Source organism: Lissotriton vulgaris, chromosome 6, assembly GCF_964263255.1.
Source record: "Lissotriton vulgaris chromosome 6, aLisVul1.2, whole genome shotgun sequence".
Classification (NCBI taxonomy): domain Eukaryota; kingdom Metazoa; phylum Chordata; class Amphibia; order Caudata; family Salamandridae; genus Lissotriton; species Lissotriton vulgaris.
Genome location: NC_141694.1, coordinates 1,804,144,638 through 1,804,432,995, shown reverse-complemented (window position 1 = coordinate 1,804,432,995; position 288,358 = coordinate 1,804,144,638).

The following is a 288,358-nucleotide window of genomic DNA, read 5'->3' as shown; positions in this document are numbered from 1 at the left end:
GCCTTATGCTCTGGAGTGACAGAGGTCTATAGAGCCTGTGACTGCTACTACGAGGATTGCCCACACCTTACTGGACTGATGCCTCTGCTGTGTGGACTCTGATTGGGATAGTGCGTGAGAACTTTGTGTGACACCCCTGATGGGTTTCGTGCGGACTGCGCTGCAACAGTGAGGACTGGGCATTCTTCCTTGTTTGGCCACTTTGATGCCCTGTAGTGCTTCACATGTTGGTGCCTACCTTCTACAACACGGTCAAATATTAGTGCTTTAAATGGGCCCGGAGAGTGTGGGCAGTGGGAGGACCCCCCCCTCCCCACTACCACTGGTGCCACTCTGCCTGGTGGACATCCAGGCTGGCTGATGGGCTTTCCCCTGTGAACAGGTTTGAGGAGCTGCTTTGGGCCATTAAGGACGTTAAGGCTACACTGGTCCCGAAACTGGGTGCCCCAACAATCAAAATGTGTTTTCTTAGGGCTAACTAGACAAAGTTGAGAGATGGCTTTGAATCTAATTCATCTACGTTGGCTGGACTGCGTCCTTCAATGATGGACATGCAATTTCAGTTGAAGGCACTCCAGGCGGAGCTGGCTGTTTGAAGCTGGGTGAATGATGTTAAGGGTCGCTAGAGGTGCAATATTATCCGCATAATTGGGTAGGGGCCCCAACATGGACCTTTTTCTTGAGGACTGGCTGCTTAATAAAGTGCTGGATGAACGGAGGTCCTCTTTCTTCTCAGTGGAGCGTGGACAGAGTCCCTGGTTGGTCGCCTTCCCCCACGGCTTTGCCTCAAACAGTGGTGGTGTGCCTCTTCAATAATCTGTACCACACCCTACAGGTTGAAAACATGAAGGGCCCAGGGAGTCTCTTAACCTCTCCTAAGCTCCTTTCCACAGTCCTCTATTCATCCCTGCTGCCAATACAGCCCCGCCCTGACAGGGGTTTCTGACCTGACCTGACGACCCAGTTTCTCAAAGCACATGAAGGGCCCATTGCAGGTGGAGAGCAGTCCCAGCGCCTGATAAGCTGGTTCAGGCCCCTCAGCAACTGATCACTTCTCTGTATAGCCCAGGGAGTCTATTAACCTCTCCTAAGCTCCTTTCCACAGTCCTCTATTGATCCCTGCTGCCAATACAGCCCCGACCTGACAGGGGTTTCCGACCTGACGACCTGGTGTCTCAAACAGCATCCAACACCAGCCTGCTCCTGTTGCTGCCCAGAGCCCTTCTACCTGAATCTACAGGCTATGAGCACGGGTCACTTAGCAAGCCCAATCGCACAGGTTTTGTGGAGCGATCTAGTCTCTCGCTCCAACTCTGAACCCAGTTTGTCTTCCAGGGTAAATCGAGATATGTCTAAGCTTCCCATGATGGGGTAGTTCTGGGCCCAGACTGGAACAGCTTCCTTATGGGTTGTGGCTGTTATCTTGGTGGTTATGATATACCCCTCTGTATGATTATTTAGTGTACAAAGAATACACTCTCCTGCCCTTAGCAAATGTCTCCGCATCCTGGCGCTCGGGCCCTCTGCTTCTGTTGGTTACATAAATAGTCTGCCTGACTTAAGTTTGTGAAGCTTCCCTGGTATAGCACAGCTAAGGAGCTTTGGCCATTGGTTGAATATTGCCAACATCTGTAAGCTTCATATTTTGTTTCCAGCCACCATTTGGAGGTTTATTCAAGGCGACGAGGGGGGCCAAACCAAAGCTGCCACATTTTCTGCACAGTAAGTTATCGTTGGCCTTTTCAAACTTTTTCTGAAGCTGTCTTCAGAACAAAAGTGGGCAAAATACACCTCAAGCTTAGAGCAGTGAATTCTGTACAAGAAGAGAATAGGGCGTAATAGCCAAACCTGCTTACTTTGTAGCTGGGGAACCAGGTTTGAGTCTCAGCGTTGGCTCAACATCCTGTGATTCTGCTCATATAACTAATCTCCGGCTGATACAAAAAAACAACTCTGGGCCCGCAGTAGGGTTTGAATTTGATCGCTGTTGTACCTTGTGTGTAGAGCAATGATATGTCATGCAGTCTCATGACTCTCTTCAGAAGGACGCACAGTGGAAGGTATTAAAAAGGAATCTTTGATATGTTCCTAGTCCACGTGGAGCCACAAGGAAGGTCTACTGAAAGGGCGATATTAAAACTATTTTGTGTTGGTTACAGATACGTTTTGCCAAGTGTATAATTCATAGAGAACATGTAGAGCATCGGCTACATAGCAACATTTTTGGGGATTCCTTGGTTAAGTTCTTTAGACAACTTTTCAAAGCCTCAAAGGTTTACATTTTCTTTACATATACATATACGTGATGTTAAAGTTGAGAGGAGACAAGTAAGCAACCCCCAAAGAACTGTGGGGATGAATCTCTGATCTTGCCTATAAAAGGTACCTAGGCACATTCTGGGAAATATTGTTTACTTCTTTTTCCTACTGTTTAACCCTAAATAAAATTATTTGTAATTCCCTTGCCCACAGCTTACACTCTGCAGTAATATTGATGCAGTGACCCAGCTGGGGGGAGGGGGGAGGAGTTGTCCTAACGGCTAGGGCGGTAGACCTGGAATCTGGGGAACTGGGTTCAAGTCTCGGCAATAACGCTGAACATCATGTGATACTGGGCAAATTACTTAATCTTCCCTTGCTTAACCATAAATGTGTCCTAATGTAACGCAACAATGCAATGTAAAGCGCTCTGATGCCCGATTCGGGTCAAGTTCGCTCTATCTAAAACTCCGTAAAATAACAAATACTTATGTTTAAAAATCTATGTTTTGCATCTTTTTTCCTGTCAACTGCACTACTTCACCGATCACAGAATCATGTCTGTAGACCTGGCTAGACGTGAGGAAGGTAGTGAAAAAGAACATGGTTCCCTGGATTAATTCAGTGTTTGCAGAGTGTAGTCAGAGGTCGCATATCAGAGTAGGTAATCAGAGGTTCAATGTCTCCTTAGGATATAATGCTTATCGTTATTCTTGCTGCAGGCAATCTAGTACAAACACATACTACCTAATTTCTAATTAATGTTAATTGAGGCAGTTCCTGCTTAGTAAAATGTAAAATCCCCAGTGTTTTCCTGTTTACAGCACACTACCAACTGTCAGGCTATTGGTTGTTGGTATGCGGTTACATCTTGGACTAATAAATCTATGTTGTTTACCTTTTGTGAGGCTAATAATTACCTCCCCGATACTTTGTGTTCACTAAATATACCAAAAGCACAAAACATGCTGTCTGCCATCACACTGTCTGCTTTTGGGCTGAGCGTGTTTTAGGGTGGGATGGGGGTGAACAGCTGTGAACAGCTAGTTTGTGATTATTTGAAGTGCAAGGTCTTGAGGTCCATTTTGAACTGGTGTAGTTTTAGTTCTTTCCAACTCTTGTCTGCGAGGTAGGTAAAGGATCTTCCCCTTGCTCTTGGCCTGTAGAAACGAGGGACGGTGGTTACTTCAAGGTCAGTTGAGCGGAGGTTTTTTTGAGAGGGGTTGATGGAGGTTAGCTGATTCAGCTATTGTGGTCTGTTGTTATGAAAGGCTTTGTAGGCATGAGTGAGCACCTTGTGTCGTAATTTGACGATGGCTGGGTTAGCGCTTAGCTTTGCTACACGTTATTACTCTTATCTTGGCCTTACTTGAAAACGCCATCTTGAATGTTATGGCGGCCATTTTAGAGAATGAGCGGCCTCATGGTCAGCGTGCCCTTTAGTCCTTTGTCCGTGCCACTGACCACTCGAGTTTGCCCAGCAACAGGCTATTTTTAGTAACGGTCAAGCCCGCACATGCACAGTTCCGACTGACCAGTCACCCCTTAGGAATGTTCCGCCAAACTGACCAGTGGTGTTGTAACCCCTCCCATGAGTTGGCTGTGTTCCAAAAATGACCATATATGTACTTAAAACTCTGTAACCATGTACCGCCTACCTTTCTTATGTTTGAAAACTGTATAAAAGAAGGACTCGCACCGATGTTCGGTGTGATACTTCTTGCATTGCCGAAGGGTGCTGTAGGAATGTACCACCACCCCATGGGGTCTTAATAAACTTGTCTTTTGCATTTTCCAGTTTCCGTGCCAACAGTTCTTACGGTGTAGTGGGTATTCTGTGGAGTATGTAGGCCTGAAGAACCCAATACCACAAATTGGCGACCACGAAGGGACTCATCGGCGACTCGGATGCCCGAAGGAGAGGTCGTGACGAAGGATTGGAAACTCGCTATGGACGCGTACGCTGCCACTGAGTTACCAGAGTCTTGGCACCCACGGTGTTTTCTTCCTTTCCTTCTGATCTGACCATCCAGGTGGCGCCGGTCCCCGACTGAGATCCTGCTCGTCTGTGTTGCGGTACAGTGCCTGTTTGGCTGATTCGATCAAAGACCTTGGCAGTTGGAACCTGGATATTTGAGATTTGGGTAAGATTTGTGATCGGTAAGGTAGTCTGCGGAGGCTTACTGAAGTTCTCTGAATGTGACTATGATTTGAGTTAGCTAACATTTTGACTTTGTGAATTTGAACATATGTGCAGTGCACTTCACATAGGCAGGCATGTAGAGATGTTTCTCTAAGTTTGTTTGTACTCTGAGCGGCACATTTGTGTGAAGTATTGTAAGTGCCATTTTTATGGTATCACGTTTTCGTGGTACTTTTTGAACATGCCTGTTTTAAGCACACTCCGGGGGATGTGCTGTCTTGGAAATGGTACCACATATAGGTTAAACGAATCTCAGCCGGCTCCCCCAGAGGGGACCCCTAATCGCGATATGTATGTGAAATTTGGCCTTCCCCCTATATTGTACAGTAAATTATGGAACAAATATACCAAATCTGATCCCGAGTTGCAATGGCCACTACATGGGTCGTTTGATTTACGAAAGGTTCAGTTTGTGGAGCAGTGTTTGTTTCAGCGTAGGTCTAGACAGGATATGTTTGATTGTGTGCGAATGTGGGAGAAAGCAGTGCGTGAACAAATGAAGCGTGAGATTGCCTTGGCGGAAAAAGAGCAGCGCAAGGCTGCTCGAGATAAAGCTTTACAGCTGGAGGAGAAGGAGGCGCAGGAGAAGAAAGAGAGGGAGGCACGGGAACGTAATTTGCAAACGACCGGTCAATTTCCTATTCGACGTCCGCTTTATCCTGTCCTTACTAACGAAATTGATGATTTTTCATTACTAGATCGATCTCCGCCTCCGTATGTTCAGCCTACGGCCCCGTCCGAGGATTTCGGTGATGACAGTCAGGATAAGACGAGTACGAGGTTAACAGCGCAGAGAGCTTCGGATTTACGAGGGTTTGCTAGAAAATTAAATTTGAATAGAATTACTTTGTCAGAACTTAATGCTGAAAGGAAAATGTGGTCGGAACGAGAACAGATGTGTTTTTTAGGTACTTTTGCGGATGAAGTTATTGAGCGGTTTCGTAAGAATTCAGAGGAGTTAGAATCTAAGGATGAATCAGTTTTTCATGAGCAAATGCGCAAAGGTTTATTTGATATTTCAGATGCGGATAACTTTTTCCAACGATTGGTCCAGCTACGGGATGAGGCGTCCAGATTGCGGGAAGCACAAAAAAAGGCAGCGGAGGAGTCCTTGCCAGGGCTGACTGGATACACCAAAGAGTGTTCTATCTTTGGAGCAGATAAGAGTTCTAAAGTGCATGTTATGCCTATGCGTGAAGCTGCACCTTTGTATGTTCCTCCTAAAGGGCAAGGTACAGACGATGATAAAACGTCTGCAAATGCGAAAGGGTATTTTATATATAATTGGGTATATACGCCTTGGAACAGAGCGGATGTTATGGCATTGAAAAATGCTTTACCCGATCCCCGTAAAAATCCGGCAGCTTTTTATGAAGGGGTGGAGGGGGCTATTTCCTCTTGTGTTATGACTCTTGTTGATATAGATCTTTTCTTTGGGTTAATTCTTCCCCCTGATATGTGGAGAGCAATTCGTAAGTTTGATGATCAAGCAATGTTTGGGGCAACGTGGAGAGATATAGGCCAGGCTGATTTAGACAGTGAGCCTGCATGCATATCATGCCGGTTGATTTTAGATCTTCCAACAGCTATTTTGAATAAATTAAAAATGCTTGTTCCGCCTAAAAAGATTGATTGGACCATGTTAGCATCGTGCAAACAGAAAATAGATGAATCGGTTTCTGACTTTTTCACACGTTTTGAAGAAGCATTTCATGATTATAGTGGGCAATTGCTAACAGATGATACGGGTAGGCATCTGTTTGTAGATAAGTATGTGGCTAATCTCCTACCGGAGATTGCAAAAAGATTGAAAACAAGTGAAAGTTCCTGGACCACAGCGACCCCTGCGTCTTTGTTAACTATGGCTCAGTATTACGAGCGGCAGGAAATAGAGGCTAAAGAAAGTGTTGATAAGAAAACGAAGGAATTGAAAACAAAGGTGATGTTGGCACAGGTTCGTGGTGCGCAATCCAGAGGGAATGATAGAGGTAGGCGAGGAGGGGGTAATGCGTCGTATGGTCGTACTGATATTGCTGAGGACCAATGCGCTTATTGTAAAGAGTTTGGGCATTGGGCTGATGATTGCCCGGTGCTTCGTGAGCAACGTAGTCAGTGTGGTCGAGGAGGTGGAAGGTCGCGGAATAGTTATTCGGGAGCAAGAGGTGGCGGAGGTGATCGTGGTAGGTTTGAAGCGAGGGGTCGTGGTCAGGATGAACAAAACACCTTTGATCGACGGAATCAGTATCAGATATCGGAGGGTGAGAATGTGGAGAATCAGGATTATGTGCATGCATAGGATTGCGTAGGATGGGGTGTGGAATCGGTTGAAGTGCCAGTAGATCAAAGAGGTCCATATGTATCAGCGGGCATTTTGGGTTCTACTGATCAGTTTTTAGTTGACACAGGAGCTACTCATAGTGCTTTGTCTAAAAACTTGGTTCCAAGGGCTCCCCTGTCTGGCGAAATGATAACATGTATAGGGTTCGATGGCACACCCTCTCCAAGCCCATTATCACAACCTCTTGCATTTTGTATTGACAAATTTTTTAGTTTTTGTCCATTTTTGTTGTCGCCCCACACTCCAGATAACATTATGGGCATTGATTTGCTCAAATATTTTCGAGCAACGATACGCTGCGCTCCTGAAGGAGTGCGCGTTATTTTGAATGACAATTACCCAGATTCAGGCAGATTTTGTACCATGAAGGAAATTGAAGCATTAGCCTCTCTCCCACACACGTTATGGGCGACCTCGGATACGGATGTGGGACAGATGCTCATCCCGCCTATTCGAATTACTGTCAAGGAGGGAGTACTTTTGCCACGTGTACCGCAGTACAAGATATCTAGGGAAGGTGAAATTGCCCTGACGCACATCGTTCAGGATTTGATTACTGCAGGAGTAGTGGAGGAAGTTCCTTACAATGTCTGTAACAGCCCTATTCTTCCGATCCTTAAAAAAGATACTGACGACAAAGTCTATCGATTTATTATTGATTTGAGAGAAATTAACAAAATTGTCATTCCCCAGTACCCGGTGGTGTCTGATATCACGACATTGCTTACCTTGGTCCCCCCAACTGCAACAACCTTTTCTGTTATTGACCTTAAAAATGCGTTCTTTTCTATTCCCATCCATCCTGACAGCAGATACCTATTTGGCTTCACGTTAAATAATAAATCGTATAGATTTTGTCGTGTTCCTCAAGGTTACACAGAAAGTCCTAGCATTTATAGCCAGGCTTTAAAAAGACAGCTCGATTCATTTGAATTGCAATCTGGAGTAGCTCTTATTCAATACGTTGATGACCTCCTATTGGCTGCAGACACCTGTGCACAATGTGAGGAGAGTACACTTGCTTTGCTCTCCTTTTTGGCTCAGCATAATCATAAAGTTTCTAAGAAGAAGCTACAATACTGTAGACCAAAGGTGACCTATCTCGGTCATCTTTTGTCTAAGGAGGGGCGTGCATTAACATCTGATCGAATTCAAGCGATTTTAGATACACCAGTCCCCTGCACTCAGAGAGATGTACGCGCCTTCATAGGATTAACGTCCTTTTGTAGACAGTGGATCATGGGGTTTTCGCACATTATCAAACCTTTGTTAGCGTTATTGTCCAAAACTACACCAATGCCTTTTGAATGGACAGATGAATGTCAGACTGCTTTTGATCAATTGAGACAGGCCCTTTGCTCTGCACCCGTGTTAGGTACACCAGATTACACGAAGATTTTCACGTTGTACGTGCACGAGAAAGATGGGTGCGTATTATCAGTGTTAGTTCAGACACACGGGGATAAGCAGAGGCCATGTGCGTATTTCTCAGCTATTCTTGATCCTGTAGCGCGAGGGTTACCTGGGTGTTTCCGAGCGGTTGCAGCAACAGCAGTAGCTATACGGCAGAGTGAGGGAATAGTTTTGTCGCACAAATTGTTGGTGCTAGTTCCCCATGCAGTGGATGCCCTGCTAAATCAAATGAAAACCCAGTATCTTACGAGCGCACGTTTAACAGAATATGAGCTCACACTTCTGGCGCCACATATCACACTGAAAAGATGCGCTACCCTGAACCCTGCCACTTTATTGCCATATCCGGTTGATGAGGGCCAAGAGGAAAAGCACCATGATTGTGTTTTCCTGACCGAAGAACAAACAAAGGGTCGTGTCGACTTACAGGATATGCCACTTCCAGATGTAGATGGGGAACTGTGGGTTGATGGATCGTGTTTGAGGCTGCCAGATGGCACAACTTCTGCAGCATATGCGATCACGACACTTAAGACGGTGGTAGAAACAGCACGAATACCACAGAAATCGGCCCAAGCAGCGGAGCTGATAGATTTGACAAGAGCCTGCGAATTAAGTGCTGGCTTATGTGTGAACATCTACACAGACAGCCGGTGCGCCTCCGGAGTAGCGCATGATTTTGGGCTACTCTGGAGAGAGCGTGGGTTTTTGACTTCGCATGGAGTACACATTATGCACGGAGAGCTAGTGCGTGATCTCCTAAACGCGTTACTTTGTCCAAAGAAAGTGACGATAATCAAATGCAGTGCACATAAAAAGATCACTGACAAAGTGGGACAAGGCAATGCTTTTGCGGACAGTATAGCAAGACAAACAGCTATGTCACGAAACGACTCCCCCATGTATGTAGTGAAGTCGCAGGCCGAGCGGTGGCATGATGCTAGAGCAGAGATATTAGACATTCAGAAATCAGCGACTGAAGCAGGACTTGTAACATGTCAGCAGAGGGAGTACTAGATGACGAGAGTTGTTGGAGAAGCAAAGATATGAAACGATGGAAATTGCCTGCAGCTTACTTGCAAGCGATGGTCCAGATTACGCATGGGTTGGCACATGTTGGAGCTCTTGCGATTACTCGATTGTTAACACGAGTTTGGGAGCATCCTGAGATTGCCAACACGGCTAAGAGAGTAGTGCAGACCTGTTTGATATGTTTACAGCACAATCCTGCAAAAGGGACTCATACTCCGAAAGGAGGGTTCGTTCCACCTTCTGCACCATTCGAGGTACTACAAATGGATTACATCCAGCTTGAGCGTTGCAATAACCTTAAGTATGTCTTAGTGGTGGTATGTGCTTTTAGCAAATGGGTTGAGGCCTTCCCCACGAAAGATAATACAGCTTTGACAATGGCTAAGGTTTTGCTCAAAGAGTACTTCCCTCGATATGGAGTTTGCAAATTTTTGTGGAGTGATAATGGTCCTCATTTTGTTGGGAAAATTGTGGAATATGTGTTGAAGGGATTGGGGATTCAGCAAAAGTTCCATGCTGTGTTCCACCCTCAGTCAGCAGGTCTTGTCGAACGGTACAATGCCACTTTGAAACTAAAGTTGGCTAAGATTGTGGCATCCACGTCTTTGAAGTGGCCGAATGCTTTGCCGTTAGCGTTACTCTCTATTAGATCAGTGCCGCATTCCCGAATTGGCCTCACACCTTATGAAGTGGTGTTTGGAAGGCCAATGAATATATGGGGAGTTCCTAAGCCACGATTGTTACATGATGTGCCTTGTATAATGATGAACGATTATTTGGCACGATTAACAAATGATTTACTTTCCATTCACCAACAGGTTTGAGAAGCGCTCCCTGACAATTCCATTGGGGAGGCTCACAATCTGCGTCCTGGTGATTTTGTGATGGTCAAATCCTTCGGGAGAGCGAACAGCTTGGAACCGAGGTGGCGTGGCCCGAGCAAGTCCTGCTTGCAACTCGAACGGCTGTGCGAGTGACCAACAGGAAGCGGTGGGTGCATTCAACTCACTGCCGTCGTGTCTCTCCGGACCTGGTGAATCCTACTGTGCTATCGGACTACAGAGATATCTTGGACGAGGAAAAGAGCCCAGCTGTGACGTCGGCCGAATCGGAGGGAGCCTTCCCGGACCACACTGTTTCTGGACGACAACGATACAATCTGCGGCCACGATAGGAGGAAGATTTTTTTTTGGTGCGAGACTGGTTGAGTTACCGCTCAGGGGTTTGTGAAACGGAAGCCGGGAATCTCAAGGGGGGAGGATCAGTTCTGCCAAGAGTAGCGACACCCGTCTTGACCCAGTAGAAGAAAACAACGGCTACCTCGGAGCTCAGCACTCACATTTTTATTTTTTAATTGTATATTTGAGACCTTGTGAACTCTTTTGAACTATGGCGTCTTCTGCATCACAAGATAAAAGAATTATTGGTGCTATATTGTTTGTATTGACAATTGTTTTGATAGCAGTGATAGCCTGGGTAGTAGAACTTGTGGTACCTGTACGAGAACATTTGTTGCCGACTACCCCGGCTCCATCTGAACATTTTCATTTCACCTTACCCTATCATGAAGAACGTCACCGACAAACTTACTTGAATAATAGTTTCATTCAAATTTTGCATCATACTCATAATATGACGAACACTTCTAATTTTTGGGTAAGTGGGATGTTGCCTGGACATCAGAAGAAAGGAGGCACACCGCTTATCCCGCTCCCTTTTTCCCACAATGGTTCTTGCAATGCCTGGTATACTCTACTTTTCACTTTGCGATGGCCAACAAAAGGGGGGGTGCTTTTCCGTTTGAATAAAATATGTTATCATGATCGGGATGGTTATCCACAAGCTGAGGGTACTCGATTCGAATGGGAGGAGTACCGCCCTGATAACGTGTCTGCACCTCGAATTTACAGCAACCAACGGAACATTAACATGTCTAACTCTCATGTTATTAATGTTATAGATACTAAGGCTGATCTCTGTATACGTAATAAAGGTACAATCCCGGTTGGCAAAAGTGAATGTAACACCACACTTACCTTTGACAGTCCGAATGGCATCTCGTTTGTAGCATCCCGAAATACATACTTCATTTGTGGCAATAAAGGTTATCATCGTCTCCCGTTACGATGGTTAGGCACGTGCTATATCTCTTTTGTATTGCCCCCTGTATTTATCGCCCCACCAATGTACCATAATGACTACGTCTTATACCATGATTTTGTGCTGAACCGAGTTAAAAGAGCTGTAGTCTTTGAAGACATTGACCAAACCGATACTGCACTGCAACAATATGTGGATTTTAATTTGGGTTTGTTTTCTTTTGTGGGAGCTGCTTTAAACAGTCACAAGATATGACGATTGACCCGTGTTGTTGAGGCTGTTGCTAATGATACTGCTTTTGCATTTGGGGAATATAACTGAAGAACTTCAAATATCTAGAATTGTAACGCTCCAGAACCGGATGGTTCTAGATGTAGTTCTAGCCGATCGAGGGGGGGCATGCCGAATTATCGGAAGTAGCGGCTGCGTTTACGTGCCAGACAATTCACCATCTGTATATGATGCCATATCTAAATTGCATAAAATTGCTGCTGAGATACATTCGGACAATGGTACATGGACCTTTTCGGGGTGGTTCTGGTCAATGCTTAGTACATGGGGCTGGAAGCTAATGACAATTTTATGTATCATAGTTGGGACATTATTCTTCCTATGTTTATGTATACAATGTGGCCCTGCATTATGTTCTATGTGTTTATCAGCTTGTATTCCATCCAGACGAGCTTTTGCCCAAAATGAAACAATGCTTCGTAAAGAAGTGGCCCAGATTATGTTGATCGATATAGAAGATGAGTATCCTGACTATGTCCATTATGAGGTAGCTTCAGCTAGAGGCTAAAAGGGTCGTCTGTCGTAATTTGACGATGGATGGGTTAGCGCTTAGCTTTGCTACACGTTATTACTCTTATCTTGGCCTTACTTGAAAACGCCATCTTGAATGTTATGGCGGCCATTTTAGAGAATGAGCGGCCTCATGGTCAGCGTGCCCTTTAGTCCTTTGTCCGTGCCACTGACCACTCGAGTTTGCCCAGCAACAGGCTATTTTTAGTAACGGTCAAGCCCGCACATGCGCAGTTCCGACTGACCAGTCACCCCTTAGGAATGTTCCGCCAAACTGACCAGTGGTGTTGTAACCCCTCCCATGAGTTGGCTGTGTTCCAAAAATGACCATATATGTACTTAAAACTCTGTAACCATGTACCGCCTACCTTTCTTATGTTCGGTGTGATACTTCTTGCATTGCTGAAGGGTGCTGTAGGAATGTACAACCACCCCATGGGGTCTTAATAAACTTGTCTTTTGCATTTTCCAGTTTCCGTGCCAACAGTTCTTACGGTGTAGTGGGTATTCTGTGGAGTATGTAGGCCTGAAGAACCCAATACCACACTTGAAGATTATTATTCTTTCTATGGGTAGACAGTGGATGTTGTGGAGGAGTTGGTTAATGTGGTTGTGTCGTGAAATATCGATGATGAGCTGTGGCGTTTTAGAGAGTCTGGAGTTTGCGGAGACCGTTGCTGTAGTCCATTCTGCTTGAGAGGAGTGCATGGGTGATATTTTTTCAGGAGTCAGCGTTATCCACTTGAATGTTTTGCAAAGTATGCCGAGATGTTTGAAGCATGCTGAGGATACGGTGTTGATCTGGCTATTCATTGTTAGTGAGGAGTCAAGTATGATGCCAAAGTTGCATGCCTGGTCTGTTGGGGTGGGTGGTTTTCTAAAGGCGGATGGCCACCAGGTGTTGTCCCATGTGTAGGAGGTGCAGCAGAGTATGATGACTTCTGTTTTCTCTGCATTAACCTTCAGCCACCTGTTGCTCATCCAGGTTGGAATGGCTTTTATCCCTTCTTGGAAATGGCTCCTGGTTATGTTGTCTTCCTTGGTGAGTGTGTGGATGTGCTTTGTGTCATTTTTGTATGAGACAATTTTCTTTTTTTCTGAGGATGGTCCTGATGGTGTCTGTGTAGATGTGGAAGAGTGTGGGGCTGATGGAGGATCCTTGTGGTACTCTGCATCTGATATCTGTCGTTTCTGAGACGAAGGGCAGGAGTCGGATTCTCTGTGTTCTGCATGAGAGGAAAGATCTTATCCAGTCTAATGCTATTTTTCCGATGCTGGCGTAATGGAGCCTGATGACTAGTGTGTGGTCCGAGATGGGGTTTTAAGCCTGCTGAGAGGTCCAGAAGGATGAGGGCTGCCGTGTGGCTTTAGTCGAGGATCCTGCTTATGTCAGTAGTGTCAGTGATGAGGCTGTTTTTGGTGCTGTGGTTGTTGCTGAATCTGGATTTAGAGGTGCCTCTGATGTTTTATTCTATATAATGTACTGGCTGGGTGATGATGTCATTTTCGATAAATTTTGCAGTGAAAGTGAGCATAAACATGGGCCTCATGTTTTTGTGATTTGTTTGTTCTGCGGTGGGCTTCCTTTAGTATGGTGTTGAATTTGGGATTCTTCCTGTTGTCAGTGAATGTGGCGGTCTTCAGGCAGCAGTTCCTATTTTTGCAAAGTTCTGGTTCGAAAGCAGTGTATGCTCTGTCTAAAATGTGTGTCTGGCAGGGAACAGTAGGTGCTACGGACTGAATGTTCTTCATTGTCTTTAAGTTGTTTTTGTGGTGAGAACTCTTCAGGTGAGAATGGTCTGGCATCGTTTGTGGTGTGGATTGAGGCAGTGTTGTCGTCTTTTTTCTCAAGGTTGTCTTAGAGCATTTTGATCTTCTGGTGAAAGAAGAACCTTGCAGCGTTCTTGCTATGGAGGGCCGTCGGTTCTTTTGCTATTGTTGTTTTTGTATTTCGGTATAATGGCAAACATTTCCGTTGAGTTGTGGGCATTGGAGAGCATTCTGTCTTGGATGAAGTTTTCTGTGTTCATTTGGTGAGTGCTGACTTGGTGGTGTGCTGTGATACCTGCTTTGTAGGCGGGTGTCATTCTGGTGTTTTTTATGTTTCTCTTCTTCTACAGTCTTTGGTATGAGTGCTTGGTTTCCACTTGATCCATTTTGAACCATTTTGCATTCATGTTTTGTCGTCGCTTGCTGTTCTAGATGGTGGGCGAGGGTGTTGGCGCATTTGGCGATTCATTGGTAGAGTTTGCTTGCCGCTGTATTGCACTCTGTTGTAGTTGGTGAAGGAGTGCAGACTTTGTTACTGTTTCTGTATGGGGTGGAACGTGCGGTTTGACATTGAATCAATATGTGCTGGACTGTCCATTTGTGTAGTAAGTTAGAAAGCATTCTCTTACGCCTGATTATATCTTGATAACTCTATAGTGTTTGTCACGTTATTTCAATAATAATTCAAAGAGTGAAAAAGTTTACTGGGTTTTGCATGGACAAATGCTATTGTGTAGACTAATTTGTTACCCAATTTGTTTGTTCCATATACTGTTGTAATTCATTATTTGGGAGTGAGCTTTTGTCCATATTTTTTAAATACAATAAGATTGGGAGTTTCCTGGCCTGTATCCTTTATGGTGGTTTGCTGGACAGTTATGAAGTTTAGATCCCCTGTTCACTTTGTTGCCTTGCTAGATTCATTTTCCCTTTTTTCTATTATTGAATACTTTATTAGTCAATTTAAACCATAAATTTAGCTAAGGACATACATAACTGAACATATAAATTAAAAAGAAATTCTAAAAATGTTTTGCCATCAAGCTCCAACCATATAATTTCTTTCCTAGCAAACAAATAAACAATGTTAATACCCATCTTGTTATTTTGTTTTTCTTAAAAAGTACCATTATGTAATGTTTTGTCAATACTCCAAAAGATGTTTAATAAACCCATAACCCTTGCAATAGACATACATAATACGAATTTCTGACAAAATATCGATAGACAAAAAATTGACATACAAAAATATCTGAGCAATAATATTGAAGTAAAAAATATTGACATCCCACCTAAAACATGGTAAGTACAAAAATATCAGGAAAAAAAATTGATGTAAAAAAATGCTGTTATTTAAAAATTCTTGTTTTTTTAATTAAAAAATATGTAAAATAATATAAATAATACTTATAAATATAAAAAAACTGTTACAAATATTGTATAATATTTAAAATTAATAAGTAATATGCATAATTTAATATAAAATGTACTAAACATATACATATAATATATAATATATATATACTTACTGAATCAGTTTTATTAATTATTTATTTTATTACCTTATAAATAATTAAACATATCATAAAATACAAATTCATCTATACAAATAAAATAATAACATGAATGAAAATTAAATAATTATGTGAAACTAATAACAAAAATTTAATTTACTTTTAATATTTTTAAAGTTATTTATATACTACATTAGCTAAAATAATACAAAAAATATCAAATAACAGAGGTAATAAAACTACTATTCCAACTCCAATAAAAACAACAGTAGGGAAAGTGTTGGATAGCGTAGAGGTAAAAATTACTATTCCAACTCCACAGAGTGCAACAGTAGGAAAAATGTTGGATAGCGTAGGGGTAAAAATTACTATTCGCACTCCAGAGAGTCCAAAAGTAGGGAAAATGTTGGATAGCGTAGGGGTAAAAATTACTATTCCAACTCCGGAGAGGGCAACAGTAGGAAAAGTGTTGGATAGCGTAGCAGTAAAAATTACTATTCCTACTCCAGAGAGTGCAACATTAGGGAAAGTGTAAAAATAACATACTTATACATAAATTATTATTTTAAAATATGTAATAAATTAATTATTGAATACATCTAAAATATTTGCAAACACCAATAAATAATTATTGAAAACATTGTTACCAATGAATAATTAAGTAACAATACATTAATAATAGATACCAATTATTCCTAATTAATAAATATTAATTACCAATTATTAAACATTGAATAACATGTGTTTATAACAAAAGCATATTAATTATTATAAAGTAATTACCAATTAACTAATATTGAACAATTAAATCTTTTGCTAAACCATAAAAATTAATTATCAAACATTAATTGTCAATTAATGATTACATAGTAATATATTAATTAAAAATATCAATACATATTATTTAGTCATATTTAATTAGCAATTAATGACTAAACAACAATAAATTCATTTTCATAACCAAAAAATTAAACTTTTAAATAATTACCAATTAATAATTAATATCCCATAAATTAATATTCAATACCCAATTACAAATGTAATATTTACTTAATTACATAAGAATCACTTTACACACTATTCCCCTATAAACGCACAACTCCAATAATAAAATAATACACTTAACATAATTATCAATTAATCAATTACAATGAATTACCAATTAATAAAAAATAATTACCAATTAATAATTAATTAATTAATATATAATTAGCAATACCTATTAATGAATATAAATTATTACTTAATTACATTTAAATGCCTTCTCACACTATTCCCCTATAAACCCAGAATCCGCTACAGAACTTGCACACAAAATTAATTAAAATTAATTCATAATTCATAAAAAATTTAATAATTTATAATAATTAAACAACCCGCTACAGTATTAAAATACAAAATTAACTTAAAATAACTTAAAAAAAAATAACACATACATATTTAATACATAATAATGTACATAAAATCATATAAAAATCCATAATAGTAACCTCAATATTACTAACATCTATATTACTTGCATCGATATAAAAAAATCAATATTACTTACCTTCGAAATTCTGTCCCTTTGATATAAAAAAAATCGATATTACTTACTTTCTATATTCTGACCCTTCGATATTATTACATCAATTTTATTGTAGGTCGATATTTAAATTTTGATATTTTGGCACCATATAATACGTCATGTACCTATAAATTTAAAAATAAGTGTTAATCCTAAGTACACAGTTGTATTTCTGATTTAGGAAGCACTTAAAAATTTACTACATAGTTAATTCAATTTTTTTTAAATAAAATGCCAGTATTCAAGCTTAGGGTGCAGCCCTGGAAAAGCTTTACCATGAGCAAAAATTACATTGAGGAAAGTCTATTATGCCAAATTCTGCCGAGAAGTGAGGGGTATGCAGGATGTTCGGAGATACTGCTCCAGGCTTTACCAGATTATGTGATTTTGTTAATGTATTTATGCTGATTGCACTAAAAGTACCAAACTTCTGCGAGCAGTCCTAAATGAGTTTTTATTGATAGATTGCTCAATGTAATAGGGGGCAGGTTAATTTGATTGACCAAGAAAGGCTATACAATCAGCATTTGTTAAATTGTGTAAAGCATATTGTGGATTTTCATGTTTATGAAAAAAGGCGTTGGGGGCTATGGTAACACTGGTATAAGCATTACTAACTGACTGGATTGTCTTTATGCATTTATCCAGATTGCACTTAAAGTGCTAAACCTCAGCAAACACAATTAAATTGACTTCTCATTGGTACATGTTTTAAAGGGATAGTCATCAACTTAAGTTTGTTTCCCTATCAGGTGTCAATGCATATTGAAGCACCTCATACGTTCCTGTCAAGAAACCTTTTTATTACTTTATTGGGTACCATCTATAAAATGTACTAATCAACACATTGAAAATATTGGATAAATTGCCAATGTGCGTGGTTATGTTAACAGGCCAAACATTATGTAACGCTTACATTTGACATAGAAGATACCATATTGTGCAAATACATGCCCGGAAAATGGTGTATGGTGATACTGGTACAGGTTTTCAGAGCTGAGTTAATCGTGGTAATGCTTTTCCGCAAATTGCTTTTAAAGTGCTAAACCCCTGTGAGCAGACATAAATGATGTTTTAATGTCATACGGCTTGACAGGTTATGGAGCAGCTTATGCCCATTTTTGTAGCAGCCTGTTTATACATGAAGAATCACACCACAGATTCCTTTCGGGACCTCCTTTTATCAGCCCTCTCCAACACCATGAATGTCAGATCCTTTACAATAACTATGGTTTAAACAAGGCCAGGAACTGTACGTTTGTAATGTTTATCCTTGTGTTTCTTGCGTTCAATGATTCCATCAGTGTGTTTCTATAGCTCCTGACTCCTTGCTTGTTAAAGTCTTTGCCTAACAAACCTCTTCTCTGTTTTGCCATAGCAGGTCATATTAATTTGACATGTGGTATAGTAACATCTCCTTGGTGATATAGGCTGCAAATGTTGATTTTTCTTGGCCGCTTTACCTCCATTTTGGTAGTAAATCTGATTTGTGTCTCTCACCGAGTCCAGTGCAGTGTATGCCTGTTTCATTTTCCAATGGTATTTTGTTCCCAGTACAGTCAATTCTGTTTGGGTGGTGTATCATTTGAAGACCAACCACCCATGTAATCGCTTCTAAAACTTTTCTTTATTTGTTACCCAATTAGCAGTTTAATCAATTGTTTTACCACTCTTTTGAAAGTTTGCCCATATCTATTGCCATTATACAAAGTGGCTACTTCAAGCCTCACAATGCTTCTTTCAAGATATTTCGTATAGCCTCCATTATGCCTTTTAAAGTTGTTTTCAGTCTAAAATCCTTGTGCCACAATATATAATCTGCAGTTGAGCGCAATTTGTTCTAGAGCATCATAAATGCTGTAGATATAGGGACTGGATATTTTGTTCCGGAGATTTTCAAACAAACGTTGTCGGGCGATGTTGATCTTGATTCATTTCGAAAGTTGTTTATACAATCTTATCACCATTCATTCAAGTATACTGGTCTCTGCATCTTACATTATTTCCCATCCATATGCACGTGTTTCTAACAATTTGGCCTTAATTTCTGCAATGAGTACTTTACATTCACCATTTTCATTTGCCTAATATCTTTCTCCTTTGCTCTCTTGAAGCATTGTTATATTTTACATCCTTGTGAGATGGCAGTTTGTTCTTTCTAACGTTGCTCGTTCCCTATTTTCAGCTTATCACAGTTATTATTTTCTTCATATTTTATTTCAGTAAGGTGTTAGTAGGGACTGTGCTTTTGCTTTTGTTTTCATTCCTGTTAATCCACTCCCACATATCAAAAGTCGCCTGGGCAGAAATACGTTTTCATATCCTCCAAACTCAACAGTATACATATTGCGCATTGATCAATGTAATCAAAGTAGCATATTCCACTCACCTTTGTATTAGTGAATACAGTCAGGCAGTAGGACCCCAGCAAGTCAAGTTTGGAACATCTTTAGAGTACCTGAAGGTAGGATCTTTTTCAAGCTGTGAGTTAAGGATTGTTCACTGTTTTTTTTTTTAAATTATGCAATTCACCCATTTTATTGCTAGCTTTGTTGCTTTCATGTGTATTGCCAAGGTGTTATACCTTACTTGTCCTCCTATGTGTACCTTGTGGATCCATGAAGACTATCCAGGTTGCAAGCCTCAGTTGAACGTGTGGTTCCTGATGAAAGTCATTCAGCATCCTCATCCTTTTCTCCTACAGTATTGAGTATATATTCAACTTTATCGGACTTTATCCTTTATCTGTTAACACCTTAATTTATATTTCGAGTGGTTTGTTCATCGAATCACTCATTTCAACTTTTGTCTATTTTTTATATTATAGGTGGTTTAGATACTGGGGGCCCCATTAGGATGGTGGCGGATCGCCCCTGCCAGGCCGGCAGTAGCCACCACCGGCCTGGTGGGGGCGATTCGCCCGCCATCTGTGCAATAATGACCCAAAAATATTAATATGGCTGGGGGGTCCACGGCTGACGGAAAGACCGTCCGCCGCTTTACCACCCTGTCGATATGTCGACCGGGTGGAAAAGAGTTCTATATTGTGGTGGTGTCTTTTAGACACCGCCAGCCATATTAGAATGTGCTATGGTGAATGCCTTTCCGTGGTGGCATTGCTGCCACGGAAAGGCATGCAGAGTCTGCTACTCCGGGGGGGTGGGGGATGCACATGGGGGTACCTATGGTATCCCCCTGCCTTTCAAAGAACAAAGTGGCAGACACCATACGGTGGCTGTCACGTTGTGCTTTGAAATGCACAACATGTATTTTTCAGCACCGCCCCCCGCAATGTTAACAATACGGGATGCGCCCTCCACTGTGGCAGGCGCATCCTAATTGTCCCCACTGGACCCCTAGCCCTTATGGCGTGTGGACTCTGTCCGCCCGCCATCCTAATGGGGCCGTAAATTACCATGTTCATGTGTTTACCAATTTTTCATTCTACAGCCTGACCTTTTGTTTTTCAAGTTGCTCTCTATTACTTTAAATTTGAAGAATCAGGCTATTGAAATAAAGAATGTCCTCAACATAAGTCAATTTGTTAGTGCGGGCTATTCGGGAATATTACATGTTTATTATTGGGTTACAACCTTCAATTTACCCATTACAAAGCTCTCTCTTTCTTCTTCCTTTTATCACTAGGGTTTTATATTTTTTATATCCTTTACATTTTTTGCACAAGATTGCAAAGCATGGATAGCACATGGAAACTACATTTAAGATTAGTGTTTGTTTGGTACTTGAATTTCCAAAGGTATATCCTTTACATTTTTTGCACAAGATTGCAGAGCGTGGATGGCACATGGAAACTACATTTAAGATTAGTATGTTTGGTACTTGAATTTCCAAAGGTGCCACAATGCTGTGTCTGATTCAGGCTTCTGGTGGGAGATATAAGTGGCTCGTTCACTTTTGTCATATTCATTTTCAATGCATTTTCTCTTAACCTAACATTTTATTGCCAGTTATATTTGCATTTTTCAACTACTAGTTCATATGTTTGATGGTCTTTTTCTCCTTGGGCCCGATTCACAGAACTAACTTAAGACAAAATCCTAAACTTACTACTTTTGGTATTCACAGAAGTTAGGATTTTATCTTAAGGCAAACTTAAGATAGACTTAAGACAGACTTGAGACATACTTAAGACAGACTTAAGACAGACAAGACAAGATCCTAACTTAAGTCTGTCTTAAGACAAACTTAAGACAAAATCCTAACTTCTGTGAATACCAAAAGTAGTAAGTTTAGGATTTTGTCTTGAGTTAGTTCTGTGAATCTGGTCCCTTGCCACTAACCCCCTTAACTTTTAAATTTGGCACTTTTAAAATGTGATATCCTTACACAAATACAAACTGTGAGTATAGATTTGCCATCTTTCCAAATTTATTGTAAGTCTATCTATAACGCGTTGTTCCATAGAAATATTTTTTTAATAATGTTTACCAAAAAAGTATAAGTAATCCATCTTTCCATCAAGTCATGCTTTTCCCATTATTAACAATCTTTTTCATTTTTAGTTCAAACTGTTTTTCAATTTGCTTAATTAGTATGCCAATCATTTGTTCTAGTGTGATTTTTAAACATGTTCTTTAACAATATAAATCATATCTTAACATATTTAAAATGTCTATAAATTTAATGCAAAAATAAACCTTTTAAAAATAAGAGATAGATAATGTTATGCTACATCTACCATTTTATCGGATATTGAAGCTACATCAGTAGCTAAAGTTTATATTGTGTCTAACAATATTTTAAATTCACTATGCTATGTGCAAATATGTAGAAACATTCAAAACCCCAATTATGTATTCATCTGTACACTGACCAACACTTTACATGTAAATAACCAATATATAATTAGAAAATAAACAAACCCCCACAACCATAATGGAGTACATTTCACACTGACGAAGGCGGCAACGCCGAAACGCGTTTATAACCTTGCTATCTGTAAATGCTGTAATGAAATATGGCTAACCACGCTGGAGCGACTTTGAGTGCTCTTTTTTGAAGACTAGTCTCGAGGATTGAGGGACTTAGCATTGGGAAAGTATTACGCACACCACAGTGCGGCAAGAGGCACCCGTGGAAGAAGTGGAGCGGCGGTTGGTGGAACTGGTGTGGGTCGCCAGTAGGTAGTTATAGTTAGGATTTTTTTCAACGCAAAATCTCAAAATTCTATTTGGAATAACTTTGGGGCCGGTTGACGAATCTGCCTGACAATTTCCTCAAAATGGCCTCGTCAAGCTCCGGTCCTTCCCTGAAAGTTTGGGGGGGATGCGTCAAGCGGGGGCCGAGATAAAAGGGGGGTCCCAAAACGCGTTTTCCCCATGTTAATTTCCATAGGGCTGTCGACCTCACTTTTAGCCCGAACGGCAGAAGGGATTTCCACCAAACTTTGCAAAATTGTAGGGACTGGTAGCCCGATGTGCCTTTGCTATGTCTCAAGATATGTGCTCTAGTGGATTTTGAGTAATTTAGGTTCAAAAAAATATATATATCTATAGGCGCGCCCCGGTACGCGCACCGGGGAGCGCACCGGGCGTGCTACGCGACTTGCGCATGGAAAGCTGATTGGCTCACGGGTGTCTGTAAACATTCGAAACAGTCCGGAGCGGCGGCCATCTTGTGTCTCGGTAGGATCGAGACACAAGATGTGGCATTAAAAAAAGGGGGAAATGACTATAAGGGGGCAGGGTAGACCCCCCCTGACCCCCTAGGTTTGATGTTGGGGCTAAAATAGGGTCCTGCGGGGCATTAAAAAAAAATCGATTTGCGCGGGGGGGGGGGGGGAGCGCCCGGTACGCGCACCGGGGAGCGCACCGGGGAGAGAAGCATGGGGAAAATCCAGGGCCTTGTTTATGAAGGCCTTGCGACAGTTTTGCGCCGCCGGTGCATCACTTTTTGTGACGCACCAGCGGTGTAAGAAATGCGCCTCATTGCGCCATATTTAAAAAGTGACGCATCTAGGTAGATGCGTCACTTTTTAAACTCCTGCGCCACATTATACCTGCGTCAGGTATAATGTATGCAGAGGGGGTGTTCCCCCGCAAAAAGCCTCGTAATAGTGACGCAGTGAAATCTATGAGATTTCACTGCGTCACTTTTAGGATGCTGTTGCGTCAAAATCTTGCGCCTGCCTCACAGCAGGCGTAAGACTGATGCAAACCCTTTCACATGGGGCTTTCCCCATGTGAAAGGACGCACAACTGGAGTTGCATCACTTTTGTGACACACTCCAGCAATGCGTCACTTTTGCGCTTTTAGATACGTCAGAAATACTGACGTATCTGTAACTCCTTGCGACATGATTCGTCATACATTAAATATGACGCATTAGGAATGTCGTAAGGAGTGCGCACTGACAAGTGACGCATCGCTGTTTTCACGCAGCGATGCGTCACTTTTCATAAATGAGGCCCCCAGTTTATTCACTGTGTCACCTCTACGACCCTTTCTTGAGTCAATCCGTCCCTTTTGCATACATTACACCTGACGTAGGAATAATGTGGCGCAGGGGCTTACAAAGTGACGCAACTACCTAGATGGTCACTTTGTAAATATGACTGAATAAGGTGCATTTTTACAGCATTGGTGCGTCACAAAAAGTGACGCTCTGGTGGCGTTAAAGTGACGCATGGCTTCATAAATGAGGCCTTCAGTCTTCAACTCCAGCAATGCATCTTTTCTTAGCCTTCCACACCCCCGTTCCTTTTCAACATTTTCTTTGAATATCCACATTCGCCATATTAACTCTTCTTCTCCTTACTTTCCTTCCCAACACTCACCTTCTTTCAGTCCCCCTACTTCACTTCCTTTCTCCTCTCATACCTTTCTGTGCTTTCTTACTCATTTTCCTTTCCATTATCAATGCACTCCATTTCACTTACTCTTTTTCATTTTTTTAAGAATATAGCTCTTTGATGAGAATTGGAGGTAGTTCTGAAAATAACTTTTTTTTTCTTCTTTTTTTAAGAACAGAAACAAAAACAGGGAATGGAAACTGCTCAACAGGAGCAAAAAAACAAAACAAATTAGGGATGGGACCGGCAGTGATGGTTCTCCAATGCTCAAACCATGAGCAGGACACTTTGCTCCCCATAGGTAAGGAGTTGATCGCAGTACCTGCATTTCAGGACAGCATTGTTGAAAGCAGGATGAATATTTGGCACGAGCTCCTGCGATCGCCCCCTCCCAGAAGTAGTTGCTCCTCCGGTGGATGTAGAGGCCCCATCACTGGGAACCTCTTGTGCCAGAGCCCTGACACTTTCCCGGGCAAAATTCTGGGGGTGCTTCCTATCCACATGCCATATCATTGTAAAGTTCCCAAAAGAATATTTTTTTGGGGGTCACCCCGTGACAGGACTTGTTTGCAGATCCTGCACTCCACTTTTGGAGCATTCACCTTTTTCTGGTTAGGTGGTATTTGAAAAAGTTTTCCAAATGAAATGCTCCTTCACCTTTGGCTGAGGAGGCTCTTCATCGATGAAATCACGCTCTTCATCACTGCTGGATTCTCTGGCAGCCATGGTAAACCAAGAAAGATCCAAGAGCAAAAAACAGGTCTTTCAGACACAAAAGTGAAAGAAGGAGTGAAGGAAATGGGTGGGGATTTCATTCTTTGTAAAAAAACTGTTAGCAACCAATGAAAAGTGTTATTTTAAGGTCACATGACTTGACGCGCTGACGATGCGCGCACCGGAGCGCTTCCGGGTGCGCATACGCGGCGCGATCGTAGGCGCTTCCGGGGGTGCACACACGGCGCGAACGTAGGCGCATACGCAGCGCGAACGTAGGCGCTTCCGGGGCGCATACGCGGCGCGAACGTAGGCGCTTCCGGGGGCGCTTACGCGGCGCGCCGAAGTGACGTTTTGATAGTTTCACGGAAATGCAAAATCATTTTCATTTCCTTATAAAAAAAAAATGCTTTTATATGTATGGTACGAAATGTTTTGCGTTATTATTTACTTTTCATTCATGTTTTTTTCACAAACGAAAGTAGCGCTCTGGGTGCGCTTTCCAGAGAGCTTACCGGAGCGCGCATCCAGAGCGCCCAGGAAAAAATGATTAAAAAAAAATAAAAATTAATACTTACACAAAACAGCAAATTAAAAAAAAATCATAGGTTAGAAACTCGATATAGAAAGGAATTAGCATTTAAAAAACCTATGAAATTCACTGAAAAAAACATAGGTTTCACACCAGTTATAGTCATGAGTGATGTCACTGACCATGTCATGAGTGATGTAATATGTGACGTCATCAGCAGTGCATTGCAGGCGCGCAAGTTATAGTGAGTCCAACTAACTACAACATGGGAATTTCAATGGTTTTATGTCAGTAAAATTTCCAGCTAACTATAACTGGTGTGAAACCTATGGCTTTTTCAGTGAATTTAATAGGTTTTTAAATGCTAATTCCTAACTATAACTGGTGTGAAACCTATGTTTTTTTCAGTGAATATATATATATATATATTCACTGAAAAAAACATAGTTTATAGGCCATATATAGTTAGGAATTTGCATTTACAAAACCTTGAAAATTCACTGAAAAAAACATTGGTTATAGACCATATATAGTTAGGGATTAGCCTTTTCAAAACCTTATTTTACTCACACAAAACCATTGAAATTTCATATATAGTTAGTTCCACTAACTATATATCGCGCACCCGCAATCCACTGCTGATGATGTCACATATTACATCATTCATGACATGGTTAGTGACATCACTGATGACATCACTGATGACATCTCAAATGACATCACTGATGACATCACTGATGACAACATCCAGTGACTGTATGTTTCTGTAAAGTTAAAATATGTCTTACATATTGAAGAATGAGTGGATGTATAAGTGTCTGGATGAAGGATTTAGTAGGTGCATGACTGACTGTATGAGTGAGTGATTAAGTGAGTCTCACTGAGTGCATGGGTTACTGACTAAACTGTTTTAATTTGTGCATCATTATATCTGTTGTTCTACAAACTGCTGCATATGTTGATCAGTAGCTATATGAGTAACTGTATGGGTTATTCATTGGTTGTCCAAGTATTTGTATGGGAAACTGAGTGTGTGTGTATGGGTGGCTGGGAGGTGTGTGACTCTGTACATAGATGTGTGAGTAGTTGTTTCACTATATGTATGGGTTCAAAAGTGCATGTGGAAACAGCTGTATGGGCGGTTGACTGTGTGCATGAGTGTATTAGTGAGTGAATGGATATCTCAGTGCTACATGTCAAAGTAAGTACATATGTAAAACACAGTACATGTGAGAGTTGACATCTATAAATAACTGTGCATAAGAGCCAGTGAATGTGTGCGTGGCTGTATGGATCATTGTGAACATGTATCAGGGATTGTATAAGAGAGTAAAGTAAATATGTGTTAGTATATGTTTGAATAAGTAAGGTGTGTATAACTGTATAGTTGAGAAAATGGAGGTGTGATTGATTGTTTGCATAACTGACCAGGTGTGTGAGTAACTCCATGGATGAGTGACAGTCTGTGACTGTCTGTTTACACTGATTGTATCTAAGGTTATATTAGAGTCTGAAGAGGTTCATGGTATTATCACATGAATGATATCATCAGTGATGTGATCAGTCATGTCAAATGAGATGTTATCAGTGATTTTATCAGTGATGTCATTTGAGATGTCATCAGTGATGTCATCAGTGATGTCACTAACCATGTCATGAATGATGTAATATGTGACATCATCAGCAGTGGATTGCAGGTGCGCGATATATAGTTAGTGGAACTAACTATATATGAAATTTCAATGGTTTTGTGTGAGTAAAATAAGGTTTTGAAAAGGCTAATCCCTAACTATATATGGTCTATAACCAATGGTTTTTTCAGTGAATTTTCAAGGTTTTGTAAATGCAAATTCCTAACTATATATGGCCTATAACCTATGGTTTTTTCAGTGAATTTCATTGGTTTTTTAATAGCAAATATCAAAAGCTGTAAAATGTCAAGTACGTCATAGGTAAAAACTTTTTCGTGTTTATGCACGCTGATGTGCTTTGAACGCTGCCCCCCTCCCCTCTTTTCTCTTAGTAGTACTCTCTCTTTGCAGATAGTGAAGAGTAGTTAACGCAGGCCTTTACCCCCGTTGTAATCCGTCGTGCCTGCTTGTCTCTCCATTTGATTGATTGTTATCCAAGCATTTACTGTTTTACAATTGATTCTCTTTGGTCCATTCTCTATTTACAAACAAGCACAAAGTCGCAATACTCTGTTTAGTCTTTGCAGATAGTGAAAAATCGTGAAAAATCGTGTAAAAAAATAAAAGTAATCGAGCAAAATCAGTAGGCCACTAATTGGATCTCTTTTTGACCTCGCTAAAATAGAAATATTAGGAACAACCCTTCATGAGAAATACGAAAATAGTGAGATGAACTGAGCTCCACACCATGAGGGCTGCAAGACAGCTCGGCTCCATCACCCAGCCCACCCAAAATAACGACAAACCCTATGGAAATAATAAAAATATAGACAACACACCAGCAAAGTAACAGGGTAAAACTATTTACATTACGTTGGTTTATGACATGATGTCAGTAGTGGACCGATGTGTGAATAGGTCGGAAGCAGCACAAGGCGCCAAGATCCGGATGGCAAGTCCTGGATGTTGGGTGCCATAGTTCAGAGTTCTGAGCAGCGCTTGTAACACTGTCTGAAGCTTATTTCCACCTACTGCAGCTTCACTATTCTCAAAGTAAGTGAGGGTCGTTTGTGGACCTGACTGCATCTGAAAACAATGTTATATGGTACCTCCCTAAACCGCTTGACGGAGGCCCCCGAGGGGCGGTGTGATGGCACGGACTCCGAGAAGACGCTTGGCTCCGACCCCCTCCCCAAGTCTTATAGCACTGGTGTAGCCTGAGATCGTCCCCGACATAGGCGGCCGGCTCCCGGGGTCCGGCAGAACTTTTTGCCTTTTGATGACTCTTCTATTCTGGACTTTGTCCCACAATCCATTTGACCTGAAGACACGCTGTAGTGGGGCGCCCCTTTACCGTTTTAGTTGCCATTCCGCCCGCTTTTGCTACACTGTGCCTCTTCCACCATTCAGCTGTTTACCGCTCGCTCTTGCGACTACAGCGTCTCGCTCACCATGTAGTTGAGTTGCGCCCACTCTTGCGGTGCAGCGATAGGCGACTGCCACAGGACTCTCAAAATGGCCGCCGGCTCTTCAGATTTGGGCGTGGTCCACTAAAATGGCCCTGGGACACCTTGGAACATCGGACGCTTCCCTGATAGGGCTTGGGTCCCATTCTCGAAAGCGTCCCCTCAGCCGTGAAGATTCTACAAAAGTCTTGGGGGCCCCCGACTCCCGCAGGCTTCTGGTGGGGAGCGGCTGCCATGTCTGCTCGTGGAATGGCCACGACGGAGCTACGAGATGGTAGTGCTCTCATGCTGACGCCAGCTTTAGTCTGAAACATCCAGAAACACTGTAGACTACCAATTCGATCAGATCCGGTAGCGCCCCAACATGACCCGGTAGAGAAGAACTTGCCCTCCCCTCTTTGACTGATGGTTCTTGTTGCCTGTCCCCTCTGTTGTCATTTAACAGAACTTTTTGGACTGCTTAAAGGGGTTGTGTTCCGAACGCTGGTTGGTGGAGACATTGTGACTATATTCTTGACCTACGTTGTCGCGTAATGCGTTATATGACACGCCGCGTTAGCGCACCCGGAAGTGATCCGGGGCGCGGCGCGCAGCACGTAACGTAAGCATAACAGGTCATGTGACTTGTTAATAAAACTTTTTATTGGTTCATTTTACTTTTGTTATTTTAATAATGAAAAGCTTGGTCATATGACCTAAAATATACGATTTTTTTTGATTTCGATCTTTTTTTTTAAAAACATATATGTTATAATATTCCAGGCTAATGTACTTTCCCGGAAAATTTACAACTGTCCTGCAAGTAAAGTATATTCCTTTTTCTTGAAAAAGGGCGTTTCTTCGTTCCATGACGGAGCCGTTGAGTAAAAGAGACTCGGCCTGCTGTCTTAGTCGCCGATACGCCTGATTATCAGATTCTTATCGATCACTTTATGTTGCAGGAGTGGAAAACACAACTGCCCTTGACCATTTATCTTTACTGCGTTCCTACGTATTATACCTTTTATCCGTCATGTAATTGGACTGCTTTATTTCACTTGCCTTTTACTGATTCGAAAACAGTGACTAAAAGTAAAAACTTTACCAATGTAAATACTACTACCATGTTTTGTTTTAAAAACCTTTATTGTGAAAATGTCAGCATACAAATACGGGCCTATAACCACGTGGGCCGGCCACGGAGCAAACTGAAATTCGAACTTTCAATAGTACAGTGATCAATAACACATCAGAACTTAATATCAATAGGGATGTCGAAATATTCAATCAATTCTCGTCCCCGCCCGCCATGAGCATCAAAACTGCATTCATATTTCGTGATATCAAGGTTGTTCAACCAGTACACAACAAGGAGTTACAAGTCCCATTTATACCGGCGCCATTTTGGGCGAGACCGGGCAGGTCCAAGATATAGTCAAAATGTCTCCACCAACCATCGGCCAGACCAGAACCCCTTTCGGCCCTTTATGCTACAAGATGGTGTCTTCCATTCAGAAAATATTGTTGGCAGCATTTTGAAAGGAAACATAAACAGCCGTTCTCCTAGTGAGTCTCACATTGTTACATTTAGGAAGAATGTTGAAGAGTAGTATGTGGAAAATCTGAAGCCATTTTTCTACAAACTCTCAATCAGCCTTGGATGGAAAAAAAAATCCTGAAGAATGTACAAACTGAAAACCAATTTTTGTCTGTATAGCATCAACAGCAACGCTTGAGTCAGCTTTGTGTCAAGCCGCCATTTTGATTCAATCAATAACGTCCCCCTGCACACATTCAGGGACCTGGTCATGTCTTCAGATGAAACGGATTGAGGGACAAGAAGCAAAAAGGAAAAGGAAAAAAGTTCCGCCGGACCTCGGGAGCCGGCCGCCTATGTCATGTGCGACCTTTGGCCACACCAGGGCAATAGTGAAGCTGCAGCAGGTGCAAATAAGCTTCAGACAGTCTTACAAGCACTGCTCAAAACTCTCAACTATGGCACTCAACATCCAGGACTTGCCATTCGGATCTTGGCGCCTTGTGCTGGTTCCGACCTATTCACACATCGGTCCACTACTGACATCACCTCAAAAGCCAACGGGGCACCCCACGCCGACTTTCGGCGCAGCATTGTAGGATGGCCACACCAGTGCGGCAACTTGCTGGACACCACCTCGGTGCCATCCGGATCTCGGCGCGTTCGAGTCACTGTACCGCAAAAGTGACCGCAACTCAGCTGGACACGCCGTCTTTCGGCGCAGCATTGTAGGATGGCCACACCAGTGCGGCAACTTGCTGGACACCACCTCGGTGCCATCCGGATCTCGGCGCGTTCGAGTCACTGTACCGCAAGAGTGACCGCAACTCAGCTGGACACGCCGTCTTTCGGCGCAGCATTGTAGGATGGCCACACCAGTGCGGCAATTTGCTGGACACCACCTCGGTGCCATCCGGATCTCGGCGCGTTGTGCTGCCTTCGGCCTACTGTAGCCGCAAGTGCGGACACAACTAAGTTGGACGGCGAGTGAAACGCTAAGGGGCACCGCACTGCAGCCGAGGAGCCTCCATCTTGGGGGAGACGCAAAGCCCCCACTGACTGACGCGACCTCACAGGCCAACGGGGCGCCCCACGCCGACTTTCAGCGCAGCATTGTAGGATAGCCACACCAGTGCAGCAACTTGCTGGACACTAACTCGGTGCCATCCGGATCTCGGCGCGTTGTGCTGCCTTCGGCCTATTCGCACATAGGTCCGCTACTGACGCCGCCTCACGTGCCAACGGATTTTCTACGCTTTTTGTAGCCCTATGCCGCATAACAGGTCATGTGACTTGTTTATAAAACTGTTCATTGGTTCATTTTACTTTTGGTTTCATAAAGATGGAAGGCTTGGTCATATGACCTAAAAATAACACTTTTCATTGGTTTAGAACATTTTTTTTCCCAAACGATGAAAGCCCCACCTTGTTTCTGGATGATTCAGACTGAAGCTGGCGTCAGCTTGAGAGCACCACCATCTCGTGGCTCCGTCGTGGTCATTCCGTGAGCAATCATGGCAGCCGCTCCCCACCGGAAGCCTGCAGGAGTCGAGGGCCCCGAAGACTTTTGTAGAATCTTCACGGCTGAGGGGACGCTTTCGAGAATGGAGCCCAAGCCCTAGCAGGCAAGCGTCCGAGTTCCAAGGTGTCCCAGGGCCATTTTAGTGGACCAGGCCCAAAACCGAAGAGCCGTCCGCCATTTTAAGAGTCATGTGGCAGCCGCCTATCGCTGCACTGCAAGAGTGGGAGCAACTCAACAACATGGTGAGCGAGACGCTGTAGCCGCAAGAGCGGGCGCAACTCAGCTGGATGGCCGCCACCTGGGGAGGCCCGTTCACGCCGCCTCCCCCACGCCCCCCCGGGCCGCCCCACGCCAATTTTCAGAGCAGCATTGTAGGATACCAAAACCAGTGCGGCAGTTTACTGGACATCACCCGGGTGCCATCAACATCTCAGCGCGTTCTGCTGCCTTGGGACTATTCGCACAACAGACCGCTACTGACGAGGTCTCCCTCCGCACCACCCTGGACGCCCCACGCTGTTTTTCTTTGCTGCATTGTAGGATCCCAAAAACCAGTGCGGCACCCAGGTGACATCACCTGGGTGCCGTCCAGAACTCAGCACGTTGTGCTGCCTTGGGACTATTCGCACAAAAGACAGCTTGTGACCATTGTTGCTTTTTTTTGTCAAAATTTTTTAAATGTTTTTACAGTTTTTGTTCCGTTCGTTATATTTAAAAGTTAATAAAGTTTTATAATCCTACTTTGTTGGAGTGTTATATATTTTTTTAAACAACAGGTGAATGGGGCCTTGAATCGGGTTATTGTCATGTGTGGGCTTTGCAAGTGTACTGCTACAGGATCGGACATTTCAAACTCAAATGCACATTCTTTTTCTTACCTTTCCGAAGCATGGAACGCAATAGCAGGCAGAGAAAGGGTGATGCAAGTGTTGAACACTGCCTGGCCTGGAAGTTGCTGGCAGTGCCCCCCCCCCCCCGCCCGCTCCTGAAAGAGGACACACACACACCGCTGCCCCGAGTACTTCACAGATCTTTAAAAGACCATGCGCTTGTTCATGAGGCTTAAATGGTTTATCACCCCTTCTAGAACCCCTGCATCGACCCTCTGACGTTTCCTGGAAAAATTACCACGTAACACAATACCAAGCCCTGTCAGCTGAAACCCCCGAGGAATCGTGGGGCATATTATCAAGGGGGTTTATCTCCGCTTTTTTGGCTTTAAAAGCCAAGAAAACGGAGATAAAATTATCTCCCTATTACCAAGCTGTCGCTAACACCAGTTAGTGACAGCTAAAAGGAGATAGCGACCATCTTGGGCCCCGCTTTGCATGTCAGTGATATTTATCACTAATGACATGCAAAGTGGGCGTGCCAAGATGTTACCGACTGGAAACAGTCCCTAACATCGCTATCTCCTATTACCAGCTTTTGGAGATATTCGCGCTAAGCGCGAATATCTCCAAAAGCTAACACCTGACCTGAGCAGTTCTTAGCCATGTTATCCAATGGGAGGTGGATAACATGGCTAAGAACATTTGCTCGATAATGCATGAATATCGCTGACTTTTCAGCGATATTCATGCATTGCGGCCGTTTTTATCGCATTTGCGATAAACCTTGCTAATAGCAAGGTTTATCTGCGATAAAAATCGCCGATGTGCGGCGATAATTTTTGTCTCTAAACAAGTTAGAGACAAAAATTATCGCTAGTTGTTGGTAATATGCCCCCGGGTTTTTGCTTGCAGAAATCGGGAGGCGGGAGACTAGCACTGAAATCAGTAGTCTCGCGCCTGAATCGGGAGGGTTGGCATGTCTGGATTCTCTACAGCTGGGGCCATAAACTATATCCGCAGGGCTAGGTGATAGCCTGGGACCGGCCTGGCATCTAAAATGGCTGCCGTGCACGACAAAATTGTGGCATTCGAAAAAAGGCAAGATGGCGCAGAAAATGTTTATCAATAAGGATTCATTTATAACAAAATATTTTATCGCACTGACAAATTGGTGGTCAACACTTCCTGATTTCCATCGAATCGAACGTTAACAGACGTCACGCAGCAAAAAAAAAAAAAAGCTCACGCACAGCCGCTGGAAGACATGTATCAACATATATGAGCCTCCTCAGCCACCCTCAGAAAACATAAGGGATTAGGATACGTCTCCCGCACCCCCTTATACCTAGTAATTTAATTAAAACGAAGCACAAAATGGTCTCCCGCACCCCCTTATACCTAGTAATTTAATTAAAACGAAGCACAAAATGGCGAATTCCCGTTTCGCTACCAGTTTGCGGCCCAGTTCGCGGCCCGGGAAGCGCTTCTACCGTGAAAAATAATTTTTTTTTTATTTTCCCCACGGGACCCTTTAATAACCCCAACAACATTCCTAGGGGGTCAAGAGGGGTATACCTTGCCCCCTTTCATTAAATTCCCCCTTCGTTTTTCACCTCTTCTTCTCTCTCGATCCTACCGAGAGATAAGATGGCGGCCGCTCCGGACTGTTTAGAATGTTGACAGACACCGGGGAGCCAATCAGCTTCGCATCGCAAAGTTCCTTTTCGCGAAAAGTAAGCGGACCGGAGCGCAGCCCGGGGCGCTGTTACAGATATATATCTTGTTTTGAACGTTAATTTCTCAAAATCCACTGGAGCACATATATTGAGACCTAGCAAAGGCACATCGGGCTAACAGTCCCTATAATTTTGCCAAGTTTCGTGCAAATCCATTCAGCCGTTCGAGCTAAAAGTGAGGCCAAAGGCCCTATGGAAATTAACATGGGAAAAACGCGTTTTGGGACCCCCCTTTTTTCTCGGCCCCCCCTTGACGAACCCCCACCAAATTTTCAGGGGCTGCTTAGAAACAAATTGTGCCATTTTCCTGAAAATTTCAGCCGATTCCGTCCACAAACGCCAACGTTATTAGACATAGAATTTTCAAAAGTTCCATAGAGAAAAAATCCTAACTATATATACCTACTGGTGACCGCCAGTAGGTAATATATATATATATATTCACTGAAAAAACCATAGGTTATAGACCATATATAGTTAGGGATTTGCATTTACAAAACCTTATTTTACTCGCATAAAACCATTGAAATTCCATATATAGTTAGTTGCGCTAACTATATATCGCGCACCCGCAATCCACTGCTGATGATGTCACATATTACATCATTCATGACATGGTCAGTGACATCACTGATGACATCACTGATGACATCTCAAATGACATCACTGATGACATCTCAAATGACATCACTGATGACATCTCAAATGACATCACTGACGACATCACTGATGACATCTCATTTGACATTACTGATCACATCACTGATGATATCATACATGTGATAATACGATGAACCTCTTCAGACTCTAATATAACCTTAGATACAATCAGTGTAAACAGACACTCACAGACTGTCACTCATCCATGGAGTTACTCACACACCTAGTCAGTCATGCAAAGAATCAATCACACCTCCATTTCCTCAACTATATAGTTATACAAACTTTACTTATTCAAACATATACTAACACATATTTACTCTCTTATACAATCCCTGATACAAGTTCACAATGATCCATACATCCACTCACACATTCACTGGCTCTTATGCACAGTTATTTATATATGTCAACTCTCACATGTACTGTGTTTTACATATGTACTTACTTTGACATGTAGCACTGAGATATCCATTCACTCACCAATACACTCATGCACACAGTCAACCGCCCATACAGCTGTTTCCACATGCACTTTTGAAACCATACATCTAGTGAATCAACTGCTCACACATCTATGGACAGAGTCATACACCTCCCAGCCACCCACACACACACTCAGTCTCCCATACAAATACCTGGGCTACCAATCAATAACCCATATAGTTACTCATATAGCTACTTATCAACACATGCAGCAGTTTACAGAACAACAGACATAATAATGCACAAATTAAGACAGTTTAGTCACTAACCCATGCACTCAGTGAGACATATTTAATCACTCACTCATACAGTCAGTCATGCACCTACTAAATCCTTCATCCAGACACTTATACATCCACTCATTCTTCAATATGTAAGACATATTTACACTTTACAGAAACATACAGTCACTGGATGTTGTCATCAGTGATGTCATCAGTGATGTCACTGACCATGTCATGAATGATGTAATATGTGACATCATCAGCAGTGGATTGCGGGTGCGCGATATATAGTTAGCGCAACTAACTATATATGGAATTTCAATGGTTTTATGCGAGTAAAATAAGGTTTTGTAAATGCAAATCCCTAACTATATATGGTCTATAACCTATGGTTTTTTCAGTGAATTTTCAAGGTTTTGTAAATGCAAATTCCTAACTATATATGGTCTATAACCTATGGTTTTTTCTGTGAATTTCATTGGTTTTTTAAAAGCTAACATCTGTAGCTGTAAAATGTATTCTTCTTTAAATCCCAAAATATATTTAGATGTTTATTGATAAATTTTTTTTAAATATTTTTTTTCTTCGCTTTCGGTTCGCGAACCGGGAAGCTTTCCGTTAGCTCATCTTGATGCCGCGATCTAGTCCGCGAACCGGTCAACGTTACGTTAGCGGAACTGTGACGCGTCGCGGAAGCGCGACGTATCACGTTGTCGCGTAATGCGTCTAATGACGCGGCGCGTTAGCGCTCCCGGAAGTGCTCCGACCCGCGAACCGGAAGCGATCCGGGACGCGGCGCGCGCCGCGTAACGTAAGCGGAACAGGTCATGTGACTTGTTTATCAAACTTTTCATTGGTTCATTTCACTTTTGGTTTCCAAATGATGTATGACTAGGTCATGTGACCTAAAAATAACACTTTTCATTGGTTCAGAACTTTTGCTTTTCCCAAATCATGTAAACCCCTCCTTATTTCCTCACTCTGACTTTCATCTTGGTGAGAGAAAGACCATTTACCTACAATTGAGCAATGGCTTCTGTACTTGCTGCAGCTGGTGGACCCCCACCACCACCTCAACCTCCTCATAAGAAGAGAGGACCACCTAGTCAATTTATCTCTAACAGAGAGGAGGAAGAGGAGGAAGAAGAAGAAGAAGATAGAGAGCAACCACAATTTATCCAAGAGTTGCCCCGTGTTTCAAAGAGAAAAACAAGTTTCATCTGGCAGTTTTTCTCCATCCCTCCTGGATCAAAGAAGGTGAATGCTAAATATGCCACCTGCCTCATCTGTGATTACAGATTGTCTAGAGGCACAGAGAAGAAATACAGTATGGGCAACTATACGATGCATCGACATATGAGCAGGTGGCATCCCTTAAACTACAGCCGGGCTGAGTTAAGGGACCTAGAAGACAATCCCCCGACAACTCCTGTGGCCAGATCTACCTCTACAATGTCTTTGACAGGAAGAGAGGCACAGGAAACTGTGCCAAACATCCAACCAAATTTCCAACATATCAAGTTTACTTGTATATACTGTGGTGCTATGCTGTCGTATGGCAACATGAGCGTCAACCTGATTAATATGGCGTTCAATAACCATAAATGCCCTAATGCACCCAAGAAGTAATTTTTTTTTTGCTCCTGTTGAGCCGTTTTCAATGCCTGTTTTTTGTTGTTTCCCCTCCATAAAAAACACAAAAAAAACATAAAACAGTTCTAAAAATACAAAAAAATCAAAAAATGTTCAGAAAAAAAAAATAAATAAATAAAACAACAAAAACAAAAAAAAACAGTTCTTTTCAGAACTACCTCCCCTTTCAAACAAAATTGCTAGAATGTTTATCACTCTGGCAAGCTCTATTTCTTTTGGTTCGCTTCAAGTTCGCTGACCGGTTCGCGAACTGGAAGCGAACCAAAAAAAATATTTTTTTAAAAAAAAGAAGAGTTAGTATAAGGGAAGTAAACAGAGAATAATGTAAAAAGAAAGACAGCTATAGAGAGTAAATGAGAGATAGTGTCAGTGACATCATCAGCAGTGCATTGCGGGTAAAAAGAGTAGAAAACATTTACCTTATAATTCTTGTTACCTTTTTAAAATATTTTTTCATACTTTCAATCTGTAAAACAGAGAACAAACATTTCCAAAAATATTAAAACATGTATTTAAAAATTAGAAAAGACAAGGGAAAAGGTTCAAAAACAAACAGTTTTTCAACAACTTTGACATTTACAGAAGTCTCTGCTTCTCTACGTGCCCTACACAATCCTAAAGATATATATTTTAAAGAAACTGTATCTTGATGTTGATGAACTGAGGCCTATTTTGGAACATGGTGTTTTTTTTGCACTGCTAATGTCTCACAATAGTGATGCAATAGCAGCGCAAAAAAGATGTAAAGCCATCATAAAATTGTGTCTAACATTTTAAATGATTGTTTTAGGATGCAAATAAGATGTGTGCTTTCAAGAGCTTTCTTTGAGGTGAGGCCTCTTTTCTTTTTTTAAAAAAAACACTACCCAGAAGTACAGCACTGTAAGCATTAAAATAGATATTTACAGAACTCAGTTTACCCATATGTACCTCACATTTCTAAATGTATATCATAAGGACAAAAAGCATAACATTAATTATACATGTTAAATGGTTTATTTTTGCTGTTCTCAGAATTTATCAAATTTCACTTAAATCAGTGACTTGAAGGTATTCATCATGTAACAGCGGGGAAAAAAAAACACAATCAAAATGACTGTGTTTAAAAAACCCATACAACCTAAGAAATCTGATTTCAAAACTCCTTAAAATTAACTTACTTTCAATGACGTCGAACGATCTCCTATAAACAGCATCCACTCTGTTGTGCTATAAATATTTTCAGCCCGCCACTTTCTGAAAGAAAACCTCCATCGATACGTAAAATATGTTACATAGAAAAAAAACTTCTCTCATTATATCACATGTTTCCACTAGGCCAAATCATGTTGCCGCGATTCGCAAGTCTTGTAATTCTTCCAATCAAATCCCGACATTTTCTATTTTCGCAACTTTCAAAAATAAAATATTTGAGATTATTTTCACAATCCTGGACTACTAATATCTTACTCTTCTTTGTCACTCATGTTCTCCTTTTCCTATGACACTGATACTGCTTACTATGAAGCAGACTTACTTGCATCAGGTTTATATAGTTGGATTTTTAATCTAGACAGCATTGCAGACTTACATTCCCTCTACTTAAAATTTTGGTTTTAAAAACACCAGGTAAGAATTTTTAAGGTCAAACGGCAATTTTTTTTTTAAAGTTACAACGGAATCATTACAGAATGACCAGCCGTTTCCAGACTTTAAGTAAGCTGTATAATGTCCTGATGTTGTTGATGGACCATCGTGATAGATAATTGCTACAGTAACAAAAGTCCTCCCTGATATTGACAGCTGAGAAGCCACAAAATTTTTTATTAAAGTTGACAATTTTGATCCATCAGGCCTACAACGTTGGATCATTAAAATGACATACTGGCTATATCTACGTATAAATAATGTTGACATCATATCACATTTACATTGGCTACACTCCATGTTGTGATCCGCTGCATTTACTAGCTTATTAAAGGACACTGATTTACTGTCTGGCAAAGTTAAATATATAAATCTTTCTGAGTCTACACTAGTAGTACTTGATACCATACAGTTCTCGCAGTCATGCTGCCATTGATAAGAAAGCCCAAACAGGTGATCTACATCTACACCCTCATCTTGCAATACATCAAGCATATACATTAAAAACTCCTGACAATCTTGCTGATTATTTTCAGAGAAGTCTGTTTGACCTGAACATTCATCTAACAGATAACGAACTTCAGACACACTTTCTACTTTTGTTCGATCAGTGCTACATTTCTCTAACACAGAATTCAACAAGCAGCATAAACTTTGTTCTGAATTGAACACAATCTGTTCTTTTAAACTCTCTAGTGAAAAGAGAACATTAACAACTACATTTGCATAGCAGTTGACACCAGAACTGTTTTCAAATTGAAAACCAACAACATCTTCAACAGAATCCACTTTCTTTCTGCTAACAACTTTCGGTTCATTGACTTTTAGTCTTTTTGCAACAACCTCCCTACTATTACTGATATTTCTACGTTTCTGTCCTACCACACGTTTCTCAAACAAAGGATATTGAGGCAAATGTGGCGCATACTCTCTTCTTAACCTATTGTATTCCTTAACACAATCTAGATCCGCACAAATGTTTGTGACATCACAGTCAATCAAGTACAATCCCGATAAAGTTCTAACTCGTGACAATGCCACATATGCCATACCCTCCTTGAACACAGAACTGCCAATATTCACCAATGCACAGTCTACACTTAAACCTTGCGATTTATGGATTGTCACCGCATATGCCAAGCAAACAGGAAACTGTTTACGGCGAACATATAAGTCTTTAACAAGCAAAAACCTAGCAGAACAACGACCAATTTGCTGTACTTCCTCAATGCCATCAAATTTAATTCTTAAAAATTCTATTCCATCTCTATTTTTGTATTTCTCAAAATCAACAACATTACCCATTGATCCATTTACCAGACCTCTTTCTACATGTAAATTCCTTCTCAAAATGATTCGGCAATTTAAACACACATTCAAAGTCTTTTCAAAACCCGCTGTCTTAGATATAGTCTTCTCTAATGAATCCAATTTTGATTTCAAATTGTCTGACAAAATAATTGTTGATCCCATATGCTCTAATTTGTCGATAGCTTCAAGTTTCACAATCTCTTGCTTTTCTAAATTCAACATTTTGTTGTTGAAGATGGCACATTCTGCAAGAGTTGGCATGAGACATATCCCGGATTTCTTCTCAGTAATTTTCTGAAAAATATTCTCAGGCACAATCTCTTGTTTGGGATATAAATTTGACAGTAATCGTGCATTTAAAGCTTCTTTCCCATGCTCGGTCACTTTTCCAATTCTAATATCTTGTAGAATATTCTTGTAATCTTCATCCTTTGCCTGACGCATATTTTGATGCAGTTCTGCATAATTGAAGTTTAACCATATATTGACGTTGCCAATGCTCCCTAGGCACTTCCTGGTATCTTCATGCGTGAGTATTTTGAACACAGGTTGACCTTTTACTGGTGTCAGCTGCAGAAGATCTCCGAAAACAATGATGTGTTTCCCACCAAATAAGACATCATATTCAGTTTTAAGTACTTCTTGCATTCTCAAATGCACAAAGGCAAGCATGACATTGGAAACCATGCTTACTTCGTCAATGATAAGTAGTTTCATTTTCCTCAAGACTCTTGAAACTTCACAGCAAGCATCTCCAGATAACTTGTTGTATTGTAATTTGTTGTCATGCTCCACCGGCAGCATCAGTAGACGATGCAAAGTAATACCTTTAATGTTATGTGCTGCCAGTCCAGTAGGAGCGGTGACAACACAAGACAGCGATGACTCAGTCCTTTCCTGCAAATAACAAGAGATTGCTTTAATGAGGAAACTTTTTCCAGTTCCCGCTTCTCCACTCACGTACAGTCGGACAGGCTTCAACGATGTACATGAGCACTTGTTCTTCTCATGACTTAATCCGTGCTCAATTTCCTTGGTAACTTCATCATATATTTTCCTCTGCTCAACGTTGAGTTGTTTTTCCAAGTCTTCTAAGTTAACTGAATCCTCCTGAGCATGTGCCATGGCTCTTTCTACTTCATTCATAGCAGTGGCAGCTTCATTTTCGATAATAGGTCCTCCAAGTGGATCTTGACTCAATGAAACAGAACTCTGACTGTCCTGAGAACTGTCTCTGGCAATCTCGGCTGCAATCGTTGCTTCCTGCTCAATTTCCAAAGTTAGCATTTCTTGATATTTAGAAAAAGCAGGACATTCTATGGACTCCTTGGCTGCATTGAAAGAGTCTTCGTAACAGAGGAAATCTCCAAGCAGTTCCTCTTCTGCACGCCAAGGCTTGAAAAGTTGCAAAAGTGCTAAATAGAAAAACTCCCTTTTTTCTGGAGATTCACCACTCAATTTTCGATGGTTTACTAATTGGCATTTTCTTTGCTTGACCAGGCATCCCTCACTTCCAATTACAGCATACACTCCTTTCTCAATATCTTCTTTGATGTTCCTCTTGAATATATAATTTTGGAGAACCTCATATAAACAAACATTCTCAAGGTGACTGCTTCGATTTGGATAATATGTATCCAACATGTTGGTCTTCAAAATGTCGGTACTGTTTGGTTCCTTTTCTGCCAAATACTCAATTTCCCGGACAGGTTTTAGAACTCGATTTCGCGTTGCAGCAACACCAAGACTCGCCCAAACGAGACTCCTGGATTTGGCATAGAGACTTGCTGAAGACAATCGATCAGAACATTCGTAAGCTCCGATTTCTCGATGCGACAACATCTTCAGACTGAAACTGTACAACTTCTTGCTGAGGCTCTTTTCATGGGAAATGTCCTCCCACATATCCTTCAGTTCGGTCTTTTCTTTTTTGGTGATGTAAGATGTCACATACCGAGCCACAGCCATACAGTTGTCAGCCACAAACTGTATATCCATGTTGGCATTCCACATGGACAAAATCACTGGGTTGTAGTCATTGATGTACTTGGACTCTTCATTCCTTTTCAAATTGTATGTATTCTTGGGTGATTTCCTCGTCACATTATGTCGCAGCGAAGACATCAAACTGTTTACTCTTCCTTTAGAAATCACCGGTCGTGGAAAGTTGAAACGACATTTGGTGTAGAACTTGTCCTTGTTTCTGAATTTACGACGACAGTACTTTCCACAACGATGGCTTTGGAAACGTAGAACTTGTTCTCTTAGACTTTTCTTCTCCGTTGCGTTTGGAACAGCACACGTAGAATACTGTTCGATGAAATTCATCACTAAGTCATCCGGATCTGTTCCAAATTTAGGTGCATCCTTGATCCACAGCAACATATGTATATGAGGGGCACCTCTTGCTTGGTACTCCTTTCTCCAGAAGAAATCCAACACCTCTCCAAGAGGTGGATTCTTTTTATTTGTGATGAAAGACATCATAGCTTCAAATCTATGATTGAAGTACCTGCATACATTCACTGGATCCAAAGAACACAGTTCTCCAGGTGTCTTGAATTCAATGTTTTCAATATTTCCATTTGCCTCTCGTAGAAATTCAAGTAAGTCTTCCCAGCCATACTCGGCACAGCTCAGAGTGAGGAACCATGTTGGAGTTCCTAAGTTCCTCAGCATACATTTTAAATCACCATGACGACGGTACCAGTACTCATTAGTACCACGCTGACACGCCATGAGATTAATTAAGTGAGAATCCAAAATACTGTCTTGGACATTGACTTTATGCATAAAGTCACTTGCCGAGATGTTTCGCATCTGTATACCACTTTTTAAGATGTGGTTCACTGCATATGACAGTCCAGACAGATCGCTTTCAAACAGGAGATGAAACAAATAGGGAATGCATTGCCGAAACCTAGGATCTTCTGCATACAATCGTAAAGTCCGGTATTCAGACGCAGGAATTTGATGAGGTCGCTCATCATATCTTCCTCCTTGACCTGTGGGAAATAGCTGTGGGAAACACCGAGCTTCCAAACTTTCCTCCCAAACACTAATGGGACTCCCTTTGGCTTGTTTCATTTGAAACAACTCAATAGCATTCCCCATGACTTCCTTGGAATGCAAAGGATGAACACTATAATGTTCATATATTTCTTCACTTTTAGAGGCCTCTACTTTCTCAATTTGGCCAGCACACAAATCGCTATCCTCTTCATCACTTACTTCCTCTTCTGCAACATATACATTCTTATAGTACTTATTATTTTTCTTCAAATACACTGTTGCCTTTTTGACTTTCCTAACATCCACTAAATCTTGCCATATTTTCTTATTCTTTGTCGGAACCCCATTAACCAAGATAACCAGAGGTTCCTCTTCCACTTTTTCTATTCCAATTGTGTTAATGTTTTTCTTCAAATCTAGAGGCAAATAAACAACTCTTCCCTTTAATCCTCTCTGTAAATCTGCTGGAGGCAACTTCCCTGTCTTTGGCTCCATTCTTACAATAGCCTGAAAGGGATGGATACTTTGAATCAAAATAGATTCATAAGTATTTAAATCCTTCAATTCAGAAGGAATCTCAACCAATTCCAGATTATTATGAACTGCCCTAGCAGGCATCTGGTTTTGGTTTAATTTATTACAACAATAAGTACACACACGTTGATCCGATCCCAAATCAAAATAATTTTCTACCATCAAGTATGTGGCAAAATCCTTCCATTCACTATTATTTTGCCTTTCACTTTTTGCATATAAATCCACTACCTTAGTCTGATTCTTATAATAAGTGCGTCGACAACATACACAAGTGAAATTAGGCCTCTCACTTGATTTCATCTGAAACGTGGCAATTTCCTTCTGAAAATTATCTGTACTGGAAACCTGTACATTATCTTCCACATTACCCTCTACTTCAGGGTCAATTTGAACATTCTCATCTTTACTACCAAAGTAACAAAACTCAATTTCTTCACAAAGATTCTTCACATCTATTTCAGAACCATGCAAAAGAGCAGCACATAATTGTTTAAGCATAATTGCTGGACTCTTAGCATAATACAACATTCTCACTAATTTTCTCACTTTATTATGATGCACTGCTAGCATCCTGAAATGATGAAAAACACTCTGGCATACTCTCCTGGAAAGACAAGCCAGTGAATAACCACGCAAACCTGTCATTTGTCTCACTCTGCAAGGATCTAAATCTTGCAACAACTTCATTTTCTGCTTCAAACTTTTCTTATTAAATGTCCGTATAAAATCACAAAGCAAATTGATGGAAACCTGTCGCACACTGCAAATAGAACTACACTTCCAAATGTACACAGGACCCTTAGGACGTCTTCCTAAAACCTCATCACTTAGCGCCTCTTCTGTCTCTGTTGTCACAAGTTGTTCTTTTTCAACTGGACAACCATCCTTCACTTCATAAGCTCGACCACTGATGTCAACTGCATGCACCAAATCATTATCCTGAAAATAAGTCTCCTCATTAAAAAATGCCTCAGAACTTGAACTATGCATCCATTCTCCGGAAAAAACTTCACAAAAGTTAGTATGATTTACTACTCTCTTCCATCTACTTTTTGTTTTGAAATCAGAAATTACCTTGCTTAGTTTCCTAATTCTATTGATTACCAAAATAAACAACTTTCGCTTAATTTCAAAAGCATGATCAATAATTTTCTCTACATTTTTCTTCTTCTTATAAAATGCCGCTTTCTGTTGGCCTTTCTTTTTAATATTTTTCAATAAATTAACTAATATCCTATTACGGAACATTCGATTTCGAATGTCCCTAAACTGTTGTTTCCTTCTACTATCATGCACAGAGTTATCTCTTCCTCTACCAGTAACATTTGTGATGGGTCTCTCCTTTCCATTTAAATTACTTTTCTTTTTGTGAACTGAAACATTTTTTTGAGCAAAACTTTTTTTACTACAAATATTTCTTAAGAATGATTTCATGCTCTTACCCGGACCTTTCTTGGTGTTTTGACAAGTATTTGGGGAAGAGGACTGCTGCAATAAAACATCATCCTGCTGTCTTTGACGTTTTCTAGCCTTTCGTATTCTACTTTTGGAAGGCATTTTCCAAACTATGAAAGAATCTGCAGTTGAATCTGTGGAAAAATATAATATAAAATGTTATTAACCACTATTACCAAACAGTAAATAAATAACAGTCATCTAAAACTTAATGCCGTACTAATTATTTAACATAGCAAATATTTTCCACCAGCACTGCATCACAAAAATGACACTCAATGGTACAAAACAGGCATACAACACTCATAAATCACTCCCTAATATTTTAAATCATTAATTCAGGATGACGATAAGATGTAGCCTATCTAAAGATTTGTTTAGGCCCTGATATTTAGACTGGGGTGAATGTGTGTCATTGATCCACATTCAGTCCATCACCTGTTTTGTTTATTTGAGGTGAGGCCAACACATGGTTGCAGATAAGATTTTCACTGAAAAAAACCAAGGTAAAAAAACATGTGATGACCTACCAATGAAGTAAATCATTAAATGAAAACCAATACATTTCTAGAAATATGCACTACTAGTGCTTCATAAGATGTTTTGGGTCATATTTATAAGTCATTTGAGTATCTAGTATGCTATTTTACGTTCTTCATGGTGCAAATTTATTGTAAATACGCTCCCACCTGCGGTTGGCAAATTTAGATTTTGATTATGGGAGTTAGATAGGCATGTTAATAATTTCCCAAAAATGGTGTATAACCCCAAACAACCTTTGAAGCAAATGCTCTTAGCCATGTTATCCACCTCCCATTGGATAACATGGCTAAGAAGTGCTTGCAAATGTGAAAAAAAACGGCCGCAATGCATGAATATCGCAGAAAAATCAGCGATATTCATGCATTTTCCAGCAAATGCTCTTAGCCATGTTATCCACTTCCTATTAAATAACATGGCTAAGAACTGCTCAGGGCCCCATGAGGAACGCTTTCCATTTAAAAAGGGAAAAATAACATCAAAGACACTAAAATGCCTTCTAAATATGAACCCAAACAACCTATGAAGCAATGTGAAAAAAAACGGCCGCAATGCATGAATATAGCAGAAAAATCAGCGATATTCATGCATTTTCCAGCAAATGCTCTTAGCCATGTTATCCACTTCCTATTAAATAACATGGCTAAGAACTGCTCAAGGCCCCATGAGGACGCTTTCCATTTAAAAAGGGAAAAATAACATCAAAGACACTAAAATGCCTTCTAAATATGACCCCAAACAACCTATGAAGCTCTAACAGTACATATCCTGAAATTTAATTGATTTCAAAATTCGTTTTTAAACACAACATATAAATCAATTGTATACCTGCATTCATGAAGAAATGACTAAAAATGTCCTTGAGACACATGAAAGTGTTTTCTGGAATGCCCTAGCACCATTTTTGGGACACTATTAACATGGCTAGGTAACTCCCATAATGAAAATCTAAATTTGCCAAGCACAAGTGGGAGCGTATTTACAAGACACTTGCCCCATGAGGAACATTTTACATTTTGAAAGGTAAACATAACATCGCAGAAAAGTCAGCGATATTCATGCATTTTCCAGCAAATGCTCTTAGCCATGTTATCCACTTCCTATTAAATAACATGGCTAAGAACTGCTCAGGGCCCCATGAGGAACGCTTTCCATTTAAAAAGGGAAAAATAACATCAAAGACACTAAAATGCCTTCTAAATATGACCCCAAACAACCTATGAAGCTCTAACAGTACATATCCTGAAATTTAATTCATTTCAAAATTCGTTTTTAAACACAGCATATAAATCAATTGTATACCTGCATTCATGAAGAAATAACTAAAAATGTCCTTGAGACACATGAAAGTGTTTTCTGCAATTCCCTAGCACCATTTTTGGGACACTATTAACATGGCTAGGTAACTCCCATAATCAAAATCTAAATTTGCCAAGCACAAGTAGGAGCGTATTTACAAGACACTTGCCCCATGAGGAACACTTTACATTTTAAAAGGAAAACATAACATCTTAGACACTCAAATACCTTATAAATATGGCTCAAAATAACCTATGAAGCTCTAGCAGTACATATCCAGAAATGTAATTGATTTCTTAAATCGTTTTTAAAAGCAACATATCTGTTTCAGCTTACATAACAGACCATGAAATGGGCTCCATGTATCACAATATCTTGTGTTACTGCATGCCAGAATGTTACACCAAATATGCAATTACAATTTCTCTATGAAACTAATTCTATTAGTATATCACTAGAGACAAAACCAAATTTTATAAACACAGCTTTTTTCATCATTTTCTCCTTAAATCATACTATTCTCTATCTAAATTAAATAAATCTTTTCTCACCTTAGCAAATATTTTTTGAGTTTTGAAAACAGTCTCAGAAATACACCAAATTGTCTTCAGCAGAAGAAAAAGGATGCACTCCAAAGGCTGCAGCTATTGAAAGCACAGAAATACAGATATTCATTTCACATATCTCTCATATTAGCCAATCATACCTCTTCCCTCACTTTTTTCAAATCAAAACCCTTCCCCCCTCTGCCCTGTCTGCCTTGTTTCCATAGCAACCACCTCCTGGAAGACCTCTCATGTTTGCAAATTCACACAACAATGTTTCAATTGAACTCTGAACTCTCAGTGCACCTGCGTATCCAGTGCAATCTTTCATTAAATGTTTCTTCCTTGACCATTCAAATGACATGTTTCAAAGAACACATCCATGCACCCTAACTTTCTGTTTTCAGAAATGGAAATGCACCAATCACTGCTAATGAATCATTAGCATTGTAAATCCACAGTTTTTTTTCTTTAGAAACTCCTACTGTTTCAACTGCCCTTTCATTACCACACTTCATCTGACTGCAGAACAACCTTCTCCCACCATGTTTAAGGTCTGGATTGTTGGACATAGTTACATCCACTGGGCTCAAAGGTATGCTGAGAACAGAAATTTACCTAACCTCAATTTACAAGATGTGGAAATTAAGTGGTTGGGCCAAAGAGGATTAAAATGTCACCAATTGATTCCATTGGTGAAAACCTTTATGCATTTGCCAAAACCTGACCTGTTAATTGTGCACTGTGGAGGTAATGATTTGGGCACTTTGACAGGGGTAGGTCTGGAAATGCTTTTAAAGGACACCTTTGAGCAATTAATGGCACTTTTTCCTCAAACTGCCTTGGTATATTCCAATATATGCCAAAGACAGAAATGGAAGTGGTCCAACCAATTTTGTCCACAAATTGAGAAAGCGAGGAAGCATGTAAACAAATCTGTTTCAGCTTTCATGAGAGACCATGGAATGGGCTCTCTGTACAACAATAACTTGCGTTACTACATGCAAGATATCTACAGAGGAGATGGAGTTCACTTCTCAGATGAGGGCAACAGAATTTTCATTCTGAATTTAAGACTGTGCATTGGTACCTACTTATAAGTACCTAAATGTACCATAAACCCAAAAGCTCTTCTCAGAGCTACCCTTCATCTGATCACTCACAATTATTATTTTTTTCTAATTTTTTTCATTATTTTTCCACAAAATTCGCTCCCCGGGGCGCTACCCGTTCGCGAACCGAAAGCTAACCTCGCGGAATTTTTTAAAAAAATGTTTTTTTCCGCACATATAAGCCTCCTCAGCCACCCTCAGAAAACCTAGAGGGTCAAGATAAGTCTACCATGACCCCTTCTACCCATTCTAAACATTATTTGCCCTCCATCTTGTATCTTAATGCGCCCGAAACACAAAATGGTGGACTCCCGTGACGCTTAAGGTTCGCGAACCGGGCCGCTTCCCGGAAAGCGGTCCAAAAAAAAAGGTGGGAAAGTAATTTACAGAAAAACGACTAGAGACACTCTCACCAAATATAGATTAGCTCATACTACATAACAATCCCTTCCATTCTCACAAATTTCATTGAAATTTCATTTAGCCATTTAGCCTGTAGACCTCTCCAAGTACCCTGAGGTAAATTACTTCACAAAACACATCTGAAGTGTTGGAATTGACAACCAATGAAAATGTTACTTTCATTTTCTACTTTTATTACCTGACATTTGATTGGTTATATACCTGAATATATATAAAGGAAGAGAAGGAAACACAGCCATTTTGACTACTACTTGTTGTTGTATATATCATTTAGAATATCACTAATAACATCAACTTGTTTCTAAAGGTAAGTTGTTATTTTTAAAACTGAAGTATATTGTGCACTATAAGTAAATATGGTAAACTTTTTCAGATAGTTATATACTATCCCTCTGTAAGAGTTAGACATTGAGAAAGGCTTCTTTATCATAATTATGGACTGATTTAGGTTTCCGTGGTATAATTATGAATTTACTTAGGCTTCTTCACAGGCACTTTTTAATAGTACTACTTCACGCCTGAAACCATACAGTGCCCATAGATTACTTCTCTGTTATAAACTCACAAGTGCCTGTCTGAACTTAAACCCAACAGTGCCCTATCTCTACTGATATATTTATTTTTTATGCAAATTACAGCAATAAAATGGAAGGTGAGCAGAATGTTTCCTTCGAAATTGTTCTGGAGAACAACACAGAAAAAGTTAATGAGGACAATGATGACTCAGATTTCATGGATGAATCACGGGACCATGAATTAGTTCAATGTGTAGAATCTGTGGATCATTTACTTTATTATGATGACGGTCAAATGTTGGAACTTATGTTCACTGAACAAGAACACATATCAGACAGTGAAATGCTAGACGTTGTATTAAATTTTGAAAAACAATCCGAAAAATAAAATTGTATGTAATATTAAAAAATTGTTTGAGTCTTTAATCATTTTTATATGTAATTCATAAACTAGTTAAATGTTAGAAATGTTATTAAATTTTGAAACACAATCACAATAATAAATAATTGCTTAAAAAATAAAAAAATTAAAAAATAATCAACAAAACCAACAAATAATTAACATACAGTATTAGAAAAGTCTTTCATTCTTTTATCCATAAAGTTCGCTGCCCAGAACGCTTTCTGGTTCGCGAACTTGGCGCTTACCACGCAAAAAAAATTTTTTTTATTTTTTTTTTTTGGACCCTCCTAGGCCCTTTTAAAACCTCCACATAAAACCTAGGGGGTCAACGAGGATCTACTATGCCCCCTTATGGTAATTTCCCCCTTTGTTTTGGCCTCCTCTTGTCTCTCGATCCTACCGAGAGACAAGATGGCGGCCGCTCCGGACTGTTTAGAATGTTGACAGACACCGGAGGGCCAATCAGCTTCGCATCGCAAAGTTCCGATACGCGAAAAGTTCGCGAACCGGATCGCTGCCCGGAGCGCTGTTACAGATATATATCTTGATTTAAACGTTAATTTCTCAAAATCCACTGAAGCACATATATTGAGACCTAGCAAAGGCACATCGGGCTAACAGTCCCTACAATTTTGCCAAGTTTCGTGCAAATCCATTCAGCCGTTCGAGCTAAAAGTGAGTCCAACCGCCCTATGGAAATTAACATGGGAAAAAGGCGTTTTGGGACCCCCCTTTTTTCTCGGCCCCCCCTCCACAAAACCCCCCCAAATTTTCAAGGGCTGCTCAGAAACAAAATGTGCCATTTTCCTGAAAATTTCAGCCAATTCCGTCCACAAACGCAAAAGTTATTAGGCATCGAATTTTCAGAAATCCCATAGGGAAAAAATCCTAACTATATATATATTCACTGAAAAAACCATAGGTTATAGACCATATATAGTTAGGGATTAGCATTTAAAAAACCTTATTTTATTTGCACAAAACCATTGAAATTCCATATATAGTTAGTTGCACTAACTATATATCGCGGACCCGCAATCCACTGCTAATGATGTCACATATTACATCATTCATGACATGGTCAGTGACATCACTGATGACATCTCAAATGACATCACTGATGACATCACTGATGACATCTCAAATGACATCACTGACTTCTCATTTGACATTACTGATTACATCACTGATGATATCATTTATGTGATAATACATCTTCAGACTCTAATATAACCTTAGATACACTCAGTGTAAACAGGCACTCACAGACTGTCACACATCCATGGAGTTACTCACACACCTAGTCAGTCATGCAAAGAATCAATCACACCTCCATTTCCTCAAATATACAGTTATACACACCTTACGTATTCAAACATATACTAACAAATATTTACTCTCTTATACAATCCTTGATACAAGTTCACAATGATTCATACAGCCACTCTCACATTCACTGGCTCTTATGTTCAGTTATTTATATATGTCAACTCTCACATGGACTGTGTTTTACATATGTACTTACTTTGACATGTAGAACTGAGATATCCATTCACTCACCAATATACTCATGCACACAGTCAACTGTCCATACAGCTGTTTCTACATGCACTTTTGAACCCATACACCTAGGGAATCAACTGCTCACACATCTATGCACAGTTATATACCTCCCAGCCACCCACACACATACTCAGTCTCCCATACAAATACTTAGGCAACCATTCAATAACCCATATAGTTACTGATATAGCTACTGATTTAAACATGCAGCAGTTTACAGAAGAACATAAATAATGATTGCCAAATTAAGACACTTTAATCACTAACCCATGCACTCAGTGAGACACATTTAATCATTCTCTCATACAGTCAGTCATGCACCTACTAAATCCTTCATCCAGACACTTATACATCCACTCATTCTTCAATATGTAAGACATATTTTAACTTTACAGAAACATACAGTCACTGGGTGTTGTCATCAGTGATGTCATCAGTGATGTCATTTGAGATGTCATCAGTGATGTCATCAGTGATGTCACTGACCATGTCATGAATGATGTAATATGTGACATCATTAGCAGTGGATTGCGGGTCCGCGATATATAGTTAGTGCAACTAACTATATATGGAATTTCAATGGTTTTGTGCAAATAAAATAAGGTTTTTTAAATGCTAATCCCTAACTATATATGGTCTATAACATATGGTTTTTTCAGTGAATTTTCAAGGTTTTGTAAATGCAAATTCCTAACTATATATGGTCTATAACCTATGGTTTTTTCTGTGAATTTCATTGGTTTTTTTAAAGCTAATATCTATAGCTGTAAAATATATTCTTTATTAAGTGACGTATCACGTAGCCCGTGAGACGCCTCATGATGCATCGCATAACCGTGACGTATCGTCTCTGCAGCGCAAACCAAACCCGAAACGTAAGCGCGCCAGAACACGCTTAAAGATATATATATATTTTTTTAACCTTAATTAGACAAAATCCACACGTGCACATATCACAAACGTTCAAAAAACACAATATGTCGAACTCCCGTTACGCTGCCGGTTAGCTGCCCGGTTAACGTACCAGGAAGCACCTTTACCGCGAAAAATCGCAAATTTTTTTTTTTCACCCCCCAGGGAACTTTAATAGCCCCCTCATCAATCCTAGGGGTTCAGGAGGGGTCTGCCTTACCCCTTTCATTCATTTACACCTTTTTTTTTTCCACCTCTTGTCTCTCGATCCCACAGAGAGACAAGATGGCGGCCGCTCCAGACTGTTTACAATGATAACAGCCAATCAGCTTCTCCTCAGACTCCCGTTACACTGCCGATTAGCTTCCCGGTAGCTGCCCGGTTACCTGCCCAGTTCGCGTACCAAGACGCGTCTCTACGGCGAAAAAATCGGATTTTTTTTTTGTTTTTTTTTTGGCCCCACGTGGCTTTATAATATCCCCCTCATCAATCCTAGGGGGTCAGAAGGGGTCTACCTTGCCCTCTTTCCTTCATTTCCCCCTTTGTTTTGGCCTCCTCTTGTCTCTCGATCCTACCGAGAAACAAGATGGCGGCCGCTCCGGACTGTTTACAATATTGACAGCCAATCAGCTACTCCTCAGACTCCCGTTACACTGCCGGTTAGCTTCCCGGTTAGTTGCCCGGTTAGCTGCCCGGTTCGCATACCAAGACGCGTCTCTACGGCGAAAAAATCTGATTATTTTTTTTTTTTGTGTTACACTGCCGGTTAGCTTCCCGGTTAGCTGCTCGGTTAGCTGCCCGGTTCGCGTACCAAGACGCGTCGCTACGGCGAAAAAATCGGATTTTTTTTTTTTTTTTTGGGTTACACTGCCGGTTAGCTTCCCGGTTAGCTGCCCGGTTAGCTGCCCGGTTCGCGAACCAAGACGCGTCTCTACGGCGAAAAAATCGGAATTTATTTATTTATTTTTTTGGGTTACACTGACGGTTAGCTTCCCGGTTAGCTGCCCGGTTAGCTGCCCGGTTCGCGAACCAAGACGCGTCTCTACGGCGAAAAAATCGGATTTTTTTTTTTTTTTTTTGGGCCCGGCGTGGCTCTATAATATCCCCCTCATCAATCCTAGGGGGTCAGAAGGGGTCTACCTTGCCCCCTTTCCTTCATTTCCCCCTTTGTTTTGGCCTCCTCTTGTCTCTCGATCCTACCGAGAGACAAGATGGCGGCCGCTCCGGACTGTTTAGAATGTTGACAGACACCGGAGAGCCAATCAGCTTCGCTTCGCAAAGTTCCGATACGCGAAAAGTTCGCGAACCGGAGCGCTGCCCGGAGCGCTGTTACAGATATATATCTTGTTTTAAACGTTAATTTCTCAAAATCCACTGAAGCACATATATTGAGACCTAGCAAAGGCACATCGGGCTAACAGTCCCTACAATTTTGCCAAGTTTCGTGCAAATCCATTCAGCCGTTCAAGCTAAAAGTGAGTCCAACCGCCCTATGGAAAACTCAATGCAAAAAACGCGTTTTGGGACCCCCCTTTTTTCTCAGCCCCCCCTTGACGAAACCCCACCAAATTTTCAGGGGCTGCTCAGAAACAAAATGTGCCATTTTCCTGAAAATTTCAGCCGATTCCGTCCACAAACGCCAAAGTTATTAGGCATAGAATTTTCAAAAGTTCCATAGAGAAAAAATCCTAACTATATATACCTACTGGCTATCGCCAGTAGGTAATATATATATATATATATATATATATATATATATATATATATATATATATATATATATAGTTTCATCACTTTATCATGCATTTTGGTAATACACATTTAATTTTCATTTACTGGTTCAGCTTCCTAATTGCTAAAAGTTGTTACTGAGAGAGAACCACTCATAATCTTGAGGTACAAGGAACGAGCATGTTCCTTACTGATGAAATCAATGAATTTCATTTCTTTGCATACAGATTTTTTTTTAAAGGTAGTTGCTTGTTAGACTACCTAGCAAGGAAGACTAGTCTCATTGCAATCATACTTTTTTTTTTAAATATAGTGATATCCACTTTCCAGATCTACTGTGCCTGAGTCCAGAATTTCTATAGGCACGGATCATTAAATGTCTTTTTTAGCACCCATATTGGTTTCTATTCTCCCTGCATTTGCCAAATTAACATTTTACATTCCGTCCTTGACATGTCACAATGTGTTTCTGCTCCCTATTTGTGTGGTTTAACAACTTTATTGGCAATATCTCTTGAATTCCCTGATGCAAGTGGAAAATAATTTGTTGATTGCACTTTTGTAGACACACCAGCCTTTTAAGTTATATTTTATAATTTCTGATTAGTGCAGTACTGTTTTCATGGCCCCACAGTTCTTTGATTTCCACTGCTTGCCTTGCAGTCGTCCACTTTTTTTAAAAATAGATGTTGTATTACAACAGGCGGCTGTTTTATAATTAGTGTTTTTAATACCTGTCAGTCCCTGTAGCCTAACTTGTTTAATGTTATTCACAATCATTCACAATCCAGTACTATTTAGATCTTTAGTTATTACCCTCACAAACTTGCTCACCCTTCCCTTTTCTGTGTAGTAATCTACTTGGTCTTGATTATGTACATTAGACGAAACCAGTCACTCTAAAATGTATTACAACTATCACTTTTTCTAGTCCCCCTCAGGTTCTGGACAACCACAACATGCCCTCATAAAAGAAGATGTATCGTTTTTTTAACTTTCGCCAACTGAGAGCTACTTAGTAACACAATTTGGTAATGAAGCAATACATTTCTAATTGAATGAAAGGACCAACTTTGTACCATGGAGGCATACCTTGCGTTGTTTCCTTTACTTTGTAACTTAAAATCGGCCGAATCCCCACCATGTATCTCCGTTCTACGTAAGTAATCACTGACAAACTATCAAAGGTAAAAAAATTGACCTACAAAAATATCAGAGCAAGAATATCGATATCCTATCTAAAACATGATAAGTAAAAAAATTATTGGAAAAAATATTGATGTCAAAAATATTATAAAAAAATCTTATCAATATCATAAACATAGTAAAAAGTAATATATATAATTTAATAAAACATTAACTAAACATATACATATAAATATATATACTTAATCAGTTTGAATCATTATTTTAATAACTTATAAATCATTTTAAAATATTATAAATTACAAATACATCTATGCACCTAAAATAATAACATAAATGCAATTAAATTAAATATGTAAAACAAATTAAAAATTGTTTTACTTGTAATATTTTTAAAATTTATTATATACTACATTAGCTAAAATATTACCAAAAATATTAAATTGCAGATGGAATAAAACTATTGTCCCAACTCCCAAAAAAAACAGTAAGAACATTGTTTGATAGCGTAGGTATAAAAACAACTATTCCCACTCCAGAGAGTGCAACAGTAGGGAAAGTGTTGGATAGCGTAGGGGTAAAAATTACTATTCCAACTCCAGAGAGTGCAACAGTAAGGAAAGTGTTGGATAGCTTATTACTATTCCCACTCCAGACAGTGCAACAGTAGGAAAATGTTGGATAGCGTAGAAGTAAAAAAATACTATTCCCACTCCAGAGAGTGCAACAGTAGTGAAAATGTTGGATAGCGTAGGGGTAAAAGTGACTATTTCCACTCCAGAGAGTGCAACAGTAGGGAAAGTGTTGGATAGTGTAGAAGTTAAAAAACATACCTATCAATAAATTAATGTTTTCAAATAATTAATTATTAAATAAATCTAAACTATTTACAAATACCAATAAATAGTTATTAAAATCAATGAATAATTAACAATAAATGACTAATAAATACCAATTAATATTAATGAATAACTGTTAATTACCAATTAATAACAATTGAACAATAACATAGTTTTTTATAACAAAAACATATTAATTATAAAAAGTCATTACCAATTAACAAATAGTAAACAATTAAATAATTTTGTATACCAAAAACATGAATTATTAAAAATTAATTTCCAATTAATAACAACGTATTAATATATATAAAAAAAAAAAAAAAACATTTTTAGTAATATTTAATTACCAAATAATTATTAAACAATAAATAAATGTTCATAACCCAAAACATTATACTTTTAAATAATTACCAATAAACAATTAATGTCCAATAAATTATTTATCATTACCCAACCATACATTTTATAATGATTAATTAGATATCAATTACTTTACACATTATTCCCCTACACATACATAACACACTCCAATTATAAAATAATACGCTTAACATAATGATCAATTAATCAATTAATACAAATTAATTGCCAATTAATAAATATTATTACATTAATAATTAAATAAAAACTATAATTATCAATACCAATTAATGAAAATAAATGATTACTTAATTTTATTTAAATTACTTCCCACCCTATTCCCCTATAAACCCACAACCCGCTACAGAAATTACACACAAAAATTAACTAAAATTAATTTATAATTCCTAAAAATTAATAATTAATTTAGTATAAATAAATTACTTCCCACCCTATTCCCCTATATACCCACACCCCGCTATGGTACTAAAATACAAGATTAACTTAAAATAACATTATTAACATATAAAAATTGTATACATATATTTTAAAACCAGAAGAACCCTTTACCAAGAAAATATAACACATAGATATATGTATAATGAAATAAATAACAATCATATAAATATCGATATTTGTAACATCGATATTAGTGACATCGATATTAGTGACATTGATATATTTGATATAGATATTACTAACTTCAATATGACTTACATTGATATTTAAAAAATCGATATTTCTTACCTTAGCGTCGATATTCTGTCCCTTCGATATTATCACCTCAATATTATTGTAGGTGGATATTTTATTGTCGATATTTTGACTGCTCACCCTACGGTAGTGCAACGGTTAGCAAAGAGAAGAGATTTTGGAAGGGCTCAATTTGTAGGTCTCTTCAGAATACTGAAGAGTACATTTCCCCCCACCATATTAGAATGGTGGGGGGACAGTGGCAACCGCAAGACCGTCCACCGCTTTTCCACCCAAGAAAAATGGTTTCATATGGTGGCGGTGTCTGCTAGACACCGCCATCCATATCAGGATGCAGGCGGAAGAGAGCCTTCCTGTGAGGGCGTTGCCGCCCCAGAAAGGCATGCGGATTTGGAGGTTGGGGTCCCGTTGCGGGCACCAAGGATGTTGGGGCGTGGGGGGTACCTATGGTACCCCCTACATGTGCATGCATGTGTACTGCATGATGCCTGCCACATTGTGCCTGCACCTTCTTTCAAGAATTGGGGGCCCATTAGTATATTGGGCCTATCGCCAACGTCCGCATGTTGGTGGCGCTCTATCCTACATATTCCCCCACCCGCATGTAAATTTCCCCCACCACAATACCATGGCGGGGGGAACCCGGCGGATGGCAAGACCATCCGCAACAATGTTAGAAATGCGGGATGCGCCCGCCAGTGTGGCGGACGTATCGTAATGGGATGTGCGGGACCGCCGCAGGCTTTTTGGGCAGTCCCATTTCCCAAGGGTATGGTGGGCGGACAAAGTTCACCCGCCATGTTAAAGACCCACTTGGTGTTATTATCTTGAAAAATGTTAAATGGTGAGTATAAATTCCTTATTCATTAAAATGCATTGTACGTATATGAACAATTCTCTAGTGTATATGACCTCTTGTGTACTGATGGTGACAAATATTACAATTAATCTATTTGAAAATTTGTATTTACTATAAGGATGAACTTTAAATTTGTATAAAAGTATTTCCTTTGGTTTAGTGACAAAGGGGGTCATTAGGATGGGGGGCGGAATTAGTCTGCCCGCCATCCTATTGGGTATTGGGACCACCCGCCATAAGGGCAGGGGTCCCGTGGGGGAAATTAGGATGTGCCCACCACTGTTGCGGGTGCATCCTGCATTTTTAGCATTGTGGCGGGCGGTGCTCTCAGCACCGCCCGCCACAATGCTAGAAATGCACGAGCAGTGCCTGCCGCTTTATTAATGCAAATGCAGGGGTTACCACAGGTACCCCCGTGTGCACCCCCACCTCTCCTTCACCCCAGAGTGAAGTCCCATGCCTTTCCGTGGCGGCAAAAGGCATTTAACTAAGCCCATGGTAATATGGCTGGGGGTGTATAATAGACACCGCCACCATATTAAACCTTTTCCGCCCCTGCCGCAAGGCGTCCGGGGCGGAAAAGCACGGACGGTCTTTCCGTCCACCGCATTCCCCCGCCACATTAATATGGCGGGGGGTCATTTATGTGAGGATGGTGGGCGGATTGCCCCCACCAGGCTGGCAATGGCTACCGCCAGCCTGGCCGGGGCAATCCGCCCGCCATCCTAATGGGCCCCAAAATATCAAAAATAAGTATTTATATAAGTATTGACTTCCAAAAATGTTTCTTTATTAAAAAAATTGTGTACCAAAATGATATTCGGACCCTAAATTGCATGTATCTAAAGAAATTCTATTATTTATTTATTTTTAACATATTTTTCAATTTAATAATACATGATAAAAAAATCCTAAATATTAATATACTTCCGAATTTTTTAGAACAATGATTTAAAACTATCTGTTAAGTCTTTTAAAAGTATTATTAAAAATCTTTGTATATTATTTGGTAGCAGCATTCATGTTTAATTTCAATATTTTATGTTTTTTTTTATCATCGTTGGGCATTTTTGTGTTTATAAGGTTGAAATTCTGGTTTATTTTTAATTAGTAATTCAATAATAATTCATGTTTATCTTGAAATTTAAAAGCAAACTTGACAGAACTTATGTTTATTGTATCATTTCTTTTTTTTACATGTTTGCTGGTTGAAATGTGAGTAGTACTTTGAATACAATCACATGCTATTCATACTGTTAAATGATATTATGGGCATTATTACAATGTCAGACATTAAGGGGTCCATTAGGATGGCGGGTGGAAAAAGTCCGCCCGCCACCCTAACGGACATCGGGACCGCCCGCCTAAAGGGCGGGGGTCCCGACATTGGCATTAGGATGCACCCGCCACCGTGGCGGGCGCATTCCTCAAATTAACATTGTGGCGGGCGGTGCTCACTGCACCGCCCGCCACAATGTTAAAGACCAATGCACGCAATTGCATAATCGCACGGTGCCTGCCGCTGCGATTATGCAAATGCAGGGGGGAACCACAGGTACCGGGGAGGAAAACAGGCGGGCGGTTTTTCCCACCGCAGAGGTCCCCTCCGCCATCGTAATACCTCTACCCTGGCGGAGGAAATCCGGCCGACATCCTAAAGGGCCCCTATGCCTCCAAATGCAGAATTGTAGCCCGACATGGCAGCTTTACAGTGTGAATTTGGGATTATGATGTTGTCTCTTTCAGTGTAAAATGCCTGATCGTTCCGACTTACTTTCAACGTGATTAAGCGGCCAGTTGGCCAGTCGGAAATGCAGTCTAATCCCCTTAGGGTAGAGTTTTTATTATCAGGATTACAATGTTTGGCAATGTTTTCCATTCAGGCTTTTCTGACATTAAAAGGCTTGCAGAAAGTTGCTTTTGTAGCCTATGGCAGGGCTACCTTTACTTGGAGGTGTACGGTTTTTGGTCATGTGCCCCTCTTGAAATCCCTCCACTGTCTGGCTGGCACCCGATGGTCCTATTCACACATTGCCGATATTCCCACAAATTCCCATTTCTCTATGAGACATTCTGCTATGCCGTGTTTTTGAACACCGTTCAATCTACTCTATGGATGTAGGTTTTTGCATCCTCACTATGGGCCCCATTAGGATGTCGGGTGGGTCGCCACTGCCATGCGGGCGGTGGCGATCCGCCCGACATCCTTCCCCACCCGCCACTCATTTCCCTGCCATATTACTATGGAGGGGGGACCGCGGCAGACGGAAAGACCGTCCGCCGCTTTTCGGCCCGGTCAAGGAGTTGACCGAGCGGAAAAGGGTTTCGTATGGTGGCGGTGTATGTTAGACACCTCCATCCATATTAGGGTGAAGGCAGGGACATGCTTGTCCATGGCGTGCGGTCCTGTTTTACGTTGGGATGGTGGGGACAAGTCCAAATGGCCCTCTATGTGTGCTTGCTCTGTACTCAGGCAACCAGAACTGCCGATCTACGGTTGGCCGGTTCACACACTAGGGACCCCATTAGGACTAGGGGCCTGAAATGTAAAATGGGACCACCAACCATAAGGGCGGAGGTCCCGTGGGGGCCATTAGGATGCGTCCGCCACACTGTCGGGCACATTCCGCATTTTTAACATTGCGCCGCCACAATGCTAAAAATGCAAATTGCGGGCTTCAATGCACAACGTTACAGGCACCATGCAGTGCCTGCCACGTTGTACAGTGAAGTGCACCTCCCACCCCCCGGAGTCCGTAGGGGCCAACTATGGGCCCCCACAGGACATTCCTGCTTGCCTTTCTGTGGCGGCAACACCGCCACCATATGAATCCCTTTTCCGCCCGGGCAACTCCTTGAACGGGCGGAAAAGCGGCCATAGTAATATGGCGGGTGGAAATGGGTGGCGGGCGGGGAGGATGTCGTGCGGATCACCACCGACCGCATGGCTGTGGCGATCCACCTGACATCCTAATAGGGCGCTATAACGTTGTCAGTCAAAGGCAACTCTGACCCACATCAGAATAGGGCCATATATATTTTATGTATACTTAGTTATTTTATTGTTAAAAATAAATATTTGTGTTTAATTTTTTAGGTGCAGGTTATATCTATTGTAGGTGTATGGTGTTGAATCTACATAAGATATTAATGTAATTTTTATTCTTTAAATTTTTTAAACTTTTTTAAAATTAAGATTTAGATCTTGTTTGGTACTATTTTATAACTGTTAAATACTGTTTAAAAATGTACTAATATCAATTACTTCAAGAGTGAGATAAAAAAATTCTGTTTACTATGTAATTAATATATAGTTTCTTATATGCAGTAAGTGAGTTGTACCATTTGTTATAGGAAAGTGTGGAAATCTAATGGACTACACTAGATTTATCATAATTAAAAACAATAAAAAGAATGTACACTAATCATGGTGGTCAGATTTGTTTTACTTTATATTTTGGGTGTGTTTGTTATGTTTTATCAAACGGTCTTTTTGTACATTACATTCACTTATTATAGTAAAAATCTAATTTTGTAACTATTATTATTAATATTCCATTCAGTTACATGTACATACAATTATTTTTTGGTGGGATGGGAATGTGTTATATGGTTTGTTATATGGTTTATTGTACTTAAGTACATTTTTACAATTGTATTTTATTTTGAATTTTTATAAATGTTAAAAATATGGTACTTATTGGCAGTTTCTATTTTCAGAATTTGAATTTTTAAAAATATCAATATGAATACATTTATATGTTTTTGAAACTTGTTATTGGTGTTCAGACATTCTATCAAGTACGAAATGTCGAGCAACATAAATATTGAGTACTAAGGGTACCTTTACGATGGCGAGTGGACTAAGTCTGCCCGCCACCGAAACAGTAAGCAGGCCCGTCCACCAGGTTTGCGGCTGTACCGCACCTGCAATTTGGATGGCGAAGCCACTGTGGCGGTGCCATCACCCATTCCCAGCATTGTGGCGGGCGGTTCTCACAGCGCCACCCGCCACAATGCTGGGAATGCATGTTGTGCATTGACATGCACAAGGTGACAGGTACCGCCCGGTGCCTGCCAGCTTGTCCTTGCCAATGTAGGGGGTTAAAACAAGTACCCCCCAAATGCACCCCCCAACACTCAGTGGGCCTTCTACCGGCCCCCAACATTGAAAACCGCATGCCTATCCAATCCGACGTGGTTGCGGGGGTGAAACATTGCAGGATGGCGTTTGGATTGCCCCTGCTTGGCTTGTTTTGGCGATCCGCCCAGCATACTAATGGTCCCCTAAATGTTGGTTGTAATTTTATAAATATAGGGGCTGATTACGATGGCAGAAAATCCGCAACCGCCGGCCCGGTGGTGAGGCCCACAGGCCCGACAGTCGTGGATTTACAGCCATCACCCTTAGGATGATGGCGCGCAGGGGAAAGGTATCTCAGCGGATGGAAAGACCATCCGCTGTGGTCCTGCAAGGCAGGCCTTTTCCGCCCGCCTTCAGATACAAGGGGTCAATGGAGGTGGTACCGTGCAGGTACCGCTGTGGTCATTTGGATGCCTGTCTTTTGCGGTGAAGTTCCCGCTGCAAAAAGACAGGTGGAAATGCCTATGGGGGCCTGTTGTGGGCCCCCAGGGGGTTGGGGGTGTGGGTTGCTGCATGTGGGCGGTACCTATGGTACCCCCCTACATTTGCATGTACAAGGTGGCAGGCACCACACGGTGCCTGCCATGTTGTACATGCAAGTGTAAAACATGCATTTTTACATTGTGGCGGGTGGCAGCACCCGCCACAATGTAAACATACAGGATGCGCCCACATCCTAATTCGTTGTGCGGGACCACCGCACCTATGGTGGGCGGTCCCTTTTCCACCAGCGAGCCATAGCAATCGGCCCCTCTGTTTTTAAAAATATAGAAATCTTCGATATTACTTTTTTATATGTGCTATTTACATTTCTGAACTTCTAATTAGTGTTATGTGTTTTAGTATATATTTTACATGTAAATCCCTTTTTTGTATAATCATTTTTTGGGGTAGATAATTTTATTAATGTATTTTTTTGTATTTTTCTTTCAGTTTGCGTACTTGATTTAATGGTGGAATAGGGTGTGAAGTAATTTCATTATTATAATGTATGGATTATATTTTGATGTTTAATACTTTTTAAATTAAGACGTCATATTGTGAATATTTTAATTATTTTTTTATTAATTACTTAGAAAATTATAGTTCGCCAATATTAATTAACTACTTGCTAATTATAATGGTCATTGTGTAATATTTTTTAGATACCCATTGTGTGGTTTATAGGTAGTGAAGTGTGTGAAGTAATGTTTTTATGATTAATTACCAATTCGTTGTTCATTGCTATTAATTAATTAATTGAAAATGTATTACGGAAATTGTGTATTTAATTTTAGTCACAGCTTAAGCGTTTTATTGGTGTAAATGGCGGTAAGTAATTATTTTTCATTAATTACTAATTATTTCTGAAGTAATAATAATTATTGCAACATTAAATACGGAAATTATTAAATGTATTTTTTTGTGTGGGTTGTGGTGTTCATATGCCTTACGGTTGGAAAGTGAATCATGTTTAATTTTGTAATAATTTTTGATCGTTGATATTAAATATTTATGGATATTTAATTAGTGTAATTCTTTATATTTTTGGGGTGTGTGTTGCATTTTTATTGTGTAAAGGGTGTGTAGTCCATTAATTTGACCTCCTTTCAATTAGTTTTTTAATACTGTTTTTCTTCAATGAAAAATAATTTTAATTGTATTTCTTTTTATTTTAAAACTTTAAATTTAAATGTGGTTTGTGGTTTCGGTAGTCTTAAAGTTGGTTAAGATTAATGATTTAAAAGAGTTTTATTTATTACTATTTTTTTAAATAATAATTATATATCCTAAAAAATAGATTTTTTTGAATTTTTCATTTAATGCTTTTATGTTAATTGTGTGTTGTTATACTTTAGGAAATATAAAAAGTAAATTTATGTAATAAATAAGCTTACATTTGTAAATCATTTCAAAGTAAATATATGTACTTTTAAATTTTGTTTTATTTACAAAAATATCACAAGGTTTGCATTATATGCTTTGCACATTATAATATTTTGTATTTACATTTCAAAAATAAATATATTTATACTTTAATTTTTAACATATTTATATTTTTTTGTTATAAGAATATTTGGGATGTTAATACTTTGCTTATATTTATTTGAGAACTCACGGTATTGAGAATATTTATTGCTACCCCTCAGCAACCAAATACTGTTGCACTGATTGCAGTATGAATTCTAACTTTTACACCTCCACTATCCATAACGTTCACTAATGTTGCACTCACCCATGGGTGAATATTACTTTTTAGTCCTCTGTATCAAACAGTTTCACTATTGTGGCGCAAGCTGGAGTGTTAATAGTTAGTGGTATTCCTCCGGTAGCCAACACTTTCAATACTGTTACACTTATTGGAGAGTCAATATTAGAGTTTAACCCTATGATATTCAACACTTTCCCGATTGTTGCACTCACCGGAGTGTGAAGAGTTGATTTTACCCCTGTGCTATCTAACACTATCCATATTATTGCACTGACTGGAGTAGTTATAGTAATTTTTATCCCTCCACTATCCAACAGTTTCCCTACTGTTGCACTCCCTGGATTGGGAATAATAATTTTTACCTGACCGCTATCCAACACTTTCCCTACTGTTGCACTCACTTTAGTGGGAACAGTACGTTTTATCCCTCTGATATCAAACACTTTCCCTACTGTTGCACTAATTGCAGTTCTAATAATAATTTGTACACATCCAATATTCAACACTTTCCCTACAGTTACACACACTGGAGTGATAATAGTACATTTTACCCCATAGCTATTCAACCTTTTTACTACTGTTGCACACATTGGAGTTGGATTAATATTTTTTGCCCGTCCGCTATCCAACACTTTCACCACGTTTTCAATCACAGGAGTTTGAATGCTAATTTTTACACCTCCGCTATGCAACACTTTCACCATTCTTGCACTGACTGTAGTGTGAATACTAATGTTTAGCCCGCTAATATTCAACAATTTCCCTATTGTTTTACTTTTTGTGAATGCAAATAGTTTTTTGGTATCCATCCACTATCCAACAGTTTTCCTACTGTTGCACTGCCTGTAGAGGTAAATATAATTAGAAAGATTGTTTAAATAGATTAAGGCTTTAAAAAAAAGGTTTTTGTTAAAATGGCTTTTGTGTAACTGGAGTATTTATATATACAGTTTTTTTTTAAAATAAGAAAAATTACATGTTACGTTTGTTACAATGTATAGTCACTCAATAGTTATTTTAAAATATTATATTTGAATCATTTAATACTTATTATTTAATTATATATATTTCAATTTATAAAACAATATTTTGGATTTACCTGCTTAATATTTATTAGATCAACATTTTTTAACAGTATATTATGATATTTAACCATTTTAAGCTATGTTCAATGTATTTATATTTTATGACAATATCTGGTAAATTACCAATTAGATATATATTTTTTGTTTTACAATGTATTTTATTATTTTTTAATAATTATAAGTGTATTAGTCATTTAATGAATCTGAATTCAATGGTGGATGAATGTTACATATTAACATTCCGCATCACGAACATTTATATACTATTGGCCTCAAATTTGTGTGAATAGAAAGTATAAACTCATTTACAGGTCAAAAGTTTATCCTTCTCAGGCACTAACTATAGTTAACATTTTACCCCTCCCAATCCAACACGATTGTTGCATTGAAAGGATGTGTGAGAGTTAATGTTACCCCTCTGCAATGGAATACTTCAGATAGGACATAATTATGATATGGGTTATAGTTGCCTTACAACGACACCTTCACTGGTTACGCGCACAGGATTATTATGCAAACGCAAATGTGGGCTCAATAGTATGCCCTTTTGACTGCCACCGTGAGCCTGTCAGGGTCTGGACCAACTCCATCTGACCCTTCAGGATAGCAAAAATGATTATGATGGCTTGCGGAGAGAGGGCTGCCAGATACACTGACCTCCATGCATCCAACAGGATCAATGAGGTCATCAGAGGGATTGCAATCCCTACAACAGTAGCAGTGACTGATCGATCAACACCGGAGCGAATATAATGTCCCATACACAGAGGTAGCTGTTGACTAGCGTATGTGAGCGGTCTGCTCAATGAAGGGCTACTTCGAAGTTTTCAAAGCTTTGTCAAATTTCCTCAGGGATGTAGAAAACTTTAGCTTGCAATGTTTAATTTTCCGTAACTATCCAGCAGGGTAAAGAGTGAGAATATCGAGTAGAAAAAGTCGACTTTCAATAATATCAAGTGTAAAATATTTACATTCCTAAATATTGACTGCAGGAAAATGGTGGTCAAGAAAATCAAGGTTCATGTAAGAAATATTTTTTTTTCAATATCGAGCTTAATACAATTGTTTGTAATTTTACTTTCACATTTAACTGTATGTGCTAATTTTTTTGTGTGTAATTATTGCTTTGGTCGATTACTATTTGTAATCAAACGATATAACTTATACAATTTAAAAAAATAATATTTTGCATTTTAAATGTGTTGCGGGTTGTGGGTTTAAATAGGTATAAGGGGGAGGTAATTTAAATATACTAACATTAATAATTCTTTTTAAATACATTTTATTTTTAAATTTATAGTGTTCTTTTTGGGTATTAAGTTATAATTAATTTATTTATAATTGTTTAATTTGTATTTATTATTTAACTGTTAAAAATGTTTTTTGTCTAATTTTAATAAGAGAGGGCTGTGTGTTTGCAGGGGAATATGGTGCTAATTCATTTAATTTTAAATAATTCAATACCAATTTTGAATTAGGATTGCTAATACTGGTAATGTGTATATTAACTTTTTTGTTATTTTTGTTATTTTGTTTTTAATAATTATTATTTAATTAGCAATTATTTTATTTGTGTCATTTTTTTAAGAGCGGGTTGAGTGTTGATAGGGGAGTAGGGTGGAAAATAATGTATTTATTAAACCAATTATTAATATTTAAAAGGTAAAATTAATTTCATTTTATTTTACTTTCTCTAATGTATAAATTAATGTATTAATAATTAGTTATATTTGAAATGTTAATTGTTATTTAAAAATGCAAATTGTTCCATGTTTTACAAAATTGGTGGTAAAATTTATTTTTGGCATATTGTGATAGTTTTATTATTAATCAATAATTATTTAATAATTTATATATTTATTAATTAGGGGGCCATTAGGAGGACTTTTTCCGCCCATCATCCCATCATGAAATGGGACCGCATGCCATAAGGGTGGGGTTTCCCGTGTGGGCCATTCGGATACGCCCGCTCCATAGTGGTGGGCGCATCCTGCATTCCTGACATTGCGGTGGGCGGTGCACTCAGCACCGTCCGCCACAATGCCAGGAAGGCTTGTTGTGCACTTCCATGCACAACATGGCAGACACCGCCCGGTGCCTGCCATGTTGTGCATGGAACTGCAGTGGGGTACCATAGGTACCCCCATCTGCACCCCCCACCACCCGAGTCCCCTGGGGCCCCCAACAGGAACCTACAAGCAATTCCTGCATGCCTTTCCGTGGTGGCAATGCCGCCATGGAAAGGCATGATTCCGCCCCATGGTAATATGGCTGGCGGTGTCTAACAGACACTGCCACCATATTAAACTCTGCCCGGTCGACTTGTTGACTGGGCGGAAAAGCAGCGGACGGTCTTTTCCTCTGCTGCAGTCCCCCCTGCTATAGTAATATCGCAGAGGGGGAAATGGGTAGCGGGCGGGGATGGATCTCGGGAGGATCGCCACCGCCATGTGGGTGGTGGCGATCCACCTGAGATCCTAATGGGCCCCTTTATGTTAAAAATAAATTAAAAAAATGAAGATGTAAATGCTTAAAAATTTGTGATGTGTGAGATGTGTGGCTAACAGTTGTAAATGGTGTGAAGAAAAATTGATTACATTATATAATGATTTGTTGCTAATTTATATTAATTCATCAATGTAAAAGTATTTCTTAAAATTGTGAAAATATTTTATTGTGGTAGATGGGGGTAAGTAATTCAGTTTTCAAATAATCATTATTTGTTCATAAATCGTCATTTAATTGTTGTTTCATATTTTTGTCAATTGTTTAATTATTATTTTGTTTGTGGATTTAGGTCATAAAGCGGTAACGTTTGGTTAGTACAGTAAGTTTGTCCTTTCAATTTTTTTAAAAAAGTATTATTATTTGTTTGATTGATATCTAATTATCTGAATTATGGAGGTTTACTTTTTGTATTTCATTTAAATCTGTGTTGCAAATTGGCTGGTAAATGCCAGGTTGGTGTGATTAACCTGATGCAGCTCCATGTTGATTTTCTGGTCCCATTGCTGACCCTAAATCTACCATGAGGCATGATCCACAAGAGGGGTGCAGGAGCCAAACTGCCTCTGATTCATTATCTCCAAAATCCTGTATAGAGGTTCAAACATCAGTCTCGTAGACTTAATATCATTGAATTGCTGCTATGGATGATAAACCTTAAACTGCACAGTGTTCAGAACTGATACAATGAAAGTAAGCGTTGAGTGTGAAGCAGGTGTGACTTCATGCAAGTTTAAACTGTACCCTAGCAAATGCAGGTGGTTTGCTGTAGTCTGGGCGGTTCAGGACTGATATGAATGAGAACATATTCAACTAGCAATCATCAAGTTGAGGCAAGAATTGAATACTTGTCTACACAATTGTGCTGTGATCACCACTATCTCCATAGTGCATTTTGTTAAACAAACTTCCATTTCTCTATAGGAGTTTGTGAGACAGACTGTTTCATGCCTTAGCTTAAGCTCACATACATAATTGGGAGTTTGCAAACGCAGCATGTGTGGTCACATCCTAAATCAGTGTGTGGAATCCGAGGCTTATGGAAGGCCGATTCACAAACTCACACGGTTTTGGTTGTAGGCAATTCAGACCAACAGTGAAATCCGGGCTCTAAGTTTGTTTTGCTCGATTTGTAAGAGAATCTTGTGGGAAGGTATTTATTTGTGTAATAAGAAATTATCACATTTTTTAATGTTATATTTATTAAGTAATGTTTTTTTATTTATATATTTTTGTTTACAAATTCATCTGAATATAGTGTTGGATTAATTTGGGATATTAATAAAACAAACATGATTATTAAACATATTAAATACGAAGTATAATTGTTTACATTACTTCTCAAAGATCTCCACTCAATTGTAAATTGAAGAATCTTACATTGTTGCCAATTAAATTGAGTTTCTAACATGTGTCAGTTTCTTTTTATTTACTCTATCAGCAATGTTGCACAGAGTAAGGATGAGTATATTATTCATTATACCCCAGTGATTCAATGTTGTTGCTACTCTATACATCCTACTTTTTGTAGTATCTGTCATATTCACAGATGTCACTACATTTTTCTAATTATTAAGATATGTTTAAAAATTATTTTTGTATATTTAAAAATGTTGTTGTCTAAATAATGTTAGTTTTAGGTGGTATTTTAGTTGCCTTCATTTTTTTTGTCTGTATGTTTCATTGTTAATGTTATTATGCTTCAAGATTTATTTGTTCACATAAAGTTATACTTCATTCATTTTAAATTTTGTTCTTTTTGTATTTATTTATAAACCATCTTAAAGTATCTAAATATGTGTGATCGTAATATTATGTCCCTTATCCAAAATAATTTAAACAAGTAGATCTTTGACAAAGTGATCAACGACATTCAAGATAAGTTTAGCAATAATTTAACCCACCCCCATCCAATACAAGGGTCTATCCCCATTGTGATCACCATACAACAACCACTCCTTCCGTCACCTAACCTTCACCACCCTCCTGGCAATATTCCAATGAGCCGCATTTACACAGTACAGAATATAAAATCTCCTACACAAGCTAACATCTCCTTGACTACTCCGATCCACAATTAGAAATGGAAAATATTTTTCAAATCTGCACGAAAATTAACAACTCAAACGATTTTCTGACATCATGAATCAGTTTGCCATGCCAACCGATGATAAACTTCCCACAACTTAATTTAGTACACTTTGCTTCCACGACAATTCTCACGCCAGTCAGAAAAAAATCCAGACCACCCTCATTTCACATGGTGCAGAGATTTACACAAACTTCTATTCCTATATATGAGGTAGTGCTGCGGTCTGGTTCCAACTGCAGCACAAGCTCCCATATGGGAAATGGTCATTTGCAATCACACCATGTGCACTCGCATCCATATAACAGTGTCGTGACCAACAAATGCTGATCAGTCCACATTGCGCTCAGGTCCACCCGACATTGTAATATTCACCTAAGTAAGAAAAATAGACTAATAGTAATCACCGATTGTTTAAATATAAGTAACATATAATTATTCAAAAATACCATTTTTTGAAATAGTAAATAGAAGACATTATAATCACAAAATCAAAATAATGTTATTAAACTTAGTAGTGACAAAGAACTTAAAAATATTCACCTCACAAAAGTATGTCTTTTTTAATATACATTTTTTTACACTTTAAGTCAAAAAATGTAATAATAAAAAATGTAGTATTGACGATAATAAAAATAAAATACTGTACCTTGGTTTCTTATTTGATTTTTTAATATATTATTTAAACAACCTGTCATATATAAAATCTGAATGTCAACTATTCAGACCTATTAATGTAACAACTATATCCAGAACTTAACTATGGACATATTTTAATATTAGTATTTTGTAGCAACATAAAATACAATTTTTTATTACATTTTAATAAAACACTAAAAGCAAAAACATCTTTAGCACAACAATTCAAACATTTTTTTCCCAAAAATATAATAAAAAAATGAATAAATGTAACAACAAATTTTAATTGTAAGCAACAAATATCACTACTTCAATATAATGAAACAACATCCCACTCTGTTATTTCAACAAAATCTATATACTTGTAAAAATGTTCAATGAAATGTGTGTTCATCTTTACACACATTGTAATCATTTATTTAATTACTACCGATGCTAATCCACTATAAATCCAACATCCCAGCACAAATGTTCTCAAATTCTATTATTAATTACTATAAGAAATGCATATATCTTATTCCACTTTTTCTAAAGCTTTGACAGTTTTTATCGACACTTATTAACGTTTAAACCCAACAGTCTGTTGCTTTAAAAAATCATTAAACATTAGAAAAACAAATAGTTGTACTATTTACATTGTTTTCAAAATCTAAATTAGAAACCCAAAAATTATATATTTTTATTAATTTAACATAAATAAGAAAACATAACAAAATTAAAAGTAACTTTTTTAAAATTTCAAAATCAAAAATTAATTTTAGGATATTTTTAGAAAGACATATAACCCATAACAACTATGAGCTCATTACAATGTCAGTCAGAAATATTGCACCCAACACCGTTTCCTATTCGGTATTTTAACAACTAGTGTTCGATGTGAATCTGACAGAATACTATGCTTCCAAACACTGTCTGGAAGGACTCCCATTCCCTACTAAGGGAGCCTGTGTTCGCACCAACAACACAAACTCCTGTGGGGGAAATAACGTTCTGCGGAAAACCTTACACCATGCAAAGGAGCCCCGTAAGTCAGTTTCCATCAGCCTTTTTATGTGTTGGACAGAGTAAGAAAGACTGTCAGAATACAAAATTGGAATGGGTCAGTTGGAAAACATATCTGCAGAACTGCGTAGATCCCCTCCGACCAACTTGGTGTCTTCGATTGCCATTTGTGACTAATTACAAATGACCAAACAGTTACCCTTCACACCGCGATCATTGTAATTGGTCTGGCTGATTTGATCACAACTCACTCCAGCAGATGGGTTAGGACTTAGGTGATCGGAACCCGACTAGGCCAGAGGATTTCAGACCTACATAGTAATGAGGCACTTAATTTAGATTATTTTTACATTCATATTTTATACCACAATATTTGAACATCGCGATATTGAAAACACTATATTTATATCACACAATATTTTTTCAGTAAAGTTTCTTAACATACGAATTTCAGGCTCAACTCGTATGATAAGACTGATTCACATTGACTTGCACTGTGAAGCAAATTTTGTTTTTGAAAAATTGCATCCGTGCGGCCTATTGCCACTGGAAGTAAACTGATGCTGCCATGGAACTAGCCCATATTAAACTTAAAGAAAGCAGATTCTGTTGTAAGTTACATCAAAGCCCTTATATGCCATATCTGTTTCTCCTCTAGGACAACTTTTAGAATATGTAAACTGCATTCTCGACATTGTAAACGTAAAAATGGTTATCTTGCAAACAATACTTAACTGATCCTATTGATTCTTGGGCAAAAATATATATAAAGGTACATGTCTTTGTATACATTCGTATAGATCTCCCTGGGTCTTGTAAATCAATTATTGAATAGTGTGTGTGTTTGCAGTTGTCTAACACTCGTTGGTCATAAGCATTAGGATACTCAACAACACTACCACGTAAAAGAAACGTTTGGATTGGTAAAGCAACCCATGCCTAATAATAAGGGAATACTAGGACTCTTTGTTCAGGATATCTATTCTAAAAGGAAGGCGCAAGGCAACCCTCGCCTAAGCCATGAACAAGGCAAGAAGCACACCAAGTACCCTTCTGCTGAGAGTGGCCTGGACACGGGCCAGCATGTAATTCCCAACATCTGTTTGGCAAACTATTGTATAAAGAGCCTTAGTAGACATTTAGACAGGCCACCCTTAACCATGTGGATAAAAAATGTTTAAAGCATTTGTGAGTACCTTGAAACGTGAAGGCCTCTTCTTGGGGACACCAGCTATTGTATCCAAACAGCATGTCAAGCGCCTAGGGGCTCTGAGGACAGTTGTAGACCACAGCTGGAGCCGCTTGGCTTGTTAACTGGCAATCCCCCTCTGAAACAACATGTAAGGGAACTGCAGGAATAAGGTTTTCCCGTCTTCAGCCACCACACATTGCATTGCCCTAAAGGTCTTGCAGATTTGATAAAAGATAAAAAATAATAAAATATAATAAAAGATTAAAATAATAATACAAAAAAATAAGTATTAATATTTAAAAAAATATAAATTCCATATTTTTTACAACTCTAAGATCAATGGGGCGAATTATAATATCGGTAGGAGCGTTGGTGTCTTTAGTACTGAGATCTGTACAAGCGGTCAGCCAGATCCATTTTAGGTTTGCTGGAATTGCAAAAAGGATAAACCGAGCAACATCTTCCAATATCCTCAAGGAGCACGATGTTCGGTCCGATTGCATTCCACCACAATGGATTACGATGCAACATTCCTCCAACCACTTATAAAAAGCTGGTAGAAAGATTTTTGTTTGGGTCACGATCAGTGGCTCTGCCACCCATACACCTACGCAATGGTGAAATCCTTCCATGGTGCACCACCTAAACATACTTGCATGCTGTGCCTTCCCTGGGCTGCAGGACTGTTTAAAAACATGCCTCTTAGGATTAAAGCTTGTGATGTGGGCCTTTACCAGGCAGCTGCACAAGCCTTTATAAAATAGACATGTTTACAAATGACTTATGACAAATTTGGTGGGTGGGACTACTGACTACCTGTCAGTCAGTCACATTCTTCCACAATGGCGGTAGGACAGTCTTCCAAGTGCAAAACTAATTAGAACAAATGTTAGTTACATTCAAAAAGCAGAATACAATTAAAAAATACATTAACATAAAAAAATAATTTGTAAAAAATGAAATGACTATTAATAAATGTAATATTATAGCAACAAAGAATAGAATAACAATTCAGACCAAAACTAATATTTATAATTACGATAATATTCTGTTTTCTTTTGATAATTGTCAGATAAACACTATTTATAAATGATTAAGTATATAAATTAAATTATAAAAATGTACTTAATTCATTTATTCATACAAATGCCACAAGTCACAGCAATGATATCAAATAAACATTATCTCAAGTGCATATTAAGCATAAATGTTTAACTTATCATTACTTATTATAGATTAACATTCTATTTAGGGGCCGATTCCGATAAGGGTCAGAAAGCACCCCGACTGAGCAGGATCAGGGCTGTTTCCCGACTGATCTGGACTCCTGTAGTCTGACCAAGCGAGTATGATGCGGCCGTATGCTGTCAGACTCGGTTCGGTCGGACTCCGATAGCAGTCAATGGGAGCCGGTCATACAACGCGTACATGGGCTCCCATTGACTGAATGGGTACATTGCGGACAAGTGCCCCCCTACAGTGGGTACACATCTCTGCCATCCGCACCGTACATGCCTGTGTTGGGGAGACACATGGGTCTCCCCCTGTGTCCAAGTTGTAAGGCTGCGGGAAACAGGGGGTCCGATGCGGACCCCAAAAGTCCAACTCTGGGAGCTATTGCGAGCCGGAACCTCTGACTCGATCCGGCTGTCTGAATCGAGCATCGTACTAGCTTGGTCGTGAAACGTCTACATTGCGCGCCATGGTTAGCTTATGGCCAAGACGTAAGGGGTGGTTCAGACCCGGAAACGATTCGGATGGAGATTTTGCGTTTGTTCGCATTGTACTTTGACGTCCGGACCCGTGTACGAACCGGATGGAAATTCAGCCTCCGAATCGATCCGCTAATGCCGAACCGGATTCGGTGCCCTTCCGACCGAGATCGGAATTGGCCCGGAATTGGACCCTAGACGATTAAAAATACATCCAATCACAGGGTTTAAACATACAGATCTGATCAACCAGAAATAACATATTGTATTACAGAATAAACAAAATTAATTGCCAAATTAATATTAATAAACAACTAACAATTATTTAATTAGAAATATTTTACTGCACATCATATAGCACTGCACAAAAGAAGCAGCTCAGCTATAACATAGGGGTCTACTAGGATGGTGGAAGGATTTCCACCGCAGGCTGGCGGTGGGAGCCGCTGGCTCGGCGGCAGCCATCCATCTGCGAATGAAACCATGAAAACCGCTGGTCGCATTACCATTGCGGTGAAGACCGCAGGGATGAGAAATCCCACCGCAACTTTTCCGTCTGTAGAAGTACTCATGCTTGCCTGCTGGGCAGAGCTGGACATCAAAAAAAGAGTCCGTGCAGAGCCAGTCTACACCTACCAAATTATGATGCCGGCAGAAGCCAGCCTTTCCTCTGCGTTGGAAACGCCATTGAAAGGCTAGCTTTGGTTCCGGGAGCCCATTGCGGACCCCCAATAGGTTGGGGGTATGTGGGTGCACTGGGGGGGTACCCCTCGTAACCCCCCTACCCTCTACATGTCCCTGTACCAGGTGGCAGGGGCTATGCAGTGCCACACAGTGCAGGGAAATGCAGGACATGGTCTTTTGACATCGCAATGGTGCTGCTGGCAGCAACAACCGCCACAATGTTAATGGCTGTGATTGTACCACCGCAGTTGGATTTGGACGGTGGAAAATACTAATTAGACAGGCGGGTATGTCGTGGCCCTTGCGGTTGGTCTTTTCCCGCTACCATGCCGATCGTGGTGATTATCGACTGCAATCCTAATGACACCCATAGTGCTAAAATTGTAGTTACAATTGACTTACATCTTTGACAAATAATAAAGAAGTAATAATAACCAAAACCTAATAATTAATGATAATTCATTCATTTCCTTAACTGTCTATGCACAAACAAAACATATGATGCTCCATAATCTTACATCTGAAAAGACATCTAATTATAAAATCAACAATTATTAGTTATATTTATAAATTATTACATATTAATTGTTTGCTGATGAATTATAATGTATTTAATTACCACCATAAATGCTTATGAAAAGCAAAACACTTAGGGTATTGTACATTTTTAAAAAAACATATTTTATTTAAAAAAAATAATAACATTTTAAAAACGATAATAAAAGAGATCCAAATTAAACAAACATCTTGGTGCCGTTTCCGAACCTGAAGGAAATATTTACGTACAATTCGTATGGTCTGCCCTTTCCTTACGAATCGCACAAATCTGTACAATTCACGTAGTACGATTCGTACTGAGCAAATACGTATGAATCTGTGCGATCCGTACAAGAAGCAAGAGAAAATCAGTATGAACCGTACACCCACAGTCTTCCGTACGAATCGTGCAGATGCCGTATCACCCGACAAGTACAAATCCAGATCGGGGTAGGAGGACGCAATTTGTACGGTCCACGTCAGGTAAGGGCGAATCGTACAGACAAACACACAATCATGCACACACAGTACAGTGCGTACACCCCAAGACCATAGGGGTACGCACCGTACCCCTGCGATCATGGGGTGTACTCACCGTACCCCATGATCACAGGGTGTACAGTGCGTACACCCTGCGATCATGGAGTACGGTGCGTACACCATATGATCGCAGGGGTACAGAGCGTACCCCTACGATCTTGGGGTGTACGTATCGTACCCCTGCGATCATGGAGTGTACGCACCGTACCCGGGGGGGCATTCCGTACCTGTTTCGAGGGGAACTCAGCATCTCCGGACGTTTTCGGCTCCCGTAGGAAAAGCGTTGTACGGTGCATACCCGAAATGGATCGTACTTGCTGGATCGGGAATCCCTGCTTCGAACCGTACGGATGCCGCGTACAGCGGGTTCACATGGTGAATCGTGTGGAGATCGTGTTGTACTGTCTTTGTACGATTCGTATGGAGTCCGGCTCTTGGTACGAATCGTACTTGATCGTACATACGGGGATCTTGAAGGTTTACGGGAAAAACGCTCCATACAGCTAGTCGGAGTGGTTTTTCCCGAATCGGAATCAACCCCTTTAAGGAAGAACCAATTTAACTAGAATATTCTTAACTGTGATATTTCTGTAAAATATATTAATACATTCTTTAATACTAACAACTGTATTACTTACATCAAAATCGATATTCTTGATTCGGATAATGTTGCACACTTTATATCTGTGTGAGAATATTTCATACACAATATTTATGGATGGCAGTATTTAATGTAACAATTTTTTTTTTAAAAACAAGATCTACTGACTGCCCCGTTTGTCCTGAAGCATACATCTCACAAAGTCAGCGTGTTGCTATACCTTGACCTCTGTCTCCTGCAACACCACCAGGAGCCCTGGCTTATAAACAGAACACAGTACAAGGTCCCTGAGGAGAACCATCGGTTGTGCCACTAACTGTGATGCAATTTATATGAGAATGCTGTATCAGTTTCCTCTGAACAGGTACTCTGGACAGACAGAAACTAATCCATGAGAGGAACGTTGCTGAGAAAATCAGCAGCCTTTAAGCACTGTTGGGTGAAACAATGCAAGTGGTTAAAGGGCATGATCATTTGCCTGACTCATGCACATAACACTTCACCAACACCCCGCACATATATATTACTTTTTCTCACCATGATCAATATAATCCCTTATTACAAGGAGAAATAAGAGAAAATGTTTTTTTTCTTAAAGCAAAGACAGTTAAAGAATAGATAAAGGCTGGGTGCTGATTTGATGCGCAGTTGCGTCAGGCACAGTCACATGCAATGATAACGACAATCAAATCTGCATGTGATGTGCCACTCACTGGCCAGCACAACATATTGCAGGATAATGGACATTTTAACCCCTTAGATGCTGATGACGAGCTCAGCTCGTCATCACCCACGGGTGGCGTGTGCTGATGACGAGCTGAGCTCGTCATGTATTGCGGTAATTTAAAAAATGCCGCACAGCGCAAAAATCACCGCAGCAGCGATGCGGTTAACAAGGCACTTGCCTCCTTAACCCCTTGGCGGTGGGGGTAATTCCCCCATGGCATGGGGTGGGAGAGGGGACCACGGTGCTCGTGAGCTGCTCTCATGATGAGCTGGGCTCGTCACGTCTCCTCCCACTAATTGATTCTCCCCACAGGCGGGGAGTCAATTACCATGGAGTGCCAAGGCTGTTATGACGAGCCCAGCTCGTCGTGAGCACAGCTGCACTGTGCCTCATGACAAGCTGGGCTCGTCATAAGCAGGCAATGGGTTAAATATGCCGGAACATTATTCCACAAAACAGGTGATTCAATAAATTGCACAGGTCATTTACAAGATGACAACTGTGCAGTTTTCCAATTGAACTCAAAAAAATCACTTAACATGATAATGCCTTTATTTAATCTAACTGATATGTGTATATCCAGCATCACAGCTCCTCTCGTGTTATTCAGTAGGGGGCTTATTTTCATTATTTTGACGACTGTCAAAATATTGATTTAAAAAATACATATGGAAATAATATAGTTATAAAAATGTTGAATGCAAAAATATTAATTACCAATACTTTAACTGATCAGTACCAAAAAATTGAGAATAAAAGTAATCAAAGTTAAAAAGAGAGTTATACAAAATATATATAATAAAATATATATATGTGTGTGTGTGTGTGTGTGTGTAAAATTAATTGTTAAAAAGAAATATACAAAATTAACTTAATGAAAAAGTTAAACAAACATACATAATAAATAAATATATACTTTTTAAAAAAAGATTGCTTTTATACTTTTAAAATTATTAAAAAAACATAAACACACACTTATATGTGTATATCTATTTCTATATATGTATTTATATATAGCAATGACCTAAAAGATAATAAAATGAAACATTTTATTAAAAATCAAAAAATTGAATGATTTACATTTTTTTTTTATCTTAAATCTTGTACTCCAGTCAGTGCAACATTCGGTAAAATGTTGAATAGCTTCGGAGTTAACATTACTTTTCCCACTCCTGTGAATGTAAAAATAGTGAAAGTGTTCTAAAGCCTAGGTATAAAAATTACTGTTCCCACTCCAGTAAGTGTAACAGTAGGGAAAGCATTGGATAGCGTACAGGTAAAAAAAAACAATTCACAATTCAATGAGTGCAAAATTTGGCAAAGTGATGGATATTGGAATTGAACAAATTACTTTCCCCACTACAGTTAGTGCAACAGTGGTGGAAGTGTTGGATAGTGGTGGAGTAGAATTTACAATGTAACACTAGAATGAGTGCAACCGTAGTTTAAATGTTGTATAGGCTAGGGATAAAATGCACTATTCCGACTCCAATAATTGTAACGGTAGGGAAGGTGTTGTATAGCGGAGGGCTAAAAATTAATATTACAAATCCAAAGAGTGAAACAGATGGGAAAGTGTTGGATAGTAGACAGGTAAAAATGAATATTCCCACTCAAATGAATGCAAAAAATCTTAAAGTGTTTGTTAGGAGAGAGAAAAAATGATTGTTCCAACTACAGTGAGTGCAACAGTAGGGAAAGTGTTGGATAGTAGAGGGGTAAAACATACTATTCCAACTTAAATCAATTATTAGAATTAAGATTCTCGCTACAGTCATTACAAAAATAAAACATTAAAAAATATTAACAACATGAAACTAAATTTAAAAAAGAGAGTATGTAAAAAATATGATACAAATTAAATTAAAAATATATTTAATATAATATATTGAACAATAAAGATCCTAATGATAAATGCATATGACCCATAAAATTATATTAAATGTTGTTTGTTAATTTTGCTTTCCAATTGTTTTAGAAAAAAATACATTAATTATGAACTAAATTGACTTATTTTTATTTCCTACCCTACAACACCACGAAATTCAAAACCTACATCTAAATTAAAGAAAAGATGTACTTACCAAATGCCATAGGTAATTAACAATTAAAGAAATATTATGAATTACAAAATTATTAAAGAATTATGAAAATTATGAAAATTCCCACTCTTATAATCGGCTAGACCCCTCCTGGCCAAGCTGCACTGGCTGCCCATCGAACAAAGGGCTGCCTCCAAAATTGGATGCCTAATCTATAAAGCCCGGCATACCAAATGCCCGGCCTTTCTGAAATCCCTCATTAACCCACACTTCCCCACTCGCAATCTCCGCTCTGCCCATCTTCACCTTCTCACCGTTCCAGCGATCAAGTTAAAAAAACAGGGTGGCCGGAGATTTAGTTTCCTGGCACCCAAGCTGTGGAACTCCATTCCCCTACACATCAAAACCTCTGACACCTTGCTGAGCTTTAGAAGGAGCCTAAAGACCTGGCTCTTCTCGAACTCCCATTAGCTCTCAGTTCTACCTCAATTCCAACCTCAGCGCCAGGAAACCTCCGGTGTCAGTGCGCTCTATAAATTTAGCCTAACATTAACATTATAAACGCGAAAAATCTGAGCTAAAATTAAAATGTAAAAAAAGTAACAGAATTAAAAATAATTGTAATTATTAAAGCGAATAGTATTTAAATAGTGATTGTAAGGTAAGTAAAAGTCATATACTTCAAAACCTTTACCCCTATAAAAGTAATATGCAAACAACAAATATATAAAAACGATAACGCAAAATAAATATCAATTAATTAGTAATAAAAATAAACTAAATAATATGTTAAAAACTTACATACTTACCAAATTTAAGCCCATATAAACACCACAACCAACGCCTAAAAAAACGTACACAATTTACAAATGTAATTTGAAATTAATTAGTGATTATTCATTAAGAACTTATTATTAATGAATTAAAAATAAATTGCTTCACACACTGTCCCCCTAGAAACCACACAATCATGCATCTAAAAAATGTAGACAATTACAAAAAGCACTATGAAAATCTAAATTAAGTAATAATACGAAATAATACATAATCATGAATTTATAAACATTAAATTAATTCCAAAACTACTCAACTAGAAACCCACTAGGCACTATGGAAAATAAAATTGCAAAATGTATTTAAAAAACAATTCATATCCACTAAACATGTAACACATATGTTAGACAACGTAAAAAATTATTATAGAAATGGCAAAAAGATATTTTTAAAACAAGTTCATTTAAGAAAAAAAACTAATGTTTAAAATGCTATTTCTTGTTTTATAACCGATATTCTTAAAAACAATACTCTTAACATCATGATTTCTGAGTCACGGTATTTAGAAATAAATATTTTGGTGGGGCGACATTTAAAAAAACATATGTCTGTCTGCAAACAACTTAATTTAACAAACCTGGCAGTGACCTTCGTCAATTAGCAAAATACGAACCAATATTGATCATAAATGCAGATATAAAGATCATGGTGAAGGTTTTGCACAATAAACTTAAGGTCTATATTACATAATTATTTAAGCACCAAAGGTAGGGTTAATACATGATCACACTTCAGCGAATCATGTTAGGACAAACTCCCATCTACAGTTAGAGACGCAGAACGATGAGGATAAGAAGGTGGTTGTCTCTCTTGAAAGCAAGAAGGGGTTCAAACGTATAAAGCGGACATACCTTTATGGATGATGGAGATCATGGTCAAAAACACACGAGGGTCCCTGAAAATAAGTATTAGTGGGAGGAGGCAGGGAAAAACTATAATCAAAAACAGGAGGACCCCCCTAAGACTAAATCTATTAAATGGCGAACACTCTAGTCCATAACAAACATCATTGTAGTCCCACACATAGTATTTATTTCAAAAACATATATATCTATTTAATATTATTTTCCGAAGTTTTCATTTATAGGTCATACAATAATAAAGGCACAAATAAAGGAACAAACATACACAACTGAAACAAAGCAAAACAGAAATAGAAGAAAGGCGTGTTCTTTTTCTGTTTTGCTTTGTTACAGTTGTGTATGTTTGTTTGTAATGATGTAAATTTTTTTGTAAAGTGTTTGTACTTTTTTGTATATATTGCTGATTGGTATGACTGATGATGGTTTGAATGGGTGTGATTGGTGGTTGCTTTGAAGATGTGAGAGGGTATGTGCTGCATACATTTTGATATGTAAATAGATTTTGTATATACATTTGTGCGTTTATTATTGTATGACCTATAAATGAAAACTTCGGAAAATAAGAATAAATAGACATATATGTTTTTGAAATAAATACTCTCTGTGTGGGACTACAATGATGTTTGTTATGGACTAGAGTGTTCGCCATTTAATAGATTTAGTCTTAGAGGGGTCCTCCTGTTTTTGATGGAGATCATGGACCTAAGGGACGTGTGCTTTGCTTAAAGAACAGTGAATATAAAGTGCTACTACGGCCTGAGTGACCAGTGGGTGCTACTCATCCACCTTTTTTGCTCTCCTTTGTTGCACAAGGCAGGGGTTCCCAATATTTCCGCTGTTTTTTTTTGTAATTTGCAAAAAGAAAAGGGTAAATACATCTGCGAAAAATTTAAAGCTAAATATCTAATCATCTATAGCGTGTAAAGAAAAAAAATATTACAAATAGATCAACAGAAAGAAAAGCTTACGGATAGCAAAAAATATAAGAAAATGTAAAATATTTATTAAATTTATAAAAAAAAAACACATTTAATTAAAAAAATGGTAACCACATCGTCCCTGGAACTGAAGATCAGGAAGAATTACACCAGTTGAAAATAAAATACCTCCCCCACATAAATATATTAATAGCATTAGAGGACTTGTGATGGGGAACGGCACCATAGCGGAAACATGACCGGCCAACGTCCAAACGGCGGTCCCGAACAACTGATTACAATAAGACCACGCATGGTGTGGTGCAGTCGCATTCTCAAATTCCAATATAGGAACATCTTCTACAGCCGTAAACTGGCCTTAGCTCAAACTCACATAGGGAAATAGGAGATGGAGTTTATCCATGCATCGTGTACCAGGGAATTCAGGGTGTTTGCCACACGGTGCAGGGATCAACAAGTGGGCATCCCTGGTATCACATTAGGCACCAACCGTAGGCCGCAGGGTGAAGTATGTTTTAAACATGCTTTCCGTGTGTGAAAGCAGGATATTAAAAAACACTACCATAAATAGTGCATCGTAATCCAGACGGCGTAGAATTGCCATACATATAAATTACATGCCAATTCAGACTGGACAGTAGTTTCCTGGAGCCCGTTGGAAGCCAGCGTGAATAACCGACCAGTTTCACTTCAGACTGGCAGTATAATGATCAGACAGTCATAAGTGAAAATGACGGTTTGAGTCAGAAAGCCTCCGACCTAAGGTCGGAGACTTTCAGAAAAAGATCATAATGAAGGCCTATGTATTGGACTTAAAACAAATGAAATAATTCTACATATACTAATGTGAACATAACTTAGGTGGCTGATTACGATGATGCGTGGACTTTGTCCACCCACCACTGTAGCAGTGATTGGTACCGGCCGCCAGACATTCAGCGGTCCCACCACTGCCATCAGGATGCGCCCGCCAAACTGGCAGGCGCATCCTGGGCCTTTAACATAGGCAGTGCTGGGGGCTAAAGCGCCGTCCCCAATGTTAAAGGTGCTTGCACCACATTACCCTGCACCACATGGCAGGCACCACAAAATGCCTGACAGTCGGTGCATGGAAATGCAGGGGGTACCATGGGTAGCCCCCAGTACAGCTACCACCCCCCCCACAAGAGGGGCCCACAACTAGCCACCAAGTTCAATTCCCGACAGCCTTTCCATGGCGGCACCGCCGCCATGGAAAGGCTTCCTACAGGACACAAACTAATAAGGCACACGGTGCCTGCTAGGCACCGCCAACATATTAGTGGACTTTTGCCGTCCACCAGGCAATAGGTGCGATTTCCACCAGTGGAAAAGTGGAGGACGAACTTTGCATCCGCCACAATACCCTCTACCATGCTAATAAGGTGGTGGGTAAATCTGTATGTGATGGATATCATAATGAGCACCTAATATACTACATATTGCTAAGCCTTAAAGGTTATCATGGTAGTAAATATATAACTGTACCTATCTATTACACCACATATCAAAATCATCAAAAAGACAATACAAATGATATATAAAACTTAACTAACTCCCCTCTAATGTTAAAGCAACTGAAATTAATTTTTTCAAATAAACTTACCTTAACCGATAACTGTAGCTAACAAATGCAAGCTTCTTTCCCCAAAAGCGTCCAAACAATAACAGAGCTAGATGAAAAAATCTACTTGGACACCAAATAAAAATTGGAAAAAATAATGTGTACCTTTGAAGTCAATATAACACAATATTATTCTAAAAATATATGTGTCAAAAATATCTTTATTTCTAAAAAAAATTATGAAATAGTCTAACGAAATTATACAATATATAGTAATTAATATTATAATATACACACATTTTTAACTATATATTCAAACTAGTTTGGTTAATTTGTTGTTGATTATTTGTAACAAAAAAAATACACAACAGTTCAAAAATGTAGGAAAAATCATTGAAAATATAAAAAGATAATGTATAAAAAAATATTATGTATAAAACTTGATTTCAGGTTGAAGTTGTAAATTAAATAATAATATTTTAAAATATTCGATTATTAAGATGATTATTAAGATGCAGCTGTACAAGTCTCCGACCCTTGATCAGAGCATTTACAGCGGCATCATAATATGGCTGTAAGATTACTTTACGAGTGTCTCATTTTCATGATAGCAGTCGTAAAGGAATTCAAACGGTCATTCCGTCTGGCTTCGAGGCGGCAAAAAAAAGTTTGAGCCAAATATGTATTGGACACTAAACAAAGTGAAGGATCATTCTCTTCTGGAGACTTAGGAGGATGGTGTGTGGTAGGATCACAAACAAAATATGTGGAAAAAGTGATTTATAAAACGAAAAACTAAGTTTGCACAGAATTCTGGGTAGGAAAGTTTTTGGGGGATAGACGCAAGCCAGACCTCCATGTACTGGCCAAGATGTCTAGTTTACAGAAATGTGTAGGTTTGGTAGGTTCCCATAGATGGCCACTGAGCAAGGGGCCAAAAACCCTGGTGACACTCTTTAAAAAGCAGGCCATTTTGTGATAGGTCATTTTGATGTCTCCTCTATACAATTTTGGGCCTTTGCATGACACAGTTAATTGGCACACCCACATGAGTGAGGTAGCACTTTTAATATGAGAGTTTGGAGAATGAGGGGTGGGTGGAAGTTTGTGGAACAACGCAGATTGCAGAACTTTCCATCACAGGAATGTGATGGAAATATTTTTTTATTTTTTTAAGCTTGAGGTAAAAGGGGATTCTGGATAACAGAACATGGTAAACAACATACAAGTCACCCCATCATGGAATTGCCTGGATGTCGTGTTGTCGAAAATGTATATGTTTGTTAGGATACGCTAGGTGCCAGCAGAGCTAGGATTCTAAATACAAAGGTATGTACTTTGAAAAACAAGGATCAGTTTTCACTGTAAAAATGTGGTGGGTCCTCGTTAAATGTTGGGACTTTTCCTGCTGCAGGCACTTGGCCTACCCACACAAGTGAGCTACCGTTTTTATCAGGAGACTTGTGTAATACGGGGTGGGTAGAATTTTGTAGATACTGGCAGATTTCCATCACAGAAATTAGAGGAAAATGTGTAGATTTTTTTTTAAGTTTGAGGTTTGCAAGGGATTCTGGAACACAGAACCTGAAAAGAGCCACACAAGTGACCCCATACTGGAGTTCACGTGGGGGCTCATTAGGATGTCGTGACGTTCACCACACCACATCGTAACGATTGAAACCCCCCTTCATATTACAATGGCGAGGGGTTTCACAGCTGACGCAAATTGCGTTCGCCACTTTTCAGCCGGCAATCATTCTGATTGCTATCCGGACGGAACTAGTATGGTGGCGGTACCAAGCACCGCCCTCTATATTAGGAAGGTGTGATGTGAAGGCCTTTCCATGGCGGCTTCGCTGCCATGGAAATGATGGCAAGAATTGCTTTGGTGGCCTGTTGTGAGCCCCCAAGTCGGTTGGAGGGGTGGAGGGCTGCGCCCATTGCCATCCAGAAGGTGGCAGGCACCACACCGTGCCTGCCACTTGTTCCATGGCAATGCACGACATGCCTCTTAGGCTTTGCGGCGGGTGCTGCTAACAGAAGCGCAAAAGAGCAAAGTCAAAGATGCAGGATACGACCGCCACGGTAGTGGTCGCTACTAATTGGCAGTGTGGGACCTCCCCTAGCTGGCAGATGGTAACAACACTGCTAGGGTTGTCCGCCTGCCATCCTCATGGGTCCCTTAGTGTATAATTTTCAAAAATGTATAGGTTGGCAAGGTTTTGCTTGGGGGCCGGAAGAGCGAGGATTCAAAATCCATAGCTGGGCAAAATAAAAGGGGCAGTTTTCATTTTAGAAATGTGGTGGGTCCACGTTGACCTTTGGGCCAATTCTAGGCATAAGTAAGGTAGCATTTTTATACGGAGAATTAGGGGAAAACAGATTAGTAGAAGAACTGTTATCACCAATTAACTTTCCTTGCAGTTAAGCCTTCCTAATGTAAAAAATGGGAAATAATAAGTAATTTTAAAAAATTGCATCTAAATTACATGCTTGCATGGGTAGCCACAATTTTGGAGATATGCAAAACACACTGCTTATAAACTCTATATTTTGTTTAAGAAATATATTGCTTTCCTTTGTACCTATTTTAATCTGTTTATATTTACCAAAAGAATTACGAGAAACACAGTACACAATAAAAACCCAGTGCAAGACGCAGCTCAGTTTTTGTATCTGGGTTGCTCAGGTTCTTGGTGAACCTATGAGTCCTATATATTCCAAAAAAAGAAGGATCATGCTGATTCAAGGTTATATTGTTAGGCAAAATTACAAAAATTACAGGTGAAAACGTTAACATAAACTGCTATTTTTTTATACTTTACTGCAATATTTACTATAGTCAAATGTACATTTGTATAGGAACTCGTTAAAGGATTGACACAAATGCCCCTATTACTGAATTCTAATTTTTGTCTAGTTTTTAAAAATGTATAATTCTCTTAGATCCATTATTGTTTTGAAACCAATTCCTAACACTAACTGGAAGGAGGTTGAAAGAAAAAATAAATGCAACAATAGACTATGTCACAGTAAAAAATAAAAACTGCATAGAAAATGTTGGTTTACTGTCAAGTCAAGTCAAGTCATAAGCTTTTATTCGATTTGAAAATACAAATCATACAAGCATAAACTTATAAAACAATTCATTACATTCAAAGTTATTCTAAAAAGCAAAGTGACTCAAGTGAACTCCAGAATATTTCATAAGGGGGGGGTACATATACTAGCAGGCACTGGGCATCAATACATAATTGGGAATATGATAAAAAGCTAAAAAGGTAAGGGGATCATTCATGTACAGTCAGGAAAAATGATACGTTGTTAGTTACGAGATATTGTTAAAAAGAAAAAGAAGACAAGTAAGTACAGACAGGGGTGTATAGAATTATGGCAACACTAGACACTTCCTGGCAGCTGTACATTTCAAGATGAGAGTAACAACAAAGGGAACAGTATCCACGTTTTCTAATGATAATAATGATAAAAGTAATAAAATATGATAAAAAGCTAAAAAGGCAAGGGACTCATACATGTACAGACAGGAATAAAATAGTTATCGCACAAAGTGCTCTTCCTGGCAGCTGTACATTTTAAGACAAGCCCAAAGCAAGAAGGCCTAATACGTGGTTAGTTGCAAAATACTGTTGAAAGACAAATAGGTACAGACAGGAGTATATAAAATTATAGCAGCACTATACACTTCCTGGCAGCTGTACATTTCAAAATAAAAGTAGCAACAAAGAAGCAGATATCCACGTTCTCTAGGGATGATAGTAACTCTAGAGCACTCTCAAAGGACCGTATATTATATTTAATAAAAATGGGTTTTAGGTACCTTATTCTTAGAAAGTGATAACATTTACAAAAAAGTAGGAAATTACAGCAACTCTGACGTGAAATGTTGTCACATGGGCAGGGGGTATCTGATTTTAATTTCTGTAATGGAAACGCGACAAGATGATGTACAATACCCAGCCTAACTCGGGTTAATACAAATTGATGTGAGGGACGAGAAACAATCGAAAGGTAGGCTTGAAACCCCGGTGTTAAATTTAGTTCCTTGTAAAACTTCACGGTGGCCAACTTACCATACGACTCTTCTCGCCCTTTCTTTTTATAATTTAAAAAAGTTTGTTTAATTTCTTTTTTGGGGATTTCAACCGCCAGTTCGGGGTCAAGGAGAACATCAATTTCAAATACAGTTTTATTCCAGAAATGGATGTATTTCAACCAGAGGAGGCGTGATGAGAAGTCCAATCCTATACAATCAAGAATAATTTCTTGAGTGAATCGAGTCTCTGACTTAGCCCAAATAGAGCGCCACAATAAGAGTGGACGAACGGCTGCTAAGTCAGAAATAAACTAGATCCCCACCTCGTCATGGATTAGTTGAACAGAAGCGGAAGGGGGGACACATAACAGTCTTTTTAAGAACTTATTTTCATCTTTTTGTAAAGAAATGCCATCAATGTGACCCCACACACCCGCCCCGTACAATGCAGAGGAAACACAGCGTATATTGTATATATTAATCATATCTCGGATGCTTCTTGATCCGAGCTTGGATGCAAATCGGAATACGCTGCTGGTGGTTCGCAACATTTTCATCCTGATATTGTCAAGCTCGGGTTTCCAAGACCCGTCGTTGGCAAAGGTGATTCTCAAGTAGCAAAATGATTTGACATGTGTCATTTTATCGCTATCTAAATAAAAACTGGACTTCAATTTGTTTGCAGACTGCCCACACAACATTACATAAGTCTTGGATTTATTCACGCGGAGCCTCCTGTTTTGAATAAACAGCATAAATCCATCGATGAGACGCTGTAAACCAATCTGGGTACGGGATAAAAGAACAGCGTCATCCGCATATAGTAGGATTGGGACAGATTTACCTCCAATCAGCGGAGCATCTGCTGGTATAATGGCCAAAGTGCGGTCAATACAATTAATAAAAAGGGAAAATAAAAGAGGGGCTAACACGCATCCCTGGCGGATGCCCCGTGAGACTTTAAAAAACGGCGTACATTCGCCTAGGGTACCATAGCGAACTTTACAAGAAAGTTTCTCATAGAGCCTGGCCAGAAAGTAAACTATTTCTTTCGGCGCCCCTGACTCCAATAAAACCTGCCAAAGAATAACGTGGTCAACTAAATCAAACGCGCTGCTCAGGTCAGCAAAACATAAAAAAAGGTTGCCCTTTTTGGCTACTGTGTATTTATTAATTAAAAGATCCAAGTTTACACATTGCTCCAAAGTGCCCATGCCTTTCCTAAAACCATATTGCACTTTAGTTAAAATATTCATATCTTCAGCCCAAGTTTCTAGTCTTTTGAGCAGGATTCTGCTCATGACCTTTACTGAGGCGTCCAACAAAGAATTGGGACGGTAATTGGAGGCCTCGGATTTACTGCCTTTTTTAAATAGGGGGATAATAACCGATTGGCCCCAAGAAGGAGGAATGTTACCTTCAGCTGCACAGTTAAAAGTCCTCACCAGAATAGGGGCCCACAGGTTAGGTTCAGCTTTTAGTAAATCAATGGGGACCCCATCGGGCCCGGGGCCTTACCCCCCTTACTATTAGCGAGCCCTTCAAGTCCCTCTTCCAGGGTTATCCCCAAGGATAGAGGTATCCATGAGGACGATTCGGTGGAAGGTAAGGTTAATGGTGTCCCTTCTGGGTTAAAGATATTGGTAAAGTGGATAATCCACTCATCACATGCAACATAGGAAGTAATTTCCGGAATGCCGTCAGTGTTTAAAAAGGGGCTATTGACTGTTTCCCAGTAGAGTTTGCAGTTTTTAGTCTCGGCTGCTTCATTCAGCTTATCCCAGGCTTCTCTCTGTAAGACCTTTTTCCTGTTAAAAATAGCCATTTTGTAGTTAACCCTTGATTGTTTTATTCTATTGCTATCTCAGGGTTTGGACCCTAGGACTTTCTTCAATTCCCGTAAGGCTGCTGTACAGGAGTTATCAAACCATCCCAGTTTTGCAGTTTTGTTAGATGATGATTTCTTGCTAGAAAAATACCCTCGATGATAATGTTGATGTTGATAAATTGTAATAACAATAGATCAGGATTAATAACATCTTTTAAGCAGTAACTGATCTCAGTTTTACAACTGACTATGACCACCCTTTGTTTGGCCATGGAGTTGGTCCCTGACCATTTAATCTTCAGACCATTTGGTCTGATCGGGACTATATCAGTGGTACAGGTTTCTCCGGTCTCTAGTTTGGCACCCCGTCCGGGTAGGGTGACACAGATGCTGTTATGGTCACTAAGACTTTCTTCTCTGATATACAGATTTAGATAGTCTCCGTTGCTAGAGAACAGGATATGATCAATAAATGTCCCAGCGTCCCTTCCTGTAAAGGTAGGGCAGATGGCATTCAGATTATTTTTATTACAGTTTAGCAGGTGTAGATCTAATTTAATTAACAATTTATTTAAGATAGAGCCATAGTGGCAATGTGGAAAATGAGGAAAGTCTTCGCTCTCACCCGCACCCCCTCTACGATTAACCAGCTCCATTCCAAAACCACATGGATTCCCTTTTGATAGATGGCATGGCTGCAGGTTAAAATCTCCAGCCCATAGGATATCCGCCCTCTTGTTTGAGATGCCCAGGACCTTTACAATTTCCTTTTCCAAAGGGAACAGAATATTCCCTCTGGTGGCATCAAAGATGTTGTTATAAAAATTGACGAGGACCAAATTGTTTCCCTTACCGCATTTGACCCTCAGTACCTGACTATGAACTCCCACAGTCGTACTGCTCCTGACTTTGCAGTTACACAATCTGTTGGATAAAAGTATCAGAAGGCCCCCCTTGGCCCTACCTGAGCTGGATTTGGTGGCATTAAGACAATAAGATGAATAACCTTCTATATTTATTTGCTCTAGGCTCCAGGTCTCTTGGAGGAGGACTATATCAAATCCTTCTCCTATAAACTTGGGCCAGAAAGGGGTGTTTAATTTCCCTGCAATTCCAGCAATATTCCAGGAAATAAGGGTAAGACCAGCAAACTCAATTGAGTTATTAGTAGAATGCTCTGACTTAGATGCCTGGGCTATTATCCGAGTATCTAAGTTGGCACTCACACGTAGGGCGGCCTTAGGGATACCGGAGGCCACATTCACTTCTTTGCTAATGCATGGAATGTCTCTCTGAGGATGCCCAATTACTGGCCTCCTAGTAGGAGTCTGGGTGTTGGTGAGATGGTGACTAGGAGGGAGGGATTGTGTGGAGATACCTTCCGGTACAGAGACCTTCTGTGAAATGAGAGATACGCAATCCATAGGGACTGCTTGTGCACTAGCAAGGACAAATTGCATACTTAAATCAGATCCTGACTGCCTATTATCTGGCTGATTTAATGGTGATAGGACATAATGTCAGTCAACCATCTCCAGGCAATCAAATCTGTTATTTGTCTGAATACCTTGCCACCCATTGCCCGAAAAGTGGCTATTGTTGGAGTACCAAGGGCGAGATACCCATTCCCTGCCCCTATTCTGTTGAATTTGCCATGGGTCTCCACAATTCCATGGTTGTTCTCGGGGCATGGCCCAGTTTGGTGGTGGAATTGGGTGATGATAGTTAAATGTGGGGGGGTAGAAAAAAGAAAGTCGGTGTGTGTCAATGCCCCCTTTCTTCTCCAGATCTGGCCATGAACAAATATGGTTCACAGTGAACGCATCCTCGCAGGTAACGATGACACAGTCCCCCTGGATACTCTTGGGGCTCTTCCCCACCCAAGGTACTCTGCGTACGGATGATATTCTGCTGATGTTGGGGGGCTTTAATGGCCTATTGATACAGAGCCACTGGAGGATTTTATTCCGGAGGGACCAGTGGGGTTCATCTGTTCCTACTGTCAGTTCAGGTACTCCTGTTAAAATCACAGTAAATGGAGATGCCTCAGGAGCCAGATGAACTGGACGTTTAGATCTAGTCCCCCTCTTACCTTCTTGGGGATGAGTTTTAGGGGGAACCGGGGGTTTAGTATTAGATAGCTGTGAAGACACATTAGCCGTAATATGATTAACGGCAGTTGACGAGACTAAAGGGGTGGGAACAGAGGGAATTTGATGACTTGATGAAGGTGTCTGGGATAAGGATTTGGCTTTAGACTTGGATTTTGCGCAATTTGCACAGGTATTTGAAGCAGGTAATAAAGGGGTTATGGGCTCTTTTGTTTTAGGCTGGACATTAGACGTAACAGGCGGTTTATCAGAGTTGGCTGGGAGAACCCCCAGGTTGACCGTTGAGGATGCCCCCCCAGGTTTGAAAGATCCTGCCCTGATCTGATTGGGTGTTTTAACAAGAAGTATGGCAAGTTGCTTTTCAATTGCCATAATACTCCGTTCCAACGGTTGAAGATGGTGTTTAAGTAAGTCCCTAAATCTTTCGAAAAGCTGGGAAAAATCACAGTCCATCTGGCGGGGACCACTCTCCTGAGCGTTAACCAATGTAGAACATTGTAAGTTAGGTAAAACAGGAGGTACAGAATTGATGCTAGAGGGAGCATTCATATTTGATGCTACTGTTGAACCTTTCTTTTTCTTGGTTTTAGAATGTTGGTTAACGTTATTCCCCTTCTTCTGGGGTACTGGCTGCTTGAGTACGGCACCTTCTCTCACCCCCTTGAGCCGGGTTACTTGTACAGAATCCTCAGCCAGAATCTGCTCAAGGTCTGGAGTATTCTCAAGGTTCCCTGTCGAATCCATTTCCAGTGACAAGTTCGTGGCCGATAAATCAACAGCATTAGGAATAGAATGTACCTGTGCTACTGCAGTTCCAGACTGAATTAAAATTGGGATAGGAGAAGCTGATGGGAGCGGGGTTAAAGCCGCTGCTATAAGGCCCATTGAAGATCTCCTGGCGATCGCAAGGTCCTGGGATACCCTGCGTTCTAAAAGGGAAATATTTTGGTTAATGGCCTCAGTAGTTGTTAAAATAAACTTATCAATAGGACCTGTAATCAGTGCAGTTCTAAGGGCAGTCTTACTTCTAGAGCCCCTTGTTGATGACATTGTGGTAGGGTTATAGGGTTCAGGGGCTAGTTCCAAAGTTCACGAATAGCAAAGAACAGTACCTTTAACAAGAAAATGCAGCGCCTGGCAAATAAAACCAAGGGTGTAGGCCCAGCTCAGCCTGGATCAATCTGGAACGGGCTGAAACGGGCCCGCCCTTGGCCTGGGCTTCGCCCGGCGTCCCGCTCGCGTCCCACGAGGGAGGGTAAGCGCGACTTTTATGCGCCTCCTGGCGCTCCTTGAAGGTGGTGCTGTCGCAGGGCCTGTTGGGGGATGTAGTTCCCCGGCCCCCGCTCTCCGATCGGCGGCAGTCTCCCAGAACCAGCGGGAGTCGTGCGGCGGGAGGCGGGGGTAGTCCTGTGGCGATCCGGCGGGTTGGCGGTAATTATCTTGGACAGCCAAACAACTCGCAAGAGACTTGATTCAGCAAAGGTTTCCCCCGCTCTGCAGGGTAAGCGCGACTTTTATGCGCCTCCTGGCGCTCCTTGAAGGTGGTGCTGTCGCAGGGCCTGTTGGGGGATGTAGCTCCCCGGCCCCCGCTCTCCACTCAGCGGCAGTCTCCCAGAACCAGCGGGAGTCGTGCGGCGGGAGGCAGGGGTAGTCCTGTGGCGATCCGGCGGGTTGGCGGTAAGTATCTTGGACAGCCAAACAACTCGCAAGAGACTTGATTCAGCAAAGGTTTCCCCCGCTCTGCAGGGTAAGCGCGACTTTTATGCGCCTCCTGGCGCTCCTTGAAGGTGGTGCTGTCGCAGGGCCTGTTGGGGGATGTAGTTCCCCGGCCCCCGCTCGCCACTCGGCGGCAGTCTCCCAGAACCAGCGGGAGTCGTGCGGTGGGAGGCGGGGGTAGTCCTGTGGCGATCCGGCGGGTTGGCGGTAATTATCTTGGACAGCCAAACAACTCGCAAGAGACTTGATTCAGCAAAGGTTTCCCCAAAAGTCAAAAGTCTACTTTCCCCAGAAATCTGAGATGATGGTAATTTCATCACCACAAACACTTTGTTGATGCCATTTACGAGAAACAAATCAGACACTTTCTACTGCAGCAATTTAGAACAAGTGTTTTAGAAAAAGGCAAATTTTAGAAAATTTCTGGGTCTTTTCCAGGGGAATACACAAACCCTGGGTACCTTTAAAATCATCAGGGTGTTGGGAATAAGGGCACAAATTTAACATTAAAACCTTAAGTGGAGAATGGAGGGGGCGTGGCCTGAGGTGTCAAGATGGCAAACGCACTCTAAGAGTGCTCAGGAAACCCCATCCATCATCTGCCTCACTTCCACCGCCAACAGCCGCTACTCACCTCTTCTATTTTCCCACGGTGCATTCTGAGTTCACTGGCTCAGCTCCCGTCCCTTTCCTGGGAGGATCGGTGCTTCGGCAGGCTGGGGAGGCTCTTCGAAGGCTGGCAGACTCAGCTCCACGAAATGGCAGACCCAGAGTTGCCCCGATCCCGGGCCTGACGATATCCCTGTGCGGACTGGTCCTCCGCATATGTGTGGGGCTCCGTAGATCGGGGCTAGAATGGTCTGATAAATTGATCTGCTGGCCCCCCTGGAGTTGCTGCGAAGCACCTCAGACCTTGGCTGCCGTTGTCGAGCGGCGGCGCGGCGGTCGTCTTCAGTCCTCCCCACGTGTGTCTCCCCCCCTCTTTGCAAGCCAGTGGTGGATGCCCTCTGGACCTGGGGAGGGGTGCCGCTTATAGGCCTTCTTGGGGCCACCTGCGGAGCGGTGGGCCCGCATCGCTGTGACCTCTGGCGGCACCTCTCCGGGTCCGGACACGTGGACCGCCCTGGGCCTGGTCATCCTGGGTCCCGCCCTACCCGCTAGCTTGTGCCGATATGGGATCGGCAGCAGCCTGAATTGGGGGCACCTGAGACTTTCAAGCAGAGTGGCTGTACTCGTGAGTGGGGCCTGGGATGGGTGTCAAGCCATCTTGTCGGGTGGCAGGGTGGAGGGGTGGCTAGGTGCCCCGCCCCACAAACTCCATCATTCTCCTTACTCCCCCCACGGTTTGGGCCTATTCCTCAGGTTCTCTTCACTGTTGGCCACTGGCCTGTAGTTACTGGACCGCTTGGAGTTAGGCGTTGCGTTGGGCTGTGGCCCCCCCATCTTTGCGGCCTCTGGCGGGCGCCCCCTGGTAGCCGATGCTTGGGCTGCTTTGGGCATGAACCATCACACCTCCTAACCCCACGAGGACACAACAGCTTCACTATTGCTGTCGGGCGACTGGGCCTTGGACGGGTGAGAGCCACCAGTGAGTGCGGTTGGGGAGTGGGAACTGGCCACCAAGTCGGGTGGCGGTGCAGGGGGCTACAGTTGGTGCCTCTGCCACCTCTACTGCTCCCTCGTTGCCTACTCTCCCTCCTTCATACGCCATGCTCCTCGTCGGAGAGTGCCTCCCTGAGAACAGCTGGGGCCCTTCTGTTCCGGCTGACCGGTGTCAGCGGCGGACCCACCACAGAACTTGGCTCTTCCCTAACCCCTATTCACTTCAAGCTACCGTCTCGGGAGAGAGGCCATCTCTGCCGGACAGGGAGTCCGAGCGTGGGATTTGTCTTTGTAGATACTAATTGACCCGGCCCAGCAGCCTTCCACTGGTGTGCCCCGCGCGGACCCGGCCCTGCATCTCGCTGCTCATAGTGGGCTTGAAGGTGGACCTGGATGCCCGGACCTGACCCCCTCCTCATCTGCAGGACCGCTGTTCTCTCCCCCTGCCCGGGCCGAGGTCAGATCCCATCCTTGGAGGCAATGGGAAGGACTCGCACCTTACAGAACACTGCCCCTCCAGCCCACACCACAATGGATCAATTTACCACATCGGACCGGGATCCTGAAGGTGGGGCATCCAAGGCCCCTGCCCCCTATGTGGATGATCTCTCCACCATCCTTCAGGTGATAAGCATCTCGCAGGCCTCCGTCGAGAATAAGATTGGCGAGGTTAGGGTGGATGTGGCTCTTATCTACCAAGACCTGCGCAATGCCACGCCACGAATTATGGAGGCAGAATCCCGCATTTCCACGGCGGAGGATGACATTGTCCAACTTAACCCCTTCAGTGCTGATGACAAAGCCAGCTCGTCATGGGTGTTACCTGCCCTGTGCTTATGACGAGCTGGCTTTGTCATGAACAATGGTAAATCTGAAAATCCAGCACCCAGCGGGAAAACCCTTAGCAGCCAAGGTGTTAAGACACAGGTGGCCCGCCTCCAGACCCAGACCTCAGAGCTCCACCGACGGGTGGATGATGCCGAAAACAGGTCGAGAAGGAACAATCTGAGACTCATAGGCTTTCCCGAAGGAACGGAGCATGGTCACATGGACACGTTCGTGGAAGAATGGGCGCGTTCAGGGATGCCCAAGGAGTCCTCTTCACCCTGGTTCGCCGTTGAGTGGGCACATTGCTCCCTGGCCCCTAAGCCTCCACCGGGGGCTCCTGTCAGACCCATCATCCTGAGGTACAAGCACAGCGTCAAACCTATGACGAGGTGAAGCAGAAGCTCCGCAACCTGGGTCATCAATATGGTCTTCTCTTCCCGGCTCAGGGTGGTCTTTCAAGACAAGGCATTCTTGTTTGACAACCCCCAGGCGGCATGGACCCGGCTCACGGAAGACCAGCCCCTCCTGAATCGGCCGACCCCCTCTCCAACCCGGCTGGCCCCCGCGCAGCCCTACCAAACCTTGCTTAAGCCCCAAAGACGCTGGACTAGGTCACGTAAGAAAAACGACCATCGGGGGAGGCATCCCGCTCACCAGGTGCACCGTCTCAGCGCCCTCCCTCACACGCTTCAACTCAGAGGTCCACCACTCCTAGCCCTACTAACTCTGTGATTAACTTGAGCCGTGTCCTGGACCCCTCCAAGGCCTTGCGCTCCTCCCTATCTGACTCAGACCTGTCTAGGATCCCTGCGCTTCATGGATCCGGAGATGATGGAAGAGCTTGAACTGCTGACTAAACAGGAACTCTTGCTTTGTTTCCAATATGGCACCTACACTTATGACTGTTTGCCAACCTCTATAGTAGGTGCGATCCATCTTCACCGTAACCACGGGTCGTTGAACTGTTTCCTATTCCAGTTCCTGAACTTATGTGTACTTCTCGATGCATATTAGTTTAAACGTAATTACAGCTGTTGATGTATCTCTTATCCAGCTATATGGATAGGGGTACATCTCTGCCACGTTCATGTTCAGTTAACCATTTTAACTTAGCATTTAAGATTCACTAGTGGGTTGTTGTTTGTAAATGTTTTCCTTTTCAGGGCAACAGATGACTTGTCTTCAGAAGTGTAGGGTGGGGGGAGTTGGGGGGCAAGCGAGAGTGGGTAGACCATTGTCTCTCGATTGTTTGTTGTTTTTAGCTGCCTATGGGCCGCTGTTCCTTGTTTTCCTTGGTAGCTACCCACGCATGTATGCTTCTGACAATGACATGAGACTTACCAGAACGCACAACTTTTACCCAAAGACCCAGGCCATGACACGTTTCTTCCCTTGGGAACCAGGCCATTCTGAGCTTGCATTACCTCTTCCACGCACTTTCCACCCCAATGACGTCCACCCTATATATACCCCTCCACATCCTCTCGTGGAACGTCAACGGCCTCCTAGAAAGCTTAAAAGGCAATGCTGTCCTTTGTAGCAACCAGCAACATACACCAGATGTCTTGTTCCTACAAGAAACAAACCTTCTGGGCACCCAATGCAATTTTCTCGACCGGTATGGGTTCGACAGGGTCTATCATTCAGGTTTTATGCGGGGTTCCCGGGGGGTTGTCATGCTGCTCCAGAAGGGCCTTTCCTGGCGCAGGCCGAGATGGACTCACGAGGCCATCACGTGGCCCTGACGGGCAAGATCGAGGGAAACCCAGTTAATCTCCTGTGTACTTACATTCCCCCACCACCATGGCCTCTGCCCTTTGCCGTCTCACACTCATGGTATCCTCCTTTACTCAGGGTCTGACGGTCATTGGAGGGGATTTCAATGCTGTTCTGCAACCCTCCAACCCTCGCACAACACAACAGGTGCCCCTTCGGCATCCCGCCTTGCCTTCGCTAAGCGCTTGTATGACTGGTCCTCTTCTTTGGGTCTTTGCGTCGCTTGGAGGGTGTGGAACCCTCGCAGAAAATAATATACTCAGAGATCAACGGCCCACCACTCTCACTCTTGCATCGATCTGTTTCTACTACCTGCCCCAGACTGTCAACTGATGTCCGGGGCCTCTGTTTTTCCCAGAGGCATCTCGGATCACTCCCCATCTCCCTGCGTCTCGGGAACCCGACAGCATGGCAGATGAACGCCTGGTTTCTGCAGGATGCGGAATTCGTTGAGTCACTCTGTCAGGAACAGAGGCATTACTTTAAGACTAATACAGGCTTGGTCTCTCCGCCGGGAACGTTATGGGAGGCCAGCAAGGCCACCATGCGAGGGGTGGCTAGAGGTTTGGTCCACGCAAAGCGCATGGAGCAGACCGCCGGACTCATACAGCTGGCGGCCCAGGCAGCACAGTTGTAGGGGGCCCTGGTGGGCAGGGACTGCAATAACTCCGATTGTCGGCTAACATTGATCTGGGAAGAGATCTGCCAGATCTCACTGGAGTCCGCTAAAATGCTCTTGCGCTCCTCTGTGGCACGCGTGTATGGCTGGGGCGATAAAAACGGCAAATTAGTTCACAAAATTAGGGGCATATTTACAAGCCCCTTGCGCCACTTTTGCTTCACTTTTAACATGTAAAAAGTGGCGTAAGGGGCTTGTAAATCTGTCTTTTAGTGTCCTACCCTAAAGCCAACCGCATTATCCCTGAAATCTGTGACGAAACCGGGGCTTGCCACGCCACCTCCCAAGCTATCGCCTGAACTTTCGCGGGCTATTATGCTGCCCTTTATGCGGCCCGACCTCCCAGGACCACCAGGACCACCTTGGCTGACTTGCTATTTGAGACTGGGACTCACCTGCCCTGTCTCTCCCAAATGGTCTCGGAGAAGCTTTATCTCCCCCTCACCCCAGAAGAGATCCACGGGCCATTACACTGTTGCACTCCGGCAAAACGCCCGGAGTAACGGTGGTTACTCGCAAGAATACTATGCAACTTACTGTGAAACACTGGTCCCATATTTAGTGGAGCTGTTCAAACATATAGTGGGCAAGGGGTCCTTCCCACCAGAGACCAACATGGCCCTCCTAGCCTTTGAACGTGTCTCCGGCATCCGGCTCAAACCGGCGAAGTCCACATTGGTTCCCCTACATCCATCCGGGCGTGCTTCGACTGGCAAACAACCATCCCCCTGCGCAGGCAGTCGTTTAAGTACTTGGGGGTGTGGGTCGCACTCCTCCCAGACCTCGAATGGGCCCTGAACATCAAGCATCTGGTCATCAAAGCCAAGGCGGACCTGAAGAAGTGGCAATCCCTCCACCTTAATCCCCTTGGCAGGAGCGCCCTTTTTAAAATGATGGTCCTACCCCGTTTTTTATACATTCTACAGAATATCACCCTTCATCTCCCCGGAAGTTGGTTCTGAGAAATAGACAGTGCCCTTACCCAGTTTCTGTGGGGTGGCGGGAGGTCACGATTGTCTCTGGTGCAGTGCTGCATACCTTCCTAAGATGGGGGTAAACAATCTTCACATTTACTACCTGGCCACGAAGCTCATTGTGATCCATGACTGGTTCGCGGGCAACTGGTCCGAACCGGCGTACCGGGTGGGACTCCAGTCAATGGATTTCCCACAGCTCCAAGCCTACCTTTTGGGACACCCGTGCCACAGGCCCTCCCCCCATCACCCGAACGGTACTTATGGCCTGGAGGACGGCCTTACGCCACACGAAATGGGACCGGAAGATCATCAGGCAGACGCCTCTGTGGAGTGGTGTTTGGCTGGAGGAGGTCTTGTCACTCCGAGACTTCCGCTGATGGGACCACATCGGGATTTTGTTGCTGGGAGATGTCTGGGTAGGGGACTACATTAGATTGTTTGCAAAACTACAACACCACCACACCCCCCACTCCTCCCAATTTTACAAATATTTACAGCTAAGGCATGCCCTCCAAACATGCATTCCATCTCCCACCTCCCTCCTGGAATGGCCCTGCATCCCTGGACCTGATGCATGCCCGCTGGGATGGATGGCTGGGCCCCCTAGAGGAAGTGGACTGGAAGGATGCCCTTATGGCTCTTAAGACCCTGAAGACCTCCTCCAAGCTGCACTAGTCCAACTTTACTACCTCCACACGGCATACCTCACCCCAGCGCGCCTATACAGCGTCCATACTTAGCCGTCCCCATCCTGCACGCGATGCAACCACGCTCCTGCGAACTTCTACCACATGACATGGAAATGCCCTGCTCTTGCACCATTATGGGCAGGGGTAGCGCTAGAGCTTACACAGATCTTGGGATGGGAGGTTCTCCATGATTCCCTACGCCTCATCCTGAGTTTGTTAGAGGGTCTCTATGGTGTTCGGACAGATAAGCGCATCCTCGGAACGGCAGTGACTGTGGCAAAATGCGATATAGCAGCGCTTTGGTCTCAGGCCAAGCCACCTACTAAGCGAACATGGAGACAGGGAGTGGATTGGTGTGGAACTCAGCAGGAACCACTCTTTGAGGCCCGGGCCGTCCCAAGCTTTTTGGTAAGATATGGGGCAAGTGGTTCAACTTGGTGCCCTGAGGGGCGCAAATGTGTCTTGTATAGGATTGTTTACACGCAAGTGCTTTATTCATTCCCAAAGTGTTGTAAGAGTCTCAGTCGTCCTTCTTCCAAATGTAATGTATCTCTATAACATGTCTGATTGTGCTGCCATTATTTTTTGTGATTTGTTCTCAAAAACACCAATAAACTTGAATATCCCAAAAAAACCTTATGTGGACAAAAAGTTACAGAGGCCTAAGTGCAAACTACCACAAATAAACAAAATAAAGCTGAGCACTGGGTTGCGGGAAAGGCCCGAGCAGCAAAGGCATTAAAATACAAATGCTACAATCTGTACATAGTGCTTCACGCTAGACTTATAAAGTGCTTTAAAAAAAAATTCAAATGATCAAATGAATGGCAGTCTAGTTTATTAAATTAGCACAGTTGATTAAAACTAATGCAATAAAATGTCATCATAGCGCTGTTACAACGTTAATAAGCATAAACTAAGCAAACATCAATATTTAAATTGATACACATATTAGTGACAAAGCAGTATTGTGGTTACTATTGTAATCGTGTAACTGGTTTCCAAAACCAAGGATAAAATAGTTTGGAACAGAGACGCTATGGCAAAGTGCAAATAAAGTCGGTGATGAGTTTTTGGGGAGAGGGGGGGAAATGATAGGGTGCGGACAGAAGAGGGTGAAAGCAGACTGTCCAGGAGTCTCACATATTTTCCAGACCATGCAAGCACTTGAATATCTGGGGGAGTAAAGCAGAGAGCAGATGCCTCCCAAGATGTACTGAATCCCCTTTTTAAATATAAGGGTTTTAAAATAAGTCTTCTGGCAGTGTCAAGGGCGGGATAACAAAAAAGAAGATGCAACCATGATTCAGACATGTAGTTGCATAGTTTGAAAGCCCCCTCCTTAGGTTTTTGGAGCAAATAGGTTGAAGGCAGGGGAGCGCAAAAGTAGAAGTACACAAATTATCAACAAATAGCATATTAATTGTACTTTGCTGGATTCATCTTTCTCATTGTTATAAGTATTGTGATATATATGTAGGTATAAATATATGTATAAAACATTTTGGTATTCTAACAAAAAATACTTCTTTGTCAAAATCTAAAAATTCTTTAGAAACCAAAGAATTGGTGAAAACAAAAATGTTCTTTTACCGTATGCATATGCTACATACGAAAATATATTCACAATTATTGTCTTCTAATTCTCTTGACCTTTCTGCAGCTTTTGACACTGTCAATAACAACACTCTCCTCATCACTCTTCAACAGAGAATGGGCTTGGAGGGCACTGTGCTTAAATGGTTTGCTTCCTTCCTCTCTGATAGATCCCAAATGATCAAAATAGCCAACAGTCTATCATCTCCTTTGGCAGTAGGTCAAGGTGTTCCTCAAGGCTCTAGACTTGCTCCCACACTGTTCAATCTCTATTTAGAATCACTGGGAGATCTCCTAAGCAAATCTGGGGTCCACTATCATCTCTACGCAGAGGACACTGAAATCTACCTCAAGGTTGCCTCCACTCACGATTTCTCTGTCCTAAGCTCTACTCTGGACTCCATTCAAAACTGGATGTGAACAGATCAAATGATTCTGAATACCCCCAAAACTGAATTCCCCCTCCACTTCTCCTCACTCTCTCCTCACCCGGTTCAATCATGGATGGATCAGATGAATCTACCTAACAATACACCCATCATTGTCGACACCGCAAATCCCTGGGTGTCATACTTGACAAAAACTCAATCTAATCTCCCACATCAACTCCATTGCAAAGTCTGCTTGATACCAACTGCGCTTTCTTTGGGGAATTTGTCGCTTATTCACGGAGCAAGACCTCAAAACCCTGGTCCAATTGCTGGTCCGCTCCAGACTGGACTACTGCAATTCTCTTCTCACTGGCCTCCCCAAATCCCACCTGTCCCCCCTTAAATATGTTCTCCATTCAGCAGCTCGCTTCATTTATGGGGCCAAAAGAAGTGACCATATCACTCTCATGCTATCCACCCTATGCTGGGTTTCCATCGAGGCATGATCTATCTTCAAGACTGCCTGTATCACACACAAAGCCTTGCACTTCTCCTCTCCTCGCTAGCTGGCGAATAAACTGAAACTCTCTGGAGGCTCTAGACCATCATGTAATGCGGAAAATGTACTTCTTGAACCTCCCACTTTCAAAGAAGGAAAGATCTATGGCCCAATCCTTTTCAGGCAATGCAGTGAGAATCTGGAACTCACTTCCGCCACAGCTTCGGACCACCACCTCCCCCCAGGCCTTCAAAACTCCCCTCAAAGTTCTCCTCCTTCAAAGACACTTCCAAATGTAATTCACACCCACTATATTATCTGAATGAAGACCTTCCATTATAGAGATTCCTTTTCTCCATGACTTTGGAAGTGCCTTCCCAGTGTGTTCTTGTGGTTGGAGTGTCTGCCATTCATTGCAGTATTATCCTTCTACCTGTGTTTGGTACTCTTTTATAACATGCATACGTCACTTTTCTCTTGTAACACACTGTTTGCTACCTCTTACATTTTGTTTGCTTTAGATACTTGCGCAAGTGCCACCATTGCCTACGTAACATTTGTTCTTGTGTCTGAGTGTTTGCCATATATTGCAGTATTATACCACTACTTGTACTTAGTACGCTTTTGAAAACCAGCACACGTCACGTTTTCCTCATGTAATGCACCGTTTGCTTCCTCTTGTATTTTGTTTGCTCACAATTGTCACTTTTGCCTCATGTAACTTAACGTCTGCTTTTGCAATTTGTTCAATCTAATGTTGTCCTCATGTATCAGATCTGTTCCTTTTGTGAAGCCCTCTGACACCATCGGGTAAAGTCTGCGCTATAAAAAATAAACAACGCATAAAATAAATAAATAAATAAATAAATATATGCCAACTTTACACATGCCATAAGAGGCATGGACATAGGACCAGGCAAAAAAAAAGCAGCTTATAGCTGTATTTGTGAGCCCCGTAGGGGGAGACCAAAAATACGGGAGCGGAGCTAGTTAGCTTAAGGCTGTAATTGTAGTCTCCCCTATGACAGGGGGAGACCAAACCGACGGGGAAGAGAAAGTAGTTAGCTTCAAACGGTATTTTTAATCTCCCCTCTGATGTAGGGGGAGATCAAACCAATGGGGGAGATCATCTAGTTAGAACACCGGATCTCCGAGAAACTGCCTACAGCAGCATCTAGTGGCAACTCATGACACTGCAGCCACTAAAGACCACATAAAGGAAGCAGTCCTGGAAAAGGTTCTGCAAGCGACATGCCATCCATAGGCGGGAGATCTAGCAGAGCCCCACTCTCTCTGGGTTTTCATCTCTGGGTACGGGGGGTAGCATTCCCACCCAGTAAGTGACAGGTGCACAACAGAGAAGTGCTAAAGTCTGCAGAAAGTTGGCTGCGCCGCCACCGAGAGAATATATGCTGTCAAGACATATGAGAAAGGAGGAAATGCTTTTTTTAGCCAGCAGTGCACTCTTTATATTGTTAAATTTTCATCAATCTTCTTTTAATTGCTTAACTCTGTGCGACTCCCTTGTGAGTGTTTTGTCTAAGAACACTGTCACGTAAATTGAGATAGGTGAGAGCAGGGGTACTGCCCTCAGGTTCAAGGTGTGCACACACTTTATCATGGACCAATGTCAGTCCTCTTGTTACATTATCATACTTCAATAAAGAATCCTTAGATGCATTATCCTTTGTACCATCTTTTTGAATGGTTTTTAATGATGTTTTCTCATTAAATACGTTTTGTTTCAAATATTAGCAGGTTCCATTATTTCAACATTTCACATTCACCCAATGCATTTCGGGTACAAATGGACCCTTCGTCGGGGGTCTCTACGAAAAGAACAAAGAATACATAATGAGCCCAAAGCTATGTTCATATTGTCTAAATAACATATCTCATTCTTTATTGAAGTATGATAATGTAACAAGAGGACTGACATTGGTCCATGATAAAGAGTGTGCACACCTTGAACCTGAGGGCAGTACCCCTGCTCTCACCTATCTCAATCAAAGGAGGAAATGCAGCACTGCTAGCTGCACGCTGACCTGCTGACAAATATGTCAGCTACATGAGCCATGCAGCTACACTGAGTCTAAGAAAGACAAAAATGGAACGACTTGGGCAAGCCCACACACAGTGTGCCACACTGGCAGTCCATGAGTGTCTGAAGGCTGCGTCAAAAGCCCTGCGGCACTGACTCCCTGCCTCAACTTTGCCTCCATGTCAGCGGGAAGACCAAGAAGGTGAGGTACAGCCAGATGAGCACAGGAAACACAAAACCTGTATCTCCACAACCACTGCAGCAAGGAAGCTGCCCTCAACCTGCACGGTGTGACTGTTGCTACTCTACTTGGTAACTTGTGCTCTACAGCTGCCTCAAGGGAACTCCAACACAAGGCCCTCCAGCGCAACTGTGAACGTCTTTCTGCCCCAAATCTAAGCACCTGGACAGAGAAAGAGCGAGAACACAGCGCCAATGAAAGTGCAGTCCACAGAACTAAGAGTGCCAAGAAGCCCAAAGCGGCCCCAGCACAGAGAAACATCAAGTGACCAAGGGCAGCAAAACCTATTGAGGCAGCAAGCTCCAGGCGAGGCACAAGAAGGATAGGTGCAGTGTGCGCAATCCCAGTGGCTGTCTGATGCCACCACAAGAGGGGAAATTGGTCTACTTGCTCCCACCAGTGTTTGAACACAACAGCAAGCTACAACTAAGCATGGGCGAATTTTGCGAATCTGGCGTTCGCGAATTTAGCGAATTTGCGAACACGCAATCCGCAAAATTCGTGAATTCCCGCAAATTTGCGGATTTTTTTTTGTGTTCGCAAGTGTTTCTGCCAGTTCGCGAGGATTTGGTACTAGTTCGCAATTGCGAACTTACTTGTTGGCTCGCAATGGTCGCGACTATGTTGTTTCTACATCTGGTTCATCATCACAGCCTCCCAGTACCCTCTGTTTCACCACTGCCACCCTCTCTTTGACCCATGCCACCCTCTGTTACATCATTGCCACCCTCTGGTTCATCAGCACTGTAGAAGATGGGGGGGAAAAGCAGGCACACCTGCCCTGCTTCAACTGACATGAATTAATTTGGGGTTAGTTTATTAACAACACCTGCCCTGCCCCAACTGACAATAATGAATTAGGGGCTAATTAATGTGTCACTGAATTTGAAGTTCGAGCCTGGCACCTGCTTGTCTGCTCCCTTAGCTGTAAATCAGGACCTTTGTGGCATACAGTTAAGGTCAGAGCAGGGTCACACAACAATAGTTGCAAGAAGGCAACCGAATTCTGGAGGGCCCCCTCAGGAAGCACAACAGGGAATCGTTACAAATCATGAGTTTGACCTTTTGCACCTGCTCATTTTTTTTGCTTTTGCAAAAATTGTTTTTCGGTAATTTCGCGCTATTTGCGAGGCTCGGCGTCGTGCGAAACCGACCGCGGAAGCCGCCAATTCATGCGAATGAGCTTTATATTTTTTTTGCGGCGTGTTATTTCGCGAGTTTTTTTGCAGTATTCGCGAGCCGCTTGCAGCGCAACATGCAAATTTACCCCAAGGTCGAGTATGGGCGCGGCCATTTTGTTTGCGTGACGTATTTCCGTTTCCGGCCGCTATGTATAATCTCGCGAAGTAAGCGCATTGCGAGTACAAGTTCGCACGAGATCGCGAGGAAAATTGCGTGCAAACTTACTTTTGCGCTCGTGAACGGGTGGCCATCTTGTTTTTCATTCATTTCCTGTGTCTGCGCATGGTGTTTATCCTCTTGCTATCTTTGCCATCCTTTGCTTGTTTTCAGTTTTTTTTCTAACGATTTTGCTTCTTATCTATCCCTCTCTTGTCTTGTCCTAGCTGTATATTTTTGTCTTTTCTGCTATTTTTGTTTACTTTTAAACTACTTTTTTAAACTCTTTTCTTTTCTTCTTCCCTATCCTATTCTTTCTTAATTTTCTACTTCCTACCTTACCTGCCCAGACCATGGTGAAGCCAGGCGCCGTGAAGCTGCCCAGGCACTTGAGGGCCGCAGCGGAGGCGGGGAGGAGGAGTCCTGGACCCCGTGCCAGGACAGCATGCGGGCGATTGAGGGGGGAGCAGGTGACGCGACGGGAGATCTTCAGCCCGGACGAAGTGGGCACGCTGGTCTACTTCGTCCAGCGCCGCCTGCCCAGGACCATCGCGGGAGGCGGCAGGATCGCGGCCGGCGGCTACAACATCCGGGAGCGCCGGAAGTGGTGGCAGAAGGTGTGCTGGGCCATGTCCCAACTCTCCGGGGTCCAGCGCACCTACAGCCAAGTCACCCACCGCTGGACGAACCTCCTGGACCGGGAGCGCGACCTGCTGGACCAGCTCGGCTTGGAGATCCCCGGGCTTTGTGAGTAGTAGTAGCTATTTCATCACTCACTACTATGTTTTCTCCTGCTCTGTGTTGTTGTATTGCAAATATTAGTTTTTTACATGGAGCAAGCCAATAATGCTGCTGACGATTACATTGTAGTTAAATTATATTTTAAAATCTTCTGTGCATTTCAGGTGCACTGCTCTCCTTCTCAGTGGCGTTGCTACTATGCTTATTTGTTTTCTATTTTGTCATTGGCCTGAGTAACTATTATGTATGAGTGTACTTTACAGAACTGCGTAATGCTAGACTCTAGGGGGCAGATTACATTTACAAGCCCCTTGCGCCACGTTTACGTTGCCTTGCGTGACGCAACAGCGGCGTAAACGTGGCACATCCCTGCGAGTCATTTACAGCGTGACGCATCTAGGGAGATGCGTCACGTTATAAAGCCATGGGCCTGCGCCACAATGGGTGCGTTTCTACTACGCCGGGTGGGCGGTCCGGCGGCTGTGCGCCTCGCAAAAGTGCCTGCGTGAAATCTACAAGATTTAACGCAGGCACTTCTGCGACGCTGCTACGTCAATTCAATTCCTTATGCCTGCTTGAAGCAGGCGTAAGGACTGACACAGCATGTTAAGTATTGGGTGGCCCTGAGCATTACTGGAGTTGCATTGCATTGGCGACGGGACTCCAGTGATGCGCCGCTCTTACGTGATGAGATGCGTCACGCAAGTGCCTACCCTTGCGCCAGGGCGCGCCGCATTGTAAATGAGGCGCATCTGCCGTGTCGCGAGGGTAGTTTTGCGTGACGCATTTGATCTGGCGCATCTCTGGAGATGCGCCAGAACGCGTAAGTAAGTATGCCCCTAAGGGGCAGAATTGCAATTACCATCGCATCCCTGCAAAGTAGCAGGAATGCGCCAGTAATTGTGCGGCCCGCTACCACCACCAAACATGGTGCGCCGTATTTGCAATGCGGCGCACCATGGGCCCAAAACGTCACTGAAGCTTTACTGCTGGAGTTGCGTCGCAACGATGGCGCAGCTCCAGCAATGCTCTGGGGTACCCTATCTCCCCAATGCTGGGTCAAGCCGTACGTCTGCTTCAAGCAGGTGCAGGGTTTGTGTGACGCATCATTGTCCCTCAGCCACTTTTAGGATGTGTTCCAGCGCAGGAATGCCCTCCCTTGCGCCGGAACGTCCCCTGATGGCGCAGGGCTTTATAACGGGATGCATATCCCAAATGCGTCACGTTGTTATAATATTATAGGCCGCACCATGGCGCCTCTTTTGTTTAGCTGCTGCGTCACAAAAGTCACGCAAGAACGGAGCAAAAGAGCCGCAAGGGGCTTAAATCTGCCCCTTCCTTTGTACCCCTGACAATAAGAAAAATAGTGGTGGTGGATTGATAGTTTGACTATTTAAATGACTGGTTATGTAGCAGGCAACTGTTAGTGTTGTCACTGATCTGACTGAAATCACAATGGAGTTTGTCTGTCACTTTGCGTCTTGCCTGCGGACTGCTGCCTGCCAGTCCTAGGTGAACCTTTCAGTACTTTGTTTAGTGAGTTACGTGACTTTCGAAGTCGCAGGTCCGCAAATCAATGAAAACTAACCCTAATCAATATAATTTCGCGGAAATATTTTGTTATTGTTGTTTTGAAATGTTTGATTTGGTTGACATTGACAAGCAACAATCATACATGTTTTCTGTTCTTTCTTTGATGTTGTACGTCAGCTCCCCCCAGGGGCCAGGGGACACAAGAGCAGCAGGCGGCGGATGCTGTTGAACAGGGCCAGGATCGGGCAGGCGAGGGCTCCTTTGCTGGCCCCAGTAAGTTTTCATTTTAGACTAGTACCTATTTTTCCTAGCGTTCCTCATTTGATTTTTTCAAAATAGTCTTTGATCTTCTTGTAGACTGTATCTAAATTCTTATCCTGCCTCTACTATGACTCCCTGTGGTATTACTAGATTATTCTTATTAGTCTGTCTGTGTAGCTAACTAAGATTGCACGGTTGGCGAAACTCCCATTCTAGTCAGCAATAGCTCTATCAACTTAGTGCAGTCCTCTGGGATTGTCCATAATGTCTTTTGAAGTGTTCTATCTGCTTTGGCATGGAAATTCCCAACTATAAAATGTGAATGACCACCAAGAAAGAATAAGATAGTACCTTTTGGTTTGGATAGGAGGACAATCCATACCACTACTGTTGCGGGGACAATTCTTCTGCAGAAATAACTATGGACAATAAATAGTGCATTGCTTATCAATTATAATAGGCGCTGTTAGAGTTTCCACATACCTCTGTGATAACAGACTTTGAACCCCCAATGTCCTTACTGACTGACTACATAGTGTGGCACAGTCATTTACCTCCCGAATTCATCGATGATTGATCCCCAATGATGATTATCCAACGTAGCTCAAGAGTACGAGTCAGAGTCAATAAATGTCAGAGGCACGGACTCATGCTTGCAAAAATTGCAACACCTTTCGCTCAGTCACTCTAGTCTGGACCAAAAAACACAGAGTCTATTTAAGTTTAAAAGCTTTATTAAAAGTAAACACATTTATTAAAATGAAGTCATAATAAAAAAACTAAACGTTTAACTGAGAATGGAAAAGTGGTTAGTGCTGACGATTAATTGAAGACATTTCTTGTGGTCGAGCCGAGCTCTCACCTTGTTTCAACTTGATCTTGTTGTTAGAAGTCCATCTTCTGTCTGTGTGGAGAAAAATGGTGCGTGTTAAAAAGCCAGCCTTCATCAGTTGTGCCAAAAAGTGCAGCAAGACAACACCCTTCCCTGGAAAAAGGGACTTTTTTTTTACTTTAGAGTACACAGTCACAAATTACATTGTTTTCACATGTCTTCATTCCTAGACCAAATACTAGTGAGTGGTTTATTCTAACATTCTTAAATGTACTTTGTAGGTGGAACATCTGGTGGCGGGGCCAACGCGGAGGTGGTGGTGCTCGACACGGAGGCGGAGGGCAATTCTTCAGGGGAGGAGGCGGCGGTTCCAGTGCCGGCTGTGAGAGTTGAGACGGTGGTGGTGACAGGCAGAGGTAAGCTCTTATGTATTCCTTACTTATTGAGATTGAAGACGTGGCTGGGAAGGAAAGAATATGAGATGCATGGCTGAGTGAATGATGAAGCAATGATTGGTGGAAGGACAACAGCCTGGGTGGATGACACAGAAACTGTGTGTTTCCATATACCTGGATCATGCTACTATCTGACTCTTAGATAGCATATGTGTATCTAGAGCAGGGGTACTCGTAGTACGGCCCGCGGGCCGGTGGCGGCCCGGCAAGCCTTCCTTGGCGGTGCGCAGACCTTGCAGACAATCACTGCTCCCCCGGCCCCCACAGAGCAGAGTGGAGATGCAGGGCCACAAAGAGGTGAAATAGAACAAAGCCTCTGCTCTGTGGGGCCGGGCAAGCAGTGATTGTCAGGGTGGAGATGCAGGGGCGCTACAACAAACAAAGCCTCAATAATATGTTAATGGTCTTTTAAAGATCTGTTAAGTACTTTGGTGTGGCTGTCTGTGTGTGCGCGTTGAGGAAGCTGTCTCAGCCCGGGCTGAAAGCTGACACAGACAGACACACACACAGTGAGATGACAGAGGGGGAGGGAGAGGGAGGGCAGGAGGGAGAGAGAGATGGAGAGGGAGGGCAAGAGGGAGAGCAGGAGGGAGAGAGATGTATGTAAATGCTGGGTCTGGTGGCTCAGTGGATGAAGGCATCTGCTGCAGGGACCTGTGTGCAACCTCATGGTCACAAGTTTTCGTTTTGCTTTAGCCCCGCCCCCTCTGACTCCGCCCCCACCAGTGCGGCCCTCGGCCACAAACTACACTGTAAATTTAGCCCCTGAGAGAAAGTTTGTGAGTACCCATGATCTAGAGAGAGTAGACGGTCAGTGGATGAACTAAGTGTAACTTTGAAGAGCATGTAACACTGCACCCGCACGTCCGTTCCAGTGTAGGAAAGGCAAGGAAAAGAAGTTGTAATTTTGTCCAAATACTACCATCAATAGTAGCAGTAGTTTGTATTGCAAGCACAGCATAGATCCGGTTATTACGGTGGCCACTCCCTACCTCTCTTAATAAGTTTAGTAGTACTCAGTCATTCATGTGTGGATGTATCACTGGTCACTCAATAAAAAGCAAAGCACCTAAAGTCATCCCATATGTAAGCAAAATCATCCCATGTGAAGTGATAGATAATCAGATTATTTATCTTCTTCATTTTTCCATTTCTAGTACTCATTTGCACTGTAGGGTGAAAGTTAAATTAATTAAGCAGTAGCCCTTGTAACAGAGTATTCTCAGTGCCACTCGTAATAGAAAAGTAAGAGCTTCACCACCTGCATGTACTGGACCGGTACAGTAACGCAAGTCTAGGTCACTCATCATGGCGTGCGTCTCTTTTTCTCGGGTGCAAGTTCACTGCGCTGGCATTATGCCGGCTTGCAGAAGATAACGTACCAATTTTCCTAAACAAGAGATAAGAAGAAGAATAAGACTGGTGTACTTTCATAGTCGACTCCAATGGAAGTCCATAGTGCTCATAGAATTTGTTCCTTAAACTCCCACTAATGTTAGAGCAAGGATGAAGAAGTGGGAGGTTAGATAGATACTGGCCTCAATAGGTATGTAATGCGCTTGCAAGTTGCTAGTTGTACTGCAACACAAATTTCTGCTGAATGATTGAGTTAATCTTAAATAGCATTGGTTACAGACTATGTCTTTCTTTCTTCATATAGATGCTCCTTCCAAACCAACAAGGAGGAAGGAGCTGGCTAGAGCGGCCCGGCAACGGAGGATCGATGCCACTGTTGCAGAATATCGGCGGCTGGTGGTCCTGGAGGACGACGAAAGTGTGCAGTCGACCACGACAACAACATCGTCTGCATCGGCCTCCGTGACCCCACGGGCTGCCACCCAGCACAGTGCTCCAGCCAGACTCAGCCGGACTGCCAAAGCCAACCGCCGACGCCGAGCAGCAAGGACAACAGCTGCCTCTCACAGCCATTGCAACTGCAAGGCACGCCTGCGCCGCAGTACCCTGAGGGTGTCCCGCCTTCAGCAGGAGCTCCACCACTTTACAAAGGTGTTGGAGTGGCTCCGCGTAGAGCACGCCTTGCTCCACCAGGAGTATGATGCCCTGGCCCGAAAAGTAAACAGCATCCACCCATAGTGTCCCTTGCCCCTTTTTTAGAGACATTTGGGGGGTGGGAATCGGGAGTTGGGTTTGGGACTTTTAAAGGACAACCGTTGGGGTTAGGGAGGGACTTGCGGGAGATTATTTTGTTAGGGATATAAATATACTTTTTCAAACTTTATCTGAGCATACCTGTTTTTTACTGCTTGCCTGGTGGGTGGGGTTTTAACAGTAACTTTGTTTTCCTGAAAGTTTAGTTCCATTTTCTTCCTTTAAGTGTAAATGCCCAAATGTTTTCAACACTAAGTGCCTCTCACAGAGTAAGTGAAGTGAATTCAAGAGTCCTAGGACTTTAGTAGTACTACCGTCAGTCTCTCGTCTCTCCTAATACTCCATTATACTCCCTCCCACCAAACGCTTATCTTACCTGTAATTTGTGTTTGAAAGTAGGGCTAGACCCAGGGCTGGCTCCACGGGAAACAGCGAATAAGGTTGGCAATCCTGGGCGGATAAAATTTCCTCATAGCGGTGGTACTAGTGGTGTGACACAGTGGCAGTTGCATGCCTATGAAAAAAAAGAAAATGAAATCTGGTTTGTCCTCCTGAGAAATACAACGGTACAATAGAGAATATAGCAGGTGACAGTACACTAGAACAGTGCCACATTGTAGCCTAACAAATGGTAAAGTATAACTACTAATTCGATTGAAGTTCTTTGACATTAGCCATGGGTCTTTGTCAAGCAGAGTAAGAATATATCCTCGGATTTCTTCACCAGCCTGTTGCTATCACCTTATCCTCCCCAGCAAGTGTGTGGGTTTATTGCTGTAATTTAGTCACACATCAATCAAAACCACACAGCCCGGGGGAAGAGGGTTAGGGTTTGAAAAATGGATAGGTACGGGGGTTTTTGGGAAAGGTTTTGGGAGACAAGAAAAAATAGCACAGCATGGACAAACAATTGTGAACATAAACAAATCTTTGGGTACAAACCTATCCATCAATCTTTGAAAGTGCATGCACTACTGCATGCATGTCAGTGAAAAGTAAGTAGTACTTTCGACAACTGTGGAAGAAAGAAGGCGACAGTACAGGGCGTGTGTGGAAATATTGATAACTATATTCAACATAATGTCTCTGTTGCCAGATACCTGAGAGCCTTGCTGGTCACTATAAATCCATTCACAACACTCAATGGGGTTGGTCTGGAAGGTATAGTAGATAGAAAAGGAGAAATTGCTCTTTTTCTAGGTGTCCCCTCACTCACCAGGGTTGCCCCTTGGTGACATGTTTCATCATTGGGGCCATCCCAGTCCTCTACGGGCTGGGGCGTGCTGCGACTTGCGAATTACGTAGGAGCACTTACAAATGACTATGTGTGGTGCAGATGTGATAGTGAAGTGGACTAAGTGATGTGTTAAGGGATCAATTTAGAAGCAGAGAGAGATCCAAGAAATGCAGTCAGTCATAGAAAGAAACAATGGATACTGTATCTGTATGTTGTTGTAGTTGTCCTGTTGAAATTGGTAAGTAAGTTGCATGCAGAAAAAAATTCCTCTTATTAGCGGCACTCCTCCATTGCAGCTGACGCTTCGTCCATCTATGTTGGTCACCAGAAGACAGCCTGTAAAAAAAACACAGCATGGACAAACAATTGAACATAAACAAATCTTTGGGTACAAACCTATCCATCAATCTTTGAAAGTGCATCCACTACTGCATGCATGTCAGTGAAAAGTAAGTAGTACTTTTGACAACTGTGGAAGAAAGAATGCAACAGTACAGGGCGTGTGTGGAAATATTGATAACTATATTCAACATAAGGTCTCTGTTGCCAGATACCTGAGAGCCTTGCTGGTCACTATAAATCCATTCACAACACTCAATGGGGTTGGTCTGGAAGGTATAGTAGATAGAAAAGGAGAAATTGCTCTTTTTCTAGGTGTCCCCTCACTCACCAGGGTTGCCCCTTGGTGACATGCTTCATCATTGGGGCCATCGCAGTCCTCTACGGGCTGGGGCGTGCTGAGACTTGCGAATTACGTAGGAGCACTTACAAATGACTATGTGTGGTGCAGATGTGATAGTGGAGTGGACTAAGTGATGTGTTAAGGGATCAATTTAGAAGCAGAGAGAGATCCAAGAAATGCAGTCACAGTCATAGAAAGAAACAATGGATACTGTATCTGTATGTTGTTGAAGTTGTCCTGTTGAATTTGGTAAGTAAGTTGCATGCAGAAAAAAATTCCTCTTATTAGCGGCACTCCTCCATTCCATCTGACGCTTCGTCCATCAATGTTGGTGACCAGAAGACACCCTGTCCACTGCCTGCCTGGCGGATGCTGAATTGCGGCTCGCTAAGGTGAAGCCTGACTCCATTCTTTTTTCCCCATTGCACAGACTGAAACCCGGCCTGTAAATATTCAACGAAAAACAGGAAGTGATATAATATTACAACACCACTGATAAATAAATATAAGGTATGTAGGCTGTGGAGTGCAAAAAGTCACACTTTGATTTTCCTAGTAGACAGTACAATATTTTTGAAAGTGCGTACTCTGTCTGAGTGACCTTTTGAAGGATAACTAAGTATGGGCAAATTAATGTAGCCGATCTTTCCCCTCAAGCTAGGTGTACTGTAAACTGTGTTTTAGAACAAAATTAGATCTTCCCAGCAGTGCTCCCACCCAGACCCTTACTAAAGCCAGTCGCAAAAATGTAGAAGACCCCCAATCAAATCTCAAAAAACGAGGCCTAGCAGAAAACTGGTGACAAAACGTACTTTGAAAGTAAAAGTAGGCCCAAATACCCCCTTACACACCTTGGATTGTATACAAACCACTTGCAAGCAACCAAGCAAAAGTATCCATAGCCAGCATCGCTCCAAGACTCGAAAACCCCCGCACCCAAACACATGCAATAGAAATACTGCTAACCCTAACGAACCCTAAGTTAAGAATAGTGGCAAAGGCTTTCTTTAACTATGCCAAATCCCCCCTTTCCCACCATGGGTTTTCTTCAAATGACTTGCAACCCAAATTACACATTCTCACGAGTGCTCTAAGACCCCAGAACTCAGTTGCAAAAATCTAGAACAACCCGAAACACATGCAATCCTGCTGCTAGGGCTAACCCTAACGAACCCTAAGTTACAAAAAGTGCCAAAAGGCTTTTCCGCGTGGATTTTGTCCCAACCACTTCTATCCGGTATTAGACCTTCCCAGGAATGCCCCAAGACCCGCCAACCCACCCGCCCAAAAGCATAACACCCCCAAACAGGCCAAAAGCAAAATCTCCTACTTACAATATTTCTCGGCCTTCGGTCCAAACGCGCTGTGTAGCTAGGCCATAAGTCCGGTTTACCACCACGGATTTCCTGAAAATGCAAATGCAATCAAGATTAGAGTGTCCCAGCAGTGCTCCCAGACCCCGAAACCCACCCACAAACAGCCGGAACCCCCCAAAGAGCACCTCAAAGGCAAGCAAGTCAGCAAAAACACCAAAAAGTTTCCGCCTCGGATTTGGTCCAAACCACTTTTATCCGGTATTAGAGCTTCCCAGCAATGGCCCCAGAGCCGTCAACCCAGGAGAAAATGAGTAGAAGACCCTCAAACAGCCAAAGAGCAAAAGTACAAAAATGGGGACTTAGTCATTTTTTTGCAAATTTCCCAACTCACTCCGCGCGCGCTCTGCAGCTAGGCCCTAACTCCCCTCTGCCACCATGGATTTGCTTCAAACCTCTTGCAAAGTAAAGTATCCGTAGCCAGCAGTGCTCCCAGACCCCGAAACCCACCCACAAACACCAGGAAGCCCCCCAAACAGGCCCCCGAAAACGCTACATTGAGCAAAATGTCAGAAATAGCACAAAAAAAAATCGCCGTGGATTTTGTCCCAACCACTTCTATCCGGTATTAGACCTTCCCAGGAATGCCCCAAGACCCGCCAACCCACCCGCCAAAAAGCTTAACACCCCCAAACAGGCCAAAAGCAAAATCTCCTACTTACAATATTTCTCGGCCTTCGGTCCAAACGCGCTGTGTAGCTAGGCCATAAGTCCGGTTTACCACCCCGGATTTCCTGAAAAGCAAATGCAATCAAGATTAGAGTGTCCCAGCAGTGCTCCCAGACCCCGAAACCCACCCACAAACACCAGGAAGCCCCCCAAACAGGCCCCTAAAAACGCTACATTGAGCAAAATGTCAGAAATAGCAAAAAAAATCGCCGTGGATTTTGTCCCAACCACTTCTATCCGGTATTAGACCTTCCCAGGAATGCCCCAAGACCCGCCAACCCACCCGCCAAAAAGCATAACACCCCCAAACAGGCCAAAAGCAAAATCTCCTACTTACAATATTTCTCGGCCTTCGGTCCAAATGCGCTGTGTAGCTAGGCCATAAGTCCGGTTTACCACCACGGATTTCCTGAAAAGCAAATGCAATCAAGATTAGAGTGTCCCAGCAGTGCTCCCAGACCCGGGAACTGACCCACAAACAGCCGGAACCCCCCCAAAGAGCACCTCAAAGGCAAGCAAGTCAGCAAAAACACCAAAAAAGTTCCGCCTCGGATTTGGTCCAAACCACTTTTATCCGGTATTAGAGCTTCCCAGCAATGGCCCCAGAGCCGTCAACTCTCCCGCAAAGAGGTAGAACAACACCCCCACAAGTGCTGAGTCTTTCTTCATTGGGCGTAAACCAGCCCTCTGCTTTGATGGAAATAGGAGTCTGGAGGAGGAGGATAGAGGAGCATGTTCTTCTGAACTTGTGAACCTGAGGAATGCAGACTGCGGCACCTTCAAATCAATAAGCAAACAAGTGAAGACAGTTCTGCTGATGGGCTTGTTTTTGTGATTAGGTGATTAAAGTTTGAATTATATTAACTGTGCACAACAAAGAAAGACAGACACACAGGAACAAAAGTGAATAATGACGAAAAAGAAAGTTATTGATTCATTGTCTCATTTTCAGGGCTCGGTATCACGTCCATGAATAAGAATAAGGCTTCGTCATCATACTCTGCGAATTCAGGCAGGGTGAGCTCAGTGTCACCTGACAGAGAAGAAATTCCCTCATCTATGTTGCTGTCCACCTCGTCTTCATCCGGCGCGCTTTCTCGTACTCTGAAATCTGGTGGTATGAGGTGCTGATTCATCTTGATCATTGTTAACCTCTCCACATTTTTGGGCGAGAGGCGGCTCCATTTGGAAGTTACAATGCCACCAGCAGCACTGAAAACACGTTCAGAAGACACGCTTGCAAGTAGGCAAGACAAGTAGTTTAAAGCCAGGTTGGAGAGCTGTGGCCACAATTCTTTTTTCCCATGCCAATACGCCAATGGGTCAGCATTAACATAGACCTCTGTTGAGTCATTCAGATAGTCCTTCACCATCGACTCAAGGTTCTCCTCCAAGGTTCCTCCACTTTGCTTAGCTGTTGCTGTGACCTTTTGAGAACCAAACCCAAGCCGAGCTAGCCAATCCTCTTCAGCCTCCAATGTTACTGTTGTGTCTGGTGGTGCAGATGAACCGGTTGCCGGTCTCTTTAACGGCTGAGAGGTCACTTGTGCCGCAGCCACAGGTGCAGAAGTGGATTGTTGTGACTGGGGATGGCCTGCTGATGCTGATGTACTGCCTTTTCCTTCAATTTGCTGCCGTTCTCTTTCAAACCTCTTGGCTGAGGAGGCTAGCCACTGTTTGTACTTTGTAACATCTTCATCAGCAAAAGGAAAGAATGCTTGGCCTGCTAGCGCCTTTTTGTAGCGTGGATCCAGAATAGTAGCACAAATGTAATGCTGGTTTGAGTGGATCATTTTAAGACGTTCATCACCTTGTAGGTGCTCTAATAATTTCTCCGCCAGAACAAAAGGGTCTTGGTTTTCTTCATCTTTTTCAAACACAGAACACACCTCCTTCAGTTGGTGCTCCAGCATGTACAACAATGGGATAGCTTTTCCCAAATTACAGTCCTCCTTGCTGACTGCACGCGTGAAGAACTCAAAAGGACGAAGCATGCGTGTCAGGCTTTTAACTATGTCCCATTGCGCCGCACCCATCCTCAGGTCCTCCTTCTGAGCTGTACCCTGTGTTAAGAAATAGTGATCGAGTACCGTATACTGCTCATACAGACGCTCAAGCATGTAGAAGGTTGAGTTCCAACGTGTTGCCACCTCCTGGATGAGTGCTTTCACTGGCATTTGACGTTCATATAGCAGGCTCCTCAGATGCTTCCGGGCCTTAAAAGAATGGCTGAAATGTTTGCACATTTTTCGGCAGGTGTCCACTACCCTGTACGCTGCACTGTCTTTATCACTCAAGAATTTTTTGACAACCAGGTCTATCCAGTGCGCCAAACACGGCACTCTGAAATAGCCACCCAGCTGCATGGCCTTAACTATATTGGCGCCATTGTCCGTGGAAACATAACCAACCTGGCGTTTTTTTGGGGACAGCCAGTCAAGGACCTTTGTGTTAAACACATCCAAAATGTTTTGTGCTGTGTGACGTTTCTCCAAACCAAACATGGCTAGTGTTGCATGTTTCCGAGCAGCTTTAAAAACAATGTCCGGGTCAACACCTGCGTTTAGCTTTGCTTTAACCCCTGAAAAAGAGACCCAGTGTGCAGTGATGCACATGTAATCAGCACCTGCACCACTGGTCCACATGTCTGTTGTCAGATGTATAGTGTGAACAGCACTCTTCTGCAAAGCTGCCCCAATCACCTCCAGAACATCTTAATGTAGTGCTGGAACCGCGACTCGGGCAAAATAGAACCGGGTAGGAACCTTCCATTTAGGGCAGAGCGCTGCCACTAATTCTAGAAAACCAACCCCTTCTACAAAAGGAAAAGGGAGAAGGTCCAGAGCTAGCATTTTAGCCAGCTTAGTGTTATACAGACGCGTCAGTGGGTGGTTGTGTTCGTATTGCGCTTCTGTAAACAACATCTTTTTAATGTTGCCCTGGACCAAGGATTTACGGGATGATAATGATGATATCTTCGACCCAGTTAAGCTCGCTGATGAACTTTTTCGCATTGGTGTCTCACTCTCTCCCACACTCTTAGTGTGGCTCACATGGGGTGTGCTGCTGACAGGGGTACTGGGTGTAAGTGAAGTGTTTGACAGGTCTTCTTCCTCCTCGTCATCATCAGATGAAACATCAACGTTTTCATTACGTGCAATTCGGGTTTCCTTGATCGCCTCTAGGTGCGCAAACCATTGGACAGCGTGCGTTCTCCTAAGATGACCTCTCTGGCCTCCGGTACCATAGTTGGTACCAAACTTACCACGACTAACTCGAAGCTTACAAATGCTACAAATGGCTACGTTTTCCTTTTTTGGGCAAACACTAAAGAAGTCCCAAACTGCAGACTTGAAATGTCTTTGGGGGCCGGAGGAGGCGGCGATACTGGTGGTGGTGCTCCTGCTGCTAATGCCAGATGAAGTGGAGGATGTGGATTGCCGAACTTTAGTACGTTTTGCACTTTCACCACCACTAATTGAGGTCGAGGTGGATGGAGGTCCCTTCTTGCGAGGAAGAAATATGGAAGCGGTAGGTGTTGGTGTACTAGTTAACTCCAAATCCAATGATTGTTGTGTTTCCATTGCCTCCTCGTCGACATCATCATCACGCTCAGCAGCTTCTCGGGATAGGGTCAAAATGTCTCTTTGCTGCATGCCCGCTGGGGCTGCAGTGACCTTTATGATGACTGGCTCGTCGTCGTGAGAGGCTTCATCAGCAGCAGTATCCGTCACTTCTTGTTGAGCCTCATCACACTCCATAACTATGAGTTTTTCGACGACCTTCCTTTTACGCTTAGGTATCTTTGTCAGATCATGTTGTGCCTCACTCTCAGACTGCCGTGATGATGGTTCCCAATCTTCATCCAGATTAAGATCATCGGAAGGAGGTGGGCTTGAAGAAGATGTAGACACCCCCCTTGATCTTTTCCTTGCTATGGATGTGGAATACAATAAATGATCATCAGGAGGAGTGGCTTCCTCAGATGATACCTCGGTTTGATTGTCAATTTCCTGATGTGCCCCTACTTCGGGAGGAACAACTATTGTGGGCACTTGTGACCCTCCATGCACCTCTGCTTGCGCATCTCCTTGCGCTGCCTCTCCTTCCACATGTACTTGGGCTTGTACTTGCACATGGTGTTGTTGTTGCGGCTGTGGTTGTTCAACACTTGTCAGATGAGTTACAACAACCTGTGTTGATTCAGGGACATTGCTACTACTTTCTTGCGATGAGCCAACATCACTGGTCGATGGTGATTGAAGAAGTACACTGACTGCCTCTGAAGCACTCAAGGGCTTTGACTTAAGTTGGCGTGGTGGTGGAGGCACTGAACCCAATGGAGCGGGGGTGCTGCTCCCAGCTTGGTCCCCAGTAGATCCCGCTGCTGCTGCAGGCGTACTTTTTTTTTTGCTCCCAAAAAACGCGGCGGCAGGCACACCAGCCTCCTTGGTAACTTGCTTCTTCTGCTCCTTACTAGCAACTTTCTTGCTAGAGGAGCTACGGAGACCTTTTTTTGGGGCCATCTTCTTCAGAGCAGGTCAGACAGCAGGCCGCAGTTGCACGAATTGCAGAGTTGTCTGAGGCCAGACGTGACGTCGCGTGACGTTATGCTGCACACACACACCGCTGCAGGACTTCTTCCTGGCACTGGTGGTTCTCTTGAGTCTTGTGCACCTAAAAGCAATGGAAGACAGAGGAACATCAGTTCAGTTATACACCCCCAAAAAATCGAAAAAAACAGAAAAATCAGCACAATCCCATGCCCTCCATGATGCTTAAATTCAAGACACCCCACAGAAAGACTAGGCACATGCAACACTCACTAGTCACTACCCCTGGTGAAAAGGCCACAACAACAGGCCAAAAAAACGAAAATCACAGAAAAATCAGCACAATCCCAAGCCATCCAGCCCCTCCATGATGTTTAAAATTCAAGACAACCCACAGAAAGACTAGGCACATGCACCACTCACTACCCCTGGGCATAATGGATGAAAGCTAGGCAAAATGGGTGCAGGCCTGAGAACACTGCCTGCATTAAAAATGGCCCCCTCCATCACAGCACATGGCCAGGGCCTGTAGCAGCACTCAAAATGGCCCCCAACCACATGGCCTGTCCACAACAGGCCAATAAAACGAAAATCGCAGAAAAATCAGCACAATCCCAAGCCATCCAGCCCCTCCATGATGTTTAAATTCAAGACAACCCACAGAAAGACTAGGCACATGCACCACTCACTACCCATGGGCATAATGGATGAAAGCTAGGCAAAATAGGTGCAGGCCTGAGAACACTGCCTGCATTCAAAATGGCCCCCTCCATCACAGCACATGGCCAGGGCCTGTAGCAGCACTCAAAAAGGCCCCCAACCACATGGCCTGTCCACAACAGGCCAAAAAAATGAAAATCACAGAATAATCAGCACAATCCCAAGCCATCCAGCCCCTCCATGATGTTTAAATTCAAGACAACCCACAGAAAGACTAGGCACATGCACCACTCACTACCTCTGGGCATAATGGATGAAAGCTAGGCAAATGGGTGCAGGCCTGAGAACACTGCCTGCATTCAAAATGGTCCCCTCCATCACAGCACATGGCCAGGGCCTGTAGCAGCACTCAAAATGGCCCCCAACCACATGGCCTGTCCACAACAGGCCAAAAAAACGAAAATCGCAGAAAAATCAGCACAATCCTAAGCCATCCAGCCCCTCCATGATGTTTAAATTCAAGACAACACACAGAAAGACTAGGCACATGCAATACTCACTACCCCTGGGCATAATGGATGAAAGCTAGGCAAAATGGTTGCAGGCCTGAGAACACTGCCTGCATTCAAAATGGCCCCCTCCATCACAGTACATGGCCAGGGCCTGTAGCAGCACTCAAAATGGCCCCCAACCACATGGCCTGTCCACAACAGGCCAAAAAAACGAAAATCGCAGAAAAATCAGCACAATCCCAAGCCATCCAGCCCCTCCATGATGTTTAAATTCAAGACAACCCACAGAAAGACTAGGCCCATGCACCACTCACTACCCCTGGGCATAATGGATGAAAGCTAGGCAAAATGGGTGCAGGCCTGAGAACACTGCCTGCATTCAAAATGGCCCCCTCCATCACAGCACATGGCCAGGGCATGTAGCAGCACTCAAAATGGCCCCCAACCACATGGCCTGTCCACAACAGGCCAAAAAAACGAAAATCACAGAAAAATCAGCACAATCCCAAGCCATCCAGCCCCTCCATGATGTTTAAATTCAAGACAACCCACAGAAAGACTAGGCCCATGCACCACTCACTACCCCGGGGTGAAAAAGCCACAACAGGCCAAAAAAATGAAAATCACAGAAAAATCAGCACAATCCCAAGCCATCCAGCCCCTCCATGATGTTTAAATTCAAAACACCCCACAGAAAGACTCAGTGCACCCACCACTGAGTACCCCTGGGCAAAAGGCCCCAAAACAGCCCAAAAATCGAAAATTCCAAAATTGTAGTTGCAGCAACTGTAATGCCCCAAACAAACTTACTTGTGAAAGTTCTAATCCAAAAGTGATCCAAAGAAAGTCAAAAAGGCCTCAAATCCAAATATCCAGCAGCATCCACAAAAAGTAATCCTTGCAGCTCCAGATCCAAATGAAAAGTTACCAGGAGATGGACAAAGTACTGGGAGGAGCCTGCTGGACAGGAACAGGAAGTTGAAGACTGTGGGGCACTTCCTTCCTCCCACCCCCCTCCCCAAAACGGACACCTCGCAAAAAAAGTGCAGGCAAATGTCAACCTGAGGAGTTATTCAGATAAAAATCATCATTTCCAGAAGGTTTATGCTGCTTGCTGGTGGATTTCGTGTGCAGAATTGCAAATTTTATATTTTCGCGAGTGAGAGATTGTTGCTGCTCGCCGCATCTCAAAGCTCGCAATTGCGAAGTACCGCGATACGTGATCACGGCGTACTCGCGTTGACAATCTCTCGCTGTAAAAGTTGGCAAGCCGCGATTACGTAATCGCGCTTGCCAAATTCCCGCGGGATCCCGCAGCAAGATCCAAAATGGCGCAGCACTCGCAAAATATCAAGAAAAATAACTCAGCAAATGATGTCTGACGGGAAGTAAACGCCGCGCGCCGCAAAATTGTATCACCAAGAAAAAAAAAATCCGCTGCGTGCGAATTTGCGGATTTTGCGGGAAATCCGCGAACCTCGCGGATTGCGAATTTACCGAAAATCCGCAAAATCCACGAGCGGAACGGATTTTACGCCCATGCTTAGCTACAACACAGGTACGCCAGGTGCCCAAAGAGAACGCCCAAGTAGAATGCGGAGCTCGATAAATCAGAGGCGCGCAGAAGGTCGCATCAGTGAACCGGACAGCACGGGCAGGCACCCGGGATTAGAGACATCTCAATGAAGAAGCACTGCTGAATGCCGGAAGGAGAGCATCCGCATCTCCATCGCACCAGTGAAGCCCCACAGTGGACCGAAGGCAACACAGTGTCCTCCCTCACACTGCCTCAAGACGGAGTCAGCAAGGACCCAGAACAGGCAAGAGAGGGGTTGCATACTCCATTTGGCAGGCCCCAATGGCGACAGGCGCTCCAAGAGCAGGGCAACTCGTGACAGGACGTCACAGCACACAGCAGACAAGGAGCCCGTCACGCAAAGTGATTAGTTGGACAAGCGCACCAGAAGGAAGAAAGAAGCAGCCGCCACGATGGGGCAGCCTCGAGGGGCAAGCAAGACACCCTCAAGCAAAGAGAAGAGGGATACCGTGAAATCCCTGAGGAGGGAATGGTGCCACTGGAAGTCCCCAAGAAGCACAGGCAAGTCCTAAAGACAGAACAGGCCTGCAACAGGCCCGCAAAAGGAAGGAGAGAGACCGTCACAAGAACAACGCGACCAGGGAGATGTTCATGTGGCGCAAACATGAGACAGGTGGCAGGACATCACATCCAAGGGAAAACCTGGTCGGAAGAAGAAGAGCATGGCACAACGCCACTGAGCAAATGAGGAAAGAACAGTTTCATGACGCCACAGGGCAGACAACCACCACAGGCGCGCAAGATGGAACAGAGAAGAGCGACAGGACCGAGGACTCGCACCAGCACTGAGGAAGATGTTCATCCACTCAGGCCAGCCACCGGGTGCAGAGATGGCACTGGAGACAGCTCTGCAGGAGGACCTACTGTAAGCCTCTAGCAGGCGCGATCTGCATCCTGGCCCCACGCTTCGCAGTTCGACCATCCTCTCACCTATCACCGGCTGCTTGGTATCGGTAGCACCACACCTTGCAGTGCACCGGCCTGAAGACAACAGAGCGGTGCCAACGAAGTCTATCAAGTCCTCCTCACTCCCCAAGTTCACCGCAACAGAAGGTTGACGACTGTTTGCCCACTTAAGCAAACCAACATTTTGTTATCACCATCCAGGTGCATCATAAGCAAGGAGCATCACACCACCCGAGTGAATCCACACACACTCTGAACAACCAGAGTTCAAGGAGGTGAACCAACTAGTAACCTTCTGTGCACCTCAGTCAACCTACAGCCTGCCGAAGTCGAGCACACCCAACCATTGGAAGATCCGCCCTTGGGGACTACACTAGACTTGGCCGTGGCCCTGTTGGGTGTTCCGCACCAACCCCTAGGTGTGGCCTATGCAACGGCCCACACAGCCCACGCCGTCACGTGGCAGTCCAGGGGACAAGGGCCTCGACGGAGTTCCAGTGCGAAAGAAGTCCGAGTAGGAGAGATGTGTTGGGCGCAGCCCCATGCCAGGTGCAGAAAACACAAAGGTCACGGTTGAAGACTGGTCACCCACAAGATCGCAAGAGCAAGGCGCAGAACCCGATTCCAGGCGACGACGTCCAGACAACGACACCACCCACAGAGGCTACATGAGCGAATTAGCTGTGAAGCCTTTGCGCGGCTCACGCGAAGCCCCGCATGGTCCACACGGTCCCATGACAGCCAGCAAGGAAGGCCATCCAAGAGGTGCCAGTGGGCAGAGGAGTCCAGGCGAGAGAGGCAAGTCGGAAGTCGCTCAGTAGTCCGGAGTAAGGAAGGTCACCGAGCACATCACCCCACAGGAAAGCCTCACTCACAGAGATTGTCTCCGAATCCAAAGTGGATTTTCACCACAGCTCCAGATGCATCAACAATGAACTTTTACATATAGACTTTCTACACCGCGAGACCAGGCTGGTCTAAAGAACATCACCAAGGCAGATGAAAGCATCCTGACCATGCGGTCCAGAGCTCCAGCGCTGCCTGGATGACGGCCTGAAGAGACCCATTAGATGCTGTATATTATTTATTTGTTTTCTTACAGGTTGGACTCTGCTTTTTTTTGTTTTCATTAAAGTTTGGGAGGGATGTAGTATCCAGCTGGATACATTCTAGTGTTCCACCAGGATGTGACATACATTCTACACCCACCCACCACAGGCGTCACCAGTTAGGTGACCCTGTCAATAAAATGGGCCGGGCGCACCTGCCCTGGGCAAAGTTCCAGTATAGCACTGCAGTGTCTGTGTGGTTCTTTTATCCAGCATGTGGACCTAAGGCCCAGAACACCACAATTGTCAGCTGGGCGCAAGAATCTTCTCCAGTTTATTACCTTTAGGCCTTGTTGCGTGCATGTGTTTTGCCCTGCTACTAATATATTAGTAGAAACACGCCCTTTCTATTGGGACCCAGACCCATGGCACCCTGAGTGGAAGAAGCATGGACATGTGCTGTTGTGGCCAACTTAATCTGACTATGGTCGGTAATATAGGAAGCATCCGTCCGTGGTAAGACTTGTACCTTTCATTCATGTGCAAGGTTCTTTTCAGTTTGTGGCGTGCGTTACCTACAGGGTCATTGAATGTGTGTCAAGGACGGAAGGTGAGCAGAGGGTCAGTGAAAGCTCGAATCCTTTTCCTGGCCTCTCGGTTTGTAGGTCTGCAGCGCATAACTGTATCAGCAGCTTTTTGTTGTGGTGTAATGTGGCTTCTTTTCACTGTCCTGTTTGTGTGTGTACTTTACATTTACCCCAAAACTTTCATGTCTGGAGCTGACAGGAGCGCCCCATGAGTGTCCTGTTTGTGTGTGTACTTTACATTTACCCCAAAACTTTCATGACTGGAGCTGACCGGAGCGCCCCATGAGTTTTGAAAGTTTAGCGAAGATTCGTCAATTGGCGCCAAAGTTATCGGGAATAGAATGTTGCGATTTTCCTATGGTAACTAGGTCCTAACTATAACTACCCTCTAGCGACCGACAGTAGGTAATATATATATATATATATATATATATATATATATATATATATATATATATATATATATATATATATATATTACCTACTGGCGTGTCGCCAGTAGGTATATATAGTTAGGATTTTTTGTCTATGGAACTTTTGAAAATTCTATGTCTAATAACTTTGGTGTTTGTGGACGGAATCGGCTGAAATTTTCAGGAAAATGGCACCTTTTGTTTCTGAGCAGCCCCTGAAAATTTGGGGGGGTTTCGTCAAGGGGGGGCCGAGAAAAAAGGGGGTCCCAAAACGAGTTTTTCCCATGTTAATTTCCATAGGGCCTTTGGCCTCACTTTTAGCTCGAACGGCTGAATGGATTTGCACGAAACTTGGCAAAATTGTAGGGACTGTTAGCCCGATGTGCCTTTGCTAGGTCTCAATATATGTGCTCCAGTGGATTTTGAGAAATTAATGTTCAAAACAAGATATATATCTGTAACAGCGCTCCGGGCTGCGCTCCGGTCCGCTTACTTTTCGCGAAACGGAACTTTGCGATGCGAAGCTGATTGGCTCCCCGGTGTCTGTCAACATTCTAAACAGTCCGGAGCGGCCGCCATCTTATCTCTCATCTTATCTCTCGGTAGGATCGAGAGAGAAGAAGAGGTGAAAAACGAAGGGGGAATTTAATGAAAGGGGGCAAGGTATACCCCTCTTGACCCCCTAGGAATGTTGTGGGGAAAATAAAATTATTTTTCACGGTAGAAGCGCTTCCCGGGCCGCGACTCGGGCCGCAAACTGGTAGCGAAACGGGAATTCGCCATTTTGTGCTTCGTTTTAATTAAATTACTAGGTATAAGGGGGTGCGGGAGACCATTTTGTGCTTCGTTTTAATTAAATTACTAGGTATAAGGGGGTGCGGGAGACGTATCCTAATCCCTTATGTTTTCTGAGGGTGGCTGAGGAGGCTCATATATGTTGATACATGTCTTCCAGCGGCTGTGCGTGAGCTTTTTTTTTTTTTTGCTGCGTGACGTCTGTTAACGTTCGATTCGATGGAAATCAGGAAGTGTTGACCACCAATTTGTCAGTGCGATAAAATATTTTGTTATAAATGAATCCTTTTTGATAAACATTGTCTGCGCCATCTTGCCTTTTTTCCAATGCCACAATTTTGTCGTGCACGGCAGCCATTTTAGATGCCAGGCCGGTCCCAGGCTATCACCTAGCCCTGCGGATGTAGTTTATGGCCCCAGCTGTAGAGAATCCAGACATGCCAATCCTCCTGATTCAGGCGTGAGACTACTGATTTCAGTGCTAGTCTCCCGCCTCCCGATTTCTGCAAGCAAAAACCCGGGGGCATATTACCAACAACTAGCGATAATTTTTGTCTCTAACTTGTTTAGAGACAAAAATTATCGCCGCACATCGGCGATTTTTATCGCAGATAAACCTTGATATTAGCAAGGTTTATCGCAAATGCGATAAAAAACGGCCGCAATGCATGAATATCGCTGAAAAGTCAGCGATATTCATGCATTATCGAGCAAATGTTCTCAGCCGTGTTATCCACCTCCCATTGGATAACATGGCTAAGAACTGCTCAGGTCAGGTGTTAGCTTTTGGAGATATTCGCGCTTAGCGTGAATATCTCCAAAAGTTGGTAATAGGAGATAGCGATGTTAGGGACTGTTTCCAGTCGGTAACATCTTGGCACGCCCACTTTGCATGTCATTAGTGATAAATATCACTGACATGCAAAGCGGGGCCCAAGATGGTCGCTATCTCCTTTTAGCTGTCACTAACTGGTGTTAGCGACAGCTTGGTAATAGGGAGATAATTTTATCTCCGTTTTCTTGGCTTTTAAAGCCAAAAAAGTGGAGATAAACCCCCTTGATAATATGCCCCACGATTCCTCGGGGGTTTCAGCTGACAGGGCTTGGTATTGTGTTACATGGTAATTTTTCCAGGAAACGTCAGAGGGTCGATGCAGGGGTTCTAGAAGGGGTGATAAACCATTTAAGCCTCATGAACAAGCGCATGGTCTTTTAAAGATCTGTGAAGTACTCGGGGCGGCGGTGTGTGTGTGTCCTCTTTCAGGAGCGGGCGGGGGGGGGGGGCACTGCCAGCAACTTCCAGGCCAGGCAGTGTTCAACACTTGCATCACCCTTTCTCTGCCTGCTATTGCGTTCCATGCTTCGGAAAGGTAAGAAAAAGAACGTGCATTTGAGTTTGAAATGTCCGATCCTGTAGCAGTACACTTGCAAAGCCCACACATGACAATAACCCGATTCAAGGCCCCATTCACCCGTTGTTTAAAAAAATATATAACACTCCAACAAAGTAGGATTATAAAACTTTATTAACTTTTAAATATAACGAACGGAACAAAAACTGTAAAAACATTTAAACATTTTTGCCAAAAAAAGCAACAATGGTCAGAAGCTGTCTTTTGTGCGAATAGTCCCAAGGCAGCACGACGTGCTGAGTTCTGGACGCAATCCAGGTGATGTCACCTGGGTGCCGCACTGGTTTTTGGGATCCTACAATGCAGCAAAGAAAAACAGCATGGGGCGTCCAGGGTGGTGCGGAGGGAGGCCTCGTCAGTAGCGGTCTGTTGTGCGAATAGTCCCAAGGCAGCAGAATGCGCTGAGATGTTGATGGCACCCAGGTGATGTCCAGTAAACTGCCGCACTGGTTTTGGTATCCTACAATGCTGCTCCGAAAATTGGCGTGGGGCGGCCCGGGGGGGGCGTGGGGGAGGCGGCGTGAACGGGCCTCCCCAGGTGGCGGCCATCCAGCTGAGTTGCGCCCGCTCTTGCGGCTACAGCGTCTCGCTCACCATGTTGTTGAGTTGCTCCCACTCTTGCAGTGCAGCGATAGGCGGCTGCCACATGACTCTTAAAATGGCGGACGGCTCTTCGGTTTTGGGCCTGGTCCACTAAAATGGCCCTGGGACACCTTGGAACTCGGACGCTTGCCTGCTAGGGCTTGGGCTCCATTCTCGAAAGCGTCCCCTCAGCCGTGAAGATTCTACAAAAGTCTTGGGGGCCCTCGACTCCTGCAGGCTTCCGGTGGGGAGCGGCTGCCATGATTGCTCGCGGAATGACCACGACGGAGCCACGAGATGGTGGTGCTCTCATGCTGACGCCAGCTTCAGTCTGAATCATCCAGAAACAAGGTGGGGCTTTCATCGTTTGGGAAAAGAAAATGTTCTAAACCAATGAAAAGTGTTATTTTTAGGTCATATGACCAAGCCTTCCATCTTTATAAAACCAAAAGTAAAATGAACCAATGAAAAGTTTTATAAACAAGTCACATGACCTGTTATGCAGCATAGGGCTACAAAAAGCGTAGAAAATCCGTTGGCACGTGAGGCGGCGTCAGTAGCGGACCGATGTGCGAATAGGCCGAAGGCAGCACAACGCGCCGAGATCCGGATGGCACCGAGTTAGTGTCCAGCAAGTTGCTGCACTGGTGTGGCTATCCTACAATGCTGCGCCGAAAGTCGGCGTGGGGCGCCCCGTTGGCCTGTGAGGTCGCGTCAGTCAGTGGGGGCTGTGCGTCTCCCCCAAGATGGAGGCTCCTCGGCTGCAGTGCGGCGCCCCTTAGCGTTTCACTCGCCGTCCAACTTAGTTGCGTCCGCACTTGCGGCTACAGTAGGCCGAAGGCAGCACAACGCGCCGAGATCCGGATGGCACCGAGGTGGTGTCCAGCAAATTGCCGCACTGGTCTGGCCATCCTACAATGCTGCGCCAAAAGACGGCGTGTCCAGCTGAGTTGCGGTCACTCTTGCGGTACAGTGACTCGAACGCGCCGAGATCCGGATGGCACCGAGGTGGTGTCCAGCAAGTTGCCGCACTGGTGTGGCCATCCTACAATGCTGCGCCGAAAGACGGCGTGTCCAGCTGAGTTGCGGTCACTTTTGCGGTACAGTGACTCGAACGTGCCGAGATCCGGATGGCACCGAGGTGGTGTCCAGCAAGTTGCCGCACTGGTGTGGCCATCCTACAATGCTGCGCCGAAAGTCGGCGTGGGGTGCCCCGTTGGCTTATGAGGTGATGTCAGTAGTGGACCGATGTGTGAATAGGTCGGAACCAGCACAAGGCGCCAAGATCCGAATGGCAAGTCCTGGATGTTGAGTGCCATAGTTGAGAGTTTTGAGCAGTGCTTGTAAGACTGTCTGAAGCTTATTTGCACCTGCTGCAGCTTCACTATTGCCCTGGTGTGGCCAAAGGTCGCACATGACATAGGCGGCCGGCTCCCGAGGTCCGGCGGAACTTTTTTCCTTTTCCTTTTTGCTTCTTGTCCCACAATCCGTTTCATCTGAAGACATGACCAGGTCCCTGAATGTGTGCAGGGGGACGTTATTGATTGAATCAAAATGGCGGCTTGACACAAAGCTGACTCAAGCGTTGCTGTTGATGCTATACAGACAAAAATTGGTTTTCAGTTTGTACATTCTTCAGGATTTTTTTTTCCATCCAAGGCTGATTGAGAGTTTGTAGAAAAATGGCTTCAGATTTTCCACATACTACTCTTCAACATTCTTCCTAAATGTAACAATGTGAGACTCACTAGGAGAACGGCTGTTTATGTTTCCTTTCAAAATGCTGCCAACAATATTTTCTGAATGGAAGACACCATCTTGTAGCATAAAGGGCCGAAAGGGGTTCTGGTCTGGCCGATGGTTGGTGGAGACATTTTGACTATATCTTGGACCTGCCCGGCCTCGCCCAAAATGGCGCCGGTATAAATGGGACTCGTAACTCCTTGTTGTGTACTGGTTGAACAACCTTCATATCACGAGATATGAATGCAGTTTTGATGCTCATGGCGGGCGGGGACGAGAATTGATTGAATATTTCGACATCCCTATTGATATTAAGTTCTGATGTGTTATTGATTACTGTACTATTGAAAGTTCGAATTTCAGTTTGCTCCGTGGCCGGCCCAAGTGGTTATAGGCCCGTATTTGTATGCTGACATTTTCACAATAAAGGTTTTTAAAACAAAACATGGTAGTAGTATTTACATTGGTAAAGTTTTTACTTTTAGTCACTGTTTTCGAATCAGTAAAAGGCAAGTGAAATAAAGCAGTCCAATTACATGACGGATAAAAGGTATAATACGTAGGAACGCAGTAAAGATAAATGGTCAAGGGCAGTTGTGTTTTCCACTCCTGCAACATAAAGTGATCGATAAGAATCTGATAATCAGGCGTATCGGCGACTAAGACAGCAGGCCGAGTCTCTTTTACTCAACGGCTCCGTCATGGAACGAAGAAACGCCCTTTTTCAAGAAAAAGGAATATATTTTACTTGCAGGACAGTTGTAAATTTTCCGGGAAAGTACATTAGCCTGGAATATTATAACATATATGTTTTAAAAAAAAAAGATCGAAATCAATAAAAAGCGTATATTTTAGGTCATATGACCAAGCTTTTCATTATTAAAATAACAAAAGTAAAATGAACCAATAAAAAGTTTTATTAACAAGTCACATGACCTGTTATGCTTACGTTACGCGCTGCGCGCCGCGCCCCGGATCACTTCCGGGTGCGCTAACGCGGCGTGTCATATAACGCATTACGCGACAACGTAGGTCAAGAATATAGTCACAATGTCTCCACCAACCAGCGTTCGGAACACAACCCCTTTCAGCAGTCCAAAAAGTTCTGTTAAATGACAACAGAGGGGACAGGCAACAAGAACCATCAGTCAAAGAGGGGAGGGCAAGTTCTTCTCTACCGGGTCATGTTGGGGCGCTACCGGAACTGATCGAATTGGTAGTCTACAGTGTTTCTGGATGTTTCAGACTCAAGCTGGCGTCAGCATGAGAGCACTACCATCTCGTAGCTCCGTCGTGGCCATTCCACGAGCAGACATGGCAGCCGCTCCCCACCAGAAGCCTGCGGGAGTCGGGGGCCCCCAAGACTTTTGTAGAATCTTCACGGCTGAGGGGACGCTTTCGAGAATGGGACCCAAGCCCTATCAGGGAAGCGTCCGAGTTCCAAGGTGTCCCAGGGCCATTTTAGTGGACCACGCCCAAATCTGAAGAGCCGGCCGCCATTTTGAGAGTCCTGTGGCAGTCGCCTATCGCTGCACCGCAAGAGTGGGCGCAACTCAACTACATGGTGAGCGAGACGCTGTAGTCGCAAGAGCGAGCGGTAAACAGCTGAATGGCGGAAGAGGCACAGTGTAGCAAAAGCGGGCGGAATGGCAACTAAAACGGTAAAGGGGCGCCCCACTACAGCGTGTCTTCAGGTCAAACGGATTGTGGGACAAAGTCCAGAATAGAAGAGTCATCAAAAGGCAAAAAGTTCCGCCGGACCCCGGGAGCCGGCCGCCTATGTCGGGGGCGATCTCAGGCTACACCAGTGCTATAAGACTTGGGGACGGGGTCGGAGCCAAGCGTCTTCTCTGAGTCCGTGCCATCACACCGCCCCTCGGGGGCCTCCGTCAAGCGGTTTAGGGAGGTACCATATAACATTGTTTTCAAATGCAGTCAGGTCCACAAACGACCCTCACTTACTTTGAGAATAGTGAAGCTGCAGTAGGTGGAAATAAGATTCAGACAGTGTTACAAGCGCTGCTCAGAACTCTGAACTATGGCACCCAACATCCAGGACTTGCCATCCGGATCTTGGCGCCTTGTGCTGCTTCCGACCTATTCACACATCGGTCCACTACTGACATCATGTCATAAACCAACGTAATGTAAATAGTTATTTAATAAAATATTTTACCCTGTTACTTTGCTGGTGTGTTGTCTATATTTTTATTATTTCCATAGGGTTTGTCGTTATTTTGGGCGGGGTGGGTGACGGAGCCGAGCTGTCTTGCAGCCCTCATGGTGTGGAGCTCAGTTCATCTCACTATTTTCATATTTCTCATGAAGGGTTGTTCCTAATATTTCTATTTTAGCGAGGTCAAAAAGAGATCCAATTAGTGGCCTACTGATTTTGCTCGATTACTTTTATTTTTTTACACGATTTTTCACTATCTGCAAAGACTAAACAGAGTATTGCGACTTTGTGCTTGTTTGTAAATAGAGAATGGACCAAAGAGAATCAATTGTAAAACAGTAAATGCTTGGATAACAATCAATCAAATGGAGAGACAAGCAGGCACGACGGATTACAACGGGGGTAAAGGCCTGCGTTAACTACTCTTCACTATCTGCAAAGAGAGAGTACTACTAAGAGAAAAGAGGGGAGGGGGGCAGCGTTCAAAGCACATCAGCGTGCATAAACACGAAAAAGTTTTTACCTATGACGTACTTGACATTTTACAGCTTTTGATATTTGCTATTAAAAAACCAATGAAATTCACTGAAAAAACCATAGGTTATAGGCCATATATAGTTAGGAATTTGCATTTACAAAACCTTGAAAATTCACTGAAAGAACCATTGGTTATAGACCATATATAGTTAGGGATTAGCCTTTTTAAAACCTTATTTTACTCACACAAAACCATTGAAATTTCATATATAGTTAGTTCCACTAACTATATATCACGCACCCGCAATCCACTGCTGATGATGTCACATATTACATCATTCATGACATGGTTAGTGACATCACTGATGACATCACTGATGACATCTCAAATGACATCACTGATGACATCACTGATGACATCTCAAATGACATCACTGATAAAATCACTGATAACATCTCATTTGACATGACTGATCACATCACTGATGATATCATTCATGTGATAATACCATGAACCTCTTCAGACTCTAATATAACCTTAGATACAATCAGTGTAAACAGACAGTCACAGACTGTCACTCATCCATGGAGTTACTCACACACCTGGTCAGTTATGCAAAAAATCAATCACACCTCCATTTTCTCAACTATACAGTTATACACACCTTACTTATTCAAACATATACTAACACATATTTACTTTACTCTCTTATACAATCCCTGATACATGTTCACAATGATCCATACAGCCACGCACACATTCACTGGCTCTTATGCACAGTTATTTATAGATGTCAACTCTCACATGTACTGTGTTTACATATGTACTTACTTTGACATGTAGCACTGAGATATCCATTCACTCACTAATACACTCATGCACACAGTCAACCGCCCATACAGCTGTTTCCACATGCACTTTTGAACCCATACATATAGTGAAACAACTACTCACACATCTATGTACAGAGTCACACACCTCCCAGCCACCCATACACACACACTCAGTTTCCCATACAAATACTTGGACAACCAATGAATAACCCATACAGTTACTCATATAGCTACTGATCAACATATGCAGCAGTTTGTAGAACAACAGATATAATGATGCACAAATTAAAACAGTTTAGTCAGTAACCCATGCACTCAGTGAGACTCACTTAATCACTCACTCATACAGTCAGTCATGCACCTACTAAATCCTTCATCCAGACACTTATACATCCACTCATTCTTCAATATGTAAGACATATTTTAACTTTACAGAAACATACAGTCACTGGATGTTGTCATCAGTGATGTCATCAGTGATGTCATTTGAGATGTCATCAGTGATGTCATCAGTGATGTCACTAACCATGTCATGAATGATGTAATATGTGACATCATCAGCAGTGGATTGCGGTTGCGCGATATATAGTTAGTGGAACTAACTATATATGAAATTTCAATGGTTTTGTGTGAGTAAAATAAGGTTTTGAAAAGGCTAATCCATAACTATATATGGTCTATAACCAATGGTTTTTTCAGTGAATATATATATATATATACTAGCAGCCCGCCCCAGAGTTGCCTGGGGCAGAGAGGGGCTGGGGGCAGTACACCCGCTCCCGCCCCGACCACCTCCCGCACCGACTCCCTCCTGCCCTGCCTCACTCCCGCCCCCTCCCGCCCCGACTCACTCCCGCCCCCCTCCCGCCCGACCCACTCGCTCCCCCTCCCGCCCCGACTTACTCGCGCCCCCCTCCCGTCCCGACTCACTCGCGCGCCGACATTTTCCTTTACTGCTGCCTCCTTCTTGCCTCCCCCTGCATCACACAGTCTCGCACTGAACTTTCCCTTTCCTTACCTGTGCCGCCACTCCTCACTGCACAGCCGCCGCTCCTACTTTGTCGTCATCACGCACGTCGCGTCGCGGTCATCACGCACGTCTCGTCGCGGCCAGCGTTAGGTCCCGGCCGGCGCTACTTTCAGGGGACTACTTTGTTTACAAACGTAATTTTTTTAATTTACTTTTTTTTAATTTATATAGCATATGTCCATCTACACACCCTGACATTTTCATAGATGTATCGGGTGTGTAGATTGGCGCTGTGGTTCCCGAGTTTACCTGGCCAAAAGGTGCAAGTTCTCTCTTTATAATAGTAGTATAGATATTATATATGTATATATATATATTCACTGAAAAAACCATAAGCAAGATGGCGCAGACAATGTTTATCAGTACGAATTAATTTATAACAATTATTTTTAACAATATATTTACTCGCAGTGTCAAAATGGCGGTCAACACTTCCTGATTTCCTTCGAATCGAACGTTAACAGACGTCACGATCGGCGTCGTGCAGACAGTGGGTCTGGTCAAGGCATCTAAAATGGCTGCCGTGCACGACAAAAGTGTGGCATTGGAAAAAAAGCAAGATGGCACAGACAATGTTTATCAATACGGATTAATTTCTAACAATTATTTTTAACAATATATTTACTCGCAGTGTCAAAATGGCGGTCAACACTTCCTGATTTCCTTCGAATCGAACGTTAACAGATGTCACGCAGCAAAAAAAAAAATGCTCACGCGCAGCCGCTGGAAGACATGTATCAACATATATGAGCATCCTCAGCCACCCTCAGAAAACATAGGGGGTCAGGATACGTCTCCCGTACCCCCTTATACCCATTTTTCACATTGTTTTTCCTCCATCTTGTAATTTAATTAAAACGAAACACAAAATGGCGAATTCCCGTTTCGCGTCCCGATTCGCTACCCGGTTCGCGAACCGGAAAGCGCTTCTTCCGCAAAAAATCAATTTTTTTTATTTGCCCCACGGGACCCTTTAATAACCCCAACATCATTCCTAGGGGGTCAAGAAGGGTCTGCCTTGCCCCCTTTCATTAAATTCGCCCTTCGTTTTTCTCCTCTTCTTGTCTCTCGATCCTACCGAGAGACAAGATGGCGGCCGCACCGGACTGTTTAGAATGTTGACAGACGCCGGAGAGCCAATCAGCTTCGGTTCGCAAAGCTCCGTTACGCGAAAAGTTCGCGAACCGGAGCGCTACCGGGGACGCTGTCACAGATATATCTGTTTTTTAAAACGTTAATTTCTCAAAATCCACTGGAGCACATATATTGAGACCCAGCAAAGGCACATCGGGCTAACAGTCCCTACAATTTTGCCAAGTTTCGTGCAAATCCATTCAGCCGTTCGAGCTAAAAGTGAGGCCAAACGCCCTATGGAAAACTCAATGTTAAAAACGCGTTTTGGGACCCCCCTTTTTTCTTGGCCCCCCTTGACGAAACCTCCCCAAATTTTCAGGGGCTGCTCAGAAATAGAATGTGCAATTTCCCTGAAAATTTCAGCCGATTCCGTCCGCAAACGCCAAAGCGCCAAAGTTATTAGACATAGAATTTTCAAAAGTCCCATAGAGAAAAAATCCTAACTATATATACCTACTGGCGACCGCCAGTAGGTAATATATATATATATATATATATATATATATATATATATATGTATATATATATATATATATTCACAGAAAAAACCATAGGTTTTACACACGTTATAGTTAGGAAGTAGCATTTAAAAAACCTATGAAATTCACTGAAAAAACCATAGGTTTGACACATGTTATAGTTAGCTGGAAATTTTACTGACATAAAACCAATGAAATTCCACGTTATAGTTAGTTGGACTCACTATAACTTGCGCGTGCAATGCACTGCTGATGACGTCACATATTACATCACTCATGACATGGTCAGTGACATCACTCATGACACCATCCTTGTGACATAGTGACAGACCTCCTTTCACTGTAATGTAATCCTTGAAACACATATTCAAAAATAGAAACTGAAATTTAAAAAAAAAATGCAGATACCCATATCAGTTACAACAAGTAATTCCACCATCTATATACACATCCACTCATACATATACTCACTCATCATATGAAATGATACACCTATACATCCTGTTACACACTGACAATCATCGAAAAGTTACTCACAGACATACTCACACGTGCAAATAAACTATTGAACATCCATTTATTTGAATATAGACTTATACACACACTTCCACCTTACTTCTATTGAAAATTACACATATTTATTCTCTTAAACAATCACTTATAGAAACACATACTTATTTAAACAGGAACTCTTTCAATCTCTTACTCTCACATATACTCACTTATATACATCAATATTCACATATACTAGATTAAAACATATGTCGTTACTGATAAAGACACTAGTGAGACAGTCATTCACTCACTAACAAACACATATACACACTCATCCACCCATACCGTCCTGCACATATGCTGTCTTCAAAACACATACAAAAAGAGAGTCAGTCACTCATGCATCTATGTGCTAAGTAATACCCCCACCAAACCATATAGACACTCATACTGATAGTAAGAGAAACATCTAATAACCCATATACATACGCATGTAGCTACTTACCAACACATGTAGCCACTTATACACAAAGTGAAACACTAATATATATATTTAAATATTTAAACATTACTCACTAATATTTATTTTTCAGAAAGACACATATTCACTGGATGGTGTCATCAGTGATGTCATGAGTGATGTCACTGACCATGTCATGAGTGATGTAATATGTGACGTCATCAGCAGTGCATTGCACGCGCAAGTTATAGTGAGTCCAACTAACTATAACGTGGAATTTAATTGGTTTTATGTCAGTAAAATTTCCAGCTAACTATAACATGTGTCAAACCTATGGTTTTTTCAGTGAATTTTATAGGTTTTTTAAATGCTACTTCCTAACTATAACGTGTGTAAAACCTATGGTTTTTTCTGTGAATTTCATTGGTTTTTAAAATGCTAATTAAGAAAAATGTCGTGTATGCAACCTATACTTTTGGCAATAAAGTTCTGGCAATATTTTTTTCGAAAACAAGCCATTTTCTTCACTGTTCAAGTTCCATAGAGACTCCTTGTAAAGCAATACAGAATTCGAAAGTCTGTACCTTGCCTTTTTTTAAACACATTAAAATTTGTCTGTAAATAAAAATAGCCTTACTAAACTTTCGTGCGCGACCCGGTGTGCGCACTCTCGGCAACAGTTGTCAATAAAATGGATATCGCATTTCCAGGCTTTCGTGCGCGACCGAGTGCGCGCACAGGCCTATATATTTCGTAAAAACCTTGCGATTTCAACTTATTGAATTTCTTCATACACCCCTCAAAGAACTTATAGTGCGTCAAAGAGACTGTACCTAGACTTCTTTTTTATTCTTATGAAACTTTTCAGTAAAAGGAGCCGAATGTCTTTTTAAACTTTCATGCGTTACCGGATGTACACACCTTGGTATTTTTTTTAGAAATATAAAACGTTTCATACTTTAACAATTGTGCGCTTAAATCCAGCTCAGAAGATATACAAAATCATGATGGTAGTTGGTTCAACCCGGACCGTTTATTAGAGGTAGATCATCCGACTCCACCGGAAGACACCCCTAATAAAAAGGACATATATATAAAATGCGGACTAGCCGTTGTATCGTGCTAGCAAACTATAACATATAAATCGTTAGAAAAAACAAAAGGAATCACGCAAAATCAGTAGGCCACTGATGGGATCTTTTTTTGACCTCGCTAAAATAGAAAAATTAGGAACAACCCCTCATGAGAAATATGAAACTAGTGAGAGAAACCGAGCTCGACGCCATGATGGCTGCAGCTCGGCTCCGCCGTCCACCCCACCCAAAATACCGACAAATATTATAAAGATACACAACACACCAGCAAAGTAACAGGGTAAAACGTTTTATTAAATAACTATTTACATGACAGCCAACTGCAACATGAAAACAACACTTTCAATTGGTTCTTAATAGTTTCAATTCTGGAATTTACACGCAGCACTCCACCCACTTCCCTCACTATCTTTTCTACTCTCAGGAGACAACAACGTCCTACATCTTTTGGAAGACTTTGGTGAAATGGCTACCGTATCTCATTCATCTTCCGAATCTGACCAAAATGATCGACTACCTTTAATAAGAAAAAATAAATCTTTCATCTGGCAATTTTTCACTTATCCTGAAGATCAAAAGAAAGTGAATGCACCAAAAGTAACCTGCACGATATGTGACTTGGTTCTCTTAAGAAGAAATCCAGCAAAAAAATATTTCTTTTCCATACATACCATGGTGCGGCATGTCAAACAAGTGCACCCTCTGCAATTTGCAGAGGCAACGACAAGAGCCCTGGCCACGCTATTACCATCAGAGGTGGCCAGCACATCTTCTGATCGACGACCTGTATCTCCATGCAGTGCAGAGATGGACTTCGGATATTTAACTATATATGGTCTATAACCTATGGTTTTTTCAGTGTTTTTCCTTGTTTTTTAATAGCAAATATCAAAAGCTTTTTTGTGCAAAATGACTACAATTAGGTATACATAAGCGGCGTTCATTTATGTTCACCACAGCCATTGTTAAAAGTAAAGTGAAAGTCGCGAAACAGTGGCCACGCCATCTAGTCCCTTTTAGGCCTCATCATGCACGTAAGTAACAGCCATTTTCTGTGTCATGGCCTCTCTGCCCACTGCCAATAGCCTATGATTGTTCAAAATTGGTTCTCTTTGGGTCATTCTCTGTTCACAAATAAGCATAAAGTCGCAATACTCTGTTTAGTTTTTAAAAAGGACATATATATAAAATGCGGACTATCCGCTGTATCGTGCTAGCAAACTATAACATATAAATCGTTAGAAAAAACATGAATATAGAGAGAGGAACCAACCTCGACGCCATGGTGGCTGCAAGACAGCTCGGCTCCGCCACCCACCCCGCCCAAAATAACGACTAACACTATGCAAATATTATAAATATATACAACACACCAGCAAAGTAACAGGATAAAATGTTGTATTAAATAACTATTTACATGGAACCTACTGCAACATGAAGACAACACTTCTAATTGCTTCTTAGTAGTTTCAATTCTGAAATTGAACACCCAGTACATCCAGAGGTCATGTCCGACAAGTTGTGTGGGGGGATACCTTGCTAATGCCGCCACCCCCACCACCTTCTGTAGGAAGGACTCTGGATATCCCTGCCTTCCATAAATGTCATAAGTTCTGGATGTTGAGAGCCATACTTCAGGGTCCGACAAGTTGTGTGGGGGGATGCCTTGCTAATGCCGCCACCCCCACCACCTTCTGTAGGAAGGACTCTGGATATACTTGGTCTCTGAGAGGCTTCGATGTCCCTGCCTTGCACAAATGTCATAAGTTCTGAATGTTGAGTGCCATACTTCAGGGTCCAAGAAACGCGGACTCGGAGGGGGCGCTTGGCTCCTGCCCCCTCCCCAAGTCTTGTTCCCCTGGTATGGCCTGAGATCGCCCACGACATAGGCGGCCGGCTCCCGGGGTCAGGCGGAACTTCTTGCCTTTTAATGCCGATTCCATTCTGGACCTTGTCCCACAATCCGTTTGACCTGAAGACACGTCCTGCGGTGCCCTGGTCCAACCATCACATTTACACCGTCTCACCCGCCATCCGGCTGAATTGCACCCACTCTTCCGATACAGCGACAGGCGGCTGCCACGAAGCTCAGGAAATGGCGGTCGGCTCCACAGACTTGGGCCTGGCCTGCAAGGATGGCTCTGGGCAACCCTGGAACTCGGACGCTTGACTGCTAGGGCATGAGCCCCATTCCCAAAAGCGTCCCGTCAGCCTTGAAGATTCTACAAGAGTCACCGAGGCCCCCGACTCCTGCAGACTTCCGGTGGGGAGCGACTGCCATGATTGCTCGCGGAATGGCCACGACGTAGCCACGGGGTGCTCTCATGCTGACGCCAGCTTCAGTCTGAAACATCCAGAAACACTGTAGACTACCAATTCGGTCAGTTCCGGTGGAGCCCCAACGACGTATCGCGTTCTTGCGTAATCCGTCATATGATGCGCCGCGTTAGCGCACCCGGAAGTGCTCCGGTGCGCGAGGCGCGAAGCGCAGCTTCCCGGAAGCAATGCGGAGCGCGTAACGTAAGCAATTACATTTCAGTTGGTTCTCCCTCACAATATTTTCAATGTCACATAAAAGTCACCCATCACCCACTGCCATCTCTGGCTGTTTCCATGGTAACACCTCATTCTGCACCTGGCTGAAGGCACAGGTCAAAAGTTCATATCTCAACGTTCTACAGCAAAGTAACAACACTGTTTTCCCTCCAGAAACACCTGCCAATCCACAGCTCTGTTACATGTCTTTTTTTTTCACACCCAATAGTACTTTTCGTTTAACATAAACATTAACATGCAACGTACTGTTCAATCTCCACTTCTTACAATCAACCAATCATTTTTATTTTTTAAACCACACCCAGCCTCTTCCTTTTTCTTTATTTAGAATTTCAACTTCTAACTACCATTCCACTTCCAGAACCGATCGGAGGACGACTACAAATCCCTTGAAAATGAAGGTCTGGCTAATAGGACACAGTTATATTCACTGGAGTGAAAAATATGCAGTAAGCAGACGAATTTGCAACCTCAGCTTACCAAATGTACACATAACATGGATTTCCAAAAGAGGATTGAAATGTCACCAATTGATTCCATTGGTGAAAACTTTTATGCATCTCCCAGAACCAGACCTTATAATTGTGCACTGTGGTGGGAACGATCTAGGCACAATCACTGGGGTAGGTATGGAAATGCTTCTAAAAGACACCTTTCGACAATTGATGACACTTTTTCCTCGATCTGCCTTGGTATATTCCAATATATGCCAAAGACAGAAATGGAATTGGTCCAATCACCATTGTGCACAATTTGAGAAAGCAAGGAGACATGTAAATAAATCTGTTTCTGCGTTCCTCAGAGATTATAGCATGGGTTCTATTTACCACAACAACTTGCGATACCACATGCAAGACGTCTATAGGAGAGACGGAGTTCATTTCACGAATGAGGGAAACAGAATCTTCCTCTGCAACATCAGGCTCTGCATCAGTACTTACTTATAAATGCAGAAAACACTCAATTAACACAATGGCTCTTTTCAGAGCCACCTTATATCTAAGCACGCAAACTTCTGATTTATCTCCATTTTCACACTCTTGTAAAAATGTGTGCGCGACCGAGTGCGCGCACCACGCAACATTTAAAAAAAAATATATATATATTTTCGCGTTTAAGGGCCTTACTGCACACCCTGAGAAAACCTACGCAGCAAAACAATCTCTACCTTCTCCCCTTTCCATATTCCGACGCTTTGAAATCAACAATATATTTACTCGCAATGACAAAATGGCGGTCAACACTTCCTGATTTCCTTCGAATCGAACGTTAACAGACGTCACGCAACAAAATTCCGCTCGCGCACGCAGCCGCTTGAGTGCGCGCACGTGTGCGCGCGTATAGATATATATTTGACTTTAACTTTAATTTCCTCAGCAACTACTGAACGGATTTACACCATTCCAAAAAAAGCGTAATCTGCGAGCCGGACTGTACAGTTTTGCCAAATTTCTTATGAATCCATTCACCCGTTCGACCTGTAGCCGAGTCTAAAGGTCCTATGGAAAATAACATGGAGAAAACACGTTTTGGGACCCCCCTTTTCTCTCAGCCCCCACTTGACCAATCCCCCCCAAACTTTTAGGGAAGGAGCGCAGCGGACCGAGCCATCTTCTTTGAGAAATTCGCTAAGATTCTTCAACCAGGGCCAAAGTTATTCCAAATAGAATGTTGAGGATTTCCTATGGAAACTAGGTCCTAACTATAACTACCTACTGGCGACCGCCAGTAGGTAATATATATATATATATGTATATATCTCGAAAACAAGAAGCAAGACTGCCGCCCCGGATCCCCAGGAAAGCAGGCAACTCCACGAATCCAGTATTCAGGCAAGAGTTTTATTAAGCAACGCTTAACAGAGAAAGAAAACTGACGCGTTTCGGGCGGGATGCCCTTGATCACAGTCAATTAAAACCCCTCACACCTGAACTTTTTAAACTGCGTGTGCAAACCATGTGACACCTATAGACATGGACAACATACTATCACTACATATATTCTGGCAATTGTTCGGGAAAAGAGGGAAATGAAGACACATGAAATTAATGTGACTTAAAATTGCCTGACACACAGTAAAAATTTGATTTCTGAATAAATTCATTTTAAGTAAAATAATGACATAGATTCTAACCGCATAAATGCCTAATGTCACAAATTTCTCAAAGTTTTCAAGGACAAAAGTAGTAAAGATTCTATCATTTATATATATCAACAGTAAAGAAATAGATTGAATAAAGTAAATATCATAATTATGTCACGAACTAACCCAAATTTTAAATTAAATATGTTGACACTATTGATTACTCAAAATCTGTACAGGAATATACATATACACCTATAAAGATTATTGTCACTCATATATGTACAAATAATTGTCGTCAGTTTACTCTATATACAAACGACCATATTTCATATGTACATCTGTGTTGGGGAAACTATGTTCAGTGGACGATATTTTGATACTCAATAAATACTGTACAAATATATACAAAACTACCTGAAAATCAAATAATTCATACCCTGTTTATAAGTAGATGGGGACATCGTTAGAAAAAGATGGCAACCCCACCTAACTGTGCTGGCTAAGAGGACATCAAACTACTGATGGCAGCCTCTATTTTCCCAAACAGTTTTCCTACGTCTGATAGTATAATTATCCCAACAAAATTACTGGGATTGTGTCCCCAACATCTAGTGAGTAACAACATATAAAGATAAATAAACAAAATCATGAATTATTGTTTGACTTTGAATATAGTAGTTTTACATGCATCATATTTCACCATACAGTGATGGTAAATTTGATTCAAAGTTCAAACGTGAAATATATACAAGGGGCGAGGTGAAGGAAAGTAAGACAACTTACTAAAAAACAGAAAAAGGGGTGTATATACAATTATTAATTAACTTTGGTGAATTAATTATAGTGGTCTGCATGGGGAGGCGGACTTCATTAATAAATCTTTGGGCAAAAAAATACACAACGCCTCCTGATACCAGATGTTATGTTGAGGCTTGTGTATATAAGGTATAGTGACTTTATAGGAAATGATATAGGTCCTCAGTGGTGTTCAACCCATTTGGGACCTTAGTGTCTAACTCTAATATCATTCTGGATTCCAGTTGGCGGAGTAGTTTGTCTCTGTCTCCTCCTCTACGAGGACGAGGCACAGAGGTAAGGACAAAGTAGCTGAGACTTTCCAAATTATTATTGTGGACACTCTTGAAATGTCTCGCCACTGGGTAGGCATTATCATTATTTACAATTGCCCGGAGATGCTGTAAAATCCTGGCGTGCACCGCAAGCCGAGTACTTCCAACGTACCGCAGGCCGCAAGTACACGTCAGGACATACACAGCAAACTCCGTTCTGCAATCATATTTGCCTTTGATTTTGACAGGCGTGGGACTGAAGGGAGTCATGTAAGTACTGGTGTTTACACCAAACTTGCATGCCCGGCAACTAGAGCATTTAAAAAAGCCCTGATGTTGCGGGAACCAATTTTTCGGTTTGAGGATTTCGGGAAACGCATTGGTAACATGATTTCGGAGGGTTGGTCCTCTCCTGAAAGTGATTTTAGGGTTGTCAGGGAGGTCAAATGCTATCACATTGTCAGTTTGTAGTATCGGCCAGCTCTTAGTAAGGATTGATCTAATTTTCCTATTCTGGCAACTGTACGGTGTGATGAATCTTAATTCAGATTCTGCAGAATTCGTTTCGGTATATATATATATATATATATATATATATATATATATATATATATATATATATATATATATATATATATATATATATATATATATATATATATATATATATATATATATATATATATATATATATATATATATATGTATATATATATATATATATATATATATATATATATATATATATATATATATATATATATATATATATATATATGTATAATCTCTCAAACACTAACCCCTCAAATAACGAAAAGTAAAACGCCAAACGAGGAATTACCACGTCGAAGTCTTTAATGGATTTCAGGCATAATGCATTTCAGCGATATTCCGCCTTCCTCAGATGCATATTGAGCATGTTCCACTCCATCCCCACCTTTAACTCTCCTGCAGCTCTCCCATTGGTTGGAAAGCTCCACCTCATTGTTCTCTTGATTCACTCCACCTGCAGTACAATATTTTCACTGCAAGTCCCACAAACAACCTGGGTGGTGGCAGGCAGCGCATTGGGGAAATGTTGTTAGACATTCTATTCTTCAGGGAGGGTGTGTGTTAATCCGATGGTTTGGCCATGTTGAAAATGCTGTCCCCAGACTTCTTCGGGTCCCCGCTTACGCTACAGCCTCTCCTGGGGATTCAGAGCGGGCCATGAGTCGGGATACAGCGTTTCCCTGCTCCTCATGCAGTGACGAGCTGCTACAGGCAGAAGCCCAATCTCTTCACCTCAGTCCGAGGCGAGCCGGAACATAACAATCCCATGGTGTGTCAACAGCAGTGCCAGAACAGCTCCCGCCTCTTGATGGAACGGGGCCTTTTTAGCATGCAACTGGGAAGCGTGCAAAACATCAAACAGCGACCCCTCCAATAACGAGAAGTAAAAGGCCACACGGGGAATTACCACGTCAAAGTCTTTAATGGATTTCAGGCATAATGCATTTTGGCGATATTCCGCCTTCCTCAGATGCCATAATGAGCATGGTTGGACTCAATCCCCACCTTTACCTCTCCTGCAGCTCTCCCTTTGGTTGGCGAGCCCCACTCCATTGTTCTCTTGATTCACGGCAACTGCAGCACAATATTTTCACTGAAAGTCACACAAACCATCTGGGTGGTGGCAGGCAGTGCATGGGGGAAATGTTGTTAGAAATTCTATTCTTCAGGGGGGTGAGTGTTAATCCGATGGTTTGGCCATGTTGAAAATGCTGTCCCCAGACCTCGTTGGGTCCCCGCTTACGTTCCAGCCTCTCCTGTGGATTCAGAGCGGGCCACGAGTCAGGATACAGTGATTCCATGCTCTTCATGCAGTGACGAGCTTCTCCAGGCAGAAGCCCAATCTCTTCACGTCAGCCCGAGGCGGGCCGGAGCATACCAATCCCTTGGTGTGTCAACAGCTTTGCCAGACCGGCTCCAGGCCTCTTGATGGAACAGGGCCTTTTTAGCACGCAACTGGCAAGCGTGCAAAACATCAAACAGCGACCCCTCCAATAACTAGAAGTAAAAGGCCACACAGGGAATTACCACGTCGAAGTCTTCAATGGATTTCAGGGAGAATGCATTACGGAGATATTCCGCCTTCCTCAGATGTCATAATGAGTATGGTTTGACTCCACCCCCACCTTTCACTCTCCTGCAGCTCTCCCATTGGTTTGCGAGCTCCACCTCATTGTTCTCTTGATTCACACCAACTGCAGCACGATATTTTCACTGCAAGTCCCACAAACCACCAGGGTGGTGGCAGGTAGCGCATGGGGGAAATGTTGTTAGAAAGTCTATTCTTCAGGGAGGGTGAGTGTTAATCCGATGGTTTAGCCATGTTAAAAATGCTGTCCCCAGATTTTGTTGGGTCCCCGCTTGCGCTCCAGCCTCTCCTGGGGATTAAGAGCGGGCCACGAGTCAGGATACAGTGATTCCCGGCGCCTCATGCAATGAGGAGCTTCTCCAGGCAGAAGCCCAATCTCTTCACCTCAGTCCGAGGCGGGCCGGAGCTTACCAATCCCTTGGTGTGTCAACAGCAGTGCCAGAACGGCTGCGGCCTGTTGATGGAACAGGGCCTTTTTAGCACGCAACTGGAAAGTGTGCAAAACATCAAACAGCGACCCCTCCAATAACGAGAAGTAAAAGGCCACACAGGAAATTACCACGTCAAAGTCTTTAATGGATTTCAGGCATAATGCATTTCGACGCTATTCCACCTTCCTCAGATGCCACAATAAGAATGATTCGACTCCATCTCCACTTTTAACTCTCTTGCAGCTCTCCCATTGGTTGGCGAGCTCCACCCCATTCTTCTCTAGATTCAAGCCAGCTGCAGCACTATGTTTTCACTGCAAGTCCCACAAACCACCTGGGTGGTGGCAGGCAGCGCATGGGGGAAATGTTGTTAGAAATGTTATTCTTCAGGGAGGGTGAGTGTTAATCCGATGGTTTGGCCATGTTGAAAATGCTGTTCTCAGACTTCATCGGGTCCCCGCTTACGCTCCAGCCTCTCCTGTGGATTCAGAGAGGGCCACGAGTCGGGATACAGTGATTCCCGGCTCCTCATGCGGTGAGGAGCTGCTCCAGGCAGAAGTCCAATCTCTTCACCTCAGTCCGAGTCGGGGCAGAGCATACCAATCCCTTGGTGTGTCAACAATAGTGCCAGAACGGCTCCGGCCTCTTGATGGAACGGGCCTTTTTAGCACGCAACTGGCAAGCGTGCAAAATATCAAACAGCGACCCCTCCAATAAAGAGAAGTAAAAGGCCACACAGGGAATTACCACGTCGAAATCTTTAATGGATTTCAGGCATAATGCATTTTGGCGATATTCCGACTTCCTCAGATGCCATATTGAGCATGGATCGACTCCAGCCTCACCTTTAACTCTCCTGCAGCTCTTCCACTGGTTGGCGAGCTCCACCCCATTGTTCTCTTGATTCACGCCAGCTGCAGCGCGATATTTTCACTGAAATTCCCACAAACCACCTGGGTGATGGCAGGCAGGGCATGGGGGAAATGTTGTTAGAAATTCTATTCTTCAGGGAGGGTGAGTTTTAATCCGATGGTTTGGCCATGTTGAAAATGCTGTGTATATATATACAAAAATGAATGGTGATGATTTGTTTTGTTATCATAGCAAACATTACAAGATGGCCGCCCCTATTTTGTATATGGTGTAAGTCCCTTTTCTTTGTTGATGGCCTGAATGATGTGGGATTGGCATAATGATGTTTAAAAATCATGTCGACACTAAACGCAGTGTAACACACACTGACGAAGGCAGCACGCCGAAACGCGTCTGTGTGTGCCCCTCCGCTAAATAAAACCTAGCGTGTTGATAACATTTCACCCCTCGAGTGCTGTCTCATCCTTTTGCTGGAGTTTGGGAGGATTTGGAGCGTCATATGTGGCGGCGTCCACGAGCCGCCGACAGCACCCGTCAACGAGTGAGCAGCCGTTCTACGTGGGGAAGGAGCGTTGTGAAAGTTGTGAGGCTGCGCACCGCCATATCCGAGAATGGGAGGCTGAAACTGACCGGAGTACGGAGTACGGAGTACGGAGTACGGAGGAGTACGCAAAGCGGATGCCGAGTGTTTCCCGAGGAAGACCTCTCTGGGTGAGAAATACTTTTTGAAATCACTTATCCCCATTTCTGCATGACAGAGGCATTTCGGAATATATTGGCAAGAAGATAGAAGGGCGAAAAACAACACGCTTACAATTGCGGAGGGGCCACACGAGTTGCATGAGTCCACGATAGACACAGTAAAAGCTTAACACTGTGCAGGACAAGTGCGAACCCGACATGTTTTCAGATGCAGAACGGCAGGCGGCAGCCAAGGGCATGTTCAAACGGCAAGAAAAAATGCCCACAACAACAACAATGCTGACAGCAGAAACGCCCAGCAATCCACTCCTAATGACTCTGACAAAACTAGAGAGACTCCATGAAAGGGAGATCCGTAAATGGTGGGAGGCGACTAGTCTCTCCAACTACATTGAGGAAGAGAGGGTACCGCGAGGATTGAGGGTCCATACAGTACCCTCATATGAAAACCCGGACCCACAGCTACTGACTGACTGGTTCGAACACACAACACAATACTGCGAGGGGACATTGAAAATACTTGTTAAATACGCATGGAGCGACAGAGAACGAGCATTGGCAGAGATCGCATCAATTAATACTGAATTGGATAGCGAAACGGAACCTAGCCTGATAACTACAATTGGGCAGATGAAAGAACAAATGAAAGCCCGGCTAGTGAAATATGAAGCCAAAATCAGACTTCGCAAACAGGAGAAATATGAGAGGGACGCAAATGATTACCATAACGGACGCATACTCACATATGCGAAGAAATTTGACGCTCCACGCAAAGCCCTGCAGAAAACAAGAAGCGACGGTGCCGGAGCAACAAATGCAACTGGGGAAGTGACATCTGAATCGGACATCACTGAGAATGAATCTGAGGAGAATCAATCAGACCCGGATGAACGAAGGGGCAATAATGGATTGAAGGGAATGAAGAGAAACAAAAGAACCCCTTTTCAAGAGGAATTTGAAGTGATAAAGAAATCCTGGCTCCGGGGGGGGAAAAACAAACCACCGGATGCAACTACCCCAGAAACAAGAAAAGAAGGAGAACCAGAAGGGCAGGTGGGAGGAAGAAGAGGCAGAGGCGGTGCAGGGCCATCCCGCTGGTCGAAGCGGAATCGTACCAACAAGAAGTAGTACCACCTACCACCAACACTGTCAATACCTCCATTACCCCTAACATCTGGAATGACCAAACCAATCTAACAGTGGTTAACCTAACATGCAGAGAGCTTACGACTGATGAAGAACAAGTCCTAAGCCTCGGACTAACATTCTGTCCCAACAATGAGTTGAAATACACCCAGACTAAAATAGACTTGTTCCGCTTCACACATAAGCTAAAACTACACAAATACTTCAAACTGCGACCACATCTACAGGACAAGGTGAATAAAGGTTCCAGGATTACTGCAACTGATGCTTTAAGCATCAGGGACTTACACACAATAGAGACACTGGATAACCTAGAACTGGAACAGACACAGGACCTTGCTGAATTAGATATGGCACAAAGAGCCGAAATGCAAGGAATAGAACAAGAAAGAGATGTGAGTGGATTCAAACCAGTCTCGATCTTTGTTCCTCAATCCCCTTGGGATGCAGTCGATGTATTTTCCGAAGCCATGAACAATGATCTACTAAAATATCGGAAAGCGGACCACCATACATTTAATCACAATATTACGGAACAACAGAGACATGCACTGAAGACCCTAATGGCAGACACGAACATTATTGTGAAACCCTCAGATAAGGGCGGGAACGTGGTTTTAATGACACAAGATTATTATAAACAGGAAGCTCTGAGGCAGCTCTCAGATGAGAAGTTTTACAACAAATGCACCAATGAGATCTACCAGCAAAGTATCAAAGACTATGATACATTAATTACAAAATGGTATGACCTCCAGATGCTGAATAAGGACAAACATCTGTTCTTACGAACTAACTGCCCCATGACTCCTACATTTTACCACCTCCCGAAACTGCACAAGCACCGTGACTGCCCACCCGGTCGTCCAATCATTTCCTCTATCGGGAGCCTTACAGAGAATATGTCTCGCTTTGTGGATAACACCTTGTTTCCTTTGGTATCAACTATGGAATCCTATGTGCGAGACACAAAAGACTTTTTGATGAAAATACAGAACCTTGTGTGGGAACCAGGATACCTGTTGATGGTACTGGATATCACTAGTTTATATACTAGAATAGAACATCAACATGGACTAGAAGCTGTTAAGCATGCACTGAAACAACGTCAGTTACGTTTTTCAAGACATAACATCATGATTCTTGAATTCGTACAATTCCGTTTGACACACAATATCTTCTTATTTGAGGATCAACTGTATATTCAGAGGTCTGGGGCGGCGATGGGCACCTGCTTCGCTCCCATCTACGCGAACTTGTTCATGGGCTGGTGGGAGGAGCAGGTGCCCAGGAGCTGTGTAGTGGGAGGAAAAGAGGGAAAGGTCATATGTTGGCATCGTTATATCGATGACCTGTTTCTTGTATGGAGTGGTGAATGTGATACAGCACATGAATACATCGATGTCCTGAACAGAAACAATGGTAATCTTCATTTCTCGGGAACAGTTAGTCCGGTGGCAGCGGACTACCTGGACCTAAAGATATTTGTAGAAGAAGGACACCTCCACACACGCCTATTTAGAAAGGAGACTGCTGGCAATTCCACACTCTTTGCCAGCAGTAGCCATCCTCCCCTACGGGGAACTACTCAGGCTTCGCAGAAATTGCTCAAAAGAGTCTGACTTCGAAGCGGCTGCTTCGAGGTGCGTATCCTGTTTCATGATCAGGGGTTACGGTGAAAAACTATTAAGCAATACCCTGAATAGAGTTAGGAAAATTGAAAGACACACCCTCTTGACTACCAATCCTGAACGGGGTAAAGGTAGAGGGCAAACGGGTGACAATAAAGGAAAATTCAGAGTTATAACTCCTTATTCATCAGGGGCAGAGAATCTAAGAGGTATGCTAAAGAAGAATTGGCACATTCTCCTAACGGATAATGTGCTTAAAGAAGACCTACCAACCCATCCTCTCCTAACTTTCAGTAAAGCCAGATCAATAGGCGACATGCTAGTGACCAGCCATTTTGAGAAATTGCCCCAGAGAATTAACACCTTAAGGGAGCAAAAAGGCTTTTACCCCTGCGGCCGCTGTAAAGCGTGCGCAGGTAGTAAACGGGTCCTCTCGTACATTATAGCCGACACAGGGAGAAAAATGAGCATTAATAAATTCATCACCTGTAGTACGCAGTATGCCGTCTATTGTCTACAGTGCCCATGTGGCTTACGCTACATTGGGAGCACTATCAAGGAGCTCAAGTTAAGAATACTTGAGCATCTAAGAGCCATTGATAAAGTGGACCAGGCTTATCTGGTGGCCCGCCATTTTGCGGAGGCTCATAAACAGGACCGGAGTAAACTCCAATACTTCGGTCTAGACATTGTGCCTCCTAATATACGTGGCGGTGACCGTTTACGTAGGTTAAGGAGACTAGAATTGAGATACATAATAGACCTTTCAACAAAACATCCGAAAGGTCTGAACAGTGGAGAGGAGATGGCCTTTCATCTGGGGAAATAAATTAGATCTAATTCTCAATAACAACAATAGTAAGATGATCTAATATGTCATATCGGTTCTATAAACCTGTGACAAGATCTATCTGAGTGACATCTACAATAAAGAGGCCCCAGAATAGCGTACAAGAAAGTTGAAAATTGTCAGGTGAAGGATTTTGTTATGTGTATATATATTGCTTAGCCTTGAGTGAGGAGATATGTTTTTCCTTCATTACATGATGATACCTTTAGGTTAAGAACTTGTACTGGGATTAAATGACATATGAAATTTCCCAAACTAACGATGTGTCTTTTATAAGATGGCAACCTAATCGCGACAAACTGTGATCAATGTATATTTAAATTATGTGAAAGGAAGCCACACAAATTGAAAATATCAAACCTCACGAGTATGAAATGCAATATGATTTACTTTTGATTAGATTGTTATAGGTGATTGTTGGGTGATTATTCTTATTCTTATTCTTACAGATTATTCTTATAGATTAATTGTTATTTTTACAATTATAGATGATCTATTGATTTTGTGAAAATGTATTAATCTGCTGCTACACGTATAGCATCTAACCTTATGAACCACCTAGCTCTATTTATAAGTAACTTCAATAGAAGTGTTATCGAACCTGAAGTCTTATAATTTGATGGACTGTATTGATTCATTTGAGAAGGGACGTTAGCCGATCCACGGCTTGATTATCTTTTCCATTTTGGAATATGTATACCATACACACCATAATCAGAATGTGGCAATTGCTCATCTATGGGCTAAATATCTACAAAAATGTATTGTGATGATTTGTTTTGTTATCATAGCAAACATTACAAGATGGCCACCCCTATTTTGTATATGGTGTAAGTCCCTTTTCTTTGTTGATGTCCTGAATGATGTGGGATTGGCATAATGATGTTTAAAAATCATGTCGACACTAAACGCAGTGTAACACACACTGACGAAGGCAGCATGCCGAAACGCGTCTGTGTGTGCCCCTCCGCTAAATAAAACCTCGAGTGCTGTCTCATCCTTTTGCTGGAGTTTGGGAGGATTTGGAGCGTCATATATATATATATATATATATATATATATTACCTACTGGCGGTCGCCAGTAGGTAGTTATAGTTAGGATTTTTTTCAATGCAAAATCTCAAAATTCTATTTGGAATAACTTTGGCGCCGTATATAAAGCATATTTATTTTTCAGAAAGGCACACATTCACTGGATGGTGTCATCAGTGATGTCATGAGTGATGTCACTGACCACGTCATGAGTGATGTAATATGTGACGTCATCAGCAGTGCATTACACGCGCAAGTTATAGTGAGTCCAACTAACTATAACGTGGAATTTCAATGGTTTTATGTCAGTAAAATTTCCAGCTAACTATAACTGGTGTGAAACCTATGGTTTTTTCAGTGAATATATATATATATATTCACATGCAAACTAAATTATTTAGAAAGCCCACAGCAGGCAATACCATCTTGCATGCGACAAGCCACCATCCTCGCCACCTGATAGGCAGTATTCCCTATGGGGAGTTGCTGCGCATCAGGCGGATTTGCAGCAGCGATGATGAATGCGAGCTAGCGCAGGAGGCTAGTATAAATAGATTTCTCGCCAGGGGGTACTATAGGAGCTTATGTGAGGCAGCCCAGAAAAGAACTAAACTTGTATCCTGAGAAATTGCACTGTTGCCTAGGCTTAGGGAGGCAGAAACATCCCCGGCTGGGGAGGTAATCAAGCCTCGCATGAATGTTACATATAGCCGACAGCATTCTGCCATCAGAAAAATATTCAGTCAAAACTGGAACCTGATACTAGGAGATCCGGTTATTGGCAATAAAGTGTTGAATAGACCACTCCTCACATTCAGAAAATCAGTATCCATGGCTAGATCTTTGGTTAAAAACACTTTGGAACCACTGATGTCCAACACCTGGAAGGCCCTAGGCAGGGGATTCAAGAAATGTTCGCAATGCAAGGCATGCAGACATGGGATCAATAAGACTAAATACACTGTCCCATTCTCAGAAACCCCTAAGGAGATCACAAAACGCCTCAACTGCAAAACAGATTATGCAGTCTAAGTGCTTGAATGCAAGTGTGGGCTATGATATGTCGGCAGCACCCGGCTGCCGGTCCACCAACGTGTGTTACAGCACATTAGAGCCATAAAGAACAAAGATCAGGCCTATCCGGTGGCGAGGCATTTTGAGCAAGAGCATGGTTCCAATCCTGTCTATTTATCGTATTTTGCAATAGACACAGTCTGGCCCATGAAGAGAGGGGGTAATCGAGACGAGGCTTTGTCTACTCGAAACTAGGTACATCCTGGAATTAAACAGTAAGCAACCACATGGGTTGAACGCAACTGAAGATTTGTATACTTGTTTGTAATACATTGATGTATTCACAGATCTTTCATTATATGCATTGAACTAGAATGGTGGGATTTGTTGAAAAGAGTATAAAGATATTGGGATACTTATAACCTGGATTGATACAGATCCCGCCAACCAATAAGCATATTTTCCTTAGTGGTGAGCAACATCGTATTATTGTCAGTTGATAGTAGGGATTATTTATGGGCTATGTTTACATCTTTTTTGTCTGTGGTATTTTATTGTAAGAAAACATGTGATTCAGAATTATATGCTGCCCTTTCCTCTTATGTGTATCCAGAGAGCATCACTAATTTAATGAGGGAAACCCTGGATGGCTATCTAGGGGATGTATTGTTAATTCCATCTTTGAGATTCTGATTGTTTTAATTAGCACTTGCACTTTAGAAATATTGAAAAAAAGAATTTATGCACTCACTATATTATGTGCCGAGAACTTGACAAATAGCTAGAATGTCAGCATCATTTTTTTCATGAGGTCTATGCCCACTTGGGCTTTATTCAATACATTTGATGTTGTGTATATCGTATTGGAGATACAGCAGGGGAGCCTGCAACTAAATGAATTAGGTGGAGGGTTGTTTATATTCCCACTTAGTACCATTACTGTATTTATACAGCTATAATGAGAAACAAAGAGTAATTTGTTTTTAAAGAAATATTTAAATACACATTTATTTATATATTTTATGCATTGGTCGATTGCACAATGTACTCTATATTGCAATGGTATACACTATGTTTAACGCATGTGACAATATAGTATTTTTTCCATGTTGTTTACCAAATGTAAAAAAATGACGCGCGCACTGGCACTTTAAATCTCGGCATTTGCTCTCAGCAACTCACCATGTGATCAAGCTTTGTAAGAGGCGAAACGCGTAATGGCGGCGACAGGCTTGCTGGAGAAGAATAAACACCTCAATTGAGCACAAAATCTGGGTCTGTTCCTTCGTCATTTAAACTTGAGAGCTGGGGCGGCTGCTCCAGCTGGTGTGGCGAATTTACGTACATATATATATATATATATATATATATATATATATATATATTCACTGAAAAAAACGTAGGTTTTACAGATGGTATAGTTGGGAATTAGCATTTTAAAAACTTTAGAAATTCACTGAAAAAACATAGGTTTCAGGGACGTTATAGTTACAAACCCGTCAAATACCAAATGCGCATCATTTAAATGTGGTGGATAGGATTCATGTGCTGATCGAGGTTGGTAGACTACGGGTACGGGACTGTAGTTTTCTCCCAAAAAAAAAGAAGTTTGATATGCATATTTTTGGGGAAGATATAAAACATTACATAATCTTTAAGGTTAAAAAAAAGGATAATAGAGTTGCAAAACATTTAAAAACAATTAGAAAAAATATAGGTTTTATAAAAGAATATGAAATCAACATTTACAAAACCTTTGAAATTCACTGAAAAACCATAGGATTTACAGACGTTATAATTAGGAATTAGCATTTTAAAAAACCTTAAAAATTCACTAAAAAAGCATAGGTTTCAGGGACATAATAGTTAGTTGGACATTTGACTCATATAAAACCAGAGAAATTCACCAGTTATAGTTAGTTGAGCTAACTATAACTTGCGCACCTGCAATGCACTGTTGATGACGTCACATATTACATCACTCATGACATGGTAGGTGACATCACTGATGACATCACAAATGACATCACTGATAACATCACTGATGACATCATCCACATGATAATCTGATGCACATACTGATGCCCTAATATAAAATTTGATACAGGCACTCTTAAATACAGACTACTATTTTTGAAACCATACACACAAGAATGCCAGATACTACATAGCACTGACTATTTCCTAGGTCTTACACATACAGTTACTCATCAATACAGTACTATAATATGTACAGGCCATACTAGGAGCAATATCTGTTGTCATCAACACTGCATCATCTGCAATAACAACTCAATCTGAATTGTGAACACTGCTGTCTGCAGTGTTGGTCTCAGAGAGCGGTCAGTAATGACCCACACCTACATAAGGTGACTTGAGCTGCCCAGTGTGTCATAAGCCAAGCAACAAAAAAGTGTGTGTTGAGCCTGCAATGATACATATATATGGTGCAGACAGTACGCACTAGAGCAATGTCTTTTCCTACAGGACTCATCTACAATAGCAACCTGCTGGGACCTAGAGTTTCTTACACCTAGTCTAAGGGAGTACCTTCATCTCCACTCTCAGATACAGTTCTAACATCGTCCACTGTAGTATCAAAAACACCATTCCACTGTTGGTACATGTCGGACTACTGTGTTAGTAGTATACAGAGCACTCCTAAGTGCTCAGCCTCAGGCTGGAAACTGTGTGCCTGTGTCGCGGTACACAGCGTTAATCACAGGAGCCTTCTGACTAAGCATGGGCCAAAAATCCATTACGCTCACAAAATTTGCGGATTTTCGGCAATTTCACGATCGGCGAATCTCGCGAAATTGCCAAAAATTTGCAAATTTGCGAGCAGGCGGATTTTCTTTTTTTTTTAGGAGCATATAGTCCCACCAGCGATAGAGGAGTCCCATCAAAGTTTCGCTCTGTGGTCACATACCTACCACCCACATCAGCAGTGTTGCTGCCTACTACATAGGGGACCCCAGGGCGATGCATATGATCATTCCCTGTGCATATGCCGAGGAGGACATGTCGTACACCTGTCCCACACTTTAAACAGACCTTATGAAGTTCGGTGGTGGTGAGAAATGTTTCTTGTAATATGGCGACATCTGTGTGACAGCGTTTGAGAAAGGCATTTATGCAATACCACTAATTAGGAGTGGCAATACCATGCACATTCCACAAGATCACATTGTATACCGGAGTCAGTCTGTCTATGCAGGAGGCCATGGTGTGTGTCAGTATGAAGTATCACAGGCATCCAACCAGCGGTCAACTGCAGCAGATGGCACATGGCCCATGGTTTTCTCTAAGACATTTAGTATTGCGTTTACCCGTGTGTGTGGCCCAGTTGTGTGCAGCCATGCTTAGAGGCTCCATACAATCCAAAACAAAACTACATTAACAATAAATAAACCAACCCCCTCCTCCTTTTCGAGTCCCCTGTCATTTGCCCAGAAGAGAACACCAATAAGTATAGAAACTGTTTTCTGTGGAGTGCGAAAGGCTCAGACTCAGCCCGTCCGTGGTGTTAGCCCATTTCAGAGGACTTACCCTCTAGCTATCATAATGCTCAATGGCTTACCTGAGTAATGTTCAGCCGCAGCCCAAACAGACTGCTACTGTTCACCTAAGCATCAAAGGTGGACATGCCTCCCAAGTCATCTGCTGATCTCAGGTGACTTTCAGGCCTCGATCAACAGCAACCAGCGACCACCCAGAACATCCCATGTTAGAAAGAACCAGACTCCTAAAGGTGTTCCATTTGTAACAGCAAAATGGTTAATGCTGTGTTGTGATTTCTCCCACACCGCTCTAACCTGCTCGATGGCCACCTGGTCCCGAGATGGATAAACCCTGGTGGATCTGTTTTTGCGGCAGAAAAAGGTCCCCACTCAGGGGTGGTCCCTAGAATCAAGTAATGGCAGGCACTTGTGTGGTTGCTGCAGCACAGAAAGTTCAGGAGTGCAGGAGTAAGCCCAGGTGGGTCTGCGCTCACCTGTAGATCGTAAGGCCCGCAGACTCAGGCTGGTAGATGAAGGGGACGGCCATCTATCTTAGGCCATCCCACAATAGGCTGTCACTCTTTGGCCCGGGCTGCATGCAGGATCCCTGCCAGGAGGGTAGACACACCCCGAGGTCACCTACAGTAGCAGTAGTAAGGGTTGGGCACCTTCATTGCCCCAGGCCGCATCGCCTCTGGCACTTTGCGCAGCTGTAGTGTAGGAAAAGCACTATACATTTACCCAATGAGGTAGCACTTAATGGATTAGCCAGTAGAAAGTACTCCTTTAATAGTTTTGCAAATCGCCAAGAAATCCACGAGTTCGAGGGAAAAATCACGAACTCGTGGATTTTTTTTGCGATTTCGCATGAATTTGCGGACCGCAGATCTGCAAAATTCACCCATACTTACTTCTGAGCTCCGAGACCTCGGCCCAGGAGCTTCCGCCGGCACATGGTGGGCGCTCTTTCACATACGGCGGTGTCGAAAGGTGAACTGTGGAGCATATATGGGTCCCAGCGGCCATTAAGCTTTCTAGATACCAGCACACTGAAAGCATCATTCACGCAGCCACCTTCGCTCACGGCGCCAGCCTCATGGCGGTGTAAGCTGCGCAGACCTGGCAGACATGTTCGCCAATCTGGAAGATAACCACTCCCAGAGAAAATTGCCTTTTCTTCAAACCCCTATGCTAGTCTTGCATACGCCGAGTCAGTCCACTACCCTAAACATTTAGGGGGGGACACACTACCATTCCATAATCTTCCCTACTGACTGTACTATCATGGTTGGGTCAGTGTATGATGACATCAATCAATCAATCAATCAACATTTATACCACGCACTACTCACCCGGAGGGTCTCAAGGCGCATAGGGGGGTGGTCCGCTACTGCTCGAACAGCCAGGTCTTGAGCTTTTTCCTGAAGGAGAGGTGGTCTTGGGTCAGGCGCAGGTCGGGAGGGAGGGAGTTCCAGGTCTTGGCGGCCAGGTTGGAGAAGGACCTTCCTCCTGTTGTCGCTCTTCGGATGCGGGGGACGGCGGCAAGGGCGTGACTGGTCGATCGGAGATGGCGTTTGGGAGCGTAGAAGTTGACACGGCTGTTGAGGTAACTCGGGCCTTGATCGTGTAGGGCTTTGTGTGCGTGGGTGAGGAGACGGAAGGTGATTCTCTTGTTGACGGGGTGCCATTGCAGGTCTCTCAGATGTCCGGAGATGTGGCTGCGTTGGGGGATGTCGAGGATGAGTCTGGCTGAGGCGTTCTGGATCTGCTGGAGTCTTTTCTGGAGCTTGGCGGTGGTTCCGGCGTAGAGGGCGTTGCCGTAGTCCAGTCGGCTGGTGACGAGGGCCTGGGTGACCGTCTTCCTGGTCTCGGTGGGGATCCACCGGAAGATCTTAAGTAGCATGCGCAGGATATTGAAGCAGGACGAGGAGACGGCGTTGACTTGTCTGGTCATGGAGAGGGAGGAGTCTAGGATGAAGCCCAGGTTGCGTGCGTGGTCAGTCGGTTTGGGTGCGGTGCCCAGGGCGGAGGGCCACCAGGAGTCGTCCCAGGCGGAGGGCGAGGAGCCCAGGATGAGGACTTCCGTCTTGTCTGAGTTCAGTTTCAGGCGGCTGGTCGTCATCCACTCGGCTACGTCTTTCATCCCTTCGTGTAGGTTGGCTCTGGCGGCGGTTGGGTCGTTGGTCAGGGAGAGGATCAGCTGGGTGTCGTCGGCGTAGGAGATGATGTTGAGGTTGTGTTGGCGTGCGATGGCCGCAAGGGGGCTCATGTAGACATTGAAGAGGGTGGGGCTGAGCGGGGATCCTTGGGGAACGCCGCAGATGACTTCGGTGGCCTCTGACTTGAACGGTGGTAAGCAAACTCTCTGTGTCCTTCCGTCGAGGAAGGAGATGATCCATTCCAGTGCCTTCTCCTGGATTCTGACGTTGCTGAGGCGCTGCACTAGGGTGCGGTAGCAGACAGTGTTGAATGCTGCGGAGAGGTCTAGGAGGATGAGGGCCGCTGTTTCTCCGTTGTCGAGCAGGGTTCGGATGTCATCGGTGGCAGCGATGAGGGCGGTCTCGGTGCTGTGGTTGGCTCGGAAGCCAGACTGCGAGGGGTCGAGGGATCCGTTCGTCTCTAGGAAGGTGGCCAGCTGTTTGTTGACGGTCTTCTTGATGACTTTGGCTGGAAACGGGAGGAGCGAGATGGGGCGGAAGTTCTTGAGTTCGGTGGGGTCCGCTGTTGGTTTCTTTAGTAGAGCGCTGAGTTCGGCGTGCTTCCAGCTCTCAGGGAAGGTGGCGGTGTCGAAGGAGGTGTTGATGAAGTCCCGCAGGTGGGGTGCGATGACAGCGTCGGCCTTGTTGAAGACGTGGTGAGGGCAGGGGTCGGTTGGAGATCCGGAGTGGATGGAGTTCATCATGCGGATGGTGTCTTCTGTGTTGATCGGTGTCCAGGCGCTGAGGGTGGTGGTAGGGGGCGTTGGCGTGGTCGTGGGGAGCATTGTTTGTGTGTTGAAGCTGTTGTGTATGTCCGCGATCTTGTTGTGGAAGTAGGAGGCGAGGGAGTTGCAGAGGTCTTGCGATGGGGTGATGTCGTTGGACTCGGTGCTGGGGTTGGAGAGTTCTTTCACGATGTTGAAGAGTTCCTTGCAGTTGTGTGCTTTGTTGTCCAGCCGGTCTCTGAATGCTGTTTTCTTGGTGGCGTGGATCAGTTGATGGTGCTTACGGGTGGCGAGCTTGAGGGTGGTCATGTTGTCCGGAGTTGGCTCCCTTCTCCAGGCTTTCTCGAGGGCTCGGCAGTTCTTCTTGGAGCTTTTGAGTTCGTCGGTGAACCATGGGGCCTTCTTGCAGCCGGGTCTGTTGGGCGGGGTTCTCAGTGGGGCGAGTTTGTCTGCGCAGATGCTGATCCACTTCGTGAGGTTGTTGGCGGCCTGGCTGGGGTACACTGAGCAGGCGGGAGGGTGCTGGCTCAGGGAGGCGGCGAGTTGGTCTGCGGTGATCTTTGTCCAGCTTCTTCGAGCAACCTGTTGCTGTTGGTGGTGGATCATTGTTCTTCTGAAGGTGAAGTGGATGCAGCTGTGGTCCGTCCAGTGGAGTGCAGTGGCGTGGCTGAAGGCGATGTCTTTGCTAGAAGAGAAGACGGCGTCGAGTGTGTGTCCGGCGAGGTGGGTAGGGGTGGTCACCAGCTGCTTGAGTCCGAGGTTGGCGAGGTTGTCCAGCAGGGTGGTGGGGTTGCGGTCGTTGTTGTTCTCCAGGTGGAAGTTGATGTCCCCGAGGAGGATGTAGACAGCGGAGGGGAGGGCGTGCGGGCTGATGAAGTCGGCGATGTCTTCGCTGAATGGTGCGCGTGGTCCCGGGGGTCGGTAGATCAGGGTGCCTCTGAGGGTGGTCTTGGGGTCGGTGTGGATCTGGAAGTGTAGGTGTTCCGCGGTTGTCAGGGTGTCATTGGTGTTGGTCGTAATGCGGATGGTGTTCCTGTGGATGATGGTGATGCCTCCTCCCATCTGGTTGGCAGTGCGGTCCCTTCAGGTGATCTTGTAGCCCTCCGGGATGGCGATGGCGATGTCGGGCGCTGAGGAGGCGTTCATCCAGGTTTCCGTGAGGAAGGCAACGTCAGGCTCTGTGGTGTCGAGGAGGTTCCAGAGTTGGACGGCTTGTCTGTGGACGGAGCGGGTGTTGGGCAGGATGCACTTGAGGTGGTTGCTGCTGGTGTTCGGCTTGGCGGGTGCTGGTGTGGGGCAGGTCCGGATGCAGGTGAACTTGCAGGCGTGGCAGCTGAAGGGTCCGTGGGTGCGTCTTGGGGTTGCTCGGTGGCATCCCAGGAATCGGCCGGTGTTGAGTGCGGTGAGGGTGGCGGCGTCATACGTCCGGCGGGTGGGCTGGTGTCTGCGGGGGCCAGGGGTCCTGGCACTGGGCGCGGTCCAGGCGCGGACGGGCGTAGACGGGCTTACCTTTGGCGCACGTCCGGCGCTCAATCGTGCTCCCGCTGCGCGTGTCCGCTGCGCGGTCGCTCTGGGGGCGTCATAAGAAGGGAGTCGTGAGGGAGGGTCAGCTGGGAGACGGGAGCGTCTTAGCCAATCGGCTGACGGGGGGGCGGGTCTGCAGGCAGGCAGCAGTGGCGGGAAAACCGGGTGCGGGCTTCTCTGGTGGCCCTGCGGTGGCTGGGGCGCCGGGAGCAGGCGTCGATGGTGATCGGGCGGCACAGGCAGCAGGAGGGCACAGGAGCACAGGCACAGGAGCAGGAGCGGGGATCGTGGGGCGACCAGGCCGGTGAGGGCGCAGTGGTTGCTCCTGAATGGGAGTAGAGGGTCCCCTTAAGAAGGGAGTCGTGAGGGAGGGTCAGCTGGGAGGCGGGAACGTCTTAGCCAATTGGCTGGCGGGGGGGCGGGTCTGCAGGCAGGCAGCGGTGGCGGGAAAACCGGGTGCGGGCTTCTCTGGCGGCCCTGCGGCGGCTGGGGCGCCGGGAGCAGGCGTCGATGGTGATCGGGCGGCACAGGCAGCAGGAGGGCACAGGAGCACAGGCACAGGAGCAGGAGCGGGGATCGTGGGGCGACCAGGCCGGTGAGGGCGCAGTGTACATGTCTGTGCTCTGCATACTCAACTGTGTCAGGCACATCCCCTCAAGACTTTGCATTATATACTTTTATAATCGATAATTACTTACCACCTTCGCACATACTTTGCTTCCATCTTTCCCCGTATTCTGCATTGTGAGGCAGAGGTGTCATGCCATGTTTAGTTTGTGTACATGGCTAGCCAGGTTTACCACAGTATATAGTGTTATTGTGTCTTCTAGGTGCACATGTTGTTTTTCATGTTGTATGTGATTATATAAGGTAGCACGTTTGTTCACAAGCAGTGGTTTCTCCCATTTTCATATGGCTGTCTTAAAAAGCTTACAGAAGTTTTTCTCACATGTGAAAAGTGCGACCACAATGACAGTCATTCATTACTATCCAAGAATGTCCAACTACACGGCGCTTCTAAGATTACAGCCCCCAACCTTCCATCCTTTCTTACAAGCATGCCAACTCCCACAATCCGACTAACATTCACACAGCTTTCTAACAGCAGTTATCTGCTTCTCAATAACATGCACTCCAACAGAATGTGAGCTGGCACACCGCATGTTCCCACTGTGTCAAACACAGTAATTTCCTGTGGCAACGTCTACTCCCACACACACAAACTAACTCCCAAACTTCAACTTGGCCTTCAATTTTTATTTTGAAAACAGATTTCAAGAAGCAAATCAAACTAAAAGCACTTTTGTGCAGAACAGTAGTCTCCCTCACTTCTGCAAAATAAATGTATAGACTGCAGAAACCACACACTTCAAGTAAAATACACTCCCTTTTAAATACGAACCGCCAATTACACTTTGTGAATTGTTACACAATTTACAACACATGTCACACTCAAGGTATGGCACACTTTTTTAACACGGTCTCCTACAACCTTCTAATACGCTTTCAGACTGTTCTTCTTTTAATACCAGACTACACTCATTCGATCATCTCTGGAATAACAGGAACAGTGCCCATAATTCTTGCTCTCTTGGCGGCCATCCTACTACTAATTCTACTTCTAGAAATGGCTAGGCTCTCTGTGGTAACAACTATGTCCAACAGAATACGCCTCTATGCCAAGCTACATCAATACTGTAAAAAAACAGAAAAACCTTTCGGCTGCCTGCCTCTATCTATTATCGGAGCTAGCTACAACATAACATTTATCTACACTTATGCAATATGCGTATAACCATTGTTTGATTGCGAAACTTGCCCATTTGACTGGTGAATGGATGAATGCCTTACCAACATCCCAACAATCGCTCCTGATATCCAGCAGGTAATGCATTATCTTGAAAACCATGAAGGTGATTGTTCTGGCAGTGGAGCGATGTCGAATGCAATGCAAAAAGGAATAGCAGCGGAATGGAATTCCTGCGCAGCCACAAAAGATCTCCTTCAATGTGTGACCTTTCACAACATCACAAATTGCCTGCCAATTCAAATTGCCGCTCCAACATTCGAGGAACATTACTGTCCCTTCGAGGATAGGAATTGGATCACTTCGCTTTTCTCAGACGATGGCAACAATAGCCTCTTGGAACATTACGAATCACAAGCCACTGAAGAACTTCTGGATTGGAATCTCCAAGACTTGTAAGAAACTCAAGTCTTTCTTGAATTTTTTGTAATACACTTCAATCCTACTACTTTCAAATAACAACTTTCTAAGTATACTCAGACATTTGAACTCTATCTTCATTATTGCCCCTTACGTCTCCACTTTAACCAGGGATCGGTGATGTATGGCCTATGCAAATATGCAATTCACTTCCTAAATTAGCCTAAACCCGACACCCATTTTGAAACCACGTCTATACTTTGTGTACACGCCTCTCTGCCTGCCTGTTATTCACAAAGCCCTTTCACACAAATTTACTCAAAGTCAACCTCTGCTCAGAACCTCACAATAAAAATGAAAAAAGACAACTTTGTTTATGAACTGGTTGGCACAGTGTGGTAATCCTAAACTAACTTTATTTTCATTATACAATGTATTCATTATTGTCTAATAGCTATTGTGTAGGGCACATAGAACTGTAAAATATAATGTGCAATCCACTGATGCAGAAGCGGTTGGAGTTGTCTCGCTTCTGCCAGGATACTACAGATGCTACACAGTTTAGGCACATACTTTCATCACCCAGTTCACCAGGCCCTCACCTCCGCACCATCTCACAGTGGGCAAAACAGTACTTTTACACCGGTAGGAGTAAATACTTCACTTCGGCCAGTATGCTACAGCGCCCACAGCACATCAGTTTACAACACTCAGCTCACAGTTTAAGCACACACTTTCATCCCTGACTTTACCGATACCTCACCTCAACACCATCTCACTCTAGGCAAAGCAGCACTTTCACATCGGTAAGGGTAAATACTTCGCTTCTTCCGGGATGCTGCAGAGCCTCAGCTCACAGTTTAGGCACACGCTTTCATCAACGAGTTTAACCAGCCCTTCACCTCTGCACCACCTCACAGTGGGCAAAACAGCACTTTCACACCAGTAGAGGTAAATACTTCGCTTTGGCCAGTATGCTACAACGCCCAGACCACATCAGTTTACAGCGGTCAGCTCATGGTTTACGGTTTATGTCCACGATTTCATCCCGGAGTGTACCGGTACCTCACCTCAGCACCATCTCACAGGGGGCAAAACCACACTTTCACACTGGTAGGGGTAAATACTTCGCTTCATACTCCCTCTACAGCACAACCTAACCACCCTACGGACCTCACAGCACTCCTACCCTCCTCGTTCCCACTTTTTTCTGCCCTTTTTCCCCTTACTCGCTTCAATGGAATCACAAAATGCCGGCCAACACTTCCTAGTTGAAACCGCTCACAGCCAATAAGCAGCAATCTCGTGCTCGTAACGCCTCAGCCAATCAGATGGCAGAATTCCCAAATATCGATATCTGTAAATTTCGATATTTCTCAAAAACTACTGAACGTATTTACACCAAATAAACAAAAGCGTGCTTTCTAGACCAAGACCCTTCTCCCTTATATATATATAATTTTATTCTTTTTGTCTAAAACAAGTGTAAAAACATCAAAATATCAACCCTGCACCCAAAGGTAAAGGACACCTACCCCAAACACTAAGCAATATCTAAAATACAATAAAATAAGAGCAAGTGCCTCGTCTAGAGCCTTATCTAGATTTCATCCAGAAGCCGAGAGACAGGGCTCTCTTTATCCAGTTCAGAATGGGTACCCTTCCTCTTCGTGATCGTACAAGTAAATGGAAGCCCCCGCATCAAACGCCCTCGGAGTCCCCAAATTGTGTGGGTGTTACTGAAAATATTCCTCACCTTTTTTTTGTATGCCCGGCTTACACCCAACCTAGACTAGCGTGGCTTAAACATGTATGCCTACAGCTTGAGACTAGGAACCATTCTGTTGCTCTTAGAATACTCCAAGCTGATGCCAGCACAACCTTGGCCTGCGGGGTGGCAACATTTTTAAGATGGGCTTGGTTGATAAGACTGAAGGTTATATGATGAATTTGTATAATTATTTATTCTAAACCTCATCAAAGCTGTTATAGTTTCATACATTTTTTAACACATCATTGTAAAAATGATTTTTAGATGAAATTCTTTCTTTTAAGGTATTTATTATGAAATGTGTTTTAAATTGTAAAATGCTTTTATGATATTGTATATCGAAATAAAGCTTTGTTGATGGTTGAATAAAATACTAGCTACACATAAATCTAAGCTTAACCTGCTCTAAATAAACACTTATACCTATATTTAAACACATATCATAAAATACCAAATATACATAATGGGACTTGGGGGACTGCACAGGGAATAACCTATCAGACCAAAGTTCTCAGAAAGGGTGCTCCCTTAATGTTCTCCAGGTGGTTTAGGACATCTGGCATTTGTTGCTCCAGTGATGCAGCACGATCATTTAGGTTCAACAGCAGTTTACTTTCATCCCTGCCTAATCCTGAATCCAGTCTTTGTCTGGTAGGTGGTGCTGGAGCTGCAGGTTGTGCAGCTGAGGATGGTGCAGGTGCAGCAGCTTGGCCAGCTCTCGATGGTGCAGCAGGTGGGGCAAGTGGGACTGCTGCAGATTGTGGTGCAGCTGCAGAGGTTGTGGCAGGTGGTTTAGGGTGTGGTGCACCAGAGGTGCTGGGCAGGTTGTGTCTGTCTCTCGGTTGTGTTTCAGTGACTGACACAACACCACTGTGTGAGCTGCTTTTGAGGTACCCAATGGAATCTTTTCCAGCACCCTCCAGCTCTGTCCTCATGATAACGCTATTCCATTTGCAGGCAGCCCCTGGCAACTCTGTGAACATCCCAGTACCTGTCCTTGTGTTTCTTGAATACTTTAGCAGATAACATGGGCTTACAAGTCTCTTCAATATTCAGATTTACTACAACAGGAATGCAACAGTCTTAGAAAACAGTTTTCCAAATAAAGCAAATCATATGTGAAGTAAATGTCATACCACAACATCACATTATTACTTATATGGTAATGTTTGGTATGGCACATTGCAATGGTAGTCGTCTACATCATCAGTGGATGTTCTCATAGTAAAAGGATGACATTTACATAAACTCAGACAGAGTCTACAAGGGGAATGCACACAAGGAGACTGAGTCACAGACCCATTGTGGACCCAAGGCATGACATTTACCCATACTCATAGTATGCACTGGGTGCATTAGGGGCATACTTCCAGGCACCAAAGTGTTACTCATACGAAAACTACCCCCATATGTCAACTACTATGCACCACATAGTCAGATGTGTCTCTACAGCTACATATCCAGTGTTCGTGCTGTAAACATCTACTTGAAGCATGTGAGTAGTTGTATGTCACAAGGAGGCTAGCCATACCACAATGCTCCAAAAAAAAAACAAATTGGAATTAGGACAGGAAGCAATGGTGGTGAGTGTAGTTGGCCACATCACATTAAAAAAAGTTAGCATTTCAATTCCAGACAGTTGAGATTCTGGGTTAGACCACTCATCCAACATGCTTATAAACAATAGATCCCATCTTGTGTATGAGACAAGCTCACTGTATGAATGAGTGCCATTGACAAGTTTGGCTGGAATGCTCTGTTCCTCAGTGACTGCCATATCATGCCAGTGTGTACATGGATTCCCTTTCTGGTCATACACATCCTCAACATCTCTTCAACACATTGTTGCCTGCATGTGCACCGTGAATCACATATGCATAGGCAGATGTCAAGTAGAAATTTAGCTCATATGTACATGGTGAAAGTGCTATGTTACCTACACAAGATTATCATACTCCCAGAGTCACACTATCCTTCACCATGTGTTTGTATATGATCTTTAGCCATTCATTGTGTACCAATGCTGCCATGTAGACATGCTACACTACTGCAAAGCCATATATCCTTAGGGAGATGCAAAATATATTGCTGTTGACTTCACAACACTAATTCTATTTTAGGTACATGGTGCATCTACTTCACACAGTATCAAGGTCTATAGCTGCACCATCAGGTCACAGCATCAATTGCCAAGTAGAAGGGTGGACCCAATCGGTGCCATAGTACTGTAGATCAGTGTGCTAAAATGTCTAGGGACGTCCTGTAAGAAGATTGCTGTTGCACAGTGCAATGGAAATTTTTCAGACTATGAGCTCTAACTTGTTGGAAATGCATGGAAATAAGGACATTGCAAAAATAAGGGGCACACCTGTGTTTTCACAAACGCCAGTGCCAACTTTGGCTGCCTAGCACGAATGCAGGCACCATTGTACCGTAGTGCAATGGTGCCTGGTTTGCTAGGCAACTTAAGATGCCACATGTCTCATAAAAAACCTGGGTGGGCCCATAGCATTGCACAAACAGACTATCGCTACATTCAGGAAATGTTGAAATGCAGTGCACCATATTTTGCAGCATTTCAATGCTGCTACCTCTTCACATTATTGTGCCTCCTCAGGTGATATCCATGTCAGGCACACCCAGAGTGGAATTATCAACAGGCCGGACCAGTCATCACAAACACTCATTCATTGATTCAACATTCATGTACTAAGGCACTCACCAGTAGCGTGGGTGTTCTGGAAGGCATCCACATCACTTTGTGTGAATAATGGCCATCCAGATGGTACATAAAAAGTAGGAGTATTGATCATTCATCATGTCGCAAACGTATCAAGTTTGTTATTTATCTCATCTACAAGCAACATATAGCAATATTTTCACATGTGTGAGATCATGTTGCCTAGAGGAAGGGGGGTGAAATACCTGACTCACACACAACAAATGCTCAATGTAGGTATGTGTACTGCGAGACAATCTGGGAACAATAGGTGCTTCTCTTGTGACTAAAATTTGAGAGTGGCAGTCACATAAGACATTGCTTAACAACCTAGTCACAGCTGAGTGTTAGAAAACACCAAAACTACCTCACATACATGTCAGAGAATGCAAGTCGTTTTAATTTTACATCTCACAAGCACATCAGATCTGAAACTTCAGTCTACTATTGTCCTCCCATACCTGGATGTATGTTAAGAATTGCCAAGACAACAATGACAGTGCTTATTGTGTGTTCTGCCAGTGACGCCTAATGAAAATGGATACAATTTGACACAGTGCAACTTAGCATGGCTTGGCCCACCTTGTAAATATGGCTCTTAGCACTGCATTTCCCTATAGAAAAGGGGCAGGCAATGGGTTTGGTGTTGGGTATGGGAGCACAATAGCCAGTTATTGTACCACTAGACCAGGTCATCTAGTCTGTGACTGACTCAGTTCTAACAACTCAAAATAGGAGGTGTTAGGATGAACCTATGAGGCCAAACATGAACCTTTCTACATGTATTCTGCTCAAACTATGCATATGTAAACCAGAAGGTCACATAAAAGTATGATTTAACATTGTGTAATAGTTTCAGTGCAAGAAGGTGACCCTCCATGCACTTTACTAATCACAACATGATGATTTGCAAAATCTATGTGTGTGAAATGCAGCAGCACACATATTGGTTCAAATACACCCTTACAATTTGTCAATGTGCAGAAAGTGACATCTACCTGCTCATTAACAATCTTTCCCTACAATGTTGCCAGCCTTGCAAAATGGGGCAAGAGTGCCTGCGTTGGTGTTATTTACAACAAGGTGTGGTGAGGGACAGAGTCTCTGAATTAAGCAGAAAGCTCTCACCCAGTCAAGAGATCAGGGCTAGATCCAACACCGTTTTTTAACTCACTGCACCATCCCAGTTTCAGAACCTGGCTGTATGCAAATTAGTCTGTTCCTGTCCCAGTGCATGATGGGAACAGGGCAAACCAAACTACAAAAGCCAATTCTTACACTGGGAAGGAAACAAGCTCCCGGGGACCGGTTTCTGGCATTACAGGCGTCTTCGGCCCGGTTTGCTTGAATCCTGATGGTGCAATGAGCAAGGGTCTCACATCTGAGAATACCCTTCCACGCTTAGGGTGGACATAAATATTTACAACAAGGTGTGGTGAGGGACAGAGTCTCTGAATTAAGCAGAAAGCTCTCACCCAGTCAAGAGATCAGGGCTAGATCCAACACCGTTTTTTAGCTCACTGCACCATCCCAGTTTCAGAACCTGGCTGTATGCAAATTAGTCTGTTCCTGTCCCAGTGCATGATGGGAACAGGGCAAACCAAACTACAAAAGCCAATTCTTACACTGGGAAGGAAACAAGCTCCCGGGGACCGGTTTCTGGCATTACAGCCGTCTTCGGCCCGGTTTGCTTGAATCCTGATGGTGCAATGAGCAAGGGTCTCACATCTGAGAATACCCTTCCACGCTTAGGGTGGACAAAAATATTTACAACAAGGTGTGGTGAGGGACAGAGTCTCTGAATTAAGCAGAAAGCTCTCACCCAGTCAAGAGATCAGGGCTAGATCCAACACCGTTTTTTAGCTCACTGCACCATCCCAGTTTCAGAACCTGGCTGTATGCAAATTAGCCTGTTCCTGTCCCAGTGCATGATGGGAACAGGGCAAACCAAACTACAAAAGCCAATTCTTACACTGGGAAGGAAACAAGCTCCCGGGGACCGGTTTCTGGCATTACAGCCGTCTTCGGCCCGGTTTGCTTGAATCCTGATGGTGCAATGAGCAAGGGTCTCACATCTGAGAATACCCTTCCACGCTTAGGGTGGACACAAATATTTACAACAAGGTGTGGTGAGAGACAGAGTCTCTGAATTAAGCAGAAAGCTCTCACCCAGTCAAGAGATCAGGGCTAGATCCAACACCGTTTTTTAGCTCCCTGCACCATCCCAGTTTCAGAACCTGGCTGTATGCAAATTAGTCTGTTCCTGTCCCAGTGCATGATGGGAACAGGGCAAACCAAACTACAAAAGCCAATTCTTACACTGGGAAGGAAACAAGCTCCCGGGGACCGGTTTCTGGCATTACAGCCGTCTTCGGCCCGGTTTGCTTGAATCCTGATGGTGCAATGAGCAAGGGTCTCACATCTGAGAATACCCTTCCACGCTTAGGGTGGACAAAAATATTTACAACAAGGTGTGGTGAGGGACAGAGTCTCTGAATTAAGCAGAAAGCTCTCACCCAGTCAAGAGATCAGGGCTAGATCCAACACCGTTTTTTAGCTCACTGCACCATCCCAGTTTCAGAACCTGGCTGTATGCAAATTAGTCTGTTCCTGTCCCAGTGCATGATGGGAACAGGGCAAACCAAACTCCAAAAGCCAATTCTTACACTGGGAAGGAAACAAGCTCCCGGGGACCGGTTTCTGGCATTACAGCCGTCTTCGGCCCGGTTTGCTTGAATCCTGATGGTGCAATGAGCAAGGGTCTCACATCTGAGAATACCCTTCCACGCTTAGGGTGGACAAAAATATTTACAACAAGGTGTGGTGAGGGACGGAGTCTCTGAATTAAGCAGAAAGCTCTCACCCAGTCAAGAGATCAGGGCTAGATCCAACACCGTTTTTTAGCTCACTGCACCATCCCAGTTTCAGAACCTGGCTGTATGCAAATTAGTCTGTTCCTGTCCCAGTGCATGATGGGAACAGGGCAAACCAAACTACAAAAGCCAATTCTTACACTGGGAAGGAAACAAGCTCCCGGGGACCGGTTTCTGGCATTACAGCCGTCTTTGGCCCGGTTTGCTTGAATCCTGATGGTGCAATGAGCAAGGGTCTCACATCTGAGAATACCCTTCCACGCTTAGGGTGGACAAAAATATTTACAACAAGGTGTGGTGAGGGACGGAGTCTCTGAATTAAGCAGAAAGCTCTCACCCAGTCAAGAGATCAGGGCTAGATCCAACACCGTTTTTTAGCTCACTGCACCATCCCAGTTTCAGAACCTGGCTGTATGCAAATTAGTCTGTTCCTGTCCCAGTGCATGATGGGAACAGGGCAAACCAAACTACAAAAGCCAATTCTTACACTGGGAAGGAAACAAGCTCCCGGGGACCGGTTTCTGGCATTACAGCCGTCTTCGGCCCGGTTTGCTTGAATCCTGATGGTGCAATGAGCAAGGGTCTCACATCTGAGAATACCCTTCCACGCTTAGGGTGGACAAAAATATTTACAACAAGGTGTGGTGAGGGACAGAGTCTCTGAATTAAGCAGAAAGCTCTCACCCAGTCAAGAGATCAGGGCTAGATCCAACACCGTTTTTTAGCTCACTGCACCATCCCAGTTTCAGAACCTGGCTGTATGCCAGGTGTTAGTCAGCAAAGTTTTGCACCAACGCATTGTTAAATGCTTGTTTCTTAAGTAACATATCAACATTGTATACAGTTGTTTCCATGGTGCACACAGTGTGAAAGCAGAGACTAATTTTAATTTACTTGCCACCTTGCCTGCCAGCGAAGATCCCCAGGTTGCCCATTAGGCCGCCCCCTCCCCAGCCAACGCAATACTGCCACAGATGTTTGAGCTGTTAGAAAGCCCTGCCCACGCAAAGGATCCTCTCCTTATGGTTGCAAATGTGTTCCCACTGCAATGTTCTTATTTTGACATCGCACCCCTCTACCCCAACACTACAAAACCCACTAGAAAAAGAAACACCCAACTAGATGAACAGTAAGTTACCATCTCTTAAGTGTATACCCTATGCACACAAATCCGACAAAACAAGAGACAAAACGCATAATGCAAGACTTAACAGTGACACAGGATTTGACAGGGACAGTAAGGACAGCAGACTATATGCCAAAGAAACACTTTTACTACACAGAATCACCGCAAAAGTCAAAACACAACCACACAGCTCAGAAGACAGCAGGATGTCTACCGCCGCCGCCACCGCCAGCTGCTGACCCGCCTGTCAGCGTACACACGCTCAAATCATATCATCAGGAATGCCACCTCCCAACTATCGCATCGCTCCCTAGCGATGCAGATTCAAATGGTGCAGTGCTGCCAGGACGTCGCAAGGGCACTGGAGCAAGTCACCATAGCAGTGCAGGGTCTGCAGGCGACTGGCCATGGCCAAGCTAGTGGGGGGGTGATGCCAGTGATGGTAATTCCAGCCACAGCAGCCTGTCGTTGCCGCTGGTGACGGTAACCCGCTGCAGCACTAGGCCCACTGCAGCCTCATGGGACAATGCTGATGTGGAGGAAGTCGAAAGGCGACTGGGAGCGTCCGCCCGGAGGCGCCACTGACTCTTTGAAATGTACCTGCAGGGCCATGCTGATGATACAAGCATGCCCTCTTCACATACATGGGGATGTATGAGTTAATACAGCTCTCATGCAATATGAAAAAATATTACTACATTATTGTGAAAAAACAATAAGATTTGATATGCACAAGTTAATCTGACTCATGTCATTATTTAATTTGTCATGCATGAGTGAAGTGTTGGGTGAGGGGAGTGGGTGCACTAGAAACAGTTCATTGTGATTTGGTTGCGACTCCTGTGTCCTTCAGCAGGATTCATGATGCACATGTGCAGGTGGGCGGTTGTCCCCTTCCGACTCCCTGCCAGAGATCTCTACAGGTATCCTCCGCTTGGTAGCAATGTTGTGGAGTATTGCACACACGGCCACAATGCGGCAGCAGACCTCAGGCTGGTATTTGAGGTCCCCACCAGTCTTGTGTAGTATGCGGAATCGGCTCTCCAAAAGGCCAAATGTGCGCTCAATGCAATTTCTTGTGCGGATGTGTGCATCATTGTAACGCCGTTGCTGCGGTGTGGCAGGGTTGAGGTATGGGGTGAGGAGGTACTCACGGAGACCCGTAGACGCTGTCACCTGAATGAAAGGAGCAGAGGGTGAGTGCATGTTATGCGCAGCTACATGGTCGCTATGTACTATTTGTTGACATGTGTAATTACCTAGAAGGTGTCCTTCGCCAAAGTCGCCCCTGGCCAGTCGTGAGTGCATGCTGCTGTGCCGGAATATGAAGGAGTCATGTGTGCTTCCCGGGTATTGTGCCACTATGTCCATGATGATTGTTATGTTATGTTATGTTAACATTATTTATACAGCGCACAGCTGCCCCAGCAAAGGGGCGTCCTGGCGCTTGAACAAGCACTACAACATAACACGCAAAAGGAAGGAAACAGACGGCTAAGCAAGTACAGAAAACAGGAAAGTTTTGATAGCACACCTGAAGACGGACAGATTGTTCAGAGCTCGAATGTGCACCGGGAGAGAATTCCATAACCCAGCGGCAAGCACTCGGTAAAAGCGGACACCCATCCTGCTGAGTTTAAACCGGGGGCAGACCGCGAGATGAAGGGCCTCCGATCTCAAGGACCTCGAAGGAACATAGGGGGTGAGCAAGTTAGCAAGAGCAGGCGGCGAGGAGAGCTTCAAAATTTTAAAGGCCAAACAGAGCGCTTTAAACTTAATTCTTTGCCTAACCAGCAGCCAATGAAGGGCAGAGATAGTGCTGGATACCGAGCAATGCCTAGGAAGACCAACAATGGCCCGCGCCGCAGCATTCTGTACCCTTTGTAGCCTAGATGCCTCAGCCTGGTTTACCCCCAGCATCAGTGCGCTACCGTAGTCCAGCCGAGACAGAACTGAGGCTTGGACCACGAGCTGCCGGGTGGGGGGGTAAAAAAATTTGAGGATTGGCCTTAATCCTCACAGGATTCCGTAGCAGGTGGCAGCAACCTTCTTCGTGTGACCCGTAAAGGTAAGGGCTGGATCCAGCCATACCCCTAAGTTCTTTACTTCAGAAGTAGGGATGGGGTGACGCCCAATTCTGGAGGCCACCACTGATCTCCCCAAAGCTCCGCATGTTTCCCTAAAACCATAACTTCGTTTTTTTGGACATTTAGTTGTAAACAATTGGTTTTTAACCAATTTGCCACTGCCACAAGTCCTGCTCGAAATCTGGGGGCATCCACTTCAGGATCTCCACTCAGTGTCACCGCCAGCTGCGTGTCGTCTGCATATGAGGTCATCGTTAAACCCCACTGTTTGGCGATCGCAGCTAGCGGTTTCACATAGAGGTTGAACAAAGTCGGGCTCAACGAGGAGCCTTGTGGGACCCCCAGATTCATTGGATGGAAGGTGGACTGGCAGGGTGGTATAGCCACCTTAAAGAAACGATCAGTAAGGAACGAGCGGAACCACTGAAGAGCAGTCCCTGCTACTCCAGCTTCCTCTAGGCGCTGAATCAGAATACGGTGGGACACCGTATCAAATGCGGCGCTCAGATCTAATAAAAAGAGCGCCTCCGTCTGCCCAGAGTCGAGCACCAGACGCAGATGCTCGGTCATGTAGAGCAAAGCGGTCTCGGTGCTGTGTCCCGGTCGAAAGCCATTCTGACTTGGATCTAGTATATGGTTATGAGCAAGATGGTCAGTCAAGATGGAATTGACATGAGCTTCGGTAACTTTGGCCGTCCAGGGAAGAAGAGATATGGGGCGATAGTTCTCAGGCAAGAGCGGGTCTGCATTTGCCTTCATTAAAACTGGGGTGACTACCGCCCGCTTCCATGCGGAGGGGACCATTCCTGTAGACAACGACAGGTTGATCAAGGTAAGAATCGGGACCCGGCACAAGGGGGAGAGCAGCTTAATTTGAGCTGGCTTCAGCGGATCCAGAGGGGAGCCTGATTTAATCCTGAGGCTCAGTTTGTCAAAGGCCTCAATAGACAAGTCAGGCAAGGAGGTCAAAGTCTCATAGCCCAAAGAAATCGGGCCAGCTGGCTCAGGATCAGGCAGAGACAGGTCAAATCCTCGGTAGATAGCCTGCACTTTCTCTAAAAAGAAGGAGGCTAGACTCTCACAATGAGAGTCGGTGCAGATTTCTGCTGAAGTGGCTCTTTTATTCATAAGGTCTTTAAGGACCTTGAAAATTAATTTAGAGGGGTTGGTGCTAGTTTGGAATTCCTGGGCATAGAATGCGGCCCGAGTTCTGCAGATTGCCCTGTGGTAGGTCTTCAATTTGGCAAAATAAGAGGATTTCAGACTGAGGTCATAAGACTTCCTCCATTCCCTCTCAGCTTTCAGGCAGATTTTTTTAAGCTCGGCAAGAGAGTCATTATGCCACGGGCTGGGTACCTTGGAATGACATTTTGACCAGCGCATAGGTATAAGGGAATCAAGGGCATCCGAAATCCATTTGCAGAACTGGTCGTATCCTTGCTCCACATCCTTAAGGGTTTCTGCTCCAGTATCCTATAAAACTCCTCAAGTTTGAGCTTGTGCCAGTGTCTTTTAAGGATCAGCCTATCCTCAGGCTTGAATGGCGAATTATCAATGGGACAGAAGACTTCCACCAATAGGTGGTCGGTCCAGCCAACCGGGATTGGTTGGACACCTTCCTCCTCTCCAAAGTGGAGAAGAAGGGATCAAGGATGTGTCCCCCAGTATGAGTGGGAAGCGTAACAAGTTGGACAAGTTGCAGTGCTTCAAGATCTGCAAGCAAAGTGTCTATGGCTATGGATAACACGCGATCAAAGTGAATGTTAAGGTCGCGAGTGATGTTGAAGTTCACGCAGCTAGGTGCTAAAGAACTAACCATATCGGCAAGGGCGGTCTTGAAGGCTGTGTCATTGCCTGGAGGGCGATAGATAAGAATGCCACTCAGCGTGAAATGATGACTAAAGGACACTTTATAAAGAGCGCTCTCACAGGCTGGCAACCCAAGGGCTTTTCATTCCGCAGGGAAGCACGATTTTACCACCATAGCAATGCCACCTCCTCTCGTGGCACGATTCAGTGTGAAGACCGTATATTCCGGAGGAAAGGTAAGATTAAGAATATCGGCATCCGAGTCCTGGAGCCAGGTTTCGGTGAGAAAGAGTAGATCGGGAGAGTCCTTTTCAATGAGGTCATGTATAAACTGGTGATGTTTGACCAATGACCTCACGTTCAAGTTCCAGATCCGAAGTGCACGAGCCGCAATGTTATTGCTCGTGACCGGAACACTCCCTTCTAATGTCTTAGCGTTGCACACCATCTGGATATTCAGTGAGTGGTAGGACTTGCAGTTCCGGTACATGTATTCTGTTTGTGCAAGTGGGCAGATGTGGATGTGGGTACAGTCAATGCATCCAATTACATGGGGGAATTGTGCAATGTTGTAAAAATCAAGCTTGGTTTGATTCAAGTCCTGTTGGGTGGTCGGGAATGTGATGTAATGGTGTAGCCGGGTCAGCAAGGCCTCCAGGAAAGTCCTTAGGCAGCGGGACATGGTGCTCTGGGAGATCCCCCCTGCATATGGAACTATCCCCTGGAAGCTTACCGAGGCCAGGAGGTGCAGACTGCACAAGACCTGGACATGGGTGGGCACGGCATTGGTCCTCCTTGTTGGGTGCTGCATCAGGGGGTCAAGGTCCCGGATGAGCTTTGTAATCATTGCCCCATTCAGCCGGTACTTTGACTAGATTTGCTCCTCAGTTTGGCCCAGAAGTGTGATCCGCTGGCGGAATGTTCGCTCCTGGATCCTGCGTCTGTTCCTTGCTGCAGCCTGGAGCCTTCGCCGCCTAACCACCATGTAGAGTCCTGGCATTGTGAATGTCCTTATGCTGCTACTGTGTCTCCTTAAGTGTGTTTGGTCAGGGCTGCACCTGTGGCTAGTTTGTGATTTTTTTATTTTTTATTTTTATTGGCTTCAAGGTTGCCACCTGGTTTGGGTTCTCCTTAAATTGTGCATCGCAAATAGCGATTTTGTGGTTTTTCGCAATTTGCGATTTTTTATGAATTTGGTTTGCGATTATTTAGCGAATTCGCAAATTAAATCACAATATCATTGCATTCTCGCAAATTCCGAATCGCTAAGGGGGTTCCACCAAGATTCTGCGATTTAATTTGCGATTTCACAAAATCGATTTTGCGATTTCGCTAACTGGTCTTTTTTCTTATCCTGAATTGCAGATCATTGAATTGCGATCGCAATAGCTAATTCACAGCTATTGCGAACGCAATTTTGGTTGATGAATCTAGCTGTAACAGTATAAATAAAAGTGAAAGTGAAAGAATACAGCACTATCCAGGATACAGGATGCATGCTGACATCACTTCCTGTGGATTTACAGCCCGTTTTGTGAGTTTGCAGGATGTTTTTTCCCTTGCTAAAGGTTTATTGGGAAATATCCATTATCAACGCAGGTACTTTGCGAGTGAATTGTATAGGCAAAACAAATTCACTCTAAGTGGTAGATGATCTGTAAATGTACAATTTTTCAAGCTATTGTATGCCTGGTAACAGTTTTTGGCTATGGCATGTGACCAGTGTTGTGTATGTGACTTTCCTTGATCACATGTGTTCCGATCTAATAATGTCTAGGCTGTCAATATACCAACCTTCACACATTCATGCCGCGCCATAATTCACAATGTTTGATTGGCAATGTATGCATTATTCAGAGTCATACTGATTTCCATAGGTTGCATGTGTGCATACATATGAGGCAGTTACATACATCATTCCAGTAAGGTGTGTACCACTGTCATGGGGTTAAAAACACACATATTCATTCACCAAGCATTTACTACTTGTGAAAAAGATTTGGTTGCATACATACAATGCAAAAATGTGAACAGATTATCTTTTTTGTATTTGATTAGGTGGTGTAAATGAGATGACCATATTCCCAGGGTTGTGCAAAGCACTTAACATGGCTTTACGTCACCTTGTCCATTTTTTTCTTTGCCAAACCAGTCCACTAAAGAGACTGGGTGTGACATTGGTTCAGTGTTGGACAGCTAACCACTACATATATGACTTTTGATGCTTGTCCAGATTAATACGTCTGGGGCTGAGACAGCTTTGACAAATCTAAAAATGTGACATTAGGCAGGCAAGAATATTTGGCATGCACCACACATGGATGAGTCAATTCCACTTTCATGAATAACTTTATGTGCTGTAAAGTGTCCCTTAATGCACAAAGACATACCACTTGCAGCCCATTCACCCTTTGTACATGGAACACATGTGCCTGCACAGGGACTGTTCTGAAGTTTGGACACCACCACAAGATCATATACACGGATGCCCCATGTATCTTTGTACATATGCCTGTGTGTTAAGACAAGACAAAACGCTATGTAATACAAGTGTGCACAGCACCAGCCTTAGACCATCATCATATTTTTTATTTTTTTTTATTTTTAAAGTTTTATATAGCGCGAACAAGATCTTTGCAGATGTCAGAGCGCTTTACAGAAACAGTAGGTAGGAAAACAAACTGTTGAAAACAGTGTAATATTCGGTAGGGAGTGAGTTGCAAAGTAGGGTAGTAATCGCACAAGAGTATGCACACTAATAACAATCAACAAGCAATAATATTGAAGCCGTGCAATGACGATTTGAGTAAGATTATAGCACCCCAGAGGGTGAGTAAACACACTGTTGAGAACAGAATAATAGGCAGTAGTGAATGGATTGCAAGTTAGTAAGGCACTCAGGTCACAGTGTACAGCCCTAGTAAACAATCTGGAAACCAAATAATAAAGCATCCCTGCTATGATTTTGGTCCAGTAGTAGTCGTAAAAGAGTCTAATATAGATAAGCAATCAGGTAGCCGGTAGACTAGGAGCCCTGTACTGTCATTGATCCAGTAGCAATAGGGTTCAGGTGAACTTAGCCATAAGGATGGCTTTTACCTCTTTCTTGAAGAGTACAGAGGAGGGGATAAGCCTAGTTTCTGGCGGGAGTGCATTCCAGATCCTGGGTGCCATTCCTGAGAAGGAGTGTTTGTATGTTTTTTCCTTCCGGAATCTGCAAGGTTTCAGGAGGAGATTCTTTGTGCTTCTGTTGGATCTCGAGCCTCCTGATATAGTCAGTTTGTGAGTGAGGTAGTTGGGTGACTTGTGGTGTACGGCCGAATGTGTCATACAGGCAATTTTCAGCTGAACTCTGGCTTCAAACGGCAGCCAGTTCAGGGCTTTTAGGTCAGGGGATATGTGCGAGTGTTTTCTTGAACCAGTGATGAGCCTTGCGGCCGCGTTCAAGGAGGCTCGTAGGGGCGCCGTTGTTGTTAGGGGGAGCCCGCTGAGAGCCACAATTCCGTACTCTATGCGAGGAATGACTAGGGCTTGTACAACAGTTCGGAAGTCCTTGGGTGGTAGGAAGGGTTTGAGTTTTCTCAGCGTGTTGATTTGGAAGTTGGCACCCTTGGTTGCTTTGCTAATATGCAGCTGCATGTCGAGATTGGAGTCAAGTGTGATGCCAAGGGATTTCGCCGAGTCCACGATGGTGGGCTGGACATTTAGTGCGGTTAGATGATTGAGCCAGGTTTGGGTGATGGCCTTTTTCGCAGGAGGTGAGATCAGAAGGAACTCCGTTTTCAGAGCATTTAGTTTAAGGTGATTGTCGGCCAGCCATGCTTGAGTGTTTCTTAGTGTGGCATTCAAAAGTTTGATGTCTTCAGGGGATTGAAGTTTGAGGTAGAGCTGAGTGTCATCTGCGTACATATGGAAGTGTACATTTGATGCTTGAAGCAAGGTGGTGAGTGGTTCCATGACGAGGTTGAACAGTGTGGGGGATAGGGAGGAGCCTTGTGGGACGCCTAGTGTTACGGGCACAGGCGAGGACAATGCGTTGTTGATCTTGAACTTCTGAGACCGGTTGTGCAGAAAGGAAGTGAACCATTTGAGAACCGTCCCAGATATGCCCATTCTGTTGTTTAACAGCTCCAGTAGATTCTCGTGTTTGACCGTATCAAATGCGGAGGAGAGGTCAAGGAGGATGAGGAGGCAGGACTCGTTGTGATCAAGGATTTGGAGGGCGTCATCAATTATGTGTGTCATAGCCGTTTCCGTGCTATGTTTTGCTCTGAATCCTGATTGGTGAGGGTTGAGGAGGTCAAACTGCTCAATGTGTTTTGTCAGTTGGAGTTGTACGCATTTTTCTAGCAATTTGGCCAGAGTGGGGATATTGGTGATAGGTCGGTAATTGTTTAGGTCGGCGGGGTCAGCTGTGGGTTTCTTGAGTATAGGCGTGACCTGCCCTATTTTGAGGGAGTCTGGGATGAGTCCTTGTTGCAAGGAACAGTTGATGATTTTAGTCCAGAGTGGGAGGAGCATGGGGGTGAAGGCTTAAACAGCGTTGGCAGGTAGGGGGTCTGTGAGGTGATTGGCAGGTTTCAAGTTGCCGAGCAGCTTGTGAATTGATTCTTCAGTGTAGGTGTCGAAGGACGTCCATGAAGCGTTGTTTTTAGGTTGAGTGTTAGTTATGCCTATGGAGCAGGAGTATCGACTTACGTCGTTGAGGAGATCACTTCTTATATTGTCGGGGCCTCATTTATGAGGCCTTGCGTCAGTTTTGCGCTGCGGATGCGTCACTTTTTGTGACGCATCGGCAGCGTAAAACATGCGCCTTGTTGCGCCATATTTAAAAAGTGACGCATCTAGGTAGATGCGTCTCTTTTTAAACCCCTGCGCCACATTATGCCTGCGTCAGGTATAATGTATGCAAAGGGGGCGTTCCCCCGCAAAAAGCCTTGTAATAGTGACGCAGTGAAATCTATGAGATTTCACTGCGTCACTTTTAGGATGCGGTTGCGTCAAAATCTTGCGCCTGCCTCACAGCAGGCGCAAGACTGACGCAAGCCCTTTCACATGGGGCTTTCCCCATGTGAAAGGACGCATTGCTGGAGTTGCGTCACTTTTGTGACACACTCCAGCAATGCGTCACTTTTGCGCTTACAGATGCGTCAGAAATACTGGCGTATCTGTAAGTCCTTGCGACATGATGCGTCATACATTAAATATGACGCATCATTGGTGTCGCAAGGAGTGCGCAGTGAAAAGTGACGCATCGCTGTTTTCACGCAGCGATGCGTCACTTTTCATAAATGAGGCCCCTGGTCTTTTGCTTGAAGAAAGCAGAGAAGTCTTCGCAACTTGGAATATCCTTTGCTGAGCTGTTAGGTTGTGGAGGCTGCGTCTTGGTTTGGGTTTTGACTAGCTCGAACAGTTTTCTTGGTCGGTTTTTTGCTTGGTCCAGCTGTTGGCTAAAGAAGCCTGATTTTGATCGTTTGATTTTTCTGAAGTAAGCGTTTCTCTTACTATTAAGCGCTCTAAGGTGCAGTGCTGAGGGGTCAGATCTCCACGTGCGCTCTGCCATGCGCATAGCACGTCTGTCCTCATTGAGTCTACCATCATACCATGGGTTCGAGTTCTTGGTGGCGACTCTCTTCATTTGCAGGGGTGCGGCTTCATTGATTATTGTAGACATAGTGTCTAGAAAGTGGTCGGTCACACAAATCAGAGGCGCCCGTCAGGGGAAGAAGGAGATTGCCTGTGTGGGCAGGCAAGGAGTTTGGGTTAAGATTCTTCATTTCCCTCTTCCAGATCTTGGTTTTGGCAGATTGAGCCGGGTTAAGTTTGACCTTTTCGTTGATGAAGAAGGTGATGATGTGGTGGTCTGACCAATCACAGGGTTCGATTGCCTCCAGCTGGGTAGAGTCTTCTTTGGCGATGATAAGGTCAAGGATAGAGCCTTTTTCATGTGTTGGACGGTTGCAGATTTGGGTGAGGTCAAGCGCGTTGAGGAAAGTCTTAAGACTATTCACCACAGCGTCTTTCTGTTCGTTCCAGTGGAGGTTGAAGTCTCCCAAGTATATTTGATTGATCTGTCGACCGGCGTTGGTGGATATTGTGTCCATGATTTGTTGGGAGAAGGTGAGGTTGTCCCTGGGTGGGTGGTAGATAACATGAAGGGAACACACAGGTTTGCCCTCGCTAGTAATATCGAGGCAGATGAGTTCGCAGGAGGAGAGGGAGGGGGAGGGACCTTCAGTGATGACGAGGTTGCTCCTGTAGATGCATGCGATTCCCCCGCCCGTCTTGCCATCTCTGTCGAGTCTAATAATGTGATAGTTGGGGGGGGGACTAGTATGTCCATTATAGGTGTGGAGGCTTCAGTTAGCCACGTTTCAGTCAGAAGGGCTAAATCGAGGTCCATTGATGAGATGAGATCCGTGATGCTGGCGGATTGTCTCGGGCCGATCTGCAGTTGAGCAGGATACACTTTAGTTTGGGGGTGAAGAGAGTGGGTGAGTGTTCTAGGGCGAGGGGGACTTTTCTGAGATTACAGGTGACGGAACTTCTATTGCTCCGTGTGGGGGGCCTGAGGGGATTTGTGATAATCGTGGGTATGGGAAGGTGTGTAGTGGGTGGGAGTTTTGTGGGACCTGGGCCATATGAGCGGAGTAGAGTATGCAAGTCTCGGTCAGAGAGGGGGTGTAGGGTGCGACGGGGCGGCCGGTGGCCTTGCAGTCGGGGATCGAGGGCCAGCGCGGGGAGTGATGAGTGAAGAGGTTTGAGGGGCGAGTGGTGAACTTGTTGGGCGCAGAAGTGAAGGGTAGGGGGTGTCTGGGGTATGTGAAAAGAAGTTCCTTGATGGAGTGAAGATCTTCTTTGACTTGTAGGAGGGTGGATATGATCATGTCCAGAGTTGGATTGGGGATGGTATTGGGAGTGAGAGCAGTGGGTGCGTCATTGAATGGGGCAAAAGGGTGGGCAGTGGGACGCGTGGGGCGGGATGTGCACGCGATGGTACATGGCTCTGCGGCCGTAGAAGGTGGGGTACAGGGCTCTGTGGCCATAGTAGATGGATGAGAGAGTTTGTGAGCAAGGGGCGGGGATGGCGTGGATAAGGACAGTGGGAGGTTAGTAGCATAGGTGATGGCGCTGGAGGAAGGGGGCGCAGGTGAGTTGAGGGATGAGTGTATGCTGGAGAAGGAAGGAGTGACAGTAGGATGGTGAGGGCTAATAGTTGGGGGGGCTAGAGGGTAGGGTGTTGGGTTGAGGGAGGTGGAGTGTTCCGTGAGTCTGGCCGGTGGGGTGGGGTAGTGGGGAGTGAGAGTGGGGGGGAGAAAGGGAGAGAGTTGGTCGTGTAGCGGGGCATGAGAGATATGCTCAGTGCGGTGTGGGTGGGTTCTGTGAGACTCGTTTGAGGTGAGCGATGGGGGGTAAGGAGGGTGGGGGTATAGGGGATGTGTGACGGGGGGTGATATTCGGCCGTGCATGAGGGGTGTGGGGAAGTGAGATCGGATGGGTGATCGATTACAGTGGGATCTGAGACGTTCGCAGGAGTCGTAAGGTGGGGGGTGAGGAGGGTGGGGGTATGTGGAATGTGCGAGGGGGGGTGATCTTCGCCAGTGCATGGGGGATTTTGGGAAGTATGATTGGGTGGGTAACTGAGTACCGCACTGGACAGAGGGGAGAGGTGTGAGATGTTCCTCTGCTGTGAGTATTGACGCTTGGAGTTAGGGGGTGTTGAGTAACCCGTGGTGTTAGGCGTGGCGGACCGCCTGTTGGAGATATGATTTAGGAAGGTGGGGAACAGATGGTCGAGTAGATCAGTGGATTGGAATAGGATAATCCCATTGTTATAGATGGAGATGGTCGCTCTGCCCGGGAAACGTTGGGATGGTGTAATAGAGAATGTTAGGCCATGCGCGGTTTTTCTAGAGGTGGAGATGGTGAGGGAGGCGAGGAGCACTTTCCTCCACTCTGCTCTGCGTAGGGTGTAGAAGATGATATCAGTGCTCGTGGCCCCATTAGTTAGCGAGAAGTAGGTGTCCACAAACGGGGTTTCGGGGTGGGTCTTCAGGAAGTTGTGTTTGAAGCGTTTGGCTTTTTTTTGGTGAGCTCGGATGGATAGTTAATCTTGTATGTGTGCTTGCCCATGCATTCCATAATGGAAGAGGTGTAGGTACAAGAGGTAGAGGAGGGGGGGGTGGAGTGTGTAGGTGGGTGGACGCGGTTATAGGGCAGGAGGCATGGAGAGAATAAAGGAGAGAAATAGAAGATAGCTAAAGGTGTGAACGCGGTTATAGGGCGGGAAGCGTGGAGAGATTAGCGGAGAGAAATAAAGTATAGTTATAGGTGTGAGATAATGAAGGAGACTGACTAGTCTAAGATGGAAACCACAGTGGTGTACTAGTCTAAGATGGCCGCCAGAGAGAGAATAGAGAGGCAGGAGTACAAGTCCTTTGTCTGTTGTTGTTGTTGGGTTAGCAAGCCCAGTTTCCCTTTCTATTAATGGGCAGGTCCAGTTGGTCCAGCTTCTATGTTGCTGCTTGGTGAAGATGAGAGAGGAGGAAGGAGCCGTATCTCAGTACAGGTGACCCCTGACCGAGTTGGAATGCAGCCTCATGGTCAACTGTGGGCAGTGGGGCGATTTATTACTCTAGTTTATAGCCCCCGCCATTTTAGCCAACAGTGCGACTCTGCCACGTTGGCACAGAACCCTTTGTTAGGGGGAAGTTTTGATTTGGTCCATAACGGTAGCGAAGGGGGAAACCGGCAGGGAAAACCAGCATACAGAATTATGGTGATAGTGTTAATAAAAGTTATGAGCACACACCTTTAGGGCTGTAGGCGACCCCTCGAGGCACCCTTGCATCCACTGCGGCTCCGTTTTCGCCCATAACAAATCTTAATCTGACTTTTGATGTGTCAATGTATGCAGCAGCATGCATTACACATTTTCTTACCATACTGAAAGGTGAATTGCTAGACCTGTCAGCCCTAGGGTGGTCTTTCCCTATTTTTTTCACCCTTGCCTCATTTTTCCCACCTACTTTTTGTTGGCCTTAGGTCTCTGGGCACCCTCCCATTGCTAATCAATGCCAGGGTGCAGGTGCTCTCTTCCACTAACATGGCTGCCACTGACCCCTTCTACTGCAGCGTGGTCTTTTTAGGCACACTCTAGTAGCCAGGAGCTGGCTGGAACCCTTAAATAATGTTGCAATACCAGCCTGCCAGCCTGTCCATAGCTAGAATGAGGGAACCTTCCAGAACAGGGGAGGTGACACCAACTGCCACTGCCAACTGACGCTAAATAAGGAAAGGGAGGGAAAGTTTCCAGTCAGTTGGGGCATCACTGACCTGGGGGACCCACGCTGGAGATTTAGGCGGGAGGGCCTAGTCAGGGACTTATGCCACTGGGAGTGACAGGATTTAGGTGCTGCCTCTTAAGCTGAGTGAGGTTCTCTAGACTAGCCCCCTGATCTGGCCCAGCGGTAGGGGAACCCAGGGACCATTTTCAGTGACCTGAGGTAACTTCAAGAAACCACCTCATAAGGGCACAGAACCAACTGAGCGCCAAGAAGACTACTTGCCCTACAACCAGAGACTACTGGGGGATCGACCAGGTACTGGACTGTGCTGCCCTGCGCACTCCCTGTCTCCCCCCAACTGAACTGATCAACTACTTGTCCTGCTCCCCTCATCAGCACTGTAACCTGCCCTGAAGTGCTATTTCCCCCCACGCGCTGTCCCGAAGCGCTGTGTGATCGTCGCGCTGTTGCTCACAACTGCTGTGAAGCGCTGTGCCCCCGGAGCGCTGCTGCGGCTTTGCAGCGCTCCCTGAAGTACTCACCACCACAACCCATGGGAAGCGCTGGCCTTGAGGCGCTGCTGTCTGCCCCCGGCGGCCCTCGGTGCCAGGAGAGGGCCGCCGCTGTGTTCCCCGAGGGCCGCGACCGGCCCGACTCTGTGCAGTTCCCCCCGCAGCGGCCCCCGGAGCCTTGGGGAGGCCGCTGCGGTCATCGTCGTGCCGGGATTCCTCTCAGACAGCGCTGGGCCTGCCAGGCCGTGAAGCCGGCTTCCACCCCACGGGATGGGGAACACCTCTGCCCCGCCTCTCCGGAGCCACGATTGAGCCCGTGTCCTCGCCTTGTCCCTGGCCGTGCCGCGATTGGCTGGTGACTCTCCCGCCCCCCGGGGATGCGACCAGATTGGTCCCGGGCCCTCACAAGGGCCGAGAAGAAAGCCGGTACTGCCCTGGGGCCGGAGGGAGACCTGGGAAAAGCGTGAGGGTGGCGCGGGTCTCCCCCGACGGCCTACCACCCTCCTGGGGCTCACGAACACCGCCGGAGGGCTCCGTGGATAGAGGGAGCCCTCCCTTGTGTCAGCGAGAGCCCCCTTTGCCTGCGTGAGGCCTGCCAGAGGGCCGAAGCCCTCCCTTGTGTCAGCGAGAGCCCACTAGGCCCGCGTGAGGCCTGCCAGAGGGCCGAAGCCCTCCCTTGCGTGAGCGAGAGCCCCTTTGCCCGCGTGAGGCCTGCCCGGGGGCCGAAGCCCTCCCTTGTGTCAGCGAGAGCCCCTTTGCCCGCGTTAGGCCTGCCAGAGGGCCGAAGCCCTCCCCCCTCACAGCGAACCTACGCAAGGGCCTGGAGCAGGCCAAAGATAGCAGGTAACCCCAGGGGAGGAGGGCGGAAGGCCGGTCTAGGCCCCGAGTTCGCCCCTCCCACGGGGAGAACTGTGACTGGGCCCCGTTGGCCCCAAGGAGCCTAAGAGTGACCGTGAGGCCTGGTTTGAGCCTCTGGGGCACGCGGGCCAAGAACTATGCATGCCTGGAGAACAGGCTTATACTGGATTAACTGTTAAGGCCCTGATTAACAACGAAGTGGTACAAGGCTAGATTACCTGTTCCATGCTTGGCGACAGCCCATGCTTGATTAATTGGTTGTGCCTAATGACATGTCGCTTTGCCCTGAAGAGATTTAGCCCTCCATAGGGAGGTGTTAGCCTTAAGGAAATGTTTTGCCCTAAATGAACTGTTCATTCTCATAAGGTGTGATGCTTATTCCTGCTGCCTGAAAGGCTGGTCCATGATGAATGAATTACCTGTTTGGAACAGTTTTTTTTTACAGGATGAAATGCTCATATCTACTTCCTGAAATACTAGTTCATGGTTCGTGGAAGTACCCCCCCCCCTTTCCTGCTGAAAAGGTTATTGTGACAGGCTGTGTTACTTGCTGATTTACTACTTTTGCTCACACAATGAAAATGCTTTAGTGGAATGATCTATGAAATGTTGCTGAAATGATTACCCTGATCTGAAGCTTACAGGGTACGCAGACGATACCCAATTGCTGTTCACCTGGCCCGATGATAACCTTGATACCTCTATAGTTCATCTATGTTTGTCCTCTGTATTTCGCTGGTTGACGAAGGCCCAGTTGAAGTGCAACGAGGACAAATCTGAGGTTCTTTTTTATGGCTCCTTTCCCCCCTCGTTCATGAGCACCCTATGGCCTTCTGACATCCCAGGCCCGAAAGAGATGGGGAGACCTGCCAAAAATCTGGGCATCTGGTTCGATGAGGACTTAAGATTTAAACATCATATTAAAAAACTTACTGGCACCTGTTTTGCGACCTTAAAAATGCTTCGCAAATTCTTTCCCTTGCTACCTAGAGAAGCAAAGGAGTCTGTTGCGCGAGCGCTTATATTGTCCAGGTTGGACTATGCTAATGCATTGTTCAGTGGAATCCCCTCTTACCTGGTCAAACGCCTGCAAATCATCCAGAACGCGACAGTCCGTCTTTTATTTAACATTCCTAGATGGAAGAGCGTTCGCGCGGAGATGCGCACACTCCACTGGCTCCCGGTTGCACAGCGCATCCGGTTTAAGTCATTGGTTCTGGCGTTTCGTGCTATTCATGATCAAGGCCCCCAGTACTTGAGAAAAAGATTCATCAGTTACGTTCCCACACGTACTCTGAGATCCTCCACTCTGTTTCAACTATCCCTCCCCCGTTTCAAACGTGCCAGACTTGGTGGTCAGTCGATTGCGGTGGTCGTGGCTCGCGCCTGGAATGCTCTTCCTTTTCACCTGCGCTCCACACCCACTGTAGCCGCATTCAAAAAACATCTGAAGACGTATCTGTTTAACAGTGCTATTTAAGAGTCCTTTTTTTTGTGAGGGTCTGCTTTCTGTTTTTCTTTCTCCCGCGCCAGGATACTCCCCAGTAGCAGAGCGCGCTATAAAATGGTTTATAATAATAATACATAAAAGATATTGATTTTTCATCAAAAGTACTGGTGTGGTCTCCATCATTGCGCACACTTCTTGTCTCAGTGGATCAGTGTGTTATGTAGATACTTTACACGTAAGCCCCTGGTTGCCTACCTGCTCGAGCCAAGCTACCTCCCAGGGAACTGGTGGTCCCAGTTCTTACATAAATGCTATGCTTTATCCTGGTTCACCCTTCCTAACCCCCCTTTTTGTAGCCATTGCATATGTTGCCACAGTCTCTGATGACTAAATCTGCATCCGCATTATGCAGCAAAGTCTGTTGCAGCAGAAGAGCCACTGCATCACCCTGAGCATCCCCCTTAAATGCTAAGTGGAGCATGTGCATCGGCCTAACATTGAATGCAACATTCTGTCACGGTCTGTGGCTTGACACCACTTTGAAAATCAGGAGAGGGTGAGTTTGACATCAAAACATTACAAAAAGTGACATTCTGTTGGCGGTATCGACTGGTAAATGTGGCCCTGAGTGGTTTAAACTCTCATTATACATGTCCCTTTACATGTGACAATATTTAGATTTGCGTCCTGCATGCCCTATCAAAAGTTGCTTATGTGACACTATGTGGCAGTGGCCATATGTGCATGAATGTGTGAGTAGATGGTGGCACCGGATGATGTGACACACATATGAAATGTGGGAGTGTGTTCATGAGTGTGTGCACATTCCTGGAGACATACAACTGTATGACCATTTCCTAGGAGTTGATGCTCTTATTTATGTTCAACTATGCTTGCAAATATGTTGACATGTGTAGTGGTAGCAAATACCTAGATTACATGCAGTCACCTATTAACATTTAAATTGGTTGTGAAGGATCACTTAGCTAGGTGATGCTTCTTCATTGTGGTACCATAATATTGTTGTAAATTTTGAGCACATTGTATTTGTCTTTGAGGCTGTGATTAGTATTAGGCTACTTGCATGTGTTGGCCATGCTTGTTGGGATCCCTGACACACTATACTCATGAGGCTAGCACAATTTTGTTTGAGGTTGTAGACACACAGTATGTGTGATGTAATGAGGATAGTGCCATGAGTCAGAATTACTTGCCATGGCACACTCATGATGGTGGGCATAGGACATCCACACATCTATTTCATTGCATTGTCATCCTATTTGGCCTACGTACACAATAGTGTATACTGTTGCTTTTTCAGTTGTCCCATGGCTAACTTGTGTACTGAGTTTTATGGTAATTCAAGGTCTGTACAGTGTTGAAAATGAGTCATACAATGTGTTTGTAATGATATACATGTACATATCTATCATTACAGTGACACTTGTGTGAGGTGTAAGGGAAGAATCACTTGTAAGACCGGGCGTTATTTTTCAAATTGGTGTTAGATGCAGTACTTACACTGTATTGATTTAACAGTTGGCCTTGCTCCCTTATCCGTTAAATCTCCAGCCACCCCACCGTCAAGTTGTTCCTGCTCACCATTGTCATGTAAGTATGGGAATTATGTCAGCACACATATTTTAGGTGTGACACGGTACGCAAAGATGGTTTAGCCTAACATTGGCAATGATTACAGCAGTCTGCCCTAGTTACAGCTATGCAGCATGAGCAGACTATCTTGAATCCGAAACTCTAAATTGCACCTGACGGTGCCTAGGGTACAACACACCAAGCACATTGTATTTCACAATGATGCTCCATCTGCATTTTGTAGTTATGATGCACAAAACATTTTATCTATCCAGCTTTTGGTTTCGTTTTTGTCATGTACTGTGCTAGATTGCTCTGTGTGACAGTTTTTTGTGGTACATCTACAGCAGGCCAGATTAGTGACCTTCTCATTACATAAACAAAGCATACAATATATTGGTCAAGTGATATTTTATTTAACTACATTGTAAGATTAAATATTTAATGCACAGTTGCACATGAAAAATGATTTCATGCAACATTATGTGAAGAAAGTATTGTATATTGGATCCTTCCACAAAGTTGCTGCTGTTCTAGCAGGTTGCTGCTCATCCTCTTCTTAATCCATCCCATTGCCAGGATTTTGTAGATCTTCTAAATCATCAGGCTGTGGTGTATCAGTCCTGACACAAATGTTATGTAGTATGCAACATACTAATATGATTTTGCATACCGAGGGTGGTGAATACAGGAGCCTCCCGCCTGAAATGCCCAGAAACCTAAACCTGGAATTTAGCACTCCAAAGGTCCTTTCTACTATGGTCCTTTTTTAGCCAACTGCTACATTGTAGTCACTCTGTGCCTGCTTGTGTGTAATTGTGATTGGTGTCATCACCCATGGCATTAGTGCATAGCCTTGGTCAGCTGAAACAGAAAATGGAGAAAAGGTGCGTTAGTCTCTAAGCATGATATGGGGAAGAATTACATTTCTTTGGCTTTGTGTCCAGTGTCCAGCATTCTACATTCACCTTGCACATGGTTTGGTACATGCAATTAAACAGCATCTATGCCATAGAGTTGTTAATTGGTAACTGCTTACACATAACTACACTGCTATTGGCATGGTCCTCTGTGATACCTCCATAGTGTTATATGTTTAGCAATATGCAAATGTCTTATAGGATGTTGTTATTCAACAATGTCAATGTGAACCTCATGATTTCTGAGACCCTTGTCTGACATGGATCACTTTGTAGGTCGAGCGTCAGCGTGTTTGCACTGTCTGCAAGACCGGGTGTAATCGATATACTGCTTAAAATCCTCCTCTGTTGCTTTCAATTGGTTCACTTCTGCTTCACATCTATTTATTGGGTCATTATTGGCCTGTACTCCTGATACATCACTTCCGTATTTAGCTTGGGAGCACTGGCCAACTACAGTTTCATTACTCTTGAGGTGTTGATCTGTTAGTTTGGAACTACTTGTTTTATTTCCTTCTACTGGTGGTGTGGTGTGAGTGTCAATGGCACCTCTCGTCATGTTTTAGCATGGTGCCCCCCCTTTAATGTTTGTTTATTTAATTACAATGGCACCCCTGTGTGATTACGCATTACTTGCTCCGTGACCCTTAAATTTGTATGCAGGTTACGTGACTGCACAACAGCAGGCTAATTCATCTCCGCCCGCCCATCGGCAGAGCCAGTCTAAGAACACTGACATCGCCCTCTTCTAGTGCCCACCCACTCCACTGGTGGTCAGTAGTGGCGCGTATGGGGCATGCTGCCGGGCAGTGACGTGGTAAAATGCAGAATATAGGCTGATTGGAGTTAAGTAAACAAAAAAAAAGAATCTCGTTGGCGATGCAGCACGCGCAACAAAATTCATGTTCTCCTACAGAGATAGAAACCCCATTCACAATAGGGCTTGTTTGTTCCAATATTTGGCAGGTCCACTGGACGTACGTGGGCATGGAAGATAACACCGGCCCAGAGGGTGCACTGGCTTCTTTTGCCCACAAGTGCAAGAGTTGTAGTATGGGATTACCCAGCAAGATTGCACCTCCCTCAGCACCCGTTTGCACATGCACTAAGTTGCAGTTTTCAAAAGCAATTCCATTCCACCACACTAAATACCACTCCACAACACAATTCCAATCCACACCACACACATCCAAACCACAACATACCTTTCCACATCATGCCACATAATTAAACACCATGCCACAGAATTCCACTCAATACATGCTACTCCACACCACACAATACCACTACACATAAGTCCACTACACGCAATACCACATGATTACTATCCACATAATTCCATTGCACAGGCACGGATCCAGTGTTTCTCATATTGGTTCACTCAGGTCTTTCAGCACAGTTTTCTTACCATAACTTTAAAAAAAATCAAAACTGCAAGCACACACTCTCCTCCTCTTCTTTCTGTGTCTTCTGCATACACAAGCGCAGTCTCTTTATGCATCTACAACCTTCTCTCCCCTTAATTCCCTCTTTCTCACACACTCTTTCTACTACTCTATCTAGAGTCTATTCGCCAGTTCATACACAAACTACCTATCCCCCAATCTTCCTTTTTATCTATTCTATACAACTCTCACCCAATTTACTACAAAAGTTGTACGAAATCCAAACAATGATACATTAAAAAATCAATGCGATGCTGCTTAGTCTTTAATTCAGTGTTCATTTAACCAAAACAGAACCAGCCGACATGTGTTTTGTCGCATGTGGAAATAGTTCTGCGACTTCCTCAGGGCTGAATGTTGATGATAAGGTCTCTGTAATGCGCTGCCGGTGATAATTCCAACCCGGCTGGGCTATTAGCTGGAAGTAATTAACCCCTTCGATGCTCATGACGAGCTCAGCTCGTCATGAGGCACGGTTGAGCTGTGCTTATGACGAGCTGAGCTCGTCATGAATAATGAGGATTCATAAAATGTCAGCACAGGAGGGAAAAAGTCACAGCAGCCAAGGTGTTAAGGACTTCTTATGAGTAAAACAAACATAACCCGCTGCCGGTTAAATCATTCACTGGCTAGCTCCAATGTGGCCCAAAGTAATGGTCTTGATCTGCAGAATTGCGCAAAAGGAGAAGGTACACTCCTATTAGCCAAGCCAGATCCCAAGTTGTAGGACTAGTCAGAAGCAAAACATATTCGTTAAATGCAGGTAAAAGTGGAACATCAAGGTAAGGGCGACGTGAGGTGGATCGATAAGTAGAGGGCGACCGCAATCAGCATTCAATCTGTAGCGTGTGCTCTACGGACCTCCTCACGGCAAATCACAGTGTTCCGAGTACATCCACTCCACTACAAACGAAAAACATAAGGTAAAAATCATATCATTTACAATGCAAATAGCTCTAACTCTCACAAAAGCGAGACCGATTGCATTGCAAATGCTTCTTTGTATGTACAGTTACCATTCCAAAGAGGAAATCGTCATCATTACCTTTACATGATACATGGCAGTATCTGTAGGAGTTACTTCATTTTGGTACAAAATTTGGTGACAATTTTTTCTGGATTTACAAGTTTCAATGTCTCAGGCACAGACATGAAAGTCGATGTATGTGACTTTGTGCGCTGTTTGTCAACACATGTTGATGCACACACCCACTGTAGGGACACCATACATTAGTTACTAAGGGTTGTAGACCCGTTTGCGCCAGCAAAAAACATGTGGCCCATGTACTAATCCTATTTAGCGAGTCACAAATTGAATTGCTACTTACTAAATAGGATTAGAGACTCTTTGTTAGGGAGGGGCGTTCCAAGGGCATTCCTTCCTAATAGCAACTCTGAACACTATGTAAGAATGTTTTGCAACCGCCTTTGTGGTTGTAAAAAACCTCACAGTTTACCACCCTCTTCAAGAGGGTGGTAAACCATTCGAAAACGGGAAAGGGTCCCCAGGAGACCCCTTCCCCTTTGTGAATGGGTGCGCAACCATTTTTTTCAGAGCAGGCAGTGGTGCGAGGGACCACTACCTGCCCTTAAAAAATTAAACAAAAACGTTTCACTTCTTTTATTTTTAAATGCATCCCATTCTTGTTGTAAATAAAACAGCGATAATGTTAAGCATTCGCTGAAGACATGTCTCTGTGTCTTTGGTACAGTTTCCTGCCCTTACTTCTGTTCCCGGCCAGACTCCATTTTGGTTTCTGGTCTCCATTTTGTATGCCACATCACGCCATGTGCTCACCACGAGGCGAGTCCTACCTCATTGTCCGTCACTCTTGAAGTTTGCCCGGCAACAGGCTATAAATAGTCTCAGCCTATCTAGCGCATGCCTAGTACGTGCAACATCTGTTTCTGTTTAGAGGGGATTGGAATGTGCATTTAGGGGGCTTCATGAACCGTTAGCTCCACCCATGTATTGATCATGTTCAAGAGATATCCTTATATGGTTGTAAAACGTGCTCTTGAGTTGTAACCGCCCACTTATGAACCCCTTCTTTGTGTATAAAAGGGGACCGCGTGTCCGTGTTCTTTGTGCTACCTTGTACAATACTGAAGGATGTTGTGTGGGTTGTAGTACCACCTTTAAAGGTTTATTAAACTTTGTCTTTGTATTTCCAGTTTCCGTGCCAAATTCTTATGTAGTCTGAGGACTTTGCATACAGAAGAGCGAACCCTTTTCGCACTCGCAGGCTTTGCTGAGGCCGTGAATTCATCAATTGGCGCCCGTCACGTGGGGCTCATCGGCGACTCGGATGCTCGAAGGACTAGTCGTGACGAAGGATTGGAACCTTGCCGGGGACGTGATCACTGCCAGCGGCGCTTTTAGTCCCGGCATCCCGAGGTATTCTTCCTTCCCTTCCGATCTGACCGTCTGGGTGGCGCCGGTCATCGACTGAGACCTCTTCTGTCGGTTTGCCGTGTAGTGGCCGTTTGGGCGAATTTCAGAACTTGGCAGTTGGAATCTGGACGCTCTGTGACTGGTAAGAATCGGTATACGATACTTGCCCGAGCCTTTGATAGTCTTTGATTGGCAAGGCTGTTTTAGGATACGCTTGCCCCAACTAATTTGTTTGTTTGAATTTGAATTTGGCTAGCCATTGTGAATGTTTCTAAGAACTAATATGAGTTGCAACCCATATTAACGGGCAATGTGGGGAAATTTCTCCAGACCTATAAATTTGAACGGCGCAACGTTTTAAGTGCCACTTTATTGTAATATTGCATATTCTGCATTATTGAGAAAACATGCCCGTTTTTAGCGCACTCCGTAAGTGGTGCTGCTGTTTTGGAAATGACCGGTTGGTACTTGAAGAATCACAGGCGGCTCCCCCAGAGGGGATGCCGAATAGGGATATGTATGTGAAATTTGGCCTTTCCCCTATAATGTACAGCACATTATGGAGGAAATACACCAAGAAGGATCCTGAATTGCGATGGCCTATGTATGGATCGTTTGATTTGCGGAAGATTGAGTATGTGGAACAGTGCATGTGTAAGCGGAGAGTGCGGCAAGACATGTTTGAATGTATACGTATGTGGGTGAAAGAGGTGCGGGAGCGTGAGAAGCGTGAGCAGGCATTGGTTGAGAAAGAGCAGCGAAAGAGTGAGCGTGCGAAAGCGCAAGAGTCGAAAAAGCGTGAAGCTAAGGAATTAGAAGAAAAGCAGGAGAAAGAGCGGAGATTGCAAATATCTGGCCAATATCCTGTTCGTCAGCCACTTTATCCTGTCCTTAATAAATCAGATGATGATTTTTCGTTATTAGATCGTTCACCACCGCCTTATGCTGGTCCGTCCGCCCTGAATGGAGGAGATTCAGACCCTAAGCCGGCCGACCGGAAGAGGGATACACGGTCTATGTTATCGGCTGACCGTATGGCCGATCTTCGTAAGATTGCTTATCGGGTGGTTAGAGATAAGGTGTCTTTAACAGATGTGTTAATAGAGCTTGCGGCATGGGAGGACAGGGAAAAGCTGTATTTTGCTGCTGTTCTCTCTGATGAGGTGGTGGCCGATTTTCGCAAATATTCTGATATTTTTGAACCAGATGATGTGATATCCGATGCCAAAGAATTACGTAAAGGGTTTTTTCTCTCTTCCCAGGTACCCGATGCAGTTCGACGGCTCTTTGCGTTGCGGGACGAAACGTTGCGACTCCGGGAAGAGGCGCGGAAACGGAAGGCTGGTGACGAGTCTTCGGGTTCGACTGGCGCCGAGAGGCAGACGCCCATCTTTTATTCAGATAAGATCGACACTGTGCATGCTAAACCGATGCGGGAGGCGGCGCCTCTGTACGTTCCCCCTAAGGGAGCGGGTACTAGTTCGGACAAGACGTCACCTGATGCTCAAGGGTATTTTATTTATAACTGGGTATATACTCCTTGGAATAGGGCAGATGTTATGGCATTGAAAGCAGCCTTACCTGATCCCCGAAAGAATCCCGCAGCCTTTTATGAGGAGGTAGAGGGGGCTTTAAATTCCTGTACTATGACTTTGGCTGATATTGATTTGTTTTTCGGACTTATTTTGCCACCAGATATGTGGAGGTCGATACCTAAGATTGATGATCTCCAGGCCTCTAAAGCCCGGTGGAAGGATTTTGAGGATGAGGATAGAGACAGAAAGCCAGCACAGAAACCGCCCCGAGTGATTTTAGATCTCCCCGTCGCCATAGTTGAGAAACTGAAAACACTTGTTCCCCCTAAAAAGATTGATTGGACTATGTTAGCATCTTGCAAACAGAAAGTAGATGAATCTGTATCGGATTTTTTTACGCGGTTTGAAGAAATGTTTCATGATTTCAGCGGCCAGTCGCTTACGGACGACACGGGCCGACATCTCTTCGTTGATAAATATGTTTCAAACTTATTGCCAAGTATAGCAGCTCGATTAAAAGCGAGTGAAAGCTCTTGGACTACGTCGACACCGGCATCCCTCCTGACGATGGCTCAGTATTATGAGCGTCAGGAACTAGAAGCGAAAGGGAGTGAAGAAAAGAAAGCAAAGGATTTGAAAATGAGGGTTATGTTAGCGCAAGTATATGGTCCACCTCGTAGAAGCAATGAGCGAGGTGGCAGAAACTTCTCTACCCTTCCGTCGGGTCATCTTGATGTGGCCCGGGATCAATGTGCGTATTGTAGACAGAAAGGCCATTGGGCATGTGATTGCCCGGTGCTACGTGCACAGCGCCAGGAGCGTGTTCAGGGGATTTCAAGAGGAAGAGGACATTTTTCAGGCCCTAGAAATAATATGAATGACCGCCCTAGATTTGACTCTACTATGCGACCTCGAGATGGATCCAATGTTTTTGATCGATGAAACCAATATCAAATGTCTGATCTTAGGCCTCCCGAACAGCATGATTCTCAGTATGCATAGGATTGCGTAGGATGGGGTAAGGAACCAGTTGAAGTGCCAGTGGATCAGAGGGGTCCCTATGTTACAGCACATGTTTTGGGTTCTACTGATAGGTTCCTGGTTGATACGGGAGCTACTCGTAGTGCTTTGTCCCGAAAATTGGTTCTGAGGGCTCCCATGTCTGGCTCCTCGATTACGTTAATAGGGTTCGATGGAACTCCCTCTGTTAGCCCACTGTCCCAACCCCTTGCACTTTATGTAGATCAGTTTACTGCACCATGCCCCTTCTTGCTTTCTCCAAATACTCCTGACAATATCGTTGGCCTGGATATGCTCAAGTATTTCCGAGCCACGATACGGTGCTCCCCGGAGGGAGAACGTGTTATTTTAAATAACAATTATGCATCCATGGAGAGGGTATATTTGATTACTGTGGAGACCGCATTGGCCTCCTTGCCTGACTCCTTGTGGGCTACATCCGATACTGACGTAGGACAAATGATTATTCCTCCAGTGCACATTACTGTAAAGGAGGGAGCTGTGTTGCCGCATCTGCCTCAGTATCGGATCTCACAGGAGGGGGAGGAGGCGCTTATACAAATAGTGCAGGATTTGATTAAAGCTGGAGTGGTTGAAGAAGTCCTACAATGTGTGTAACAGTCCTATCGCTTTATTATTGATCTCAGAGAGGTTAATAAGATTGTGATACCCCAATACCCCGTGGTTTCTGATATTACTACACTTCTTACTTTGGTCCCACCAACTGCAACAACATTCTCTGTTATTGATTTGAAAAACGCTTTATTTTCGATCCCTATTCATCCTGATAGCCGTTATCTTTTCGGTTTCACGTTGAATAATAGATCGTATAGATTTTGTAGAGTTCCCCAGGGCTATACAGAAAGCCCAAGCATTTACAGTAAGGCTCTTAAGAGACAATTGGACTCCTTCGCCCTGCCCAGCGGTGTGGCACTTATACAATATGTCGACAACATCTTGTTGGCCGCCGACACCCCTGAGCAATGTGAAGAATGCACCCTGTCTTTGCTTACCTTTTTGGCATCCCACAACCATAAAGTGTCAAAGAAAAAACTACAATATTGTAGACCAAAGGTCACCTATTTTAGGTCACCTTTTGTCTAAGGAGGGGCGTGCACTCACGCCAGATCGTATTCAAGCCATTTTATATACACCAGTACCTTCCACACAGAAGGATGTTCGAGCATTTTTGGGTCTCACCTCCTTTTGTAGACAGTGGATACTGGGATTTTCACACATAGCTAGACCACTGTTAGCTCTTTTAACAAAGGATACCCCTGTTCCTCTTCCATGGACAGATGAATGTGAAAGTGCTTTTCACCAATTACGTCAAGCCCTTTGTTGAGCACCAGTGTTAGGCACCCCTGATTATACAAAGCTCTTTACATATTATGTGCATGAGAGAGATAGATGCGCGTTATCAGTGTTAGTGCAGATGCACGGCGAAAACCAGCGCCCTTGTGCATACTTCTCGGCAGTACTTGATCCTGTTGCCAGAGCATTGCCTGGATGTTTTCGCTCAGTTGCGGCGACAGCTGTGTCAATACGCTAGAGTGAAGGGATAGTCTTATCTTATAAACTGTTGGTGTTGGTCCCCCATGCTGTTGATGCACTTTTAAATCAGACAAAGACGCAGCATTTGACGAGTGCTCGTCTTACAGGATATGAACTGACACTCTTGGCCCCCCACATAACGTTGAAGAGATGTGTAACACTGAACCTAGCCACATTATTACCCTTCCCAGCGTCCCAGCCTGAGGCACAGGAGACGCATGACTGCGTCTTTGTAACTGAGGAACAGACAAAGGGTCGCATTGATTTGCAGGACACGGCCTTTACAGATGTAGATGGAGAACTGTGGGTGGATGGGTCTTGTTTAAAATTACCAGATGGAACCACTTCCGCAGCATATGCAATTACCACATTACATACTGTAGTGGAAACAGCACGCATACCACAGAAATCAGCTCAGGCAGCAGAACTGATAGCACTAATACGAGCCTGTGAACTCAGTGCAGGGTTATGTGTGAATGTTTATACCGATAGCCGCTATGCTTTCGGAGTAGCGCATGATTTCGGCCTGCTCTGGAAGGAAAGGGGCTTTTTGACATCACATGGAACTCAGATAATGTATGGAGAATTAGTACACCAACTTTTGACTGCACTGACACTTCCTAAAAGAATAGCTATAGTAAAGTGTAGTGCGCATAAGAAAGTGACAGACAAAGTGGGACAAGGAAACGCTTTTGTAGATCGAGTGGCGCGAGAAACTGCGATGCAGCCTGGTTCCACTTCGATGTATGTTGTCAAGTCACAAGCTGAACGGTGGCATGATGCAAGGGAAAAAGTACTAGAAATGCAAAAGACTGCTACTGAAAAGGAACGAGAGAAATGGTCCAACGATGGAGAATTGGACGATGAGGGTTGTTGGAGGAATAAGTAGATGGATGAGTGGAAGTTACCCACTGCCTTTGTACAACCTATGGTTCAGATGGCACATGGGCTAGCACATGTTGGAGCTTCAGCGATTGTGAAACTGCTCACACAAGTCTGGGAGCATCCAGAGATTGTTAGCGTAGCCAAGAGAGTGGTACAGACATGCATGATTTGTCTCAAATACAATACAGGAAAAGGGACACGAACTCCGGCAGGAGGATTTGCAACACCCACTGCGCCTTTTGAAGTATTGCAAATGGATTACATTCAGCTGGAACGCTGTAATATTCTGAAGTATGTCCTGGTCGTGGTTTGTGCGTTCAGTAAATGGATTGAAGCATATCCTACTGAGGACAATTCTGCAATGACTACTGCTAAGGTGCTTTTGAAGGAATTTTTTCCTCGATTCGGTGTTTGTAGATTGCTATGGAGTGATAATGGGCCCCATTTTGTGGCGGACATTATTAAATATGTCCTGAAGGGATTGGGCATTGTGCAAAAGTTCCATGCCGTATTTCACCCACAGTCGGCAGGATTGTGGAGAAGTACAATGGAACTTTGAAATTGAAGATTGCAAAAATTCAGGCGTCTACTTCTCTGACTTGGCCAGATGCTTTGCCTTTGGCGTTGTTGTCTATCAGATCGGTACCACACTCTCGGACGGGCCTAACGCCTTACGAGATTGTTTTCAGGCGCCCCATGAACATATGGGGGGTACCCAAACTGAGTCCAGTGTATGATGTACCTTGTGTTTTAATGAATGACTATTTGGCACAATTAACTGATAGCTTGGTTTCTATTCATCAACAGGTTCGAGAAGCACTCCCTGATCGATCCACAGGAGAAGGTCATAATCTCCGGCCTGGCGATTTTGTTCTGGTGAAGCCATTTGAGAGGTCAAACAGTCTGGGGCCAAGGTGGTGTGGGCCCGAGCAGGTTCTACTATCCACCAGAACAGCAGTACGAGTGACGAATCGTAAAAATTGGATCCACTTGATCCATTGTCGGAAGGTGCAACCTGACCTGGTGGAACCTGCTCTATTGACTGACCATCGAGATATTCTGACTACAGAGAGAGGCCGTGCTGTAGTACCTGACGATTCGGAGGAGTTCTTCCCGGACCAAACAACGCCTGCATCGAGAAGGTACAATCTGCGACCAAGGAAAGAATCTGCGATCATATGAGAAGTTGTCAGAACGGTCCCTAGGTTTGTGAAACGGAGAGCCGATGAGGCAAGGGGGGGGATCAGCCATGCATTAGAGTAGTGACACCCGTCTTGGCCCGATGGTGAAGAAAACAACGGCTGCCTAGGGGTAAGAGTTCTGACAACACTTTAGATACAGGAAGATACTGTGTACTTTTGTTCAAGATGGACAAGAAGAAAGTTTGTAGTTCTATAGGATTCATTTTTGTTATAGCAGTCATCGCTACAGTCATGTGGTTTGTTGAGGAGAAGGCTCCTGCCCGTGAACTGTATGTTGTTTCTACTCCGATTCCTGATGAGCATTTCTTTTATACACTCCCTTACCAAGAATTGAAGCATCGACAGTCATATCTGAATAACACTTTTATACAGATGTTGCATCATACCCACGTTGCTACAAATGCCACAGACTGTTGGATATGTGGGATGATGCCAGGGCATCAAAAGAAAGGGGGGACGCCGTTCATACCACTTCCCTTTTCACATAATGGCTCTTGTAGAGCATGGTACACTTTGCTCTTTGCTACAAGGAAACCTACTGTGGGACGACTGATCTTTAAACTGAATAAAGAGTGTCATCAAGACAAAGATGGCTATCCGCAAGCTAATGGAACTATATGGGAATGGGAAGAATATCGTCCGGACAATGAATCTACCCCTTATATCTTCACGAAACACCAGAGACACTATTGGACAGGAAAAATTTGTAATATCTGTGGCCCAAACACAAGCTGACTTATGTGTACAAAGTGTAGGCCATATTCCTGTGGGTGTTAGTGATTGCATTGTCGTTCTGAACATAGATGGATTGAATAACAGTACTTTCCTTGCTTCACATAATACTTATTTTGTATGTGGAAATAGGGGTTATTATCGATTGCCAGCCGGATGGTCTGGAGTATGTTATGTATCATTTTTACTGCCACCTGTATTTCTAGCACCTGCGTCCTATCATAAGGATTTGAAATTGTTGAATAATGTAACTGTAAATAGGTTCAAACGAGCTCTATCCGTTGATGATGTGGATCAGACAGACACTAGCCTGCAACAATATGTAGATTTCAATTTAGGATTGTTCTTCTTTGTGGGACCTGCCTTGAACAGCAGAAAGATACGACGGTTAACGCGAGTAGTGGAAGCTGTTACAAATCAAACTGCTGCAGCTTTGGGTAACCTTACTGAGGAGTTACAAATTACTAGAGTTGTTGCATTACAAAATAGGATGGTCCTTGATGTAATGTTAGCAGATAGAGGTGGAGCTTGTAGAATTATCGGAAGTAGCTGCTGTGTCTTCATACCCGATCAAACTCCTTCTGTGTATAAAGCTATTAATAAGTTGCATAAAATCGCAGCAGATATATATCAAGAAAATGGGTCTTGGACATTCTCCGGGTGGTTTTGGACCTTGATTTCTACATGGGGTTGGAAGGTTCTTACTGGACTCCGCATAATTGTTGCTATATTGTTTACTTGTTGTGTGTGCATTCAATGTAGTCCTAAGATTTGTTCATTATGCATTTCATTTTGTGTGCCCAATAAACAAACTGTTATAGATGCTGCCCATGAGAAAACGATAACCAGAGAGATAGCGGACATGATGAGCATCGATATAAACGATGAGTATCTAGATTATCCCAAGAAGCCGAATGTCTTCAGCAAATGCTGAAAGGGTCGTCTGTTGTAAATAAAACAGCGATAATGTTAAGCATTCGCTGAAGCCATGTCTCTGTGTCTTTGGTACAGTTTCCTGCCCTTACTTCTGTTTCCGGCCAGACTCCATTTTGGTTTCTGGTCTCCATTTTGTATGCCACATCATGCCATGTGCTCACCACGAGGCGAGTCCTACCTCATTGTCCGTCACTCTTGAAGTTTGCCCGGCAACAGGCTATAAATAGTCTCAGCCTATCTAGCGCATGCCTAGTACGTGCAACATCTGTTTCTGTTTAGAGGGGACTGGAATGTGCATTTAGGGGGCTTCATGAACCGTTAGCTCCACCCATGTATTGATCATGTTCAAGAGATATCCTTATATGGTTGTAAAAGGTGCTCTTGAGTTGTAACCACCCACTTATGAACCCCTTCTTTGTGTATAAAAGGGGACCGCGTGTCCGTGTTCTTTGTGCTACCTTGTACAATACTGAAGGGTGTTGTGTGGGTTGTAGTACCACCTTTAAAGGTTTATTAAACTTTGTCTTTGTATTTCCAGTTTCCGTGCCAAATTCTTATGTAGTCTGAGGACTTTGCATACAGAATAGCGAACCCTTTTCGCACTCGCAGGCTTTGCTGAGGCCGTGAATTCATCATTCTCCTTTACGGAAAACAGGCTGCATTTAAAAAAAATTGCTTTATTGACAAAGCAGTCCCAGACATGATGGTCTGCTGACCCCACTGGGAGTGCCTGCCATTCTCAATGGGGTTGCAAATTACGACAGACTCTGGCATGAGGCATGCAATTTGCACCCCCATTGGGAATTGCAAACAGTGTCTCTGGCACTGTTGTACAATGATATTTGCAACTCGCAAGTTGTGACTCACAACTTAATTTAATTTGTGAGTCACAAACATCAATGGTCATGTATCTGGCCCTAAATGTGTTGTGAGGTTGCACAGAAACATTGTACAAGTAGACTACATTCACTGCAAGGCAAGACACCTTGGATGTCAGTGCATGCCATATCTTTGACAGTATTTGGTATCCATTCATTGTGTGTCTGCGCAGGCAACAGCAGTGCAGATTTCCACTGTGCCACTGACGATATGCCCTTAGAGAGGTTGTTGTTAGTTGCAATACGAGATGTGTTGTGTGTCGAGGGAGCAGCTTACTTCAAAGTCTGAGCCTTTGGATGATAGCTGAGGTGATTCAATTACCACAATTATTTGCCTGTTGTGTAAATTTGATGGGATAGGTGTCTTTGATTCGTGATGTAAAGCTGCATTGTTGTGCGTAACTATTGTAACTATTGTAACTATTGCAGTACTACTGTCTGTAGTTGATTTGCTATCTCATAGAAGTGATGATGTCATATTGCCTCTTGCCCATGGGAATTACTTGTGGGACACAGAGTTCACACTGGGGATGCTTTGCTTTCTCAATGTCTAGTTATACCTGATCATTATAAAGTGGGGTTAAATGAATATCCAAGACAATATCTGGATGTGCACATGGTTCCTCAGGTTTTTTGTTCTGCCACTGTGCGACAAAACACATGTCGGCTGGTTCTGTTTTGGTTAAATGAACACTGAACAACGCTGATTATGTAAAAGGCTGAGCTAACCTGAATGCAAAGCAAAGTGTTGGTATGTTCTTTACTTCCACATACACAACATCCATGATTTTTTTAAATATATTTTTTATTAGCATTTATAATTTGTACAGTTATACATAAGATCGGTTACATATACATTTTCTCTAAGGTATATCTGCGTATCAATTCTGCATTCTTGCTTTACGTTATGTATAATATACATTTTAATTCTTACCATTTTGCATCAATGTTCAACCTCATTGTTCAGGCTCCACTTGATATTTCTCTTTCCTCAGGATATTTTGTACTCTGTGTTACCGTAGTATGTGCTCAGGGGAGCTACTCTCTATACGTATTTCTGATATGGATCGTCTGTCTACTATATTAAAATAACAACAACCTATCCCTAGAACTGGGATGCAACCTTAATATGTGAAGTCCTGTAGTGCTTAGTTCTTGTTTTTCTATTGCATGGAAGGGTCATGTTGGTGTGGTGCGGGGGAAGAGAGACCCCCCTACCAAGGGTCTACCCACCTCTTCTTCGTGTACTCTGTTGTTAACCATATTCCCTAATTTCCGCCATGTTTGAATCCGTATCTATTTCTGTAGTCCCCCTTGTATTGACCTCGTCACATGTTCAGTTCAATGTCCTAGTGTACCAAGGCCTCATTATCTCAGTCCATGGATCTGCAATGGGGCGTTTTCTGATACACCTCATCTCTTCTTGCTGTATGGCTCTTTCCTCTGTCTTTGCCTACCAATCTTGTTCCCAGGTTTTCACTCTGGGGCCTCTCGGGAACTTCCAAGTCATAGTCACACATCTAAGTGCTAGGACTAGTGCCAGGTCTATAAACCATGAGACCACCTTTTTAGCCTTTGCTCTTTGGAAAAAATCCCAAAAGACATATCCTCACTGTATTTGGTAGGTTCCTTGCCAATGTCGCATTTATTTGGGCTAGTATTGCATTCCAATAGTCTCGTATTACTGAACAACTCCAAGTCAAGTGTAAAAATTACACATCTTGCTGTCCACATCTGGGGCATTCTTGTGTTCCTCCACCATACTTGATATTCAGGCGATGTGGGGTGAGGTATACCATATGTATGTAATTGATCTGAATGAGTTTTAGTGCAGTGTTTCTAGGAATTTTCTTTGCACTTTGGAGTATTTTAGCCCACTCTCTGTATTCTAATTATCTCCCCAGTGCTCACTTCCACTTAGTCCTGACCCTCTCTAGTGGTGTTCTTACCATACCTATCAAAGTTCTGTAGAGCCATTTTACTAGGTGGTTCGCAGAACCCGGTGTGGTCAGGACCTGCAGCGTGTCGTGCATTTGCGGTTCTCTCAGAGTTGGACCCCACAGCTCTTTAATTGCTTTCACTAATGAGTGGTAGGTGAAAAACTGACCTCCTGGTAGCCCGTATTGGTCTAAAAATTTCTCTAGTGGGATCAATTACTTCTCTTGATGTAGGATGCCTACTGTCCTGACTCCGGCCTCAGTCCAGCCTATCAGTTGTGACTCTGGGATAAGTGTAGGCCATATCCCGCACTGGGTCCCAACCAGGAGCAGGCCCGGGGTATACAGCATCTGACCGGCTGTGTGTTTTTGGCACCTCTTCCAACAGTAGAGCGCCCCTTGTAGGAGCACTCATGGGTGTGAAATGTCTACAGTCGGTTAATGAGTTTAGTTATTAGTTGTCTCTGGGCGGGTTTTGTGGGTTGTATTCATGAAAAGATCCTGGTCCTGTCCATCCACCCATTTAGCCAACCTTTGCAGCTGCGCCGCGAGGTAGGACAGCTCTACATCTGGTACTCCCGAACCCCCCTTTTCTGGGATTCACTTTAGAATGCTCAATTATCTTAAGGCGGGAGTCATCCCACAGGGATTACGAGTTCGTAACATCCCTGGCCTATTTGTAGACATTATAAATTTCTACATAAATGGAGCATGATAGCCAGCAGATGTTCGCGAGATCTTATGATCCTCATCATAGAAACCTCTAAACAACTGGCCTTGTCCCTAAAAAAGGAAATAGAAGAGTTAGAAGAAAAAATAAAGAAATCCAACACATTAGAAGAAGCCACTAAGCAATTGGAAGATGCTAAAAAAGATATTTTGTCCTTTACTGAATATTTGTCAAAAAGAAAGACTGACAAATTCATAAAGGATAAAAGATTTCACACCATTGAGCGTACATATCCATACCTCAATGATAGCTTTTATAAACAAGACCACTATCAGGGAGAATCGAACCCGAACTTCCAAAACATTAACACCTTCTCTGATACGTCTGATTCAGAGGGAGAAGGAAATTCAAACTATCATGATGAAGGGCCATATAATCCCAAAAATGGATGCAGAAACATCCGCCAACCTTTTTTAGGCCAGCGTGGTGCAACACGGGGTGCCCAAAAGTAAGATTCCAGTACCAATCCAGAGGCCACTATCAAAACCATCAGTATCCCCCAGAACCCCACCACTATCGCCAAACTTGCAACAAACAATACTGGAAACAAGGGATATAATACCCATCTTTAACTTATCATCCCACAACCTTGATACGGCTAGCATGTCGCTACTGGCTTTCCTTTGTCCCTCATTCTTACGCCAACATCTTTGAATTACATCACAATATTCATTCTTTCTTCAGAAAGATTAGATAAAAAAAATTCTTTGCAAACAAAGATATAACTGATTGCGACACTAGAATTGAACATCTAGTAGCTCTACCCTCTACATTTACGCCCACCTTAGAATAAATAGGCCCAGAAGTGGCTATATTTGAAAAGGTAGTCTTGCAAAGATTAGAACAAGCATTTCATTTTGTCCCTAAACCTAGATACAATATCAGTAAAGAGGAATTCTCCTCCCTTTCTGCTTTTAAGAACAAAACTTTGACCATCAAATGTTGTGACAAAGGTGGAGGTATTGTTCTTATAAATTCGAATGACTACGAAAACAACATGCTAAAAATGCTAAATGACCCCATTTTCTATAAAAGAATCACAGCCAAACCAACAGAAAGAATTGTTAAAACTATTCAAAATATCACCTCCAAAGCACTTGAAGCAAATATCATAACCAATAAAGAATTTGACTTTCTAAACAAATCGGGCAAGAACATATCTTGTATCTATGGTGTACCCAAGATACACAAAAACCAATCGGACCCCCTTATCGTCCCATAAGTTCCACTATAGGTACATTAACAGAAGCACTCTCAAAATACATTGACAACATTTTAAGACCTTACATCCCTTTCAGTCCTTCCTATATAAAAGATACAGGAGACATAATATCTAAAGTAGAACTCCTCATGTTTAATCCACTTAGAGATAATCTAGTAACTCTAGATATTGAATCATTATATAGTAGCATTCCTCAATCAGAAGCAGTGGATGCAGTAATGTGGTTTATAGACCAGCACCACATACCCTGTTCCAAACCTTTCATTAAGGAATGTCTCCGCCTAGTCCTAAAGGAGAATGTTTTTGAATTTGGAGAGTCGTTATACCTCCAGATAAAGGGCGTAATAAGCATGGGGGCCTCAGTAGCTCCATCAATAGCGAACATATATATGTCGCTCTTTGAGTCTACGTTCATCTATAACGAAATCGCCCCCTTGTATGTGTCTGTTCCCATTGATACCGATATACTGATGACATCTTTTTTATATGGACCGATGGGGAACAGACTCTGAAAGAATTCTTGACTTGGCTGAACTTGACCAATGTCAATCTACGCTTTTCAGGCCACACTGACTGCCAACAAGTAGAATTCTTAGATATTCTAATTAGACACAACGATGGAAAACTGGAGGTAGATTTATATACCAAACCAACTGCAAGAAACACCCTCCTCCACTTCCAAAGTTACCATCCGAGAAACCAAAAGAATGGTATTCTGTTTTCACAATTCCTTAGAGTCAGGCGCCATTGTACGAACTTAATAGACTATGACATCCAAGCAGTAACTATGAAGCAGAAATTTCTGGACTGTGGATACCCTCATCGACTAATTAGAGAAGCCTACAAGAGGGCCCGGTTCTACGATAGAGATTCTTTGTTCAATGCAACAAAACCTAAACAAAACTCCCAACTTGTATGCATAACTAAACATTCCACACTTGATTCTATCATCAAACAAGTAATTAACTCCAACTGGCATCTGCTAAATGTAGATCAACCCCAAAAGAAATACCTGAGCCCCTTTTTGCGCATCGCCGCAATAAGAATCTTAAAGATATGATAGTAGGATTCAGATATACTGCCACAGTTACTAACCAACCATTTATTCAGAAATCCATTGATGGCACAAACTAAGTTAAAGGTACTACCCGTTGCGCAGCCTGTTTATGTTGTAACAGCATACTCACTGGAGAAACTTTGCTGTTCAATAACTATAAAATCTGTGCACAAGAACTATGGACATGTAATACACGTAATGTTATCTACTTAATTACATGTCCATGCAACTTGGGATATGTGGGAGAAACCTCCCGCACCATCAAAACCCGACTTACAAAACACAGGTCAGCTATTAAAACAAAGAAACACTCAGCACCTCTAGTCAGCCATTTTCTTGAGTTCAAACATTCACCCATGGACATCAGATGGCGTATTCTAGAAAAGATCCACAAATCGGCTGACAATGGTGGGGGCTTAATCCGTAAAAAAAGAGAGGTGTTCTGGATATTTTCTCTTGACACCTTTCATCACGGTCTTAACAACGAACTGCCATGGGAGAACGCCATCATTTAACTGTTTAATCACAGGAAAAATTGCCACTCCTGCTCGTTTAGGTTTTACTCAAAAAGCATGTCTCAACTTTGTTCTCCATTTATGCCACATCTATAGACCATTCAAATCCTCTCACATTCACTAGGTTAGACATTAGCCCTGGGTTTCCCATACACTATCAGATTTTTAAGCAACTCAGCTATCTTACCACTTCGTTTATTTTGATCGCAGCCTCTATTTACCCGACTCCAAACTGAGGTATCTTTCACTTTAAGAACAGGCGGGACATTCAAACCCATCCTATCATCTTGCTGCATATATAAACCAATCAACAGCCACCTTACACCTGTTGCTGCCGGTTGGAGAAATCATAAAGTATCTCATGAGAATCTAACGGCCCTAGAATGAGGTATGTACCTTACCGCTAATTTCCGTCGTCCCATCAAGAATCAAACGCGACTATTAATTAATTCGGGTCATGGATTTTTATTTTAATAGAAAGAGCTTGCCCATTAATAATACGCCTTGAATCGAGAGCGGACCATTTAACCAAACGTGCCGCCTCTTGAACTGCATCTCTTCATGCACGCAACTCTAACACAGGTACTTAATATGAGTAAACACTGAATTGCTAATTACTTGGAGCATGTTACTTAAACGATATACATGCTCCCGGGTGCATTCGTTATCATTACCGGTGTAAACGTGACTATTAACTAACTTGGGTCATGTACCTTTATCTTAACAGAAAGAGCCTGCTCGTTAATAACACGCCCTGAATCGAAAGCGGAACTTTTCACCAAACGTGCCGCCTCATGAACTGCATCTCTTCATGCACGTAGCCTTAGCACAGGTACTTTATATAAATATAACTCTGAACTGCTAATTACTTGGGGCTTGTTACTTTAATGACATACATGCCCTCGGGTGCATTCGTTACCGATGTATATCATTACTTTACAGCGAAATTGCTCCTACTCACATCATCCCCGAACAAAAGAGAGGAATATTTAACATAACGCGCATTCCCATGGATTGCACCAACCATATGCGTTACTTTAATCAAGGTATCCCCTATTTCAGTTGTATTTTAAACTACCAACCCGCCTTCTTATTTGAATGACACACAGGTTCATTTTTATCCTATAGGGCACTAAGCAATGCCAACATACGTCTGCAGTGCAACTTGCTGAAATCATCCCAACCTAACAAACTCAGGTGCCCCTAAACCTATCGATAGCTTCCATCGAGTAACCCCAATTCGCCAGCCACAGCTTGATACAGTACTCTAGTTCAAAGGAGCCTACAGGTATTTATAAACACCCCTCATTTTCTCCAATATTCTGGAGATCTTCTGTTAAAGCTTTCTTTAGCGCGCAGCTTATTATCTCCCAGGTTCATCCAGTGTTTCTACCTTTCTTACAGTTTTTATACCAACTCCAATTTTTTAGTTAACTGGTCATCACATCGTGACCTTCATCCAATATTCACCACCTCTTTGTGAAAATAAGGTAAGATAGATCTAGCCAATGATACCAATAATAGACGACTTAGACGTTTTTCATCCAATAATAAAATTAAGTCTGTATTTAGCTTAAGTCTCTCCTGTATGAGTTATAAAAAGTTGAGATAGACCAAGTTAACGAACAATCGTTGACGACTTAAATGCCATTCGCCTAATAACAAACTCAGGCTTTTCTTTAACTTAAGCCTTTTTTGTATAGGTTACCAAAAAAGTCCCACTTACATGCAAAATCCTTTCTATGTACAGAGTCCTATTATAAATATATACACATTGTTGCTACCCCACATGTAATAAATACCCCTCTTTCGTGGTCCATTACTCCTAACAATGTACCAGTATGGCTAACTTTCTAGTTCTCATCTTTATTCTCTTCTTATTTTCGTCTTTCTATTCACGCTTTATATCCTTCACTAACACTAAGGAAATGAACTGTGACTTTTGTAAACTAATTGGTCTACCAAACATTAGAAGTAGACATCTATGTTAGAAGAAGATGTTCACAGCGGTACATCATGTTTTACCTACCAAACTGAAGGCAATATACTGTACCTCAAAATGGTCCTTGTATATGCACTTTGTATAATAGGCTTATATATTATATATATATTTTTTTTAAACTGTTTACTTGTTTTTAGATTCGCCATTAAAGATGGTAGTTTCCTGATGAAGACACGCCTGTGTCGAAATGCGTAGAAGAAACCGTCTTGTCTTCCCATATGAATTGGTCTATTGCCATCCATATTGTTCTAAACTGTATCCAATGACTGAGATAAAAAACTTTTTTTTATTCTATGTACTTTTAAGTATACACATCACAAAGCACTTTTATGATTTTATCTTGAATTTAATAATTTGAATACTTTTGCTACTTTCAGTGCATATATTGTTTCTTTTACTTCGATTGCTTCCTTTAAATATTTTGCCTGGGCCTGTTACTTCACACAAATTCACTTTAGTATGGCCAGTGAGACCTTATTCCGTCCACCGCCCCATAACAGTTTGCATACCATTTTATTGAGTTTCGCAAACCATGACGCTGTAAGTTTACAAGGTAATAAAGCAGACGTGGGAGCATAATCATTTTGGTCAGTGCCACTCGCCCATCATGGGCAGTTTTAAGGAGCACCAGAAAGGAATTGTTGTCCCAAAGGACCGCATTACTGGTTTTAAATTACCCTCTTTTAGGTTTATTAGGTTGTGGTGCACCTGGATTCCTAGATATTTGAAAGAGTGGGGGGCCTAGTTCAAGCCCGTGGGAAGTTCACCTGGGCACTCGGCTCCTTCTATCACTGGTAAAACATAAGTTGTGGGTTTGTTAAATTTTTGCAAAACAACAGTTGATGGACAGAATGCAGAACCATGTCATACATTCACCTCAGTACAGAAATCTGGGCCTAAATCCATCGTTTTTTTGCACTCCACACCACCCCATCTCAGACATGGCCATATGCAAATCAGCCTTGACCCTGTGCCTCATAGGAACAGTCCAGCCCGAACTGCCAAGCCATGTCTTTCCTGGACCGGAATCAAGCATCCTAGGACCGGTTTCTGGCTATCAGCCGTCTTCAGCCAGGATAGCTTGATCAGTTTACTGGGGGTGAGTGTTTGTACTGTCAATGCTCCGCCCATCATCACCTTTGGTTTCTCTTTGTACGCCCTAAGTTGGCAGGGTATGCTCAGACGTGAGTCCCTTGCTCATTTTGCCACTGGAGTCAAGCAAGCCCGGCTGAAGACGGCTGTAATGCCAGAAACCGGTCCTGGGAAGCTTGATTTCGGTCCAGGAAAGACATGGCTTTGCAGTTCGGGCTGGACTGTTCCCATGAGGCACAGGGTCAGACTGATTTGCATATGGCCATGTCTGAACTGGGGTGGCGGAGTGAGCTAAAGAACGGTGATGGATTAAACCCAGATCAGTTGACTGGGGGTGAGTGTTTGTATTGTCAACGCTCCGTCCATCATCACCTTTGGTTTTTCTTTGTTAAAGTTTAGGCCCACTATTTCTGCTTATTTGTCCAGGAGCTCTTGTTCGAATAGCATTGCCTCTAATTGGGTTATCTCCTTCCACAAGTCTTTTGCAATCCCACTGTGGCACCCAAACAGTGACCCCTTAATACTACCTTGAACACCTCCCATTCTGGGGCCCTAGAGGCAGTTGAGCCCTGATTATATCTGTAGTATTCCGTAATTATGTCCTTTAAGGATGGTCTGAAGTAGTTATCTGTTAAAAAATGTGGGTCTAGGCACCACGCCGGCGTGGTTGGAGGTTCTGTTAGTAGTTGGTACCAGAGAAGATGGGGATTATGATCCGAGAAGCTGCAACCCAAATATTCAGTGTGTATCACTTGATTTGTCAGTGTGTCTGTGCATATGAACAAGTGCAGTTGTGTATGTAGATTATATAAGTGTGAATAATAGGAATAGTCTTGTGCATGCCCATGCTGCAGTCTCAAGATATAATTGAATTTCCACTGTGTCAACCAATTCTTAAATCCCTGTGCTAGTTTAGTGGCTACTGTGCCATGTAGTTGAGGGGGTGGAATGGTCCAGGTCGATATCAGCTACGCAATTAAAGTCCAAACCTAAGAGCATCTCAACGCCATGCAAGGAAGATATAGATGCAGACAGTTTCTCTAAGAACGGCAATTGATCATGGTTCGGGGCATAAACACTACCCAATACAATTTCCCGTCCTAGTAGCCTACCTCGCACCAATATGAATCTACCCTCTGGATCAACTACTATGCTCTGCATCGTGAGTGGGGTGCTGGCTCATATCCAAATCAAAGCCCCTCCAGAGAATGCTGAATAAGAAGTCACGTACATTTGTCCGCACAATCTCCGTCGTAGTTTAGCCCCCTCTTCTGCTGTCACGTGGGTTCTTGCATAATGACAATGTGGGCTCCTCTTCTATTAATATAACTATGTTTTTTACAACGCTTAACTTGGGATCCCAGTCCTCGGACGTTCCATATCAAGATTTTAAACTGTTGGGGAACTAGCCCAATGGAGGCTACAGCCATCTTGTTATGGTTTGGTGTCTCTTCCCCTCCCCCGCCCCCTACCTCTTCATACTATTTTGATAGTAGCACCACAGGACAATCATTAAACTTTATAAACACGTAACTCTGCCTCCCTTGGGCAGTGTCGCAACGGCTTGCCACCCAAACCTGTAACATAAGTAAAAAATAAGAAAAATAGATGAATTGCGCCATGTACGTGTAGGATTCAATCTAGTTGAGTCTGTGGTCAGTATGTCCTGCAGAGCTAGTCGTTCCTGCTCCGGCTAAATTTTTTATCTTTAAAGCTATTCCATTTGCACTGATGCTTCTCAGGGTTTATTTATTGCATCCAATCAGATATCTAAGTCAGAGTTCTCTGCTGTAGTTCCTTTTTGCTCTTAGAAAGAGTCGCCATTATCTATCCTCCACCAGTAACCTCAACAGTGTTCCCTCCACCCTGTACCATTCTTCCTATTCCTCCCCACAGTCCCAAATAGCAGTACTTACCGCTTCATGGTGCTTCAGATAATGTCGTCCACCGAGCCCGGTGTCACCTCTGGCAGCTGCATGTCACTCTTCATTGATACTCCAGAGTCTGAACCTTCTGTTTCCTGATCAGTGGAGACAGTCGTCCCAGTTCCCTTCATGGGCGACATGACTGCCTGCAGTGCTGCACAATGTTCTTGGGACGTTGTAGGTTTATGCACCAGTGGTCTGCGTGTTGATCTCCTGAGTCTTATGTGCTGTGGTTATACACAACATCCATGTTGTTCTCTGTCCAATTTATGACTAAACAATGTTTTTGCCTGACTGAGCAGCCACTATTGCCTCAATGTGGACGTGTAATCTTGTTGTCTGGAGATGACATTAGGTCATGTAGTATATATGTGAAAAATCTTGTCAGGGAACCTGTGTTAATCCTGCTTACAATATGTGATAAAGGTTACAGGTAATAATCATAGTGTAAATGAGAATGAGCCCCATGCTACTGTATCCTCAGATGTTATTCTGTAGGGTGGCACACCACTTGCACACTGTCACATGGATCCACTGCAATGGATGTGCATAACGCGGGTGAGGTCTATATTGATCTTGATTGTGGATGGGTATTAAATTTTTCATGGTGAACAATTTTGACATTTGCTAAGAGTGGGATGTCCTTTGTAGAGGTCTGCCTTACTGCATACCTATTGGTCTTTGCGGTGTTCAGCATACATTGTTGCATGACCAGGTAGTGGGGAAATGGCCATGTCTTCCACCATACCATCATGATGGATTAAAGTTCCTTATCCCATGAGACTGGTTTGTGTTGCCCACAATGGCTTAGTGAATGTCAACATCTCCAACAGCAGGGCATAGAGTAGCACAAACTATACCATATTGAGCAGGGGAGCTTGGGGCAGATGTGTTTTACATCCCTTCTTGGCTATCATCTGTGGCTGAAATGTTATTGTAAGGTGAACTAAAAACAGTGGAGACATGTAATAGTAGGCTACAATTGAGCATCAACGAGTTTAGAAACAGTTACCAGAAAACAATTACCTTAAAATAACTGGATGTGTGAACTTATGTTAGTTGCTAAGGCATAGCAACAGCAGGATAGAAGGAAAACAGACTGCAAATGAGTAAAGAAGGAAAGGAAAATTAAGAAGGATAGAACTCAGGTACATATACAACATTGAGAGCCTTATTTATGAAGGCTTTGCAACACTTTTGCACCACCATTGCATCACATTTTGTGTCACTGCGGTGGCATAAAGAATGCACCACGTTGTGCCATATTTACAAAGTTATGCATCTAAACAGATGTGTCAATTTGTAAAGCCCTGCACTACATTCTACCTGCATCAGGTTTAATATATGCAGGATGGGCATTCGCCCGCAATGAAGGGTCATAGAAGTATCACAGTGAAATGTATGAGATTTCACTGCAACACTTGTAGAAAGCCACTGCGTCAAAACCTTACGCCTGGTGATGCAGTGCCATAGGTAGAGGCCTACCCCATGCATTGCTGGAGTTCCGTCATGCTTGTGACACAACTCTAGCAATGAGTGACATTTGCGCCGACAGATACGTTGGGATTCCAGACAAATCTATCATTCCTTGCCATATAGAGTGTCGTACATTAAATACTGTGCATTCATCGTGTGGCAAGGAGGGTACAGTGAAAAGTATTATATTGCTGTTTATTGCAGCGATGCAACAGTTTTCATAATTGAGGCCTTGGCTGTGGTTTACAAAAGGGAGAGTGAGGATAGAAAGACTTAATCTTGGAAAGTGGCCTATTATGAAACACATCTTGGTACAAATATAAGTTTATGTGATTAAAAACGGAAGTAAACTAATTAAGTTGGAAAGCAGACAAATAAAACTGAATGTAGAACTGAGTGATGGATGGAAGGGCAAGGGAATAAAATAAGGCAAAGTAAGATTTGATGAATGGAAGGAAAACAAATTATAACGTAAGATCATAAGAAGGGTCAATGGAAGGGCTGGAGGGTGATTAACCAACAGGACAAACAATGAAATAAGAGAAGATTGAGAAAATGGGAAGCAGATATTAACATATATGGAACAAGATTGATTAGAAGGGCAGAAAGGTGGAAGGTGAGGTCATGATTTTTTTTAATGTAATTGTATTTATTGGGTTATGAAAACAAGGTTACAAACAAGGTGGCAAAGACTTCGGCACATTCAAAGGAAGTATAATGTTATACATAGTGACACATGCATGATACTGGTAACATTCTTGTCCTCTCATGTCCAGCACACATATTAGTTCCCCCATATATTGATTCTTCACGCGGAGGGCGACTTTCGCATTATCTGCATCTACCCTTCCCACTCTGATATGAACTTCCCACCCACCAGGACAATGGTTCATACTGCGTTGTAAACAAAAACCAAGAACATCAACTTCCACATGATCAGCGAGATGTCCCAGTCGGTGTCAAGACTTGCTTTCGTCTCTATCCTATCAGTGTCATTGCATTCCGTGTATTACTATGTTTCTGTCCCATCAGGATTTATGCATTCCTGTGTCTTATCCGCCCCAAGTCAGTGCTAGTGTCATCCACGGCTCCGTCATCCGGCACCTGTCTCCCTTCCAGATACAGCGCCCAGTAGTTCTTTGGTCTATTACGAGGCGGTAATAATTCACTATACAGACCCGTTTGCGTGCTGCAGTATAGCATATCACTAGACCATCTCGTTAGCGTCGGAACTGGACCTCTCATCCATGTGAGTGCTATGCAGCGCTTGGACACAACAAAAGCAATATCTACAAGTCGCTGCAACTCGGGCGCAACGTCTTTTGAATATCCCAGTAACGCAAGTAGTGGTGATGGGGATAACGATAAGTCAGTGACCCTGTTCACTTCGGTGTATACATTGTGCCAAAACTCAGCAACCTTCGGGTAGAGCCAGGCAAGGTGTAAGTGCGCTTTGAATCTTTCGCAGTTTGGGGCATCTCGCAATACGTAGCGGAACAAACGTTCAGGAGTGTAGTACACCGTGTATAGGAATTTAAAATGCAGTAAGCAATGTCTGCCATTAAGGGAAACCCTCCTTATATTAGCACAGCAGTAATGCCACTTGTCTTCAGGAAGTTCCACCTCTAGATCCGCCTGCCACGCCAATCTAGGTTTAGCATAGTGCGTGTTTTTTTCAGTCATGTGTCATGATAGAGTCGCGATATCAGACCGGCCGGTTGTCTTAGCCGTGACTATATAGTCGTACGTTACTATCACCGGAGGTTCTTCCATATCTTCCCCAACTAAGTCTCTGAGTGCAAGTCGCACCCTGTGAAACTGGAACCGGGCCAGTAAATGAGCATTGGGGTTATCCCCGGCACCAACTTCTTCCCACGTGCAGACTTTACCATCAAGGAATAGATCTCCCATAGTGGCTATGTTTACTTTTGCTAGTGTTAACAGAACTCCTTTATCTGTACACGGTCCCATCCATGAGCACCATTCTAGTTTAGCTTCCGGGGCATACAGCAGTTAACAAGCCTGAGCATCCATAAGATGTTGCCAGGCATGTGCAACCTTGTTAAGCGAGTCCAGTAAGCCTGTTCGTCTATCTCGGGGTCGAGCCATGAGTGCCGGTAACGGAGTCGGATCTGCCACTATACCCTCTATGAGTATGTGGGGAGCATTAGCTGACCATGCATTCAGCCATAAGCATGGGTGCCCTGTGCCGCTCGATAATACAATTCCAAGTCCGGGGCCTGTAGGCCACCGTCCTCATATGGGCGTATAAGAATATCCCATGCCACTCTGGGTTGCTTGCCGACCCAAACCAGCCTCAACAACAGAGTGTGTAGTTGTTTAAAAAATGTATTGGATAGCACCATTGGGATATTGCTAAAAAGAAACAGAAAACGGGGGAGCACGATCATTTTCAGTAACGATATGCGCCCCATTAATGAAAGAGGAAGGGCTACCCACTTATCTATATCGTCTTCTAGTTTGGAGATGGCTGTACCGTAATTTTCTCTTACAACTACCTCCGCGTCTGTGTGAAGTCGTACACCCAGATATCTGACCGAGTCTGTGGTCCATTGTATAGGATAATCCGATTCTACTCTCTTTGTAGCAGGGGTTAGTGGAAACATCACTGTTTTGTTCCAGTTCACGTGAATCCCAGATAGTGATCTAAACAGGACCACTTCCCTCAACACTCTCGCGAGATTTGTCTCTGGGTCTCGCACGTAGAGTAGGGTGTCGTCCGCATACGTGGACACAATTAGGTTGAACCCAGGAAAACGAATACCGCGATGCCCATGATATTCTCATAAAGCGCAGGCAAGGGGTTCCGCAACCAGGGCATATAGAAGAGGTGATAGAGGGCATCCCTGTCTTGTGCCGCATTCTACATTGAATGGTTCCATCAGAAATGAACCTATACGTACATGTGCTGCTGGGGATGTATATAATGTGTTAATCAGTTGTATGAAAAGTTCCCCCACTCCCATGCGTTGTAACACCGCTCTGAGAAATGGCCACTCGACAGAGTCAAACGCCTTCTCCATATCTAGGAAGACTGCAACAGCTGGCACTTCCTGCTGTGTGTGCTGGAATGCTGCGAACACTGTGCGCAAATTGTATGTCAAGGTACGGCTGGGGATGAATCCCGCCTGTTCTGGGGCCACAAGGGTCATCATCAGGGGGCTAATACGGTTGGCAATGATTTTTGCAAAGATCTTCGCATCAACATTGATGAGAGATAGTGGGCGGTAGGAGGCACAATCCTCCGGGGGCTTACCAGGCTTAAGGAGTGCTATGATGTCAGCTTCCCGCATGGTTGGGGGCATCTGCCAATCCTCCGCAATTTGCTCAACCAGCCGCAATAGTTTAGGAAATCAGTAGATCAGAAAACATCTTATAAAAGGAGGCTGGAAGGCCATCACTACCCGGAGCACCACCCGCCCTCATGGGCGACAACGCCCAGACAACCTCTTCCCTTTTGAACGGACGCGCCAGAAATTGACGATGAGTGTCAGTGAGCCAGGGTAATTGTATGTGCGTTAGGTAGTCCATGATACGTTCCTCAGATATCGGCCCTTTAGAGGCGTACAGTGTAGCATAATACTCACGAAAAAATGCTGCTACCTGGGTATCATCAAGTCCACCCCTATGATCGGTGAGATCATAGTGGGCATGAGTACATTTTGCCTACATTGTTTAGCCATCTTTGCCAAGACCGCTCCCGGTCGTTCGCTTTCGCCATATGACCTGGCTATGCCGTATTTCCCAAGATGCGTCACCTCAGCGTCTGCCTCCTCATGGTACTCTCGAAGCATTTGTGCTAGCTCTTGTGTGAGGTCAGTGGCGGGATCCCCTAGACAACACGTTTCTATGTCACGCAGTCTTTTCTCTAAAAGCGATAGGCGGTCAAGGATGGATTTCAGGACACCAGCATGTTTAGAGATGATGATACCGCGCATGTATGCCTTAAAGGTCTCCCCGTGCCCTCGTTTCTGCCAAAGAAGTCATCAATGGCAATAGACAACTCATCACGAAAAGCGTCATCCAGCAACGCATATGGGGGCAATCGCCATGAGAAGGGAGAGGGACGATGCACCGGGGCCTGAAGGGTAATTAGCACCGGGGAGTGGTCCGAGTAAGTACGCGGAAGTGTTGCACACGTTTGTACTCTGAAAAGGAGATGTGCAGAGAGGAGCAAATAATCAATGCGGGTGTGAATGTCATATTGTGATGAGTAGTGTGTGTATCCCCCTTGCGACGGATGTTTCATCCTCCAGACATCCCGGAGTCCCAGTCGGGTCATTTCTGCGTCAAGGACGCGAGCTGACGCCGATAGGTTCGTCCGAACGATCCATTTCCGGGTGACGCGTCAAATTTAGGTCTCCACCCCACAGGACCTGTACCTCCCCCAAATCTCTGATTTTATTAGCAAGAGTCACATAAAACGAGGGGCAGTCAAAATTAGGGCCATATGTGTTGATCACGTAAAATGCCATTCCTTTACGCGAACACTTTGTGATCACATAGCATCCTTCAGGGTCTGCGTCTATCTGTTGGAGCGTCAGAGGGGACCTAGGATTCATCCAAGTCAGCATCCCCCTAGCGCTGGAGGTGAAGCCAGCAGCATGTATGCGGCCGCACAGCCCTCTGTAATGCAGTGTCGAACTGTACGATCTCAAATGTGTCTCCTGCAATAATGCAACGTCGATCGCGTGTCTCGATAGGTATTGTAGTACCTTCTGGATCTTCCGGTGATCATTAAGGCCTAGATGTAGGTAATAGCAAATTACCGAATGGTAAATACCGAATTTTACCGATTCGGTATTTACTATTTGGTAATTGCTATGTAGGTAAAAAAATTGGTAAAAATACCGAATCTGTAAGATTCGGTAATTACCGATTCGGTAATTACCGAATCGGTATTTGCCATTGATTCCTATGGGCCTTAAAGCCCATAGGATTCAAAAGCAAATACCGATTCGGTAATTACCGAATCAGTAAAATTACCGATTTTACAATGGGGACAGGGTGTCACTATGACACCCTGTTGCACCCCTGTTACTGGCATGTCTGTGTGCCACATGGCACTGGTGTACATGCACAGATGTGCATGTACACAGGGATTCGTTATTTACCATGTAATAGAATTACATGGTAAATACCGAATCCTGAAAGCCCTGTAGCACTGTTAACAGTGCTACCTACATTTGAAAATACATATTCGGTAATTTTACCGATCAGTAAATTTACAGAATCTGTAAAATTTACAGAATCAGTAAATTTACCAATTCTGTAATTTTACCGATTCGGTAAAATTATCGATTCAGTAAAATTACCAAATATGTATGTTTTCAACATCCCTACATAACAATGCCCAAATACCGGTCGTAAACGGCTGAAAATCAGTATTTTCTGCAGTTTCGAAACTGTATTTGGGCACCTACATCTGGCCCTAAGACCTCTAACATTCCAGGTTAACAATTTAGGAGTGTTGTTGTCCTGATGTTGATGTGCCGTGTCAGGTAATGGGGAACATGGTGGGGGCGCATTGTCACCTATCGAGTGCTGGACCATAGTGTGCAGCTACGTGTGTGCGTATCGTCATGCGTATTCCTGTCAGTATGCATGTAGTGAATACCTCTGTCAATGCCTCTGTCAATAACAGACCCTGTACTTTCTTACTCAACAAATATGCTGTAAATCATTTGAACAATCAACAAGAAAAAGACCTGCAATTTCACCCTTCCCCCCACCCAAGCATGCCCAACCCCAACATGGCCACGCCCCCAGTCCCCGCCGCTCCCGTCCCTCCCTCCTTGAATTAAACCGCACATTCTCCCCTGCCCCCCAACCCTCTACTCCCATCTCAAACCCAAAATCAAATACAAATACTCTGAACAAAACAAGAAAGGAATACGCCTTCAGCAAGGAAGGCAGGCAGGGGAAGTGGTACACACTCAGGGGCGTAGGTAGCCTGCTTTCAAGTATACTGCAATTACAGACTATGTAGAAGATCCATAAATTCCGCCCCGTCCCCCCCACCTGCCCAGACTATAACAATATTAGGGGACAGTATTAGTCCCCGTTAATGTCCAGAACATGTCTAACGGTTAGTATGGGCTCCATACATTCACATTGATTGTCTCATCTGAAAGATCAGCCCCTTATACTGTATATGTTTTGTAAACCTAAAATAGACACGCAGGGGAGACATCAAGCCTCAGTTACTCACTTAAAAAATGAGATGAGGAACCACCATACCCCCCCCAGTGTTCTCATAACTCACTGTTACCCTGCGTTGCTTCTGCAACCCGCAAGTAGATATCAGTACATCCAATGTAATGTCCCGCTGCAAAGAGGCCACCTCATAAGTCACATGTAAAACTCCACTAAGTGCCGAAACTGCAGCCGCTCCGCATAAGCCACAGCTGGCCGCACTGTCAATCTTAGTCGTCCATGGGCCCAGCTGAGGCCTCTTCCAGCAATTTGTCATCCGTCGGGTGTTGCCGTTCTTTCCGCCAGTCTTTCATAGCCTTCTGGAGAGCTTTTGGATCTGTGAATATGGTGGATCTTCCCTGTCCCTGTCCCTGTTGATCCTCAATTTAGTTGGATAAAGCATTGCGTAATCGACCCCGAGCTCTCTCAATTGATGCTTCATTGGGACAAATTGGCGACGCGCCTCCTGTACCGTAGCCGTGAAATCCGGAAACAGAGAGATCGTGCTTCCCTCGTATTGCAGAGGTTGTTTCTCTCTCGTAAGTTTCAGTGCAACATCCCGATCCCTATAATTCAAAAGTTTTGCCACAATAGCACGGGGAGGGGCCCCCGGTTTAGGCCTCGGTCCTAGTGTACAGTGAGCTCTCTCCACCACGAACCTCCTGGAGAAAGTAGTGTCACCCAGCAAATTCTTTAGAAGCATCTCCACAAAGAGCTCCATGTTGCCAGGTGATGTGCTCTCGGGCAGGCCAGTGATACGGATGTTGCATCTTTGTGACCTCGCCTCCAAATCCTCGGCCTTGTCCTGGAGGATTTGGTTCACTTTACCGAGCTGTTTATGTTCAGTGTCTAGGGTGGTCTGTGCCTCCTCCACCTCCCCAATGCGCCTCTCCGACATATCCAGGCGCTCTTCATGTTTGTCGAGCCGCTCTGCCATGCGGTCCATGCGGTACGTTAGGGCGTCCATCTTAGTTCCCAGAGACGCAATGCCGCCTCATAAATTCTTTTCCATGGCAAGCAAGATATGACGTAGATCTGTCTCGGGATTGTCACATCCCGTCGATTTTTCCTGGTATGACCGCAGCAATTGCTGGACTTCAGCGCGAGGTGAGGACTAGCTTCTCCAGCGGAGCCGGGCACTCGAGTGATCACGCTACAGCTCAGGGGGGCCCAGGGGCTGGGCGCCGCATTCCCCCACTCACCGCACAGTGCTGGGTGTAGAATTTGTCCTCACGCAGCCGACCGCAGCTCGGCAGGAGGTCCGAGTCCCGCAGCCTATATCAACCCGCCCACGGGACCTCCAGATCAGCCAGGCCTCTCTCACAGTTCTTCATCGGGCCGCAGCTCAGCTCGAGACTCCGCTCGCCGCCACACTCCAGCAGCGAGGTTTCTACAGATCGGAGTAGGTCAAGACTTGGCTGTCGTGTGCACTGCACTACGGGGGTCTGCTGGGGGCCTTAATTTCATTTGTAGGGCACTGTCACCTGCGGATAAATGAATGGATTATGTCTGGGATGGAGGAGCGAGCGGATCAGGCGGCCATTTCCGACGCTGTCTAGCTCCGCCCCCCCCAGAGGTCATGAAATATTAAGTGACTGAACAAAAGTGGGGTATGATTTCCAAAAGTTGAAGATGAAAATGGAAATGGAGGACATAAATATGAATTTGGAAAGATATACAGAGTGGAAATATGTAAGGTTATAACATAAGAAAGTAATACAGGTAAATGTGCAGTTTTGCACAAAACTTTAAATGTACAGCTGTGATATGCATCATTTTCAGAAATAGTGTTAAGAAAAGCTAGTGTCACAGGCACTTGAATGTCAGGTGTTGGGCTCAATAACTTTGGAGTGAAATGTGTTCCTTGAGGGACGAAGTGGGTGGTAATGTACTTTCCTGGCTACTTCCTTGGAGTGACTTATTAAGTATATGTTGTACCTTTGCATTATATGTTTGTTCCTGAAAGTTGGCACAGCAAAAATATATGCACAATGTAATTCACAACATGAGCAATTTGACGTTGTTCACCTACATGATTGAGTACCTTGAGGTGTGTGGTGTGTTAGAGTTGTACTTACCAACAAGCAGCCAACATTGCCATTGGTGCCATTCTGGAACTGCTGGTTGATGGCAGATTGACAGAAGATATATCAATCATGAACACTGCCAGGGTACTTTGCCATGACATTGATGGAGACACCAAGATGGTCAACCATAGCCTGAACAACAAACATTTAAAGAGGGTCAAAGGGGATTTTAAAGACCAAACTTTGATGCGGCCCCTACATATACTGAAAGACAAAAAGTATCAGAGGGTCTGGGATAACAAGAACAAGAACGCCGGATATGCACCGACAGAGGACTCTAGTACCATGCCATGTGTATACTATAGAGACATAGGTCAGCCTTACATTAAACCCACCAAGTGATCAGATAAGGATGCCCATCAGTCACCACACGGAACCGCCCTTCCTCATTTGGGTTCCTCTTAAGACCACCATTGGTGTTATCTATTATCTTTCACATGGAGGGCTGAGATTGTTAAAAACCCTCAAGAGTCCTCTGTAGGTGCATATCCGGCGTTCTTGTTCTTGTTATCCCAGACCTTCTGATACTTTTTGTCTTTCAACCATAGCCTGCACATTCATTGAGTAGGTATGCTTCCTGTGGCGGTATATGTGTGAAGTTTCCTCAGGAGGCACACGTTGCACATGGGTGTATTCCACAGCCCCCAACACTTGCGGAAATACTGCAATGCGTAAAAACCTTGCTTGTTGGTGAGTTTTTCTTGCGTAATGTTGGGGAAGTGGAGATACTGTGACGTCAGGCTGATTATGGCATCCAGGACAGTGGGTTGGAACCTGGAGAAGGATGCCCTTGATACTCCTGGCACTCCGGTGGTGGTTGGTTGAAGAGTCCCTGAGGCCAGCATGTGGAGTGCAGCAAGTTGCTTTGTCCTGTGGAGGGATGTTGGTGCAGCACTGGGATGTGGGCTCCAGCCTTGGTGCAATCTGGTCAAGGTAAGTCACAAACACACCTTAAATTAACCTGTGCTCACTCTCTGGTAGCTGAGAGCTGTCAGACTTCACTTAAGACGCAATGTGTAAAGTATTTGAGCAAAAATTCAAACAGTGAAACACTGAAACCCCCACATAAACAAGATTCCACACCTGGTTAGAAAAATTGCTCTCAATTTATTAAATAGCACAAGAGCAAAATTACAACAATCCAATAAGCAATACTTGAGATATAAATTTCAAAAGAATACACTGTAAAATAGTGTTTAGTAGCAATAAGCTCTTATTTGGAATATTTTGTCACGCCGGATCAGGACAAAGTCAAACGCTCAGCCTGATTGCAAAAGAACATGGTCCGGAAACAGTGATGTAGCGAGGCTCGCTGAACAAAAGCACCTTAGTCCTGGTTGCATTAACAAAGATGCAGGTGCAGCTGAGCAATACATCTGTGTCAATCCCACAATTGAGGCAATGGGCTTATTTTCTAGACAAAATAGCTGCAATGCGTCAGTTCCAAAAGCGATGCACTTGTTTCATGAAGCAATGGATCTGAAGGTTATGCAGCAGGTTTCTTCACACTTTAAAGGTGATGCGTCAAGCATCTCCATGCAGTGGCGGCAATTGGTTGGTTCAATAGTGGAGGTTCTGATGGTGATATGCTGGTTCTGAGGGCGATGTGCCAGTCTTGTTCCTGTAACAGTGGCAATGTGTTGATTCTGCTCTCATAGCAGAGGATGCGTTGGTTTCGCTGGAGCAAGCACCTCATTCCCACATCCAATGGTCCAGGTCCAGAAGCAGGGTGGTTGGAAGTCTTTTTTGTCCCTGAAAATTCCGAACAGGAGGCCAGTCAGCTAACCCTTAGAGTCACTCTGGGTTGAAGTTTAAGGTCCAGTCTTTATCACCCAGGTAAGAGAGAGCAGCAGGCAGCAGGGCAACACTGCAAGGCAGCAGTTCTTCCAGAGCAGTAGTCCAGCAGAATGGCAGTCCTTCAGCACAGCATTTTCTCTTCCTAGCAGATTGTTTACAGGTCCTGAACTGCAGTGAAGTGGAGGTGTCAGAAGTCCAGTACTTATACCTAGTTGTGCCTTTAAAGTGGGGGAGACTTCAAAGAATAATCTTTAAATTGCACAGAGGTCCTTCCCTTCTTGCCATGGCTCCTGACTCACTACAGGGGTGTATACATTCCTTAGTATGGGGACAGGACATAACCTATTTAGGTGAAAGTGTGAGGCTGTGCCCAATTCCTCCCTGTAAAAGAACATCAAATGGTTGTCAGAAAACACCTGATTACATAAGCCCTCATGACCAGCCAGCTCAACTACGGCAACACAATCTATGCCGGGATCAACAGGTAGCTCCTGAAACTCAAGAACCTGTCACAAGATGGTAGAAAACAAACTTTGAAACTCCTGCTGTGCTCTTTCTTGCCCCAACACCACAGCAAGTCTCATTCTTATTCTTCTGCATCACACTCACACTCACAATACCCACACTTCAAGAAGCTCCACTGGCTCTCGATCCACAAACCCATCCACTTCAAACTCCTCACTCATGCCTTCAAAGCATTCAACAACTCAGGCCTCACATACCTCAACAACTGCATAGACTTCTATCAGCCTGTCAGACACCACAGCTCAACCTGGCTCTCATGTGTGCACATCCCCTTCATACACGATTGCAGTGCAAGAGGTTGTGCCTCCTCATACACTGCACCAAGGCATGGAGCAAACTCCCTCACCGCATTAGAGCCTCCTCCTCACTGCTTGAATGCTACAAGCAGCTGAACACCTGACTCTTCGACTAGCATTCAGGAACATCACTGGCTCCACACCTGTAAGTGCCAGGATACCCTCAATAGTGAAAAGTGTGCCTTACAGATCAACATAACATAACTTAGCATACTATAACATAACATAACAGGACAAGACATGACATGACATGACATAACATAATCATGCGAATGGAGGAAAAGTCTCAGCAGCTACAGGGTTTAAAATGCACAATTTCCTACTAATTATCACTTGTGTTTGTAATGATAGAATAATATGAATAATGTAATAGTTTCAACAACAATGCCAAATAAGTTATCGGTAAATTCTCAACATATTCTCCCATTTTCTGTGCTGTAGTTGTTGTTTGGGAGAACTACCCCTGGCAACAGTCCTGTCTATTACAAAGATTAAGTAAATAAAAAACTACACATGAGAAATTGGATTGTTGGTTGAGTGGGATGTTAACCCTGCTCAAGCAACAGCCACAATCCCTGTCGTGGTGCACCTCAAAAGTCCCTAAATTAACCTGTGCTCAACCCTCTGGTAACCAAGCACAAAAGCAGTCAGGCTAATCTTGGAGGCAATGTGTAAAGTATTTATGCAGCACACAAAAGGTAATCAAGAGACACAATAAAAGAAGAAAGTTCCCTCATTAATTTAGAAAACCAGAATGTAGTTTTAATAAAATATATGACATCAAGAGTACAGAACTCCCATCAGTAGAAGCAGAGTTATGAATTTTTAAAGGTTAAGGTAAAACCTAGCACCTAAAAGAGCAAAGCGTCAACTGTGGACATCTAGTCACACAAAACCAGGTCAAAGTTGAAAAATATGTCGGACCACGATGGAGCATGAGTAAGATACAAACAGTGTATTGGGACTGGTTGGCACTTAACTTCGTACTATCAGGGAAAATGTTCTGAGAAAGTCGAAGTTCAGCAGGGCAAGGCTGCAGGTGGTGTACCAGGAGAAGGTGTAATCAGGGAGCCACTTGACAAAATCACTGGGAAGATGTTCACATTTGGAATGAGAAGAACTGCTGAACAGAATATTAAGCTCGGGCAGCGAACTCCACTCCACCAGTGGAGTCTGTGGAGCTGTGCCAACTCTGCACTCCGTTGGGAACGTGGACTTCAGGCAAAACTTCGACTCCACGGCATAGCAGAGTTAGCCCCTGCACCCGCACCGACCTGTGGTAAAGCACCTCTACCTGTATCTGCTAAAGAGCATATAGCCACTTCACAAAAGTTAGCTGGCAAATATATCAAGCAGTGAGAGAGGTAATAATTTTGGGGTTCCCCCTAACCTAGGGAGAGGACCAAACAGATGCATTGAGCACAACGAGCACATCATGCTGAATGATTTGGTGGTGGTTCCATCCTCCCAGGACCACCCCAAGCAAAGATATGGGCAAAAATACAAACCCAACCGAAGGCCCGGCAAAGCATCATGGGGTTGTATTCGAGGGTGCAGTAAATATCATAATATCGGCTCTCCCACTCAGCCGGGGAGAGTCCTTGTGGCTTCAGGAATGGTTTCCTCAGGGTCTGGTGGGTCGGTTGGCGGTGCCCATCCCACTGGGCACCTAAACAGTGATCCTTGGTGGATATATTTCCAAGCTCACTTTTGTGGGGGTGGCTACATGTGTTTTAGCATGTAATGGTAGAGTTGCTTTGAGGAAATATAATTTTTGGTCGAGTAGTGTTCCCCAGCGAGTACCCCACCGTCTCCATGTACTAGCTTACAGTGCATGTAATTTCCCTCCTGTGCCAGCTACGAAGACGCAAATACATTTGCGTCCATCTTTAACATGTCCTCTATCAGATCCGCCATGAACGGATTGAATATTCAGTTCCTATATATGCCGTGCCACCGTCTTTTTGTGGTACACTTTACACGTTTTTCAGCTCTGGCGAAGTAGGCCCTGATTATGCCATTGAGCCTTTTTTGAGTTCTTTCCTGCTTCCTGACTCCGAGAGCCTCAGCCCAGGCTACCTCTGTACCAGTGACCCCCACCTTACTCCTTGCGCGGCTTCGGCGCATAGCCTAGCCTCTGCCTGCCAAGACTGCATTCAACCTTCGAATTATCTGCTCCACTCCTCGAAAATACATTCCTGTCTCGTAGCTCAAGTAAACATCCTCCCAGCTGCAGGAGCAGAGGGCCCGGTCCTTCTGTCTCCGTGCAAGTAATTCATAGACTCCGTTGCCATGGTAGGCCCATGCCCCCTCACATAGCAGCCTGACACGTAGATACATGTACACGCACTCACAACTAGTATAGTGTAGTCTCCGCCCGAGAGACCTTTTCCCTTCCAGATATTAAAGTTCCTTAAACATGTGATATCAGATATGATTTGGGATTAGGTTGATCTGACATCCTAGACTTATGTCTACACTTACACGACTTATGTCTACCCCTGTAGTGCTAAATGTCAAGTCCCCTTCGCCCTCCAGTTATACGTCAGACTCACGTCAAGCTGCTGCGCGCGCATCTCTGCCATATATTTCTGCTGACATTGCAGGATTCTCCTATGGATCCACCTACTTATGACCTCATGATAAGTGACGTTTCTAGTACACGCCTATTGTAACGCCTTTTTCCATGACGTTTCCATGTTTTATCTCTTCTTTTCCAGTTGTTACGCCTACTACATGCTCATACATTGTAATGCATTGACTATATATATGTACTTCTGTAAACAATATGTTGTCTGTCTGTCCCTTCCTGAACCCGCGTGGTGATGGAATGGTTATGCCACCTTGGCTCGAGCCAATAACCCAATTCCTTTTACAGGAATAAAACCCTTTTGAGTTAACCTCAATATCCCGGATTTTGCCTCTTATTTCTCTGAGTTATTCTTATTGATTATTGATTATAAATTATGTATTGGTAATCGATTTTACCACAGTTTTGGCGCCCGAACAGGGACCCCTCCCCCACCCCACGCGCCGGAGGTGCGTTGCAGGCCTAGCCCCCTGCCACAGCCGGACGGACAATTACGCGTACCCGCAGGATTTCCTGTATCTCCCTCAGGCCAACGGAGGTGACTGAGGCTGCGATCGACACCCAGACGAGGCGGTGAGGAGTGCGGAGGATCCCGACCTGAGCCTAGCTGAGAGAGCAAGATCCGTGGTATACCGAGACCCACCAGATTCCGAAGTATCTGCGTCGAGTCCGAATCCAGTCCGAGCCCAGTCCAGTCCAGGGTTTCCGAGGCCTTCTGTTTCCGTGCTTCCTGGTGAGTACCGTTGCTAGGGACGCATCCTGACGTGCGCATTAGTTTGTGCCGGTCAAGACGGGTTCGGGTACACGAGCCTGTTCTGCACTGTTCAGCAGTGTATCTGTACTGTATAGCAGTATATCTAGTTTGCACCTGTAAAAGGTGTATCTGTGCCGTTTAGCGGTACATCCTGTTACACTAGGTTGGTAGGTTTTTCATTGTAATTAATGTGGGTTGTCTTTGAAATGTTTTGATGTGTCATTCAAATGTCGTGGTATGAGTGAATGTTCGATCTTCATTATTGTGTTTAAACGTGTCTTATGTGTTCATGTTCATATCTGAAGTAAGAACCAAGTAGCCAGATTTCAGAATGCCGTTGTTCTCGAAACTAAGACAAATAAAAACCTGCAAAGGGGTTTTAGAAGAAGCTGTTCCCATTCCACCTAGGGACACTCCCGGGTACTTTATGTACCATAAACACGGCCTAGATGCTGTTTTATTTCTCGACTTATGGGTAGACTACACTAAAGACTTGTCGGAGAATCAGAGATGGCCCGCTGCAGGGACATGGGATGCAGATTGCATCATGAGAGTAGAAGAAGCATTATGGAAAAAGAAAGCCAGACAGTCACAGAAAGACGCCATCGAGTTATGGCGTAAAGAGTCGCATAGGCGCACAGAAAAAGCTCACAGACTAGAAGAAAAGAGTAAGGAGGAGCCTGACAAGGCCCAAGAAAACGTGTTAGTTGAGGAAGGTATCAGAGTAAAATTAGAACAAGTAGACAGACAGCGTAATACACTTATGAATGGCATGTACCCTATCTTGTCAAAAGGCCTGCCTAAGGCCTCCCCAGAAGTACCGAAGGACCTACCACCCCCATTGCTCCCGACTAAAACACACCAGAGGACAGCAAAGGACATTTTCCTTTCTTCCTATTTAGACGATGTGGCTCCCACATATGTTAATACCGCATTGCCACCGCCACCAGTGCCTGCACCTGACGGTCAGGGCGGTCAGGATAATTATGCTCTTCCACCCCGACAGGCTACTCCTCCCCGGATCCCTGCACCTCCTCTTCCACCTCCTCCTACTTCCCTTGACACGAACCCGACTAACCCTTTCGGAGCCGGTGCCTCAGGAGGCGCGTCCGGAGGGGCAGGTTTCCAGACTCCGCCACAAGCCCAACGTCTGAGCTTTAGAGAAATAGCGCAACAGCGTACACCTAGAACAGACATTACAATTTTTGGAGATCGCCTTACAGACTGTAGATATGATCCAGTACCTGGTAGAAAGAGTGACGAGAGAATGTTACTCGCATCAGTACGTCTACGGCGAGTCACAAACTTCCTGATGACATTACCTGGAATGATGGATCACTTAGATCGAATATATACGTTTGTTCAGACAGGAGTAGGGCCTGAAAGTATTAAAGAGGCCATGGCCTATCAGAAAGTGGATACTAAAGGCAAGTTATTGCGGTTTCTTATAAACTTATATATTAGAGAAATGGACAGGCCGGGTATAGACCCGGAAGATGTAAAAGCACTCCATAAATGGGGTCAGCATATAGCGGATGGACAGCATGACAAAGAGGCCTGTATAGATAATATGTACCGAAGAATCAGAAAGTCAATAGTTATGATGCATGAGAAAAGACAGCCTGTATCGGAAATAGATTCGGACAAACATGAATCCACGGAGGAGGAGGCAGAGGAGGAAGCCGAGACACCAGAACAGACCCAATTGCCAGTAAGAGAAATGGTGGCTTACGTAGGTAAAGGAAGACCATTTAATAATTCAATGCGCCCGGTGCGCCCGGAAAGTAAAAGAATATATCAGGAAGCCATGTGTAATCCTAGAACACCCGAACACTTATTCCAAGCTACTGACAGAGTACTTCAAGAGCGCATGGGGTACCATGTACTCGATTCCATGGACGAACAAGAATTAGCCAGGTCAGCCGTGCAATGGGCTGACAGCTCTGAGAAATATGGTGATGATGCGCTAGCACATACGTTCTTGAACCTGACACCGAGTGAACAGCGTTTAGCTGGTATGTACATGATACAGCATCTGCTCTTATTGTATAAAAGCCAGCATTCTGATCCAGGCCCTCTGCCTGATATACTAATTGAACTGGTCACGAACAGATGGAAAGGTCTAAGTACTGACCTGATTAAAGTAATTCTAGAACACCGTCACAAGTATAGTGCGTTCCTATGTCCACAGATCAACTCAGCACCCGTTATGGAACGAAGGACCATGTATTACATGGATAGACAGAATCCGTTGCGAGAAGTGCACCCAGTACAGAACGCAGACAACACGCTTAGACGTGTGTTTGTGTATACACCTATAACTAAAATAGAATTGTTAGAGATGAAGAAACTAGTACCTAGTCATGATAAAGACCCTGCAGGTTTTCACCGTGAAATAAAAGACATGTTATTAATGGGCGATTACACCTATCCTGACCTTATGAAAATACTGAAAGTACTACTACCTCCAGGCATATACGAGAAACTCAAAGAAAAAGAGTGGGAGGTGGGAAATGCAAAGATTGATTGGGCTGCATTACAAAATGAAGAAGATACCCGAGTTCCAGGCCTAGGGCTTGGAGATAAAGTTAAAGCGTTACCAGGTTTATTAGTACAAGTGTTGCCACGCTTACTGAGTACGAAAAAGGAGGATTGGGGTGCAATTTCAGCATGTAAACAGAAACCCGATGAAGATACTAGTGATTTTTATACACGATTTGAGAAATGTTTTGGTATTAATAGCGGTTTGAAAGCAAGTAGCGAGTCATATCCACATCTTTTTGTAACAAAACTAGTCGAGAATTCCTTACCCCAAGTTAAGAATAGAGTATTGAAAGTAGAAAGCACCTGGCAAGCTAACACTCCTGCACAAATGTTACAAATGTTACAGTACCACCAGAATAGACTTAGAGAAGAACAAGAACATGAACAAAGACGTATGAAAGACACAAAAATGAAAATGTTAGTTGCTCAGTCGGTTCCTGCCGACGGTCAGAAAAAGGGTACGACCCATCCCGGGAATCCAACAGTTCCTGTAAAGGGAGTATGTAATTATTGCAAACAGCCAGGTCATTATATAAACGATTGTGCAGTTTTGAAACACAATATCGCCACGGGTAAGACTAAAGAGAGGCCACGTCCTCCTAGACAAGACCAGACTACACAACAAGTACCGCAGAATATACAACATATTGCACCCATGCCAGCCTCCACACAGACTGTAGCGATACCCCAGCAGCAGCCCATTACCGCAACACAAAACACGACACAGCAAATGTATCAGTATGCACAGAACGATTACCCCGATTACCAGCGATACACATGAAACAGCCTAGAGAGTGAATTCCGCTTGCCTCTTATTGAAGTTCCTGTAGATCAGAATGGTCCCTATGTACATAGTCAAGTATTAGGGAAAGACAGAAAGTTCCTCATTGATACAGGGGCAAGCAGAACCACAATAAGCCACAACGAAGTACCAGGGGCACCCCTCTCAGGCTCCCAGAACGTGTCCCTTGGATTTTCAGGAAAACCCATTATTAACGAAGTATCGCAACCCCTCCCTCTTGCAGTAGGTCCTCTGACACGGACTACAGATTTATTGCTTACGAAATCATGTCCAGAAAACCTGTTAGGCATTAAAACACTGAAAGCTCTAGGAGCGATTATTTGTTGTTCTCCTGAGGGAGTACGATTATTCTTGCGAGATTTCAAAGGCCATTATGTATTGAGAGATATGGATCCCCGGTTACAGAACGTCCCTGCACACTTGTGGGCGCAGGGCCCCACTGATGTAGGTTGCATGCACATTACCCCGTATCGAGTTACACTCAAGGCAGGAGTAATATTACCACGAATTCGACAATACAAGTTACCCCCAGATGCTGTAGTGGCTTTACTGAGAATCATTGACGAGCTGATTGCACAAGGAGTGGTTGTGGAAACCGACTCCAATGTGTGTAATTCTCCTATCATTCCTGTTCTTAAACGTACTGACCCAAATGCTCCACCTGTTTATCGATTAGTTATTGATCTACGCGAATTGAATAAATGCATTGTACCACAATACCCTGTGGTCCCAGATATCTCTTCATTACTAACTGCTATTGACTCAGAAGCGACGTTCTTCACTGTAATTGACCTCAAGAACGCCTTCTTCAGTGTTCCTATTGACCCGGAAAGCCAATATTTGTTCGGATTCAGTTTAAATGGACGATCTTTCAAATTTGCACGTGCACCTCAAGGGTTCACAGAAAGCCCCAGCATCTATAGTCAAGCACTGAAAAAACAACTCGATAGCATCCACATGCCAGTACACACTGCTCTGCTTCAGTATGTCGATGATCTGCTGATCACCGCTCGAAGCGAACCCGAATGTGAAACTGCTTCCCTGACTGTTTTGAACTTCCTGGCCGACAAAGGACACAAGGTGTCTCCTTCGAAGCTACAATTCTGTGTTCAGCAAGTTGTGTACCTGGGTCACTTGCTGTCCAAAGTGGGGAGACAGCTCACACCCGATCGCATTCAGTTAATCGTAAACATGTCACCACCCAGAACACAAAAGGAGGTGCGGGCTTTCATAGGCCTCACTTCATACTGCAGACAATGGATTCCCCAATATGCATTTCTAGCAAAGCCACTCATTCAGTTAACGACACAGGAGGCAGCGACTTCACCTGTCCTCCCTTGGACTCAGGAACATATACAAGCTTTTGAAGACTTGAAGAAAGCCTTATGTCAAGCACCTGTTTTAGCAACACCATGTTACAGTAAGCCTTTTACACTTTTTGTCACAGAACGTGAGGGTACTGCCTTGTCAGTCCTCACTCAGGAACAAGCAGGTTCACACAAGCCTTGCGCTTACTTTTCTAGCACATTAGATCCAGTAGCCCAAGCCCTTCCAGCATGTTTGAAATCAGTTGCAGCAACAGCTTTAGCAATCAGACAGAGTGATTCTATTGTGTTAGGACACCCATTGACAGTACAGGTTCCACATTCTGTAGAGGTTCTTTTAAATCGCACTCAGACCCAACACCTGACTATAGCAAGATTGACAGGTTACCAACTGACATTGTTTCAACCACATATTGAAATCAGACGCTGCAGCACATTGAATCCTGCCACGTTATTGCCAGTAAGTGGAGTAGATCCATTGGCACATGATTGCATTGAAGTTATCACTATCACAACAAAGCCTAGACAAGACTTGACAGATGTTCCGTTACAGGATCCAGACCTGACACTGTATGTGGATGGTTCATGTATGAGAACAAGGACAGGTGAATTAGTGGCAGCTTACGCTGTCACGACAGACACGGAAGTCATTGAAACCAGTTGTATTGACACTTTGTCAGCTCAAGCAGCAGAGCTTATTGCTCTGACACAAGCATGTATTCAAGCCAAAAATAAGAGAGTCAACATATATACTGATTCACGTTATGCATTCGGAGTCGTTCACGACTTTGGAGTCCTTTGGCGAGAGAGAGGTTACTTGACTTCTCACGGTGCCAACATTCAACACGGCCCCCTCATTCAAGCTTTATTAGATGCGATACATCTACCCACTGCAATCTCTATCATGAAATGTAAGGCACATACCAAGGTTACTGATACCATTTCCCAGGGTAACGACCTGGCAGATCGAACTGCAAAGCAAACTGCTCAGAACCGAACTCATGTAACTGACCAGACACAGATAGTGGTATCATCACATTGTATGACTGTTAGGGATCCCGCACATGATGTGATCGACATACAGTCACATGCAACACCAGATGAAATCAAGGAATGGATTAAACTAGGAGGGGTCCAAACAGATCAGGGATGGATGACGAAGGGAAAATCTACATGGTTTCTCCCCGATTCTATGGTACAAGTCATTATTAACACAATACATAGCCCAGCGCACCTAGGAGAGAAGGCAATGCTAGACAGTATTCAACACATATGGTCCAATAAAAACTTACGGGCAGCAGCCAAACAGAAAGTGCGTACTTGCATGATTTGTGGTCAGTTCAATCCAGGTAAAAGCATCCCCGTAGAGCAAGGTGGATTCCAGCCTCCCGACCACCCTTTTGAAGTCCTCCAGATGGATTATATCCAGATGGAACGATGTCGAGGATTTAAGTATGTCCTCGTAGTCGTGTGCGCTCTTTCCCGATGGATAGAGGCATACCCTGTTCCCGATTATACTGCTCCGACCACTGCCAAGCAATTGGTTCGTGAATACTTCCCACGGTATGGTTTGCCCCGTATCGTGTACTCAGACAATGGTCAGCCGTTCTCATCCGCACTTGTGGAAAACATTACACTTCTGTTGGGTTACCAGTGGAAGTTCCATTGTGTTCGGCATCCCGAGGCAGCAGGTCTCGTGGAGCGTCATAATCAGACATTAAAAATCCGACTTTCCAAGATTTGTAGAGACAAAGGTATAGACTGGATAGTTGCCTTGCCGGTCGCCCTCTTCTATATGAGGATGGTGGTCCATTCCCGTTCAGGGCTATCCCCGTACGAGGTGGTCTTTGGTAGGCCACCGAATATGTGGGGGACGCCTATTCCACGTAAAATAACTGATGTTGATTGTCTTATGCTGACAGATTACCTTGCCTCCTTGATGTCTGCACTACAATCTTGTCGTTCACAGGTAGCTGCAGCCTTTCCCGACAACACCGAGACGAAGCCCCATGAGGTGGTTCCTGGTGACTACGTTTTCGTTAGGAATTTTGATCGGAAGAGTCCACTGGAGCCCCGCTGGCAATCCCCGAAGTTGGTTCTGCTCACGACGAGGACAGCTGTGAAAATAGAGGGCAGGAAAGGATGGCTGCATTCCAGCCATATTAAGAAATACTTCGGACTTCCTTCGGACTTGGACTCTAAGCCCTGCCCTCCTCCACAAACTGACACGAAACTCCCTTTGGTTGAGAAAACTGCTTCAGAAAATTACAGACTAAAATTACGATCTAGCAAGTCAGATAGTTTAATTGTTTAAGTCCTCCCCTAGGTGAATCGGTTAAATTAGTTTCTGACATGTATCCCCTAGATCGAGATAGAGAGAGAGATAGACAAAGACAACATAAGAAAAATGCATATTGCAAATCACTTCGTAGTCGCTGTATAGTGACACTACTTGTTATGTTTTTTTTAAGTTTGCTTGTTATTACTGCTAGTGTTCTGCTACACATATACTATCCTATATTCAAGCGTGCACAATCTGCCTATAATGCTACTGCTGAACATTCTTTTAGTGAATTACCGCCTCACGAATTGTCCTACAGACTTGCGCTGCGCAATAACACTTTTATTAGTATGTTACATCACTCCCATCAGACTACCAATGCTACTAATTGTTGGGTATGTGGTCGTCTCCCTCCTTACCAAGAAAACAAGGGTGTTCTGCCCCTTTTCCCATACCCGTTCACTCACAATGGCACGTGTGGCGCATGGTTTAAAATGCTCAATTCCCTAGTTTCTACTGCTGCTATTTACGAAGGTAACTGGGTCTGGGGAAACCTGAACTTAGTCCTGCTTAAGGTATGCTATCCTGACAAGGAGGGACTCCCCGTAGATACTGGAACTGATCTAGAAAATGAAGTATATGGATTAGGTAATTACACAGTTACATTTATGATTTTGTCTGTTGAATCCGAAGCTGCTCCTGTTCTACCTGCTATGGAAGTATTGCCCGTAACTGGTGAACTCTGTGTTCGCAAGAATGGTTCCGTACACTTAGGTCATAGTAAATGTACCACTGTGGTCGATTTCACTGATCATGGTAGATCCACGTTTAGGGCCATACGTCATTCCTATTTTGTTTGTGGTCATACTGCATATATCCGTTTGCCTCTAGATTGGGATGGTACCTGTTACATTGCATTCCTTCTGCCACCTGTTTTCCTAGCCCCTCCTGACTACCATAGAAACACCAATCTGGTTAAACACAGATACCAGAGAGATCTCCCGCTTGTCGATTATACTGAAACTACATGGGAACAATATACAGATTTCAATAAAGGTTTCTTCCCCTACTTAGGTACTGTTTCAAATAGTAAACTAATTCGTAGATTAACCAGAACCCTCGAAGCAGTGGTACTTGAGACCACTTCAGCCCTAGGCAACTTAACAGAGGAACAGTCCGCTATGCGGGTTGTTGTTCTTCAAAATCGTCTTGTTATTGACGTCATCTTGGCAGATAGGGGTGGAGCTTGTAAGGTCATCGGGTCAAGCTGCTGTATTTTCATTCCTAATAACGCGCCAACCGTGTATAAAGCTATTACACGTCTCCATAAAATTGCAAGTTTAATTCATCAGACTCCAGGCACCTGGACTTGGTCCGGTTGGTTTTGGACAACGTTGTCAGCCTGGGGGTGGAAGATCCTATCCCTCCTAGGTATTGGCTTTCTAGTAGTATTCAGTTGTTGCCTGTGTCTCCAATGTGGTCCGGCGATTTGCGGCCTGTGTGCCACTTCATGTGTCCCGCATCCAAGCTCCCATTCAAAACGCGTAAAAGAAGAGCAAATGATGTTAAGTGAACAAGTTGATCAATTAATGAGAATCGATGTATCATGAAGGGTCCGTGGGGAACAAGGAGGGAATGAGGAAATATAATTTTTGGTCGAGTAGTGTTCCCCAGCGAGTACCCCACCGTCTCCATGTACTAGCTTACAGTGCATGTAATTTCCCTCCTGTGCCAGCTACGAAGACGCAAATACATTTGCGTCCATCTTTAACATGTCCTCTATTAGATCCGCCATGAACGGATTGAATATTCAGTTCCTATATATGCCGTGCCACCGTCTTTTTGTGGTACACTTTACACGTTTTTCCGCTCTGGCGAAGTAGGCCCTGATTATGCCATTGAGCCTTTTTTGAGTTCTTTCCTGCTTCCTGACTCCGAGAGCCTCAGCCCAGGCTACCTCTGTACCAGTGACCCCCACCTTACTCCTTGCGCGGCTTCGGCGCATAGCCTAGCCTCTGCCTGCCAAGACTGCATTCAACCTTCGAATTATCTGCTCCACTCCTCGAAAATACATTCCTGTCTCGTAGCTCAAGTAAACATCCTCCCAGCTGCAGGAGCAGAGGGCCCGGTCCTTCTGTCTCCGTGCAAGTAATTCATAGACTCCGTTGCCATGGTAGGCCCATGCCCCCTCACATAGCAGCCTGACACGTAGATACATGTACACGCACTCACAACTAGTATAGTGTAGTCTCCGCCCGAGAGACCTTTTCCCTTCCAGATATTAAAGTTCCTTAAACATGTGATATCAGATATGATTTGGGATTAGGTTGATCTGACATCCTAGACTTATGTCTACACTTACACGACTTATGTCTACCCCTGTAGTGCTAAATGTCAAGTCCCCTTCGCCCTCCAGTTATACGTCAGACTCACGTCAAGCTGCTGCGCGCGCATCTCTGCCATATATTTCTGCTGACATTGCAGGATTCTCCTATGGATCCACCTACTTATGACCTCATGATAAGTGACGTTTCTAGTACACGCCTATTGTAACGCCTTTTTCCATGACGTTTCCATGTTTTATCTCTTCTTTTCCAGTTGTTACGCCTACTACATGCTCATACATTGTAATGCATTGACTATATATATGTACTTCTGTAAACAATATGTTGTCTGTCTGTCCCTTCCTGAACCCGCGTGGTGATGGAATGGTTATGCCACCTTGGCTCGAGCCAATAACCCAATTCCTTTTACAGGAATAAAACCCTTTTGAGTTAACCTCAATATCCCGGATTTTGCCTCTTATTTCTCTGAGTTATTCTTATTGATTATTGATTATAAATTATGTATTGGTAATCGATTTTACCACAGCTTTACCAAAGGTGTGTGAGGTTACATTCTTTTAATTGGGGTGGAGCAGAGCGGAGTTCCATAGAGATTTTTTTCAACTCTGTATAACTCTGTGTAGTGCCACTCTGCCCACCCTTATAGGATGTACTGTAGTGGAGAAGAATGTAATGGGAGCTGCAGCAAAGTCAAGCTTTTGGGCAATGTTTACTTGGGCAGATATATAAGGGATCTCAAAGGAGTCATTAGCCAAAAATGTTCGAAGTCCTTATTTTTCAATTTAGCCTAGCTGGGCACCTTTAGCACCACCACCACCAGGACTGTAAGGGCACCACTTGGGGCGGGAGTGGAGCTCACTACTATTGGGTCCAGGTGCGGGTTCAAGATGGTTATCTCTGAGGCTCTAATTAAGAGGCCAGTCAACTAGCGATTGGAGTCACTCTGGTAGTCCTGGGTTAAAAAATAGAACTGGATTCATAGCAGAACAGGCCTCTGAAGGTTCAAGCCAGGTTTTAAGTAGCAGAGCAGTTCTTCCAGGTGCACAAAGACGCCTTCTGTAGTCCACAGAAAGCCACATCAGCAGGTAGTCCTATGACAATCTTTCCACAGCACCGAAAAGAGCACTGAAGAATGGTCTGAGGGTCTTATTTTTATACATGGTGCCTTCTTTTAAGTAGGAGAGGTTTCTAGAGAACTCCATTTGAAGTGCTTGAAGTTTCCTACCTCGCCTACTCTGGCTACAGTCTGACTGCATGAACATTGCAGTGGTGACAAGTCCTTTGTGTGACGAAAGGGTACAGCTTATTGATTTGTAGTGGGGCTTTTCCCAGCTCCTGCCAGTGAGAGCCCATACAGGCACACCTAATCCCTCTATTGTGTAGCTTTCTGGAAGGAATAAACTAAGTCCAACTGCCAACTACGCCCAGTCATGTAACCCCGGAACCGGGTGCAGGCACCAAATAAGCAGGAAAATACCAACTTTCAAAAAGTGCCCCTTTGAAATTGTAACTTAAAATCTGACTTCACCATTTAAGAGGATTTTTAATTACAATTTTCACATGTTCTAAATCAATAATATGACAAACCAATGCTATTCTATTGGAGAGGAAGGCCTTACAGTAGTTAAAAACTAATAAAGGAGTTTTTCCTTACCTGGATCTGCAAAACGAAATCCAACCTTTTAATTAGAATGCACCCTGCCCTATGAGTTATATTGGGCCTACCTTAGAGGTGTCTGATCTGTAATGAAAGGGGAGTTCAAGGCTTAGCAAAGGTGTTATTTTGCTAAATAAACTTAGCATTTATTTTAAAACGGCATTGAGGCTGCAATGGCATTTTTTAAGGGGCTACTTAAGTGGGTCGCACAATCTGTGCTGCAGGCCCACGCCTAGCATTCAATTTACTGGCCCTGGGTCTATGGAATGCCACTTTAATAGGGACTGATAAGTACATTTCATAGGCCAATCAGGTGTAAACCAATTTTACCATGTTTTAGGGAGTGAGCACTTAACACTCATTAAGAGTGGTCAGGGACACGGAGTCCAAAGGTCAATAAAAACCAATTCATCAAAATAGGAGGGTGAAGGGCACCCTAATGGTGACATGCCTAACACTAACACTAACACGTAACATTTATTATTACAGCAAGTGTGACCTGATTGCTTTACCAGTGGGTCCCTACAAAGGTAATTGTCTGCTTTGTGCATGCCTTAAAACGTCTCTGCTTTTATACTTTTTCTTTTTTTTTTTTTTAGTTTGAAAGCTTTATTAGAGTAAAATCAGATATTACAATAAGGTGACATCAGCAAAATATAAGAAAAAGGCTAAAGGATGGGATACATTAAACATAAGTAACCAATATCACAATGAAACGCAAAGCATTTTGAATTATTTTACGGGGAGGAGGGGGGGAGGGGAGGGAGGGAAATAAAAGCATGTTAATATCATAGAGAATGAATAAAAATAGAAAGTACAATGGATGTCAATCAGAAAGTACAGTAAAATACACAATACTTAGCAATTACTTGAAATAAGAACTTTTAGCAAAAAGGAAACATGTATAAAGCTAAAAAATCACAATAGTGAAATTGAAAACTATCATAAACTACAGGCAAGAGTACATGTGTTCAAGGGGGTTTGAAATTATCCGAGGAAAGTGGAGAGTATGTCTTTTTGGCAGATTGATCTAAATATAAAGTGAGAGGTAACCAGTAAAGTTCAACATTTCGGGAGGGTTTGCAGGAGGAGGCAAAGGCAACATCAAGTCTGTGTGATTGACATGGTAAATTCCACCAACAATTTAGAGACAAAGTGTTCAAGGATTTCCAGTTAGAAACAATGTGTTGGAGTGCAAGGGCTAGCATAAGATCAAAAAGACCGTGAGAATGTGGAGGGAGATCCAAATCGTCTGAAAGGCTACCGAGAAACACAAAAGAGATGGAAAAATGAATAGAGATGTTGAAAATACGGGAGAGGCGAGAGCATATCTGAGACCAAAAAATACGGACTGAGGGACAGAGGAAGAAAAGGTGTAGAAGATCTGCATTGGGAGTATTACAGGTCCAACAATTAGGTACAGAATTGGATTGAAAGCGAGAAATAGAAAGAGGAGAAAGGTAAAGTCTGTGATAGAAGAAAAATAGGGATTGAGTAAGAGAGGCAGTACGGGAAATCTTCAAAGATCTGGCCCATATTTTGTCCCAAAGAGAAGTTGACCATGTGGAACCCAAATCCTTCTCCCAAGACAATTCCAATTTCGATTTGAGACGGTCCGGGTCGGGGGCTGAGAAATACCGATAAATAAGGGAAGCTTCAGGAATAGCAGAGAGGACGGTGAGTAGAGAGGGAGACGAGGCTGGTAGACTTCCAGAAGGAAGAGAATAATAACAGTCTAGAATGGTTTCCATAAGGATGAGGAATTTCTTTGCAAAAGAAGGAGGGCAGTGGAATTGAGATTGGAATTTAGGAAACGAGCAAGGGGAGGAGCCATCAAAAAGATGATGTACCCAGATGATACCTTTCGCTCTCCATGAGGGCCATGCAATAGGTCTGTTATGTATTAATATGAGTGAGTTGTACCAGATAGGTAATAGTAGGAAGGATTCCTGAGAGATCGAGGTAGAGGAGACTAAAGGCCGTAGAAGAGAAGAGGTGTGTTTGAATAAAAGGGGGTTAAGACATGGGGCTTCAGAAGTGAAGCGAATTACCTCTTGTAAAGAGTAAGGAAGCAATAACTCCTGTTCGACAGAAAGCCAGAGGGGAGAAAAAGGGGAGGTTTCCTGAGATAACCAGCGGGAGGCTTGTCTAAGTGAGAAGGACTTGTGGTAAAGGCGAAAGTCTGGAAAGTTGGTACCACCATTAAGTTTAGATTTACGAAGGTGTAAGAGGGATATACGAGCCTTTTTCTGTTTCCAGAGAAATTTGGACAAAACAGAATCAATGCGGCGGAAATATGAATTTGGAATACGAATTGGAAGCATGGATAATAAGTAGATCAAAATCGGGGCAATCATCATCCTGATGGAATCAAGACGACCCCACCAGGAAAGAAATAGAGGATTCCAAGAAGTGAGTAGTGAATCTATTCTGGAGATGACCGCAATTATGTTAAGTTGAATAGAAGAGGAAATAGAGTTAGAAAAGAGAACACCAAGATATTTAATTTTCTTAGAATTCCAAGCAAAGCCGGTGGCTGTGAAGAAGTGAGGAAGGCAAAATTTGGTTAAGGGAAGAATTTCTATTTTGTCAGAATTTATTTTATAACCTGAAACCAAAGAGAATTTTTCAAATTTACTTAATAAAGAGGGAACAGAGGTTACCGGGTCTGGAATAAATAAAAGGATATCGTCAGCATATGCAGATAATTTGAGATGTTGGTTACCATACGGGAATCCAGAAATGGAGTGATTATTACGTATGGAAGTAAGGAAGGGTTCAAGCGCCAAAATAAATAAAAGAGGTGATAAAGGACAGCCCTGACGAACTCCGCGTTGAAGCGTGAATGGGGAAGTGAGTTGACCATTGACGAGAACAGAGGCCTTGGGCATAAAATAGATCAAAGAGATATAAGATATAAATTTAGGACTGAAGCCATGCCATTTTAAGGAAGCCATAAGAAAGGACCAGTCAACCCGATCAAAGGCTTTCTCCGCATCTACTGAAATGGCTGCAATGGGAATTGATAGTGAGGGGGCTTTACTTAAAACATTAAGGAAGAGTCTGGAGTTATCCGAAGTAAGGCGGCCCTTAACAAAGCCACATTGCTCTTTCCCTATGAGATGTGGTAGGAGCGGGTCGAGGCGAAGAGCTAATAATTTTGCAAAAATCTTATAGTCCACATTAACTAAAGATATAGGTCGATAATTTTTACAAAACTTAGGGTCTCTACCGTCTTTAGGGATAAGGCATATGGTAGCGTCCTGAAAGGAGCCTTGGGCTGATCCAGTGGAACAAAAAGACTGAAAAAGAGATAGAAGTTTAGGTAAGAGGAGATCTGAAAAATGTAGGTAAAATTCAACTGGAAAGCCGTCAGGTCCTGGAGTCTTGCCTTTAGTGATGGAAGATAAAGCAGTGGACAACTCTGAAATAGTGAGATCAGTATCAACGGCCGAAAAATTAAGGCTGGAGGTTTCTGGTTGAGGTATGTTATCAAAATAAGATTGAATAAGCTCTGGGGTAGGGGGGTTCTCAGGGGTATATAAAGATTCATAAAAAGAGTGAAATTGTTCCAAAATTTCTGCATCTGTATGAAGAAGAATATTAGAGGGGGAATAGATAGAGTCAATATTAGTTCGTTTTTTACGCGATTTTAGATAGTTAGCCAATAATTTGCCTGATTTATTGCGACCTCCATAGTATCGTGCGCTGCTCCGGAGGAGAAAAGAGGAGGCTGAATCTGTAGTAAGCTTGTTAAAAGCAATCTTAGCCTTAAGAAGTTCAGGAGACATATGCTTAGTAGAAGAAGTATAGAATTGATGTTCCAGCGATTTAATGTGTGCAAGGGTAACTTTACGGTTTTGAAGGAATTTTTTCTTCTTTTTAGAGACAAAATCAATGATAAAACCTCGGGCTGTGGCCTTGAAGGAATCCCAAAGAATATGAGGGGGGGTATCAGGTGTAGAGGTAAGTTGAAAAAATTCAGAAGCGAAAGAACGAAAAGAGGAAGAAAAAAGAGGATCAGCAAGAAGAGAAGGGTTAAAACGCCAACGAGAAGATTTAGGAGTAGGAGGAAGAAGGTCAAAAACAGTAATAATAGGAGCATGGTCAGAGATAACAATAGGCTCAATAGAAGAGGATATAAGGTGTTGAGATAGAGATGAAGATAGAAAAATGTAGTCCAAACGAGAGAAAGAAGCATGAGGAGGAGAGAAAAAGGAAAAATCCATAACATCTGGGTGAGTGAGTCTCCATGAGTCTACAAGATGAGTTTGAGTGATAGTGTCAAGGAATTGCTTATGTGGTTTGTGAGGGGAAAAACAAACAGAAGATCTACGGTCTAAAAAGGGGTCAACAATCTGATTACAGTCTCCACCTAATAGGAAAGAATCATCCTTATATTGAACACATTTTGCTGTAATAGAGGGCCAAAAAGAGGAGTCAAAACATGTAGGGCCATAAACATTGAACACCGTAATTGGGATAGCATTAATGAGTAGTTTAGCCAAAATCCAACGCCCCTCATCATCCTTTTCTTCTAATAATACTTTACACTGAAGGTGTTTATGAATCAAAATAGCCACCCCGTTCTTTTTTTGAGAGGCAGGAGAGAATAAAACAGTTCCAACCCACAATCGTTTTAGTTTTAAGGATTCAATATCTGAGAGGTGGGTTTCTTGAATAAGAACAATATCTGGATTGTAAGAGGATAGGTGTGAGAGTACTCTTTGCCTTTTGATAGGGTGATTAAATCCTTTCACATTCCATGAAACAACTTTGAAGGTGAAAGAGTAGTAAACTGATCAAAATTGAAAAATGCAAAAACATACTGTACATTCAATAATTCAAACTTTAGAAAAGTAATAACCATAAAGTTCATCAAAAAGATAGAAGGAAGGATAGGTAAAGGATGAAAAAGAAAAGGGCAAGGGGAGAGGGGTAGGGAAAGGGAAAGAAGAGCAGCAAAAGAGGGAGAAGGAAGAAAAGAGAGAAGGCATAGGAGACAGTACAAATCCAAAAGGATGACTGTAATGAACATACCTGGAAGGGGAAGTACACACAGGGGGAAGGTGGGGAAGTGGTGATGCGTTACAAGACGGATGGACCAGGATCTGGAGCAGAACCACACCGAGACCTCACATAAAGGAACAAAGGGTGAAACAAGATGGTGAAGGGAACGTCCAACACACATATCCGTCTGGGGAAAAGAAAAAAGGGAAAAAAAAAGAAATTGTTAACATATGGAACATGCTACATAAGATATAGAATCAGAATGTAGAAAGAGAAAGTAAGTATATATAAGACATGCAAAGAAGAAGAGATATGAAGAAAGAAGATAAGCAAGCTAAGAAAATTAAGATGAAGATAAAGAGTATAGATAAGCACATGAACTTAGAAAAGCGCTAATAGAAGACAGGACATGGAGACAACAAAAGCCAGAGTTCAGCCACTATTCGGAGTAGAAGAGGAGGCGTCCATCCCTTCTTCACTCTGCAAAAAGAGAAAATTTCTTAGTTCACCAGGATCTTGAAATGACCAAGTCTTATTCCGGTAAGTGACTCTGAAAGTACAAGGGTGAAACAGGCCATATCTTGCGCCTAGAGAGCGTAGAGAGGGACGCATAGCTAAAAATTCTTTACGTCTGGAGGCAGTAACATTAGAGACATCTTGAGATAAATAAACTCGTTGACCTTGCCAAGTCACTTGTTTCTTGCTCCTCGCTGTTGAAAGAATCAAAAGTAGGTCTGTGTACTTCAAAAATAGGATGATGACTCCACGAGGTTTAGAAGAAGAATCCGTTCTTGTGCCTAGTCTATGAGCCCTCTGTATACTAATGGAAGTAGAGGGGGGTAAGTCCAGAAGCTTCGGCAGAAAAGTGGTAAAGAAAGATACTGGATTGTCACCCTCAAGATTTTCCGGCAAATTGTAAATACGGAGGTTGTTCCTCCTATTGCGATTTTCCAAATCCTCTGTGTGCTTTTGTAGAGAGAGGACAGTCTTTTCTAATGCAACAATACGTTGCGTGTTGGATTGAAGCTCAGGGATGTGTTGTTCGACAGTAGAAAGTCGGGCATCCATGTTCTCCCATTTGTCCTTTAAAAGCTGCATATCCGTACTTGTTTTTTCAACAAAGGGAACATTGCTCGCAGCTCTTCCAAAATTTGATCAGTAGAAGAGGTTGAAGGATTATCTTCTGGTGTAGGAGAATTTTGTTTAAGGCGTTTGCCCGATGTAGCAGGTGGAGAAGGCTTACTGGCAGGTGTATGAGCCAAAGATGATTTTTGAGAAGACATTTTTGTAGAGCAGTTCGATTTATTTGTACCAGATGAAGAATCCACCGAAGTATTCACCGAGGGCATAAAGACAAATTGAGGTTTACGAAGTCTCACCATAGAAATGTCTTCTTGTGTCAATAAGCTGAATATGACAAGGATGCACCAAAATGCACTTATCGAGTTCAAAGGATATACTTGGCATGAGAAACTAGCACAGAAATAATAGGAGAGGTATTGATCTAAAGGCGCCAAAAAATTAGGTAAATAACATGAAATTATCTGCCTGAGGAAGCGCTGGTAAGTTGCATTGGAAAGCGCTAGCGAATTGAATGGTGCGTATGCTGGTAGTATTGAAGAGAAAGGGCGCTGAACATGACATTGAAGAAATAAGCTGTGAGGCAGAAAGTCAGTAAACAGTGATTGAGACCAGCCGTGGAACACCGTCAGTGATGAACGCTGAAGTGGCAAAGCGTCTGAGGGAAGCGGGTCTCACAGAGGAAGCCTCATGACTAGAGCTTGAGCAGACGCTCCTCAGAAGAGAAAGTGCAAAAGTAAGTATAACGGAGAGAAATAGTCACCGAATAGTGCACTTGCTCACCCCCAAGGTCGTAAATGCTGAATGAACATGTCAGCAGAGGTCGTCTTGGCGGGTGGTGGAAGCAGAGGTCCGGCAGCTCACTGAACAGCTAAGATGGCGGCTCCGTGAGGGACGGGAAAAACATCGCGGAACAGATGAAAAGCGGCATTCCAGAAGCCGCAAAGCCACTCTGCTCGTTCCCCCGATGTTCCGATGTAAAACTCTGGGAAAGAGGCGTAGGTAGCGTCCCGTTCACATCGGGAAAAAAGGCTTGGAGGTGAACGGTGCGGCGGAGCTCAGTACCTAGCCGGCCATCTTGCGCGGCATCCAAGCCACCGCTTTTATACTTTTTCAATAAAATATTTGTTGTCCATGGGTTTTGTCATCTTATATTTCGTTTAACTGTATTTTTATCTACAAATATTCATTGTACAGACACTCTCTGGCCCGTTTGCTCTTTGATATCTCAGACAGATCAGACCATTTTGTCTCTTTGTCTCCATCTGCGCCAAAAAGACCTTAAGACTGAAATGTAGATGGGGTCTGGACACCTGATAGAAGTTAGCATTCTAGTATCTCTGTTTTTCTTTCTCTCCTTCCTTATATTTGCTGTATTTTCTTTATTTCTCCCCCTCTCCCTCTGCCTCCCTCTCTTTCTCTCATCCCTCAGCCCCCTCTCTGCTTCTGCCTCATTCCTCGATCGTCTTGCAGGTGTTTTCTGGGTGCAATCTTATCAGGATGTAGACAGGAAATAGATTGTGTTTATTTTGCTGGGAGTCGAGGTGTCAGCCCTCTTTCATCGGCAAACAGACTGAGTTTCCGAGAAGTGTATTTACAATTAATTAAACTGTAAGTTTTGGCAGCCTGCCTCTTTTGTGGAAACCCAGGTGACACGTCATCAGTACACAGTTAAGTGCATCCCTTTCTTATGTGAAATGTAAGCCTCTCGGCGCTATGCATAGACCTCCGGAGAAAGTGACCAAGAACACTGGGGCAACAGCTCATATGCGGCCCTTCTTCTTTCAAAGTGGGTGCTTCGTTATTTTCTAGGTCTCGGTACCGTTTATAGTATTTGGATAGTGAAAGGTGACCCTTGAGCAGGGCCTTCTCCTGCTGAGGTCTCTAAGCGGCGCCTGCTGAGTTTTGCTCAGTGTCTGGCCGAAGACATGGGACAAAGACTGACTAATCTACTCGAATAACATTCAAAACTGCAGAATATGGGATCAAATCATTTCGAGGCTCTGGTCCATGGGCTGTGCATCTGATTTTAGAATCTTGAATGGTTAATAGGGATCGGTGTTTAAACAACATTTCAGAGAACAAATATTGTGAGGACAAAATATTAGATCAATAATATCGAGGACAGAAATATTGTGACGGTAACTTTCAACAGGCAAGCGAAGTTTTACTATATATAACTCTATACATATGTATCTTGTTGATATACATATTTTAGAGGTATGTAGATATTGAGTTAACAATAGCAAATATATACTTATCTATTGACACTCACCTTCTTGATAATTTGGTCGGTTTATTTGCAATGTGCACAACACCTGAGCGCATCCAGGCATGGGGCGATTGGATGACCTGGACCAAAAGATAACCTCAAAGATACACCTTGAGGTGTTTTATGAAGCTGAGAAGGCCTTTAGAGCCCTAAATTCCATGAGGACATGGTCTCGCCGAGCAGCAAGATGGCCGCTTGTTGAGAGGGTGGAAAGGTGGGATTTTCACTCTAGAATCCCGCCACAGGTCGACTAGACCTTTTTACCTGTCATAGAGTGTAGAAGGCAATCTATCTTAACAACGTAATGTCAACTTGAAATATTGCCATTGCTTTCCCCAAAGAACCACTGACAAAAAGTCGAGTTTAAAGATTTGTTATAAAGCCAAAAACAATTGTGTATATAAACACCTCAGTAAAAGATTCAAGAGGTAAACGGGCACTAATACAAACATAATTCTACGGAAAAGTCTCAATCTGCTGAGAAACAATACAAGTATCAATTCCAAAATCATCAAACTAACAAGAATTGCTATAACCTGTGTTTTGGTAGGCATCGGGAAAAAAAAGAAATACATAAAATCCAAACCAGTCTGTCCCTACACTGCACTAAGTGACATCCCTACTTAACAGAGTTCCCTCCTATCAAAGGTGTCAGCCGTGGTGACTTCCAAAGAAGTACACTCACGTAGTTTGAACTTAGCCTACGAACCCATCTTGCATAGGAAATCTCTCTCTGCCTACCCAGCATCTCTCTTCGTCCTCATGCGCATCTACTCTGCTCTCCTTCGGGGTGCTGTCCCTAATACAAACCCCACAATATGGACGACACGCCCTAAGGTACGCCCCTCTCAAAAGTATTAACTTTCAAAAAAAGCTCCATTGCGACATCTTCATCCTTGTTCGTTGAAAAACGTCCTTGGGTCCCAGAGTCTTCCCCTCTTGAAGTTGCTTCCCTAAATTCCGCAGCCACTTCTCCATGTCTGGTACTACCATCCTAACGCTCATACACAATGGACCCTTCTCTACTATCTCTAGTTAACCTTGCACCTGCAAAGGAACGCACATAAATCGATTCACAGTTCCATGCTACTTGCAAATAATTTTCTAAAGCAGCCTTCTAGGAAAGACATTTCCATGATTTAATGTGAAGTGAAACATTCTTAGTTCGGCCTACACAGTCTTTCTCCCCACCTGGGCCTCTGCACGTTTCGGGATATCACATTCTAACATTGGCAAACATTTTCCTGTTCATTAGGCCTTCATCATTATAGCAGAATACATTCTCTAAACACATTTACTAACTTAAACATTTCTATCACGTTATATGGATACAATAAAGAGTTTCTAATAAACATTTTAATACATATATGAATTATTGAGCATCCCTTAATTGAATTAGTATTTCACTGCAAACAATATTTCTAGACTAACGTGGCATTAGTACTTTCAAAACATTTTACGTTTCCTTATGTAAATTCTGGCACAGTGTTTCATAACTCTACATCACATTTAAACATGATTATAATCCTTTATATATATGGGTGCTGATTATACATGAATATGGTGCACCCCTACAATTTCTAACTCAGTTTTGCGCTCTCTCAGTCCCCCCTTTGATGACCTGTGTCATCACCACCAACCCAACATTCCTTAGGGTAGGGACCGAGCTACACAGCACTTGTTGCAAGATTCCCTTGCTTGAGCATTTCTAATGCCCTTAAACTTCGATACTGATTGTTCTGCAAGTTCTCCATTCTCTGTTCTTGTGCTCTCATCGATCTTGTCAGCCTATTTGACCTATACCATTTATACAATCTCATCAAACCCCACAACCCGATCACACATGCCACTATGATGATAAGGGGTTTCAGTATGTATCCCAGGAAACTCTTTCCCAGGCTTGCAAACCTACCGAGAGAACAGAACCTTCTCAGTAGAATCAGGAGAAGCAAAATCCAATCTGTTCAACTTACCAGGCGGAGTCCCGCAGGGCTCATCAATGAGCCCCACTCTTTTTAATCTATATGTAGCTCCACTCGCACAGATAATAAGGAACAACGGCTTCACCCCTATATCTTACGCCAACGACACCCAAATTGTGGTGTCAGTAAGTAAGGAGGTACAGGACACAGCAGAAATATTCCAACTCTGCATGGCAAATATCAGTCAATGGATGAGAATGAACTGCTTAAAATTGAACGATGACAAGAGTGAGGTCATGACACTAGGAGGAGACACAAACATATGGTCCCCCTTATGGTGGCCTAAAGATATGGGAAGATGCCCAGAGTTGTCAGAAAAGGTGAAAAACCTAGGGATCATGTTAGACACTAACCTTTCTTTCGACGCTCAAGCAAGCAAATTAGCTTCATCACTCTGGTACATCTTAAAAATGATCAAAAAGATTCTACCTTACCTACCGTATGATTCACGCAAGACAGTGGTGACAGCACTGGCCTTGTCCAGACTGGACTACGGGAACGGCTTATATGCCGGAGCAAGGAAGAAAATCCTACTTAAGTTACAACGCCTGCAGAACGCAGCAGCCAGGCTGATACTAGGAATACAAAAGTTCGAAAAAGTAAGCCATAAACTAAAAAGCCTGCACTGGCTCCCAATTGTAAGTAGGATACAATTTAAATCACTATGCTTGGCATACAAAGCACTAAACGGAACTGGATCACAATTTCTAAGAACACATCTGCAACTATATGAGCCAAATAGACTTCTCAGATCCAGCCAAATGAAACTCATGAGGGTCCCTAGATTCAGGAGAACTAACTGGGGCGGAAGAAGCTTCTTGGTACACACAGCAAGAATCTGGAACCAACTACCACTAGACATAAAAACCAGTCCATCCCTGAAATCCTTCAGAAAGGAAGTTAAAACATGGCTTTTCTCTAAACAGCTCTAGTCAACATCTTTAATGAGCCAGTGGTATATCTCAGCGCCAAGACGCCCTCCGGCAATCGCGCGCTATACAAATAGATAAATCAAATCAAATTAAATCAATCAAACCAGTTTCCAACGTTTCCAAATCCCTTTCCTACTGTTTCCCATGCATTCTCTTGCATCAAATCGTTAATTTCATAATGAATTGCAGTAATGTTACGTATATATTTCTTCAGATCTTTGGAGTTATCTGGAATATACGTGCAACATTCCTGAACCTTCAAAAGTTTACAGACCCCGCCCTCTTTCGCCAGAAGAACATCTAGCGCAAGACGGTTCTGCAAAACCATTGCCCTAATAGATAGCATCTCACCATGAATCAACACCAGTGACTTTGCTGTACTCATTGATAATTCGTCCACCACTGTTGCCAACCGCCGTATCTTCACATCATTTAAGATCACTCCCAACATTGGTATTGCAGCTCCAAACACATCTCCCACTATTGCACCAGCACTCTCTCCTCTCTTCACCCTCGTCAATTGTCCACCTTCCAGCAGAGCCAAATCCTCAGTGTGGTATATCTTAGGAAAAATAATCGCCAGGTAACATGTCCCATACCACTTATCCGGCAACCTCACGTACGCATTTTTCCCACAGACAAAGTACACCGTAGGGATCACTTGTACCACGCTATTCAGGAAATCCTTGGTGTAATATTCTAACGTGAAAGTGTGTTCACAGGTTGTCTGGCCCACATATACATTTTCATAATATGTCTTTGGCCTGTGAAGGCATAACTTCCCTTTCTGTACCTCATCCAATGCTATCTGACCATAGCTTCCCCTTGTCTTATGTAACTTCTCCTCATCAGTCCAATCTACTTTACCTTGGCCTGACGTCTGCAACTGCTTTTGTTTCTGATACCTGTCCTCTACCTGTTCTATGAACTTCTTCTCTACCTCTGCCAATGAACAGGTCAAATTGTGTCGGTGTGCATATGAGGTGTCTATTGCTCGTGTTGGAATGAAAAAGTATCTAAGCCTATCCTCTGACTTATAATAGTCCCACTTGTTCAAGTGCTTATAATTTGGGACTTCCGGTAGCACAGCATCGTAATTCGAAAAGAAATACTCAAAATGACTTTGCCCATAAAATATGCTAAGCAGCAAACTACATGAAATCCCATACGTCAATGGCAAGTGATGGTATCTAATACCCTCGTCCACTGAAGCTGGTAACTGCATACACACATAACAATCCTTCGCATCCATCGCTTCAATATACTCATACAACAACTTAGCATACGCATTCTTTCCAAAATTTCCTTTAGATAAATCTGCATGTAATCTACGGCTTTCTTCTGCTAGCAACGCTTTCTCGGCTCCTATGTTTACCTCTTTCTTGCTAGGAGTGGTAGGTGTAGGTGTTCCCTCGACCTCCGCTTCCTGCTCTTGTGGTGCTAGATAAGAAACTAAAACTACTAAAAGTATGAAGAATATCACTACCCCTATAAGCGTGCCTATAATACATTTTGCCCTACGAGTCGGGTTCCCAGCCTCCATGGTCTCAGGCAGTGTGATTCATCTTTAGCAGCAACACAAAGTCTTTTCTTGGCTTTATGAAAATTCTCGAACCACACCTAGGAGTAGGAATTCCTTTTCAATTCTTCTCTCCGTTTGCATTCAGGCGACCCTGTCCCTTCTCCGTACTCTAAGGGATGTCCCTAAATTTCTTCTTCTTCCACTCGGCTCTAAGTAAATTCAACAGCTATTTACAAAGTCTTTACTGATCAACTATGAGATTTTCTCCAACTGCACAGAGTACGTAATCCAAAAGTTCCATGTGAAGGACTATTGATTCATAAGCAGGTACTTCAGGGCCAAATGTAGGAAAAACCAGTCTATTCAGGATCAAGTCATTTATCTTGCTTAGGAAAGGGGGATTAGGAATCGTGATGGTCAGTATACCTTCAATTTCCAGTCCAGGTACCAACAGTATCACTTCCACCTTAACATTGGGAGTCGTATCGGTCACAAGAACCGACCTCACCCTCCCGGATCTCAGTACACCTGGCATTTGTCAACAGGTAGGTCCACTCCGGTGTGGCGTATCTTCGACAAGGTACTCTCACCCTCCTTGATCTCCTCGGACCTTTTGCCTCTGACTCTTTGTTCTCCCCTTCCGGGTCTGATTCTTCAGATACGGGTGCAAGATCTCTCTCAGAGGTCAGCCTCACGTTCAGCCTTCTCCTCCTTTCAGGCCAACTCGCTTCTGTGCTGTTCACTCCTCTGCTTCTCCTTGGCACAACCTGCTCATCACTGCCTTCAGATTTTTCAGGGTTAAGATCACCTTCGCAGCAACTTCCCCATTCAGAGGCGGATTCTGTGACACTGTTGTCGCGATCTCCTTCAGCTCGGTCAGATGAGTTACCAGCCTCTTCAGACACCCCCATAGCTTGACTTGTCCCCTCTAGTGGATCTTCCTCCACAGCTGGATTTCCATCAACGAGAGGAGTTGTTTCTTCTAGGGGTGCTGGGACTCTTCGAGTGTGAGAAGCATGTATCCAGTTCGGCAATCCACCACACTTCATGGCAGTGTTCGTCACCAGGATAAGTTGAAACGGGCCTCGCTATCATTGCATCCCTTCTCAAATGCACAGGACCATGTATCTGTCGGGCCATCGGGCTCACTTGTTCATTTGGCAACACAGCTCTCCCATCAGCTGAGATCCACAAGTTCAAGTCCCCTTTGATACAACCAGAGGTCACCCACACTCTTTTCTCAAAATCTGACGCTTGCTCCTGCATCTTCCTCAATTCATCCCAAGTATCTGCCACTTCAAGTATCATGTTTAGCTCGGTCCCTCTATGCATCCCCTCGATAACTTGGTCAGTGAATGAGTAAGCTTGCTCGGCACAGTAGCGTGCAACTTCATCAGCATAACGATTACCCAAGGACACAAAATCAGTACCTTTGCCGTGGGCTGTACATTTTACCACAGCGACTTCTGCTGGGCCCTGCAGAGCCTCCAACAGTAACCTGACAAATTCTCCATTCCTGATAGGGGAACCTGACAATGTCATGTAACCCCTTTGAGACCACAATTGACCGAAGTCATGAACAACACCAAACCCATATCGGCTGTCGGTGTATATGGTGACTCGAATTTTGTTGGCCGCCAAACAGGCACGCGTCAACGCAACTATCTCAGCCACCTGAGCGGAGTGTACTCCTTCTAGGCAGGCAGCTTCGACTATCCCATGAATCGTGCAAACAGCAAAAGCCGCCCTTAACTGTCCAGCACTGTCTCTTATGCATGAGCCATCTACAAAGAAAATTTCATCAGGGTCTTCCAATGGCTCATCGACAATGTCTGGTCTAGGTTTAGTGCACAGTTCAGTCACCTCAAGGCAGTCGTGGTCTTCACAATCGTCATCTAAAACATTTGGCAATGGCATCAGTGTAGCAGGATTCAAAACCGAGCACCTCTTAAGGGTCACATTCTCCGCGGCAAGTATGACTTGCTCGTAGTGTGTGAGCCTATTGTTGGTCAAGTGCTGCGTTTTGGTCCTGGTCATTAACAGTTCTACTGAATGTGGAACATGTACCACCAATGGATGTCCCATCACAATACTTTCACATCTCTCAATGCTGACAGCTGTTGCAGCAACGGATTTGAGACATCCTGGCAACGCTGCGGCTACTGGGTCTAAGGTAGCCGAGAAATAAGCAACTGGCCTGCGGACTCCTCCATGATCTTGGGTCAAAACTGCTAACGCACAACCCTCTCGTTAGCAGCAGAACAATGAAAACAATTTGGTGTAATCAGGCATTCCCAGAGCCGGAGCACGACATAAGTCCTCTCTCAACTCAAGGAAAGCTATCATGCAGTCTGTGTCCCATGGTACCGAATCACTCACGTCCTTGAGCGTCAGTTTCTGCAAGGGCTTCGCCTTCAGAGAAAAGTTGGCAATCCACTGGCGACAGTAGCCAACCATTCCCAGGAACATTCTAACCTCTCTCTGTGTCGAGGGCACCATCATTTTCATTATGGCCTCTATCCTATCTGGGGACACCTTTCGTTTGCCCTTTTCTATTCTGTGTCCCAGATATTGGACTTCAGACAGACAGTACTGTAGCTTGCTGGGAGATACCTTGTGACCATTTTCTGCCAGATGATTTAACAATGCGATGGCGTCTATTCTACAGGCATCTTCTGTCTCTGACGCAACAAGGAGGTCGTCTATGTACTGTACGAGAACCGAGTTCTGGGGCAGTACTAGACTTTCAAGATTCCTTTTCAATAATTGATTAAAGATCGATGGGCACTCTGTATACCCTTGAGGGATACGACACCATGTTAACACGCGATCTTCCAGCTTAAAAGCGAAAAGAAATTGGCTTTCCTCATGTAATGGTATTGAGAAAAATGCCTGACACAAGTCAATCACTGTGAACCACTCAACCTGTGCTGGAATCTGAAACAATATCACTGATGGATTCAGTACCACTGGACAACATGGAACGACGATGTCGTTTACTTTTCGTAAATCCTGCACAATCCTGAACTTCCCGCTAGGCTTCTGCAAGCCCATAATCGGGGAGTTACATGGACTGCCCATTACCTCCTTCAGGATTCCCTGTCTAATCATGGATTCAATCACAGGTTTTATTCCCACAATCGTTTCTGGGGTCAGCTTGTACTGGGGTGTTCTTGGAAACTCTGCATTAGGCCTCACTTGAATCTTAACTGGCTCCACTCCTTTGATCAATCCTATCTCCTCTCCTGTAAAGTCCCAAACTTCCTATCTGACTGTCTCTCTCAGATCCCAGGGAAGTTCCTCCACCGTCAGTGCAGGATACAGTTCTATGCACACATGCGTGTTTGCAACCTTAAAGGCAGCATCATCATCATTTGTCTCTAACTCTACTCCCTTAGGTGTACAGTAGATGGTGCAGTTAAGTTTACACAACAGATCCCTTCCTAGCAGACACAGAGGACTAGAATCGCATACCACGAATTGGTGGTTGTCCCTGAAATTCCCTATTTTTACTGGGACTGGCTCAGTCAGTGGGTTTGTCATCCTCCTATTTGCGACCCCCACAACTTGGATAGTTTGTCCGGAAAGTGGTAAGTTAGGAACTACTGCAGACCGTACTGTAGAACGAGTAGCACCCGTATCCACCAGAAAGGTGGTGGGGTGTCCAGCTACATCTCTAGCACTGCTCCTAAGGTACAATTTTCCTCTTCACTCAGGCACTGTCCTGTCACTGGGTCAAAGTGATAGTACTCTTCACCATCTACCAGGAGAGGCATCTGCTGGTAAACCTTGTTCCCTGCCGCAATCTTCGGTGGCTGGGGAACTGGAGCTCTAGGACCGGAAGTCCCCCCTTTTTCCGCCTTATACTTAACTACTGTTGTCCTCGGTACTTGAGGGGTCTGACCCTCCTCTTCCTCCTGCACCTGGTTTTCTGGGTTATGGGGACACTGGCGCCTCCAATGCCCGATCTCATGACATTGATGACACCTAGTTGTCTTTTTCAGAGTCCCCAGGTCTACCCTTGGCCCTGGACCATCCTTGCTGTCTCTTTTCTGACCGCCCGATCTCCTCCCTAATGTTCCATTTCCAGACTGGCCCTGTCCTCCCGGTTGCATCTGGACTAGCATTAGCTTATCCTTGAGCTTCTTAGTCTTCAAGTCTATCTCATCACTGCAGTACCTTGCATACCTCAGGATCTCATCTAAAGGTTTGTTCTGCCAACAAATCAAATGTTGCTGTATCATTAGACAGATCTCGGGTCTCAGTCCCAAAACAAACTTGGACACAAACTGTCCCATGTCCTTCGGATCCATCACATCCAAGCCACTGCACTGTTTGAATATCTGCAACAATCTCTCATAGTACTCATGAACTGTCTCCTTCGGTTCTTGCCTAGTTCGGTCTATTTTCACCCAATCTATGTCTTGTGGTGGCACCTTTGTTTTTAACCACGTAATCACTTGTTCGTACTTTATCATTACTCTTGGTGAAGGTCCATTTGTGAGTGCATCTCGTTCTGGCTCCTCTGTGGGCCACTCAATGCTGACCTTACATGCTACCCACAGATCTCCTGGAACCACAATGTCAAACAATGTGTTCAAGTCAACCCACAGTACCTTCGAGATCTTGACACACCTCTCTACCTGTTTGTACCATTCTACTGGACTCTCTCTTAATTTTGGGAATGTGTTCGTAAAAGCAGCCAAATCTCCCCTGCTCCAGGGTACATGCACATATCCTCCATGAGCTACCTCTCTCAGAGGGTATGCCTCTACATTTGTCAACCCCCCTCCTGGAGATGTCTCTATAGTGCTCCGCCTAACACTCTTCTTTTTTGACCACTTTTCTTCCCACTTGTCCAGTTGGACCCATACTCGGATTCCCACTATTAATTCCCTGATGTGTGTTTTTAATATGGGACCATATACTCCTATATAGTATTCTTCGAGTCGGCATCATTACATCCTTTATTAACGTTATCTACGAACCTGGGAGATCTTATTGACTGTGAATTCTACGACCATCACCAGAATACATACCCGGTATCCACAAACCAGTCGAAGGACTCTTTTACAGACTATACATCGGACTACAGAACTTGATCACGCTTCATCCGCCAGATGTTTAAGACATTGGTGCATGAATACAGACTTCCTGAAGAAGGCTTACGCCAAAACGCGTTGAAAAAGGAATGCACTTCTGTTTTTTTTAAATAATTGATTCAACTGTTTATTAGTACATAAATCACATTTAGCACATAAATCACATTAGGTCCTGCGCCCTATAAATGTAACCATCCCCCCTGGCCAACTGGCCATCTCAAATAAGGAGGTTCAAACGCCCTATGTCCAGAGAGTCAGGGCTGCTGCCTAAGCAGCGAAGGTCAAGGTTGCGCCACTGTGCCAAAACCTAAATGTTGCAGCTGCCCACTACTTCAGATCAGTTGACTGGGGTGAGTGTTTGATTTTATCAAACGCTCCGTCCATCATCCCCTTTTGTATCACTACTTCTGGGAAGCTGAGAACAATGAACTGGGGCCTAAACACTGCATCTGGCACTAAGTGCTGCACAGCTGTGGAAGGCCAAGGTAGTGCGAAGGGAGTGCGTCTCACTCCTGGGTTCACCAAGACATGTCCCCTGAAAAGAAATGCCTAAACGGTGCAGTTGCCCACTACTTGTTGGGCAGCTGTGAATGCAAAACTGCGGCATGGACCCTCACTGGCCCTTAGGAACAAAACTGCCACACGTTGGAGACCTCTAGGATCTAGAACAAATAAGGCGCACATTGGAGCCCTCTAGGCTCTGAAAACAAATGTGCCCAGCGTTGGAGCCATCTAGGCTCTGGAACAACTATGTAGGGGCCGGAGCCAAATGGGGCTCTTAAAATACGCTTTCCCCCTAGAACTGGGGCCCTCAGGGGCAAGAACATGGGCCCCTCTGGCCCCTTAGGATCCCCACTGGGGCCCTTCAGATAAATGGGGCCATCGTTGGAGCCCTCGGGCTCAGTAAATCACTGGCAAAGGTTGGGGTGGCCCACTGCCATCCAGGGCTGCTCTAAATGCACCCCTGCCATTGTGTAGCGCACTGGCACCAAAACATGCCCCTACGGAGCCCCCAAGCCCGTTTCACTCACCAGGCTGCTTCTCCTTTGGCGGAGGCTCCTCCGGGCGGCAGTGCATGCGGGGCTCTGCTTTACCCAGTCCCCTATCTCGGGACCGGGGCGCAGTGTGAAGCCAGCGAGGCTTCCGGCGGCAGTCTCCTTGCTTCTCCCATGGTGGGGGCAAGCACCTGCAAAGTGCCTCGCGCCCCCTCTGCCATCAGGCTGCACCAGGTGGTGCCTGCGGGGCTCTCCCTTAACCAGGGGAGCCCCACACTGGCAGCGCCATTCCTCGCGGGCAGCTTCTCTTCCTCTTCAGGCGGCGGGCGTAGCACTTTCCTTTTGAAACCGGAAGTCCTGCCCGCTGTCAGGCACTACAGTGCCTGACTTCCTGTGTCCCCACGGCTGTGGCGGTAATTCTCCGGGCACAGCAAGGGGTAGGCTCCCTCAAAAATAAAAAAAACAATGTAGGAGCGGGATGGGCACCCGCAAACAGGCGCAAATAAGCGGGGTGGGCACCCGCATTAATTAGGCAATAAAGCAAAGACGCAGGGTGGGCACCTGCGCACTAGACATCAACAACACGGGCATACTGCAGAGTAGGCACCTGCTTGTAAATATCACAATAGGTGGGGTGGGCATAATGCAGCCATGAGGAGCTAGGTGCCCCAAAAACGAGGTCAGCACTCACAAGGTGCTGGGGATGCCCCCAAAAGTCTCTCTGGGGTCCTGAAGGTAATCAAGCAAACTAGGAGGGTCCCACCAGGTATCCAGGGCATCCAGGGGCTGGGCAGGGCCCAGGGAGGCAAGCCTTCCCCTGGGCCCCAGCAGCAGCACGCCCCTGGCAGATTTAAGTACAGGACAAGAACATTTTTCATGGGGTCACAGCCCCTCTTTTATACAGACATTTCCTTTGTCTCCAAAGGTGCAGGCAAGGGGTGAACCAGATGCAACTGGTTCTGGAGCACTTTGTTTTGCTCAGCCCCTCTGCCTATTCACAGGATGGGTCAGGGACATCTGACACATCACAGGGGGTGGAGCCAGCCTTGTGGAGGGAAGGCACAGCCCTATTCAGGTCGCAGGTGCAACTCCTCCCTGCCATCAAAATGCACATCTCCCCATTCACCACTGGGCCGACCCATCCTGACTCCTGGAGCCAGGCACACCAGCCAGCTCTAGCCAATCACAAGCCTGACAGTCAATTCACATTCACTGCACAGACATGCCAACTTCTAAAAGTGGCACTTTCACACTAGACACATTAAATTTGCGCAAATCATCACGCAGCATTTAATCTCACAAGTTCGCACACATCAAACTCACCCCTGCACTCCCCACACATTAGGTACTACAATGGACACACATATTCCCCATGCATTTCTATGGGAGGGCAGGCCAATCTCACCACACGCACTCAGAGAGCGCACACACTTTACACTGGGCCACAGTGCTAAAGTGCGCAGAGACTAGAAATCACTATAATTATGTCATATTAAAAGGAAAAAAGTTTAGGGGTGAGCCTGCCAAAAGGGCCAAGTCCAACAATCAACTGTTGCAGATGGATAAAGTCCTAAATGTAATTAAAGCCAAGAATGATGACCTTAAAGCCCAGTCTCACAGAAATAACCCCTGGATCACGGGCATTCCAGAAACCACTGCAATATCCAAATTGGAAACCTTCGTAGAAGATCTACTGTGAGAGCTGTTTGGCCCTGACCTTTCAGCAATATTCATCATGGAGCAATCCCATCGAATTCTGGGACCCAGGCCCCCTGTGGGTACTGTGCTCAGGCTGATTCTGGCACGTTTGCTAAACTACAGTGACTGCGACACAATTCGGTGCTCAGCCAGGGAACGAGGTAACATAAACCATTAAGGCAACAATATCTTGTTTTACCCTGACTTTACTCCAGAGGTGCAGGCGGCTAGGTGGGAATTTGCACCTGTCAAGGAAATCCTGCAGCAGACTGAGATCCTATATGCCATGCTATACCCGACTAAGCTGAAATATGAGGGCTCTGCACATTATTACACTGATGTCAAGTCAGCATTGAAGTTTTCTAAACATATAGGAGGTCAGAAGCGCTTCGCTTAGACTGCTGGACGCGGGCCCGCAGACAACGGCATCAGCAGCAATGATTAAACCCTCCTGACGGGGCATTTTTGGATGCCAGATGTATCCTGACAAGCACAAGAGAAAGAACTTTCAGGATAACCACAGTGCAGAGACAGTCCTAGGCGTCAAAACAACCTCAAGGAGATGCCGGTGATCATGACCACTAGACAATTTTTGATCATCACACTCTGACTCTTCTCCTATTACTTGGCTGCCCCGCCGCATGGCAGGGTAGCACACCGGTGACCTCATACCCCCAGGGAGAGCTCCCTTATTCAGCCCCTATGCATGTTTCTGGGGTATAGCTATGTTTATGTACGGGGCGGGACTTTGTTCACAACCTAATTGGGGGTTGGTGTGGGAGGTGGGAGGGACATTTGAAGTTAAAGTATTTGTTTAGGGTAGAGCGATTCTGAAGCAGCTATCGCTAACACTTAACGGGGCACACTATTTCCATGGAAGGGCACAACACATGGCCCTATATTCATACACGAAACTAGCGCATAACAGAGTGTACAAGGGCCCATGGACCACTGCATTGTCTGGATACAACCAAGAGCATATCACTTCACACTCCAAACAATTATGACGATGTATAAATACCTCACTTGAAATATCCGAGGGTTTAATTACCATAGAAAAACCTGGCTTATTCAGTCCTACTTGACTAGACACAAACTTGATATATGTTTCCTCCAGGAGACTCATCAGAACAGTACATCTTCTACCAAATTACTCCACAAACAATGGGGGAGCACCTACTCATCTATATACTCTAACTACGCAATAGGGGCTGCTGTGCTTGTGCACTGGGGACTGGGGTGGACAACGACAGACATGCAGCTCGACCCGGAGGGTAGATGTGTTATCCTGGGATTTACACTAGGAAATATTAGGTTTACCATGGCAGCAATTTATGAGCCTATCATGGACGAGCCTGAATTCTTCCACAGTATATGGGTGAAAATCGGGCTCATGGGATGCCGCACAATTATATGAGGAGGGGACTTCAACGCTGCATTAGATGATGCCGTGGATAGAATGGGAGCCTGTAGTAGACGTCACCCTAGGTCGAACGCAACACTAAATACCATCATCCTGTACAGCAGTTTAGTAGACATTTGGAGACTGTGGCATCCTGGGACAGATGAAGGCACATGTATCACAACACAACACAATGCCTGGTCCAGACTTGACTACTGGTTAGTCTTCAGAGATATAGCGACATGGACAACAGACGTCAAGCATTTACCTAGGACACTGTCAATCACCCCCCTGCCTTTTACTACTGACAATCCCAGCAATACCACAACGGGAATTTAGTTGGCGACTCCGGCCACATGCTTTATTAGACACTGCTTTTCGGGAAGAAATCCGGGGAAACATAATGGAATATTCCACATTAGGGTCAGTTTCCTCTCAAGCCTCACTACGGTAAGCCTTCAAGGCTGTAATATGCTGGAACTGCATAGCCAGGCAAGCCGGGGTATTGAAATCCATTAGGCAATCTCTTAAAAGTCTAGAAACCAGTATTAGGGATATTGAATTGCAATACTATAACACTAAACACCTGAGTCACCTGGCATTGCTTAGGGAGAAAACCACTAAATTTGATGCAGAAGCACAAATGGAGGTAAAATTCCTGGGTAAATACACCTTAGCCAGAAGGTACGGGGAGGGGGATCCAAGAAGAACCCTTGCTACCATTCTCAGGACACCGTGCAATGCATCATACATTACAGAGATACTAGACGAGAACAATGGGCCTGTTAGAGGCCCACAGGAGATATTACACCTCACACAGTTTTACTCTACACTATACTTCTCTACCTCTCCTGCCAAATCCGGGGACCTCTAGACCTATTTAAACTCTATTGAATTCCTATGGCTGGACAGGGCACATAGCTCCTACCTGGATGAGCCCTTTACCATAGACAACATTATACAGGTCATAAAAGGCTTACCGAATGACAAAGCTCTGGGCTCAGATGGCCTAACTACCTCATTCTACAAAGGCTATGCATCATTACTAGCACCCCATCTCCTGGATATATATATATACAGGGAGGCACAAGGGACAGGAAACCTACCCCATACCATGTGGGAGGCGATTATATTGATAGTGCTAAAACCTGTAAAGCCCGAAATCATTGGGATTCTTATTGCCCACTGTTGCTGATAAATATTGATACCAAAATATATGCTAAATTAATCACAAACAGGCTACAGTCGCTACTCCTCCTAATCACCAGGCCTGATGAATCAGGTTTTATACCCGGGAGAGCAATAGCACATAATCTTACCACCTTTTTTTTCAGTACTACACTATCTAGATACCCAAACATCTGCAATGGCCGCTCATCTTACGGCAACCAAGGCCTTCGACTCTTTAGAATCGCCATACCTCTTCACAATTTTGGAGAGATTGGGAATCAGCCCAACATTCCTTAAACAGATCCAGTTGCTATATTCCATACCCACCACCAGGCTTTGCATGAATGGCCTGATTTCGAACACCTTCCCGATCACCCGTGGTACGAGACAGGAATGTCCCCTATACCCTCTCTGATTTGCCATTGCTATGGAGCCGCTGGCAGATCGTCTCAGACAACATCATGCATCCAGAGGGTTGGGATTCACAACCAGGGGACCAATCATCTTGCTATATGCAGAGGACATCACCTTGTACATCAACAACCTGGAGGAAAACATACACTGTGTCCTACGAGAAATTATTCAATTTGGAGGTGTGTCAGGAATCCATATTAATTGGGCCAAATCAATATTATTCCCTCTAACTGACATCGCCAAACCCTTCGAGCTGGACTACCCCCTAGGTGGGCGGAGGGGGCGGTCAAGTACCTAGGGATGTGGGCGATCCATGATATGCAAGAGATCTGGAGTATTTAATATGGGCAGGCTGACACCTGGTTGGGAAGGGAAGGAGACCACCTGGTCTAAATTGCTGTTGTCATTAGCTGGTAGTATTGTGGTTACCAAAATGATAGTTCTGCCCTGATTTTTATACCTTTTTAAAAATCTCCCTTTCTCACTAACTCAAACCTTGTTTATGACATTGTGTTCCCTGCTGCTTTCTCGGGTTTGGGCAGATAACAGCCTCAGGTCTCTTGGGAGCAACTTATGCTCCCGCTGGCTCAGGGAGGGCTGGGTGCACCTGACATTCCTCTATATGCATACTGCACACATGCTCAGTTAATTCACTTCTGGCTGCATCCGACCCGTTCCGATCTCATGTAGCGGTAGAAAAAGACAGAGTGGCTCTACCCCCCCTTCACTTAGCACTATATCAGACATACCAACAACCCCGAAATGAAATATTGATTCACTGCACTGGGCATGGGAGGGTCTACGGAACAGGGCTAAGATTGAGATACTTTATGCCCCATCTATTCCCTTGGCCCACAATCCACAAATACCTCCACTAGAAGACAAAGGGAATGTGACAATGGCGAGACAACCAGGCATAAACACGTTTGAGGACCCATACTCCGAAGACACTTTTAAAACCCCAACATTCATCACACGGGGAGACCCCACCCAGCGTCTCTGACTTGTTCTTATATCACTGCAGCAGTGCCACATGCTGTCAACTACATAACACTTTTCCGAGCCTTCCACTTAAACTGCAGGCCCTAGAACACATGTTAATGGAACTATCGCCACGTAGACTCATCACATGGTTATACAACATCATGCAGCACACCACCCCAGTGACCAAACTGAAAGTATTAGCAGGGTGGAATGTCAAGCTTCACCCACCTATAACTGATGAGTAATGGCACTTTTATTGTGGCCAATTAAAATTGTTGTCCCTTAATTACAAACTACGACTCATCCACTTCAAATTCCTCCACCACTTTTGTAGGACACCTACTCAACTCCACCAAATGGGTATCAGCTCGGATACTAGCTGCTGGGGATACCACGCCACACAAGCATCCATTCTACACCTGGCCTGGAGTTGTCCCTCTAATGCAAGCTAATGGGCGGACATCTTCAGCAAGATTTGTGAAATTTTGGTAATGCAAGTGGAACACACACCCCTACTTGAGCTGTTGGGATATGTGAAAGACACCCCGGTTGAAGTCCGCAGACTACCCGCCATGCTATTTTTATTTTCAAAATGTAGGGTAGCCATGCACTGGGGGAAAACCAAATGCCCTATGAGTGAAGGCATGGATACTTGATGTCACCTTCTGCCAGGACCAACTGTCTACATTCTGGGAACTAATGCATGCGGCTTCCAGGCCTATAGATATTTGGAGTCCGTTCCTAGGGTGGTTATGTTCTCAAAATTCAGATGACCCTGGCTCACCTACACTGGCCGAGAGGGCTGTGGCACACATATCCAGCCTCGGTAATTTGGCATGCACCCCAATACAAGCCTAGCTCATTTTAGGGTTATGTTTAATGTCATGGCAATATTGTGGTTATGAAATGGATCACAGTGGCAACAACATACCTTATGCTTGTAATCCTGTTGTTAGGTGTCCAGAAGACCCTATATTGACAGGCGTATGTCGCTCTACCATCTGATCAGATTATTACTTGCAACATGATACATGATGCTCCAATATTGTTCACCAAGAATCTGTATGTGCTATTTCTAAATGCCAATAAATAAAATGTTTTAAAAAGAGCTAAATTCCAGTGGTATGAAATTCCGTAAGGTTATATGTAGCTTTAGATTGAGAAACTTTGTTTTAATCTCTAGTCTTTAAACTGGTATGTTGTCTTATTTTGAGTAAAAGTCTCAAAGAGAATTGTGGATTGTAAACTTGAGGAATAGGCAATCAAACTGAAGTTCTTCTTAAACTGATTGTTTTAATACTTGTTTTCATATCATACTCTTACTTCAGGCCTAGTAGAAATCCTTTATGCACCTTCTCCTCCAGTTTTAATATCCCAATTACTTCATTAGTTAAAGACTTCACGATCATCACTCCCTTGCAACAGGATCATATCTTGCACCTTTCTCTGTTGTCCAAGTTAGGATCAGGTGTGGTGTGGAGAGGCTGTACCCCTGCGAGATACAAGGTGTAATTTAGTACTCCTTTGGTCAATCCAATCTTATCTCTCTTCCCAATCATGCAAATGTTTCCTAGTACCCTTCTCTAGCTTTCATAGGATCCACCTGCTTGCAAGGTAGAAGTCAACTCTCCTTCTGTCAGTTCCATCTCATCTCAAAGACTGGCAGGGAACGACTGCCTATACAGCAGAGGGGATAGCTGGCCTACATTTTCCTAGCTCCACCCCAATTCCTATTGGCACAAAATCAGTAACACTTTTAGGACCAGTCTTCCCAGCCGCCAATTGACCTCAATGTATCTTGCCTCTTGTTGAGCCCATCTTTTCCTCTTTGTAAGAAATTGGGTTATTTGTTGATTTGGGGTGAACCCACTTCAAGAAATAATAACAATCCTTTTCAGGGTGAGCTACAATTGTCAATAAACCTTGGACGGAAGCAGTCAGGCTTAACCTATAGGCAATGAGTAAAATATTTTAACAGTACTCAAACAATATTAAAGTGAAACACAGTAAAAGAAAAATCACAAACCAATTTAGAAAAATAGACAGTAATTTAAAAATCAAAACGCCACAAAGATGACAAAAATCCAATACATAGAGGGGAACCTAGTTCTTTTTAAAGTATGTAGTGAAAACAGCGCCAGAAAGCACAAAGCGCCAATGTTTGAGCCTCAATCGCGGTAGACCAAGTTAAAGTTTAGGTTGACCACGATAGATGGCTGGTCATATAGAGCAACCAGGTCCGCCTATGGCAAGTTTATCATTGCACTTTGGAACTTTTATGGAAAAAGTACTTGTCGACAGGGTGTCAGTGGGGGCAAGCTGCAAGCTGGTTCCGAAGCAGTGCTCTCAAGGGTCCTCGGTGTTCTGGCAGAAAGACTCTCATTGAAGGCGGCAACACTCAGAGCAGGTGAAGGCCTCTAAGTTCAGGTCAGGAAGGCACTGACAGCGATGGGCTTCTCCTTGGTGTTGATCCTGGTGAAGTTCTTTACGTTCGGATGTAGACACATTTCTTGAAATCAGGACAGCTTTCAAAAGGGGAACATTGAATCCCACTAGTTGTTCAACATCAACAGCCACAGCTCTGCAGCAGTTCCATCGTAGCCTCTGGTTCTTTTTGGAAAAAATTCTGAAAAAGTATATGTGTCCAGTTTGTGGACATGAGGAGAACTCTCTAACACCAGCCACATGAACAGAACCTAGAGGGCACCTCTTGGGAGCTAGGACTCACGCCATCAGAGACCAGTAGCAAGGCCCAAGCAGTTCTAGTTGGAACTGGCCAGCAGGAAAAGCAGTAGAGTTACATAAGATGGTCTCAGTGTTATGGGCAAACTCATGCAGGAGTTTGCCCATAACAATGAGTCACATCTGGAGTCCTGGAGACACGGCAAGCAGGCCAAGTCTTCCTTCAGAGATCAGATATATGGGCAGTCTGTCTTAAGAGTCTCCACAGGTCCAAGAGTGTACTGATTTCAGGTCTTGGGGTTGCCTGTTATAGACCCAGTGCCAACCTGTGGATGGGTCGCAATTGCTAGTCTCCTTCCAAACAAATTCTAGCTCATTCTCCATTTTCCTGGGTTGTGCTCCAATCTGACTAGGGGACAAAGGCAGGAGTAACCCTGGGGGCAGGCTTCTTTTAAGTGTATTCAGGGAAGGGCACAACTCTATCACAGTCATCCTATCAGTAAGATCCACTCTCGTCTACACCCAGGCCCTTTTGTCTCCAGTCTGGCTCCAATCCACATTTCCCAATGGGAAATCCACTACAAGCCCAAGAGCAACTGGCCACTCACAGAAAGGCCCTAGAAACATTAGACAGAGAAATTTCAACTTTCTAAAAGTGACATTTGTAAAGTAGTAATGTAAAATTAAACTTTACCATTAATGAGGATTTTGCCATTAAAATGTGAAATGTAGAATGTCTCTAGCTGTTCCCAAAAAGTATTTATCACTTATTGAATTTAATAAGGTAACCCAATATTAGTCTATGAGAAGCCAGCCTTACCCCAGTGAAAATGACGTTAGGCATTTCTCACTGCCAGGACATGTAAAACGTAAACCCACATTTTATATTTTTTTAATCCCATGTACCCTTCCCTATGGGACTTTACGGTCTTGCTGACTGGTGGCCTATATGCATTAAAAAGAAAGGCTTAGGCCTGGCAAAAGGTTTATTTTGCCTGGTCAAAATTTTAATTTAGAGCTACACTACAAGCTGCAGTGCAGACGTGAGACTTGTTTTACAGTGCTACTTTGGTTGGTGGCTCAATGCTGCTGCCCACTAGTAGCATCTAATTTACATACTCAGTGTACAGTTATTATTATTTACAAGCGACCTATGAGAAAATTAAATGTACCAATCAAGTTAATACCAATTATAACATGTTTATAAGGGAGAGCAGAAGCACTTTACCACTGATTAGGAGGGAAAAAGTGTACAGAGGTCTATATGACAACAAAAACCGGTTCAGCAAAGCAATGCACAAATCTTGGGTGATCCTGCAGAGGGAGCCAGGTCCAACTTCTGGCCTCTCTCTGAATAGTTACGTTCATCTTTGACAACAGTCTTGTCTCTTTGGTAAGTATCATAGCAGGAATTCAGGTGCATATACTATCTTCATAACATTTGTTGAAGGGTCCTGTTCCAGAGTACTTGGCCACATTCAGTGCAAGTGATTTCTCTTCCACTGTTTTTGAGTAGAGGTGTATCATAACCCTATCTTCTCCTGCTAGTCTATACATATATTGGATCTCTGGATTTTTAGGGTGATGCACTCATCTTGCCATCTGTTGGGACTGTCCTGTCAGATAATAGTGCTCCAAGATGGGCCCCCATACTCAGGAATTGCAGCTTGCTAAGGGACACTTTGGACATATATTTACAACCCCCTATTGCCACAGTAACATCACTTTTTTGACGTTCCTGTGGCGATACATACCTCGCCTTATTTACTTAAGGTGGCTTAACGCTGCCTTGTAATTAAGGCACCCTTTCACGTTATACTTAGCGTGAAGGGGGGGTGGGTGGTCGGTGTTCCTCCTCAACACCCATTGATTTTGACTCTGTCCATATTTAAAATGGTGCCGTAAATATGGGGCAGCGCCAAAATTAAGACGAAAAAAACCTGGTCTTAACATGGCAAAATGAGGATAAATGCTGCATATCTCCTTGTTTTTGCTGTTTCTATGTGTGCTACATTGTTCAGCACTCTAGAAACAGAAAAACACCATTCATGATTGTCTATGTACAGAAAGGGACACCTTCCTGCACATAAACAATTTAAAAAATGATGCGTTGCAACTTCTATTTGTGCTGCTGTAAATACGGTGCAGCCCAGCATTTCTAAAGTTGCGGAGTGCTGCGGAGTGCTGCGGAGTGCTTTGTTAAGCTAAGAGGGCTAATGCAGCGCTCTGCCACTTTTCTTGTAAATATGTCACTATATGGCTATAACTACCCCATAGTCTATCTTTCAGAATGGTATCCATTGTAACTAATTGATACCTCAGCACACATAATCTGTTAAGGCTGAAATAATTATTGAAATGTGTCAGGACTACCATTTTGGTGATAGCCAGTGATAGCCATCTTGCCCCAAATTAAAAGAGGCAGCATCTTCCATGCCACTTGCTTGGGCCCTGAAAGTGCTGCTGATATGTTCCCATTAATCAGGGCCTGATCTATATGATAGATTGGTATACCCAAATATTAGAAAGTCATGAGCTTCTACTCCACAACCTCATGCTGCAGGGGAAACATTTTAGCAGAAGCCTACCTGCCTTGGGTCAGACACCGCCATCGCCAGGAGTCATCGGACACTGCAAACTGCGCCGCCGCCCCAGGACTACAATTCGCGGCTGACTCAGCGGCGGCGCGCTCTAGTGACGCCGCGCCAGCGCCAGGAGGCGCATGTAAGCAGCGCAGAGCCCTGCTTCGCGGGATGCGCGTGGGTCACGCCGGGCGAAGCCCGGGCCAAGGGCGGGCCCATTTTAGCCCGTTCTAGGCCGGTCAAGGACGGGACAAGCCACCCCTTTAACATCCTACATCCACTTCCAAGGTCAGTGAGCGGCACCCACCTACACCCTGTTGAATTCCCACGGTAACTATGTCTGCTTCTCCACTAACTGGCCGGGATACTAGAAAATCCACGGGAGGAACACTAATGGGCACTCTGGACAATTTTTTAGTTAGAGTGTCCTCAGCTTTAGCAAAGGACATTGAGCTAACTGAAAAAAGATTGTCCCTGGACATTGGCTTTAATAAAAGATCCTCCATGGGCGGGCTAGCCGAAGCCCGGTCTCCAGATTTGCAACGGGCGGACACCAATATCTCATTAATATCCCTGGGGGGGGTGAGAAGAGCCAGTCCTCGGATTTAGCTGGGCCCTTGATACGTCAGCCACCCTGTCCCACTAATACATCGGACAAGAGTCCGGTTAAAAACACGTGTACTTTGTCAGGGGTCAACCGCTCCCCCAACATTAAGACCCGGTCATCTAGCAGTGCCAAGGCGGGGACGTCCCAATACTCACAGGGCTTACCAGCAAAACGGAAACATGTGGGCACTAAAGTACAGACAACTGGGAAGAAAGCAAGACTGGGGGAAGCCTCTTTTCCTAACAACCCACTGATGCAAAGTCCTCCTCTTAATCCTGGAAACTTAATGCCTATAATTGAAGGAAGTATACCCCAACCTCACGACGAAGATAGGGGCTTCAGTAAGCTGGGACCATCATTCTGGACAAAGATGGAACGCCTCCTTAAGAAGGCCTGTGCTCCATTATGTGAAAGATTGGACTCAATTGAGACAAGATTAGTGTGTCTTGAATTGTTGGTTGCTTCATCACAGACTAGGGAGGGAAAGCAAGCTAGTGGGTCAATCAGTATTCAAGCAGGCGACTTGGGGTCAAATGTAACAGCAGTAGACACTGCCCCTATAGTAGTGAGTAAAGAGAGTGACAGTGGTAACCCGGCTGGCCCTCGGGTACAATGCCCGGTATCGTCCCCCAGCAACCTGTTATCGGACGAACGGCCGAGAGATAGGGATAGGTAACAGTTAAGTGAGCTCAGCAGGTCCGTAATTAATCAACAAGCTTTGTATAAAAGTCAATCTATCGATAGTGAAGCTACCCTACCGATCATTCAACTCCCCCCAGAGTCTTCCCCATATGTGGTGGTTTTGACGGGGGTCCCCTCATTAAACCGGGGTAAGAGGGAACCATATATTGAGTTAAAGAATACATGTATTTTTTGGCTCAACAAGAACCGCCCGTTGCCACCCCATGTATCCACAGAAATACTCTTCGATAGAAGAGTGGGATGGGTGGGGAGTAGACCAAAGTCTGTGGAGGGAGACTGCATAGTCATCAACTTTAGGAGTAGGAGGGCGTTGGAATATATCTGTGAATGGCAACAAAGGGACTCAGCTTCCACAATCCACTCTTTACCCATGCCTTATTTTTATCAAATTGTGCATCCATGGCGAGGGGAAAAAAAAAACCTTTTGGAGGGCAAAGGTTATGGAGTGTTGCGGGGAATATAACGCTTTCTAACAGGTGTGATGGGCTATCTGGCCTGGAAGATTGCGACTGACTACAAGGTGCTATCTGTGATCAGAGTACGAGTATTATAGTCCAAAATGAGGGTGATGCTCCAAAGAGTGTAAATCTAACAAAACCCCCTAATGTAAATTTTGAGCCTCAAGTGCAGACCTGCAAAATTTTGAGTTGGAACATAGGTGGGTTGAGAAACAAGTGTAGAGACATGATCTGGCTGGATGAAATTAAGACATATGATATAATGGCATTCCAAGAAACTTGGGACACTCACAACAACTTTAAAATAGACTGGTACTTGCACTTTTTCATTCCCGCTAAACAGGCTACGGCTGGAAGAGCAAAGGGAGGTTTAGCAATATTTTGCTCCCTGAAACTAGCTGGCTCACTAAAACAGTTTGATGCGAGCTGTCATAATTGTCAGGTAGTAGAGCTATCAATATCACAATCAGAGAAACTGCTATTGGTGAATTTTTATAACTCCTCTGAGAATGAGTTTTTAAATCAATTTTTAATCTGCTTAGAGGATTTCTTAGTAACATATAGAGCCAAATATCCAAGCCCCGAGGTTATCCTCAGGGGTGACTTTAATATTCACCCATGTGCTCAAGCGTGTGTTTATGATATCCTTTACGGTCCCCCAAGCTCAGTTCACACGCATTTTTAACACACTAAGCAGGGGGAGGCCCTTGAAAACCTTCCGGCCACTACGAATCTGTACGAATCGGCATGTGCCGAGGGAGGTTTTAGGGCTCCTACTTTTAAAGGTACTGAGCCAGGTACAGTTATAGATTACATATTTGGGACAGCTCGAATTTTAACTAGGGTATTAATATATAAGGTGGGGAACTCCACCTTTAGTGATCACAATCCTGTGATTTTAGAAGTGGCCCTGGGGCCCCACCTAAGCTTTATTGAATCAAAGATTGTGGTCACTAGGCGTGAGGTGATATCTATAGACCAGGGCAGAAGATTAAAATGGACAAATGTAGTCCCAGAAACCTTCATGGGGGAAGTCCTGTCCAAAGTTGAGAATGAGGTTGCTATTTGCCTGGATAGTGCTGCGCCGAGTATATTGATAGTGGGGGCTTTTGATGCTATATGTAATCAAATTAAAACCTATTTGGCGGTAAACACTCTCCCTATAATTAACAAAGGGAAAAGATGGTTTGATAGCTCCTGCTCTAGTGCACATTCAGCTCTACTGAAAGCTTTGAAAGTAGGCACTAGAAATAGGGAGCTTGTCTTGAAGTTAAGGAAGGCTTATCACCAGGTCATTAGGGACACAAAAAAACAGATTAAAGAAGAGGCATGGGAGAAACTTCAGTCCCCGGAGGTTTTGAGGGACAGTGGGAAATTCTGGTCAATTATTAATGAGCCCTTTTTCTCGGGAGATGAGAATTCCCCACTTGACTGTATTATTCCTGATGACCAATGGATAGATCACTTCGAGAAGATTTATGGAAGTCAGATGGCAGAGAGTCCCCAAGAGGTGATCTTGAACCCAGAAATAGCCCCCGCAGTGGTCTTTCAGGAGACAGAAGTAGCAAGAGCAATTGAGGAGACTAGGAAAAATAAGGTGCCAGGGCCGGATGGGGTCCCAGCGGACCTATTTAAAAGTTTTCCTAGATTCTGGGTCATGGTACTGACAAATATCCTCAATGCCTCGGGTGCGAATACATCCCCTGCATCTTGGCCCAAATCTATCATTATTCCGGTTTTTTAAAAGGGTCAAAGAAATGACCCATCATGTTATAGGCCTATCTCCCTGATAGATTCAACAGTGAAAATTTTAGGCAGAGTTATTTTAGCGAGGCTGACAGACTGCCTTGAGGGGAGAGGGATTCTGTCAAATGCTCAGTATGGTTTCAGAGCTAAAAGAAGTACATTAAACCAATGTCTTAATCTGCAGCTACTTATTAGCAAATATACCATAGCGAAAGAGGGCTCCCTCTATTTGGGGTTCATGGACCTCTCTAGGGCATTCTACCTGGTAAACAGGTCGAAGCTGTGGCAAATTTTACTTAACATCGGCATTGACTATGCCTTAGTTAAATTCCTGGCCGACCTTCATTGCGGCCTGTTAGCCTCTATTCGAGTCACCCTGGAAGGGAGATGTACAAGGTATTTTAACTTAGAACGAGGGGTTAGGCAGGGATGCATTATGGCACACCTACTTTTTACGCTTTATATAAATGCACTAGAACCTGCCCTGAAGGGAGCTACATTAGATGTCCCGCGTGTAGGAGAAACCATTATACCGGTTCTCCTTTACGCGGATGACGCAGTTCTATTGGCGCATACCGGTGTTGGTCTAAATAAACTGCTGGACACATTCAGCAAATTTATAGAATCTTTAGAACTGAAAATAAACGCTAAAAAATCCCACGTAATGATAGTGGGGGAACATAGTAGGAAAAAAAAACGAGATCATTTTTATGTGGGAGTGATGAGGTCAAAAGGGTCCCTGTGTTTACCTATCTAGGGATTTTATTTGATGAAAAAAGGTCATGGGGTCCCCAAATGAAACATAAAAGAAAAGTATTTGCCAGATCTACATCAGCCCTTATGGGATTTTCAAAACGTCTTGGGGCCAGACCCATGGAAGCTATTCTGAAGCTGTATAAGGCCAAATGCCTAGCAATAGCTACGTATGGCTCTGACATCTGGGGGTATAGTACACAATACCACCAAATTCAAGTGGTAGAAATTCCTATTTCTTAGATCCCTATTGTCTGTTCCTCAGTCCACCCCTACTTTCTTGATGCATGCTGAGATGGGGCTGAGTTACGTTACTGACACATTGAAAATAGCCCTGCTAATATGCTGGCTTAAGACCTGGCTCAATCAGGAGATCTCCCTGAACCATATGATTTTAAAAGACTGTCTAGCTCTAGACAAGGCCGGTAAAATCCCATGGCTAGCATACATTGAATCCACACTCAAAAAACGAGGTCGTCCTGGGTTTTTTTTGGCACCGGAAACCATTAAGAAAGTTGATGTGGACTTGATTAAAAAGGCCATGGCAAACCTTCTTTTCTTCTGAAAGGGAGGTATTAGAGCTGAAAAAGCCTATGGTAAGAGTGAACTATGGTCTGGTGAGCTCACCTGGAATTGAGCCTTACCTCAAGTTAGTTACACACCCTTTCCATCGGTATTTGTTAACCAGATTTCGATTTATTATAATTCACCTTACATTGGGAGATTTCCCTAAATGGGGAATACCGGATGATGCCGAACCCTGTAAGTGCGATAATTTCTCACTACAAGACACTTTGCACTTTGTAATGTTCTGCGAGTATTACGCAGACATTAGGAAAAAGTATTTGTTACCAGTGTTAAGGGGAGCGGGGTTTGTGCAGGTCAGGCTGGCACTGCTCTAACTACAACTCTTGGGTAGTGCTCGGACTACTTTTCATGTTGCAAATTTTTTAGTGGCAGCTGTGCATATTAATGGGATGAAGAAAAGACTAGGTCTTATGGGAGCCGAAGCCTGACTATGATTGATGATGTGGTTTATTTTTTTAGTCTATTGTATATGGTATTGCTTGCTATTTTTATGCTCAGTATTTAGGAAGATCTTTTACTGGAATTTTAATGTTTATCCACGTATGGAATTATTTTAGTGTATTAACTGTTCCTTGATTGAAGACCTCTGAAATGTAAATGTAATAGATTTTATGGAATTTCTTACTGTTCTGATTGTGAATCTGTACAAAGATGTTGAATATTGTATCTGTGCCTTTTTATGATTTTAAGTTATCGAATAAAGTATATGACTGACTGACTGACTCACGCTGCAGGCCCAGCTCTGGTGGCAATTTCAGATGGTATATACACGACTTGTCCATGGTCACCATTAGTCGGATATTCCTGCAAAGCTGTCAGCCATACAAACTCCTTGGAATCAGTGCAATGCTCAAAAGGGTCCACTCTCCATATGCCCAACTTCTGTTTGCTGTTATAGCTAAGAAAGTTGAGATGATCAAGCGAGGGAAGGGGAACACGGGAAGGTAACCGTGAGGAGGGAGACCTACTGGAACAGAGAACAATGTTGTGGTTTACTGTCTAACCTTCCTAGCCACTCTCCCATATCCAGCTACAATGCTATACCTGTGATAGAAACCAATATAGATCCCTTGTGATGGGGGCCTGAAAAAAGCTTTCAAAGTGTATCAATGTTGGTTGCAACCCTTTCACCCCATCTCCAAGATTCAATAATGTATCATCCACATAGAGATATGACATGGAGGACTGAGAACACATAATTCCAGATGAGGGTGTCAAACGCCTTCTTCATATTGGTTGAAGCCAATAGATTGTCATCACACGATCATTCTCTTGTAACATGGAAGAGTCTCCTCAAATTAACTACTGTATTTCATTGAAGTATAAAGTTCAGGCAACAGTGTCAAAATTCTAGAATTTTACAATCCAGGTTCAGCATTGATAGCAGACTATGGGCCAGATGTAGGTAGCCCAATACCGGTCGGTAACGGCCGAAAATACCGAATTTTGGCCGTTACCTAAAGGTATTTGGATTATGAGATGTAGGTGTCAAAAAAATTCCGAATCAGGAAATATGAGTCGGAATTTACCGAATCGGAATTTACCGATTCGGAATTTACCAATTCGGAATATACCGATTCGGAATTTACCGATTCGGAATTTGCCGAATCTGTATTTACCGAATCGGTAAATAAGAAATGGAAAAAAATGGGTTTTGAGATGTAGGAGACTTATAAATACAGAATTTCATGAAATTCGGTATTTAAGAGTCTGTATTTACCATGTATTCAAAGCACGTGGTAACCAGGTGCAGGCTCTAAATATGGACCCAAAATGCAACAGTGTGACCAGAATGGCGGCATTCTACGTGATAGCAAGGCGGCTACGGCTACAGGAAGCAGAAGAGAGGGTCTGGCTAAGGGAGGAGCAAGTGTACAGGCAGAGCATAACACTATTTCAACTCACAGAACCAGAGATCCTGCAAAGGTACAGGCTACACCCCTAAACCATCCTGGACTTTATCAGGGACCTGCACCCACTTTTGCAGCACTCCACCCCAAGGGCCCATGCCATCCCACCTCATGTGCAGGTGGTCTGTAGCCTACACCTGCTTGCGTCTGGGAGTTACCAGGGGGAGATTGCTGTGGCAGGTGGGGTGTCTCAGAGCTGCCTGTCCCGTTTTTTCTGGAAGTTCCTTGACGCCATGATGCAGAGGATGTATCATTACATCAGATTCCCAGACACACAAGTGGAACTACTCAAAACCAAGACAGACTTTTATCAAATAGCACATTTCCCACACGTGATTGGCTGTATTGATGGCACCCACATCCCCATATGCCCACCTGCTGCCACAGAGTACATTTAAAGGAACCGGAAGTCAACCCACTCCATCAATGTACAGGTAATCTGTGATGACAACAACATCATCACAGACATTGTGGCCAAGTTCCCAGGAAGTACCCACGACTCCTACATCTTTCAGAACAGTGGGATCTACACACGGCTGACAGCGGGGGAATTTGGTGAAGGATACTTGCTAGGTAAAACACTGTGACACACCCTGATAGATATTGCCAATGCATGTGTATGTGTGCATGTGAGTAATGGCTTTCTTCTTCTGAAACGGGATAGTGCATATGCCGTCCTCTTATTCATCCTGACACCCTACCTCAACCGTTCAACCCGCAGCCAGAGACGTTACAACCAGGCACACAAATCCACAAGGAAGGTCGTGGAGCATGCCTTTTGGGCTATTGAAAAGCAGGTTCCGCTGCTTCCACAAAAGTGAAGGCACACAGCAATATTCACCTATAATCTGCTGTAAGATCATTTCAACCTGCGCAATGCTACACAACATTGCAATGAAGAAAGCCACAGAGGTGGAATTGAGTGACTATGAGGATCACGATGATGAACATGCACTGCCTGACCCAAACACAGCAGGAGTTGCCCCACCAACAGACGGCAGACAGAGAAGAGCAGAGGTCATACGGAACTACTTTTGAGTAAGTAAACACACAGACAGGTGGAGCATGCACTCAACGTAGTTTAATAGTTGGCACTATGCAGGTACTCAAATTCATAGATTTCCTACAACAATGTCAGCCATGTAATAATGGTAGTCCTGTCTAACTTCCCCATTTAAGTTCATGGAGAGTGGTCTGTACAAGTCATTTCCGGGCACGCCTACCAGTGCCAGATGAAAGTGGCTGGCTGTCCTCACTGGATGTTGGCTCACCATGGCACCTGCTGCTCCTCCGTGTCTCAACCACAGGGGGGCTTGTCATGCTGCTCCTACTGGTAATTTCCTCACTTTCCGGTACATCCGGAGCAGAAGTTTGTGCTGTGTGTGCATGAAGCGGCACCTCTGCAGCACTGATCACCCTTGCAAGACCCCTAGACACCTCACTGCTGCTTTGTGATGGTCTCTCTTGCATGTTGATGCATCGTCTGCAGAGAAGGGATGTGGCTGTGGCCAGGCGGTTCATAGCCTTACTTTGCTGCTGCGCATGTTGTCTGTCCTTGCGCCTTGCTAACCTGTCCTGGTCTAGTTTCCTGCACAGGAGTTGCACTGATTGTGTCATGTCCTGCACACCTGTGGCCATCTCCCTCATACCTGCTGCCATGGTTTTATTCTCATCTACCAATGCGCTGATGCCCTTCCCTATGTTTCCCATATAGTCGCTCGACCCATCCCAGTCCGGATTTCGAGCCAACCACAGTACCGAGACCACCCTCATCGCAGCCACCGATGACATCAGGACCCTGATGGACAATGGAGAAACAGCCGCTCTCATCCTTCTGGACCTCTCGGCAGCCTTTGATACCGTCTGCCACCGCACCCTAATAACCTGCCTCCACAACACTGGGATCCAAGGAAAGGCCCTGGACTGGATCACCTCGTTCCTCTACAACAGAACCCAACGAGTCTGCCTCCCTCCCTTCTGCTCGGCGGCTACCGAGATCATTTGCGGCGTACCCCAGGGATCCTTGCTCAGCCTAACCCTCTTCAATATCTATATGAGCCCCCTCGCCGCCATCGCACGCAAACACAACATCAACATCATCTCCTACGCCGACGACACACAACTGATACTCTTGCTCACCAGAGACCCAGCCACCGCCAAAACCAACCTCCAGGAAGGAATGAAAGACATCGCAGAATGGGTGAAGCACAGCCGTCTGAAGCTTAACTCTGACAAGACGGAGGTCCTCATCCTCGGACAATCCCCATCTGCCTGGGATGACTCCTGGTGGCCATGGCACTGGGCACCGCTCCGACACCCATGAACCACGCACATAACCTGGGATTCATCCTGGACTCCTCCCTCACTATGACCAAGCAAGTCAACGCCGTCTTGTCCTCATGCTTCAAAACCCTACGCATGCTCTGAAAGATCTTCCGGTGGATCCCCACCGAAACAAGAAAGACGGTCACCCAGGCCCTCGTCACCAGCCAACTGGACTACGGGAATGCCCTTTATGCTGGAACCACAGCCACACTGCAGAACCGCCTACAGCGAATACAGAATGCCTCACACGACTCATCCTTGACATCCCCCGCCAGAGCCACATATCCGCCCACCTGAGAAACCTGCACTGGCTCCCCGTCAACAAGAGGATCACCTTCAGGATGCTCACCCAAGCACACAAAGCACTCCACAACAGCGGCCTGAATACCTCAACAACCGCCTCTCATTCTACACCCCCACTCGCCAGCTCCGATCCGCCAGCCTCGCCCTCACCACCGTCCCTCGTATCCGAAGAACCACCACCGGAGGAAGATCATTCTCCTACCTGGCGGCCAAGACATGGAACTCCCTCCCTGCACACCTATGACTGACCCAGGACCATCTCACCTTGAGGAAGTGCCTCAAGACCTGGCTCTTCGAGCAGTAGCAGCTCCCCCCCTCCCTCCAGTGCCTTGAGACCCTCACAGGTGAGTAGTGCGCTCTATAAATGTTAATGATTCATTGATTATGTATTCAGGGTCCTCATCTGGTGTTGCACAGACTGGATGGCCTTCCCCTGCATTCTTTGGATCTTAACCATGGTACCCTCCAATCCAAGAAAGACAGTGGGACGCTCCACATGTTGTGCATCACTGCTATCTCTGGCCCTGCGGCGTCTGATACCTATACGGCCAGCCTCTGCACTGGACTGCTGTGTGGCAGTGCTTCCTTCCCCAGCCAAGGTTTGAGTGTCTTCACCCCCCATTTCACCAGCTGAAGTTTCCTTTTGTACCAGAGGAGCAACTGCATGCCTCCTGCTCTATTGAGGTGCAGGTGTTGTTTGCGGTAGTGACGCAGGCAGTTCAGGTGAGGACAATAGCAGAGGGGATCCTGAACATTCTGGGAACGCCTGCAGATATTGAGCCATTTCAAGGTCTTGGGATGGTGGCAGTGGTGTTTGTGTACCAGTGTCCTCTGTGACATTATCTGCACTTGGGCCTGCCTCCTGGCTGTCATCCCTCTGTGATGCTGTGCCTTCCTCCTCCCTGGTACGCCTGTGAGATGTCTCGCCTGTAGACATAAAAGCATACATTAGCTCTGTGCTCCTGTCTCACTGCTTCTACAATAATTTTTTTTTAACTCAAACACTGTTCATATTGCCTCAGCCTCATTATGACAGATATGTGTTGCTCTAACTTCTTCATTGCTGTGCTGTATGACATGGTAGGTTTTTAAAATACTACAAGTCCCATGATGCATTTCTCCTGTCTAATACTGCCTCTACTGCAGTGGGGTTAAGTTTGCCACATCGGAAAAAGGGAAGGTGATAGTGTGGGTGTGATTGCTGTGCATGCATCTTACCTTTTCTTGCGGCAACTCTGGCTGAGCTGTCTGTATCTCCCAGTCCACAGACGCTCTCTGGTTCAATGGTGGACCCCACCAACTCCTCCAGCTCAGTCAGGGGTGGTGCACGGTTCTTCCCTCCTCCAGTTTTATTTGCCTCTTTGTGGAGCTCTGCTATTTTCTTCTTGGTAATGCTCCTGAGGTCATACCACCTCTTTTTCAGGTCGTCTATGTCCCTTGGAGTCACTCCTACAGCATTGACCTTAGTCTGTATTTCCAGCCAAATCTTTCTTTTTGCAGATTCAGCCACAGACAGCTTGCCAAACAATTTCTGGTTTTCTTTTACCACCTCCTCCACAAGGACCTGCAGCTCCATGGTGCTAAATTTAAGTTTTCTCTTCCTCTCTGTAGCTTCTTTTTCACTGCTGCTTGCCATTTTCACACTTTAAAAGCACAAATAAAGTTTTCCTGTGGCTTAGTGACTCTGCTCTGCTTGCTCTCTCTCTCCAGCAGCTTCTAATTACTTCCCCCTGTGTGGATTTGGGCAGTTCCTTGTTGGAAGGGGGTGGGTGGTAGCAGCTGATTGGCTGACTACTAGGTTTCCCTTTTTTCCCTTTCCGATTCGCTATTTACCGAATCAATATTTACCGATTCGGTATTTACCGAATCGGTATTTCCCATTCAGGCCAAAAGGCCCATAGGAATGAATGGGAAATACCGATTCGGTAAATACTGAATCGGTAAATACCGATTCGGTAAATTCTGATTGACAGATACCGAATTTTACCGAATCGGTAAAATGTACCGATGTTTTACCTACATCCAGAATACCGATTTTAAAATACTGATTCGGTAAAATTCCTGTAATTTAGAATCCGTATTTTTGGATTACCTAGATCTAACCTTAAGGGCTAGATGTAGAATCGGTATTTTTGGATTACCTACATCTAGCCGTAAGGGCTATATATAGGTAATCCAAAAATACCGATTCTAAATTATCGAATTTTACCGAATCATTAGAATCGGTATTCTGGATGTAGGTAAAACATCGGTAAATTTTACTGATTTGGTAAAATTCGGTATCTGTCAATCGGAATTTACCGAATCAGTATTTTCCATTCATTCCTATGGGTCTTTTGGCCTATAGGAATGAATGGTAAATACCGATTTGGTAAATACCGAATCGGTAAATACCGATTTGGTAAATACCGAATCGGAAAGGGAAAAAAATGAAACCTAGTAGTCAGCCAATAGCCCTAAGGGCTAGATGTAGGTACTCCACAAATACCGATTCTAAATTACCGAATTTTACCGAATCGGTATTTTAGAATCGGTATTTTGGATGTAGGTAAGAAATCGGTAAAGTAGTTCCGTATGATCTCTGCTCTTCTCTGTCTGCTGTCTGTTGGTGGGGCACCTCCTGCTGTGTTTGGGTCAGGCAGTACATGTTCATCATCGTGATCCTCATAGTCACTCAATTCCACCTCTGTGCCTTTCTTCATTGCAAGGTTGTGTAGCATTGTGCAGGTTGAAATTATCTTACAGCAGATTATAGGTGAATATTGCCGTGCGCCTCCACTTTTGTGGAGGCAGCGGAACCTGCTTTTCAATAGCCCAAAGGTGCGCTCCGCGACGTTCCTTGTGGATTTGTGTGCCTGGTGTAATGTCTCTGGCTGCGGGTTGAAGGGTTGAGGTAGGGTGTCAGGATGAATGAGCGGACGGCATAAGCACTATCCCCTGTTTGAGAAGAAGAAAGCCATTACTCACATGCACACATACACATGTATTGGCAATATCTATCAGGGTGTGTCACAGTGTTTTACCTAGCAAGTATCATTCGCCAAATTCCCCCGCTGTCAGCCGTGTGTAGGTCCCACTGTTCTGAAAGATGTAGGAGTCGTGGGTACTTCCTGGGAACTTGGCTACAATGTCTGTGATGATGTTGACATCACAGATTACCTGTACATTGATGGAGTGGGTTGACTTCTGGTTCCTGTAAATGTACTCTGTGGCAGCAGGTGGGCATATGGGGATGTGGGTGCCATCAATACAGTCAATCACGTGTGGGAAAAGTGCTATTCGATAAAAGTCTGTCTTGGTTTTGAGTAGTTCCACGTGTATGTCTGGGAAGCTGATGTAATGATTCATCCTCTGCATCATGGCGTCAAGGAACTTCCAGAAAAAACGGGACAGGCAGCTCTGAGACACCCCACCTGCCACAGCAATTACCCCCTGGTAACTCCCAGACACAAGCAGGTGTAGGCTACTGAGCACCTGCACATGAGGTGGGATGGCATGGGCCTTGGGGTGGGGTGCTCCAAAAGTGGGTGCAGGTCCCTGATCAAGTCCAGGATGGTTTGGGGGCGTAGCCTGTACCTTTGCAGGATCTCTGGTTCTGTGAGTTGAAATAGTGTTATCCTCTGCCTGTACACTTGCTCCTCTCTTAGCCAGACCCTCTCTTCTGCTTCCTGTAGCCGTAGCCGCCTTGCTATCACGTAGAATGCCGCCATTCTGGTCACTCTGTTGCAATTTGGGTCCATATTTAGAGCCTGCACCTGGTTACCACCTGCTTTCAATCCATGGTAAATACAGACTCTTAAATACCGAATTTCATGAAAATCCGAATTGGTATATTCCGAATAGGTAAATTCCGAATCGGTAAATTCCGAATCAGTAAATTCCGACTCGTATTTACCGATTCCGAATTTTTTTGACACCTACATCTCATTATCCAAATACCGGTCGGTAACGGCCGAAATACGGAATTTTCAGCCGTTACCGACCGGTATTTGGCTACCTACATCTGGCCCAAAATGAGGACAACTCTAGCAGATCCCAAAATGGTTTCGGTAAAACCACTATTATAGCTTGTTTGCTCACTGTAGCAACACCCCACATTCTCTAGCCACTTGAAACATAGATAGGGTAGTGGAGGCCAGAAAAGAGCCATACATGCTATAAACCTCCTAGGTGAAGCCATCACAACATTATATGCTTCCGGCTGAAAACTCCCTATTGTCGTGTTGTTCCTAGGACCTTCCCAGGACTTGCGTGTTTTGGAAGATCTAAACTGAGGGCTTGGTGTGCAGACAGACTCTGGACATCCGCACTGATTGAGTACAGTATCTTTCGCTCAGTCTCTCGTGCTTACTTTCCTCAGAATACACACAGAATGATGATTGGAGCGGTTTAAATAATTATTTATTGGTCACGCATCAGTCTTGTGGAAAACATAGTTGCAACAACAATCAAAAGACAGGAGCAGACAAAAGTAATCGCTAGCAACAATACCGTAAACAGTAGATACATTTCTACCATAGTGCTAAAAAGATAAGTATAAGCCGAATATATAAAACAATAGCATTGGTCGAACTCCTATGATGGCTAGCCTACCTAAATGTACCTAGCCTAGAAATGTAGATGAAGCATGGGTATGTGCGTATGTAAATGCTAAAGTGTAGCCAAGAATCCCTCAGGGAATCAACAATTTCTCACCTGATGGTTTGGAACAAAGGACCCCATAACACTAGGTCAATACTACCAACTTATTGCAGAGTTTGCTCTTGGATATATCTACCCGGAATAAAGCCATTTGGTCAGGATTAATCAATTGTGGGGCCACCTTAGCCAATCTCCCTGCCAAAATGCTGGTAAAGAACTTATAATCCGCTTTAAGCAGGGAGATAGGCCTATAGGAGTCTGCTTTAAGGGGATCTTTCCCTGGCTTTAGAATAAGTACTATGATGGCCTCCTTCCACGATGGAGGGACCCTCCCCTCTGAGCTGTATATGTAGTTAAAAAGTTCACATAGCCTTGAAACCAAAACCTCCTGAATGACTTTGTATACTTCACCTGGAAGGGCATCGGTCCCTGCAGCTTTATTATTCTTTACTTTCTTTATATAGAGCCTGATTTTATCCTCTGTAAAGGGGCTGTTCACCATGTCTCAACACTCATCTGTCAAGCTTGGTAAGGCCTTACTTTCCAGCCATTTTTGAATGTTATTAGTGCTTGGAGTAGCCTCCTCCTCATAGAGTTCAGAGAACAAAGTGAGCAGGCGCCTCTGCATATCCTCCTGGTCACAAGAGGTAGCCCCTAAGTTGTCTATAATTAGATTGTTAATATTGTTCCTTACGTAGTCTGCTTTTATTTTCCGGGCTAATTTGGCTCCGGCTTTTTCCCCGTATTCATAGTTCTCCATACCGTGGGCAGCCCATTATGCCTTGACTTTTTGATCTAACAACCCCCTATACTTCAATTGTAAACTTTCCAGGTCATCGAGGACTTGTGGCAGATTATCTAGTTGACCACTCAATCTAATTTTTGAAATTCCAACGCCTCCTCCCTGTTCTTGGCGCAGATCAGGCTATGCAAAAAACCACTAGTGTGGGCCTTAAACGCGTCCCAGACATAATCAGGTGATGTTGAACCCATATTTTCAGAGAAATAGTTGACAATGGCTGTTCTAACAGCAGTAACTATATCCTGATTATATAACATTGCCCTTTTCAGGGTCCATCTGGGTGCTGTGTTAGACTTTAATCTACCTATCGAGAGTAAGAACGAAATAGGGGCGTGGTCAGAGAAGATGCTTGGAAGTATAGTAATATCCTCCAAAGTCTCTAAGCCTATTCTATCCATAAGAATATAATGTATTCCTGAAGCATGCCCATGTTTTTTGCTAAAGTAAGTAAAACCTGGGACTGCCCCAAACTTCTCCTTCCAGACATCAATTAAGCCAAGCTCATTAATCATATTAATCATGGCCCAGCAGGAACGAGGAGCAGCGATGTGCTGACTATGATTTGACCGGTCTTGACAAGGATCGAGGAGGACGTTAAAATCACCCCCTACCACCACCGGGGAGTTGACTTCCACCAACTTAGCCTGTATTTATTTATTTATTTTCTTGTATAGCGCAGGAATCGACACCCTAAAGGGTATCTCCGCGCATGTGCCAAAGCTGTGTTACCTAATCTTGCGCAGGGAGATGTGCTATAGTTACAAGGACGGGAAAAGATGGGTTTTGAGGGATTGCTTAAAGCTCTGGAAGTTGGTACCCTGTCTCAAGATAAATGGGAGCGAGTTCCATAGTATGGGACCCTTGTAGGACAGAGCTAGACCTCCCTCTCTTACTTTCCTCACACGTGGTACCTGAAGGAGCATTTGGTTGCTGGAACGTAAAACACGTCCAGGCCTGTAGGGGATGAATCTTTCTGTCAGGTATTTTGGTCCAGAAAGACATTTAAATATGGTACAGCAAACCTTAAACTTGATACATTGTCACACTGGTAACCAGTGAAGTGTATCAAGGAGGGGACGGGAGGGGGATCTGGCCGGAGCATTAAGGACCAGTCTTGCAGCGGTGTTCTGGACCACTTGCAATCTACTGAGTTGTTCCTCATTGGCAGAGATGTAAAGGCCATTGCAGTAGTCTAGTCTACTTATTACAAGGGTCTGAACAAGGGTCTTTCTATACAAATCAGGCAGAAATGGAAAAATATGTCTTAAGAGTCCGATAGTATGGAAACAAGACCCAGTCACTTGATTAACATGTTCTCTTAGCAACAAGGCCTGGTCTAGGCGTACTCCAAGATTCTTTGCTATCTGCTTGGGACATGGAGCTGGGCCCAGGTCCAAAGGCCACCAGTCTGGTGACCACAGGAGAGGTGCCTCCCCAAACAACATAACCTCAGTTTTGCCTACGTTACATTGGAGGCAGTTAGAAGCCATCCAATCTGCGACTGCTCTCATACCTTCAGCGAAAGATTTTCTAATTGAGGTTGTGAGGGTTTGAAACGGGAACAAAAGCTGGGTGTCGTCAGCGTACGACACCGGGGTGAACACATACGCTCTCAAAATGTCCGCCAAGGGGGCCACATACACATTGAAGAGTGTAGGGCTTAGGCATGAGCCTTGTGGCACCCCCTTGGTGAGCTCCCTAGAGGTGGAACGTAGGGAGCCTAGCCTGACACTTTGTGAGCGATTGGAGAGAAACTCTCCAGCCATGACAGAGCCTGGTCTCCTATCCCCACCTTCCGTAAGCGACCGAGAAGAATGCCATGTGACACCGTGTCAAAGGCAGCGGAAAGGTCTAACAGCACCAGAATCATAGAGCCCCCACTGTCCAGCGCCATCCTGATGTTATCGGTCACGGAGAGGAGGGCAGATTCGGTGCTGCGGTTAGGTCTAAACCCAGATTGGGAATAGTCCAGACCTCCCGCTGCCTCGATGTACTTGGACAAATGGGTGTTTACATGCCTCTCGGCCATCTTGCTGAGGTATGGCAAAAGGGAGATGGGGCGGAGGTTAGAAAGGTCTGTCCAGGGCAGCGTTGTATTCTTGCGAATAGGGTTCACCACGGCTTTCTTCCACTCTAAGGGTACTTTTCCCTCCTTAAGGGAGAGATTCATTCATTCTAAGCAAACAGGCAGGGTCATCTATATTGGGGCCATAATAGGATACAATAACAAGCCCCCCCCCACCGAATTCTGTCTGTGCCAAAATCCACCTACCCTTGTAATCTGTAGACATTGACTTTATAGAGCCACCTGTTCCAGTTTTAATTAGGACTGCAACCCCCTTATTAGAAAGAGTCTGTTCAGAGCAACAGAGCAGAGCTTAAGTGGGTCTCTTGACGGAGGAAGACTTGGGCTGGAGATTTCTTCAAAGTATTTCATTATCAGCCTCTGTCTTCGTGGGCAACGAAGCC